At 47.0% G+C, this 286,933-nt stretch overlaps 4 protein-coding genes and 2 pseudogenes across 7 annotated transcripts; 4 read left to right on the forward strand and 2 right to left on the reverse strand.

Moving 5' to 3' along the window:
• The first annotated feature begins 26,644 nt into the window (after positions 1–26,644).
• On the forward strand, positions 26,645–110,055 carry ABHD2 (abhydrolase domain containing 2, acylglycerol lipase). The gene is made up of 11 exons (XM_080914186.1): positions 26,645–26,741; positions 47,430–47,529; positions 49,074–49,273; positions 77,213–77,388; positions 79,189–79,356; positions 95,984–96,167; positions 98,314–98,406; positions 101,289–101,399; positions 103,309–103,378; positions 105,336–105,420; positions 107,119–110,055. Exons 3-11 carry the CDS (start codon positions 49,080–49,082, stop codon positions 107,313–107,315), a joined length of 1,278 nt encoding a protein of 425 aa, XP_080770312.1. The 5' UTR covers positions 26,645–26,741; positions 47,430–47,529; positions 49,074–49,079; the 3' UTR covers positions 107,316–110,055.
• A 9,293-nt stretch (positions 110,056–119,348) lies between these two features.
• LOC308419255 (small ribosomal subunit protein uS11-like) lies at positions 119,349–119,799 on the forward strand (annotated as a pseudogene). The gene has a single exon. The product of its transcript is annotated as a small ribosomal subunit protein uS11-like (transcript).
• A 4,728-nt stretch (positions 119,800–124,527) lies between these two features.
• Positions 124,528–134,122, reverse strand: RLBP1 (retinaldehyde binding protein 1; the record flags this gene model as incomplete). Its single annotated transcript, XM_080914459.1, has 8 exons — positions 124,528–124,686; positions 124,875–124,985; positions 126,056–126,214; positions 127,858–128,036; positions 129,685–129,889; positions 131,811–131,939; positions 132,101–132,129; positions 134,050–134,122. The coding sequence occupies 8 exons, from the start codon at positions 134,120–134,122 to the stop codon at positions 124,528–124,530; spliced, it is 1,044 nt and encodes a 347-aa protein (XP_080770585.1).
• An 8,736-nt stretch (positions 134,123–142,858) lies between these two features.
• Positions 142,859–194,860, forward strand: FANCI (FA complementation group I; the record flags this gene model as incomplete). 2 transcript variants are annotated; one of them, XM_080913843.1, is made up of 37 exons in its annotated part: positions 142,859–142,942; positions 145,892–145,964; positions 148,634–148,764; positions 149,104–149,260; positions 149,342–149,399; positions 151,453–151,494; positions 152,340–152,463; positions 153,391–153,476; positions 155,070–155,196; positions 157,777–157,869; positions 158,771–158,907; positions 161,654–161,834; positions 164,107–164,194; positions 167,931–168,058; positions 168,632–168,702; positions 169,914–170,028; positions 170,946–171,068; positions 174,297–174,365; positions 176,173–176,274; positions 177,249–177,425; positions 177,499–177,620; positions 178,178–178,342; positions 179,224–179,403; positions 184,053–184,219; positions 185,271–185,350; positions 186,195–186,311; positions 188,987–189,038; positions 189,190–189,317; positions 189,400–189,468; positions 189,642–189,750; positions 189,906–190,093; positions 190,698–190,751; positions 190,829–190,888; positions 193,290–193,352; positions 193,876–193,971; positions 194,185–194,292; positions 194,777–194,860. In XM_080913843.1, 37 exons carry the CDS (start codon positions 142,859–142,861, stop codon positions 194,846–194,848), a joined length of 3,996 nt encoding a protein of 1,331 aa, XP_080769969.1. In that variant the 3' UTR covers positions 194,849–194,860. The 2 variants fall into 2 exon arrangements, with proteins under 2 accessions (XP_080769969.1, XP_080769970.1); XM_080913844.1 differs by lacking the exon at positions 179,224–179,403.
• On the reverse strand, positions 194,703–210,863 carry POLG (DNA polymerase gamma, catalytic subunit). Its single transcript, XM_080913842.1, has 23 exons — positions 210,732–210,863; positions 209,287–210,054; positions 206,673–206,868; positions 205,521–205,685; positions 205,272–205,418; positions 205,067–205,146; positions 204,700–204,882; positions 204,448–204,596; positions 204,184–204,310; positions 203,166–203,402; positions 201,797–201,917; positions 201,543–201,620; positions 201,138–201,245; positions 200,539–200,699; positions 199,855–199,908; positions 199,635–199,752; positions 199,087–199,222; positions 198,735–198,981; positions 197,087–197,209; positions 196,804–196,972; positions 196,480–196,688; positions 195,576–195,736; positions 194,703–195,171 (listed from the first exon to the last, which is right to left on the reverse strand). The coding sequence occupies exons 2-23, from the start codon at positions 209,892–209,894 to the stop codon at positions 195,095–195,097; spliced, it is 3,654 nt and encodes a 1,217-aa protein (XP_080769968.1). The 5' UTR covers positions 209,895–210,054; positions 210,732–210,863; the 3' UTR covers positions 194,703–195,094.
• A 15,919-nt stretch (positions 210,864–226,782) lies between these two features.
• LOC308419136 (large ribosomal subunit protein eL20-like) lies at positions 226,783–227,305 on the forward strand (annotated as a pseudogene). Its single transcript has one exon. The product of its transcript is annotated as a large ribosomal subunit protein eL20-like (transcript).
• Positions 227,306–286,933: the final 59,628 nt, after the last annotated feature.

Below are 286,933 nucleotides of genomic sequence, written 5' to 3' on the forward strand. Positions count from 1 at the left end.
CCAGGACAGTCATGGCCACACAGAGAAACCCTGTTTCAAAAACACAAAACAAAATAAAACAGACTTCGGCAGGAGCTTGAATGCTTAATGGCCCCATCTCCAGCTGAACTGAGCTACGAGCCCAGCAGTGTGCCTTACTGCTGAGCTACCCAGAGTACGTTATTTCTCTCCTGGGCCTCAGTTTCCTTGTAAAATAGGAGTGAGAATAATCTTCCCATCTGCCAGAATCAATATGTGGACAATGCCAGGAAATAAAGAAAGTAGACATTAATTTTTCTACTCTGTAAGTCCTAGACATAAGAGATACCATTTAAAATAATATTACATGTAAACTAAGCATGGTGACATAGTCTTATAACGCCAGCTCTTGGGGAGTAGAGGAAAGAGGATCAGGAATTCAAGTTCATCCTTATCCATTCAGCAACTTTGAGGCCAACCTGGAGTATACGCGACTCCGCCTCTAATTAATTACTTCTTAATTAACAGTAAAATGACAATAAAGTGATTTCGACTCTAGAGCTGCCCTTCCCCACGCCCCAGGTCACTTCTCCTTGGCTGCTTAGAGCTAATTCCCATCTCTAAATTATTTGGGAGGGGCCGGTTCTGGGAGTGGGTCTGGATGGAGGAGACGGGTTATACCGGGACTGCTGGGAAGTTGGGGGCTGCACTCTGAAGGGGCTCTGAGGATTGGTCATTACCGTCAGCTAGCAGCTGACAGTTTGTTTAGGAGCATCTGTAACGAAAAAATATTTTTGCATGAAGATTAAAATATAAACTTCTAAATGTAGCTGGGTCCATGTGATCGCGCAGCTGCTCGACCTAAGGCTTCCGTTCCTGCTGCCATTGTCTCCCTGGCCTCAGGGTGGCGCTGCTTCCTCTCCAACCTCTCGCTGCTCTGCTGGGGAAAGTTTCCATTTAGACGATCCTAAAATCCAAGTGATGTAACAACAGCAGTAGTGTACTCTGAAAGCACCATAAATTTAAAACATCGTTTATCCAGCCTGAGATGCTCTCTGCGGCTCTCAGTCCTCTTATCCACCAGGAATCCCACATCATGGGCTCCCTCGCTTCCAAGTGTTAGGACAATGGTCAAGCCCTGGACAAAAACGAAAAAAAAGACTCAAGGATTCTGTGTCTTCAGGTGCTCGTTATCAATCAAGACGATCGGCTGCTAGGCGAAGAGTGTCCATCCTTCCATTATGATATGCGTACTCTGCTGACCAACTATGTCGAGCTCAGTGTAGTGACCTGTCCGTGATGCTGAATGAAGCAGGGAGATCATGAGTTTCAGGTCAGCCTGGGCTGTGTGTAGTGAGACACTGTATGAAGTGGAGGTTTAGCTCAGTGATCCCAGCCCCTCACACACACACACACACACACACACACACACACACACACACACACACACACACAGAATGTTGAGATCTAGGTCTGGATCACTTTTTTGTTTGTTTGTTGGTTTTGTTGGTTAGTTGTTCTATTTTGATTTTGGTTTGGGTTGGTTTGTTCTTTTGTTTGTTTGTTTGTTTTGTTTTGGTTTGGTTTTTGGTTTTTTTTGTTGTGTTTTTTTTTTTTCTGGTCTTCTGGGAGATCCCTGTCACTGACCCTTCATTTCCCATCCCTGCCCTGCTCTACTTGTCCCAGACTGTAAAGAGGCCCGGATAACACAGGGATACTCACACATGAACACCTGAGCTTTCTCCACCAATACCCTTTACATCCCAAAATAATCTCCGCTTGGACCTAGGTTCATCTTGGGAAGATAGGCCCAGGGAAGATGTCTTTGTAGACCTGGAGAGGGCCTTTGGCTGAGGCAGAAATTCTGAGTCTAGATTACAAGTGAGTGCACACTCCCCTCCCCCCAAAGACACCCGGGGGCTTCTTTTACTCTAGCGTGGAGAACCGGGTCATGGAGAGGAGACACCCACCCCTCAGAATTTCCCCTAGACATCTGAACTGGAATTCTGTGTAGTGGGAGGCTATGCCTCCGCATCATCCCCTTCCTGCTTTGGAGCCTCCTTCACATCCAGTAATTGGCACCAGACAAGCGTCAATGCATTGGCCAAGACCTTAGCTGCCCTGGAAGCCTTTCTCTCTCAGTCCTCAACAAAATGTCCTCAAAACCAGCAGCCTTACATTCTGCAGAGGCCCACAGTAAAATGCGGGCAGAGGTGTCCAAGGGCATAGAGTGTCATTTCTCTCTCGGGGGACAGATAATTCTGGCCTTAATGCAAGTCTTCATCTGCTGAGTCTCCAGCTGATGGGAAGGCAGTCTCCTGAAGCAGCCCCAGTGAGAGATAAGAGCTCTTTGCCTGAAATAAAACATTCATGAGGGAAGGCTAGTGCTGGGGCACTTGGGTAGCCTCCAAGCTACTGTGCTTGGGGGATGTGGTGAGGATTTTGAAAAGCCAAATGGAAAATTTCTTTCCTCTCCAGTTTCTCTCCTCTTGCTTCCCATCTACATGCCCCTTCTCTTCTGCCCTTAGCCCCACCTCTTCAGTTTCAACAATGTCCATGTGCCAAGGCAGTCAGGAAGTCCCACCCAACATTCTCAACAAAATAACCTTTGTACTTAGACAAGCTGGCGCAGCCCTGGTCACCTGTCACCCCAGACCTGGAAGGAAACCAAATTGACTATTGTCTGTGCTCCTGGAAGACACCTACAAACTACTGCCTGTCCCAAGAAATCTGATCAAAGTCATGGGATTGATCAGGTGTTCAAAACTCTCAAGTAAGGAGACAGACTTTATGGTAACCGTGTTGGGGAGATAGGATTGGATAAAAGTCAGGGGAAGAAGTAATGTTAGAGAGTTCGGGATGGAGAGATGGTTCGGTGGTTACGAGCATTGACTGCTCATCCTGAGTTCAAATCTCAGCAATCACATGATGGCTCACAACCATCCTTAATGGGATTTAATCCTTCCTTCTGGCATGCAATTGTTCATACAGACACAAACTCATACATAAATACTTTTTTAAAAAATCAACTTAAAAAAAAAAAAAACAAAAACAAAAAGAGTGTAACTCCCACAATAGGTGGGCTTAAGAAACCTGCTAGTTGATGACGAAAAATGGTACCATGGTGGCAGGAGCCATTCAGAGATGGTGAATGCTAGGGCATGAGCCAGTCTGCCACAGAGGATGCTCTCCACTCAGGGATGGGGAAGCTGCAAGCTCCAGATGCAGAGGCTTCTGTTCTCTTTGTGCCTCAAGCCAGAGGCACACTTACCCCTGTGACAGGAGAGGCGTGACAGTGCACATCTGGAATTCCAGAACTTTGGAGAGTTCAGCTGTATAGTGAGTTCAAGGCCAGCCTTGGATTACAAAAGACTGTTGTAAGCAAACCTCCCTTTGCTTTCCCTATCTTAGGTTAGCTGGCACCTTCAGAACTCAGCATTCTCCGTGAACTCGGTACCTGCCAATGCCTTGGCATTTAGCTCTCAGCTCAATTAGGTATTCACAGTCTTTTCCGTACAGTGAAGGATCTGGGTTCAGATAGCAGCTTCTTACTGGAGATCTTGTCTCCACAGGCACAGTGGCACATGCCTTTCATCCTAGCAATGGGGGAGAGCAAACCTGGCAAATTTCTGTGAGTTCAAAGCCACCCTGGTCTTCACCATGAGTTCTAGGCCCTCAGGGTAACATAGTGAGACAGTCTCAAAAGAAAAGAAAGAAAAGCGGGACTTCCATCCACGCCCTTTGAACCACCCAAGGCCCTTTCCGAATGCCAACTCCGCAGTACAAAAGGTTTGTGCACCATTGCCTCTACGGTAGGGCCCCACCAGGGAGAAGAGGGGTGTTAGAGAGCAGAGGTCAAGTCACTCTCCACACCAGCAGACATGGGCCTCTCACATTGTGACCAAAACAGAGCAGAAGGCACCTCAGTGGGTGTGGGAGCCTTGTGGTTAAGCAGAGCCCACGGTTGACCCTCTCAATCCCTTGTTTTCTCTGTTGTGTGTCAAGTCTTTTAAGTGGAGCATTTGAAAAGTGCAGACAAAGACAAAGCAAGGAGACCCTCTCATCTCACAACCCAGATGCAGACTTAGAATTTAGTACACATCTCTCTGTATGTCCTCTAGTATTTCAAGTGATATCACATTGGATATACATTTTGATCAAGGGTATTTTTAATTATACTTCACGGGTTGGCGATGTAGCTTTGTTTTGGATAGTTTAGAACACTTGTTTAGCATGCCTGAGGTTGTGAGTTCCATCCCCCAGCACCGCCAAAACAATAACATAACATGCTCTAACTATATCCTACCCATAGTATGTATAGTCTGATCAGTCATCTGCTAGGGGACATCTAGATGGCCTCCGTTGCTCTGAATTTAAACTATGCAATTAATAAGTCTATGTACGCTTTTCCCATCAGTTGAGGAGACATTCCAAGAAGAGAATCCTAGAGGCGGGATAATGAAGTCGGACATCCAGAGGCGACAGGGTTCAGACTGACAAGTGGTTATCCAGCAAGGTTGCAGAACCAGCAGGGTACTACAAGATTCAGCTCTAAGTCCTAGTGACTGTGAGGCCAAAGCCCCGAGTAAGAGAATTTTTGGTGGGAACAGGCAGAGATTATGAACTCCACATTCAGTAACCACTAGAGCCAGAACCAGTGGCAGGTTTTTATTTGCTTGAGACAGGGTCTCACATATCCCAAGCTGGCCAAGGATGACCTTGAACTTCTGATCCTCCTCCTGAACCATACATGTAGTGTTACATACATGCTCCATCATGCCCAGTTTTATGCAATGTACTCAGAGCATTGTACACGCTAGGCAAGCACTCTGTCAGCTGATGCAATTTTCCGGTCCCCTCGGGGACATTTCTAAAGCATGAGTCCAGAGGGCCACATAGAGATGGAAGAGAGAAGCCTTTTAAGCATCTAAGCTAAATAAGTCTGGCTGGAGTCCTGAGGTCCAAGCAGAAGCATCTGCAGGGAGGTGGGTATGCAAAGCCTCAAGGTTACTGTCCATTCAGGAATATGAAGGTTCTTTGGGCTTTTGGAAGGAATGTGTGTGGGCTAAGGTTGGAGGGAGTCTTAGCATGGGCTTTTAGGAAGAAACCAGGAGTGCTGTGGTTCTAAGGCTATTTAAATAGACAGCAGTGTGTGGGGGGGAGTTGAAATGTAGCACAGTTGGTAAACTATTTGCTTAGCATGCACGAGGCCTTGTGCTTGGTCCCCAGCATCACATACACTGGGGGTGGTGGTAACACACCTGTAATGTGTGTAACTCTCAGGAGCTGGAGGCAGGAGGATCACAAGTTCAAGACGCTTCTTAGCTGCAAGTTTGAGACCAGCCTGGGCTACAAAAGACCTTAGACCGTAACTTAGACATATTTCTAATGAAGAGACATTAAAGCTAGCCCATTGTTGATTCTTCTAGTACTTGCTGCCTTCTCTGATTTTAATGGTGACTGATTTCTTATTTTTCATCTTGATCATTTGACAATGCCAAGGTTGCTCATCAATCTTCATTGCTGGTCCTAATAGAAACCGGTTTCTTTTGGTCCCTAGGCTTCATATACCCAGAACCCAGGCCCTCGGAGGCTGAGTTAGGAGGACAGGGGCTGCAAGGTCAGCCTGGGAAGGAGGAGTGAATGAGAAAAACCGATGGGTTATAGCCCAACCACTGAACACCACTGTTTACAAACATAAACCCCATCAGGCTTCTTGTTTTGAGACTGGGTCTCAGTGTGGATTCGAACTCATGGCTCTTCCCCTACCTCAGCCTCACAAGTGCCGGATTACACTATACCTTGCTCAGACTTTTTCTTACATATAATCCCTCCAGCTCTCTCCCTGTCCCTCTCAACACAGGCACACATGCACACACACACACACACACACAAAGAGAAAAGCAATTGTAGTGTGTACACACACACACACACACACACACACACACACAGTTTGGGGTCTGCTTGTTTGGTGGCAGTGGCTGGGAATCAAACACAGGAGGTACACAGGTTGCTGTGGCTGTCGTTGAGCAGCAGTGGGCACCCACATTATCATAAAGCATCAATCTCTACAGGCATCTCTGGCCGAGACTCCACATTTATCAAACGCTGGCTCCCTATTGGCTCCCAGTCCCCACAGACGTTATTCAACTTTGTGTCTCCATGAGTCAGACTGCTCTAAGCACTTCACGTAAGTGAGCTCAAGCGGTGTGTACTCCCCTTGCCATATTTTGCTTGGCAGAAAGAAAAGTCACTTATGACACTTAGCAGAGTCAAAATGTCCTTCCTTTTAAGTGCTCAATAGTTCTCCATCATAGGGAGGTAGCTCATCCTATTAATCCACTGAAGGGCACTTAGTGAAAGTAGGCTTCTGGCCCTTTTCCTTCTGTCTTGCAATCATCACTTCATATCAAAGTAAAAGTACATTTCTAAAAAGTGTTTTATTGGCACATTAATTATATATAACGGGTTTCATTATGACATTTTCATACATTCATATAAACATGACATCATAATGTAGTTTGAGAGTATCTACGCCCGGTACCCCCTCCTGTTTCTCTCCCACAGACCCTTCCCCTTCACAGCTATTTCCTCTTCTACTTTCATGACTTTTCTTTCCTTCCTTTCTTCCCTTTCCTTTTTTGACCAGTGAGTCCCATTAAGCTCGTCTTCGGGGACACAGTAAAAGGTTATTCAAACACAGCACCTTACCATGGCTATGCCATGGAGTAAAATGGGTCCATTATTATTATTTAGGGATTTAAAATTTTTTTGTTTAAGGTTTATTTTTATATATGCGAGTACACTCTAACTATCTTCAGACACATCAGAAGAGGGCATTGGATCCCATTACAGATGGTTGTGAGCCACAATGTGGTTGCTGGGATTTGAACTCAGGACCTCTGGAAGAACACACTTAGTGCTCTGAACCACGGAGCCATCTCTCCAGCCCTTATTTAGGATTTTAAAACCAGTGCTGTTTGAGACCAAGTCTTACTATATAAGCTGGCCAGAGACTCACTATCCTCCTGCAGGGTTGCAGGCCTGCATCACTGTGCTCCACCAACGCCTCTTAGAACTCTGTGTAGACTCGCAGCATAGAGTCTGTGTTGATTAACTGTGGTGCTCACAACGAACACTTGGTTCTTTACACATTCTTATTTACTAAACTCATAGTGATGTTGTCTTCAGGAATCCATGCTGAGGAGTGAACCACACATGAGAAGGTGCAGTGTAGGCACAGGTTTGGGGGAGTCAATAATAACATAAAAAGCCATGTTTACGCATCTCAGATCATAGGAGCCTTCTGCTGGTCCTGTCTTCTCCCATGAGGACCACCGTCCTGGACTTGTGCTAACATACTTTTCTCCGTGATTTTATCATATGAGAATATTCCCTGCTCCATCTCAGATTCCATCTGGAAGGAATCTGTGGGAGAGGCAGATTCCGGGATCCAGTCTGCCTCATCCACCCTAGGTTCCTACTGTGATGCCCTTCTCTTTGTAGGCCCATGGTCCATCGACTGGAACCTCTAAACCGTGAGCCAAAATAAACCCTTTCAATTTATAATCTTATTTCTTTAAACATTTCAGTACAGTTCAAGGAGACTGTATCCGTACCTCTCTCTTCCCTTCTGGTGGTTGTCAACAAGCCTTGGCATTGTTTGTTTTATCGGTGCCCCACCCTGCTATGTGATCATATGGCATTTCCCCTATGTCTCAGTCTCTACATTCAAATCTTGTTTTCTTCTTTTATTTTTTTAAATCACTTATATTTTATGTATATGAGTACATTGTTGCTGTCTTCAGACACACCAGAAGAGGGCATCAGATCCCATTACAGATGGTTGTGAGCCACCATGTGGTTGCTGGGAATTGAACTCAGTACCTCTGGAAGAGCAGTCAGTGCTCTTAACCACTGAGCCATCCCTCCAGCCCTTCATTTTCTTCTTTTAAAGACATTACTCTTTGGACTGAAGGTCTGTGATCCCAAGTGACTATATCTTAATTTGACATCAATTGCAATGGTTTCATCCCCCAAATGACCAAAATATAAACATATTTTCTTAAGGGATACAATTCAACCATGGGCTTTCTTATCTCTAAGCCCCCTTCCTGCCTATCTCCTGGGGTCGAGCAGGAGAATTGGGCCCTACCCACAAACAAATGGCAGGTACTGGAGGCTTTTCCCTAGCCAGAGAGAGAGCGAAGGCACAGTGCTTGGTACATGTGCCTTGGCAGCAAAAGGATCCATGTGGTGATAAAACTAAGGGAACTCCGGGCCACCAGGGTGGCCAAGGCAGCTTATGCTGAGACAGTTTGCTTTTGTGTCCTCGGTTGAGCCCTGAGCACGCGGATATGATGGCCAAACTATATTAGTCACTGCTCTTCCAGATGCTATACTATTTAAGAAACATGGCTACATCCTGAGGTCACAATGATCACAGCAAGTAGGACTGGAATAAACAAAGAAGCAAAAAGGTTAGAGGCTCATGACTTTCCACTTCAGCATCAGAGGGTGGAGGATGGTATCGTCACAGGGCCCTACAGCAGCTGAGCCTAACACTCCCCCTAAAAGCTGCACCATCTACTGTCCCATCTTTCCTGTCTGCTCTCTGGGAGAGGGCACATCAAGGTACAAACTGTAGAGCAGAGGGACCTCAGAGTCTGTCTCCTCATACATGTGAGCATGAAAGAAACAGTCCTGTGGGATTCTTCACCCACAAACTATGTGTGTACATGTGTGTGTGTGTGTGTGTGTGTGTGTGCACTTGCATGTACATAAGCAGTCCATGACTTCAGATGGTAACATTTTTCTTTCTTAGAGAGGGTCTTATCATATACCCTAGACTGTCCTGGAGCTTTCTGCCTCCACCACCCAAGAGCTGGGATCATGTAGCAGCCCACTATTGGAGAGTCTAACTTGGACTAACTGGAGAGCCTAAATATTCACGGTGGGCTTCTCAGAGTACCGCGTGCACATTTAGCTAACCATGTTCTACGTGACTGTGGGTTGTCAGAGTCTATGCCTGCGTGCATGGGTACAGCTCAAACTACCTTGATAACAAATTACACCAAACTTTGGTCCCATGAAAAGGCTCAGGTCAGGAAATCAGACAGAAACTACAGGGGTGGCTAATTTTTTGCCCCAAGCCAAGGCTGACTCAGCAGCGGGGGCTACAGTCATCCGCAGCATCTTCACCCACATGTCTACTAGTTTGGCTAAAGCCTCAGCTGGGCCGACAGCCCAAACACCTACTTCTAGTCTCTGCATGTGGCCTCTCCACACGGGTTAGTTTGGGTTTAAATCAGCTGGTAGCTAGGATCCAAGAAAAAGTCTCCCACAAATGTAAGTGCAAGCACCCAGAATTACTATGATCGTGCCTGGAAAAATCCCAGAGCAGCACACTACACCACACCGTGCGCCTCAAGGCAGCCAGGTTGCCACGTTTGGGGCTTAGGGTCTGGGCAAGAGTCCAGAATATTTGTCTATCCCACCACTGGAAAGATGGTCCAGTGGTTAAAGCACTTGCTGCTCTTGTAGAGGACCCCCCCCCATTCAGTTTGCAGCATGAACATCAAGCAACTCACAGCTGCCTTTACCTTCATGTCTAGAGGATCCAACGCCCTCTTGTGGTCTCTATGGGCACTGCATGCATGTGATGCACATACAGATTGCAAGTACATATATATAAACAGGAAATTAAAATTAAAAATTTAATTGTGTCATTCACTCACACACACACACACACACACACACACACACACATATCATATGCAGAGTAAAATTTCCAGCTGTGCCTCCCTGGTACAAACACTTTCTCTTGAGTTATTCAAGTGTTCCTAAATAGTATAGTTTAGATTGTTAATAGGCTTCATAAAAATGGCATCCAACAAAGGGGGGGGCATCAAACAAAGCTATCCATGGTTGTCTGTAATTCTATTCCTTGAGAAGTTGAGACAGGAAGATGGTGAGTTTGAGCTTAGCCTAGAATTTTGTAACCTCATTCATTGACTCTTGTATCAGGCAGGGAGGGCTTGGTTATGCCTCGGTAACAAATATCCCTGAGATCTCAGTGGCTCACCACTTCAGTTACCTTTCACTCACAGAGCATGTATGTTGTGAGTCATCTGGAATCCAGAGTCCTGAGGAACAGCTGTGACTAGAAACATTGCTAGTCTCCAGATAGAAGGAAAAGATTGTGGGTCACATGTTGGGTCTTCATACTGTTTGGAAATAACATGTGTCCATTCCATTCATGTTCTGTTAGTCAAGCAAAGTCAAGCAAAGGTAATCCTCAGGAAGAGAGATACCCCAAAAAGGGCAACCCCAGAGTAGTGAGGAGCGTCTGAGATAAAAATTCAAAGTACCATGATGTTTCTTTTGGTCATAATAATTTGCTTTCTTGAAGCGACTTATCTCAATGTTTCTCCTGGTGACAAATGTTTGTTTTCCTCTTGCAAAACAGCTCACCTTCCTCACAGGAGAGAATTGACATCCCCACTCAATCAGACAGACAGATCCAAGTCCAGAGTCTCACAGTAGGTACAAAGGGTGGAGGTGTGGTGCCTCTGACTGGAGAGCTGGAACTAAGAGGGCAAGCGATGTGCAGAGAGGAATGGGGAAGGGAGACGACAAGAAAAAACGGAGGACAGGGCTGGCCACTGAGATCTGAAATGTCACAGGACTGACATTACAAAGTGCCTCTTCAAAAGAATTTATTGCGTGTGTGTGTGTGTGTGTGTGTATAATTTATGATCAATAAAATGTGAGCTCAAGTATGATGCCCCTGGCCCAAGGCCAGGTATCTCACACTTTACGGCATGTGTGAGACACCATAGCCACAGGCTCTTGTCAAAACATCTGCATTTCTAACAACCTGAAATACAGGCCGTAGAATTGTGGATCACACTAAGTAATAAGGTTGGGGTAGTGATCCTCGAGCTTAGCCCACCTGGAGGACTCGTTGCACCAGATTTATAAGTGATCTCGGGCTTTCTGGTTCAACGGGCCCCTGGGAGAATTTGGTATTCCTGATGCTGCTGTTCCGAGGACCCAACTTTGAGAAACCCTGTGGGAACGAGCAGGTGTCTGCTTAACTCCATCCTGGCTCATACCTTCCTTCTCATGTTAGACTTCATCTAGGGAGTTTACAGCACTCAGACCCCAGTTCCAGTTAAATCTGAAAAGCCGGGAGGGGCCCTGGAGCTGCTGTTTTAACTTCCTGGGTGTTTATACTGTGATAGCCAAGTGCCAACCACACAACCACCACGCTGAGCCTCTTGGTAGCAAATGGCTACTGGATTTGAAACAGAAGTCCAGATGATCGTCAACCCTCACGCCTGCAGTCTGCTTGCCTGCTATCAACTGTTCCGGCTTTGTTTTGAGTTCCCACATAAGTGAGAACATTAAAAACAAAACTATAACCAAACAACAGAAACAAATAGCCGTTTTCACAGCCAAGTCCGAAGAACCCCGTGGCCTGTCATTTTGCTCCTAGGCTGCTGTCTACTCTCATCAGAACCTTAGCTCAATCTCCTGCTGTATCTGTTATCTGTATTTGGAAATAACCTGGGTGCAGCTCACTGGCAGGATGAAGGCCCTGGCGGAGCAGAATACAGATGAACTGCAAATGAAGAACAGCATCAGTCCCGCCGAACTCTCACCCCGCTGCTGTCCTGTATCCTGCCTCTGCTCACTGGTGAGTTTCTCAACCAAGTGACCTAGCACTGTGCTGAAGCCCCAGCAGAAAAGCCCTACTCCTCTGGTCTCTCACCCAACATTACCACAGAGACTCCTGAAACAAAGCAAAGCACGAAAGAACCCACAGCAAACAACAAACAAACAAACATGATCAAGGGTGTTTGGCCAAAGTAATTTTCCTCAGCAATTACTCTTTCAATTCAACTAAGAAAACATAGTCTATTGCCTCCTATCACTGAAGTACAGAGATAAGTAACTGACCACCCCCCCCAAGGGAGGAGCCTGAGAGCAGATATTACATAAGTGAGTCAATATTAATGTTGAGATAGGAACTGTGATGTCAGGTCTGAATTATGTAGGTGCCTGCCCTTGTCACTCTGCCTCAGCCCAGGGCCTCACAGATAAACGACTTTAACTGAACAAGTGACTATGGAGTATGCATTGGATGAGCGAAGTCCACAGGAAGGTGGGGAAGCCATGAAATAGAGCGATTCGGCAGCAGCATACGGAAGGATGAGTCGTTTTCTGGGTGGAGAAACGCGTGTGGGCGTTCCACATGAAGAAGTGTGTCTAGCTACCCAGCTTGTTCCAGGAGCCTGCCTGTCTTTGCTTCCTGCACAGAAGAGGTCCAGGCTGGCCACCACACCCGGCTACCGTTTACAGGAGTTCTGGGGATCCAAGCTTGAGTCCTCATGCTGGGGTCACAAGCCTTTCAGCCACTGAGCCATCTTCTCAGCCCCCAGCATCCATTTAAAAAAATGTAGCCATGGAGGTAACGCACTAGGAAGAAGGACAAGCCCTTTGGGAAAAGGGACAGAGAAGACAGAGAGGAAGGGGAAGAGCAGAAGGCTAAAGATAGAACGCAGGGTATAGGGAAAAGACCCTCGGGAGACACAAAAGGGAGACATGAGAAAACAGGGAGGGGTGGCTCCCAATAGGAGCCAGAAGCCAGGTCAAGGGGGACAGCAACTTGTGGCAGAAGTTGAGGTCATGGTGACATCTACCAGACCAATCCAGTGAAGATGAAGGTCTAACTGCAGCCACAGGCACCCCGAGGCCTTGTCTCCTGACAGTCCCTCCTCCACGGGTGTCTTCTGTCTCTTTTAGAGGAAATGCACATTTAAAGAGGTGGAGCCAGCAAAGTGTGGTGGAGCACTCCTCTAATCCCAGCCCTTACAGGCAGAGGCTGGCCCATCTCTGAGTTCAAGGCTTCCCTTGGCTACATAGTGAGACTTTTTTTTTCCTCCAAAAAAGATGAAGAGGAGGAGGAGGAAGGGGAGGAGGAGGAGGAAGGGGAGAAAGTACAAAGTTACAGGAATCTATTCCTTTGCCAAGATTCTGGATGTTAGTTCTTTTCTCTCTCTCCTTCTCCTTCCTTTACGAAATCTTCTTTAACAAAACATCCATTCTACATGAAGTACCATTACACCAAACCCCAGGCAACCATCACACACTTCAACAATGGCCAACCCATGGCCAATCCTCTTCCACCTCAACTGCACATCTTCATGATTTCGAAGCAAATTACTAAATGTTGATTCACGTCATCCACAATTATGTCAGCATGTGCCTCTAAAAACGTGTAAGAGCTTTACCAGAAAAAATGTATCACAATCATTATAATAAATGCCCCCGTGTCAACCAAGATGGCAGTGTTTCATTTGTTCCGCATTTGCTTTTGTGCAGGTCTGGGATCAAACCCAGGCTTCCTGCACATCGTCAGGACCATTGAGCAGCGACCCCCTGCTGTGCTGCTTTCAGCTCGATTTAATGAAAATGCTAGAAGACCCACACATGGCTTTCAGTTGACCTGCCCCTTAAACTCATGCGTACAATGTCAGTGTCCCTTCCACGCTTCCCTCTGCTGTCCTGATGGTCTGGTGGCTAAGACATGTTTTTGTGCTGTTGAACTTCTCAGCTGGATTTTTTTTCCCTTTGTTTATTTTTTTTTCCTCTGTTGAACCTTTAGCAAATCAAATCAAATCAAACAGGTCTCTTCTGTGACAAGCTCTTTTGCTCAGCATTCCATCTACATTGTGCTTAGAGCAATGGTCTGTTCTTTTTCAGTGCTGTATAGTAATCTACTGAATATGGATATACCATGATTTACTCATCCACTATAGTACTGAGGGACCTTTGGGCTGTTGATAGTCATAGGCTGTTATTATAATTGGTGCTACCATGAATACTGTTGTATATGTGTTTCTTTGGGCTCATACTTAGGAGTGAGATTTATATATGCTCTTGATAGCTGGATTTTAACCTATTTTTAAAAATCTTGATCTCATTGCACAGCACTTATGCAACCTCAAGCACATGACTTACATAACTCCAATCATCTGGACAGTTTTATCCGTAAATGAGGATTATCACATTGTTTCCATGAAACTATGAGGGTTATGTAAAGGTCCAGAGCCATGCTTTCTTTCAGGAAGCATTGTGAGTGGCAGCTGGTCCTCCACCTTTCTTATGCTATCTTCTTGATCTTCATTGTTCTCCGTCTGTTTCCTAAAATCCACATTCTTCCAGGTTCCTGGGAGTCTGACTGTGCCTCTCTCTAAAACTGGCCTATTCCCGTGACTTCTGCTTTCTTGTATGTACATGGATGAACTTGCAATGTTATATGTTAAATATACCTGCAAATCTCTTCATTTAAAAAACTTGGTCTCTCTCCTACTATCCAAACCTGCCTTTCTAGCTAGGCCTCCATATTTGCTCTTTCGCTCCTCTTCCTTTCCTTGGCCCTGGAACTTAGTATGTAGATTGGGCTAGCCTTGAACTTACCCCTGCCTCGTGCAAAATTACAGACGTGTAACCTCATGATAGCCTCCCTCTCCTTTGAATGTGCATGCTACCATAATCTCAACAGCCCTGGATCAGCTTGGCCTTTCTGTTTCTTGCAGTTACCTTCAGACAAGCTTGGAATCACCTCTGACCCTTTCTTACCCTTTGTGTCCCAGCTCCAGTCTGTGAGGGACTATAGTCACATCACTGTGTGTGCATATACATGTGTGTGTGTGCTCATGTATTGTGTGTACATGTGTAAGTGCATTGTTGTGTGTGCATGTGCATGTACATGTGTGAATGCTCATGTATTTTGTGTACATGTGTAAGTGCATTGCTGTGTGTGCATGTAACATGTGTGTGTCCATGTATTGTGTGTACACGTATAAGTGCATTGTTGTGTGTGCATGTGCATGTACATGTGTGTATGCTCATGTATTTTGTGTACATGTGTAAGTACATTGCTGTGTGTGCATGTAACATGTGTGTGTCCATGCATTGTGTGTACATGTATAAGTGCATTGTTGTGTGTGCATATATGTGCACATGCACATGTGCGTGTGCCTGCTTCTGGGACTGGAACACAGAGCCTTTTGCATACTAGTGGCAAGCATTCTGTCTCTATGCCACATCAGCAGCTTAACACATCTCTCTTTATTTCCTGTTCCTTTTTATTCCCATTGTATTACTCAATCCCTTGTCACTTCATGCCTAAACTAATGTCAACAGCTGACCATTTCTTCTTCCTGGACCCAGGCTGTCCCCTCAGCCAAGGGCACTTACTGGGTGACCTAGCTGAGATAGTAGTGTTTCCAGGCCAGGCAATCCGATGTTTGGCTTCTGGAATGGTGGGTCTTACCTGTTCCTTGAACTCTCCCACAGCAGACAGAGACTGTTTGAAACTCAGAACCACGGCCACCTAAAGCCTCTGAAAACTGTCCTAAGGGCATTCAGGACATGTATTAACTTTGATGCAAGAAAAATATCTGTTAAATTCCATAAAGAGCAGAGTCAGTAACCCTGAGCCAAATTACTTCCCCCAAGCTCCACTCCAGTTCCAGGGAGTGGGGGTGGTGAGAACAAGAACACAAGTGGCCTCTTTTTCCAGCTCACTGCTAAGAGTGGCTGTGTGACCCTGGGAGGAACACATTGCTAAGGCTCCCTTGTAGACAATGTAGGCTGAGTGGCCTGAGGCTCCCTTTCTACTGCTGCCCATGTGTAGCTAGGAGTTCTGCTTTGGCCATGGATGGTAGAGGATTAGCTTTAGCTACTCAGGTCCCAGCTTGCTTTTAGGGCAGATACTCTATGTTGGAAGAGGCAAGCCAAGAAAACCAAAGGCTTTCACCCTGTCCAACACTCTGCCTACTAAGCAGGGCTGTCCCCAAGATAAGGGAGTGTCACTGTCCCTGCCCAAGTTCCCCAGGCTCAAGAGCAGCTTAAAGATTTCTCTGAGGAGAAGCAACTAACACAACAGTTGGGAGCTTTCACAATTGCGGGGCCTTTAGTTGGGGATGCTCCCAGAAACTCTAAAGGTTGTGCTAGGAAGCAATTATGAGGAGCAAGGTACCTCTCTACTAGAACAAGCTAAAGTAGGGGTGAGGGCAGAGCTTAGAGGTGTAGCACTTGTCTCGCAGAAGTCCAACCGCAGACCAATTACAAGAGCATCAGAGATAATCATGAGATACATCAATCAACTCCCCCTCCCTCCTCCCATGGAGCTAGACCCCAAAAATTATATCTGCAAAAGGGGCTAAAGTTGACTGGGCAAGACTGGAGCAATTTCTATACCAGGGCAGGATCAAAACCAACAGAACACAAAGCTACAGTGAAGGCAAAACAGCCTGTATGATTCTCCTGGCCTAGTTTAATAAAAAGGTAGAAAGGCAAAAGGAGGTTTCTAAGACCCATGTGGGCTACACAATGGGGTGGGCATGTAGACCTAGGTCTCAGGGAAGCTAAAGCAGGAGGATAGTAAGTGAGAAGCCAGCTTAAGCTACATAGCAAATTCCAACCAACAAGAACATACAATAAGAAGTCAGGTGTGTGGGCACATGCCTGTAATCCCAACACACAGGATGTTGAGGCTAAGGGTCTGTTGTTAATTTGAAGCTATTCTGAGCTAGACTCTGTCCCAAACAAACAACAAAGGCCACTGTCATCCCAAGGTAACTGTGCACATAACCCACATCGGCATCTCCCAAGGAGTGGCATCCAAATCCACCTGCTGTAAAAGAAAGACGTCATCAGAATTATCCAGCAGAGCTACTCCACAGATAAAGTATGCAAACACAATAGCAACAAGTCCAGCCAAGCTTGGTGGCCCACACATTTTATCTGTGCTCTTGTGAGACAGAAGCAGGTGAATCCCTGAGAGTTCAAGGCCACCCTGGTCTACATAGGAAGTTCCAGGCCAGCCAAGGCAACATAGAAAGACCCTGTTTCAAAAACCAAAATGAAATAAAATTGAAAGCTCTTATAATATATTACCTAAAATAGACAGTCTTCAGTGAAAAGTTATAGTTAACAGGGAAAGAATCAGAAATCTGACATCCACAGAAGAAGTGGAGGAGGAAGAAGAGAAGGAGGAGAAGGAAGAATAAGGGAATGAGGAGGGAGTGGAGAAAGAGGAAACAAATATCAGACTCATTGAGTTTCCAGATAGCAGACTTACTAGCTAAACACTCCAAAGCAATGATAAGACCAGACATCGTATCTCCTCCTCCAGGGACAGCTGCATCTCCTTGATCTTCTTATTCTTCCCTTGACCTTCCGAAACCCACCAGATCTAGCCTGAGACCCACATACAGTGCATTGCATAGGATCTCCAGACTACTGCTAAGACCCCCCCCCCTTACCAGTCCCTAACCCACAACCATAGTCAACCCTTCCACACAGCCAGATCTATCCCTACACCCCAGGCTTGGACCAGGAAGCACCTCTTACATACCAAGCTCAGTCCCCTCTAGCTGCCTTACTTCAGTACATTTCCAAGCCATGTCTATGCTCTATGCCTGCACATCCTCCCTCTGCCCCAACCTGCTCTGTCCATAACAAACTCAGAACCAACAGAAGCCCACATGTCCAGATCTCATTACAGAAATACCAATAGTGCAAAAGATCGAGCCGTTTTCTCCTCTCTAAAACCTAGCAGTCCTGTAGACATGTCTGCCAAGGAGAATTCCCTTTATGGACCCCAGGATGCAGAATTTAAAAGAATAATCACAAATTTCATCAGAGCATTCAAGGAGTTTAAAGAAGACGCAAGAAACAGCTCAATGGAATTAAGGGGAATGAGATTAAGGAAAATAAAGCTCAGAGTTATGCCCAAGAAAACACACACATAAGGCTGAGAAAAACAACTAAGGCAATCCAAGACTTGAGGATAGAATTCAATAAGGAAATACAAATATTGATGAGGACTCAAGATGAAATGATGGTGAAATAGAAACAAACAAACAACAAACACCCAGTAACTCAATTAGAAAACCCAAAGAAAAACCTTACAAGTAGGATGAACCAAGCAGAGGACAGAATATCGGGACTCAGAGGTAAAACAGGATCTAGACCAAATAAGCAAGAAATGTAGGTTGGAAAAACAAAAGTGAAAAACAAAAACTGGACATGTGGGACACCCTGGACTGCAGGCACAGATGAGGGAGGAGGTTTCCAAGTCATCGGTGTAGCCAGAGTTTCAACAAGATCATAGAAAACCTGAAACTAATTTAAAAAAAAAAAAAAATCAATACAGATACAGGGAGCACACAAGGCATCTGATAGACTCAACCAGAACAGAGAATTCCCACAACGTATCACAGTGAAAATAAGACAGTATATTGCAAGTTTCAAGAGAAAAAACACATATCCCATGGTACTCTGCCTTGCTGCAAGCCTAAGGCTTTATTTAGATCAAGAGACTGAAACCTCGAGCCAAATAAACCTTCCTTTAATTGATTTATCTTAGTGTTTGTCACAGAGATGGGACACTGGCAAACACAGATATGTATCTAGAATATTCAATGGTAAAAAACACATACTAAGGTGTGAATAAACTTTGACAAAGTGAAAGACAGTCACAAAACTCACAGTATATTATTCTATGTATGTGCCGTTTCTAGAATGGGAGAAACTGTGAATACAGAAAAATTAATAAGTGCAGGGATTAGGGGTAAGCATTCAGGAGAATGGGTATTAATTGCTGATAAGCAAAGATTTTTAAAATTGTTGTTGTTAGTGTTCATTTGTAATACAACTATTGATCTATCTATCCATCTATCTATTTACCTACCCACCTATCTATCTAATCCATCCATCAACCCATCCATCCACCCATCCACCCACCCATCCATCCATCCATCCATCCATTTATTCATCCATCCATCCATCCATCCATCCATCCATCCAACCATCCATTCATCCACCCACCTACCCACCCACCCACCCATCCATCCATCTATATCTATCTATCTATCTATCCATCTATCTATTTACCTACCCACCTATCTATCTAATCCATCCATCAACCCATCCATCCACCCATCCACCCACCCACCCATCCATCCATCCATCCATTTATTCATCCATCCATCCATCCATCCAACCATCCATTCATCCACCCACCCACCCACCCACCCATCCATCCATCCATCTATATCTATCTATCTATCTATCTATCTATCTATCTATCTATCTATCTATCTATCTATGTAGTGGGGACTGGGAACAACTTGAAAGAGTTAGCTCACTCCTTTCATTGTGTGGGCTTTGGGGCTTGAATTTACAATCTCAGACTTAGCTGCAGGTGCCTTTACCTTCTGATCCATTTAGCCAGCCTGAAACAGGTTATTTTAAAAGTAAGTACAAAGTTGTGACATTGCTTGTAGTGCTGGTTGCACACTGTGCATACTCTAAGAACCACTGCACTGTATACATTAAGTAGATAAATTTTACGCTATATGAATAAATAAGGCTGTTAAAAATACTCAGGAAAGAAGCTGATGATAAAGCTCAGATAGTAGAGTGCATTCCCAAATCCGTGCCTAACATCATATAAAAACAGAAGTGGTAGGAAGTACCTATGATCCCAGCACTCAGAAGACAGAGGCAGGAAGTCAGAAGGTCAAGATTGTCCATGGCTTCCTAGGGAATCTGAGACTAGATGAAACTGTCTTAAAAAAAAGAACAGGACTGGAGAGATGGCTCAGTGGTTAAGAACACTGATTGCTCTTTCAGAGGTCATGAGTTCAAATCCCAACAATCACAAGGTGGCACACAGCCACTTGTAATAGGATCTGATGCCCTCTTCTGGTGTGTCTGAAAACAGAGACAGTGTACTCACATATATAAAAAATAAATAAATCATGACAATAACAATTTCTCCCTGACAGGTACTTACCCCACAGTGGGCACTATCCGGGGTATTTCATCTCCCAGCGTTGTGACACGGATCCCGTTTTGAGAGATGGCAGAAGAAAGCAGAACTCACACGCCAACAGATACACCATAGCCTAATGCTGAATGCAGAGAGATCGTTCGCACATCAAGCACATGTCTTCAGTGGCCTCTTGTGCACTACAAGCTAAACCTGACTCCTTTTGGTTTTATCTAATATGCATCTTGACCACCTCATGTTCCTCATGCTGGTGATGGTCCTTGAGAACCTCTTCAGTTAATATGTCACAGACCTCACCCTCATGCACTGTCCTAAGTGTAAAGTTTACTGGTATTGAGAATATTTACCTCAGGAGCAACCATCTCCACCACAAAGCTACAGAATGCTTAGCTCTCCCAAGACTGAAACCTGGCATCCACTGATTCTAGCTCCTGCTACCTCTCTCCCGTAGCTCTACCCACTGCCTCTCCTCCGGTCCTATTCTACTTCCCTGTATCTGAATCTGATACCGTGCCTCGTAGAAATAGAACACTACAGTTTATTGCTTTTAAAGATTTATTTATTTTATGTTTGTGAGTACATTGTTGCTATCTTCAGACACACCAGAAGAGGGCATAGGATCCTGTTACAGACGGTGATGCATGTGGTTGCTGGGACTTGAACTCAGGACCTCTGGAAGAGCAGTGAGTGCTCTTAACCACGGAGCCATCTCTCCAGCTCCTATTGCTATATTCCTATTGGCTTATTGCCCTTAACATAACAGAGTCAAGAACTGTAGTGTTGTAGTATATGTCAGAATTTCACTTTTCTTACCTGCTCCTCCATCCATAGGCATTCAGTTTGTTTTACCTTTCAGGAGTTGTGAGCAATGCAGGTATAGACACTGGAGTACAATGCCTATGGGAATCAAGGTTAACTAAGGCAAGGTAACGTGTCTGCATCAAGGTTGACACAACAAATGCAGGTAATGCTTCTGTCCACAGGGTTCCTCAGCCACAGCATTAACAACATTTGGGGCCAGGTAACCTCTTGTGGTCAGGGGATGTTCTGGGAACTATAGGGTGGTTCAGCCACAGCTCTGGTTCCTATCTACAGAACGCCAGCAGCAGCCTTCTAGATATGACAACCAAACGTGTCTTTGGGAACAAATCTGTCCACAGTTAAGAACTGGATGACCAGGCTGAATGTGTGGCTTAGTGGTCTGGTGTTTGCCTAGGGTCCTGGATTCAATCCACAGTATCGCCAAAGCAAAGCAAAACACTGACTTAGAGTGAATCTGAAGAAACTATTCCAGTTGAAAATCAAAAGCAAGACTGGCCACAGTGGTATGTCCTTGTTATCCTATTACTTGAGAGGTAAAGGCAGGAAGGTCAGGAATTCAAGTCCAGCCTCTGCGTATGTGTATGTGTGTTTGTGTGTGTGTGTGTGTGTGTGTGTGTGTGTGTGTGTGTGTGTGTGTGTATGTAGAGGGGTGTGAGGGAGAAGGAGAGGGAGAGGGAGAAAGAGCATGCAAAGTCAAAGCCCAAATCCAGGAATGATGCATGCCTGTAAGAAGACCCTGTCTGAAAAGAGATTTAAAAAAGTGAATCCACATAGTGCTTTCATAAGTTCCAAAGGAAAGCACAGAGGTAAGGACAGAATCATGAAGGAGGCACTCGGATGCCTGGAGAGGGGGCTGCATGCCCTCCAGGGTGCTATTAACTCAGAGGAAGGCCTCCACAGGCCTCCACACTGGCCCATCTGCTCACCGCTCCTGCCAGTTCCCCACTCGGATTTCACCCCGGACAAGCTGTCTTGAGTTTTCCCACCTAGAAGCCCCGGTAGCTGCTGCCTTTACCACGTGGAATGCCACCCACTGCCCATCCAAATCTGCCCTGGGGGACTCTAAGCACCAGCTCAGATCTCCACAAACCCAAACCAGAAGAGACTGTTCCCTCTTATGGACAAATACTTTCAGCACAGACTGTACTGTGCTGCTTGCTGCCTGTGTCTCTCAGACTTCCCCTCTGTCCTACGTCCCCACCCACATGGGGACAGGACTTTGCCTTATCATTCAGTCCATTTCTCTAGCACGGAAAACACGTTGCTCAATAAAACTGTTTACTGTCCGGTTAATTAGGAATATGATAAAAAGCAATCTATGGGTCTCTAAAGGGATTTTAAGTCGAGCTAACACAGCTTGATCGTGTGGATTTTGGTGGGAAAGGATGGGCAATGCACTTATTTAATGCACATTTTACCGACTTCTTTGGAATTAATAGCAGGGAGCAGTCGATTTTTATTACTGTAATTAAGGATGATGTCAAGAAGAGAAATGTTTGGTGACTGAGACATCACCTACCTGTCTGATACTTTTTTTTTAAATGTATCTGATAATAAGTCTAGAACAACTTCAGGGTGTGTGTGTGTGTGTGTGTGTGTGTGTGCATGCACACATATGCGCATGTGTGAATACATGTGTGTACATATATGCATGTGTATGCACATGTATGTATGTGTGTAAATAGGTATATGTTTGTGTGCTGTGTGCATGTATGCATGTATGTATGTGTGTATACATGTGTGTGCACATGTATGTGTGTATTGGTGAGTTTTATGTGTGTTTTTAATATCTGGTCTTATGTGTAAGTATCACTGCAATATTATCATCTAATTTGTGTCACCTCAAACAAAAGTCACTATTACATTTTTCCCAAAAACTATCTATATCTTTATTATTTTTAGGAAATTCTATTTTTAAATTTATTTTTTTAGTGTGTGTGCACACATACACACACATGGAGGACATGCATGTGATGGGGAGTACCATGTGGATGTCAGAAGAAAACCTTGTGGTATCAGTTCTCTGCTCCTCTTGACACCGAATCAAACTCAGGTCCTCAGGCTCACACAGTGGGTGCTTTGCCCACTGAGCATGTCACAGCCAGGCCCCCACTTCAAAATCTCCTTATAGATAACTTTACATGGAGATCAAGGAAACAGCACAAACCAAATCGGTTCTTTTCCCACCACCACTTCCAGCCAGCCGGAAACCTTTTCTAACATCAAAAGGAACCAGGTCCTTGAACTGCTTCGTTGACCACTGACACACCATTGACACACTGGGCCTGACAGCTACTCGACCACGGTAATCAGCCTGATCAATGAGAAGCTGGCCAGAAGGCACAGTGCATTCTGAACCTAAAATACCCATCAACAGCCAGTGCAGGGTGTGACAATAACTGACAACCTTGGATTCCTTGGTCTGACTCATGTCGGGCTATCAGGGGAACCTAGGCTCAAGATCCACACTGCAGCCTCTAGTATTGCTCTCAGCCCCTCCCCTATTGCCCTGGAGGAGATGACGCTGATGAAGTCTAATCCCCTGGAACTTGACACAGTCCTCTGACTGGTCTTCAGATAATCCACAGCAAAAGGGGGTGGGTGTGGCAGTGCTCTGAGAAGGCTGAAGTGGGAGGGCCATACGTTGGAAGCCATTCTGGGATATACAAGGCCTTGTTTTTAAAAACCTGAATAGAATCAAGTTATGACCACGGTGTGTTCATGCTTATGTGTATGCTAAAAATTGTTTGACCACTGGGGAGAAAACAGAAAATGAGTTGGACTTTGGAGAAAAGTTCTTCAGCGGCTCTTATAACTATTACAAGTTTTCTTCAGAGCTTGGCATTTGCCAGGTCTGCTTGAAACACTGTCCATTACAAACTCATCTGCTTAGTCATAGGGCCCCAGGAGGGAAGCACATTACAGTTGGCGCCACGTGATAAAGAACAGGACAGCACTGCAAAGTCACTGTGCTTAGGAGAGTGGAACCAGGGTTCAAACACCCACAGCAGAGATTCCAAAGCTGGTTGCTCTCATTCCCTGAGACCCCAGAATGATTGACAAGACTAGGAAACTGGTGGGCAGGGCAGAGTCCGTATTACAGCTCCTCCATCTTCCAGCGTACCTTTTAGATTCTTTCAGATCAAATCCTGTTGAGAGGTTCTGACTTAGACCCAGTTCCACAGGGGTGAAGTCCCGGAGCATCAGTCACTCTAGAATGTGAGCAGGGTCCCCACAGAACATGAGCAGGGTCACACTTTTGCTAGGTAATCTTGAACTTCTGACCCTCCTACCACGAGTCCTGGAATTACAAGTGTGCATGCATGACTACACCAGGTCTAGCCTGTGCTGAGGATGGAACCCAGGACTCTGTGATCTGCAGGCAAGAAGTATCAGCTGAGCCTCACCTCCGGGTCTCCTGTGTTCTCAAATCGGCTTTACAGACACATTCAAGCACCTGAGTATCTCAGGCCAAGGTTCAGCAAGTCCTCAATCCTTGGAGGTTGCTAAACTTGAGGGCAAAAATGAGGCCATTTTTGTCCCTTAAATGACCTCCCACAGGGATGCTTTGTAAAGTGAAATAATATGATTAAACAGAATATGGCAGGAGCCCTGGAAGAGGGGCGGAAATAGAAACCGGAGACACACAAGGAAACAGGGCTGTAAGCTTATGATAATGGGTCCCTTTTTGAGTTGCCCGGCCACAAAGAAGAGACACCTGTCCTCCCCGTTCCCGCCTCTGCCTCGGCTTTGTCTGCTCACTTTTTGAGCTTCAGTGACTCATTGTTTGAGAATTCCTAAGCTGGACAGATGTCTTGCTGACACTCTTGGCCGATCCAAGGTTCCTGACGCAGGAGGGAAAACCCACTTTTACCGTGGTGAGGCATTGGCAATTCACTGCAAATGGTCACCGTGGTGGGTGGGATTCAAACTAGCGAACTCGGGAGTCACTGCAGCCATCCCAAGGCAGGAGGAGACCCGTTTGCAGATTGAGCCGGCATCTTCAGCACGTGTGCAGCCCTGTGTATAGCCACCAGCCTGCTCTATTTAAAGGGAAGAACCAGAAAGCTGTAGCTCAGAACCAAGTGTGTGCACCCACACACAAACGCCTGCACCCACAGTCATGAATACAACTCTCTCGACTGGCAGCAAATCTATTTATACATTCCCCATTTTTTAAAGACTTTCTTTTTAATTGACAGTTGTGCACACTTACGGCACGCCTACCACGTGATGCTTTGGTACCTGTATATTAGTGAGGTGACTGCATCAATCTGGTCAACATCCTTATCTGGTGACAAATCCAGAGCTCATCTCTCAAGCAGAAGAGAACTCAGGACCATGGGGGAGGCTATTCCTCAGTAAAACCCTTTGCTGCCAAAGCCTGGCCTTCCCTTTGTCAAGAGAGAACAGATTATAGAGGAAAAAAATGTTGAGAAGAAACTTTATTGAGGTAACATGACAACTGGGTGGAAACCGAAGAGCAATGGAGTCTCCCCTCCTTTGCTCTGCTGTCCCACAGTTATGGGTGCTTTGGAAAGGTCTGGGGTTCAGTGCAGTTCCAAGAGTCTATTTCTGTCCACACTCTGGGGTGTCCCATATCTTCAGAACGAGAAGTGGAGTCTGAAGGATATTTTACAGGGGGATTTCTGGGTCAGTATTGAGCAGCCTTCAAAGGTTACTATCCCCTCACATTGCTTTGTTTGTTTGTGACAAGGCCTCATTGTGACCACGGCCTCATTATGTAGCTTTAATTTACAGCAATCTTCCAGCCTCAGCTTCCTACTGGAATAACAGACAAGAGACCAGAGCTCGCTCCTACTCCTTGAGTTGGCTCATAATTTCCTTGTCACAGTCCTGAAATGTGTTGGGGAAAATTTAGCATTGCTACAAATCCAGATTCCTTCCTCTGGTTCTAGGTGGTTCTTTCATGTCTGTTGGAGATCCATGCTGTTTGTCTTGGCAGACTGTCTGTGGCTGGAGCTCCATTTCGAGGCGTCAGTATTCTATCCTTAGTGAAGCACGTGCCACTGCACGCACAGTCTCGGGCTCACAGAATTGTAGAACCGGGCCTAGTTGCATGGATGGAGAAGGTGGATGATGAATAGCAAGTCTTCATAAACGCCCGTGGAACGCCACACACTCTTCTTATCTCCTGTCAGCTACTAGCACTTACCAGATGAAGTCAGCGAGAACTCTGCAAGGCTAAAAGGCATGCACAAGGACACAGTCTGACTTCAAAGGTCACATTCTTCCAAGTGGCCTCCATCCACAAGGGTTGGTTAAAAGCTGAAAGAACAGAGGGGCAGTAACAGGTCCATAAAGTCCTGCATGTTCCCACCCACTTCCCTAGCTGAAAGAGGTCAAAGGCCGCTGCCTCCATCTCTTCGCTGCTTCCACTTCTTCGTAGCTTTCTGGCTTGGTGACTCACCACCTCTGCTCTTCAAAGTTTGGACTCCCACATTTCAATCACCAGCGTTCTGAGCTACAAGGTTCGTCCTCCTGGGCACACCAGAGCTGAGAACCCCGCAGCTGAGCTACCTCTTCCCCCAGTTCATCTCTATACGACTCTGGACCTTTCTGCCCCAGAACTCAGAAAGCCATCACAATAGGCCCTCTCCTCTACCCTCCTCTACCCGGTATCATCAACCATCAAACACAACCCATCCTTTAGCCGGCTCCCCTTATCCCGCCCCTCGGGGCGGGCCTTACCCAATAGCATCTAGGCCCACTGGCCAAAGACATCAAAAGTAACCAATTATAGAAGAATTGTCTGCTAAGAATCTCCGCCTCCGCCCTGAGGAGCAGTTCCACCGACCAATGGGCTACCAAATAGACGCAATAAGCGCGCTGAGCAAATAGAGTGGCGACTGGGATATCCAATGAACATTGGGATAGCCTTGCTTGGAGGCGTAGCAGAGGCGGTCGTCAGGGGCGTGGCGGCAGTTGCCTGGGCGGGGCCGGTAGCGGCGGGAGCTGCGCTGGCCAGGGGTTCCGGCTGTATTTCTATGAGCGCAGCCGGCAGCTGCGGAGCTGCGGGAACCGGACACCGGGCGGGCTGGACCGCTGGAGTCAACGAACAAAGGTAAGACCTCGGGTGGGAGAGCTCAACCAAGCAGGGATGGCGCCCTGGAGGTGCCGGGTCAGGACCCCGAGTCCTGCGGTCCCCAAGCGTGGCTCGGCCCATCGCGCCGCAGCCTGAGTGCTCCAGATCCGTGGAGACTGTTTGGGGACTGTCACCTGGCACTGCGGGGATCCAGAGAGCCAGCTTGTCTAATGACGGGGCAACCCAAACCACCGGTGGGATACGCCTTCCTAAAGGTCCTTTGTCCTCTCCTGCTCGAAGAACCGAGGTTGGGGACAAGGCCGACGGAGGCCTCCTGGCTGCCATCCCCGTTCTCATCAACGCTTAGTCTTGGTCCTGGGGAGGTAACTGCCCGGCCAGACTCAGGGTAGAGAGTGCAGGATTCTGGAAACCTGAAAGGGCCTGGCTACAAGCCGGTATATTCGATGGGCCGATGCATTTTGGGATCCCGGGGCTCACCTATGACCAATGGGTACAAGTTCTAGGGAAGCAATTTTTGACCTACTTGGAGGCGCACTTCATAGAGCTTGTGGGGCAACTGTTCTGGGTGCTTCGTGGGCTTTCTCCACAGCAAGATCTGTCCAGCAGCGTCCTGGGCTGCCTGCCAGGCGGAGCATTCAGAACATCGACCTTGGAAGTGCCTAGCCAGAGGCCAGATGACGGCCACCTGTCTGGGATGCTTTAGGAAGGGGAGGATTGTATGATCCATCTGTAAGGCCCTTCTTCATCCACCCATGCACTCCAGACAACATCTAATTACTATATTGAGGGTGGTACTTACCGGAGTCCACTAGATTCCAAGGGGGTGTTGAGCTCACACGTAATGATTTTTGAGGTCTCAGCTCTTAAGTGCATGTGTGCATACCTGGGTGCAGATGGAGTCGATTATATTGAGTGGTGACAAGAGGTTCATCTTAAGTGCGAAGTTGGGGCTACTCTTTCTGGTTCCTCTTTTATGGTGCCTCTACCTCTAGCTGGTCAAGTTTTACCTGGCCCAGAGGCAGGTTCCAAGAACAGGCTTGGGAGAGATTGCAGGGTTGGCAGAGTCAACATGATCTGTGCCCAGAGCTTTTCAAGGACCATTGGGTTACAACCACATTAAGCAGGGTGCATTCCCCCTCCTCACTGCCTCCCCTCATTTGCCTGACTAGAAAGGACATAATCTTCTGAAGGTCAGGAAACAGAAGAAATAATTGTAACCTGCCTTACCCATGTGAAGATGAATGAAGCTTCAGGTAGGCAGCCAAAGAGCAGACCATCCATGCTGCTAATGGTCTTTGTGAACTTAGGATATTTTGAAGCTAAAATGCAGAAGCTCATCTAATCCATCCTTCTTATTGTATGGATGAAGAAACGTAAGGCCTAGGGTGGTCACTTGCTGACTGGTCATCACAGGGTAATGACTTAGAGTTGTTCTATCCCTTGAGCTTTAGGTCTAGGCAGGACATGACTTGGATTCTACTCCCAGCCGAGTTTTCGTTCCTTATTTAAGTTCTAGAGGAGCCCAGAGAAGGTAGAAGCATAGCCTTTGGTATCTAAGTGCCTGGGTTTGAATCTTAGTCCTGCTTCTTCCTAGCTGTGTGGATAACTTGGGGCAAGTTATCCAACCTCTCTATATTGGTTTCCTGGCCAGAAAGGCAAGGAATGATGCTGGTACTTTGATTAAAAGATTGGAGTAATATGTGCTGTTGGGACCACTAGAACAGTGGTCACCAGACAGATTTGCTAAATAGCATGTTGTTGCCTTTCCGTATAGCTTTCCTTCACCTCTACCGCACAGGATTATTTTCACCCTTAAACGTCGTCTAGATTTTAACATGTACTTCTTAGTCACATCACATTTTTTTTTTCCTACTTTCCTTGTCTGAAATAAGATAATGTGGGTCCTCTGTTAGTACCCACCTTGGATTACACTCTCCTGAAACACCAGTATTTCTGGCCTCTCTAAAGGGATTAAAAGCAAATCTCTCAAAGTGGTAGACAGGAGTCCCCGGGATCTCAATCTACACGGTGTCCATCTTTTCCAAAATCAAATTCTTCCCACCCAGCCTCCCTCCTCAGTTGTCAGTGTGATTCAGCGTGCTTACAAATGGATGAACGTTTTTAGATTAAGATTTCATGAGCCCCCGAATTAAGTGCTTTTCGGAAGTTCGGGGATTGTGTGTCAGAGTGCATTTAAAGCAGGTTCCTTAGTCATTTGAAAGGCAGCAGCAGCCTGGGGTGAGACATGAGCCAGGACAGCTTGGCACCCCCTTCTCCCTCTTTTTACAGAGCTTGAAATAAACCAGATGGCATTGTGAGCTCTTTCTCCTCTCTCTAGCAGAAGTTCCATTCAGCCCCTTTACTTTCACTTTCATTTACATTACCTCTTTTGATGTTGTTTGAAGTCTACTAGGTTCCAAGGATGTGTTGAATTCACCTGTACTGAATGCCCATGGAGTGCGGGAGAGGTGTGTGTGGGGGGGACACGGGTCTGGGCTTTCTGTAAATGAAAAGATGCCTGCCATCCTTGTTTCTGTATTGTTTTGAATTTAACCGAAGCCCAGTCCCCTGTGGCTTTCCCTTCTCTGGGTGTCACCAAAGGTGACTACTCTTCATTAACAGGTACCTAGGACTATGATCCTGCATCTGGGGCTTTTGCCTTGGATCTTCAGCACCCAGCCATTTTAGAAGAATGCTTTTTCTCTTCTTTGCTGTGTTGTGTTCCCCTCCCTCACCCCCAAATTCTAACAGAAGGATGGCTCTTAGAATCATTCCCTCCTTCCTAGATTCTCACCTTTCCCCTGGTCATTTCTGTCAGAGCCTATACAGTGCTCTCTGCCCGCAACTCCTGCCCTAGAGCATAGCACAACCTTTGGTCCTGCCGCAGACAGGGGAAATAACGCCCCTCCCCCCTTAAAATCCGGTTATGTGAAAACCCTGGCAGATGGGCATTTCCAATATAATGGAATCCCATCTGGCAGACTTTCTGCTAGGACCATAGCCTACAGTATCTGGATTTTTATTGGATGTAGGATTTGAACTTTCATTAACTAGTTGAGCTAGTGACTCTGGGTTTAAGGTGTTGTAAGCCTTTCTGTTTCATCTTGCCTATCCCATGAACAGACGCTGGAAGGGATGGGAAACCTTTTAATGTGGTCAAGTGTTAGGATTATAACATGGCTTTTTGTGCCCCGGTATTTTGGCCAGTGCATCACTAAGATCTCCCCTCAGAGCCCCCCCCCCCCCTTTGGCGGTATTGTTTGAGACTTAATCTACGTATGCAATCCAGGCTTGACTTCGAAGTGGCCCTCCTAGGCCCTGGGATTTCAGACATGCAGCCCTGATGCCCAGTGATTACAGCCATTTTTAAGTCCCAAGCTTTTCAGCATTGATGAATTTATTTTGCATGAGGACTGGTTTTGTTTTTGTTTTGAGACAGTCTCCTGTATCCTAGATCAGCCTCAGACTCACTGAACATCCAAAGATGAGCTTGATTTCTCAATCCTCCTGTCTCTACCTCCTAAGTGCTGGGATCACAGGCAGGATCCTGCTTCTACCTGCAGATTGATTTTACTGCCTTGGTTCCAGGGCATCATGGATGGGAATTAAACATTTTCAGTTCATAAAATGGCTGTAGGAGACTGATGAAGAACTTCACTATTAGCAAGAACTGTGTGTTCTGGACCAATCGGGCAAAACCCGAGTTGCTCACAGAACCATCCTCTTATCTTTCCGAGTTGTTAGGCAACAGTGAGATAAAGAATAGGCTAGAGAATCTGAACATCCGTAGCACAGGTTTATCCAGGGTCTGACTTTTCTCTAATATGTAAATAGAACTGGCCAAGGTGAGGAATGACCTTGACTGTATCACCTCACCTCTGCATCTGGAGAGTGCAGGGGCTCACAGGCTTTTCCATTTATACCCAGTGTATTACATGGCAAGGACCATAGAGCCCAGGGCCAGGATTCTGTCAACTGAGCCACATCCCCAGAAAAAGGGAAGTTTGTTAGTTCAACAAATTCTCCACCTGATGTATGTCAGGAACCCCGATAAGCAGACCAACAAGTGTGTCTGCTTTATTGCCTGAAGCTATTTTGTTTTTAAAACTGGTTCTATTATACTTTTAAAATATAACTCTCTTAATTCAAATTTTGGTGTTTTGTTTAGTTTTCTAAGATAGTCTCTCTTGGTGGCTCTTACTGGCCTAAAACCTGATAGGTAGACCAGGCTATCCTCAAACATACAGATCTGAGTGCTTCTGGGATTAAAAGTGTGAAACCCCCATGCCTGGCTTCCTTTCTGTTGCTATTGTTCTTTTCTTTCTTTCTTTCTTTCTTTTTTAAGATTTACACACCTATTTATTTCCTGTGTTTGTATTTATGTATGTGAGTGTGTTCATACCACTGAGTGTGTACGTTACAATTGGATAACATTCCCTTTCTCTTCTACACTGTGGGTTCCTGGGACCCAATCAATATAGATGGTCAGACATACAGACAGCTACTTTTATCTGCTGAGCCACCTTTCTGGCCATTGAAAAGTTATTTGAAGAAAATACATAGATTGAAAGGTACAAATTAGTGAATCTATGTGAGAAACACCACTCATGGAATACGCAATTCTGGCTAATTTTTGTTTTTTTGTTTTTTTTGTTTTTGTTTTTGTTTTTGTTTTTTTATAATTGGGTAATAAATAACAAGCCAAGTGTGGTAGCTCACATTAACTATCTCATCATATGGGGGTTTGGGGCAGGAGAGTTTCTGTTCAGTCCAATATCAGCCTGGACCACATAGTCAATTCCAGCTCAGCCTGGTTTACAATGCGAGACTATATCTTGGTGTGGGGGCAGGGTGTAGGGGGTGATTATACATTTATTGATGACCTTATTCAATATTTGAAAAGTGCAAGGATTCAGAAGTAAAGGCACCCGTGTCCTCATCCCTGCACTCCTCAGAAACAGCCATCCAGGGCCAGTGATTTCCTCCCCTTCCAGGGGCTCTGCACTCAACCCTTTCTAAACACGTAGCAGCACACACTGCACGGGCTGCTTGAAACCTTGGCTTTCTTCACTTTATTTTCCTTAGCAAGATGAAACAAGCTTCCACGTCACCCTTTATGAAGGCCGGCCATTTTAGACCCCAATTTCTGCCCTGTGTTTAGGGCAGCAGCTTTGCATGGGCATCTTAAAACAGTTCGTGGCAGTTTGGAGACGTGTTTTCGTTCTTTGTCCTACTCTGCTGTCTCGGGGTCTTGATCTGGCTCATTTCCTCCACCAATTAAAGCATTAAAAAGCGGGGGAGGGGGGAATCTTAGACATAGCAAGTGGCAACAGGCAACAAACTTTATTAAAAATGAATTAGCCATACACGCATCGCAAAGCACACAGCAAGACTCCTCAAAACGTGGAGAGGACATTCAGGAACCAGAGCGCACACACGCCCCCAACCAGGGAGCTGCGTTTCTGGACCTGGGATGGGTCCCCTTCCCCTTACTTTGGATTGGTCAACTTAAAAAGAAAGAATGGGTGACACGTGTTCAGGACCAGCCTTGAATACCCGACGGCCTGGCCAGGTCAGCCAGAAGAGGAGTGGCTGCTGGTGGTAGAGAAAACCTGCCAGGCTCCGGAAGTTTGCCATTTTGCTTATCTGTGACCAGTCTCCCTGTCTGTCTACCTGTCAGGGATCTGTCTGTTCTTTGTTCCTCACTAGGAAGGGCTCTGAGCCAGAGAAAATGTCTAGAGAGGTAGAAGTCTGTGAAGGAGAGCTGGGACGGTGAAGAATAGGAACACTTAGACCCTTGGGCTCCAACTGTGCCCTCAGGACAGAACACGCAGGCAATGCCAGTGACGGTCCCTGTCTTCTCTGATGTCCTGAGTTTCATCTCCAGCTTCTGTTTGGCCCTGTGACTGCACAGCAGCTTTCTCTGTGTTCTCACCTTTGAACTGCAGCCTGCCCTTCCCCCCAGGACTTCCTGTTTGGGGAACATGAATAAGAGCCACACCCCATTTCTCTTGCCTCAGAAGAACCAGCTCTGCCCACTTGCATTGTCCCAAATCCATGCTTGACTTTTGTTTCCCGGGCCACCCGTACATTTTGCCGCTCCCACTGAGCCAGCTTTGCTTGCTATAGATTTCCCTGGGTCTAAGCAGGGGGTTTCCTGTTCCTCACATTTGAATGTCTTCAGTTACACCTGTGTCCTAAAGAACCACGCTGGTTTAAACACAGTCTTCTTGGTCGTCTGTGGTTCCTGGATTTTGTCTGTGGGTTTGGTTTTCTCTAAATGTTCCCCGGCCTCTTTCTTGCTCTCATTTGCCCCGATTATCTCTGAGTCTGCCCTAGAGTCACCTTGGAAGTGATTGAATGTCCAAGATGTTAGTCAGTGAGGCCAGTCTTGAGTCACCTCCTGGTCTCTGCTCGCTGCTGCGCAGCCGCGGTGTCCCTCAGTCTGTGCTACAGGTTCCTTGTGCGTTCAAGGAGAGCAGATATGGTTATGAGTTATTCTTTTCTCCAATAAAAGAGACAGAAACTCCCAGCAAGGGTCCCCCAGTTGTTCACCATCACTCTGGACAGTTATTTATGCACTTAGTCATGTCAGTGAGGGCAGTAGAAAAACAAAAAGAAAAAACCAGGAAGTCCAGCACAGGCTCACCCAAATTAAAACATTTTCAAATAAGGAAAACAAATCTAACATCGCTTATCACCTTCATTTTATTTATGAATAAATATGTCAACAAATATGCTAGCATCTGAGGAAGTCAATGTCTTAGAATACAGAGTCCAGCCAGGCGATGGTGGCGCTCAGTTTTAGTCCCAGCATTCTGGAAGCAGAGGCAGGTGGATCTCTGTGAGTTCAAGGCCAACCTGGTCTATAGAACTAGTTCCTGGACAGCCAGGAGTACCTTGTCTCAAAAAAAGAAAAAGAAGAATAACTCAGAGTCTTCTACACAGGTCAAAAACTTGCCCTAACAGTTGCTGGATCATGGCATTTGGGAGGGCTTATATTTCCTGAAGACGGTTGGTTATATTCAGGACGTGCTCTAACTGTCCTTAAGCAGTACCAGGAAACCAGGGTGTCTGTCCAGTCCGGCTTTCTGGACCTTTGGTGGGCTTATAGGTCCAGTGTCTTTGGTGGCATAGACCACGAGTTTCTAGTATGTTACTGAAATATAAAACTGATAGAGGAAATTGTCCTCCAGTAACACCCTGGGGTCTGGATTCATCCCTGTGTTGGATTTCTTAAGCAATGAAGGGTGGGTGGTGGGGTGAGGCATGAGCTCAGCAATGTTAGGTAAGGGTTAGGATTAGGGAAGGCATTTTGGCAATGTTTACATTAGTGTTTTGCTGAAGCATGTGTGTAAGCCTATTAAGTTCCTGATGTGGCAGGTGAAGGGTGACTTCGCATCAGGTCCTGCTTGCTCTCACTCTGGTAGCTCCAGCTCTTTGACCTTGTGCTAAGGTTTCCCTGTCTGGGGCCCAGGTTCTATGTAGTTCACATCAGATGAATCTACAGCACTCGGACTTCTTTGTTTATGTTTGTGAATGATAATAGGAAATGCTGCGATCAGTAATAATGTTAGGTACCACACATAGAGCCTGGGTACCCTTCACTGGTGTGTGTGAAATCATGAGGAGTTAGAGACAGGAAACCCTCTTCTAGAGGAATAGAGAGATGAGCTTAGCACAGAAAAGAGGCAGGAACTTTTCAAGTGAAGAAGTGATATGATAAATAATAATTGGATATAATTATTTTGCATGACCTAAACACATGGTCCAAATGGCAGCAGCCAGCAGCCATCTCATGCCACACATGAGCTCAGGGGCCATTGCCCTGAGGTTGACTGGAACTGAAAGCTGGGGGTGGATTTGGAGCTCACTGACTACCAAGCCACTTGCTCTGTTCCTAAATCACCACTCCTTCCTTTGTTAGTCTTTTACTGTGGATATTTTGAGGATACTCAGTAGATAGAATCATGTATTGAACCCTCATGGCCCTAGGACCCATCCCCAGCTTAGGAGTAATGGAGTTTCCCCTCGTCTTCTAGCTACTTTCCCCAAGCCACATTTATCTTAAAGTCGATCCACACATCATGTTGTCTCAGCTGTAAATATTTCCATGATAACTCCTCAAACCAGTCTTATTAATCCGTTAACATTTTTAAAAATTAACAGTAATACTTTTAACATTGCATATGTAATCATTCACGAATGTAGTCAGCTACAGCTATGAACACCCTGAACATGCCCAAGATTGGCTGGGCTCCTCACTATCAGTTCATTGTTCTACCAATTATGACTCTGTCTCTTTGGGTTCTTGACTCTATGAGGTGGTTATTTGGGACACTGGGTAGCCCAGGTTACCCTGAAACACACGCCATATTTCTTAGCCTCCCAAGTGTCAGAATCACACGTGCACCACCATGCCTGGCTTCTTTCCACATACTATGCAAGCACCCGACCCCTAAGCCTCATAGGTTTCCTTTCCCTTTCTCCCTGTCCCAGTCTGATCTATTGCAGAAACCAGGTATTTTGTGGTGTAGAAAATTTTATCTGCTTTTGAATAGGCAATGCATTAACACAGTGTGACCTGAGCCGGGTACATCACAGAAAAGACTGGACAGTGTGCCCAGAAGTAATGACTGTTACTAGTGCCTCACATATTTCACATGTGTGTTATGTGTAGCCCAGCAGATGTGATACATTAATATCCCCTTTCTTCATTTTTAATATAGTTGATAGCGTATTCTCTTCCTTGCTTATGTTCAGATGACACGGAATGATGTATGTCAGCAAGTTGCCACACGTATCGTCTGGCAACCTATTGCTTTTCTCGTGTAACCATTTGTGAGATTGTTTATCCCTGGAAGCGGAGGGGAACTCAGCCTTCCTGGGATTTTGTGATGTGCCTGGAATCTTTGGTGAAGGGAGGTATCCACTGATTTCATGGGTTCAGCAAATGCTTGTGGGGCCTCTCCTGCTGAAGATGATACTGGAGGCCCCAGTACCTTCCCAGGGGACTCGGGCACCATGTGCCTCTCCATTGGTTATAGCCCAACGGAGGGAGGCTCTCTGTGTTTCTGGCTCCATACTCTCTGGGTGACCTGAACTGTGTTCCTACTGTAAAGGTCGGCTTCCAAGTGCTCTGGCTGCAGTTCCCTCTGCATGGACATGAAGTGCTCACTCCTTCTTGTCAGTGCCATTGAAAAAACCATCCTGTAGAACAAGACGACAAAATGCCAAGGAGAAGACAGCCGGGATATTTTTTCCCGTTTAGATAATAGTCTATTTCTGTTGGTCTGTCATTAATACCACCCATCACAGGTCGGCCCCACCCCCAGAGGAAAGTGGGTGTGTCACTGACATTGTCACCATAAAGCTCACATGGAAAAGCCTCCTGTCAAGGGGACTGAAGGTGGGCTCCATCCAGCTCCAGTGTGGCAACTGCTTCTCCTCCCATATCCTTAGAACCTTTCCCAGGGCCAGGCATTGGGAGGGGTCCCTGGGCCTCAGTTTCCTTGTTTATATTTTAACATTCAAAGCTGTTGCAAGTACCGTATGAGGTAATGTCTGAGCATACACTTTGTAAGTAGTAAATTATGAAGCCGGCCTCCACTGTCAACACAAATGCATCTTGTGCCTCATAATCAAGGTCATATATGATCATCACAAACACTTGCTAAGTGGTGAGCTACCCAAGTAGAATGCTTCCTTTCCAGTCTTCCCTTCGTTTAAGATATATAGCATGGTAGGGATAATGACGGGATGGTAGGGATAATAATGGGATAGAGCCGAAGGCCATATTAGATCCCAGGACAAGCCTGGCTTGTATGATGGAGAAGCTAGTTGTCTGCAACGGCGGTGCATTGTGCACTGGCAAGTGTGTGTGTGTGTGTGTGTGTGTGAGAGAGAGAGAGAGAGAGAGAGAGAGAGAGAGGTGTGATGGCTCACATGCAGATCAGAAAGCTGACTAGCCAAGCTGGAAGAACTATCATTTGTTTCTGGAATAAGGTCCTCTGGTCTTGGTGGATATAGCAAGCCCTATTTTGACCTTCTGTGGTGAGCACACCATTACCAAGATAGCATAGTATTTGTATCTTTAAATTCATAATAGCAGGATGGTCTGGCATGGAGGTTTGACCCTGGCCACCTCATGTAAGCCTCTCACTGACTCTTCAAGAATGGTTCCATTATCCTTGTTTAATGAGGTGCTAAAAGGTCAAGAAACCTGCCCAAAGTCACACAAGTAGTGTGTAGCGCAGCTACAATTCAGGCCAAGTTTGTCTTGGCCTGTGAGTAGCCCCTCTCCCCGGCCAGCACTACAGATCAGAGGAAGTCTCTCAGTAAGTGGAAATCTTGCAGACATCAATTGTTCTAAAGGACTCAGTCCTGATTCCCTCAGATGCTAAAAAGGAAGCTTATTTTATAATCCAAATGGCCTCTTGGTCCAGATTAACATAGGATTAGTGCTATTCAAATGAGCTTATGTCCACTAGAAAAAACTCGGAGATGTTGTGGCATCGACTATCTCAGCAGAGCTGCAGAAAGCTGTGCCTTATAAAGGTTTGCAGCATGTGTCACCCCCTCCGTAGGGTGTGGGGGGTTCCAGATCCATTCCCTTCCAGGCAACTGCTTGTCCCCACTGTGGCTTATCTGTATTTTCAAGGCAGCCATATCTGAAGTGGATTTCTTACCTTTTTGACCTACTGAGACATTCTTATTCATGAGGGCAAGAGAGTAGGGGAAAAAACAGAGCCATGGACAGTAGCTTCTCTGAATGTCAGAAAATTGAAAACCTTCATCTTGGATGGACAAATGGTTTGCTGAATCTTCAAAATAGTCTTTAAAATACCTAAAGGCTGCCGCAAGCCCAGGTCACATTGAGCTTTCTCTCTCAGTGCACGGCAGTAAGGCAGCAATGATCTGGCAAGGAAATACGATTGAAGGAATCACAGTGGTTGTGTTTAAGCCCTAATGGAGTCTTTCCAGCAGGCTCGATCTGTTTACACTATGTGCCCAAAAGCTTGGGTTTCCACATGTGCAGAACGTCCAATAGGAAGAGTTAATTCGAAAGGCATTGGCTGGAATCCCCGGCACAGAGAGTAACGATAGGTGACTCCATCCTTAGGAAGAGATGGCATTAGCAAATTGCCTAGTCACAACTGCCATTTACATGTGAAGGTATGCCCCTGCCATCTTAGAATTTAGAGGAGCCAGGCCTCCGACACAGAAGTTCCTACAAGATGAGTTAGATGTCATCGAGGGCTACAGCTCCAGTGGTGAGTAATAATACATGTCCCAACAGAGCTAAGAGTCTGGTTCCAGTGGCCAAGTAAATGCTCCCCACACGTCCCCACACGTCAGTCAGCCCCTCACATGAACAGCAGGAGACACACAGCTCGTTGCCCAGTGGTGTGACAACATCCATGTGGCACCAGCTTCCAGGCTGACTCCTGGAATTCCCCTTGTAAACAGTGTGTAAGCATCATTCCACAGTGACTCATGGTCCCTGCTCTAAACCTATCCCTCCAGTTCTGTCTGCCTCACACTGCTCAGCTGTGACTTTGACATCTGTGCACACCCCATTTCTCACTCCCCTCTGTTCTGTCTCTCCTCGAGAATCCCCAACTGCCAATCCATCTCCCTCTTCCCTCTGCTTTGTCTTTGAATGCCTCCAGGGTTTGTTGTCGGCCCTGAAGGATTCAGCTCTTACTCCTACGGGTTGCACTGTCTACCACTTTTACGGTTATTGTGTATTAGACTTCTTGTACAATGCCCACAGAAGACAGACTGAAGCTGAGGCCTTGGATACAGTGTGATTTGGGTGAAATAACAGAACAGGGTGTCATCTGTGAAGCACCTCCTCCCTCACAGTTGGCATGAAAGCTTCTCACAGTTGATATGACTGCCTCTCTAGGAGGTTCTGTCCTTTTCGTTTGCAAAGCACCCCTTGGCCCCTTCAAGCAGGTGGATTCATTTTCGGTAAATGCTTATGTCCTCTTCCCGGTGGTGGAGAAGGATTTGCTCTACTTCTGTTGAAATCTCCTCCCTTGCTGGCAGCTTCTCACCTCCCGGGACACTGACCGAAGTGGTGACACTTCTGTTTGAGGAAGGCCCTGCGGAGTGAGAGCCCCAGAGCCTTGCTGCAGGGGCCTGCCTATTGTTGTCTGGTGCAGCTAATACCACGGAAGGCTGTGTAGGGACCTGGAGCAGGTGCTGCTCATCGTGGGCAAAACTGGATTTGGACAAAAGTCAAAAGAGGAAAGTTGCTGGCAGACTAAGGGTGGCAGCTGGGACTCGCCCTCCGGCTTTAAAAAGGCTGAGAAATGTTGCTTCTGGAGTGGGAGGCAAGAGAGAGAGAGGCCCAGAACAACAGTAGGGTGTTTGTATTGGAGGGATAGGGAGACGGGAACATTTGAGGGTGTGAACTTACTTCTATTTCTTTATTTGGCAAAGCAATCCATTTAGCTCAAACCCCAAAATATAGCAACCCAGTGTGCTTCCTTTTGAATTTTTATTTCTCTAGATTGTTCGGTATCCCCATACAAAGATCCGATAAAGTCAAGCTCAGGGCTGCCCGGAGACAGATGCCTGACTACATGTGTTACAAGTCCTTTACTGTCGATTTCAAACCAACAGTTCTCTAGCCCTGAAATATTAAGGTAGCTTTGATTTAAGGAGCTCAGACTGTTTCGTGGGCCTTTCATGTATCCAGAAATGCTTTGCAACTTCAAAACGACTTTAACCCACAGTTTAACACAGCAGCTTCTTTCCCTCTTTAACGTGCAAAGGAAGGGACTTACTCTCTTATCTTTAGAAGAAAGTACAAATTAACTCGAAGTTTATATGGTTAACATAAGATTACTTGGCAGAGTCAGGACTCAAACCTAGGACCTCTGATTCTAAAACCTGTGTTTGAATTAATCATGTGGGCTCTCAGGCAAGAGACCCACGCAAAGCTGCACAGCACGCTCACAGGAGAACAACTCTAGACGCCATTGATAGAAATATAGCAGGCGTAAATGAGACCCTTGCTCCTCTGCTATCCAGACTCCAGACCTTCTGGGTCTTACCACCTGGGTTGCACCCTAGAAGTTTCAGTTCTCTGAATCCACATGACTGGTCGCAGAAACCCACACTACTGTTCAGCCCACACTACCCCTTCCTTCATTTTAGCCCAGGGACCTCAGTGTCACTCAGTGGTTTGGACTTACTGGTATCGGCTGCCCACACCTGTTGTCTGAGACTTGGGCTCAGTGAAGCCACGTGACCTCCAGGCCTGCCGCCGTGGCCTGGCAAAGGCTCTTGTTTCTCCTCATAGCTTTCAAAGTACTTTTACCACTTGAAGAAAAGCATGCCTTCCAAAGCTGGGCATAGTGTTCTCTTGCCCCAGGAGCTTCCTTCAGTCTTGGGAAAATGAAGATCCAGGAGCTGTCATTTTCTCTATCCTTGTATTAAAGGGCTCAGTGGCACAGCGTTGAGGAGAGCTAAAGTGCTCTTACAGCTGGGAGAATTCATAAGGACCACAGAGCTGAGGGGGGGGGAGTTAGCTCTGTTCCACCCAGGGGGTGCGGGGGAGGATGCGACTGGTCAGTTTTCCCTGTAGGGAGGTGAAACTTGGCCAACCCTTCAGATCTCCATGCAGATCTGCTGCTTTATGCTTACCATAGTGAGATGCAAGGTTGTCAGCTTCATAATCATGCTGACTCCCACCTGCACACACAACCCCGTTCCCTCCTTTCTAAAAGCTCCGCAGGTCTGTGTGAAACATGCCCTGGCTTTCTTTTTGCTGTAGATCCAGACCTGTTCTCTCTGCTTGTACCCTTCTCTGAAAAAAGAAAATCTAGTAGCTGGGTGTGGGGATGGAGCTATGCTGGTGGAATGCTTGCCTAGCATGCCTGAAGCTCCGAGTTTGGTCCCCACAACTGGGCGGGATGACTCATGCCTGGAATCTAGCACTCAAGAGCTGGGGACCAGAGGACTGGGAATTCAAGGTCACCCTGGCTGCTCTGTAAGTTCTGGGTCAGCCTGGAGTACATGAGACTCTGTCAAGAAAAAAGGAGGAAAAGAAGGGAGGTAGGGGTGGTTTGTCCATGAAGCAAATGAGAAAGTGGAGTTTGTCTGGTAAACTGAGAATTTGCTTTGATATTAGAGTTTAATTTTTAAAAAAGTACACTAGTTAGAGCTATCGAATCTTCTATTAAAATATTTTCTTAGAAATGTCCTCTTTGAGGATTCTGGGATGTCTCCAGAGGTAAACCACCAGCTTTTTGTTTTGTTTGTTGGTTCCTTCTCAGCATGGGTTGGCTTCTCTATGGTAGAGAACATTTCTGCTTAGGGGATAGGCAAGTTCTCAGCACTTCTCCACCCTTCTCCAGGATGCAGCATCTTCTCCCAAGCCTCTTTGCGAGCAGGAGTCACCGGCTTCTCTTTAGCAGATACCCAATGAAAAGCTCAGGGTGACTCAGTTGTCAGGTATTTTTAGTTCGTTTGGTGAGCCTTTTTTTCTGTGAAAGCTGGTGGGTTACTAGCCATTCCTGACATTTCAGTGTGAAGTCAGCATGTTCTTGCTTTTCTTAAAAATTCCCTTTGAGCCAGGCAATGGTGGCACACGTGCTGACCCCAGCACTCAGGAGGCAGAGGCAGGCGGATCTCTGAGTTTGAGGTCAGCCTGGTCTACAGAACAAGTTCTAGGACAGCCAGGGCTACACAGAGAAACTTTGTCTCATGGGGGATGTAGGAGTGTTTGCCTGCATGTACTTTGTGTACGTGTACCCACAGAAGTCAGGCATCAGATGCCTTGGAACTGGAGTCACAGATATTGTGAGCCTCCATGTGAGTTCTGGGAACTGAACTGGAGTCCTTAGAAAGAGCAACAAATGGCCTTCGCAAACACTGAACATCTCTCCAGCCCCTGGCTCTTGTTTTCAACTGGAAGCTCAGAAACTATCCTTGAAAACTTCAGCAGTTTATGACCTTATGACTTTATAGAAGAATACAGTTAAAAAAAAAAAAAAACCATTATCAGCTGTGTGAGTTTACACACACACACACAAAGGAATTTAAAAATCTGAATTTTTAATGAAATTGAAGCAACGTTAACATAAATATATTTAATTGTCTGCCATGTCTTTTACTTAATCAAATTATATATGACCTTGTCCATCTTGCAGGATCTAATTTGTAAGAGATGTCAGTCTAAGTTAGTGTGTGTGCCTCTGTGTGTGTGTGTGTGTGTGTGTGTGTGTGTGCGTGTGCACGTGCATGTGTGTATGTTCTGGGATTGTACATGTGCCACTGTAGCTGGCTAGTGAGGGGTCTTCTTAGTTGAAGCTTTCCGCCTCTCTGCTCCAGCAATGTCAGCATGGGAAACCTGCTCTGATCTGCCTGGGTGGCCCCACGAGTCAGTGGCAATAGCAGCAGCAGAAGCAGTTACTGGAGGAAAACAGCTAGTTACTCAGTGCTGAAACAAAAATAAATGCCTCTTGGCATCTTTTGAAATGAGAATCGGTGCAGTTGCCAGGGCTTCTCTTGGGAATTTGTAGTAGTGGTGGTCCAGAAGGAGGGTTCCTCAGCCCTGAGCACACCAGTGATCACTCTATCCTCCCCAAACTCTGAGGGAGAAGATGTAGGTCATATGAACCTGTTCTCTGAGCTGCTGACTCAGATGCACAACCACCAGGGGTATTAGAGCTCCCAGGAGTAGGACCCAGTTCTCAGTAGATGAGGCCAAATCTCAGAACCTCTTGGATGTTCCTGTGAACATCTCCTGGCTATGAAGGTGTGATGGGTTGGATAGAGATAGAAATGTGCCCCCTCCCCCCACAGGCTCAGATGTTTGAATATTTGGTCCAGTTAATGGCACTGTTTGGGAAGGTTTAGGAGGTGTGGCATTGTTAGGAGAAGTGTCATTAGGAGTGGGCTCTGAAGTCTTAAAGCCTGGAGCAAATCTCGTTCAGTTTCTGCTTCCTGCTTGCTGTTCAAGATGTGAGTCCTCAGCTTCCTGTTCCCCCCCCCCCCCAAGCACACCATGGACACTAGCTTTCTAGAACAATAAACCCAAACCTCTTGCTCATGGCATTTTATCACAGTAATAGAGAAGGGACATACACAAGTAGTGAATACCTCCAGGTGCGAAGACATCTCAGAAATGGACACTGGGCTTTCTCCTGGCCATCTTCTTCTGGACTTAGCGCTTATTCTCTGTGACGAATGGTAGCCCTTTCTTCTCAGTGAAATGGCAGAAACTGGCTTTTTTCCTCCTCACTTTCTCTTCAAAGGTGTTGTGCTGCCCACACTAGGGTGGATTGTTTTGTTTTGTTGCCACATCAGGATGGAATGGAGTGGACATAGGCCATACTGTTGTGGCAGAGTGTTGTTTGTTGACACCCTAACACCATCTGTGTGCTAGGCTAGAGTTACGGGTCTGGTTGGGGAGAGGCGTGGACCTTCCTGCAAGGGGAGGTAAGTATAGAGGGTGGGCTTGGCTTCAGCAGAAGGGACTTTTTGCAGGACATGGTGGGAATATCAGAAGGAAGTTACTATAAAACAAGGAGCAACATAGCTTGAAGCATCTCATTGTGCTCCAAGCCAAGCTAGCCTGGTATCTTCCCCTTGTCCTGCTTCCATATCCCGAGTCATGGGACTCTGGGCGTGCATCAGGAGCCCTTTGGGGAACTTTATATCTTTGTCTATTACTGAGTGATAGCGTTTCTCAGTAGAGGACTCTGGAAGAGAATGCCCTGGGATTGACTTTAATCTTGCTGGAGGAAGTCCACGCAGGTAATCAGCTCTTTCACTGATGGACCCTTGTGCTCCGTGGCCCGGTGTCCTTTGTGTGATTTCTGTGTGTCAGATTACGCTTAGAGAGATGAAAGGGGAGAGAATTTAGTAGCCATTATGGTAATAGCCGATATTTTGAGACGCTCTGTAGTAAAATAATGGAGTTATTAGTATAAATGACGCAGTTGAAATTATAATTGACCTGAAGAGCAAAGGCCTCCAGGTCTGTGGAGTTTATTGTGTGTTGTGTGAGGCAGGAAGGCAGGGGCTGCTCTTTCCCCTTCCCCATGTGTTTTAACCAAGGGCTGCAATCATGTCCCCTGGATCTCAGACATTTCAAACTGAAAGAGACCTTCAGTGTTATTACTTCTAATCCAAGTCTCTTGTTTTGTTTTGTTTTTTTGTTTTGTTTTGGTTTTTTTTGTTTTGTTTTGTTTTGTTTTGTTTTGTTTTGTTTTGTTTTATAACTGAGACCCTTAGGGCCCCGAAAAGCTAAGTGACTTTTCCAAGGTGACCTGGCAGAACAGGTTCTAGGTCCAGGTCTCAGGACCTCTGCCAATGCAGGGGCCTCCATCCTAAGTGATACTCTTGGCCACGGGTGAGCAGTGGGAAGCGTGGGAGGCACAGCCCAGCCTTTCTGCAGGGGAGGAAAGACCAGCCAAGCACGTCTTAGAGCCCTGCAGCAATGCTGCGAGCTCCCTTAATGACCAGATGCTGGGCATTTAGCAGCTCCCTCCACTTTTCTTTTGTGATATGTACATGACAAATAGAATACTAACTATCAGTTGCAGGACCTAAATTTACTCATAAACTAGCCGGACTGGATTATAGTAACCCACAGAGGAACAGATGACACGGATATGTGGGAAACCCAGCTCCTTGGAAGCAGGAGACAGAGACAGGTAGAGGTGGGGGAAGGCTGGCTTGCTTGCTTCACAAAGCCAGCCCACCAGCCCTTCTGGGTCATTCTCCCATAAGACTGCTTAGGGCTTATTTCATCTGGATTTCATCTGCCTAAGAAATGGAGGTGGGGAGCATTCCAAATAGTTCAAGGCATTGAGTTTGGTTTGTCCTCCATCTGAGTAATGGCCAGGCCTGCTCTTGCTTCACTTCCAAGATCAGATGAAATCCAGCACATTCAAGGTGGTATGGTAGAGTCTAAGCTCAAAATGTCCAGACAAAGTTCAGAATATTTAATATTAAGCGGCAGGTCAGAAAGAAGAAAAAAAGGAGAAAGTAATCATCATAAATAAGATGGGTTAAAATGGATATGAAGAGTTTTGTTTTGGGAATTGTCTGATAATTCCTAGTTTAATACCTAAATAGAGTGATGGTGAGTAGGTAGGTTGGTAAGTGTTTACTATACACTCATACACACGCTTCAGAAACCCTGGACTTGATGCTCTGAGGCCCAGTTCTGGATACGGCAGTTCCAGGTTCCTTGCTTAATGGTTCTCATATCCAAGACCCTAAGGTAGACAGACTAAAGCTTTCCTCCCTCTGGTTGTTTGCAAATGGTACTTACTGTGGTTCTGGTCATGCTAGGCACTCAGTAAGTGCTCTGCTATTCAAGCCTGCGAGGACTTAAGGGTGCACTCACTCCCTTGGAGCATGCAGAACTGGCTTGATGCCCAAGACCCTCAGTCTCCAGCCTTGGGACAAAGCTGTAAATGTAGGCCATAAAAATCATAAACCATCCATGGAATCGCTTGCCTTAGATTGAATTTTAAAACCCTGGCATTTTTCAAGGGTTGAAGAAATTAATTCTTTGCTGCATTTACTATTTAAAAAAAAAAAAGTTGTAGGAGGACAGTCTGTCAATCTAAGTCCCCTCTAGAAAGTCCTGCAAGTCTTTAAAATAACTATGTGCCAGAAAAGCCCTCCTCTCACTGAGCGTGTATCAAGCATCTAAGGGATAAGACTGCTCTCTTATTAACTCTTTCCACTCTGACTGGGGTTCTCTCTCTCCTCTGGTGGGCAGAAAACTCAGAGTCAATCTAGCTAAACTACACACATAGCTGTTGTGTGTTTGTTGGTGTGTTTATTTTCCTCGTATTAGATTTTAACTTTTTCATATTTTGTTAGTTGCTATCTTAAAACCAGCCCTCCTTCCTACCCTCCCTTCCTCTCTTCTACACTCCCTCCTTCCCTCCTTTCTTCCTTGTGGTACCAAGCATTGAATCTTAACACCTTGCATGTTTTAGTAGTGTTCTACCATTGAGTTCTACCCTAGCTCTTAAAGCTTTTTCTCTAGCAACAAAAATAGTTAAAAGTCATTGTGAACTTTGAAAATAAATTAAAACACTCTGGGAAGTAGCAATCGAAGCATCTTGCACCTAGCTGTTGATGCCTCTATCATCACAGAGATGTAGGTTATATAGTATTTCCATATGTCATTGGAAATTGTATAGTAAAAGCATCATTAAATAACGGTGGTGTAAACTATTCTTTACATAAAAGAAATCCTGAGACAGGTGACCTAGGTCTCACCACCACTGCCAAAGCCAGGCAAAGCTAACACCAGGGCCGGCAGCTTAGATCTTGAGTCTGGGCTGAGCCCTTGTTTTCATCATGCGGCTGAGGCTTTGGGACTGGTGAGCTCAGGTGGCCTGTGATGTGGCTAGAGACACTGCTCTACAATTCCTACCTCACTGTGCCCTGGCCCCTGGGGCTCATTCAGACTGTGGAGAGCTCATACAGATTTGAGGTAGAGCAGGAGCTCCGTGAAGCTCCGTGAGCCTCTCCCTTACCAGCCTTTCATCTTCTTAAGTCATCGAAGTGTGATGAATCAGAAACAGATGGAGCTTGAACCCAGATCTTCTGGTACACTGGTCACTCGGGGTCAGCCTCTAGAGTCTTCTGTTTGACCTTCATGCTGCTTATGTCTTTGTTTGCTCCTCTCTGTGTCTTTCTGGCTTTCAAGTCACACTGTGTTGTGGCCAGGAAGGTCTCTAGAGTCAGGCATGGGCATTGGCCTTTTCTCTCCGCAGCCTTGTGGCATTGGGATAACATAATCTTTGTAGGCATCAGTTCCCCGCCTATAAAATGGGGCGATCCTGGCGTCTGTCTGATAGGGCATAGGAAGGAGTAAATGAATTAGTATCTGTGAAGAACGGGGCTTTGTGCAGAGTTGCTTGCAGTTTTTGTAATTTCGGAGCCTTGTTTTTGTGCCTTCTCCTTTCCTTGGTGCCTGTGTCCCCGCCATGACTCTCCGTCTGGAAGAAAGATCATGACTCATTTGCTGTGTTGTCTCACTTTATAGCCTTCTCAGTTAGGTTACTGGTCAGAGCCGTGACACTTGTCCTGTCACCACTGCTGAAGAGCATGTTTGTGGGATCAAGGGGAAAAGCAGCTCGAGTTTGCTGTAGTCAGGAGAAACCTGTCTCCGGCGCCAGTGAGAGCTCCAGGTCTGGTGGACAGTTCTCACAGCCAGTTTGTGAGAACATCCAAGACCATGGACCACAGCAGACACGTTAATTAAAGAAATTGCCCTTTCCCCTAAAGACTTTAAGTGCAGAGAAGGAAAGGTGGACTGTTTATGTTTCCATTAAAATAGGTTCTTGGCCAGGCATGGTGGCACATGCCCTAATGCCAGCGCTTGGGAGGATGCAGGCAAGAAGAGTGTCATGAGTTCGACACCCATCAGGGCTGCTATGGAGACCCTGTCTCCAAACAACGAAAAGAAAGGGTTCTTTTTCCTCCTTTAAAACCTCACCTAAGGTCTGCAGAGATGACTCAGCTGTTAAGAGCACTGACTGCTCTTCCAGAGGTCCTGAATTCAGTTCCCAGGAACCACATGATGGCTCACAACCATCCTTAATGGGATCTGATGCCCTCTTCTGGTGTGTCTGAAGACAGCTATAGTGTCTTTATAATAAATAAATAAATCTTCAAAAAAATCAAACCTCACCTAAATCCAATTCTTTTCAGCTTTTAGGTTAATTTGAATACAAGATCAGATCTGACTGGCCCACCTGTGCATCTCTTCAGGGAAAGCCCACATTCTCCGTGAGAGGGATAAACGACACAGGTGTGTACCGCAGAGACCCATCTTGGCTTGGCTTCACCTCCCATGGATTAAAGCAGACAATGCCTGGTTGTTGGGAGGGAAGGCGCTTTTGATGAGTGCTAGACTTGAGCAGCAGGGAGACTGGGATAGACCAGCTGAGCAGCAGGGAGACTGGGATAGACCAGCATGGACAGCCTCAGTTCTCCCTCCCGCAAGGACAGAGAAACATGTAAAGGTTACTTCCATGTCTCCAGCACGAAGTCAGTGAAGCTTTGGAATCTCTGGTAGATTGCTTGCTTCTGCTTTTCCTTTCAGACTTGGCAGCAAGCACCTTTCCCCACTGAACCATCTTGCTGGCCCTCTGAGAAGTTTACAGAAGGCTGTGTAAGAGGCTGTGACCTCTGATTTGTTTTTCATGAAGTTGGAGACCTTGCCAGAGATTTCCCAAAATGTTTTTAATCCTGTGTCTGTGTCATCTTGAGGAGTCTCCAAGGCTCCCTGGTCTTTCTTTAGGTCTCAGGAGACTTCAGTCTGTTATGCACACTTTGGAGATTTTTTTTTTCACCCTACCTATTTTGTCTCCATCTTTGGCTACCAGGGTTCTCGTAACTGTTTTTAGCAGCGGCTAGTTGAAATCATTTCAGGGAAAGCTGTTACCATAGTTACTGGAGCTATGAGAATTGCATTTTTTTGTGTTAGTTTTGTGCTAGCCTCCCCGTCCCCCCCCCCCGACATTTCACTGTGAGACAGGGTGTCATATACCTTAGTCTGGCCTTGAACTCCTGATCTAGGTATATCACCATGCCTGGCTAGTTAGCCTAATTCTTAAGGCCACAGCTGATGTCCTGATATTATATAGAGCAGCAAGGAAAGTACTAGGTGATGTGGTTGATGTTTGGTTCTATGTGTCTGAAGTAGTGTGTGGATGCTTTGTATACAAGAGAATTACCTCAAAATGTGGAATATTAAGACAGTTTGGGGGAAGTTAGATATACATAAGCATTTTCTGTATTGTAATTTTAAATTTTTGGTCTAGTGGTTGAATTCGGTCTGTCCTTGGCCCGACTCTTGACCGATAGCTGCACTTAGATACCTCCTGGAAGGAAGAAAAACATTGTTTTAATCGATTGGCTCCATTTCTCATTGCCTGAAAGCCGTGGGAGCCAGGACCACTATGGCCCGAGCCAAGGCTCAACGCAACAAATGGATGAGCGTGGCTAAGGCAGCTTTCTCTCGCTCCGCTCTGAAAATAGAGACGTGGGCCAGCACACAGTACAGCTTTGCCTGGTGGCTCCCACAGTCCTATGTGGCTCTCCAAGGCTGGAAAGAACACCTGACACACCTGGTGCTCCAGGTGCCATTAAAGTCTACACACAGTACCCTCCTCAGTCAGCACTTTAGAGCTGCTGTTGTGGTGATGGGTACTGGCTGGACGTTGGTGCTGCCTGGCAATGATTGAACCTGTGGAACACGCACCCTGTGGGTCACGCCTCTGCACTGAGGTGGCTCCACCCTTCATGCCCTGGCGTTGTTTGTGAACCCAGACCTGTGTCTTTGTCTTCTAGATCAAGATGAATGCCATGCTGGAGACCCCCGAGCTCCCCGCCGTGTTTGACGGGGTGAAGCTGGCTGCCGTAGCTGCTGTTCTCTACGTCATTGTTCGGTGTTTGAACCTGAAGAGCCCCACTGCCCCTCCTGACCTCTACTTCCAGGACTCTGGGCTCTCGCGTTTCCTGCTCAAATCCTGTCCTCTTCTGACCAAAGAGTGAGTTCCCTGCCCTGCCTGTCCCCACCTGCTGTTTGACATGGCTTTGTGTGGTGTTCAGAACCTTCTCAGCCTAAGGCTGTGTCGATGAGTGGGAGAGGACTCACTTGGTACCCGTGGTTCTAGTCTCAGCACTGCAAGACATGCCAGCAGGAAAACAAAACAACGAAATGGAGCTCATAGTGTATCTGTAAGGCACAGATGAGAAATGGCCACTTTGGTGTTAAAAGCAGTCTTGGTAGCTGGCTAGTGTTTAAATAATGAACAGTGGAAGAAAGAATCCTATCCTTGTTGCCTGGAAACATTCTGTCCTTCACAGCATGGTGTCGTCATCATCATCATCCATGACAAGGACTTTGCAGAAAACAGTAGACATTTTTAGGTAGATACGAAACCTTGGAGGATATTTTAACTCTTGTCACTCTGAGGACAGAGAAGCCATCCTCATCCAGAGTTATCATTGAGAATCATAAGGGTCTTGCCATAGGGCCTTCTTTATCCCCTGGACCCTAAAGAATGTCTAGAGCACTAACCAAAAGAACACACTTGAAGGGGGTGCTCCCTCTGATCCCTATGGGCCACACCCAAATTTTGGAGGCTAGTGGCAGGTGGCAATGCCTCTGAGAAAGGGAAGCAGGAGACGTAAGGAAGCTGTGATCCATTGGAACTCACAGCCTGTCTCCAAGAGAGGCAGTGGTAAATTTCCCACTGACTCAGCTTAACTGGGTCTTCCTTTGAGAAGCATGCCCTCTTTTTAGTTGATCAACTCCCTGTATCCCTTTGTGTGTCTCATAGCTTGCTCCATTCACCCCACTGAGCCTCAAGGGCTTATGGCTGAGGTGTCCTCCTTAAACTGTGTCTGCTTAACATGAGTCTAGCAAGTCTCTAACTCTTGATGGGAAGAGAAGAAACCTCCCAGTCCACTCTCTTTTGGGGAGTCAGTAACTTTAAGCACATGATTGTCTCTTTGAGCAGACAGGACAGAGGGGTGTGAGATTGTTTGATTTCCACACTCTGGCCATTTGGTTGATTTTTCAGAGGCTAGTACCCAAGACAGAGGACCAGCACAGTGTCTTAGAGGTGGCCCAGCACAGTGCCTTAGGGGTGGTCCACCACAGTGCCTTAGAGGTGGCCCAGCACAGTGCCTTAGGGGTGGTCCAGCACAGTGTCTTAGGGGTGGTCCACCACAGTGTCTTAGGGGTGGTCCAGCAGTGTCTTAGGGGTGGTCCACCACAGTGTCTTAGGGGTGGTCCAGCAGTGTCTTAGGGGTGGTCCACCACAGTGTCTTAGGGGTGGTCCAGCACAGTGTCTTAGGGGTGGTCCACCACAGTGTCTTAGGGGTGGTCCAGCACAGTGTCTTAGGGGTGGTCCAGCAGTGTCTTGGGGTGGTCCAGTGCAGTGTCTTAGGGGTGGTCCAGCAGTGTCTTAGGGGTGGTCCAGTGCAGTGTCTTAGGGGTGGTCCAGTGCAGTGTCTTAGGGGTGGTCCAGTGCAGTGTCTTAGGGGTGGTCCAGCAGTGTCTTGGGGTGGTCCAGTGCAGTGTCTTAGGGGTGGTCCAGTGCAGTGTCTTAGGGGTGGTCCAGTGCAGTGTCTTAGGGGTGGTCCAGTGCAGTGTCTTAGGGGTGGTCCAGTGCAGTGTCTTAGGGGTGGTCCAGTGCAGTGTCTTAGGGGTGGTCCAGTGCAGTGTCTTAGGGGTGGTCCAGTGCAGTGTCTTAGGGGTGGTCCAGTGCAGTGTCTTAGGGGTGGTCCAGTGCAGTGTCTTAGGGGTGGTCCAGTGCAGTGTCTTAGGGGTGGTCCAGTGCAGTGTCTTAGGGGTGGTCCAGTGCAGTGTCTTAGGGGTGGTCCAGTGCAGTGTCTTAGGGGTGGTCCAGCAGTGTCTTAGGGGTGGTCCAGTGCAGTGTCTTAGGGGTGGTCCACCACAGTGTCTTAGGGGTGGTCCAGTGCAGTGTCTTAGGGGTGGTCCAGTGCAGTGTCTTAGGGGTGGTCCAGTGCAGTGTCTTAGGGGTGGTCCAGCAGTGTCTTAGGGGTGGCCCAGCACAGTATCTTATAGCCATAGCTATGATGCCCTGGCTTTAGATCTGAGGAATGTTTCTTAATACTCATGCAAAAGTGTGTAACATAAGTGTCATCATACTTGTTTTTAAAACTACCCTGCCCATCACAGCAGGCTTCATACAGCAGGAACCATCACTAAGGATATGGTGTTCTCATTACACAATATTGACAGTTAAAGTCTACCCTGTAACCGTGTTCTGAAAATTGTCCAGCATTTCACTTTGTTTTGACTCTTTCTCCTAGGTTTCATTTGAGTAACTCCCTAATTTGGACTAGTTGGTGACATTTACACATACTTTCAGACACTGTTCCTCATTCATCTCATTTGTAGAGAGCTTTGGAAAACCAAATTTATTCTGGGAGGTAGTGGACCACGCCTTTGATCCCCAAGGCCAGCCTGGTCTCTAGAGTATGCTCCAGGGCAGCCATGGCTACACAGAGAAACCCTTTCTTGAGGGATGAGGTGGGGAAGGAAGGAAGGAAGGGAAGAAGGAGGGAAAGAAGGAAGAAGGGAAGGAAAGAAGACCAAATTCATTAGTTAATTTTCTCATCACCAATACGTGACTGGGAGGAACTTAGGGAAAAGGTCTGACTTGGCCCTACAGTTGAGAGACTGCAGTCCGTCCTGGTGATGAAGGCCTTGGGTGTGGGGACAGCTTACAGATGGAGCAGTAGTGTGAGGTTCCTGGTGTCTGCTGTCAGGAAGCCAGAGCCTGGGGTCAAAGTACCTCAGCATCCCTAAATCTGCCATCCAGACCTCATATCCAAAAGGTTCCACACCCCACCAGAACAGCACCACTACCTGGAGACCCGACTGTCTAAATAAATGAGTCTGGAAAGCGGGGGTCTCTTCCCTTTCAAAACCATAACTCCAAAGTATTTAAAACCCTATAAATCTATCTGAGTACAAAGATGAGTTTGTACTCAGCATTGATTTCTACCTTCCCAACCATACAATTATTTCATTTGTACTTTATAACAGTGATTTTGCTACTGTTACAAATCGTAGTGTAAATATTTTCAGAAATTGAGGTTTGCCAAAGGGGTGGTGACCACAGGTTGGGAACAGCTAGATTAGAGGGAGGAGCCATGGGAGCTTTGCCCTTGCTCAGGCTCCAGAAAGATACTATCAGGGATTGATTCTGTCCTGTTTGTACAAGGCATAAATAAAGCCGCTTCCGGCAGATCTTACCTCTGTAGCTTATCTTTCTTTTAAAATTAAGCCAAACACTTGAAGTCCTTCAGTCTCCCTTGGCTTTCCTGGCTCATACTCCTGCACGAGCTTGTGGTGTTGACCTCGAGACTGTTATTGAGGTGACTGACTCCTGGTGTGGTAGAACGGCCACACTCCATTCTTTCGGGGCCTCAGCCATGGCATCAGCACAGAGTTCCCTATTTGCTGATCAATGCCCAGGCCTTCTTCCAGCACAGCTTGCTTTAGGAGGGTGCAGGATGCCTAGGTTAAAGGCAGGGCTGATATTTGTTTAGGAGTTAGCTTGGCTTGAAAAGGTAGAGGTGGAAGACAGGTTCTCCAGGAAGCATGCACTTCCAAGACCTTTCTCTTCAGTTACAGGTGCATCCCCCCAGAGCAGGTTGGAACATTGTTTAAGGAGTGGGATTCCAAACACACAAACTCCCTCTAACTTAAATGTGACAAATGATTTGGGACCAAGGGATTCTGCTTCCCGTAAATTTGGAGGTTTTGTTTGTTTGTTTGTTTTGTTTTTTCTTTTTTACTCATTGCCTTCTTTCCGAATACATTCTGGTCTGTGTTCATGTCATTTTGGCAAACTGTTCTCATACAGTTTTGTCCATGTGCAACATTCAACACCTCTCAGATATGTTCTGCCATTAGATCCTCTCAATGACATGGAGGCCAAACTTTTTTTCCTGTCATTTTTAAAGACTGGGAAACCAGGTATGGCACTAAGCCAGGCTAACAGAGTTGACAGTGGGTCTTTTGTCCCTGAGGAGAAGTGGACAAGGGGTGATCTCAGGGTAAAGGAAAGAGTGCAGAACAGCAAGAGGCTAGCCCAGGGAAGGGTTTCCCCCACCAGGTGGCCTTCAGTTCCAGCATGTCTATTTCTAATCTTTCTGGTGGAAGCTGCCATTCCCTGATAATCTTTCTCTGAGCCACATTTCTGGAATAGCTTCACTGTGTTTGAAGCTGAGGGAGGGGAGGGAATGGCTATTGTGGGTTTTAAAAAAAAACCAAAAATCTTCTCCTGGGACTTTGAAGGTTTTTTCCTAGGAGGAAGTCATCTCAAGGCTCCACCTCTGCCGGGAGGTTCAGGTGGCTGGCTCACAGTGAATGCCAGCATCGCCCAGAAGCCTGACTCAGACAGCTGCTGGTGACTAATCACGCAAACCCACACAGAGCCTCTTGCCCAGATAGGAAAGAAGCAGGTGAAAGGCGAACTCTTTAGAGTCAGCTTTTAAGTCTGATTTAAACAATTGACCTGAAGGTGCATCACAGACCCTGTGCTGTTTGGAGGAGGGCTGCTGCTGGGATGGCTCATCTCCTATTCACTTAGCAACTGCCAATGTTTACCTAGCAGTTCAACAAGTGTTTGCTTTTAGTGAAACAAGCAGACCAAAGCTCAGCGAGGAACAATGAGAAGGCTCTGGAGGGTGATATAGATCTCCATGTTCTTCAGAATAAAAAAATTCAGAAAACAAAGCACACATAAAAACATCCATAACTCTTCTAATCTAACTGCTGTTAGTGAGCATCCCTGGGGTTTTCTGTATATATTTGCTCTCAACTAAATCAGGGTGGTATAATTTCTCTCTGTCTCTGTCTGTCTGTCTGTCTGTCTGTCTCTCTCTCTCTCTCTCTCTCTCTCTCTCTCTCTCTCTCTGTGTGTGTGTGTGTGTGTGTGTGTGTGTGTGTTTTGCAGGGAATTGGAATTGACCCAAAGGCCTATTATGTGCTAGGCAAGTCCTCTACCATTGCACTGAGCTGAATACATCTTACCCCAAATGGTAACTTGTTCTAACCATGGCTCTGCTGTGCTATTACGTATCCTCTGCCTTGTGGGTTTTTCTTGTCTATCATTGAGCTAAATCTTCAGTTTATGAGCCTGGGTCTGGTACTAGCAGCTCACGCTGGCCTTGAACCTAATGTTGTCCTCTTGATCACTATCTTGCATGATCCTTCTAAGTGTTCAGATTACAGTGATATAGAGAAATGTAAACTAGGGTTCAAGCCTAGGTCCAGGGAAGCCAGACAAAGTGTAGCCCCTCTGAGCATACTTCCTTCTGTTTCAGTAGACCAGGCAGACTTTCTTTCTCACTCTTTAACATGAACCTCCTGTGGCCCTGGCACCCCTGCCCACAGTCTCAGGGGAATGGAAATAGAAGGATATGCTGGAGATGGGAGGAGGGTCCATTGTGTCTAAGGGGACTGGGTAAGCTAGGGAAGGTTTCTTAGACTCTGCTGCAGTTTAAGATTTTGTTATAAAAGTTATTTTAGTGGCTGGGGAGGTGGAGGCTTCACCTGTCCTCTCTGACCCCTGCTGTGGATCAAGCAGGCACTGGATCAAGCAGGCACTGTCTCCCTTTTTAGTACTCTAGGGGTAATCATCTGCATATCATAAAGTATACAGACCCTAAGTCTATAGCATAGAACCTGCATGTTAGGCCATATAACTGCCACTCCCTTGAGCTTTTACAGGGGTGTCCCACCTGCCTCTGACCCACCCAGTTGTCATAATAGCACTTGGGTTGGCTTCCTCAAGCCAGTCAGCACTCAAGCCCAAACGCACTTGTCCATCCTCATCTCTCACAACACTCTCTCATAGCCCAGGAACGGCCTGCCCAAGAGACTGCTGTCTTCTGGCTGCTCCAGATCTCTTGTCTTCTACTGTTGTGGGATGAGTGTGTGAGAGAAGTGTGTGTGTGTGTGTGTGTGTGTGTGTGTGTGTGTGTGTAGGCCAAATGTCAACATCCAGTTCTTCCTTGGTCACTCTCCACCTTCAGTGTTTGAAACCGGGTGTCTGCTGAGTCTGGAGTTTGTCACTTCACTCAGCTGCTTGGCTAATGGTCGTTAGAGTCCACTTGTCCTTGTTCCTCACTGCACAGCCCCTCCTCCCTGCCCCCGGTGAGTTATGGCTGTTTCCATGGCTTGGCTTTTATTTGGATGTAGGGGATCCAGACTCAAGTCCTTAGGCTTGCATGGCAGGCCCTTTACCCACTGAGCCACCTCCCTTATATAACTAAATAACTAAATAACCAAAAATAACTCTCATAACAAAATCATAAACTGTATCAGATTCCAAAAAAGAAAACCCTTTCTTAATGTACCCACTCCCTTCTCCTGTCTCCAACAGACAACTCCTGTTCCCACTGGGTGCCTCTCATCAGCTTTCGTGAGAATTCATGGCACCTCCATCTCTCTGCTGGAGGACATGTACCCCAGATAAAGTGTGTCACATGCCCAGCAGGACTCCTGGGGCTTCTTAGCCTTAAGTCTGGTTCATTCTGTCTTTTATTTTTCAAATAAGAAGTATAGGTGAGAGATGTTTTGATTTGGCAAATGCCCTCTGTGTTAGCCAAGAGAAACCGAGAGAACCGCACTAGCTCCAGTTGGTTCAGTGACACGGGGTGGGGTGGGAGATGTGTAGTTGTCCCTTTAGCACTGACAGAGCTGTCTGTCAAGAAGGCCCTGACCTGTCTCTTGAAGACGATGTGTTTTGTTAAATGCGTTTTCTGATCTTAAATTAGTCGGGGCAGCCCCAGATGCATAATTGTCCCCAGGCTCTCCCTGGGGCCCTGGCTGGTCTCTGCTGGCAGGTGCAGGTTGGAAGGTGAACATAGGCAGCAGGTGGTACTTATTGTTTCGGTGTGAGCATTCCCCATGGGAAGCCAGGCTGTGCCTTTTCACTTACTAGTGGACATGTCTGTGCGAGCCATGTTGTAGCTAAAGATGAAGGCATTTAGGGGAAGCATGCCAGACTAACAGACAAGCCTGCAGTAGAGTTGCTATCTTCACTGGATGTAAGAGACATCTAGGTTCCCCTTTCAGATCTAGTCAGGGAAGGCAATGTGACAGGGCTCTAGCCATGTGTATGGCTTCCTCAGAGACAAAAATAGGATAGCTTTCTCCTGCCGCCAGCTGTTAACCTGTGTTACCTAGAACTGAGTGTTATTGTTTGAGAAACGCCCGAAACTTGACGTGAGGTTCACATCCATTCCTGCACCATGCCAAAACATTCCTGCACCCTCATGTCCTCTGGGAACACAGCTTCAGGGAAGCCTCATCACAGTCAAAAGTGAAGAGCCGAAGCCTGGTGGCCCTTCAGGAGATCATCTTAGGTCACTGCTGGTTTTCCCCATTGCTCTCCCTCACCAGAGCTCAGGCCCTGAGCAGCCACTGAATCACTCTCAACCCTAGTTAACCTGTGGCTTTAGTCCCTTGCCATGGTCATCTGATTGCTGCCTCTAAACATTAGAGGATCTCCTTCTTTGGACTTAACTGTTGGCTGGGAGTGAGGGGTGTGGGGGCTCTTAAGTCACTAAAGGTGTTTACATTGTAGGCATTTTCTAGAGGCATTTTTGAAAATTGATTTTATCGTGACTTAGACGGTGGCTACTCTGTTCCTCCTACACAGCTCATTCTCTTCCTAAGTATTCCTGATAAGGCCGAGAGAAACTGCTTTTCATCTTTCTCTCACACAATATTGATTCTTATTAGAGAGTTCATAATCTGAATGTGTATGATGTGTGTGTGTGTGTGTGTGTGTGTGTGTGTCTGTGTATCTGTCTGTCTGTGTATCTATGTGAAGGTATGGCAGTTGTGTACAGGTACCCGACAGAGGCCAAAAGAGGCCATCAGCCCTTAGAGCTGAAGTTACAGGCATTTAAAAGCCCCAGGGAGGGTGCTGGGAACTGGACTCAGGTCCTCTGGGAGAACAGCAGGTGCTCTTTACCACTCCGGCTCCTCAACCCCCTTCTGTATTGTCACTTACACTCTCCTCCTAAAAAAAATCTGTTTTCCTTTTACCCACCACAAATAAAACCCTGGTTCTATATTTTATGTTTAGTGTGTTTGTTAGAAATATGCAAGATAAAGCCACTTTTGCCCTGGAATGTCTAAATAATTAGAAGTACCTTGCCAGCAACCCCCACACTGACTCAGATGTCTCTGGTAGAGCACATGAAGTTCTTTTCGCTATCAGAAGAATGGAGGACTTCATCTAGAAATCTCCACTCTCTTGCAGTTTTCCTCCTGGTTGTGTTTTATAAGACCCTTTCTTTGTAGTACCAGTGCCAAAGCCAGGGCTAGCCTGCCACCTCTATACCAGCCTGCAAACCCTGGGCTAGCCACTCCTAGGTCTGCAACCTGTACAGCTCATATATGGGGAGTTAATATAGAAAACTTTTAAATGTTGTTGTTAATGAGTCTCTACACTCCCAAGGCAACTGTAAATGTAGCCGGCCAGGTGTTTACATGAGAGGCTTCATTATGGTTCACATTCTAGTGGAGTGCTTGAAATGAGAGCCAGGCACAGCTCCGCTGCTCCCTCGCTGGCTCTGCTCTGCAAGAGCTGTCTTCCTAGGCTTTCGTGTGCAGGATGGCTTTGTTTATGCCTACTTATATATAGTGCCACTGAGGGCTAAGGTCTCATGTCTGGAAATCCCAACACCAGTTCTTCAGAAACTGCTGTGAGGCAGTGCCTGATGCAGGTCTTGTCCTTGGCCGTTCCCAGCCCAGCACTGTGTGACATGAGGACATGACATCCCAACAGCACCCAGCACCGAATGCTCCATGTCACTTGTATGCATGGAGACTGCTAGGTACTAGGCATGTGTGTGCTTAGGAAGGGTGTGCAGCCCCATCACGTGCTCAATAGAAAATACCCGTGCTTGCTTGCTTTAAAATGGTGCTTGAACATTTTAAGTTAAAAACAATCTGATTTCATATAATTTAGGGCTCCTCTATCCTGGGGTGGCCCTTATGCTGTCTGCTTAGATCTCTAGATCCCAATACCCAATCACATGTCAGACTCCACCCCCATGTATGCTTTTTGTTTCTCTTGTGCCTCTTTTGGACTTCCCCATATGAGCCTAAGAGGTTCGATTTCGTGTGTGTGTGTGTGTGTGTGTGTGTGTGACTGTTCTTTGGAATCAACAACATAAACCTCACTTTATTAAAGTGTCCAGCAAATGGAATGTGTTAGCTTTTCCCGTCTTTAAAAAAAATTTAAAAATCTGAAAAGAATTTCATTATTTTGGGCTTAAATTTCACTTAGTTCCCTCATGTTCACCCACATTCCAGATCAGACTTAAATCCTTCCATCCTCTACTGAACACTAAAGCTCTGTCCTTTTCAGAGGATAAATTAATTGCCAAGAGTCTTTATTTCATTGACCTGATTTTATCCATTCTAAGAGCTGTACAAATATTTTCATAGATGCTCTAAGAGGCTCTTTGGTGTCCCGATGCACTTATTACTTAGCCCTTAGCCCGTCAGAGCATAATTACCTGGGAAGCTTGAAGATGAGACACTCAAGCCACCCATCGCTCTTGGGACAGGATGTGGATGGGCAGCCTTAGCTGAGGTCGCTGCACCTGAAAATCACTTATACTCATGGTTCAGAGAATTGTTATCACAACCATACTGTCAAGGCAAACCAAACCAAACCAAACCAAAAAAAAAAAAAAAAGACCCTGGGATATAGTCCTTTGTTACAAGGTCAACCAGATGTCCTAGCTTGCTTGCCTAGGGCCATCAGATGTACAGCAGACATGGGCCTTTTTTTTTTTTTTTTTTTTTTTTTTTTGGAACATAGGGTCAAACTATGTAGTTTTGGATGGCCTAGTCTTGAATTCACAAAGATCTACCTACCTCTGATTCCTTAGTGCTAGGAGTAAAGGTGTGCACCAGTATGCCCAGTGACATGGGATTTCCTATGCTAAGACTGAAGGAGTCTCAACAAGCAGGATGTGTTGACCACACCATTTCTAACTGTCTTCATCTCTCATATAGTGAGGCTGTTTATTTATTTGTCTGTTTGTTTTCTGAGTGAGTGAGTGAATATGCATTTGAAGTTGATAAGTACTTTGTCAGTAAGTAGCTCAAATTTTACTCTTGAATATTCATTCCTATTCTCTTTGTGTGCCCTAGTATAGATGTTTACCCTAGAACAGGCTGGCCATGACAGGAAGGAGAGTACCCTAGTGTAGATGTTTACCCTAGAACAGGCTGACCATGACAGGAAGGAGAGTACCCTAGTGTAGATGTTTACCCTAGAACAGGCTGGCCATGACAGGAAGGAGAGTACCCTAGTGTAGATGTTTACCCTAGAACAGGCTGGCCATGACAGGAAGGAGAGTACCACTATTCTTGAAGAATCTTACCTTGAGTCAATCAAGGTAACTGCCAAGAGCCTGCCGTAGAATTCACCTGTGTTCTCCACCTGAGATCCAGATCATACCTTCTTGTAAAGATTCTATTCCTTCTTTCAGGAATTGCTGAAGCCCAAAATACCTAAAAAGGTTCAGAACTCAGAATTTTCATGATTGCTCCATCTTATTTAAACAGAGGCCATGTCATTCATGCCAAAGCTACCAATTCAAGCTTCCCAAACTCATCCCCCTCCTACTTATTAATCCCTCCTTCTGATACTCTGTTCGTCAGGACTCCTCATTCCTGTATGTGCACTTGGGAGGTAGAGCAAGAGAATCAGGAGCTCAGGGTCGGTCACAGCTACATGACACACTGACTCAAAAGGGGGGAATCAAAAGAAGCATCTGCTACAGTGGAAGCCTTCACTCTGTCAAAGCCCAATGCAACGATGGGCAAGAGAGTCCTGCTCCTCCTGTAGGTTCCATCTTGGATTCCTGGTCATCCTTAAATTTCCTTTATTTAAGGTACTTTCCTTAACCTTCATTTACAAGTCTTGCCTGGGACCACGTCTACTCTTCTGGTCCTTTTCAGTATGTATTTGCCTGAAAATTGCTCCACAGAAGCAGACACAGGCCTGCTTTCTAGGAAGCCCTAAACTGCTAAACATAGACTGCTTTTACCAGCAATTTGTGTTCAACTGATGCCATGAATTTAGTAGTTACCAATTTTTATCTCAGTCTGCTCTTCTCAGCATCTCTCTCCTCACTACAGTGGGCACTCTACTTCATACTGCAGACACTGAGTATAAGTAAGGCAGAAATCAACTCTGATAATATGTCCTAGAGGGTAAATAAGTATGATTTCCAAATTTCCTGCCAGCATGTCACCGGTGATGATAAGACTGAATGTGCTCCCTTTGGCATTTGTATTTTGAAGCCACAGAGAATGAAGTGCCCAGTTTTGGACCCCTTGTGTCTTCAGTGGTAGAACTGTCTTTCCTGTACACAGAGCCTTGGGGTGGGAATGGCTTTGGGACCAGAATCTAAGGGTGGTGTAGTAACAACTCAGGGGATCTGTTCTCCATGGTTTGCAGGGAAATCTGTCCCTCTACTAAACTCTGGCAATTTCTACTCACATAGAGAGTTTGTGCTCTCCAGGTTTGGAAGAGGTATACCTAGTAACCGGTCACTGCTGGATCAAGAAGTTTTGTTCTTGTTGTTGTTTGCTGTTGTGGCCACTGAATCTCCTTAGAGCTCTTCAGTTACCTATGGTGGTTGCCTGCCATGTCACCATTAAGTCATGGAGATGGACAGTCAGGCATGTGGGACACCCTCAGTCTCCACCCAGGAGAAGGGCTCTGGTTTAGTGTACATGGGACATCAGGCTAGGCTACTTAAGTCCTAGGGATACCCATTCTGAAAGTTCATGATCTAAGCCATGTGGTGAACCTCTTCCAAGGTCATGGAACCATCTATGGCTACCCAGGAAGGAGGAGGTTTCATACCTTGACTTCCTGTGACTAGCAACACTAAACTGTCCTCCCAGCCCCTGGAAGGCTCACACAACCTTGCTCAGTGATTTCATACTCTATGAAATGAAAGAGTTTTATTAATTCTTTTAGTTATATGTTCATTGTGTTTGTGTGTGTGTATATATACATGTATTCACACATGCAAGTACACACCTGCCATAGCACTCTTGTAAAGGTCAGAAGGCAACTTGGCAGAAATCGGGTCTCTTATTGCACCATGTGGGTTCCAGGTTGTCAGACTCGGCAGCAAGCACCTTTACCTCCCAAGCCATTTTGCCAGCCCCAAGTCTTTATTTTTTTAATTAGAAATGATCAGGCCATAATAGTGTGTTCTTTCCCTTCCTTGGTATCTAGTAATCTACTCTCATGATCTGTTCACTCCGCCTACACGCCTCGGTTACATAATTCACTAGGATATTCCGTAGTTCTACCTTCACAGTCCATCAGAGGCCCCTGCATCTCCTGAACCCCTGCATCCCCTGCATCCCTGCTTCCCCTGCATTCCTGTATCTCCTGCATTCCTGCTTCCCCTGCATCCCTGTATCCTCTGCATCCCTGCATCCCTGTATCTCCTGCATCCCTGCTTCCCCTGCATCCCTGTATCCTCTGCATCCCTGCATCCTTGTATCTCCTGCATCCCTGCTTCCCCTGCATGCCCTGTATTCCCTGATTTCCCCGCATCCCTGCATCCCCTACTTCCCCTCCATCCCTGGATCATATCCTGGGACTTTGTCTATAGCCAACTCTTCTCTCATCAGAGGCCTCTGTACCCTCTCTCACCATCCCCCACTTTCTCTACCTCTCCCTTTTTCCTCCCCTCCCTTTTACTGATCTTATCTTTGGCTCTTCCCTAAGGACAAGGATGTAACAATACTCTGCATGTGACTTTTTCATCTCCAACTATATTCTTTTTCTTCCTTTTGAAACAAGGTTTCACTATGGAGCCGAGACTGCACTAGTACTCACTGTGTAGCACAAACTGGTCTTGAACTTGGGGTAATCCTCCTGCCTCAGCTTCCCCAGCAGCTGGGATTGATCCACAGTTTTTTTCAGAGACTTGAGAGCAAAGACCATCTTATAAAGTCTGTGTTCACACAGCTGTTCCTTTGCACAGAATCAATTCATGCTGATGTTTGTAGATTTTGGAAAAAACACAAACTATCAGCATGAGTAATTTCAGGCCAGGGATAAAGGATTCAATGGGGGGGAGAGTCCTCAGTACCATGGCATCCTGGATGAAGAGCTTTGAGTGATCTGCAGGATGGCTCTGCTTCAGATAGACAGGACGGTATTTAGCAAGCTCCGAGGTCAGGGAGGACAGGAACCAGTGTAAACAGCATTCTTGCCATAACTGGCTTTGTCTTCCAGCAACGAATTTCACCTATCCAGATTTGTCCTGTGCCTCCAACCAGCCTCCAGGCTAAGAAACGTGATTGCTCTGATGCAACCCCACATGCCCTCATGCCCCTGTTCCCAGTGCCCTGGCTCGGCTTTGACCATTCCTGTAGTTCCCAGAGATGAACTTCACACTGTTTATTTAGCATTTGCACCTGCCACATAGTCTGCCCCTTGTCCATTGTGCCCTTTGGGTTTGTTTCTTAACGAGCTTCTAATCCCCGCGTGCTCTGATCTCCACCATTGCTTCCAGGCCAGCTTCTAGGCAGGTCACATGCGTGGTCTGGTGACAACAGCTGTCTGATTGTACCCACAGTCCCCTGTCTGTAGGGGAAGAAAAGGGGGTCAGGTCACATGGAGTGTTGCTTTCTCGGAAAGGATACTGGACTCAGTCCTCATGGTGGTGAGACAGGGAAGCAAGGACCTTCAGCTAGAAGGAACGCTATCTGTGGACACTGGAATACCTGAACACCGGAGGGAGAAGCTAGAGTGTCAAGACCATACAACTGTCGAGAAAGAAGGGCAGAGTTGTTGGCCACTGGTGGAACTGTTTTCCTGTGCTTTGAGAGAGGACTGTGTTTCACCAGGGCTGACCAGCAGCCATCCTCCACAGTGGCCTCTTTCAGCTGCACTGAAAGCCCCAGCTGCATCTTTTCTGTCCCCACTTGCGACTCACCCTGCTCTGGGAGCAGGGACTGTTCTCTCCCTGTTTCCTCTGCATGTGTGTCTCGCTTCCATGGACTTTTGGGTTCATCTTTTCACCTTTAAAAACAAGAAAAAACAAACCAGGGTCCCAATATTCAGCCCACACTGGCCTGGTATCTGCAGTCCTCCTGCCTCAGCCTCCCAAGGGCTTCGACCACACAGACCTGCCCCGCCACTCCCAGCTCTTTTTATTCTCTCTTCCTAGTTTTGGAGTTTTCTCTAGCACTGTTGGAGGCTAAGCAGTCCTCACAGTTTGCCCTTCTCCCTACAAAGTTTGTCATTTTTCTGCTCTGCCAGCGCTGCAGTGAATCAGTGTGCATTTACTCCTGCTAGTGTCAGATAAACTAGAAACAGAATCGTGGGGTCAGAAGGGACCCCTCTAGAAAAACTGCCCAAACTCAGAGCAATCAGGACTCTGGGTCTTGTGGATATTTGCCTAGGGGACAGGAAGGGGGGGTTGGGGGGAGTTGGGGGGGGGCTGGGGGGCTGGTGAAACATTCTCTCTCTGCAGTTTTCATTTGTGCTTTTTTGAAAAGAACATTTTAAGAATGCATTTAAGAGCTTCTTTTTGTGTGCCTGCCTGCTGGTAGCCTCCGGCCAATGCCCTAATGGTCACTGGCCAGTTCTGATCATTTGCAAGAGCCAGATAGACCAGGGAAATTGGGCCTGTGTAATTGGAATCGCAAATATTTGTTCCTGGTTTGTCCTTTGCCTCTAGACTTTACATGTGGCATTTGCCATGCAGAATTTCGTCATGTGTGCATAGTCAAATTTTTCAGTCGCTTCTTTTGTGCCTTGTGAAGTTTTTGGTTTTCCTAGAAAGGTAATCTCCTAAGAAAGAAATCCTTCTTTGCTGCAGATTCTGGTTTTTTTTTTTTTTTTTTTCTTAATCTGAATTTTTTTTTAGAACATGCATGGTTTTAGTTTTATTTTAAAATGCTTGATCCTTCTGATTTCCTCTCGTTGTGAGGTGCAGCTCCAGCTTACCTTGTTCTGGGTGACTGACCTCCTTCACCCAGCAGCATTTATTAAACAGTCCCCCTTTATCTCATTCACTCAGGACTGTCTTTGTCTCACCTAGATTTCCTGTATTGAGGAACACCCGGTGGTCCTGAGCGCACACTGTCCGAAGACTGTAGCTTAAAAGTGTTTTCCTGTGGGGATGGGGGCAGTGCCAGGATGACCTCACTGTTACATTTCCTTTACTTAATTTCACTGGCTCTTTGATGGGGCATTTTTCCAAAGAGCATTTAAATGCTTTGTCCCAAATTAAAAAATCCTATTGTTTCGCTTGTGCATCTGTTAAGTTTGCAGATGATCTAGGGAAAAACAACACCTGTGTGGTGCAGATGTTTCCAGTACAGGCTCATTTGCCCAAGACCCTTGAGCCTTAGAGAGTATTAGGAGCCTGCCTTCCTAATCTCTGTCTCGTGATGTGAACTCCCTGGGAACAAAAAGAGAGTCAGATTCTGCACAGCTTCTTAATAATGATCTATATAATTACTGACAAAGGAAGCATAATTTATTAAGTATTGTAAGAGCATGTCTTTTATCTAAATAACGTGTCATTCTTCCAGGTTTTATTTTTCTGTATCCAGAATGAAGGCACCATGCAGCACCAAGTGCTGATGGCAAATGTTGAGATGTAATTCTTATAGTCATCTCTTAACTTCTCCCCCTTATTTCTACCTTATGTGTAAAATAGAAATATTTTGCCTGCTTGCATGTCTGTATGTATATATGCACCATGTGTGCAGTACCTAAAAATGTCAGAAGTCAGTGCTGGAGCTACATTCAATTGTGAGCCACCGTGTGCATGCTGGGAATCAAACCTGGGTCCTTCGGAAGAGCAGCCAGTGCTCTTAGCTGCTGAGCCATCCCTCCAACCCCATCTCAAAGTCATCTTTTAACTGAAGTGCTGGTAAAAGAGCAGTCTGCAGATAGCCCAGCAGTTACACATGTAGGTGTCCCAGTTGACCCAACTAGGAATAATGGCAGAGGGGATGGGACTTTCCACTTCCTATCTCCCTCCCTTCAAAGCCTGGCACAGATGTGGCATTGTGCTGGGAAGCAGCCAAAAGCAATACTGGATTGCACAGAGACTGTGCAGTGGCACCTTGTGTGTGTCCTCCAGAAAGGAAGTCATCGGGGACATGAGGACACACCAAAGGTGTGCTGTGTGCTGTGTCAATATGTGCCCTGTTTGGCCAGAACAGGCAGGTTATTTCTGTCTTGTTTTGTTTCGAATCCATCATTTTCCAGTAAAAAGGTTTGCCATGGTGGTAATGTTTTCCATGTAAAAAGTCTCAGCACACTGAATCTGGGACAGCTGTGTACCTGGAGCTGCGAGGCTCAGCCCAAGGTTAGGCCAAGCATCTGTGACTCTGGTTCACAGCCCTTGTTCCTTAGAGAATGCCTTTTATCCAGCTGAACCCTGGAGCCTATTAGCCACACCCCCCGCCCCTGCTGCCACCCTTAAGAATCAAAACCAAAGAGAGACACGTCCAAGAGACAGAGGGAATTGTGGGGCTCTATAGCCTGCCAGGAAATGCATCTCATGGGATCAGATACGTTTAACACATGAATACAATCCCAACGGTTTGAAAGCTTTTTCTTTGAACTTAGTGCAGAAGAATACAGATGGTTTCATTTTAAGTGGTTTAACTGTCGTCCATGGGTCTGTTCTCCCCAACATTCCTGCTTAAATGCTCGCCTGTGGCACACAAGGGATCCACAGATGTGCCAGCTCTGCCCAGTGGCCCCTTGCTGGGCTTAGAAGCCAGTTGCAGGGACAGAAGATGATGTCTGTCTTGCCCTCTCCAGCTCCTCCTCTTTTCAGGCAGAATCGTTTCAGGGTTGGAATTTTCCTGTGCTGAATCCAGCAAATCTGGTGTAGAACATTTAGCAAAGTACGGGGAGAATGTAATGAGCAGCAGCTGCCAAGTGTCTGCCTGAAGTCGAGCCATGTGCACCACAGAGGTCCTGTGGAGGGGTGTGAGCCAGGCTGCATGGGGAACACTCCCCGAGGTCCCAGGGAGGGGTGTTTGGAAAGGTGCTCAAAGCTAGAGGGCCAAGGCGTTTATTCCAAAACTCAGGACTGAGTCCTCACATCAGCTGTGCTGCCCTGGAGGATTGGAGAGCGGTCTCCCCAGGGCCTCCTGAAAAGAAAGGGCTTCTGGAGGCCTGGGTGGTGACTCTAAAGACCTACTACTGACCTGTTCAGGCTGGGAAAGAAGAACCCAGAGAAGGATCTGGTTTCCATTCAGCCAGAGTCCTGGGTTTCGGACCTGGGCAACTGGAAAGGGGAGGCTCTGGTCTGGTAAAAACCCTTAAGAGTGTGTGTGCCACATACACAGAGACAGACAGACAGACAGAAAGTTCAACTACCTCAACAAAGCATTGTTACTGTGTGCCCCACCCCAGGCAGCAAGAAAAAATAAGCTTCCCCAAAGCAGACACACCTGGCAATTTTCTGGAAGAGCCTCTGTCTTTATCTCATTACTTTCTGGGATCTCATTATCTTTGGAGAGAGACCCAGTATGATTTTATTAACACTCTGCCCTCATTTTAGAAATCACCAAATGTGAATATTGAAATAATTACCATGCTAACCATACTGCCATTCAAAAGACAATTTTAGTTGTAGAAAACTTGAGACCAAAAGAAACGGCTTTCTGTTGCCTGCTCGGGGGAAAACACCAAAGAGAGCCCCAGCAAACTCAATTAGCACTTTGGAGACACATGGTTTCAAAATGCATTCTGACAGTTGATTAATGGTTTGTTGCTAATTTAACTTCTAGTTAGGGGTGGGGGTGGGGTTAGTGAGTCTTAAAAGTGTAAAGTAACGAGAAGAGCCATGGCTGAGTCACGTGCCTGTACTCCCCGATCTATAAAACTGGGCAGCATCGTTGTTCATAATTGTTGGGAAGCTTACATGCTAAGCATGATTTGCCCAGGCCATGACAGGATGCTCAGGCATGTTCCTAATCCCTGAGAACTCTAGACTCCATCTTGAACCCGTGACGCCTTGCCCACAAGGCTGCATGCCATTATGCCTTGCCCTCTGCCTCTGGGACCCTGTTGCCCACCCTTCCTTCTCTGTGACAGCAGCTTGCTGATACAACTCGGGTGCTGAACTCTGTCTCAGGCCCTGAAAGGGTAGGCACTGTGCCTTACTTTCTCCGTGTGCTTTGGACAACCCACCTCTGCTAAGCTTTATTGGGCTAATACAGCTAATGATCCTGATACTGGCATTGGCTTGGGCCCAGCTGCTGACAGTACTTTCCTAGACAAGGATTTCACATGGCGCTGACGTTTGGTCAGAATATTTACCTCCTCTGGGGTCACTTTTTGTTCCAGAGGTAGAAAATTTGGTTTTCTTTCCGAGTGTGAACACAAAGCTGAGCGGAAGCCGATGAGGTGACATTGTCTTTGGAAATCAGTGGACATTAGTGCTTGTGTACCCTGACAGTCCCAACCAACCCCTGGCTGGAACTCTTGACTGGTATTCCTGCTCCTGGCCAGAAAGAGATATCAGCATCCCTGGAGAATGAGGTTGTCAGGGCAGGAATGAAAAAGCCACCCGAGGGCTGAAGAGTTGGCTCTGAGCTTAAGAGTGAGAGTGTTTGCTGCTCTCGCTTAGGGTCCCACCGTCTACACAGCGGCTCACAACCATCCATAACTCCAGCTGGGTCCAACACCCTTTGAGGACACTAGATACACATGGTACCCAGACATACAAGTACACACACAGAAAATAAAAATAAAAATATCTTAAACAAACAACAACAAAGCCATAGATGAAACGGAAAGAGCTTTTTCATGACTTCCCCTGCTTTGTGAGTCACTGAAAAATGTCTCTTGAACTTGATCTCTGTAGCAGAGAAAAGCCTGCAGGCCAGAGTCGAGTGACAGGGATGCGTTTGTGGAACTGAACAAAGTCAGGGCCTGCGGTCTCTGGACACTTCCTGGGAGGTGCTGTGGTTACAAACACTTCCCCTCAGGACCCGCCAGGAGAGCCACAGTACTGGCACTGGTGCCGATGTTCTTCTGAAGAAGATAGCCATCCATTTTGCATGCTGACCTTTCAAATCAGCCTCAAGGATGAATTCCAGAGGCAGCTGTGGGTGCCTGCCAGAGTCCTGCAGACACTCAATGCTGGGTGACCCTCCTTCCTACCTAAGGCCTTTGAGATACAGCAGGGAGTAAATTTTTTTTTAAGATGGTTGCTCTAACTTGGATAGATTTTTTGTTGTTGTTGCTGTTAAGATTTATTTATTTTATGTATATGAGTACACTGTCGCTGTCTTCAGAGACACCAGAAGAGAGCATCAGATCCCATTACAGATGGTTGTGAGCCACCATGTGGTTGCTGGGTTTGAACTCAGGACCTCAGGAAAAGCAGTCAGTGCTCTTAACCCCTGAGCCATCTCTCCAGCCCCCAGCAGGGAGTAAATTAAAGATGAATTTCTTCTGAGGAAAGTCACAGTATTTGGCTGTTCCTTGATGTGCTCTCTAGTACACAGTTGGGGGAGGGGTGCATTTCATGTACATGTAACTTAAGCAAATTCAACTCCATCACGAAAGAGATGGTTGGGGATATAACTTTGTGCTAGACCACTTCCCTGGCATGCCTGGGGTCCTCGGTTGTATTCTAGACACTGCAAAACCAGAAAAGTGAGACCACAGACAGACAGCTTCATTTCTGGTGGCCCTTCTGCTGGCTTCTCTATGGAGAGGAGCGTGAGTCTCCATTGCCTACACGAACCCTGGCAGTGCCAGGCCCATGTCTCCCCCACAGGGAGAACATCTTGTAGCTCCCTCCAATTTAAAGACTGGTTTCTGTGTTTTCATTTGTTGCACAACATGATCCCGACCTGAAGCCACAAAGCCATCTGTGCTTAGCTACAGATACATCCATCTGCCCGGCACTGGAGAACCGTTTGGGGCTTCCCTAAGAGAAACAGTGTAAGTCTGAGTATGGTAGCACATGCCTATACTCCTAATGCTAGGGAGGCTGAGGCAGGAGGATCTAGATCCTGTCAGGAAGAAGATCTCGGCATGTTGCTGGGTCATGGTTGATAGTTGATCTAACTGGATCCCCAAGCTGCAGTTGAGTCGTGAGCAGAAGAAAAACAAAGTGAGAAGGAGTTGCCCTGGTGTGAGACCCCTGTTTGGAAACTTGCTGAAGACCCAGAACTTGAGTGGATCATGTCCTTTCTCCATGACGTTGCCAGTTCTGGCTTAGATACCCTCTTTTGATCAGGTCCTCGGGAAGCTGTCTGTGGCAAGGGAGTAACTGCTCGGGGTGTGTGTTTACTGAGGAGATAACTTTTAAAAATCGACACTAGAAAATGCACGCACTGGTTTGTTTGTTTGGGGGTTTGTTGGTGGTTGTTTTCTGGGGTGTTGCTGTTGTTGCTGCTGCAGTGCTGGGGAGTATGCCCAGAGCCTTGTGTGTGATAGGGAAGGCCTCTGAGTTACAGCCTGGTCTCACATGCCACTTTGATAGAGGTTTTAAGCTAGAGGCTATTGACCACGCAAGGCTGTGGCAAAACTTCATTGACACTCTCTGAAGAGAAAGTACCCTCCTCCCCAAATACCAAGTCACCATCCACATAAGCACTACACAGGGCCAGGGCCTCCGCTGGACTCTCAGATCTGCTGCTGCTGTGCGGTCTGGCCATCCAGGTTTTTAACTCACTGGCCTCAGGGTCCCCATGGAAAAGCAGGCTGGTCCCCTTCACAGAACTCACATCAAAGCCAAATGAGATCAGCTCAAAAAGGACTTTGGAAACCTGCAAGGGGCTGTAGAAAAACAGTTTTTCTTAGCATGTTCTCTGTTCAAAGAGAAAGGTAAATAAACTCAGGATTACAGAGCCATAAATAGCATCTCAAACATCTCTGACTTGCTTTGTTAAGGGGCTCTTTGTTGAGGAAAATCCTTAATGTGTCTTAAGTCATTATGGGAGAGAGGCCCCAGGTTTCGGTCTGGTGGCGTCATTTTTTTGCTGTTGTAAAATTCTGGTGGCTTTCTCATGGTGTGAGTCTTATTTTTGCAGGTGACTAGAACATGGTCAGTATTTTCTTTTATATATTTCAGACTGGCTCCAAACTTACAGCAATCCTCCTGCCCCAGCCTTTCAGGTGCTGGGATTACATGTGTGCACCACCACATGTCCTGCTCAGTAATCTTTTTTTTTTTTTTCATCACACATATTGGGACAGTAACTCCCAGTATAGAAAGTTTTCCTGTGATTGTTAGTCCTCCACACCTATAATTCCTGTGTTCAATTGTGGGAGTCAAAATGTTTGTATGAACACTAGATTCTTGTATCAATTTTTAGACACTAAATTGTGCCACATGCAGTCTTAATTGATTCTGTCCAGGTGGTTCTTTTATTTCCCCAGTAATAGCCACTATGAGATGAATAAGGGACTGATATTTATCCACTATTCATTTTTAAAATTGTAATTAGGGTTAAAGATAGAGACAATCAGAGATTGAGGGTAGGAAATAGACTGGAGTCAGAATGGTATGGTGTTTGACATCATTAGCTACAAAGGAAAGTACATCAACACCGGAATGAGATGTCACTTTGCACCTGCTAGGAAGGCATAATCTTGTTGCTTTCAGTATTAGAGATTGAGCCCAAGACCTCACACAGCTAGGCGAGGGCTCCACCACACAGTTATATGCCCCCAACCCTTTTATCCAGAAAACTGCTCAGGCTGGCCTTGAACTTGGATTTTATTCTTATTTGTGTGTGTGTGTGTGTGTGTGTGTGTGTGTGTGTGTGTGTGTGTTCATGAGTGCAGTGTGTGTATTTATGTGTTCACCAATGCAGGAGGCTACACAGACCAGAACTGTCAGATTTCCCCTAACCACCCAGGAATCAAACTCAGGTCCTCTGAAAGAATGGTGCATGCTCTTAACCACTGAGTCACCTCCCCAGCTCTACAAGACAGTATTTTTAATAGAATGGGACAAGTGCTGGTGAAAAGACAGAGACATTGAAACCCTTGAATGTTGCTGCTAGCAATATCAAACAGTGTAGCTGCTATGGAAGGCAGTTTGGTTCTTGGGGAGTTCATCAGCAATTTCATTTCCAGGTACAGGCCTCAAAGAACTGAAACGAGGCCTTCAAACAGAAGCGTGCACACAGATGCTTATAGCAACGCTACTCAGAGTACTCAAAAGGCATGGACTACCCAGTGCCTGAGAATGGTGGACGTGCAAATAAATGTGGTGTAGCCAGACATCCCTTCTTTGGTTCCTTTCCTTCCCTCCCTCCCTCCCTCCCTCCCTCCCTCCCTTCCTTTGCAGGGTCTCAAGGCAGATGCCATGCCCTGCCCCTCACATGCATTCCTTTCTTGATGTAGCTTACTCAAAGTCAGGTTCCAGAGACTGGAAAAATGATTTCTCTCCCAGAGGACCTGAGTTTGGTCCCCAGACCCATGTGAGTGCCTCATACCTACCTGTAACTCCAGCTTCAGGAGGTCTTCTTCTGACCTCCATAGGGACTTGAATACACATGGCATGACATTCTCTCTCTCTCTCTCTCTCTCTCTCACACACACACACACACACACACACACACACACACACACGTATATATAAACAAAAATTAATAAAATGCTCTTTAAATACCCAATCTGATACACATCTACAGTGCCCAGGAGAAGCTGCTAATGGGCATTTGGTGCACTGGAAAGGACTAGCGGGGGCTTTGGGATTAGGGGGCTCAGTGTCAGGTGATGTATCCAAAACATGTACAGTACATCAGTACAAAACATGTACTATTCATCAAATCCTAAAGCATTAGCGATGTACGGGAGAGTCAAAGGAGATGACAACTACCAATAAAGTAAATTTACAACCAACAGACCCAGGTGCCAGGGGAAACTGGTCACACCCTGGGTTAAGGCAAACCTAAGCAATCAGCTAACTTTATTTTTCTCAACTCTTTCTCTAAAAATCTAAACTATTTGCTTGGTCAAGCTGCCTAAAGACTGTGTGCGTGTGCATTTGTGTAGTGTGCATGCCTGGGGCATGAGGGCGGTGGGAGGATCCAGATTTTTCCCTTGCAGTCCTTCCCATTGGGCAGTTTTGTTAGGAAGGCCAGATGTTGATCTGATAAGGACAGGCTGGCCTCTATTTTGTGGTTCGTTTCTTAGTAACGAGATTTTATTAACCACAGGCCTCAGCACGACAGTGGACAGAGCAGCGAGTAGATTAGAAAAGGAGGAAACATTATTCCTGCTTTGTTAGAGATAAACATGACCATATGCTCCAGTTCTTGAGCACAGCTTTTAAGCAGAATGCATGACCCCAGGCAAAGCATCACACTGCACGCTCTAAACCACGGGAAAAGCTGCAGAGCCCTACTGTGGGATGTAGAGGAGATGAGCCATGTCTTTAGATGGGACAAGTCGCTGCAAAGATGTCTGTTAACACCAAGGTAATACATGTTTGGTGTCAATCAAATCTTCTCAAAGTTTCCCAGGAACTCAACAAGCCGATCAGATTATTTCCGGGGGGGGGGGGGGCTGGGGGGATAATCTGTTTCGGAAATTTTTGCAATAGTGAAGGTGACCAGAACTTTTATCTCCCAAAATATCCCATAAGCTGTATTGATGAAAAGAGCCATACTGGCAAATGAATAGACAGATAGACTATAGTAGAGAATAGAGAAGCATGTATAACCGAGACCTTGGCGTATATTACAGGTAATGGTGGAAATCAGTCCAGATGAGCAGAACAGTGACCTCATCTGTTAGGAGGAGATGAGCCATGTACGCTTATCACTTAGAGAGAAGTGCATTTAAGGGAAATACGTTTCTCTAAAAACAACTGTAGGAATGAGAGGAAATAGCTGGTGGTAAATAGGTATTGGAATCACTCTTCTTACCAGGCAGAATCAGACATGGTGGGACAAGCCTGTCATTCCACCACTTAGTAGATAGAAGCAGGAGGATCCAAGTTCAAGGTCAGTTTCAACTACATAGCAAGTTCAGGGATAGCTATGGGCTACACTAGACACTGTCTTAAAATCTTAAAAACAGAATCAGGTTTAATTTCTAAGATCTACCAAATTTAACCACAAATATGAAAAAAATATAAAAATCAAATTAAACTCACAATACACACCTGTAGTCCTAGCACTCGAGAGACTGAGGCAGGAGGATTACCAGTTCAGGACCAGACCATGTCTCAAAAACCAACGAAAAATGTGAACTTAAACATACCATAATATAATTAACAAAAAAACAATTCTAACATACAAATGATAATGTGTTAATCATAAGCACTAATAAAAATACACATTAGCAGGGAAAAATAAAAATATAATAGAAAATAAACAGAATTTACAGAAGAAAAATAAATGCAAGTAGTAGGAAACATGAGTCAGGAGAACATAAATTGAAATGAGAAAGGCTTTTACATTTATTGGGGAGCGTGCACACCTGTGGAGGTCAGAGAACAACTTGCAGTAGCCGTGTGTGTCCTGCAGATTGAAGTGAGGTCATCAGGCTTGGTGGAAAAAACAAAACAAAAAACTGGCCTTTACCCTCCAAGCGCACTTACCATCCTGAAGGACAATTTTTAAAAACATAAATGGATCAGCCTTAAACATGTTGAAATGAGGTGCCCGTTAAAGTGGCCAGAATGTAAAAGATTAATGCCAACTATTGATGAGGGTACAAAAGCTAGACACGTGCCCTCATGCATTATTGGTAGGGATGTCAACTGATCCATCGTCTTTGGAAGGCCATCTGGCATTATCTATAGACTGGAGGCTGCACCTATCCTCAATTGAAGCTGCTCCCCTCACACATCTCACCTGCTGGGGACAAACACAAAGCCTACCCGGTCTCAAAGGACAGATGTAGGACCGTCCTTCCACCCCACCCTGCCCACCCAGACCAGCCTAGATCGGGGAGTGGCCTTCAGACACAGGGTCAAGTGAGCCAATGACTGTGACATTCCGACAGACGGTCTCGTAGGCGATGGAATAGTCATGTCCTTTCACAAGCCGCACCAGCAGCATTCGTGTGCGTTGTTCACATAAACCCCAGAATATTTTATCCTTCAGGTCTGTTTTTCTTCCCTAATCTGGACCATTCTGAACACTGTTTCTGGTTTTTTTTTCCTTGTAGTTTTTTGATAAGTTATATAAATATTTTTAATGCAGTTAGAAAGCCACCGCACTAAACTTACTTCAAAATCACAGCTTTGTTCGTCCTGCTGCGTGTTATTGTGAAGTTAATTAAAAACTGTGTTTTATCAGTGGGTGGTATTGTCATACAATTAAAGATTGTGAAACTTATGCTGTGCACAGTTGACCTCACACTGTGATTCTAAGACAGCTGTACACACACACACACACACACACACACACACACTGAAGATTTTATTCTACTACTGACTCTGAGAATGTCTCCAAATGCCAGTCAGATGAGAGCTAGGCTCCTGTTGTCATGATACATATTATCTTTTAAAGATGTTTTAAAATCTGAGATTTGTTAAGTGGATTGTTTTATGTCATTTCAACCAATTTTCCCTTGGTGTTTAATGTGGGTCCCTGGGCAGAGACCTTAAGGTAAATGGTAGGAGATGTGCGTGGAAAGAGCTTCCTAACTAATGGAGCTACCTGGGTGCTGGGACAGAGCAGTGCACAGGACTGAGACGATGGCCCAATAGCCAACCGGATAGGGAGCGACTCCTAAAGACAAGGCCCAGTGGCCAGCAGGGACTACTGTTCCCCCAGGGTGTCCATTTGATTGGAACTGGGACAGTGGATTCGTTCTGGAGCATATGCAGAGTTAGGGAAGCTACAGACCTGGGCATCGGAGAGCTGAGACAAGATTTGTGTGTTGACGTTCTCTCGCCATTGGCAAAGCAGACAACTGAACAGTGGAGTGAGTGGGGGACACGAGGGTGGGGGAGCAAGGTTCAGAGGAGGCTGTGCATCTTGGGGATGGGAGATGTGTGTGTGTGAGAGAGAGAGAGAGAGAGAGAGAGAGAGAGAGAGAGAGAGAGAGAGAGAAAGAGAGAGATCATTAAATATCTGCCATGACAAACCTTTTATGCAAAATCTGCAAATAGCCAAAAGGAGATCTGGCTATAATTTTTGCCATATTTTCTAAGATTAAATCATGTTCTAAGCAAAATTAAAAGTAGCATATGAGCTACTACTAGCTTGGTTGGTTGGATTTTTGTTTTTTGGGGGTTTTTTTGTTTTGGTTTTTTTTTTGTTTGGTTTTGGTTTTGGTTTATTTTTTTTTGGTTTTTGTTTTTTTGGGTTTTTTTTTTTTTTTTTTTTTTTTTTTTTTTTTTGAGACATGGCTTTTCTGTGTAGCCCTGGCTGTCCTGGAACTCAGTCAGTAGACTAGGCTAGCCTTGAACTCAAGAGATCCACCTGCCTTCTATTCTGATACTTTAACCTCAGTTTATTTATCCTTTTATTATTATTCGTATCATAAGGAAAATGTCCCTCTAATTTTCCTCAGGAGTTTGGTTTTCTGGCTTGCCCTTCTCCCTCTACACAGCCCAGCGGCAGTCTGAGGGATCCTGTAAACTATGTGGCTGAGTCTTACGTAGTATTCAGTTGTTCAGCTGACATGACTTTTATAAGGCTGCTTTCTGTTGCCATCCTAACCACTCAGCCCCTAAACATACCCTACTCTGCTCTCCAAATCCAGCCATTTATTTTATGGGGATTTTTGTACCTGCCTGCAAGGGACCCCGTGCCCTGTCACTTAAACACCCCTCTCCTTTCTCTCCAGCCCCAAAGAAGCCATTTGCCTGGAGATTCACTCAAGGTGAAGCTTTACTTCTTTAACTATGTGTGTATTCAATAGCACACATACAAAAGGAACAAATAGAAAAAGAGCCTAGAACCATCTGGTTCTGCGAGAAATGATAAGCATGAATGAACAACTAGGTGAAGATAAATCATTGCTAAAACACCCCTGGGTGTGCTACAGAGCCGAGAGACTGATGCCACTACCGTGTCCCATTCGGAGATTCTAGTTCATGGGAAACACACATCCTGCCTCGCCCCTGAGCTCAGATAAAGTGCTGTGCGATAAATCGATATCATTTTCAGTAAATGGGATCGTCCTGTACCTGGGCCATGAACCATCCTCAATTCTTAATTGGAACAATCTCTTTCCCAGGAACAAATGGGTTTTTAGTTCTTGTATTTTGTTCCAAGGCCACTGTTGTCTTCACAAAGGGCAGTTGGGGGGGGGGGCACATCATGCCTTGTGTAGACAAAGAAGCCTGTAGTCTACGGTAATCCATCAGAAGTACTGCTCGCCCTTCTAGCACATTCTCTGAGGCTTATTGTAGTGCTCTCTCTATATCCCTAGGCACTTAGAGGCTCTGAGCAGAGTCTGCAACTCTTCATGGTATGGCCAGGAGCAGAATTGTTGTAATGGAGTAACCCAGCAGCTGTGGCAGAAGTGACCATTTACTGAGCAGAGGTTCTGCGCAAGCCACTCTGTATACATCAGCTCATTTGGTGATGATGAGGCCAATCTTGTCACACAGGATGTATTCAAAGGATATTATTTGCTTCCTTTCCTCCTCGATTATAGAAATAACGTGTGTTGAATTGCTTGATGCTCTAAATTTGAAACCAGGGTTGATTCCTAAAGCTAACGTGTAGGAGGCATTAATGAACAGAGCATGGGTGTGAGGTGGTTAAAAATGTTCAGCTCAGTGGCGATATGCTTGCTCAGTATGCATGAGGCCCCAACATCACAAAAATAACCCATTGTGTTTACGGTTAGTATACAAAATAATGTGTCATGAAAAGCTTTAAGAACTAGGATACCTTTGTTCAAGAAATATGGAGGAAACTGACCACTCCTATTTTTCTTCCTTTCCTTTCTCAGATACATTCCACCACTGATCTGGGGAAAAAGCGGACATATCCAGACAGCCTTGTATGGGAAGATGGGGAGGGTGAGGTCACCACACCCTTACGGGCACCGCAAGTTCATCACCATGTCGGATGGTGCTACTTCTACATTTGACCTCTTCGAGCCCCTGGCTGAGCACTGTGTTGGAGGTGAGCTGCTTTAGGTCCTGATGTTGGACGGCCTAGAGAGAGGAACAGCCATCTGCATCTGTGGGGAAGCAATGGGTAAAATGCCTGTGCCACCCACTGTCCCATTGCATTCAGAGGCCAGGTCATCAGGATTAACTCCAGCCTGTGCTTGTTAGTTCATATTAGCCGCAATCAGTGAGAATTACAGAACCCTTGTAAAGTATGGAAGCCTATTTTAAAGGATGGCTGGAAGACCTTGGAGCCCAGACCCCCAGGACCCAGTCAGTGTCAGTAATAGTTCCTGAGTGCCTACTGTTCCCTCCCCGATTCTGCCCATGCCCTGTGAGGTGGGTGATGCTATCTCCCTTGACCGTGGGAAGCTGATGCTTGGAAAAGCAATCTAGGGTGGGTTTATTTGCTGGGCAGCAGGGCGCAAAGGCTCTCGGGTGCCTGGTGTATAAATCTCCTTGGACAAAGGGCACATTAAAGCCATACTCACTTTTCATGAGTCAGTGAGAACCTCATCCAAGAAGTAACTCCCATTTCCGTTGCTGCTAGGCTTTGGCAGTGTGCTTTCCCAACCATACAGTAAACAGTGATTGCAAATACTTCATAATGAAGCCTTCAGAGGAAGTGCAGTTGGTTGCCAGTGTCCTTTTTGAATGCAGTCCCTACCAGAAGAGAACATGGTTTCTGTTTATTCAAAGACACCTAGTTACTTCAGGGAGGGTACTCATTACTTATGGGTAAATTGTAGCAAATGTGCACCAACTCATTTATCCCAAGTACCTGGGATCACTTTCCTCCCCAGCCCTTCCCGCTGCCTCTTGTCATTCAGATCTCAGATGTCACCTCTTCCGAGGCTATGGTTTCTTTCTCTTGATCCATGGTACCTCCCTGCCTAGGTCCCTCATGGCACCTGCCAATCTAGCTACTTCTGTAGCTGTTTAGGACCCTTCTGCCTCAGTGCAGGAATCCCCAGAGCCCAGGAGAGTGGCTCTCAGCAAACAAGCACAAAAGGAGTGAGTACTAGCCAGCAAAGTAGTTCCCACTACGTCTGTAAGCATTGCAGTGGGCCCTTCATATATCTATCCCTACACAGCTCATTAAATGCCTTCTTCCCCTTATTTCTGATCATTGGACTTCTAGCATTTAAGCATACGACTTAAGCTTGGGATGATGGCTCACACCTGAAATCCAAACAATCAAGAGATGGACTCTTGAGGATCAGACATTCAAGGCCAGCATGGGCTACATGAGACCCTGTCTTAAGACAATGACAACAAAGTAGCATAAAATTTAGCTTGAACAGTCCGTTCTTGCTGGTATTCAGTTCTTGCTGGTATTCAGTACGAGGGCAGGAAAGGGCAAAACCAACTCTTAAGTTTCTTATCCATGACTTCCCATCAGCCCAGCTCCCTGCAAAGATCAATGCTTTTATCTGCAGCCAAGAAATACTCTTAAAAAAATGAGCTGTGTTATTTCTTTTATGATCTATTTTCCTGCCTGTGAGAGGACTACATCTTCCTTTTGGCAAACAAATAAACAGAAGCATTTAATAATGAAAAATAGACCAGACTGAAAATGAAAAAGAACAGACCAGGTGTGGTGGTGCACACCTTTCGACCCAGCACTAGGGAGGCAGTGGCAGGTAGATCTATGTGAGTTCTAGCCAGAGCTACAGAGAGAGAGAGAAGGGGGGGGGAGGAGGGAGGGGAGGAGGGAGAGAGAATTACCCTGAATCCCACCACCCCACTACCTGTTAATGTCAGTGTTTATGTCTTAAATGGATACATAAAGATCTCTTTCTCCACCCTGTAGATGACGTCACCATGGTCATTTGTCCTGGAATTGCCAATCACAGCGAGAAGCAGTATATCCGAACCTTTGTTGACTATGCCCAGAAAAATGGCTACCGGTGTGCAGTACTAAACCACCTGGGAGCCCTCCCCAACATTGAGCTGACCTCCCCACGAATGTTCACCTATGGTAAGCATGGGGCGTGGCCAAATGGAGCCTTCCTCTCACCCTTTTCCTACTCTCATGGAAAGTGTATGGCCCCGCCAGCCTTCTGCCTTGTAAGTGTAGAAATTATAAACATCCACAAGAGATGATGGGGCACACTTCTTATAGCAGCCAGCTTACACTGCCATTTGTGATGCTGTGTCTGAGCAGCTTTGGAGGTGGTCACCCATCCCTCGAGGTTCATAGGGGAAGGCCTTGCTCATGGACCTAGACTGGTAGAGAGTCCCGCTGGACCTAGGGAGATCTTGTTCATAGTTGGACTTGTGGAATTCACTCTGCTATCCCAACACCTCTTCCTCCAGATTCTAGCAGACAGGTAAAGGTGTGGTGGGTACATTAGTGTCGGTTTGGTGGAAAGGAATCTGCACACAGCAGCTTGCTGGATTTTCTCAAGTTCCTTGAGGACAGGACTAGGCAGGCTATCAGCTTTACACAGATGCTTCTTAACTCTAAAGGAAATTCTGTTCCCCAGAGTTCTCACTTCTGAACTGTCTCTTTGTTTGTTTGTTTGTTTGTGTTTTTGTTTTTGAGACAAGGTCTTGCTTGGTATCACAGGCAATTCTAGAACTCATGGTTTCATCCAAGCTGCCACTGAACTTGCAGGGATCCTCCTGCCTCTGCCTTGTAAGTGCTGGGATTACAGGTGTGCACCACTGTGCCCAGCCCTGAACTGTTGTTCACTCTTGATTTCTACTGGTTCTCCCTTCTGACTACATATGCACACATAAATAATAAACACATAAAAGATGCATCTGTATGAGCAAACAAATTATAACATGTTGTAAGGGGAAACAACTGAACATTATACCTACAATCCTACCATATAGCAGTTTGTAATTCTTTACACTTCCTTCTTTATCTATATTTACATATTTTAATTAATGCAGACAAGTTTATATTCTAATAGTTTACTAACAGTTACTTTATAGCCACTTTAAAGCTATGTGGCCATTATATTGAATCTTTTAAGAGCCTCCTTGCTGTTAGTCATAGTCATAGGGTATATATTTTTTCATTATTTAAAAAAATATTGCTATAAATATCTTGTTCATGGATTTTTTTCTTCTCTCTTAAGTACTGTGGACTTAAGTCTGAACCCACAGTCTCTTTCAGGATATGCCAGCAACATGTCACCGAGCTATAACTGTAGCCCTTGTGATTTTTATTTTGAGACGGGGCTCACCAAGTTACCCAGGCTGGCCCTGAGCGTATGTGATCCTCCCCCTCAGCCCTTGTCATTTTCTTCCCACTAATGACATCTTCAACGTAGATTTCCAGCAGGATCATGCAGTTGGCATATCTTGTACACATTGTCAGTGTACGACACACTTGTACATATTGTCAGTTCTTCTATGGGGTCATGTACGTTGCCATTGGTAACGCTCTCATGGGTAGGTGAAGGAAGGATACACATGCACGCTCTTTGGCAGGCATAGGACTACACTGGAAGTGACTCCGAGTCCATTTCTACCCTCATGCTCACTCTTATAGTTCTCACAGATGCTTCTGGTAATGTCTGGTCAGTGGCTTGGAAAAAGAGATGAAAATCCAGGTGCGTGGGGACATGTGACATGTGGGGGAAGACTTGGCTCTGAGTCGCTGAAGTAGACAACTTTGAACACATATGAAAACAATAGGAAGTGATTCTAAGATCCTGAATTAGACAGAAAGCCATCTGGACAAACAGACAATAACAACATGTGCCTTGGCTGCAAGGCTCAGCAGAGGCTTTAGAAGCTTCATCTAATAGCAAATGCACCACACAAATTAGAAATGCCACAGAGGGGCCTGGGAGCACAGCTCACGGTGTTTACCTCGCAGGCACAGAACACTGGGCTCAACCCTCAACTGTGCATAAACCAGTGTGATCGTATATGACTGTCTTGAGATAGAGGCAGGTGGATCAGAAGTGCAAGGTCATTCTTGACTGTATAGAGGTTGAGACCCTGTCAAGAAGAAGAGCTGAAGTCACTGCCACCAGTGACATCACCTATACCTAGTATATGTGCTGGCCTCAAGCACAGCAAACCCAGAGACAGACATACTTCAGATGAAGAAACTGAAGCTCAGGGAAGAGCCTTGTCATCAGGGACGTGAGCCTGTAAGCAGAAGAGCTGAGACGGGAGCCTGGATCCAGCTGTTCCAACCTTTAGAGTCATCACACAGCTGATTAGAGCATCTGAGTCTCTAAGAACCAGGCACCTCATCCCAAAGGTGTCCTGGGCAGCAGACAGGGGAGACCCGACGAAGACATTACAGACTGGAGAGCAAGGTTGAGAGGTGGAGTGGAGGCTCCAGGTGGGCCACTCTCAGAGCAGAGCCAGGCAGAAGAACGGCACCTGGGTTTCCGGACACTCCGGCCCACCTGCAGCTGGCAAGGTGGCCTTGCTGAGCCTCCGTTCTAGCATCTGTAGACTGTAGTCGTTTTCCAGAAGGACAGGTGGCCTAGAGGAGACATGACTTTTGGGACTATGCTGTCCTTTTGCTCTGTGTCGGTATATCGTTTAGCTGCTGCTGGGCATCTATTAGTAGGGTTGAAGTCAAACACGACTTTCAAAAGGTATAAAAATCTAGAATTCAGAGAGCCTACTGAAGTCTAACTCATCAGTGGTGACTTACAAGATGCTAGAGAGAGAGAGAGAGAGAGAGAGAGAGAGAGAGAGAGAGAGAGAGAGAGAGAGAGAGCCTTTCTCAGCCGCTGTTTCAGCTAAAATTGATTTTTGATAAGTGAATCCTTGGACTGGTGAGGAAGGAGCACTCTTTTAATAAAAGTGGGCTGATCCATTAGAGTGAAGCCTGGGCTTGCTACTCTCAACATGTAAACTGAGGCAGCCTAACACTTAACATGCTAGAAGTCAATAACCTTCACCACGGTTAATTGCATGCTAAATTCCTCAACTCGTTAGCTGCCTCTCATGCCTCCACCCAATTACATGTGTGAAGTCTTATATCTGTGGCCAGCCGTCGCTCACTGTAAACCACGGTCACACTTGACATAGCCTGGTAACTTGGCGTCCGTCACTAACCCAGGCTCACTGGTCTTCAATGTATGCGTTTGCAGTTCTCATCCAATCTTTTCTGCCTCCCAGCTGAACTTTAGAGTTATTTGGTTAGATTCCATGTTGAATTTCTGTATTAGATGAGGTAGACCAGCTGAAGCTTATCTCCAAAGCCCAGCAGTTCAAAGGCAGAGATGTATTTCTGCTCACTCTTCAAGTTCGTGACATAACCTGGGGCCCTGGGGCTCCGTCCTTGCTTACTGTCTTCATGCAAAGGCCCAGGTTTGAAGAGCAGCTACCAGCTGGAACATGGCCAGTCTCACAGTGGATAGAGAGAGCCTAGTTCTAGAAGCTACTACCTAGAAATGATAGAGATCACTCCTGGGCAAAGCACAGCGTGCCACGGAGCTTAACTTCAGAAGCGTGGAGACCGCCAGCCTGTTCTTAGCATAGCTTATCACAACTTTTAATTGGATTGTAATTTCTAGACGCACGTAGAAGACTTTGTATTGACAGTTTATACTTTCCTCTTCCAGGAACATGGTGCTTTCTGAGTCTTCATAGAGAACATCTAGTCCCCTGTAGAGGGCAATGGTCGTTAACAACAGATTCCTCGGGAGAACTCCCCAGGGAAATTTTTAAAGACTCCAGGGCTTGGGACCCAGCTCCTTAGGAGCCTGTGGTATGGCCCAGATTTTTAGAGTCCCATTTCCAATTTCCTCTTCAATCTGTTGTCGCTGTTACTGTGTTGCGTTGTATTAGATCTTGTTTTGCTTTTTATTGTAGGAAATTTCACAATAGGGAGAGAAGAGAATAGAATGAACCTAGGAGAAATCCCAGTATACCAGTACCTGCTTCTAATTCATGCAACTTGTAACCAGTCTTAACTGGTCATGTTCCTTCTGGTCAGTCCACCCCTTTCCTCAACTCTCAAGGGCTATTTCAAAGCAAGTCCCAACCAGCTGGTCATTTCTGTGACTATTTCAGTATGTTGTGCCACGATACGCTCTGTAAACTGTTTTAACTTGCTTGGGTCAACAACAGTGCCTCATCTAGCGGCTTATCCAGCAGAAACTTAATTTCCCAAAACTACAGAACCAAGAGTCTGGATACAGCAATCTCTCACCATGGCTTGTAGATCGCCGCCATCTTGATAGTTGTCTTCCCGGTCTTCCAGCTGTGCTTCTGTCGGGTGCACCCTGATCCGCTGTGTTGTATTCGGGCCTGCCTGAACCACCCCACTTAAACATAATCACACCTCTGAATGCACTTGTATGCTGAGGTGCCATGTGTTCAAGCCTCACTGTGTGAATCTGGGGGGAACCATCTATCTTGTAGCTGAAGCATGAGCACAGTACATCATCTCAATCGAAATGACACGGCTTGTGTTCACACAGCAGCTCACTTCTCCCTGCCGTCTTCTGTCCTGTCCCCCTTAAAGGTTGATGAGTTTAGAACCCACATCAGCCCATACTAATTGCAATTGGCTGGTGTGTTATTCATTTAAATTACCTTTCCTCCCCTTTACCAAATTCCTAATGAGCTGATGTCATGTGTGAGCGACTTGATGTGATATTGGGAGTGGGAAGCTCTGGATCCCCGGGATATGCCACAAGCTCATGAATTAGACTTCCTGGACCCACCTGAGTATATGTTAGCACCGGGCGCAGGCCCCAGCGGTCTCTGAGAGCCAGAGAGATACAGGCCTGCCTATCTCCGGGATGCCCAAGTTCTGTGGGAATCCCTTTCATGGCCTCACTTAGCTCCTCCTCCTGTCATCAGAGTCTCTCCCAAGATGTCAGCTTTCTATGAGAGCCCTCCATTGCCTCCTCTACGTGCAAGTAACGTGAACCCCCATCCACACCACACAGCCTGTTATCCAGCACCCCTAAATGTTCTCCATGTACATATATATAATTTTTTCCCCCTGTAGACCACCAGGCTGTTCTCAGTCACAGAGATCCACCTGCCTCTGCTTCCCGAGTGCTGGGATTAAAAGTGGATACTATGACCGCCCAGCTGGTTTTCATCACTTTCAAAATGATGGATTTATCAATGTTTTTCTCTTGTCTCTCTGTCCCAAAAATCTGTTCAACTAGCACCAGTCTTTGTAACCTCTTCAGTGACTTCCAGTGCCCAGAGCCCTGCTTGGCCTTAGGAAGTGCTCTCCCTGAGACTGCCAAAGGGCAGGGCAACTCTGCTGGTGGGTGTGAGAAGTGGTGTGTGGGTGTGAAGCGGGAACATCCTGGAGCAAATGTGCCTGGTAGCTATGTGACTTCTCCCTGGTGAACTGCTCACCTTTCTAGACCGGGAGGCCAGGCTTTCCTCTCACTGTGAAAACCCTTTTGTCTTTCTGAAGACTGAGGAGGAAGCCAGCGGGAGCCCTTGTACCCTACCCACTCTGCCCTGCCACAGCCAAATAATAAAAGACCTTTTCCCTGCTTTTCAGTTTAGAACTCAGAGGTTCAGAGAAACACTCACCCCTCTTCATTAACGGAAGAATTTCCTAAAGAGCTGACTAGCGCTCTTAGGCTCCTTGGTGCTGCTCGCCTATGAAAGATAATTCGTTAAGGAAAGCCTTGCATGGCAGCTCCCATTGATCTCGCTCTAATGAGGAGCAGACTGTGCAGAATCCTGTGCATTTCTTCATTTGATCCTCACTGCCTCTGAGATAGCTATTAATTAGAGTCCCTACTTCACAGGCTTAGGGAGGTTAAGCGCCTTGCCGTGGGTCATGCGGCCAGAGGAGCAGAACCAGTGTACACTTCTTACTCCCAACTTCATACCACTTTCGTTCTATTATTCCTTTCCTATTTAGGGTACAGTTCATTACAATAGTATAGAGAAACAAGGGTATGTGAGCACATAATAGTATCTCTCACTTGGTGATGGTGGGCATTTTTAGTAGCAACTATAGATGACATGGCATGTGCCTTGTGCTGGGGACTGTCCTGAGTTCTTTATATACCAAGTTAAGTTGATTGTCCTCTTTAACAGCTAAGGAAACTGAGGCCCAAGCAAGACTGAATGACTAGCTGTAAATGGCAACCTAGGTTTCAAACATAGGCAATCTAGCCATCTGCTGAAGTCCCTGCTTCTGAGCAGCAGGCTACTGCCCCACTCCATGCACGAGCAGAAATAGCTTTCGGTCATTTTAACTGAAGACTAAAGGACATTTGAGAGCTTCTTTAGAGGCACACAAGTGGGCCTGGTGGTTTGGAGTCTGTCTTTTATTTGCCCAACATCATCCGGTATCTTGAGTGGAACTTAGCTGAGAGTCCCTGCTTCGGAATCGTATAAAGAACAGCTCGATACTTTGGGCAGACCAAGGAGCACATAGCCACAGTCGATCTAAGTTTATTTGCCAGATCTATCCAAAAGACAGTGTTCTCTATTGGCAGGCTTCTTAGGTACAGGGACCAGGTCTTAGTTTTTAATAGGTTTACATAGTGTTTCCTAATCTCCCGCCTCTACTGCATGACTTACATCTGCTGAGGAACAGCCAGGGAACAGTCTGCACAGGGCAAGAGCCTGGGCGTCTTGGAGGCTAACAGATGGAGTTTATGTATATCGTTAAGAGACTGGATATCAGTAATACTGCAGTCCTGAATACAGCATAGCAATAATACCGCATGCATGTAGGGCATAGAGCCCACTTCTTTTATAGGGCTGCTTCTGCAGATTCATGACCTGCAGGACTGACCTAGCCAGGTCTGTGTGGGTCCCACAGCACCAGTTCAAAGCTACTATGGCCTCTGTATTGAACCCTCAGCCTTCTCCCTCTCTCCGTGTGTGTGTGTGTGTGTGTGTGTGTGTGTGTGTGTGTGTGTGTGTGTGTGGTTGTTCCCAAACCCAGGGTCCCATCCACATTTACTACCTTTTCTACCACTGAGCTCAATCCCCAGTCTTGCAATCAATTTCTAAAATGAGTACAGGCATAATATTTTATTGCAGTATATGCTGTATTCAATACACTTTAGCCTAATTAAAAGACTTATTTTTATTTTATGAGCACAAGTCTTTTAGCTACATGTATGTAAGTGTACCACGTGCATACGTGCATGTCTAGTGTCTACAGAGGCCAGAAGAGGGTCAGATCCCTGAGAACTGGAGTTATTAGATTGCTGTGAGTCACTATGTGGCTGCTGGGAACCTAACTGGGTCTTCTTGGAGAACAAGTGCTCCTAGCTGCTAGGCTGGGGGTATGGCTCAGTGGTCGAGCATTTGCTTAGCATGCACGAGGCCCCTGAGTTCAATCCCCAGCTAACAGGGTCAGATGGTTCTACTTAACTTCAATGTGCACCATAGATTTTTTAATGTGGGGAGAGGCAGTACTGTGGGTTGAACTTGACTCTTGTACATGCCTAGCAAATGACCTACCACCGAGCTATATCCTTAACTTTCTCTTTGGTTTTCTGTATTCTGAGACAGGGCCTCACTAAGTTGCCCAGGCAGGCCTTGAACCAATTTTGTAGCAACAACCAGACCTCAAACTTGTCATCCTTCTGTCTTACCTTCCTGAATAGCTGGGACCACAGGTCTGGGCCACCAGACCTGACTCTATAGACCTTATAAAAGAAAGAAAAGGATGTTTCCTTTTAAACTTCTGTTTCTGAAAGTGCTTCAGGTTCACGGAAAAATAGCAGAACCATTACAGAGAGTTCCCACAAGTCCTCAGCCCATCCCTTAATGTCAACATTTAACCACAGTACAAACATTGAGATATCAAGTTTCCATTAGCAGCTTTCTTGGCTAATCTTCAGACTGTCTGAACTGCTCGCACGTGACCTTTACTTGTGGTGTGGCCTTGGATTCTCCCATGGGGACAGTGCCTCAGTCTTCCTCTTTTTCCCACCTTGAGACTTGTGGTGAGCATTTACAATTTGCTTTTAGGTTGCCATGTAGGAGTATTTGTTTGTTTGTTTGTAGAAACAGAGTTCTGGCTGTCCTGGAATTGGCTCTGTAGACCAGACTGGTCTGGAACTTAGAGATTCACCTGCCTCTGCCTCTCGAGTGCTGGAATTAAAAGTGTGCGCCAGCATCACTACAGGGTTCTTGGTGTTTTGTAAATTGTTTTTTTTTTTTTTTAGCTATGAAATATTAAATATCTCTCTTGATAAATTAAATGATGTAAGCTGATCAGACCATAGGTAGAACATAAATGGGTAATTAGTACCACCTACAAGGGTTGAGGTGGCCAGTGCCTTCTTTTTTCAAGACTTATGATTTGTATATACCTGCACACATATGTGCAAGCACACAAAACGTGAGGCAGGGAGAGACAAAGACTGAGTTTGTGTGCACATTTGTCTTGAAGACCAGAAAGGGGCATCAGACCCCTGGATCTGGAGTTAAGTTACATGCAGATGAGTGCCATCATGTGGTTGCTGGGAACCACACCCAGGTCTGCTGCAAAAAGAACTAAGCACTCTTAACCACTGAGCCATCCTTGAGTAGGAGACCTCACTGGAACTGGTTGGGCATCCACCCTGCCATGTGTATACAGTCAGTAACACTGAAGAGGAAAGGAAGACGGGAAGTCCTGTGACGTTTTCAATGTATTGTTATCACAAAGAGCCTCATCTAACACTGCAACACTGCAGGGGTAGACATGTTGGCCAATTCTTTCTTGACACAATTGATTTTCTAACCCAGACCATGTTTGAAATACGATGTCTCTGCCTGTGATACTATAAGGCCAGCACATCAGGAAGCACTGTGTTCTCTCTGGCTGCCTCTGGCTGAACACACTAGACCCCAGTTATTGATGTTCAAAGCAGATCATGATTGGATCAAGCCCACAGCCCAGGGGTGAGCTGAGCTGGAGGGGGGGTGTTCTCCAAGCCAGAGACCCTTCTGGTCCCTGTATTTTATCTTCCTGTTTAGAAATGGTATGGCCAGAAAGTCAAGGTCCCAGTGGTCCTGTCAGCTTGATCTTGAGTCAAAGAAAGAAATAATATATATATTTTAAAGTCTCTTCTAAATCACATGAAGGGAACAAACATAACCTGGCTTTGGCCCTCATAAGGTGACTGCATTCCATGGGGCTATGAGTCTCAGAAGAACTTAGCGCCCTTCTTCCTGTGAAACACCACGTCAGAGATGGGCTCAACCTCAACCAGCTCATAGTTCTTTCTTCCCTGTCAGTTTAAATAATTAAGTGGGCCTGTCCTTGTGTTTTAAATGCTGGGCCTTCTGGTGTTGCCCCAAGGGAAGGTGCTTAAGGTGGCAGCCTTACGCTGCCATGCTCTGCCCTGGAGGAGCACATTCGTGTCCCGTTGAGTCCAATGTGGGATTGTGCGTTTGTTTGCTTGTTTGTTCTTAATGTGGTTGGTGCCTTCATAATAAAACCAGAAACCCCAAAGGGTGGTTTCAGTCTTGGAAGGGACAAAAAGTAACCATATATAGTTTAGGGACCTAACTGAGACACTATGGAAAGTCAAGGGAGCTCTTACTGATGTCCATATCTGAACAGCAAACGCTTCAGACTATCAGACACAGTGGGGCTGTGGGCCACTTGTGGCGTCCGAGGAGATCACCCATATTCCAGGGTACCTATCATGTAGAGTTGCAGATTGTGAATTTTAAGTAAATTTACCTGTCCCCTCCTTTGGTTTTATGAGACGGGGTCTTATGTAGTCCAGGCTGAATTCAAACTTGCTTTGTTTTGTAGCCAAGGCTAGCCTCGAACTCCTCTCTTTCCTGCCTCACAGTCAGGTGTTGGGATTGCAGGTGTTTTTCTTCCTCATTTCCTTCATTTTCTTACTGTAAAACATTCTTCCCGGTTATTTTATGTGCATGAGTGGTTTGCCTGCATCTGTCTATATGTGTGTGTCACATGCATGCCTTGTGCCTGTAAGGCTCAGGAAAGGACACTGGATCCCCTGGAACTGCAGTTATGTATGAATGGCTGTGAACCACCATGGGGATGATGGGAATTGAACCAGGGACCTCTGGAAGAGCAACCTGTTCTTTAGCTACTGAGATATCCAGCCTTTTTTATTTTCTTTTTATAGTACTAGGGCTCAAACTCTGGGCTTTGCACATACTATTACCAGGTAAGTGTCCTGCCTCTGAACTATGCCCTTGTCCCAGACAGTAAATTTGAAGACATTTCTATTTTGTTTCCATTGTTCCTATAATAATTGATTAGATCATCAACCTAGATGCTTCTGTAAACTTGTCACAGCTGCCATTTTTGATGACACAAGCCTAGTTAGGGATGGTGTTTTTTTCCAGAGTGACAATGTGAATTGTCTTGCCTCTGCTTAAAAAGTCAAGCAGTGGACACCAGGGAGAAGGACAGAAAGAGGAGGAAGTGAAGATGCCCAAGAACATTAGGGGACAGTTTCAGAGGTGCAGGGCCCAGCTTCAGGACAGACAGCAAAGCACTGTGAGCTGCTAGCAAGGTGTGTGAGCCTGCAGCTATAAGAAGCGTTCGGTACCCAGACCAACAAAGCTTCAAGTATTCATTTTCTTTCTGAGATAAGGACACGGCAAGCTATCTTCATCTGCAGCTATTTTCTCCCTTGGTGACTCATCTTGGGTAGCTTCCACTTGGCTTTAAGGAATGACTCAAGTACCTTTACTATGAAAATGACAGGGGCTGCCGAGCCCCAACCACCCGCTGTCAGCGAGCTGTGTCGTTAAACTCAGTGGGACAGATACTCAAGTGCTTATTTCCGGCCACAGCACAGTGGTGCTGACCAGTGTGTGTGCTTCCGTTGCGCATGATTCAAACTTTGCTCTTACTCACTTCACATCCTGAGGTGTACCCACCAAATGCCAGGCCCATGCCTGGCATCGAGCATACAGACATGACTCAACTGCTCCATGCACAGGAACACCATGTCTCTGCGTTTGTGTATTTTAGCCTGCTTAGTCATGTGCATGCCATTGAAGGATATGGCTTTTGGTTTCTGATTTGTTTTTTGAGATAAAGACTCATGTAGCCCAGGTTGGCCTTGAACACACTTTGTTGCCAAGGAAAACCTTGAACTTTTGACCCTTCTGCCTCCACCTCCCAAGAGCTAGAATTAGAGTTGTGTGCCACCTCACCTGATTTATGTGGTCCTGCATGCTAGGATAGCACTCTACCAACTGAGCTACATTCCTGGCCCAGGAATAGCTTTAGAAATAGTAGCATTCAGAAAGTCTTTACTTTGTCTTTCTATAGAGGGAGAGACTTGAAGAAAAGGCAACGGCTCTTTCTGATTCTCTTCCCAATACTGTCCTGTCTTCTTGTGTGATTCTTCTCTCTAAAGCCAGGCTGCTGGCTCATATTTCATCTCACCCTTGAAAGCTATGGTGAGATTGAATGTCTAATCTTATTATTGGTGCTAATCCCAGAAGGATCAGATACATAGAACCTTATTAAAAATCCCCCACTATGGATATACAGATTACTGTAGTGCTTAGCACAAGCAGCCAGAGTGGGCCTAAGAGCATTAGTATCTGGCTTCAGGTGGAGCTCAGGAGTTCCTAGCACCACCAGAAGACCAGCCCTGGCACGAGGAAGACACACCATGACTGCCCTTCCCTTGCCCGGACTAGGTGGCTGCTCTTCATAGACAACCAACAGCGTTTCCAGCACTGAACAGACCTGGCCCATTATCAAGATCAGATATATTTTGATTTAATGAAATGAAGGTTCCCAAAGAGCCTACACCATTAGCTGTAATTGCTCTCAGTTGTGTAGCAAATCCAAGTTTTGTGACTGCTCCTGGTCTCAAATAATTAGGTTCAAATCGAAGTACTACAAGAGGGATCAGATGGGAAGACAGGAAGTCTTTAATAGTCGATCAGGGCCGCCCTGCAGTACTAATGCCTCTGTAGGTTTGTGATACAGGGCCAAAGACTTGGGTTGCAGACACAAGTCCCAAAGGCCAGCATCCCCACTCATTCACTGTTGGGAGTGCACGTCGCCTCGGTGGACCGTTCTATTTCTTTGTCTGTGTGATCCATACAGAAAGCCTACAACAGAGCAAGCCTCCCTCTTCCATCTCTTCACTCAGGCCACGCCGATTAAGCATCCTCTAAGCATCTGGCTCACAGATGCAACAAGGAGCAAGATCAAGGACATCTTTATGGAGTTTATAATCTAATAGCAGCTCACTCAACATTAGAACACAGCGTAGAGATATGAGTAATTAATTAGCCAAGGATGATATTAGGCAGAAATCCAAAGAAATGGTAGAGAAGTAAGGGGGGTTGTAACAGTTTAAATAAATCCCCTCAGAACCATTCCTTATGCAAATAATGTCCCCAGTGTAAACTGCTGTCCTGGCATTACTGATGCGTAGGTCTCTTTAGCACGGTCGAAACTGGCCTCGGGGATCTTCATTTGCTCTATTTTTAAACTAGCAAGATTTTTTTTATTATCAAATATGAAACCCACATTTCTCCCCTGGGTATCTGCCAGTTTTCCACAAATGCTCAGTTAGATATGTGCACACACATATTTCCCTTTTGAACCTAAGAGTGCACATCTTATGTGCACCCTTTCCTGCAACCTCCCATGTTTTGGTACCTCTGAAAGATGGCTTGCTGATAAAAATGGGGGGGTTCCAGGGTCTTCACAGCTATAAACAGTTGCCAAGAACATCCATGTACATGCATCTTTGCACTTATTAACGATTGTATCTGCAACATACAGTTCCCAGAAATAGAATTGCTAGATCAAAACACTATATTTTTTATTTTGTTCTTATTTAAGACAAGGTCTAACTATGTAACCCAGGACCTGAACTCACAGTCCTTCTGCCCTTAGTGTCAGTGATTCAAAGAATTAGACGTTTTCTGATTTTCAAAATATGGTCTCATGTATCCTGAGCTAGCCTGGAACATGCTATGTGGCCAGTGATAACCCTGAACTCCTGATCTACATGCACCTCCCAAGTGCTAGAATTTCAGATGTATGCCACCTGCCTTAAGGACTGTACTAAAAATAAATAAATTATGTCTGTATTAGTTGCTTCTCTGTCACTGTGATAAATGCTATGACCAAGGCAACTAACTTATAGGAGAGTTTCTTTAGGCTTTTGGTTCTTCAGAGTTAGCATCCATAATGGTGGGACATTGGCAGCAGGTAGTCATGGCAACAAGAGCCGACTGTTGAAAGCTCACATCCTGAACTGGAAGCCTGAAGCATGAGCCTTTAAACTTTCAAAGACTACCTCTGGTGACATATGTCTTCCAAGAAGACCACACCCCCTAAACATCAGTAAAGAGTACCACGGGGTGGGGAGACTTGTATGCCTAAATGCCAACACTGTGGAGAACGTTTCTCTTTTAGATCTCTACAGTGTGCTTGGATGTTTTGTCCGCATGCACCTTGTACACGTCTGGCGCCCACAGAGGCCAAAAGAGAACATAAGATTCCCCTGGAAATACTTACAGATGGTTGTGAGCTGCCATTTGAGTGCTGGGAACTGAACCTGGTCTTCTGCAAGAGCAGCCAGTGCATTAACCGTCGAGCCTTCTCTTCAGCACCGGGACTGGACTTTTAAAAAGCACTAATAATGTCAGCACAGTGCAGTCCGGGGTCCGTGTGCACTCGGCGCTGTCCTGTGCTCATTCACAGGGAACATACCTGCGAGCCGTGGTCTGCAACTTCCCCAGTCCTGGAGACCAGCAGACTGGATGCTCTTTCCTGATACAAACTAACAAACAAAAAACAACGCTAGTTATTTTAATTCAAATGTTGTTGCCTATGAATGGTACCAGCCATCTTTTCCACTAGCCTTTAAAAAAAAAAGAAGAAGAAGAAGAAGAACGGAGGCTTCCATCCACCTTCCCTATCAACTAAGATGGCCATCTTCACAGTGAGTCCCTAGACCAACAATGTGAATGTCACCTGACATCATCACATTGGAAATGTAGGCTCTCTGCACACCCAGACCCTCTGAAGGAGGACCTCTAGAGGCTCTCAGTGTAGCCCCTGCCTCTGGAGTTAGTAAGTTTGGGGCAAGGGCCCCCAGACCAGCATTTGGAGCAAGTTCCCACACAGTGGACCACACGGTACCTCCACTGCACTGGGGTCCTACTCTCACAATGATGTTTATGCCTTTTATTCGGTGCTGAAGAATGAGACCTAGAGCCACTTGCATGCCAAGCAAGCGCTTCCACCACTGAGCCCATCCCCGGCTTTCCGCTGTGATGGTAACCTGCAAGGAGGTTGTTTAGTAATAGCCTCTGTTGGGAGACTGAGGCAGGAGGATTATCACAAGTTAAAGACAGCTAACTTGGGCTATCTAGTGAATTCCAGGCCAACCTGGGCTAGGAAGGAAGTGGGAAGGAAACAGGAGAGAGAAGCTGTTTGTTCTTTAGGTGTTGGGTGAATCTGCAGGGAATGGCTGGCTACTCTGACCCTGACGTGGCCTCTGAGAAAGCCTTGCAGGCAGGCAATGTGGAAAGTTGCTTGATTTTAGATGTTCCTAAAAGGCTGAGCAGCTCCCCCATCTGTGCAGATTGCTTACTGCATGTAGAAGGGGAAGAAACTCTGGGAAGAGATGACCCAGAAGCAGACGGCAGTGTAACGTTGTTGTTGTTGTTGTTTGCTGTGGAAGACAAGGTCTTATTATACAACTAGGCTAGCCTTAAAAGTCTTCTATCCCAAGCAATCCTGCTTTAGCATACTGCACACTCCCACATGCACCAGGAGTACTGGGTTACAAAGGTGTACTGCCAGGCCTGCTTTTGTTTATTTTATTTCTGTTTCAAGACAAGGTCTTGCTATATTTCCCTGGCTGGCCTACAGACCTGCCTCAGCCTCCCACATGAGTGAGCTATGATACCCAGACAGAATCCTTCTTCTTTAGAGAAGGTAGTTCGAGCCTCATGAAGCATTTGTGCCCTTAGGTCCTACCTCCAGATATTCTGCCAACGGGGTAAGATACATGAGACCCGCCCCCCACACACACACAAGGGGAAGAGATGAAAATAATAGATGTTCGTATAGGTTCCCCTGGCTATGACTAAATACCATGACCAAAAGTAGCTTGTGGGAGGAAGGGGCTTACTTCCCCTTGTAACTGCCAGGCCACAGCGCATCACTGAGAAACCAAGGCAGGAACTTAAACAGGATCCTGGATGCAGGAACTGAAGCTGAGGCCACAGGGATGCTCTGCTCTTCATACCTCACTCAACTTGCTTTTTAAGCAACCCAAGGCCAACTGCCCAGGGGTAGCACCACCCACAGTGAACTGGGCCTTCACACATCAGTCATTAATCAAAAAAGGGAGTGGGGGGCTGGAGAGATGGCTGAGTGGTTAAGAGCACTGGCTGGCTGCTCTTCCAGAAGACCTGAGTTTAATTCCCAGCAACCACATGGTGGCTCACAACCATCTGTAATGGGATCTGATGCCCTCTTCTGGTGTGTCTGAAGACAGCAACAATGTACCCATGTACATAAAAATAAATAAATAAATCTGAGAGAGGGGAAGGAAGGAGAGGGAGAGAGCACAAGCCCCTTAAACCTCCTTATAGCCCAGAGGCAGCATCTCAGTTCAGGTTCCCTCTTCCCAAGTGACTCCAGTTTGTATCAGACCAGCAGATAGAAGGGAGCAGTTCTAGGTTCTAAAAGTGGTGTCCTACGTGGCTCACCAATTTCGGCAGCTGTTATGCCAACTAGGGGTATCAGGCTTGTGTGCCCATGGCAGGACAGCAGCCCCCATCCCCACTGTAAACCCACAACATTTCCCTGCTGGTGTGTGTGTTGTGTGCTTCCACTGGCCTCCAGCAGTGTGTCTGCTAGGCTTTTCTCCGGAGTTGGCTCCCTGACATCTGGGCTTACTACTAGATGAATGTGCCGAGTCCTTCGCCTCTGCGTGCTCACTAGCATCTTTCTCCCAGCAAAGCTACAGAGTCGGAGCTTGGCTCTGACAGCCTCCCAGGGGACAGTGGCTGAGAGCATTCCCCCTAGGCAGACTAGGCGTAAACATCCTCTCTGTTCACACAGCCCCTCTGAGGGTTTCAAAATGTGTTGTCCTCCCTTGCCACCCTAATCCCTGTGTCACCAAGAACATTTGGCTGAACCATGCAGAGCATCCCAGGTGTCCCTGTGGACTTGGGGGTTTATCTTCTTTCTGTCCCCAGAGTTGACAAGAAGGTCCGGTAAATAACATCCTCTGGGTTCTTAACACCATGAATCATTGTACACATGGGTATAGCACCCCAATTTGTAGCTAAGAAGCTAATCAATCCTCCAAGGCTTAATTCTTGCTTTGTATTTATATCTGTGCATGAACGTAGCTGCTTAATGCTCACCCCGAAAATCTCTCTGGATGCCCAGGAGCATCTAAACCAGTAAATCATGGCCCACCTCTAAAAGAGCATTGTAAAGGTGTACACATTATTTGATATGTGTGCACCTGCTTACAAACACTGATAACACCCAGTTTTCTCTACAAGAGAGCATCTCTCACATAGCTAAAAACCAATATCTGTCTGCCCACCTGCTTTTTCTCAACACACATGCACACGTGCCTCATTCTTCCAGTGCACGGGCACCCAGTTAGCAACACTCCAGCTTGCATTTTCTTCAATATCTGTTGCATTGGAAATGGTCGGGTGACCTCTCCTTTTGCCCACAGGCTGCACATGGGAATTTGGAGCCATGGTGAACTACATCAAGAAGACCTATCCCCAGACCCAGCTGGTTGTCGTGGGCTTCAGCCTGGGTGGTAACATCGTGTGCAAATACTTGGGCGAGACGCAGGCAAACCAGGAAAAGGTCCTGTGCTGTGTCAGCGTGTGCCAGGGGTACAGCGCACTGAGGTGAGTCATCCGTTACACACGTGCGCGCGCACACACACACACACACACACACACACGTTTCTTCCCTTGGGTCCTTCAGTAGACAGCACTTGTTTATAGAGCTGGAGCAGGTCCAGGGAGCACCTTGCAGACTGAGCAAAAGTCTCCATCTTAGACTCAACTGGATCTGCTTCCATGTCATTCTAGCCGGCCTGTCCTGCCTGAGATACAGAATAGGATCAGATCTGTGATTGGATCACCAAAGCGACTGTAATCGCCACTGTTTCCCTAGTGAGTCTCAGATCATGTCAGAGTTAACCGGGGAACACAGCGAACAGCAATAACTGACCCCTGGGCCTTGTGACCCCTAGGCCCCTCCATCCAGCAGGAGTATCGAGTCTCAGATAGTGTCAGAAGTAACTTGTGGAAGTCTCCCAAGCAGATCCTCACTTGAAGGATTCTTCTCTGGGGCATCCTAGCTATCCTCCCAGGGAAGCTGGCCTAGGAAGCAAATGCCTCCACCCTTAGTCTCCTGCAGGCAGATGCTCTACAGGATGAGGTCACACATGAAGTCCTCAGAACAGCGCCGGCTCCAGAATGTAATTGTCTGCAGCAGCATTACTGTTCACCGGGAAATGAAGAGGGTGGGTTGGATCAGGGGATCACAGAGACCTGTCCGGTGAGCCATTGGCTGTCTCGGTTCATTGAGAATCACTGGGGCGGCCGGCAGAGTGGCTCAGTGGCTGAGGCGCTTGCTGGGTGAGTCTGATGACCCAGGGTTAATCACTAAAACGCAGCTGTCCTCTGACCTCCACTGTGTGCCATGGCATGTGCACCCACACACAGCATCCTGCACACACGATAATAAGGAAGGTTTTAAACAAAGGAATCACTTGAGGGGATCATGTTAGAGAGAGGCTCAGCCTGGCGGAATTCATTTGGTAAAGCCTGTGAGACCCATTTTCATAGACGGTTCCGAGTTAAGCAGTCATTGGGTTTGGTGACCTGAGCAGTCTCTAAGCTCTGGCATTCTAGGACTAGGTTAACCTCTAGACCTGGGGGAGCCCTCCCATAGACATCTGAATACATACTCCCTTTATCTCACCCCAATGAGAAATATCCAACTCCCAGCTCATGTCGCATAGAACCAGAGCTAGCCAGAATCCATCCTGTCCAGCCACTTGGATAAGAAAAGGTTAATCAGGAGGACAGACAGCCTTCCACCAGACCCAAGGAACAGGGCGTAGAGATCTAGGAGCCTCTCTGCTTTTACCCGACAGCAGGTGTGATGGCCAGCATCCTGTCCAGTGTTAGAAGCCACTGGATTCCCTTTCTGACTTCAGCACAGAGCTTGCTATAAATGCTAACCTAGTGTGCACAGAGCACTGGGCTTTGTAAATAGGAAGCTTGAGATAAATTTGTCCTCTCCTCCCTCCTGTCTGCTCAATGCCCCAGTCTTACAAGAACAACTCTCCTCACATTTTGCAGCAATCGCGCCACCTGCTGTCAGTACATGGTCAGCACAGTTAGCAAAGTAAGCTGTTCAAGTAAGGCAGGAAAGGTTACAATAGGAACCTAGGATCTATGAAGGGCTTCTTTTTCACTCCTTCCTGTAAGAGTTACATACACACAATTGCTTATTGTCACATAGACCCATATAATAAGGAGGGAAGTAGGCTGATTCTCTAGTACGTGGTTGACATTTGGCTGAAGCCTGCCATCTCTGCCACATGGGATATGGCAGCTCAGAGAAGTGCCATGGACTCTCACCCCGATCAAGTGGCAACAGGGGTCGAAGGTCAAGAGCGTAGGAACCAAGAGTAGCAACAGCTCTGTGGCTTGATGGTTAAGAAGAAAGGCATTAGGCAAGCGTTCATAGTGCCCCACCTTGGTGACCTGGCTTGCCTTTCTGTGCCTGCAGAGTGCAGGGTCCTATACATGATAGCGACTTCTGACCACAGAAGCTAATTCTCAGCAAGCCAGGAGGGTGTCAGGTGTGCTACTAACAACCAGCTATGCCTTTCTGGCCTTGGAGGCTTCCTGCAGAGTAATCTTGAGAGAGATTACTGGCTTCTCCCTTCATATCAAAGCCATTATCCAAAGCCAGCCTGCACTCCCCACAGCCTCTCGGCCATCACTGAGTCTTAACTTTCTGTGGTTCCTGCAGGGCCCAGGAGACCTTCATGCAGTGGGACCAGTGCCGCCGGTTCTACAACTTCCTCATGGCTGACAACATGAAGAAGATCATCCTGTCCCACAGGTATAGGACCCTCTTTTCTGTCCCAGGTGATACCTTGGTACCTCCCACCAAGATGAGACAAGGCACCTCTTCACATGCTATCTTCACCCAGTTGGAACGATCCTGAGGTGGTCTATCACCGTTTAGGTGGCCTTCCTCCTCAGGATGCTTCTGTGCACACCTCCAGGACTGGGTCTTTGCAGGAGGCCCAGAGCAGAGCCCTTCAAAGGGGAAGAAGCAGGAGTCTGCCAGGGATGTCTGTGATGGTTTTGCTCCAGCCACTCCTATTGTACTCTCCCACCCTCCTCCCCGGCACGTCCCCTCCCCTCTAGGTAGACTGGAGCACGTGGGCCTGCTCCCTTTGCCTCTCTACCCCTCTGTCCTTGTCAGCAGCTGCACACTAGGCCCAGCCTATTCCTTAAGGCCCACCTCAGGTCTCCCTTCTCCCACTAGGCTGCCTTTCTGAGGCTTCTCCTAGACCTGTCCTGTGCCTCAGGTGTGCTGCCATGTTTCTACTCCTCCTAGAACCTGGTACCCAAGGAACACTCAAGAAACAGACTTTGTGGAGGGGGGTTGGCATCACCTTAAGAAAACAGCATTTTAAATGGTCAATTTCTCAGTCCTTTTTATCCATTGGTTGGTTCGGGGGGTGGTTGTTTTAGATATGAGCTCACTATGTTGACTAAGTTGGCTCTAAACTGTTGAGCTCAAGTAATTCTCCTGCTGAACCTTGTGTATGCCAAGCCTACAGGTGGGCATCCCTGTGCCCACTTCTTAATCTCCTCCCTCCACCCCAGTGCTTAAAACAACATTGTCTAGCCTGGCCTAGGCACAAACTCCAGGCCAAGCTGAGCTTCCTGTAGATGGGCTCCCTTGGTACCTAAGCAGGGCTGGTCCTCACAGTCCCTCAAACTACAAGCTGCCAGGCATATCCTCAGTCCTTGTGTCAGGGAGGTTGAGGAAAAGAGGTTTCTGTCCCCTGTGCTATGGCAGAGCCAACAATCCCATTCAGCTCCTGTGAAATTCCGGTGGGTCTGGGGATTTTCTGAGGCTCTCTAGCCAGACGGGCGAAGTTAGATTGCCAACGCCAAGGGTGAGTCCTTACGTCTGTACTTCTAGAATGAACAGAGAGTCCTCCAAGGAAGATTTGTTTTGCTGGAAGTGTGAGTGTTGGTGAAAAGTCCTGAAGGTTCATTGTGCAGTTGTTAACAAACTGGGAAGACACGTTCATGTGCTTACCAGAGAAAGCCAACTAACTGAAGTCTTAGGGGAAAATAAGTTACAAATTCCGTCCTTTGCCACCGTATTTGGGAAAAAGTAAATCCTAAGGAAGGATGTTGATCTCCTTTTAGAGAGGTTATAAATGGATACCAGAACACTGTATTTCTGGCATGAATGTTTCCTACTGTCGAGCCAAACCTCAAAGCAAACTCTCCTCCCCCTGCTGTGTGACTGAGAGTGCCGACTTGGAGGGGAAGTGCAGCCTGCCCATTGTCACCCGACCTTTATCGTCATGCGCTGCATGGACACTCCTTTCCATAGGAAGGAATGCTGTGTTGAACCCACTCCTACATCCACAGACGCTCAGGTTCAAACAGCAGAATCACAGACAGCCCGGCAAAGGTCTTGTCTGTCCCAGACAGATGCAAGTTTATTTCTTGAAGCTTGTTTGGGGGTTCTAGCAGGGGGGCATAGCTGCTTGTATACCCTTGACTGAAAACCATTCTTTATTTAGGGAAGGTTGTCCTCTTTGACCAGGCATGAAGCTTCCACAGACACACATGGAGCAGTGAGGGTTGGAGGTTACTGGCCTAGCCAGCCCGGTCATATTCACATCCCTAAATTGGTTTCTTACTCATTCCCTAAACAGTCTAGTCTAGACTAGCAACTGTTTCCATTCCATTCATAGTGTCTTAGGTATCACAAGTATCTTAGGGATGATTAAACATACAAGGGATGGCGTAGTTACATACACATTTTAAAGCCAGGAATGGAGGCATGTGTTCTTGTTGTCCAAGCTACTCAGAGTTGAGGCAGGATGGCTGCTTAAGCCCAGGAGTTTGAGAACAGGTTGGGTAACACAAAGAGATCTGATCTAATCCCACCACCACACTCCAGAAATATCAATCCTAGAATATCCATGGATTTGGATCTCTGAAGAATATTCTAGAACTAGTTGAAATGCGACACTGAACAGCTTTTCAGCTAACACTATGGAGAGATGCTGACTGGTCCAGATGATAAAAGGATTACTAGACAGCTTCCTTGTTAAGCAACACAAACAGCTCATAAAGGGAACAAGGACCTGCCAACAGTTGGCAGCGTCAACATTAGTGTAACATACAGTTGCTCTACTCTGTTTGGTCCACTGCACATCACTCTTCCAAAAGGCTTCCTGGGCTTCCTCCCCTATGCCAACTTGAAACCTAGTCTTTGGTTTCAGGTCTTGGTACCCTGAAAGGAAAATAAGGCTTTGATGTTTATTTTCCTTTACATTCTCATCCTTGTGGAGTTCTGTGGGCTCAAAGGAACCAATCACGGTAGCACATGCTTGTAATTCCAGAGTGTCGGAGGTAAAGGCAGAAGGATCAGAAGTCCAAGGTCATCCTTGACTTTGTCAGGAATTTGAAACTTGCCTAGGCTTCAGGAGACCGTGTGTAAAGAAATAAGAGCTGAAGCTAAAGTAGAATGCTTGCCTAGCATGCATAAGACTCCAGGTTCAATTCCCAACAGCACAGGAAAACAAAAAGCAAATTAAGAAAAACTGGAGGGCTGTATGTCTAATTTACTGTACTGCTTGGTCCCATGGCAACTGTATTCCTGGTCTGCCTGTGGATGGGGAAGCGGGCTCTCTGATGGTTTCTCCTCTACATTGCTTTGTTCGTGTCTGTGCCTTGTTCTAGACAAGCTCTCTTTGGAGACCATGTTAAGAAACCCCAGAGCCTGGAGGACACGGACTTGAGCCGGCTCTACACAGCAACATCCCTGATGCAGATTGATGACAATGTGATGAGGTGGGTCCCCAAGGAGGCCCATGAGGCAGGTGCCAGGCCAGAGGCTGCCATCTGCTTTGCCCAGCACCACAGCCTTGCCCCACCTGCTTCAGAGGCTTCTTTGCATTGTAATAAGCATCTAATGCTTAGAAGGAAATCATAAAAATTCTCATCTCTTGGAAGTGAGATGAGAATAGGACCTTCCCATGGGGCACGGGCAGCTGGAACTGGGGGGTGAAGTGTGCCCTCCTAGTGGTTCCCATCTGTGCACTGTATGTCCTGACAAAGTCAGTGCCACCCAGATCTGCCTTTACAGTGGAGGGAAGTATTTCCTGTACGTGGTAAGCATGCTTATCCAGACTTTAATGGCCCGGTCTCTATCAAAAGAGATGACCAAAGGAGGAACAAGAGACCTATAGGTTTCAAATGATACACAGAATCATTTTCTGTGGGTGGCGAGGGGGGTGAAGATGCTCCTGGGTGGAAGGCACAATCCACGCTCATTCCTTCCTTTACTGCCTAGACCCCGGCACCTATGGTCTCACCTTTGCTGGTGCTGGCACCTTCTAATTGAGGTCAGGAAACTTCACTTGTACAGTTGGTCTCAGACCTTGTCACTGTCTGTCAGGTTTTACAATCCCTTGATACCGTTAAACGTAGCCTCGTGCAAGCAGGTCTGCCTTCACACCAGGGAAACCTGAAGGTGTCAGTTACTATTTATTTCAAAGAAAATAGGAAAATGGAGTTGCTAGTATATTTAAAAGGTAGAAATAAACGATGCCCAGCCCTCGTATGGTACAGTATATGACTCACTGAGGTGCCTATTGGGGAGGGGGGAAGTACTTTCATTTTAACTTAATATAGATTTCCCATCCATCTTCTTAATTTAAGCTCAAAAGGAAATGTACCTCAGTTCTTGTTTCTTAATCTATGAATGTCTTGGTCATTAGTATCGAGTGGCAATGATTCCATAATCAAACCAGCCCAGCAGCATCCTCCAAGTGGTCCCCAGCCATGCTGGAGGAATGGGGTGCCTTCGGGAGAGCTCGGAGGACAGATTCACACACCCTGGGTGTGATCTCTGCACACAGTCTCCTTCCTACCAGAGGTTCCTAATGGTGTAGCCGGAGCCTCCCTGGTCATTTTCAGACCAAGGTACCTAAGAAGGCTGGAAGTGGAAGAGATCCACAGTTCTGGGGGAGGCAGGACATCTCAGAGACCTGAACTGAAAGAGAAGGTCCACCTTTGGAGACTAGAGGCCCCACCCTGGATATGGAAGAAACGGGAGTTCAGAGGTCTTCTGGCCAACAGTAAAATCTGGGCCTTAACTGAACCCTCTAGGCCTCTCCCGTACAGAGCTGAGCTGAGCTGCCCTGGTGTTGTTGAACGGTGGTTTGTCAGTGACGAGGACTGCTCCTTGAGTGGACAGCGTGGGAGCTTCAAGGCTCTTGTCATATCTTACTGTCCAGGATGTTTGATTACACTTTCCTTCTGGGGTAACCCTGCTAAAAAGAAAGTCCTGGCTCATGCTTGCCTGTGAGTCTGAGTCAAAGGTGATAAGGCTTTATACTGCCTCAAAAGATGCCACAGCCCACGATGGTTACTGAAGTTAATACTCACTGAGATGTCTCCAGTTGGTGTGTAAGCCTCCACTTCACAGTGAAATAGCCAAGGCCCAGGAAACTTGAGCATTTGCCTGAGATTCCCCAAGCAGAAAGTGGCTGAGCCAGAATTTGATTCCAGTTCCTAAGTCCATGTTCCTGACTCCAAACCCTGCCACCTCCGTCCATGTTAGCGCAGGAGCGTCCCCATAGTGACGTCACTGCCTGTGTGGAGTCTGCCACTGCTGTGGGTTGGTGTGGAAACGGAGAATCATCAGCTCTGTTTTGTAACAGATGTTGCTCTGCCTTTGTGTGTGCTTGTGTTCCAGAAAGTTCCATGGCTATAACTCCCTGAAGGAATATTATGAGGAAGAAAGCTGCATGAGGTACCTGCACAGGGTAAGTGACAGCCCCTGCAGCCATGATTACCTTTCCTAAGTGTGGGGGCAGAAGCAGAGCAGGACCTGCCGGACACCGCTCTAGCGTCACGTCAGCTGAATTGTTGCTTGTGCCGGCTGTACTCTCTGTGCTACCAGTCTAAACCCCAGAGCTGCGCTCAGGCTTCTCCCGAGCCTGTGAAATGGATGCCCTGTTTTCTGCTGTGGTTTCATGGGAGATCCTTCTGGGTTTCTTTCCACCCTAGACCCTTTCCTGTGGCCACATGTATCTTATTCACATCCCATCTAGGACTGAGTTTCCACATTTCTTGCCGTGATCTAGCAAGCACAGAATGAATTAGGTGGGGTTCTGCATCAAAGAGATAAGGAGCGTGCCTTCTAAACATGTAATAGGAGTAGGGGCACACTCAGCGTGCTGAGGCAGGAGGTTTGCTGTGAGTTTGAGTTCAGCTTGGAGTGCATAGCAAACACCCAGCCAGAGAGAGCTGCATAGCAAAATCACACTTCAAAAAAAGGAGGGGGCCAGCAATATAGCTTCAGCAGGTGGGGGTGGTTGCCGTCAAGCCTGTGTTCTAAGTTCAAAAATCATGGTGGAAGAGAGAATTAACTCCTCAGTTTGCCCTCTGACCTTGCATGCATGAGCACACTCATGCACACAGACACACAAAGATAATTTCTTTTAGCAGCTACAGTAAACCTTGTGTTTACTAAGGTTTTTTGTTTTTTTTTTTTTTTTTTAATATGTGGGTACACTGTTACTATCTTTAGACACACCAGAAGAAAGCATTGGATCCCACTACAGATGGTTGTGAGCCACCATGTATTTGCTGGGAATTGAACTCGGGACCTCTGGAAGATCAGTTCTCTTAACCGCTGAGTCCTCTCTCTCTATCTCTCTCTCTCTCTCTCTCTCTCTCTCTCTCTCTCTCTCTCTCTCTCTCTCTCTCTCTCTCTCTCTCTCTCTCCAGTCACCCAACGCAGCTCATTTACATTGTTAACTGTCATCCCGGGGTTGGTTGTGAATTACAGCTCTGTGGTTGTCTTAAGGGTCCTCCTGGGTCTTTAGCACTCACCCAGGCTCTTGACACACCTGAGTTCTAGGAAAGCACAATTATCCACTATGTCTGGATGACACTTCAGGACGGTCTGTGAGCCCCGTCAGCACCACTACACCCTACACCAAGAGGAGGGGCTGTTATCTGTTTTTCTCATGTGCATATTGAACACAGCCCTGCCAAAAACTCCCTGATCCACCAGCTACTCCTATTTGTGCGTGCATTTTGGTTGAAACAGGTATTGAACCCAGGGCCTTTCATTGGCTAGGTAAGGGCACTGAACCACATCTCTAACACGTGGTGGTGTTTTGGTTTTTGTTGTTTGTTTCTTTTTTTAATAGGGCATATATTTATACCCACTCCAAGATGGCCTTGAACTCACAATTCTTTTGCCTCCACCTTCCAAGTGCTGAGATTATGAGTATGCATATCTGGTTCCCACTCGTTAAGATTCTTCTAGAAGGTCTCCTTTCCATCTAGTGGAGTGCACTTCACTGCTCTTTTTTACAATATAAGCTGAAGGAGATAGATAGATAGATAGATAGATAGATAGATAGATAGATAGATAGATAGATAGACAGACAGACCCACACACATCTTGGTGCTGTCATTTTTCTGAGTGGCATGGCTAATCTGAAGCACTAAAGATAGTCAGAGATGCTGTGAGTGTCATTGAGTACTGTCCTGTCTGCCCTGAGCACACAGGTCTCCTGGGGGCACTGGCAGCTTTGCTCCTGTGCCTGCTGTCCAGTGGCGATCACTACAGACCTGTCCCTCGTCTCACTGCCAGTGACAGTGGGGCATCCCTGAGGCTTCAGCAGGCTGAGCTGTGAGCATTTCCCTCTGCTTCTAGGGCACGTCTGGTAGGGGACGGGTGATTAACAGTTTCCCTTCTTGCTGCAGATATATGTGCCTCTCATGCTGGTCAACGCAGCTGACGACCCCTTGGTGCACGAAAGCCTTCTAACCATTCCAAAGTCTCTCTCAGGTGAGTTTCTTCCCACTGTTTCCACAGCCGTGCAACATATTACCACTGTGAATTCCGTCATGTTCAGTGTCCATCAGCATATGAAATCAAGCCCCTTAAGAGAAGGGGCAGCTCATGCGTGGCACAGTCCTAGGTTGCAAAGTAGCACCTTTCTTCCTGGGGCAGGAGACAGGACCACCCTTGCTGCCCAACACCAGGAGAGTATTCGGAAGCAGCGTTGTCTCGGGGCTCGAGAGCCTGACTTGAAGAGATATTTAGAACTAAAATTTGTCATAAACAGCGAAACGAAACAAAGCCCGTTCTGCTGCCTCTGATGACAGCCTGCCCGTCTGCCGGAGGACAGAAGCGGCAGAAATGGCAGAGAATGTTGCTCATGGAAATGCTGTACAGGCTCAGTCTATCTGGTGGTCAGCGCCACAGAGAAGGCAGGGGACGTTCTGAGGGAAGGGTGGGGGCTCCAGTCCAGTGTTATTTGCATTGCTGATCCCAGGATGTCATCTCCACAGTCCTCTGTGACTACATGTCCTCCATAAATACAGCAGCCCAGAGGAAGTACTTCCTCTCCTGGCCCCCAGCTGCAAGAGCAGATAAGAGAGCAGAGGACAGGCATCCGCCTTCCAGCGCTTCTGTCCTGCTCAGGAGAAAGGCCTCGAGGGGGAGCCCATTACTTGATAGTAGCTATCTCCTGTCAGCCCCCGGCCACCTGCGGACTCCCAGCACGCCGCAGAATGGACCACTCAGCCACTTGCAACTGCACTCTTCTCCTTCTGCACCAAAAATAACATCCACAGGACTAATGTGTCCCACAGAAATGTACAAAATAGCAACTAGGACGGAAGAATAGAGACAGTGAAACAAGAAAGAGCCGAGTCCACTGTCCCCATGTCCACTATCCCTGATGTCCACTGTCCCTCCCTACCTCCCCTGTTGAACTTGGCCGCGTCTTCTGTGCACCTCTCCAGTAGCCATGGAGACCAACCTAAATAGGAACCCAAGGTCCTGCTTCATGCCCTCAGCTCTCATCCGTATAGCGCATGGCACCAGGAGCCACACCTTGCAGCTTGAGTCCTGAAGATTGATGCTGGGCATGAGAAAGTTCTGAATGCATTGAGTTCTTTTATTCTCTAATGAATAACACGCTTTAGTGCTGTGATTCCCCCATTCTCTGAGCCTCCCCCCCCCCCACACCTTGAAGTCAGCTAGTCAGAATTTGCATTTCAGCAAAATATCCTGAGTAATCCAGGCACTCAAAGGTGGGGAGCATAGCCAGTCAGATGGGGGGCACTTGAGAATCCCCCACAAGGTGTTGGCTCCCCTCCTTTCTTTCAGCCCTAAGATTTTAACTTAGTCATTTGAGGGTCAGGATGCAGCTTGGGTTTATAGAGCTGTAAGTATGTGTTCTAAGGATCTCTGAAGCTGATACCCATTCTAGGAACTAGGTTTATTTCCTTATTTTGGCAGTGTTGGAGACTGAACTCTGGGGGTTTCCACATGGTAGGGTACTGTCCTACTGCTGAGCTGTGTCCCCAACCCTTTTGCCCATTCTACCCCAAACTCATGAGATCCTGCTGACTTGCCTGCCTACTTGAGAAAAGACAGCACAATACACAGTGCCTGGATACCCACTTAGGTACCTCTGAGGAATGCTCAGGCCCCAGCTCGGAGTTAACAGGATGTTGTAATTCTTTCCCCCTACAGAGAAACGGGAGAATGTCATGTTTGTGCTGCCTCTGCATGGGGGCCACCTGGGCTTCTTCGAGGGCTCCGTGCTGTTCCCAGAGCCGCTGACGTGGATGGATAAGCTGGTGGTGGAGTATGCCAATGCCATTTGCCAATGGGAAAGGAATAAGTCCCAGTGCTCAGACACAGAGCAGATGGAGGCCGAGTTAGAATGAGGCCTCCGGACTCTGGCGTGCTCCAGCAGCCCTCCTCTGGAACCCACGTCCCTTTGATGGCTGTTTCAGGTCTCCCAGTGACCTGGATCTGACCTCATACCATCGGTGGGGGGTTACCCATCATGCAACCTGTCTCTAGTAGGCGGCTCTCCCTGGGAGCTCCAGGCTATTTTTGTGCTTAGTTACGGGTTTCTCCATTGCGTTGTTAGCCATGGTGACAAGCTATAAGATTCTCACCCTTCTGTCCAGTTTCAGCATCTGATTGCTTTCACAGCCAGTTGCATCTAGTTTTCCTATGAAGGAGCTAGTCTGAATGAACTACAGTTTTGCTTTGCCAATCAAAGGCCTTTTCCCTGAGAAGAGTGAGGGATGTGTGTCACTTTGTGATGGTTGTCTGTGCCCAATAGAGTCCCCACCAAGAAGTCAGTGTCTCTAATGTTGAAGAAATCACTCAGCCTGGGAGTCTGAGAACCTGGGGCTACCTGGGTCTGAGTTTGCCTGTGAAGCAAAGGAAATTCTCTGAATCAAAAGCCAAGTTTTCCTTCTCACTGTCTCCTAAGACACCTTCTGTCTTTGTTTTGCTGTGCCTGAGAGTTGCATGGGGCACTTGTCTAAAAATTCAGCCTCCCAGATCCCTCCCCTCAGAGAGGCTGACTCAGTGCGTTCGGGAAGGGCTCTGGGGATTTTAATTTTTGACACGTGCCCCAGGGAATTCTCATCACCCAGCAAACTGAGGGAAGCACCATACTACTACGCCTTTAAGTTAGAAAGATCTTGGTAGCTCATTTAATTGACATTCATAAGCCACAGTGTCTCTTTGCTCCCACAGACCTCCACAGTAGCAAGGCCTGTTGCATGGCTGCCTTTGTGTGATCTCCCTAAAAGGGAGAAGACTTTTGAGCTGAGCCCTGGCTCTGCTTCTCCCCGGCTGTATGACCCTGGATAAGTTCCTTCGGACTTGACCCTCTTCCCCTATTAAGTGGGGGGATTGGACCAGGTAGATTGCCGAGATGACCACCATCCTTCCAGGGGAGCCTGGGACCCCACCCCCAGGCTGAGCATGTAAATGCCATTAATTGCATTTTTCCCCCTTCCCCATTTCATAGAAAGAGATTTGAGAGTCTTAATCACTCTCTCGTAATTTTAGTTTTTCATCCCAGTCTACCCAACGTCTAATTGACACCAAACAACCCAAAAGTTGGATGTGAGTTTGAAAATGTGTATTTCCAGCTAAGAGAAGGGGGTGTTCTTTTGAGGTTGGTTTGTACTTAAATAGCCTCTGTGTGTTGTCCGTTGGGTAGATCTTTCAGAAATGTCTTCTCAATCCTTCTCACTCTAGGGTTCATGTACTCTTCTGGAACCCTGTGGTACTTGAGTCCCTAAGAACCTGCACTTTGTAAAGTCCAGCATTGCTCTGGGGAATCAAATGAGACTGGTTGAATTGCCTGGATGCATAACTGTTTCCTCCGCTTCATCTCTGCTTGCACCAGGACAGCCTGAGATGTAGTCTCGGGTTTGTGTGGATGTTAAAGGAGCCACCCGCACACCTCGGTGCTGGGGTGGAGAAAACGTGGGCTCTGGCCTGAGACTGGCAGGCAAGCCTGTACGTGAAGCACTGTTTGCTGACAATCACTAGATCATCCCAGTCCCCAGTAGTGTTCTCTCGAACGCTGAGATGTCTGCAGCCTCCAGTTCGCTCTTTGCTCTCATTTCTCAAACTCACCAAATCCCGTCCCTGTGCCCCTCTAACGGCGCCCAGTTCTCTGTTGCATTTCTCTTAGCACAGATTGGCACTTTATCATTCTTCCCTCAATTTGGAAGCGAATCCTTCTCTGTCGATTGGTTTTTACTCTACCCAACCACAGCTATAATCTAGACGATTCACACAGAGTTCCTGCTTACTGCCTTCATCCCTGAAGACTTTTAATGACAGCAATAAAGTCATAGAGTCATAGAGTTGAGTCACCCTTCCTGGAAGTGAGGTACTCCCTTTGCTTGCCCGAGGTCATCTCTTCCCACATCCTGACAAAGCAGTGGCTTGCCTGCCACGTGCTTCAGAGAAAATCAGCCCTGTAGTCACACTTAGGAGCCTGATCTGTGCAGCAGCCCCGGAGGCTGGGGAGAGGTAGTGCTCCCACACTCCTGGAGACCTGGCCTGGGGCTGGGGGAGGGGACGTATGCCAGCTGGGCCTCTTTAGTGTGTCATTCTGAATGGCACTGGCATTCCATTTTGCTTCACATGAAATCAACTGAAGCTCTTTGTTCAAGCTTTGGGCTCTCAGACATGGAAATGAGACCATGACCATGGCAGTCAGACAGGAGAATTCTTGTTTGACCCTGGATGAGAGTACAGAGGCGAGGCTGTGGAGGTGCCAGCTTGCCTAATGAATGAGGGAACAGCCCTCTATGTAGGTCAGCCACTTTCCTTCCTCTGGGCTTCCTTGTTTTCTTCCCAAAGTCATCCATTCCTGACAATGATGTGACCTGAATGCTGGCTACCAAGTACTTCCTTGGACCAAAGGCTGAATTTTTAGAGAACATTTTGGGTATTCTGTTAAATATAAATTACATAGATGTAGACAATTCTGTGGCAGGGATAACATTAAAGCTCAAGTGGGGAGTGCACCTCTGTTATTCCACTTGTGTTCCCTGCTTCCCAAATAGTTGGCAAACAGGGACTTCAATCAAATTTAGGATTACCTAGCTTGAAAAAAAGATGATTAAGACTGCATAGTTAGCAGCCAGCAGGGAGGCTTGCAGACTTGAAAACCCGTTCTTTCCTTCAACAACTTTGCATCTTCCATGCCAGAGCAGGGTGAGGGTGGAAAGCATGTCAGTGTATTCCCTTCATTTCTGTGACGTCTTACACTCACAGGGAACCTTAGGATCTACTGAAATATTCCTGTAAGAGTGTCTTCCTTTATTCATGTGGTATTACAGAACCAAGGTCAGGAGACCTGGTTTCTCACCTCCCCCTCCCCCTCGGCCGACTCAGGCCAGACGTTTGGGCAAAGTCACTTCACCTCTCTGACCTGTTACCTCGCTCTACATCATCTCTAAGGCTGCTTCACCCACTTGTAAATCATTCACTCTGTCGTTGCTAAGTATATCTGAAGTTTCGAGTAGAAGGGGTGAATCCAGGCTCCTAAGCTTATCTTGAGAGAGAAGGAATGTATGCATCCAACTTTTCCTAGTTAGGACCCAAGACAGCACCCAAAGCCCTGTCTTTGGCCTCTCTTCCTAGTCTTCACCGCTATGACAATAGTTTCCTTGCTATTCTAAGGGCAGTCTTGTGACTGTAGTAGGTAAGGGCCACCAGTAATGAGAGTACCTCCAGCATTTGTTGTGACCAGGCAAAATTGGATGGTTGTCAAGACAGACGTCTGTCTGTCCTGGGCAGGCTCCTTCTGGGTAGCTGAGCTTATCTGGCTGGCATCCGGATAAGAGCTCACTTTGTGACTGGCCTGAGATAGTTTGCCAGCTCCGGAGATAGAGAACATGTGTTTATGTTTGCTCCGGAAGCAGGTGTTAGAGATGTGAGAGGCTTTTCTTTTCTTGTGGCCTTGATTCTGACTTGAGTGACAGTTTTAAAAGAAAGGGGGAGGGGTGTGGAGACAGGACTTGTAGAGTTGAAGGGATGCCTGGGTTTTCTTCCTTTAGGTACACGAGAGGGTTCTTAGGAAGTGTGTCACTTCAGCATCCTGCCACAGTATCATCTAGAATTGTTTTCTTTACCCAGAAAGCCTTAACTTGCCTCTAGAAAATCCCCTGGTATGACAACATTGTGGCCTAAGAATTCAAACTCTTCTGCTCTGAAAGTCTGAAGCAAAGCCACAGCCAAACCAGAGAATTTCCTCAGGTGGCCTGGAGGCTCCTATGACATCACCGCCACCTCTCACCCCAACAACACGAGTGATCTGGAACAAGCCCCTCCACCCGTCTTCTTGGCCTTACTCTCCTTCAAAGCCACATTAGATCACTCACATGCTTCCGAAAGGGGTCTGCTTGGCATTTAGAAGCCAAGCCATTGAGGGCCAGGTTTCTTCTACCTGTTATCTGAGCAGAGGACTGTATCCCCTCTGTCTGGGGTCGGTTTTCCTAAACCGTACCTCCATGTGCGGCAGCCCAGCAGCCTCCTGAAGTGGTCCTTAGAAACCGGCCACAGAGCGCCGCTTGCCAATAGTCCCCAGGCACCCAGAACACAGACAGCTGTCTCTTTCAGAAGAGTCCGTCCGCCATGTTTTCCAGCTGTTTTTTTTTTCCTGGTATATATGTAGGGTAGGGTAGCGTTTTCACCAACGTCTAATGAAGAAGCTGAAATCAATTTCTAATTGGTAGATTAAGACTGACATGGTGAGTTTCAGAAAGTTCACAACTTTTTACTAGACCCTTGACAACTAGTAATGAAATCCATAACTGGTCCCCATCAGCCAAGAAATCTTCTGTTGCCATAAATTGGGGACAGTCCACTTCTAACGCCTGTAGACATCCCTTAGTCTAGGTGGACATTTTGCCCCCAGACCACACACACAGAGCAGTCAACATCACCTACAATCATTGCTGACCTCCTTGGTCCCCAGGGCCAGCCACCGCTCTCCCAGGCTGCTCTCGTGTATAGTTCCTGGCAATAGGCGCTAAACGCACTTCGGTCTTCATTTTAGCCTCTTTAGTTTTCCTAAAGCACAAATCCATGTAGAATTCTGTTACCTCTCCACACCCGTTCCAGGTGACCTGGCTCTCTCCTGCAGCCTCAGGCAGACCTTCACTATACCTGAGCTTGCAGCTTTTCCCCCACTGCCTTAGTGACCAGGGCTGGGGCGGGGGAGGGACCAGTTTGCCTCCCTCCTTTTCCCAGGTAGACTCCAACTGACTACAGTCTTACGTTGGCAGATCTGCTTCCGGATTGATTTTTTTGAGAACCATCACTTTCACATTCCTGATTCTAATGCGTTTCGTTTTGTCCTCTCTGGGTTTCACGGAACTCCAGATGCTGCCCTGGAAACACTGTATTTTGGAGTTCATGCTCCGAAAACCCCTGGGCTGCTGTGTCTTTTGACTCCTCCAGCAGCAGGAGTTTCGGACTTGCAATTAGCAATGCAATTTTTTCTAAATATGAGGATATTTACCTTTATTAAGAAATTATACTAAATAATGGCGTCCTTGATTGTTTTATGTTCTCACATTACTTTTGAATCCGTGGTGGTGAACAAAGATCATTACAAAAAAAAAAAAAAAACTGTAATTTTGTTATCTTTGATTCAATGGAATTTCTTTACTTAAAAAAAAATAAAGACCAAAAAATGTAGAGTGCTTGTGTGTGCTCTGACTGGTGAGGGTTTTCTGTGTGAAACGAGGGCGCATCTGGGGTGGAGGGGATGACCCTGGGGATACAGTGCTTGCACAAGCTTGGGAACCTCAGTTTAGATCCCCAGCACCCAAGCCAGGTGTGGTAGCCCATGACTATAAATTCTGCTGCTAGAAGGCAAAGATTGGGAGGACCTCCGGGGCCTACTGTCTGGCTGCTCTTCCTTTCTGTATAGTAGTACGCCAGTTGAGAAACCTTCATTAAAGAACAGTGTAGAGCTCAAATAGAGGAAAGCGTCTGATGTTTACCTCTAGCTTCCACATGGGTACACACACACACACACACACACAAACACACACAGGGCTCTCCTAGATCCTGTGTCTGCATCAAAGCATGCGTCTTAGTGGTAATGTGCAGGACACTAATTTCCTCTCAGGAGTGATGTTAAACCAACCTTGCAGACAAATACCAGATATGACCAGTTTACACAAACCCATCCTCTCCAGAGAAGCAGGCCAAGAATCTGAAGTAAGGTGGGCAACATTTTTTGTCACTTCCTAAACAGCCGTACAGACAAATGGGGGCGGAGCATGGTAGAAATGGTGCTTGTCACGTGCATCTCCTGTGCCTTAGTTAACAGCCAAGCGAGCATCATGTGAGTCAGGGTCAGGCTGGGCTAGTTGCACAATAGTAGTGGCTCCTTCTCTGCTCCCTTTCTTGAGACAAGGGTCTCCTGTCACCTGGGCTCCTCTCAACCCTAAATGCCTGACCTTCCTGCCTCTGCCCTCAGGCGCTGGTTTACAGACTTGCAATGTCACTCCCAGCTTAGTGGTTTTTCTCTCCCTTGGGTCTGTCTTAACCTGAGCAAAGGGTCTTCCAGGGCCAAGCACTGACTCAGCCAGGAGAAGTTTAATCACCTCCAAAAGCCTTGTGCTTGAGCCTTCCTCTCTCCCATTTTCTGTAAACCCTTTGGCAAGATGAGTGGAGAGTGTATGTAGGCTTTGGAAGGTGTGGACGACCAAGACCCAAGAATGCCCAGGATCACATTTCAGAGTTCCCCCATTTCCTGTCACTATTTTTTTTTAATTGTGGACCTTGATTTTATACCAATAGATAAAATCATGGAAGTTACTCAATTTTGACCTAAGAAAGCAACTTGTAAAGAATATTTCTAAGGGATTCAGGATTTTCTCGGTGATAAAGTACTTGCCTAACAAGTACATGCCCTGGTCCAGCCTCCAGCACCAAAATAAAATAAAATGTGGAATAAAAAATTACTACCAGGTTGGAGTGGCTCAGCAGTTAAGAACACTGACTGCTCTTTCAAAGGTCTCGGGTTCAATTCCTAGCACCCATGTGGCAGTTACTGTTTGTAACTCCAGTTTCCAGGGGATCTGACACTCTTAACTGTTGTGGGCTCTGTATGCAGGTGGTGCACAGACACACCATCGGGTAAAACACTCATACATGTAAAATAGCAAAATAAAAAATGTTAAGGGCTGGAGAGATGACTCAGTGGTTAAGAGCGCTGACTGCTTTTCCAGAGGTCCTGAGTTCAAATCCCAGCAACCACATGGTGGCTCACAACCATCTGTAATGGGATCTGATGCCCTCTTCTGGTGTGTCTGAAGACAACTACCATATATATACATTTTTTTCTTTATTTAAAATGGGAAAGATTTCAGGTCTGGGTTGTTAGGAGACTTGGTCCTCAACAGCATGCTATTTGCCACACCTCTGCTAGGCAACCTTCTAGCATTTGTGGCTAGTGACTCTTCTTTCTCCAACAGAATGAATGCATTTTTTTAAATTGTACTTTTCACTAACAGGCTCCTCAAACATGCTCCTATTGAGAAGAGACAGGGAACAGACGGTGGCATTTGTATGTCCGATAGTGTAAAGACATTTGTATTCTCTACTGTAGAAAGGAATCCTCCTGTTTAGCTTAACACAAACTGTCAATAGTTTGTTCTGCATCAACCATACACAGTCCAGGGGCCCCGGGGGAATTATGAGGTTAATAGCAGAAAGCTGTAATTAGACTTGTATTTGAAGAAGCTGCCAAAGTCCAAGATGTCGGAAGAGTAAGGAAAGGGAACAAGAGATAATGACAAGAAAGGCACAGACATCAAAAACCTCAGAAATGTGGGACACCTTACCAGAGAGGCAGAGACCGTCTTCATACCTGCTTCCCACTCATAATGTCTCCTGGCTAGAGATGAGTGTAAGGCAGGTTTGTAAAGACACTAAATCCACTGCCTTGTCAGATCTCTCTGAATAAAGCACAATGTGAAGATTGGATGCCTGGGCCTTGAGAGGTGGCTCGGTGGTTAAGCGTGCTGACTGCTTTTGCACAAGACTCAGGTTCAGTTCCTGATACCCACATCAGTGTCAGGCAGCTCACCACAGCCTGGAACGCTAGCTGAACGGGACCCAATACCCTGTTCTGATTTCCACAGGCACACACACACACACACACACACACACACAAAACTTAAAAAGTGAAATTATATTTTCTGGTATTCATGTTATACTATAGGTAACATTTCCCATAGTGAAAATCCAGCATCTAATTGAATAGCCCTCCGAATTACAACCCCCACCCTACCCTATTCCTTCTCTTTCTCCCGTGTCCCTAGGGCAACTTACAAAAAGTGCCCATTTTCAAGAACTACATTGTACTCAGGTGTGGTGGTACACACCTTTAATTCTATTTAAGTCTGTGGTTTCAAGGACAGCCCACTCTATACAAGTTCCAGTCTAGCCAGAGCTACTGTACTAGCTGATTTTGTGTCAACTTGACACAAGCTGGAGTTATCACAAAGGAGCCTCAGTTGAGGAAATGCATCCATGAGATCCATGGGTAAGGCATTTTCTCAACTAGTGGTCAAGGTTGGAAGGCCCAGCCCATTGTGTGTGGTGCCATCCCTGGGCTGGTAGACCTGGGTTCTATAAGAAAAAAGGCTGAGAAAGCCAGGGGAAGCAAGCCAGTAACATCCCTCCATGGCCTCTGCATCAGCTCCTGCTTCCTGACCTGCTTGAGTTCCAGTCCTGGCTTCCTTTGGTGATAAACAGCATGTGGAAGTGTGAGCTGAATAAACCCTTTCCTCCCCAACTTGCTTCTTGGTCATGATGTTTGTGCAGGAATAGAAACCCTGACTAAGACAGCTACATAGTGAGACCCTGTCTCAAAAAAAAAAAAAAAAAAAAAAAAAAAAGATATCACAGGCAATCTACTTTGACCTGCTAAGTCTTTCCCCAGAGAAGACATACTCCTCTCTCCTTGTGGCTCTGGGTCACCCAGAACTTCTGACTATTGTTAGAAGTACCCAGCATCTCTACAAACATACATCTGTTCTCTTATCTTTTTTTTTTTTCTTCCTTTTTCTTACTATGGAGAAATTGAATTCTCACAGCATCATTTCTCCTCCCCTCCCCTGTCTGTGCCTCTCCCATGCCTGGATCACAGTGAAAAACTACATAATGCCAACATTAGAGGCTGAGCATCTGCAGAAAGAGTCAAAGGGATTCAGAAGCAGGTTCATGCTGGCCATTTCCTGGCCCTTTGACTCTAAGCAGCAATAAATGGTAGATTTTAAAGTTTCTAACAGATAAGGTAAAAATAATGATGCCTATATCTTGGTAGTGTGGCACAGTCCTTTCATTCCAGCACTCAGGAGACTGAAGCAGGAGAATGGCTAAAACATAGTAAAACCCTGACAGAAAACAAAAAATAAATGGCGATTGAAAGCCTCACATAACACTTCTCATGGTTTCTGTGTTGTTTGTAACGGTGTTTTTTAGCTGGACAGTGTAGAACTTGACATTCTGCTCCATACCAGAGCTTCTAAAACTGTGAGGCCCGAGGACAAAGCAGAGACAAGCTTGGCTATATAGTTACTAGAACGTTCCTGGGCTTGGAGATGCTGGGGAACTGTAGATAGGCACCATCAAGTTCCAATCCCAACCTGTTCCTTCTTTATGCAGTCACTAGGGGGAGCCACCAGGTAGACTTGATTGATTACGAACTGACAGACTCCATGGTAGACACACAGGGGGAAAAGGGGACCATGACTATGTAGTAAAGGAGCCCTGCTGATGGTCTAGCTCAGTAAGTTCCAGGCTGGATCAGGATGTGTTGTTACACACAGTTATGGTCCTACCAACCATCCTATCTTTCTTCAAACTGATCATCCCTAAACCAGGGGAGGAAACTCTGCAGAGATTTAAAACAAAGAAACAAACAAAACAGTACTCTAGGTGTTGGAGAGATGGCTCAGTGGTTAGGTTCTGAGTTCAATTCCCAGCAGTTACATGGTGGCTCACAACCATCTATAATGGGATCCGATGCCCTCTTCTGGTCTGCAGGTGTACATGCAGATAGAGCCCTCATACATAAAATGAATAAATAAATAACCAGTATTCTAGAAGAGACTAGATTTATTTTGGCTTTCTGAGTCTCCTTCACACCCTGCTTTGCTAGAGGGTCCTCACACCTTTTTTCAACTTGCTGTTCCTATTGTCTTTGAAATTTCTCTGCTGCTGCTTCCTGTCTTACTTTTAATTCTTTTAACTAGAAGAGAAAACTAGCTGGATTAAGGTCTCTAGACTACAACAGGTTTACCCACATAGCATGGCCTGCTGGCAAAGCCAGTTCCATCAAGTCACTGGGGAGCTTGGAAACACGTTGATACCTAGCTGGTGCACCAGACCACACACATGCAGGGATGGGAATGTGGCTCACACAAGGCCAGGCCTGCGTTCAATCTCCACAACTATATAAACTGGTACTGTGGTCTATGTCTGTAGCACTTGGGACATGGAGGCAGGAGGAGCTGAAGTTCAAGGTCACCTTCAGCTACGGTAACAACATTGAGGTTATTCTGGACTGACCATATTAGTTCCTGTGGGTTTTCTGGGTTTGTTTGTTGTTTTGGGTTTGTTTGTTGTTTTGCTTGAGTTATTTTTAATTTATTTTATTTATATGAGTACATTGTATCTGTTTTCAGATACACCAGAAGAGTGCATCAGATCCCATTACAGATGGTTGTGAGCCACCAGACATTGCTGGGAATTGAACTCAGGACCTCTGGGAGAGCAGTCAGTGCTCTTAACTGCTGACCTATCTCTCCAGCCTTGAGTTCCTGTGTTTAATATGGCTGTGGCCATGACAGTAACTTTAACCCTTCCCACTCCTCAGAGGATCCCGGTGGGCAGAGGTTATAAGCTGCTCTATTGGAAGCTTTGGTGGGTTCTTGAATGTGCAGTCTCCCGGAAGCCTTGATTAAAATGTAGTTCTGATTCAGTAAATCTGGGTGGAGCCTCAGATTCTGCCGTCCTGACAGGCTCCCAAACAGGGCAATGCTCACTTCCTGGGAGCACCCCCTTGAATGGAGAGTCTGCAAGTTTCAGGGAAACCTGCAAGCTTCCAGATCTAATTTACTGATTTTTCTTCAGCATCGGACCCGTGCTCCCCCACCCTGAGAAACAGGAGCAGTGAGGGCCCACTGCACTCCTCTGGTGTGCCTCCATCTCTTCTGGCTGGCTTGACGTAAGAAAAAAGAAGTACATGCCTCTCCCAGGAGCCTTCGTGGTGCAGGCAGCATCCGTCTACACCCAGTGAACTCTTGGCTCCCAGCAATGTCCAACTCAGTTCAGAGCCTCTGAAGCAAGGAGTATCTTTCCACCCATGCCTGGGTGATTGGCCTCCAGAGTCTGCTGTCCACATTCTCTGAAGGTTCACACAAGGAGGGCAGAAATAATTAGCTGCAGTCTGACAACTCATACCCTACTCCAGTTTGTGGCCAAATTCTTGCCTCAGGCCAGATGTTTCCAGAAGGATGTTGTTATATGGACCAAATGTTTGTCATAAAACTCATGGCTCTTTGTTCCCATTCCTGTGGCTTTCAAGAGATTTTATTGTCCTTCCTCTGTCTCATTAGTGCAGGAAGAAAGATGAGACAGTTGTCGACTCACAGATAAAGGAGGACTCAGATCTTATGGGGCTGAACAAGTCAGATTTTAACATTCACAGTCTCCCCACACCTTCTAATGGAGCTGCACCACCTTTCAGACAGGGCTAATGGGCAGCCCCCTTGCACATCACCTTCACCCTTCCTGTCCACATCCTCTGGCTATGCCAAAGCAGAGCCAGCAGGGGGCAGTGTGAACACATGGAGCAGGCTCAATGGGTCCCAAGTCTGTAAAGCGATTGGGTTCCCTGTTATGATGGCCTTGCCTTGTGGATTATAGAGAACTCCAAACTCTGATATCCTCTTGGAGCTTGAGCAGGAGCCAAAGCTGCCCTAAAGGCTTTGTAGCCAGAATCTGCCTGCAATGTTCTCCCTATCCCCAGTTTATGAAGTTGGAGTTACCACAAATCAGGAAGCCTGGGCTGCACCGTGGAGGCGTGCTAGAAATCAGGGATCCAGGAGAGAGCTGGGAGTCAGCCAAAACTATCAACCACTATTCTCTCAGGTTTGTAATATAATGTTAGAAAAAACAATGAAAAGTGTACGTGTGTGTGTGTGTGTGTGTGTGTGTGTGTGTGTGTGTGTGTTAGTTACTAGGTAGCCTTGGCTGACCTTGAATTTATTATGTAAGCCACATATATCAACTTTAAAAGATCTACCTGCCTTTACTGCAGAGCTCCAGGATTAAAGGTGCATTTCACCACATCTTAGAAGAATAACTTGGCCAGTGGAGGAGTCTAGAGACAATGTTCAGAAATGGCACCTCACAAGGGGAAAGAAAAGAAGGAAGAACAGGTCATCAGCCTTGGACCTCAGGAGGCTGAAGGAGAGCTGTATTTGGTGTCTGCCACATCTTTGTGTCCTTCAATGATACCTTTGTCCATGTTACTGACCTTTCTGTCAAGGAAACCATCTGCTGAGTGGTGGGATAAAGGTAAAGGCTGACCAAGATGAGCCCTCTCCGTATGTAGCCATGTTGGCTGCCCAGGATGTGGCCCAGAGGTGCAAGGAACTGGGCATCACTGCCCCGCATATCAAACTCTGGGCTACAGGAGGAAACAGGACCAAGACCCCTGGTCCTGGAGCCCAGTCAGCCCTCAGAGCTCTTTGCCGCTCTGGGATGAAGATTGGGCAGATTGAGGATGTCACCCCTATTCCCCCTGACAGTACTTGAAGGAAGAGTGGTCATTGTGGTTACCATCTGTGACCAGGACTTCTCGAGTTATTTTCTGTTAATAAATTGCTTTGTGTAAGCTAAAGAAGAAGGAGGAGGAGAAGAAGGAGAAGGAGGAGGAGGAGGAAAAAGAAGAAGAAAGAAGAAGAAGAAGAAGAAGAAGAAGAAGAAGAAGAAGAAGAAGAAGAAGAAGAAGAAGAAGAAGAAGAAGAAGAACTTGAAAAAAATACTTATTTCTCAGAGCTAGGAAGATGGCCCCATTCCCAGAAGACAGTACCACACTGAGGATGCCACATACCCAACAAGCAAATTCTTTAACAGGAATCCTCACACATGCTCAAAAATCACTACATTTTTGGTTGGTTTTATGGTTGGAAAGCATTTTGTATTTGTCAAAACATGCAGATTTGGGAAATGTAAGCTATATGGGCTAGTTTCATGTCAACTTGATATCAACTTGAGTCCTTTTAAAGAGGGCACCTCAACTAAGAAAATGCCCCCACCAGATTGGCCTGCAAACAAGTCCATTATGGCCCATTTCCTTGATGTATAATGAGGGGGAGCCCAGCTCACTATGCGTGGTATTACCCCTTGCTGGCAGTCCTGGATGCTGTACAAAAGCAGGCTGGCTGGACATAGTTAATATACACCTTTAATCTCAGCACTCTGGAGGTAAGTGGATCTCTATGAGTTCGAGGTCAACCTGGTCTATAAAGTGAGTTCCAGGATAACCAGGGCTACACAGAGAAACCTTGTCTGGAACAACCAGAGAGAAGCAGTGGGGTGGGTGGAGGTGGTATATTCCTTTAATCCCAGAGCCTCATGAGGGGCAGAGACAGGAGGATTCCTGGGACTTGTTGGCCAGCCAGTCTAGTTGAAACAATAAGTTCCTGATTCAGTGTGATACTCTGTTTCAAACAAATAAGAGGCTAAGCAATAGAAGAAGACACCCAACATCAACCTCTGGCCTCTGCATATGCATGCATGGGTAAGTACACATACAAATCAATAAATAAATATGAAAATAAAAACAGCCAGACATGGTGGTACATGCCTTTAATCCCAGGACTCAAAAGGAAGAGACAAGCAGATCTCTGAGTTTGAGGCCAGCCTGGTCTATAAAATGAGTTTCAGGACAGCCAGGGCTACACAGAGACCCTGTCTCAAAAAAAAAAGCTGAAGAGATTGCTCAGTGGTTAGAGCACTGACTGCTCTTCCAGAGGTCCTTAGTTCAAATCCCAGCAATTACATGGTGGCTCACAATCATCTGTAATGAGGTCTAATGCCCTCTTCTGGTGTGTCTGAAGACAGCTACAGTGTACTTATATATAATAAATAAATAAAAATCTTAAAAGTCAAAACAAAACAACAACAAAAAGGAAAAATAAAGTTTTTAGTCAATCAAATACTTGTTTCCTCAAAGCCACCTTTGCTAGCCCCTCACGGTCATCCCCTGGCCTGAATCCCCTGGCCTAACTGCTGTGTTCTCATCCTTGAGATGCCTTTAGCTCCAGAGGGACTGAAGACATCCCTCAGTGTTAGGATCCCATACCAAAGTTCCATAGAAGGTTTAGTTCAAAAGAGAGCTTCAGCTTTTAAAGCATCACTAAAAGAAATGTGGGGAAAGTCCTCACTGGCCAGCCTTCTACCCTCTGGCCACAGTAATAGTAATTTGTTATGAGTCTTCCTCCAGCTCAGAGCACTGACGACTGTTGACTGCGAGAGGTGACAGTCATAAAGAAGGATGCCTTTTGGGTAAAGAATACTAACTGCAAACCTTGGGATAGAAAGATGTAAGGACCTGGCAGCAGTGGCTCATGCCTTTAGTCCCTGCACACAGGAGGCAGAGGCAGGTGGATCTCTGAGTTCAAGACTAGCCTGGTCTACAGAGTGAGTTCCAGGACAGCCAGGGCTACACAGAGAACTGTCTCAAGAAAAAAAGAACAAAAACCGAGAGAGAGAGAGAGAGAGAGAGAGAGAGAGAGAGAGAGAGAGAGAGAAGAAGAAGAAGAAGAAGAAGAAGAAGAAGAAGAAGAAGAAGAAGAAGAAGAAGAAGAAGAAGAAGAAGAAGAAGAAGAAGAAGGAAGGAAGGAAAGAAGTGAGTTATGGGTTAATGTTAAGGTGATATATAATTGGACAGTAGAGAGTTAGGCAGGAAAAAGGCTAGGAAAATGGAAGAGGAGGAAAAAGAGGAAATTCAAGGGGGGAATCAAGATGGATCTGGAGAAGGAGGATCTAGATCTAGGTGGCCATAGGTAGATATATTTTTAAGTGTTTATGTAGGTCATTTTATCTCATATAGAAGGGCAGCTTGTATCATTGTCCATTGGATGTAATGTTATTGTGTAGAGGGTTTGTAGATTGAGAATTTAATATATAAACCCGCTTGAAAAGCTACCAGGCTTTGGAGTTATATTTGTACGGGGCAGTGGAGGAAAGAAACACAGGGCGGTCGTATCACCCAGGACAGAAGCAACAGGGTGGGGAGAGTGAATCGCCTGGAAAGGGAACCTTGTGGAGAAGGCGGCTTGGGGACCGAGTGACAGAGTCTGTGTCCTTGGTTCTACACTAGAGCAGCATCTGTGGAGTGAGACCATTGGGGGCAATAAAAGGTTAAGCCATCCTTTTAATATTTACTTTAACAAGGAAGGAGGGAAGGAAGGAAGGAGGGAAGAAGGAAGGAAGGAAGGAGAAAGAGAAAGTTGATCCATGTTTGGTGAGATGTGTGTTAAAGATGTTTGCTATAGAATATGACAATCTGGGTTTAATCCCCAGAACACACATGGTAGAAGGAAAGAACTGACTCCTGGAAGTTATCCTCTAACCTCCACAGGCACACACACACACACACACACACACACACACACACACACACACACACGCATGCATAAAAAATATAGTGAACTCATGTAGTGAGACAAGATGATCACCACAGGTAAAAGGCCAACCTGGGCTATAGAGTAGGACCATGTCTTTTAAAAAGATGTACATTCCCATGGGTGTGTGCTCATTTATACATGTTTCTACAGCCTCACTGGAGTATAAGAAAGAGAACGCATGTGGGTCAGAGGAATTCTCGAAGGTGTAAAAGCAGGTGGATTGGACTGGCCTCATGATTCAGGAAATAGTTGAAATAGTCCACAGTAGGTAGACAATGCCCAGAGTACTTCATGTCCATAAGAACACAGTGACCCCACAGGCAAGAGTGACGAGTCTCACGTTAGTGGTATGCGGGGAATCAACCAGGCCAGTCAACCCTCACCTCCATCCACCACCAGGCAGACAACAGGAGCAGGTTCATTGCTAGCTAGGAAAGAAGGAAAGAACAGCACCTTGGGGGAAGTAGCAATCAGTGCTTAACAGCCCCCAGTGCCTGCCCCCGAGGAGATCACATGCCCAGCCAGCATGCTCTGACAGGAAGTCTCACTTACAAAAATTGAGCACTCATGGAAGCCGGCTCCATAGGAGAGAGGAAAAAATGTTTGTATTTGTTAAGACATGCAGATTTGGTGAACATGAGCTGTGTCAACTTGTTTTATGTCAGCTTGACACAAACTAGAGTCTTTTTGGAAGAGGAAACCTCATTGGAAAAATACCCCACCAGATTGACTTACAGAGCCTGTTGTTGATGTAGGAGGGGCCAGTTCTCCTCGGGTAGGACCACACTTGGCTGGTGGGCCCGAGTGCTATAAGAAAGCAGGCTGAGGGGGCTGGAGAGACGGCTCAGTGGTTAAGAGCACTGACTGCTCTTCCAGAGGTTCTGAGTTCAAATCCCAGCAACCACATGCCCTCTTCTGGTGTGTTTGAAGATAGCTACAGTGTTCTTACATGGAAGGAAGGAAGAAAGGAAGGAAGAAAGAAAGCAGGTTGAACAAGTTATGAGGAGCTAGCCATGACTTCCTCCTCCATGCCTCTCAGCCCTCTTCCTGCCTCAGTTCCTGTCCTCACTTCCCTGGATGATGAGCTACAAACTGTAAAGTGAAATAAACCTTCTCCTCCCCAAGTTGTTCTTGCTCAATGTTTTTCACAGAATAAAAACTCTAAATAAGACATAAGTTCACCATGAAAGAGCAAGACAAAAGACAAAGGATGATTTTATTTGACTAATAAGGACGAAGTGTTTGGGAAGATGTCAAAGGTACATTTAAGTAAAACCATCCAACAAAGCAAACAGCATCTAGTGAACGGGAGCCCCAGCCCCAAGGATCACACCTAAGATGGATGGAGAGGAAGGGACATGACCTCCACCCTGGACAGAGTCCAGGGCTCTTAGCTCCTAGGATGTTTATCTGCAGGTCAGCCCAATGCAACTGTTCTAAGGCTGCTGCTGCTACCTCCCTGGAATCCTAGGTGGGAAACCCCTTATCTGCCTACTGCTGCTAAGATCATTAGAGCTTCAAGCCCCTCTCTTCTTTTTACTGAATTCCAAGTAAACTTTTAACTCGGCCTTTCACACTCTATCAAAGCGATTACAAAGGAAATCACGGAGAAGCCTAATCTGTCTTGGAAATCCAACTTCTGTGAGCGTCACTGCCCTGTAACTGCAGGGGCAGGTAGGAACTTAACTGCCCCACAAATCTCCTGTTTAAAGGCATCCCTGTGTCTCACTGCCTTCTATGTCGGTTTGGGATGAGGTGCCACTAGAGCATTCCTAAACCTAGGGAAGTCTTGGGAAACCAGTCACTTCAGGCATTCCTGTTCAGGGAAGCTGAGGAAGGGCTGGCAGGGATGCTAATACGGATCACATGGTAGGGCATCTCCTTATAAGGCTGTGTTCTCAACTTCAACCCGGGGACCAAAGAGCTGCTCAGCAACCACCTTGCCGTCATACTTGGGCAGTGTACCCCCAAAATCAGCAGGCAAGATGTTCTCATCGATCTCCTGGAAGAAGGCATCCAGGTCATCTCCATGAACGAAAACCTGCAGGGAAGTGAGCGGGCAACTGAGCAGAAGTGTGGTGGTGGTGGATGGGGGGGTGGGTACAGGCACAGCGAGCTATCTTTGTCTGGTGATGTCTTTCTCTCAGCCTTCACGTGGAGCTGTCTGGGGGTTGTTCACCCAAGTTGGAACCAGTCTGTGGAAGGGTTGGGAGGCAGCCACACACTCACCCTCTGTAGCAACTTGTTCTTCAAGAAGGGCTTGACCACATTATAGGTGGTGGTGAAGTACCATGGCTGGTGGATGAAGTGAATAGCTTTGAACCTGGCTGGGAATGAATCCTGCAGTGACAGAGAGGTCCCCGGCCATTGCCCCAATGGTCGCAAAGGTTCCTACTTGCCAACACACACACATGCACCACACACGCACGCACGCACATAGCCTCTCCCCATGGAGTGAGGACTGACTTGTCCAGCACCACATGTAACTCATCCCAGAGCCAGCCACCAGAGAGCCTTGGCTTCATTTTGGCTCCAAGGTACAGGGAAGATACCCTGCAAGCTACACAACCTAAAGCTGTCCCATGACGGAAAAACAAAACCAAAATCCTAGAATGAATGTGTTTTAATGGTACCCTTCCTTTGGTTATTTGGTGATTGCACGTTTGGTGTATGTATACATGTCTGTGTGTCAGTGTGTGTGTGTAGGTATTGTTTGTCTCTGAGACGGGGTCTCATGTGCATTCAAAGCTGGCCTTATGACGTGACTGACTTATGACTTTGAACTTCCAACCCTCCTGCCTCTTCCTTCTGAGTGCTAGGATTCCAGGCCAGTGCTGGGGATGAAAGTCAGAGCTCTGTGTGTGTTAGAGAAGCACTCTACCGATGGAGCAGTGTCTTCAGCCTGGGGACTGATTTGCTTTCAAACCACTTGTCCGCCCGGGTGGACTGCAAACCATTGTAGGCCATCAGGACATCATGGCCAGGCCTCCTTGACACACACACACCCCATTTCCCACCCTGTCTTTCCCAACGCACACAGGGCAAATAGAAGGTAGCTCAAAGAAGAGGCTGGGGGATACCAGCATATAAAGGAATCAGAGTGGGTGGTGAGATTCCTTCCTCAGGATAAACGCTCAAGCAAAGAGGCAGCAGGACACACATGGCCAGACAGCCTGAGGTTCCAGGACCACTCTGCCACTTTATCTGTGTGTGAACTTAATCTGTGTTCCTCCATTTCCAGGCTGGTAAAGATGAAGCAGAGGATATGGGCTAGACAATGAATGGCTCCATCACTGGGCAAGTGTTTGTGGTTGAGATGATGACTGTCGTTGCTCTGAATGACGCTAGACTGTCAAGACCTCTGGTCCCTTCTTGCTTCTCCCCACCTGTGAGAGGTTCCAAGGTCTCACCTGGAGCATGTCCACCATCTTCTTGAGATCGGAGGGGCGGAGCCCCGCGGCCTGCTGCATGGTGAAGCCCTTAAAGTTCTCAACAATGCAGAAGCCGTTGATTTGAGTTTCCTCGTTCTCCAGCAGTTTCTCCAAAATGAAACAATATGCCTGCAAGATCTAGAAGCACAGCAGCCTAGGTGTGTGGCTGAGTCACAGGCCCTAGAGTTGAGCCCCAGCATCAGAGAGCCTGAAGTAGAGCAAGCAGGGTTTAAGATCCAACCCATGGAGATGATTAAATGTCAGGTTCCTGAGTGGAGAGCCAGCCAGCACATTCCTCTGGATTTGCCAGAGGTATCCATCTAGGACGTTCCCTTCACTGAATACATGCCAATAAAATAACCCTGTGTGTCACACTCACAAGTGTATGCCTACACCCTTGTGCCCAGCATCTTGTGAGAGAGGAGGGAATTCTGGAAGCTTTAAGCTGGAATACTGTGAGCATTGGAAGTAATGTCAAACATTAACAATATGGGGACCTCACTCTTCCTGACGCTTCACGCCACAGAAGGAGCCCTTGTTGGCTTTAGTTTTGTTTGCTGGCACAGGAAATCAACAGTAGAGTCTTGGGCATGCTAGGGAAGCACTTACTGCTGAGCTCCATCTCCAGCCCTTGTTTTGTTTTGTTTCTTAAAGAGGATCTTATTTTGTAGCTCAAACTGGCCTCAAAAACTGTTTAGCCCAGGCTAGCCTTGAACAAGAGCTCCTCCTAACATCAACTGTGCTGGAATTGCAGATTTGATCACCATTAATTACCCTGCCTGCTATGACCTACCTTTCCTAGGCCCTTTCTCCTCCCTGACATGAGTGTGGGAACAGGGCTCAGGTCCTCTGCAAGAGCAGCCAGAGCTCTTTACTAAGCAAACCATCTCTCCTACCCTCCTCTCCAAAATAATGTCTATTTTTTTTTTTTAAAAAAAGGCTTTAATTCTAACACTAGTTTCTAGCTTACTGAGAAAATCGAGTAACATCCTGAACTAGATCAGGGGTGTTTGCTGGTTCCATCACCGTTTTAACTAGAGCAAAGGACTGGCTGGTGCAATCTAATAATTCCTTCTTAAAGTCTGGGCTCTAAACACTAGAAAAGGCGAATAGAACAGTTTCATTCACGTACAGATAACAGTATGCTTAGAGACACAGGTGAAGGCCAGGGATGTAGCTCACTTGTTAGAGTGTTTGTCTGGCATGACTGTAATCCTGAGTTTGATTCCCCAGCTACATAAAGTGACGTATGGTAGCACACGCCTGAAATCCCTGCACAGCAAGAGGATCAGACATTTGAAGGCTACCCTTAACTTCATAATGATTTAAGCCCAGCCATACCTGAGACTGCGTTTCAGAACGAAACAAGAAAGGAAGGAAGGAAGAGTCCTAATTCTTGTCCTTAATCAACTATCTTGAGTGTTTAAGCAGGCGAGCATACAGAAAGTAGATGGTTAAGTAGGACAGAACCTGTACTTTCCAGAATCTTCCATTCCATCGTCCTCTGATCCTCATTCTCTCTATTGCTCTTAGCTTTCAGTGTTTGGCAAGGTTTTCTTCAGCTCACAGCCCACAGCTGCTGCCTCCACTTGGCAGTGGATAGCCAGGCCAGTGGGCTCTTCTTGCAAAGCGCTGGGCTTTCCAGCTGCCCTAGATCATCCTAGGAACTCCCTCCCTGCTTGGAAGATGCCTGGTGACAGGTGACTGGCCTGCCTTCCTCCCTCCACAGACCTTGCCTTTCAGGGATCCCAACAATAGTTAGGAGAGAGGTCCCAGCTGACCTCATCAAAGGTGACTTCTTCACAGTGCCAGTTTTCAATGTTGAAAAGCATAACCACTCGGCCATACTTGTCCCGACTGGAAAGGACACCAGGGTAGCCGGCCTCGATGGTGCATCGGAGAGCCTCCATGGATAGGCTATCGAAGAGTTCAGGGTACTGGAGCCGGAAGTTCACATAGCCTAGAAGAGGGAGAGTAAAGGATCTCCATCCGATGGCTTTCCGGCCTCACTCGCCCACCTTCTCAGGTGGCAAAGGACAAGAATCAAGGGTCTGGCTGCTGCCCGTGTTTAACAAAACATTCAGCTCTCTGCATCCTGGGTTTTCCTTCCACAAGATAAGCGTGATGGTGTGAATATGTTTGGCCCAGGGAGTGGCACGGTTAGAAGATGTGACCTTGTTCATGACTGTGGGTGTGGGCTTTAAGACTCTCATCGTAGCTGCCTGGAAGTCAGTATTCTGCTAGCAGCCTTCAGATGAAGATGTAGAACTCTCAGCTCCTCCTGCACCACGCCTGCCTGGATGCTGCTCTGCTCCCACCTTGATGATAATGGACTGAACCTCTGAACCTGTAAGCCAGCCCCAATTAAATGTTTTCTTTATAAGAGTTGCCTTGGTCATGGTGTCTGTTCACAGCAGTAAAACTCTAAGATGATAAGATTGGCCTGGCTCCCCTAACTCTTGTGGCAATCAATCATACAGGGCTCACAATGTAAACATCGTGAGCTATGCAGACATGAGGTAGAGTCTGGACTCAGAAGGCCTTCCTTATTCCAGCAGTGCCAACATGGTCCACAAATGTCATTCTTACCAACCCTGAACAGGTCCCTTCCTGCATGTGGCCATCTGGATCCCCAACCTGAGGCCCAGAAGAGGAGTTTAGGGAGCAATTGCCAAGGAGCTGCCAATAGCTTCTCTGATGTTCTAGAACACCCAGTCTTACCTCACCTCTCCTTTGTCTTGCCATTCCCTCTGTCTGATGACTCTATATCTAATCTCCTCGGGGTTAACCTTATGTCCTTTACACCCAATGGCTCATTTTTCTCCTTACCACCTGTCACTCAAACTCTACCTTTGTATCCTACTTACCAGGTTTATCCTTTATTTTCACCAATAGGATGTAAGGTCTACAATGGCAAAGGATGCTTGAGCTCCCTGACCTAGAACAGTGGGTAGGTCTGGGGTGGCACTGAGTTGACTCTTGGGGACAGAGGGGGAAACTTAAAAGGGAAAGCTGTTAGCTGCAGGCCGCCTGCTTCAACCCCTCCCCCTACAGACACTGAAGACTTGATTGGTCCAAGAGATGTTTTCTTCCTCCAGCAGGGCTATGGTAACTCTGTCCCAGCTCCCCAGCCCCAAGGTGAACACCATCTTTGGTTCCACTGGGGTTGGGGTTCAGTGTCAGGTAAGTGCTGGAGGAGGCACACTTCTTCACCTCTAATATTCCAGAGCCCAAGGTGGTTCTGAGGGGAAGAGGAGGGTCTACAAAGGAAACACCTTCCTTTGTCGTCTAAGTGTGGTTCCTGAATTTTATTCACCGAGTCCTAAGACTGACAAAAAGGAGATTTTTCTAGGAATCTGGTTTTGACCAATTTTGTCCATCCATCTGTCCATCCAATCCATCCATCTATCTATCCATCCATCCATCCACAAACTAACATAACACCATATTGGGGGCTGCTCAGTTCACACTCACATGCACACGAAGGATTTGGAGACAGTGACTACCTTGTGGCATAAGGGAAGTTTCTTAGTGTGAAGAGGGTAGACACCCTTTTCACCCCACCAGCCCCCCCTCCACCAGGGCCAGCCCTTCAGTGCAGGCCTTACCTTTGAGCAGCTCATAAGCACGGCCCACATCGAACTTGCGGGCACGGATGAAGCGCAAGAGGAAGGCACTGTCTCTTGCCTGCACCCTCTCAGCCACTGCCAGGGCCAGCTCCTCCCCAGAAGCTGCCTGTGCCTGTACCAACTCCTGTAGCTCCTTCACTGCTTCCTCCCGGGTCTCCTCCTTTTCATTCAGCTCATCCTTGGCCTAGAACAGGTGTGGTGGGGCAAAAGGTACCAACAGGCGCAGGTGAGGAACAGGGAAGGCATGAAAAGGCTCAATCTAAGCTTGCCTGCAGGGGGTGTCCAGAGCGCTGCAGTCGGGGGGTCTTACTTTCTGCAACTCTGCTCTGAAAGGTCAAGAAGTCGCTTGCTGCTCTCTCATAAACATTTGCATTTGGAGAGAGTCAAACTGCTCAGCCTGAATTTGTTTGCAAGATATTGACAACAGCAAAGTGTCTCTAACAAGTGCCCACATGCTCTTACCATGTTAACAGCCTGCGAAAGTCCTCTAAATATATTGTGTATATTTTTTAATTATTGAACTTATTCATTGTACATGCAAGTGTTTCGCCTGCGTGTACGAACCTGGGTCCTCTGGAAAAGCAACAAATGCTGTTAACCATTGAGCTAGCTCTCTGTTCCCACATTATGTTTTGAATCTTTGCCACAACTCTTTGTGGAGATTTGGTTGGGTTGGTTTTTTTTTTTGTTTGTTTGTTTGTTTTTTTGTTTTGTTGTGTGATTTTAGTTGTATTTTGCATTTATTTGTGTGAGTTCGTGCGTGCGTGCATGCGTGTGTGTGTGTGTGTGTGTGTGTGTGTGTGTGTATGTGTGTGTTGTGATGTTCATGTGGCAGTCGGAGGACTTTTTACTGTCTGGATCCTTTGGAATCAAACTCATTTGGTCAGGCTTGATGGCAGGTGTTTTGTAGTCAATGAGCCACCTCACCAAGCCCTTGTTTCTGTTTGGTTGTTTTTTGAGACAGGGTCTCTAGCCCAGCTAACCTTAATTTTGATATATAGCCAAGGTGGCCCTGGAACTTCTGATCCTGCCTGCACCTCCCATGTGCTGGGGTTACAGGCATGCGCTAACTACATCTAAGTGATGCTGGGGCTGCAATACAGATTCCCAAGCATTTTACACAATGCTGCAACTCAGCCACACACCCCAAACCTATTTTTGTTTCTTTTGAGACAAGATCTCTATATGTAACCCAGGCTGACCTTAAAATTATAATTCTCCACCCTATGCCTCCCAAGTGCTGAAGCCATAAACCACTAAGCTCAGTTGGTGGTCTGACCCCCATCCCTCAGAGGAGCAGGTTAAGGGGGCTAGAGGTGATATGTTCTTGCCCTATTTTCTCCAAGGAGAAGGAGGCACTTTTGGGACTCCTACTCATGATTTTTCCTTCCCTCAGTGGCCTCTCCCACTTGATTCAGCCGATGGGGCCAGAAGATCTGTGAGAATGGCTGTGTCAACTCTTCCTTTGGACGGTGTGACAGGCAAGGGAGAAGTCAGATGTGGACGACCTGAGAGCACTTGTGGTTGGACACAGCGGTCTGTGCAGAGATGAAAGCCTGAAGCTGAACTCACCCACTTCCATCTTTGCCCCAGCAACCCTAAGACAGCTGCCAACTCCAGCAGAGTACATCCTGATCACTCTGAGCTAGTCTAACAGCCATGGTTCATAGGCACAGAAAGAGGCCAGATCCAGAGAAGGAAAGCTGTTTGCTCAAGGTCACACAGCTGGTTTATGTCTGGTCCTAGAACTTGAGCCTGATGTTTTTCTATTGGGGACAACGTACCCTTGTTTACTTGGGCCACTTCTGAAGCAGTGTTCTTTATATCTGAGTCTAGGATAGTCCCTGGCCCATAAACTCCAGGCTGGGGTCTTAGACTTAGGCAGTCTGAATACTGATAAACCAACCCATGTGCTGCAATAGCTCTGACTTCAGGATCGTTTCCAGAACAGGCTAGTCTCTCAGATCTAGGGTAACATAAACAATGGGGATGGACCTTTTCTAAGACAGAAGATTTTGTCCCATCCATCCCACCCTTGCCCGTTGCTTCCCAGGTTGTCCAAGCCACACTACCCCTTTCTGGGAACCTCCATTCTGGGACCTCACCTTCTGCAAAGTGTGACGGGGCAGTTGGCTACACGGGCCAAAGACAGGACCGTGATCCTTGGTGGTGAGCTGCTCCAGCTGTGCCCGGAGCTCCTGCTCCTCTTCAGGGATCATTCGGAATGTGCCCACCTGGGCAGAAAGAAGATAGAAGGTGGGACAGCTCTGCCCCCAGCAACCAAAACAACTGGCAGATGGGTTTGCACAGTGCTAAGCCTCCTCCTCCCTTTGGTGGGTCAGGGCCCGAAAGACATTGTTGATTTGTGGGGAGGAAGAGAACAAGGGATACTCACCCCCTCTGACATACTGCCTCTTGAAGACACTGAGTGGAAAGAAGAACCTGTTTGCTCTGCCCTGATCTCTCCTGGTGGCTAGTCCCCAGTAGCCAAGGAAGTCAGGACTGTAGTGATATTAGAGAAACCATTTTGTGTTTGTCTCAGAACAGTGGATCTCAAGCATTCAAGATCCTAATCAACACCTAGCTGATTGGTCCGAAATATAGATGGGTCTTGGTCCCTGTGATTCTAATTAGACAACTAAAATTAGAGCCCTCCTTCCCTACCTGGCTCTGAAGGACATGTTTCCTGGGCTACATTCTGGGAACCCTGCATTTGGAGGGAGCACACTGCCAATACACTAGTCTTCAGCTGCGGCGAGCCAGGAACAAACCAGAACTGGGCCCCATTCTCAGTGACTTGCAGTGTAGGGCAGTCTCCCTTCCTCTCAATAGCCTTCCTCCCCCAGTGCAAATGGATTCCCCAGAACCTTTCGGCCTAGTGGATGGCTCCATCCCCAAGACACTCATTCTTAGTAGCCGTGGTGAGCAGTTACACAATCAGTCCTGGGTGTGTGTTTAGAGCTTTGTGACATACTGATGACTTTTAAATTCATTATCTCAGAAGCATGGCAGCCCCAATCCTGTTTTATCTCAGGGGAAAACAGGGCCAGGAGAGTAAGGTCCAGGGTCATACCTAAGCTGTGACTTCTGTAGGCACCAAGAAGCAGCCAGGAGCAACAGGATGCGAGACTTGGATTCCAATCCTGTCTCTAACACTTGCAAGTTGTGTGATTTCACTTGAGTCTTGACCGTCCCTTGTTGGGATGGAAGGGTTAATATGTAATTAAATAATGCACACCAGCACAGATCTCTGGGCCACCAAAACAGATATCTACCATGACTTATGTTTCCAGATTTTCTCTTCCCAGACCCAAATGTTCCCAGTGACTGTGAGGATCTTTATATATATTTTTTTTCTGCCTATGACCAGGTTCCATTGGTCAGTCTGATCACCTACTCATAGTTGTTAAGTAGCTGGGACTTGAACCTGTTTCTACCTGACAGTGAGTCTCTTTGATGCCTCAAGCCAATTCATCTCTGTGCAAATCCCTGGGGGAGCTGGTGATAGGAACCTTTGTAGATTGGAGAGATCTGAATTTGAATCTGGCTTTTACCACCCGTGTGACCACAGGCAAGGTATTTAATCCTTCTGAGACTGAGAGCAAATTGAAGATAATAGTATCTACCAAAAGTGACTGCCATGAAGACCAGAATCCTGCTCTACAACAGAGTCTGTTCTCCCTTTCCTAACACTGAGATTAACCCACTTAGTACACGGAAACGTGAGGATCTCAGAGAATATCTGAGGGTCTGTACCTGTCCTACCACAGCCCCCTGAAAGGACAAAGGAATTCTTGGGGGCTGGAATCCACCCATAAGAACCAAGCACAAGCCATCTCTTTGGAGAGCAGACAGACATCCAAATCTGTGGGTGTAACAATCAAGAACTGACTACTGTCTTTAATCCCAGCATCCAGGGATCTCTGATTTCAAAGCCAGCCTGATTTACATAGTGAGGTCCAGGACAGCCAGGGCGAGAGTAAGGAAACCCTGTCTCAAGCAAACAAAGCAGAGCAAGACTATGATGAACTCAACAGGAATTAGTGGGCACCATCCCAGCCAAATGTGCAGATCCCACCTCTTAGAAATGCAAGTCAGCACAGAGAAGCACCTAGCTCTTATCTTTAAAACATTCTTATCCATTAGCTGTAGGCATGTACGTAATGAAAACGCGCTACCCCTAGCTCCACATCGACGTTCTCTGGTGTAACAGAATTAGCAAGTAAGGTACAATTAATTACCAGTACTAGGGCATAAAAAGTATTGGACTATCTGCGGTTCTAACTGAATTAGGCACTCAACGTTTGTACCTGCTGCATATGTCTGTGGATGGGTCTGGCTCACCCTGCAGAATGGCATACGGTTTTACAGGCAGTCCAAACTGAGACGCGTTCACCACCCATCCCTGACCACTCATCAACCCCCCACCCCACCCCCCAACCCCACACTCTTTCTTATGCTCGATGGTCCAGCCAGACCTTGTTACAGACTTACCTGATAGCTCTCTTTCTTGGGGCTACTGGGTGCCTGAACTGTTCTGGAGCTCTGGCGGCTGCTTCCTTTGGGGGTGTGGTCAGGTCAGCAAACTGGGATTAGCATGTCACAAGGAACTTCTCAGGCCCACCGTTTCCCATTCAATCAGGCTCACTGGAGGCCCAGAATGAACCAAGCGAAGCACCCAGAGGGAGAGGGGAGAGGCCCAGCCTGCAGGGCCACCATCAAAGCCCTGCATTGTGAGCTCCTGCTTGGAGCTCTGTTCGGCCATGTGGAAGCTACTTCACTGGGATCAGGGCCAGCCGGGTCTCATTTTCCTGCTCTCTCTCTCTTCTCAAACTGGAAGGCAAGGGAGCCTGGGAGACTACTCCCTCCCCACAAAGAACAGGACATATAGGGAAGGGAAGAGAAATTGTAAATGGAACCATTGCCACGACCCAGGACTATGGTTCACCGTCCCATATGCAGAGGGAAACGGAGCTGACTAGGCTGAGCAGGGAGGACCCGCTAGGTATCCCAGGCAGGCCTCCAAACACACTGCCTACTTTTTTTGTATGTTTGTAGGATGTTAAAGACTGAACCTAAGACCCAACACATGTAAGAACTCTATTACTAAGTCACACCCTCAGTCCCTGCTTCCTTTTGTTTTGTGCAGCACAGATAGGTTTTGAATTCCTGACCCTCCAACCTCTGCCTTGCAAAGGCAAGGAAGCCCCGGGTGTGGCGCCACGGCAGATCTCCCTTGTCCGCTTTTCAGTCCTTGCTCCAGTACCTTTCTCACTGTGTGGTAACTTCACCACGACCTGACTCAGTTCCCTCTGAGAACTGGGATGTCTAGGAAGCCAGCTGGGGCTGTGGGGGAAGTCCCGAGATGGACGCAAAGCACCCACTTCCGGGGCTTAGCGCCTGATCCCTGGGAAGTGTTCTGGGGAGCTCCTAGTTGTCCACAGTGCAGAACCAGTGGGTACCCAGGCGAAGGGAGTGCATCTAACCCTCAGTGCAGCCAGAAACCCCTGATGAGCCCCTGAGCAGGGAGCACCCAGCCTCTGCCCTAGGCATATCACTGGGATATGAAGAATGCAAGTCCTTTAAATCATTCGGGGGTGGGGCGAGGGGTGGAATCCAAAGCCGAGGAGCTCCCTACTTTCACCTCAGGCTCTCTGTATTTAAACTCTGGGCCCAAGCAGCTCACCTTTGACGCTGGTTCTCTCTTCTGGATGTGCTCAGGGCATTGATTTCTGGAATCCAGCCCCAGAAATGTTTTGATCCCACCACAGTTCGGGGCTTACCTATAAGCAAAGGAGGTGGCATCAAAGGATACGACCTTGATCTTAGACCTCCAATTCCGGGGTTACAGTAGATTGAATTTCTATTGGTTAATTCACCTAGGCTGTGGCATCCCGTTATGTCCAAGGAGCCTCACTGGCTGTGAGGCTCATGGGAGATGACAAGAATAAGAGTCCCAGCTGCCCCCGCTAAACTGCGAAGAGGCTCTGTAAGGACCAATGAAAGCCATTGGTCACAAAGCATCTCCGTGTACCCAGAGGACTGAATAGTCCATGACATGGCCTAGTCGGAGAGGGCTGCCTACATTCAACCTGTGGGTTGTGACCCCTTGGGGAAGGGGGTGATGGACCCTTTCACAAGGGTTGCATATCAGATATCCTGCATATCAGATATTTACATTATGATTCATAAAGGTGGCAAAATTACAATTATGAAGGAGCAAGAAAACTAAATTTAGGGCTGGGGTGGGGGTCACCACAACATGATGAAGTGTATTAAAGGTTCGAAGCGTTAGGAAGGTGGCGAAGCACTGGGACAGAGCATCTCAGGACACTAGCAGGCAGGAGGCTCTCTGGGGAAGAAGAGCTCCCTGTAGCACAGTTTTCTGCTCACAGCCCTTCTCCGGCCTCCTCCTGCCCTCCCCTCCCATCCCCAGAGCCCTGGTCACCTCTAGCTCCTCTGGCTAGAACAATGGTCCCACTGTCCTCACTGGCCCACAAACCTATGCTGCTGCACTGGGTTCCCTGGCCTCCCCGGCCTCCCCGGCCCTAGCTGAGTGAGGAGATGGGGGAGGGAACTTGCGTTTGCAGGGTCAGCATAGTAGTGTAAATGCCTTTCAACTTTGTTTCTGTCATGAGTGTATGTGGACATATTCATGTCACAATTTATTGAATAAAAAAAATTCTACAGCTTTCTTGGATGCAATTTCCCAAGTAATGTTAATTTTGCTTGAAAAGTTAGCTATAGACAATCATCAGAATTTCATTCCAATCTTATTTGCCAATATTAACTCTTAGATCACACACATATGAATATACATATATATTCACACACACACACACACACACACATATATATCAGAGTGGGCATGAAAGAGTTAAAGAGGCTGCACCATTCAGAAAGGTATTCAGTAAGTCTTACAAATAAAAATGGCAGAGGTGTTCTGGCACAGAGGTATGAGACCCAAGTTTAGGAAGCATGCAGAGGCAGGCACAGTTTTGTTATTTTTTTAACGTGTGTACATGAACACCTATGTTTGTATCAGCATGCGTGAAGTGCAGGCCAGAGGACAACTGTTAGTGCCCTGTCTTGGGCTCTCACTGGTCTGGAGCTTTCCAAGTGAGCTATGCTAGCTAACCAGCGAGCCCCCAAATCTGCCTGTCCCTGTCTCTCCAGTACTGGGATTACAAATGAGCCCTCAGTAAGTGCCTACCTAGTGGCTCACATAGGGAATCTAGCTGGTGAACTGAATGGGAAAAGATTAGCTGCTTAGTTAAGGAAGTCTGCGCTTGAGTAGAAAAGCTGATGCTAATCCAAATCTATTCTTTATCTTACTAACACCCTTAATGCTGGCTGGCCACGTGCTGTCCCATTTGCAATCCCAGGCGCTTGGGAAATAGAAGCAGGAGGATTAGGAGTTCAAGACCTGTTAGCACCTTAGCATTCCTTCTAGGCTCTGCCCAGCAGTTACCTAGCAACAGCCAGGTAGGCTTGGCTTGCTATAAGAGGGACTGTTTCCCCTCTCTTTGCTTTTTTACTCTCTGCCCCTTTTCTCTCTCTCTGATCCACTTTGTTCTCTCAGACCCCTTTCTCCCTCTCCTCCTGTCTCCCCAATCCCCATGTTTCTGGCTGGCCTCCTCTTTTCTCTTCATCCTAGCTCTCTCTCTCTCTCCCCCCCCCCCCCCGTCTCTTCCTCTGCCTCTACTCCCCTCTCAACCCCTCTTCTCATGCTCCCAATTCTATTCTATACTAGACCCTATATGACTGGTACCTCAGAGGGGAGGGATGCCTTGGCATGGGCCCGCTGAGGCACCCTCCCGCACTGCACCGTACCACGTTCTATAAAGCATGTCCTTGGCCTTACAAAACAGGCCAGCCACAGTTATAGGGCAAGTTAAAAGCCAGCCTGGACTATGTAAGATCCTGTCTCAAAAAAACATAAGCAAAAAGTTAATAGAAAACATAGATACTATATTATTCGTGTAGCAGGGTAGATATTCATACAGACTATTCAGTAAGTGCTATGAGATGCACACATAGAAACTCAGGGATGCTAGTGAGCTTATTTAACCTACATAGACTGTCAACAGATCTAGACTTGAATGGTGCAGTCCCAGAAGGGGTTTGGAAGAAAGGTTTTGTGGGGAGACGGGATGAAGTCATCTGTTTCTTTAGTGAACGGTTCCTCTCACGCACCACTCTCAAACTCAGCTGTAGGCTTTAGCTTCTTCTCAGTTCAATGTAGAGACAGAAATGTAGAAGAGTCCCAGCCAGGAGCACGGGAAGACAGCTGTCATGGTTTTGAATATGCTTGGCATTATTTGAAGGTGTGGCCTTGTTGGAATAGTCACTGTGGGTGTGAGCTTTAAGACCCTCATCCTAGCTGTCTGGAAGGCATTCAGATGAAGATGCAGAATTCTCATTTCCTCCAGCACCATGTCTGCCTACCTGGATGCTGGCATGTCCCCACCTTGATGATAATGAACTAAACCTCTGAGCCTGTAAGACAGCCCCAACCCTAACTAAGACAACAGCTGAGACACAACACTTTCATCCAGCAGCTGTTTCTTTCAGATCTGGTCACATAGACCCCACTGATGTTCTTCAAATCTGAAGCCTTTGGTCCTACCTACCCCTTCAGTCCCCACTGTTACAGTCTAGATTAATACCACAGACAATTTACAGCTTCATCCAAGCTACTTCACACCTCCACACTCAGCTCGTCATCAAACAAGCTCTGGGGCACTTATCTGACAAGGACATGGTTAGACATATTCATGCCCTTCCCCCCACTGCCCCTAATAGTAAGGTAACACATGCCCTCAGCTTCTCCTCTGCCGCCCTAAGCACCCTCGAGTGCGTAGCTAGCCAGGAGCTTGTTGATTCTGAGCACTGTGCACAAGCTGTACCCTCAAACTAAAGTAGAATTTCAGTCCACTGCTTCATTGAGCTTGGCGGTGTACTCAGGTGTTTATTAACAAATGTAATGAACATTCACTGCTTCTGGGAAGGTACCAACTAAACATTGAAGTTATGCAAGGAGGTAGAGGTTAGCTTACGCTTACACACACACACACACACACACACACACACACACACACACCTGCCTTTCACGCCATCAACTGACTCAACCCCTTCTGCACTGACTTCAACTACAGAGCTCTAAGAAAGCCTAATCCGTTCATACCACAACGCGCATGCTCACTCTGAGGTCCCCCAAAGCGAATGAGCAAGTTGCACCTTCCTCTCTCGCGAATTTGGGCCATTATCTATGCAAAGATCCTCCCCCACTTTGTCATCTGAAATGGTACGCCCCAGCGAGTTAGGAAGTCGGAAGTGCGCGGCGGAGGCGGGACCTGTTGCTCTGGGCAGCGGAAGTGCGGCTGCGTGGAGTTGAGCGGGAATTTTGGAAGGCTCCTGCGCTGAGGTTGAGGTGACTGTCCAGGGTCTGCTTACAGGGAGGGAGGAAGTGGGACGGTGAGGACAGGCGGGCTCCCTTTGCGACGTGGCGTCCCGCCGTGCCTGGTTCCTGCTCAGGGGTCGGGGACGTCAGCTTTGACGGGTTTCTCCGTGGCGCGCCCCGCTCAGCCCTCCCTATTGGTCCTGCCCTGAAGGGTCGGTGCTGCTTCTGGAGGGTTCCCCAGCCCGGCTTCGCACGTGGAGCCCGTGGGAAGACAGGCCTTTGGCTTCGCGTTGGGTAGGCAGGATACTCAAGACGTGCACTCTGGAGCAGAACGGAGCTCCAAAAGCTAACGACCTCACTGGATGTTTTATTTTGGTTTCCATTTATATAGACATATAACATGCAAAACAATCACCCAGTCATCACTAAACACTTAGTATTTTTTCGGAACTGTATATAGAAGTTAGGCTAGCAAAATCTACATTAGCTGCCTTATTTTATAGTTTCCGTTTCCTTTTCCTTTTCGTTTTGTTTTTGAGGCAGTGTCTGATATTGGCTACAAATGTGTAGCCGAGGATGATCCAGTTTCATTGGAGTGCTGAGATTACTAGAGTGTATCACCGTGCCAGATTTACAGTTCTAAGGTTGTGACGTCATCAAACCCAGGGCTTTCAGGCCTGCTAAGCAGTTCTACCAGCTGAGTTCCCACATCAGATATTTGTTAGGTCCTTAATGTAAGCTTGTTACTGTGCTCAAGATAACAACGATAAAACTGGAAACACTTATGGAACTGTAGACACCAGTGGGAGACCTAGTCATAAATTTAAAATGTAATATTAAAAGTTGGGGGGGGACTAGTGAGATGGCCCCGCGGTTAAGAGCACACTGGCTGCTCTTCCAGAACTCAGATTGTCAGCGAGACAGACTTTGAACTCAAAGTCCTGAGTTCAATTCCCAGCAACCACATGGTGGCTCACAACTATCTATAGGGGGATCTGCTGCCCTCTTCAGGCAGGCGTGTATATGCAGCAGAGCGCTCATACATTAAACTTTTTTTTTTTTTTAAGTTGGTAACATTGTGGAAGGAATTTCACTGGTTGTATGTAATGGGGAGCATTTAACCGGATCATCTGAGAGGGTGTGGGTTGAGCTGCAGTCTGAAGATTTTATAGAAATTGAGAGCAAGATGAGAAGTTGTTTATAAGGGGGGGGGGTTGAAGGACAGAAAATAATTCATTGTTCTTAGAAGAGTGATAAAATTAGAAACACAATTAGCTCCATGTCCCTTTTTGTGACTTAAATACCCATTACCTACAATTAGTCCTTTCTCATCACAAAATTGGAATCCTATTTTTCTGGTTTTGGTGGTGGGTAAGTGCATAAGAGCATTCTTCATTCAGAAGGTGTAAAACCCAGTGTGAAGCTCCACAGCTTCAGAATGGCTGTTAGAACTGTGTAGAAGGTCACTGACTTGTGTAGACTTTGAGTATGGTTAATTCTATTATGTGTTTTTGTGTTTTTTTTCCTAATTCTTTATTTAACATAATAAAGACAGACTATTGTGATAAAAGAAGTTAGGCCTGGGCTTAGACCTACAGGGCATATGTGTGGAGCTGCTCTCTGAGGCCAGAAGAGAGTTCTAAGCAGTTGGGAGTCACCTGATGTGGGTGCTAGGAATGGAATTCAGCACCTCTGGAAGAGCATTGGAGGCTCCAACACTGAGCCATCTCTCCAGGACTGTGTGTGTGTGTGTGTGTGTGTGTGTGTGTGTGTGTGTGAGAGAGAGAGAGAGAGAGAGAGAGAGAGAGAGAGAGAGAGAGAGAGAAGTTGTTTTTTGTTGTTGTTGGTTTTGTTTTTTGTGGTCCTGGCTGTCCTGGAGCTCACTGTATAGACCAGACTTGCCTTGAGCCCATAGAGATCCACCTGCTTCTGCCTCCCGGATACTGGAATTAAAGGAGTGCACTACTGCCTCCTGGCTTCCCTTCTTCCTTTTTCCCTATTTCCTCCTCTTCTTCCTCTTCCCTTTTCTCCACTTTTTGAATTTTTGTCTAATAAGAAAGCAATGGGGGCTGGAAAGATGACTCAGGAGTTAAGAGCACTGACTGATCTTTCAGAGGTCCCGAGTTCAATTCCCAGCAACCACATGGTGGCTCACAACCATCTCTAATGAGATCTGATGCCCTCTTCTGGCGTGTCTGAAGACAGTGACAGTGTACTTATATATAATAAGTAAATCTTAAAAAAAAAAAAAAGGCAATGAAAAATTACTTCTAAGATAAAGATAGGTTGGAAGGAAACTATATTATTGGTTTTTGTTTTAAAAAATATGGCTGTGTAGAGGGGAACAAGTGAGGAAACTGTTGTGTAGTGGTTTGGTGCTGGGTGATGGTGGCCCTGAAGTAATGAAGTCGGAGAAGATGTGGGAGGTAGAGTCAGAGTCAGCTGAGATCTGGAGGTGAGAGTGTTTCCTGAGGATTTGTCAGGCTTCTGGGTGGAGCCACTGAGTGGATACTGGCGTGGGAACAGGAGGGAGAGGAGAAAGGTGGGCTCCCCCTGCAGTCTGCATTCACATCTTCACTTCCACATTACTCCATCCTATGTCCGGTGTGCCTCCATGCATCTCACGGCCCGGCCCACCCCTCTCCAAGAGTCTTTATCTTTCCCACTGACAGCTCCAGGCCATCTCTCAGTTTCCTCTTTTTCCACATTCCCTTCCCGCTTTGATGTGCACATTAAATTGATGTTCGGTTGCCTCAGAGACCGTTTTTTAGTCTCATCAGACTCTCTTGCTCACAAACGGTGGCTGTCATTAAGATCTAAGTTTCTAAGCTGACACTCAAGATCTTGTTGCTTCCCAACCCCTCTTTGTAGCCTCGTACTACTTTACTTGGCTACCATCGAAGCCAGTCTCCTGTTCCCCAACACAGTTGTCAGTTCAGACTTGCCTGCCTTTGTTTATGATGCCCTCCTTCCCAGAACTGTAGATCATCGGGTTGTCTTGGCTACCCAAATTTATTCTCTTAATTTCCAGTTCAGACTTTTCTCCTGGAAACAGTTTGAGTGTCACCAGCGCCTCCCTTGTTTTGGTCTTACTCTTCAGTTTGTTGAGACAGAGTCTCTTGTAGCTTAGGCTGGTCGCAAACTCACTATGTAATTGAGTGCTGGTCTTGAATTCCTAAGCCTGCCTTTTCTTTTCTTGGTTTGAACTAAACAGCTAGTACATGTGATCTCCCCCACCTTCCACAAGTTGCTCCCACTTCCCTGCTCTCTTATTTTTTTCTTTTTGATGGTATGGGAATTGAACCCAGGGCCTTGTGCGTTCTAAACAAACCCTGTACCCCTGAGCCACATCTTCACCTCACTTGTTTTTATTATACCATCTAAGTGGCTCTTTTCATTTACGATGTTGTTGGTTTACTCATTTGTTGAACAATATTTTATAGTATGTTTATATAGTCCTATGTATTTACAGTATATTTGGTATATAACTAATTGCTATTTTGGCTTTAGGTATTATGTTGAATGGATGGGGAAAATGTATACAAGGGCTATGAAACCTCTTACAGAATTGTGGGAAATTCTTAAGACTTGACTAGGATAAGCATCATCTCCTTACGCTAGGCCTCTATCTGCTGAGCATACCTGTGTTGTTTGTAGCAGGTGTGACTTACTCAGGTTTACTTCTAGAAGCTTCTAACTGTGGGTTTTTTTTTTTTTTTTTTTACTTACAGTTCTCTGAGATGAGCAACCATGGATCTGAAAATTTTATCTCTAGCAACAGATAAAACTACAGATAAACTGCAGGAATTTCTCCAAACCCTGAAAGCTGATGATGTGAGTACTGTCAAAGGCTGTGTAAGCGAGAAAGAGCGCAGCAGCCACAGAGCCACAGGGGTGCTCTGGTGAGCTCTCGCCGGTGTTAGGAGATGGGGTTTACTTGTTTACTTGATAAACACAGACACCGACCTGTAAGCTGCAATCCTGCTACTGGGGAAACCAAGAAGATTACAAGTTTATGTTCTGCCTGAACTAAATAAAAAAGTACAGAGAGGGTGAGGTACAGTTCAGTGGCAGAAGACTCTCGGTGTGCACAGGTCCCAGATGCAGTCTGAGATTAAACAGGATAACTGAAAGCAATTTGTAATCAGTTTTAAATCAGAAATAACCTTAGACTGCCTTCACACAAGCATATACAAATCAGTATATTTTTGGCTTTTCATTTTTTTTTTATTCTGTGTGTATTTGCCTGCGTGTGTATCATGTGCATAGCTGGTGCCCATGGAAGCCAGGAGGTCATCAGATCCCCTAGACTTGACGTTACAGATGGTTTCGAGTCACCATGTAGGTGCTGGGAGTCCTCTGGAAGCACAGCAGGTGCTATTAACCGATGAACCATCTCCAGCCCGAGTCAGTGTATTTCTGTAGTCCTCAGGGCTGTTGCATCTGAAGCTATGTAGAGGCTGCAGCTATGGATGCCAAGCACTAGTTTGTTTGCTGACATGTCCTTGTTTGCATTCTTCTGTAAGAACAGAAGTTCATAAGCAGAAAGAATTTTTTTTAAGTTATTGGTAAAAGAAAACCAATGCCTGAATCTTCACTGTAAGTCCATGATTATAAAAATGAGACAATGATGTGGTTATCAACTTGGCATGTTACCCTTATATCTCAGAGTAGAGGGTGTAAGCTCTGACAGAAACCAGGTAGAGACTAGCAGTGTGTTCTGGTAAGCTCTATGGGTAATTTGGGTGCTTACTAAAACCAAAATCTCACCATTGTCGGTAGATACTGCCACCTTCCAGGTGGTTGCTTAAGTCTGAAATTAAGAATTGCTGACTGACTTCTTTTTTCTCAGCATCACTCTGACCTTTCTTTACCTCCAAACTACGATGGATCAGACATTCTGTCTCCTTTTCCCCACCTCCTGTATTAATGTACCAAGGCTGCTATCCTAAAGGACCTCAGACTCGATGGCTTAAGTAATAACAGTTTGTTTCCTGCATCCAGGCAGCAGGGTCCAGATGTGAGCACTGGCTCTTCCCAGGCCTGTAGTGATCTGTCCCGGGTTCACCCTGTAACTTCTCATCATTTTGCAGTGACCTGCGTAGCTTGATCCCGGAACCCTGACTAGGAGTAGCAAGGGAATGAAGAAATGAACAGACTTACTAGTTGAGATCACAGAGATAAACACAAAAAAACGGGCAAGCTGTGCACCGCTGCAACCTGGAACCTCAGCACGTTTCTTGTGCACAGCACAGAGGGTTAGAGTTAGTCAGTCTCCATAGGAGCCAGCAGTCTCAGCTCTAAAACACTGAGGAAGAAGCTGCCATGGCTAGTTTTTGCATAGTAATAACTCATTCATGAGCACTTGTGCATAGACCGGGGGAAGGCTCTGCTATTCTGAGCCTGACCTGGAGGAGAGGCTCTGCTGATCCCCCATGGGTCCAAGGCCTTAGTCCTCAACATGGCTGGGCCATGCCAACCATACACAGCCACTCAGGACGTCGCCTGCTCTTCACACATCCAGGAAGTCTCCCTGCAGGAATCTCTCCTGCCTCGTCCATCCCCACCACCCACCCATCTCCCTTCCTAAGAGGCAGTGGCACTTTCCTCGAGCAGCTTCTCTTGCACATAGGTGAAACCCAGGCTTCCTGTGGGATCCTTCTTAATCTGGCCCTTGCCTGATGCTCCAACCTTTCTGTTCTCACCATTCGCCTGACGTGGGTCTTCTCTCAACACTTTGCTCTGTTGGGGCCTGAATACAGTGATGACTCCACCTCTGTGTGCACAGCCAGCCTTTTCTTTCCTGCCCAGTCTCTCCTCAAGTGTCTCTGATCCCAGAGAAGGTTTTACGGTTCTACCTGCTCTTGGTTTCCCTTTCCTCCAGCTATTGTCTGTCTCTGCTGGATTTTTTTTTTTTTTTTTTTTTTTTTTTGTCATCTTTACAATATCTCTTCTCCTGTTTTGTTTTCTCTCTTTCTCATAAACAGTCAAATTACCATGTCTATTTCATTCACCCTTAGACTGTTCTCTGAAAAAATACATGCATTAGGTGTATTGCAGATAGGTGGGCAGGTACCTCTGAATCATGCAACAGCACCTAGTGCTAACAAAAGAGTTGGTATTTGTAGATTGAAACCTCCGCCCGGCCCCCCAAACCTTTGGGATTTTGAGATAAAGTCTTACTTTGTAATGTACATAGACCTTGAGCTCCTATCTCAGCTTCCCAAATACTTTGACTAAAGGTTCTATAAATTTCTGAATAGCTATTAGGCTTTTTTTTTTTTCTTTTGGACTAGGGTCTCTAGTCCAAGCTGTTATCAAACTCCTGCTCAGCCAAGGATAACCTTGGACTTTTGATACCCCTGCCTACATCTCGGGGACACTGGGGTTACAGGTGTGTGGCCACTGCACCCAGTTTTTGGAGAGCAAGAGTTTGAACTCAGAGTCTTGTGCATACTAGGCAAGTACATTACCAGCTGAGCTGCAGCCCAGCCCAGCCCTAGTCTCTCTTTCTCTCTTTTTGAGAAGTTTCACGTTGTGGCTCTTGCTGTGTATCCTAGGGTGGCCTAGAACTCATGAACATCCTCCTGCTTCATCCTGAAGTGCTGGGATTTCAGGTCTGTATCGCCATTCCTGGCTTTCAGTCTTGGTTGTCCAGGATTCTACTGGGCTCTCCCTGCTCTATCAAAGGAGTACTTGTGTGTTTGAGTCTGACCTGGTCCATTCTGCGTACTGAGGGCCTTTGGGGAGAGATGTGTGATTGTTTTCTCCCTTTGGTTGCAGTTGACCAGTCTCCTTCAGAATCAAGCAGTGAAAGGAAGAGCTGTTGGACCATTCCTGAGAGCCGTCCTCAAAGGTGATTGACACCCCTTGTGGTGTACCTATTGGGACATTGGTTTACTTTGGGTGTCGTTGCTGTTTGTAGCCCCACTGGGACATTCTCTTTGTTCAGGAGATTCTAGAGAATCAACTAAAGGAACTCTCTCCTGGATGGGATACTCAGATACCTCACTGAAGGGAATGCCATCCTGAGACTACTGCTGATTTGGGGCATACCCTGCTTTGGTTACCCAGCGTTTTCAGACTGTGGAGACGAGAATAAGGCTTGTCCAGCACTCACAGAGGACCTAGGGAGCTCTGCGTTTGAGTGGAATGGAGTATCTTGCATGTCTCACACACAGCCTCAATTCCCAGTGTAGCACGTTTGTTTTATTATCTTGAACAATGGCTCCATGTTCAGATTGTGACCCAGAGTGGTTTCGTAAATTGTGGTAGGATTAAAATTATTTACTTATTTATAGACAGTATCTCACCATGTAGCCCCAGCTGGTCTGGAACTTGCTTAGGCTGGCCTTGAACTCACAGAAATTCACCTGCCTCTGCCTTCTGAGTGCTGGGATTCAAAGCGTGCACAAGTATGATCAGCCCTAAATATTTTTCTTTTCGTGTGTGTGTGTGTGTGTGTGTGTGTGCGCGCGTGCGCGCGCGCGCAGTGCCCACAGAGGTGAAAGGAGGGTGTCTGATCCCTCAGCACTAGAGTTGCAGGTGGTTTCTAAGCTGCCTGATGTGGGTGCTGGGAACTGAATGAACTCAGGTTTAACTCTTAACTGTTAAGCCATCTCCCCAAGCCCATCCTTACCCGTCTTGTGACACAGGCCTGTCTGTATTGTAGGCTGGGCTCAGCCTCACAGGGTCATCCTCCTTTAGCTTCCTAGGTATAGGGATCACAACTGTGCACTGCTGTGCCTGTCTCCAGGTGTTTGGTTGGTTTTTAGGTTTTGAGACAGGATCTCATTACACTTGAAACTGTAATCCTCCTGCCTCTACCTCTCACCTACTAGGATATAGATATAATCTATAAGCCCAGGTGTGGTAGAAGAAAATTGTACAAGTCAAAATTAAAAGTGACTTTAGTCCACTCAAGAAAGTAGAGGCATTAGGATGGCTTTAAGTTCCAGCCTGGTTTACATAAATAAGTTCCAGGAAAGCCAGGGCTACAGAGAGAGACCCTGTCTCAGGAAAAAAAAGTGACTTTAGTCTCGACAGTTATAGATCCTCCTGTCTCTGCCTCCTGAGTGCTGGGATCAAACATTGGCATCATCGCAATGAATTTTATGAGTCAGCCTTTATGAAAACTTGTTGACAATGGCAGTTGCCTGTCTGTATTTCAAGAAGAAAAAATAGGGACAGCTCCTTCCTTGGTCAGATAAACCCAGACAGATTATTATGGCTCCACTTTTTTTTTTTTTTTTTTTTTTTTTTTTTATGAATACACTATAACTATCCTTGGACACACCAGCACAGGGTATTGATCCTTGTTACAGATGGTTGTGAGTCACCATGTGGTTGCTGGGAATTGAACTCAGGACCTCTGGCTTGAGAATCTGAAACCTGAAAGCCACCAGAAACATACTAACTCCAGCAAGGCCTCCTCTCCAGCAAGTGCCACTCCCTATGAGCCTGTGGGGCCATTTTCATTCAAACTACCACACAGTAAGCAGCTTTGGCTGGCCTGAAGCTCACTGTGTAAATTAGGCTGGCCTCAAACCTACAGATCCTCCTGCCTCTGCCTCCTGAGTGCTGGGATCAAACATGTGCACCATCACAATGGATTTTATTTTTCTCAAATAAAAATCTACAATAAATGCCTCATCTCTGTAAACCCCAAGCCACCCCTGTCAAAAGACACCTACTCTGACTCCGATCGTCATAATTGCTCCTCAGGACACTGTATTAGTCTCTTTCCCTCACAGTGCTCATGTGCACAGGTTCGTATGTGTGTAAGCGCAGGTGAACGCATGCCATGAAGCACACTTAGGAGTCTGAGGACAGCCTTAGGTGTCCATCTCTGCTTCTCATTGTCAGTGAGACAGGATCTCTGCTTTCCCACTGCGTCTTTGAGGTTGACCCAGGAGCTTCCAGGACTCTCCTTTTTCCACCTCCCATCTCCCTGCTGGATCACAGAGGCTCACACTATGCATACAGCTTTTTTGGGGGCTCTGGGATTTGAACTCCAGTCCTTACACTTGCATGGAACACACTTTTACCCACTGAGCCAAGTCCCTAGCCTAATGCCCCCTCCCCTGCTTCCCAAATGCTGAGTTAAAGGAGTGTTGTACTGTGTCGAGTTGGGTTTTCTTATATAGACGCTCCTTTGGCTTAATCTTTGGCTCATATTGGAATTAAGATTGTCTCCTTTTGTCTGTGTTCTTGTATCTTATGGAAGAGAAGGGTTTTCACCGTCCTTACTCTACTGACAAAACTTACTGAGAATGTTCTGACTTAAAGCGTTAAGCTTGGGTAAGCGAGACCTCATTCTCAAATTGCTGCACTGTATGAATAATACAGTGTGACAAAATACATTAGTGAAGCGGGTGACAGGACAGTCAGAACCCCTCCATATCACTGTTCCAACACCACTGTTCTGCTTCAGTGTTACGTTACAGACTTGTTTAAGCTTCCTATTTATATCTGTGTGCTTCCTTTCTTTTTCCCTTTGTTCTGTTCCCTGTTTCAAATGTCAAGGCTCCCCCTGCTCTGAGGAAGATGGCGCCCTTAGGAGATACAGGATATATTCTTGCTGTATCCAGTTGGTTGAATCAGGAGATTTGCAGCAAGATGTCGCATCGGAGCTCATAGGATTACTGATGCTGGAGGTAAGGCCGAAGGACAATGTCAAGTGCCAAACCTAATCTAGTTCCTACACAGGAATAAGAGCTTGGCTTGTGGCATGCACCACTCAGACCATGCTTATCCGGTGGTGCCGTAGATGTAAATCTCTTGGCAGGTGTTGAAAGCATTAAGGGATTGATGGAGGATTCTAACCTTTGAAGTTCTTTACAGTTTCGAATATGGAACAGAACAGCACAGTTCCATGAGACCCTTCCAGTGCCCTGTGGGAGGTCCTGTCATTCTGTCTTTCAGCAATAGACTTGTTTCACATAACGTTTTCAAACGCCGGATTCCTGATTAAGATTCTCTTCTGGAACTTTTAGGTTCACCATTTTCCAGGCCCGATACTTGTTGACTTGGCCAATGACTTTGTGGGTGCTGTCAGAGAGGATCGGCTAGTGAATGGAAAATCTTTGGAGTTGTTACCCATCATCCTTACTGCCTTGGCTACCAAGAAGGAAGTCCTGGCTTGTGGGAAAGGTAGTTTTCTTCAGGTTCTAATGACTTTTTTTTTTCATATTATGAATCAGTTTCATCCTTTTTTGTGTGTGTGTGTTTTAGGTGATTTGAATGGGGAGGAATGTAAGAAGCAATTGATTGACACCTTGTGTTCTGTCAGGTGAGTCTTATAAAGGTATAGGAGTGTCTCAGGACTACACATGGTCAAAAGCCTAATAGTGATTCCCTTCCGGGAACTGATATTTGTAAAGTGGGTTTTCTTTTTTGTTGTTATTGTTGTTGTTGCTGTTGGGGATTTTTCCTGTCTTTACTATTTTTCTTATTAATTATACAAATGGATTTTTTTAAAACTAACTTTTAAACACTAGGATACAAAGTAATGAGTTTCATTATGGCATTTTCATCCATGTGTTATTATACTCTAGTTAATTGTTCATTAATCCCTCTTCATTGTACTCTCCATTTCCCCTGCCTCCCCCTCCTCTCCTCAAATCATACCTCCTTTTTGTCTGTCTGTCTCTCTCTCTCTTTCGCACGCTCTCTCTCTCTCTCTCTCTCTCTCTCTTTCTCTATCACACACACTCACACACACATTTAACTAGGTAATTTTGTTTATTGTTTTGAGACTGGGTTTCACTATATAGCTTAGGCTGCCCTCGAACTTAAGCTCTCCATGCCTCTGCCTGCTGAGGGCTGGCATTGTAGAATGCTATAATTACAGGCTGGTGCCACCATCCCTAGCTAGCCGTGTTTGTAACATTTTTTGCTCATTTTGTTGATTGTTGTTGTTTACATACTACCATAAGAGCCAGGCATGGTGCCGAGTGCCTATAATCCTAGCACTCAGGAAGTGGAGGCAGGAGGATCAGGAGCTCAAAGTCACTTGTTGTGTAGCGAATTGAAGAGCAATTTGAGATACAGCTGTTTCAGAAATGGAATAAGCAGTTGTCTTCCATCATTTGGTTGGAAGTTGATGGCTTCCATCATTAGTGGAGCTTGCATGCTTTTCTGATCTCTCTCTCTCTCTCTCTCTCTCTCTCTCTCTCTCTCTCTCTCTCTCTGTGTGTGTGTGTGTGTGTGTGTGTGTGTCCACACTCACATGCTCCCATTCCTGACAAACTCGAGGCATGCTTTCCCAGACACTCTGGGCTTTCTCCCTGCTAAAAGCTCCCCAACAGTAACGGCACATCTCTGCCGGTTGCTAGCTGTGCTTATCTTTGAGATGAGGTGTGGAGTTTTCTCTTCCTCTTCTCTAGCTCCCTTCCTCCAGGCAGTTGCCTGAAACTATGTTTATTTGACTCTTTGTTTTACTTCAGCTGCATAGTACTCTAAATATGATTTGGTGAGTCCTGATAGCTTAAAGGTAGAAGTGTTGTCTAGTTCATTTGTATTTTAGTTCTTTATTTTTAAAAACACTTTAATTCTTTTATTTTTGAAACAAGGTCTCATTTTGTTGCTCAGGGTTAACTTCAGATCTGTGAATCTGTCTGAATCTCCTAAGTGCTGGGATTACAGGCATGTGTTGTCAGGCCTAGCTAATTTATTTATCTTTTTAAAGACATGCTCTCCATAAAGACCTTACACTCATGATCCTTCTGCCGTAGCCTCTGGAATACTGGCGTTGTAGGTCTGTGCTAACAGTCCTGGTTCAAGTATTTTTTCTGATTGAAAAAAAAACTGCTGTGATGTGTTTATTTACCTGAGTGACGTTTTGTTTAGTATGTATGTGAACGGTGTCTCAAGTAATAAATTGGGTGATTTGTGAGCATGTGCTTTTTAAAAAGTTATAACTTATACATTCTGTGAAATATAAATAAAGTCTGTGTAAAATGTATATTAAGTGTGTATGTAAATGTATATAAAGTGTGTTTGCGTCCCATGATTTTACTGGTGTTGGCTATCAAAGTTGTTTGTTTACTGGTGAATTAAAGAGGAATTATTTATCCTATTTATTTATGTTTGTATTTCTTAAAAAGGCAGGTCCCATTTAGCCCTCAAACCTGCCGTGTAGGGGAGGGAGACTTTGAACTTGAGCTGTAGGTACACACTGCCTCTGAAGTGACAAGATCCCAGGGCTACTGTGCCAACCTGTTTTAAATTAGTTTGTCTCACCTCCCAGTATTGAAAACCAAACTTGAAATGCCCCCTTTCCTCATTAGTTTTATAAATTATGTATAAAGGAATTAAAATGAAATAAACTTGTATTTTTCCAGATGGGCACACCGATATGTGATCCAACTCACTTCTATGTTCAAGTAAGCATTGTTTCTGTGTCTGTGTCAAGCTTTGTCAACAAACCTGCAAGGAACTGAAGCTCAGCGAGCTCACCCCTCACTTTTCTGAGCAGTAGCCTCTGCTCCCCTCCCTTTCGGCTTAATGTATTAAATGTTTAAGCGCTTTACTTTGAAATGACCTCATTTAGATACATGTATTGGTTCCTTTAAAAGATTAGTCATTAGAGAAAACCTAAAGAGTACTACTGTAGCCTGATAAATACTTTGTTCTTTAACTCCAAATCATATTAAAGACTTTTATTATTTCTTTATCTGTACACATGTATGCAGATGCCTGCAGAGGCCAAAAGTTGGGTTATAGGTGGTTTTGGGCTGCTCTTTATGGGTGTTGAAAACCGAACACTGTAGTCCCCTGGGCCAGCAGCAAGTGTTCTTAACTACTGGGCCATCTTTTCAGCCATTCATTCATTCATTGATTCTGCATATGCCTTTGCTACTTTGCAGGCACATATGTTTGTGAGTGTTGGTATATGTGGGGGCCAGAGGTTAACCTTGGTTGTCTTCCTTGACCGTCCTCTGCCTTAGGTATTGAGATTTGAGCCCATAGCTTGCTGGTTCTGCTAGTGTAGCTAGCCAGCTTGTCCAGAGATCTTGTCTTGGCTGAAATTATGGGTCCTGGGGATCCAAGCCCTGGTCCTCATTCTTACATAATAAATGTTTTACCCTACCATCATACCTTCCTAGTCCCTACATTTTATTTCTTAAAACACATTTGATAGAATTTTGATTATTGTAAATCCCGAGTTTAATTTGTAAAAAACAAAGCACTTACACTCTGGCTAGGCTTTAAAATCTCTGCTCCACAGGGATGTCCGTCTAACGACAGAAGAGATGAATCTTGTGGTGGCTAAAGTGTTGACGATGTTTTCAAAGTTGAATCTTCAAGAAATTCCCCCTTTGGTCTATCAGCTTCTGGTTCTCTCTTCCAAGGTACAAATGAAAACAGTCGTTACTCCTTAATTCTTGTGGCTTAAGCAGCTATACCAGTTTAGCCTTTTCAGACTGCTGGTTTCTACACTAAGACATACATGTTTATCATCTGATGATTTGGACATGCTTTTCATCCAAGGAGAAAAGTATTGTTATGTGTGAAAGTAAAAGAAATGAGGACCTCAGGGTGTGTGCTCTAAGGCCACTGAAAGCCTGACACTATGGTACCTGTTGTGTGACACAATTCCTGGAGAGATGGGAGCAAGCATCTACTCAAACCAGATAGGGAGCCAACAGCAGCTCCAAGTCAGGGTATCCCCAAAGGCTGAGTAGTGAGCCAATAAGGTTTATCAGGGTTGCTCTTAGTGTGGGGAGAGTTACTTACAGGAGCAGAAATGACTTGAAGACAACATTATCAGAAGCCCACCCCCTCAGGGGTGACAGTTCACAAACACTGCACACTTAGAGAGGCAGTGAAGCAGGGTGGAGGGAGTCTCAGGCAGCACAGCTGGTCCCTGCTGCTTCCAATCAGCCAGGCTGGTCTGACAGTGTCTCTTGGCTGTGCATGCTGCTTATTTATGCTGTAGGTGGATGGGGCCTGGTGCAGCTCATCAGGTTCAGGGACTTCCCATTGTTACTACCAAGCTTAAGGAGGATCCCTGCAGGATGGAATGTTTTATCTAGGGGGGAATCACAACAGTGTTTCAAGTTGTGGTTGGGTACCTGAGGCATATACTGTACTGCCAAGCTGTTTCCCTGGCACTGTGAAGTATTTCAAACTCTGCTGCAGCTTCCAAGTGTGTATGTTATTACTGTCAGGCTAGGTTGCAACCTACTTAAGTAAATTTGTACTAGATAATCCTTGGTTGTTTTACCTTCAATTAGGTGACGATTCTTTTATTCTAATAATAATTATTTTACTCACAGGGAAGCAGAAGGAGTGTTCTGGATGGAATAATAGCCTTCTTCAGGGAGCTAGACAAGCAGCACAGTGGGGAACAGAGCAGCGACGGGTGAGTACCACAGTTTAGAAGGGCAAGGCTTCTTCACAGATTCACCTTCCCTGCTGTTAGTGTGGCTTTGCCTTCCTTCCTCTCAGGACAGAGCTGCAGTCCTCCCCAGCCCCTCTGTCAAGAAGGTAGAATAACACAGTTCCTTACAGTCTAACACCCTTCAAGGAAAGTACCTATAACTGCCTAGTAAGATGCAGGTTTAACGTCTGTTTATTGGAGGAGAACTAAGAAACACTTAAGTGCTATGTGACTTAGTGTCTCTTAGTTCTCAGCTCTTAGTTCGTCTGACCAGTCAGGTGACACTCCTGCTGCTACAGAGCTTAAGTTTTGGTGAGAAGAGAACCTTAGGGTTCACAGTGTGGGACGATAAGTCAAAAGGATGGCATGCCAGCTACTTCAGACTGGGTCGGGAAGGTTCTGTTTTAACCAGAGCCTGACTAATAAGAACCACCACATGTCAACTTTTTCAGCTAGGGAACAGATTAAAGCAGAGCACAGCATGACATGTAAGAGAAACGGGGTGTTTTCTCTTTGAATACAAGCATGTAGAGTGTTTATTCTGTGCCAGGTGCACATGTAAACCTTGCATGCTTTTTGCAGATGTGGAAACCAAGAAACAAAGGAAGGTATGTGGTGTAGCCAGAAAATAACAGCCAGGATTTGAATCCTAAGCAGCTCCTGCTGTTGACTGTCGAGTCAGCTGCCTCCAGTTGTAATAACCTCCATTGCTTAGCTTGCACAGCTGATGAGAAGATGGTTCTATGTTGAATTAGGCAAAGTTGACGGCAGGTTTCAGAGAGGGTAAGGGACTTGGTTCTGACCACATTAGTTATGCAATGCATATCAGCAGCCCACGTGGAGAGAGCACCGAGCAGTAGGGGTTGTGTAGAGGAAAGTCTAAACCAAAAATGTAAATCGATAAAATTAGTACACATATGCATGTAAATGGGAGGACACTAAAGCCAAGGGACAGGATAGAGTTATCTGGGGAAGACAGGAAGAGGAAGAAATGGCTCTGAGATACTCAAATTTAAAGATGGAGCAATAGGGGACGGCGGCATTGTCGTAGATGAAGGTTTGCAAGGAGACCAGGTCTTAGGCTCATGTTTATAATCCCTGCACTCATGAGTTCTTCAAATTCAAGGGCAGTTGGGACATGATGGTTTTGGCCATGTGGAGGTCATCTTTGACCCTTATGACAATATTGAACAGTGGCGCATACATCTTTACCCAGCACTTGGGAGGCAGAGGGAGGGTCTCTGTGAGTTTGGTCTATAGAGTGAGTTCTAGGACAGCAAGGGCTGCACTGAGAAACTGCCCCCCAAACAAAACAAAGAAAGGACAGCGAGTCCCTGGATGGATGAGGGTAAGGAGAGGACAAGGCCTGATGGAATTGGGTTGGAGGTGGGAAGGGTGTAGGAGGTAAAGCCTGGAGACACTGACTAGAGACAGGCTCTGTCAGGTATGTCGTGAGAAGCGGGGTGGACTGGCAGCTTCTGCTCCCGCAGGCCCTGCAGCTTCAGCCGGCCCTTCTCTGTCCAGCACTTTTTCATTCCAGAGCCCTAACCTAGATCTTGCTGTTGAGCCCTCTAGGTTGTCAGAGCTTGTTGCTGCCCCAGCAGACGAACTTCATCACGTGGAAGGCACCGTTATTCTGCACATCGTGTTTGCCATCAAATTGGACTGTGAATTAGGCAGAGAACTTCTGAAACACCTGAAGGTAGCTTTAAGATGCTTTCAGGGAAAAATATCTTTCGTGCCTGTTCTCAGGACCCTTTTTCTCCAGCTGGGTTGCCTTGTCCAGCCTTGATAGAGGATATTTTGCCTACACTTACTGTAGCTTGTTACCCCATGATCATTTGATATCCCTGGGAGGCCTGCTCTTTTCTGAAGGGAAACAGGATCAGTGGGTATGGGAGAGGGGAAGGGAGAGGAGCTGGGAGGAGTGGAAGGAGGGGAAACTGTTCATGTACTGTATGAGAGAAGAATAAATTTAAAAACAAAAAATTTTATACAGTATAAGTAACTTTGAGAACAGAAAATCTTTTAAATTGAAGTCTCCTTCTTTTTACAAAGGCATAGTTAATAAAAGTATATTTTATATATATATAGGAAATAAATACTATAACGCATATATGAGATAAGTCTTTATGAGGTAGAGCGTTTGTACTGAAGTCTCTCCCACGTCTGTTAGAAGATCTTTTTGTCTTTGAAAGTAGAATATATATGCTAGTCTTGAACCCTTAGGCCAACAAGCTCTATTTAAAAGCCTTCGTTATGCTGGTTAGAGCCTAAGCCACTTGTTCTGGTGCCTTGGGCTTCCTCACTCTTTTTCTAACGCCTCCCTCTCTGCCATATCTCGTTTGGCTGCTTGTGCTCCGAGTGTCAGGTATCAGACGGCCATTTGCTGGGATTTTGGTTTTTCTCCTCCATTCTCCCACTCTAGGCAGCTGGTGAGGATTATGGCTCCCTGTCCTTGCACTTTTGCTTTTAATTTTTTTTTCTTTTTAATTTTTTTTAAACGACTTTATTTTGCAAAACAAAGATAAATGTAAAGATTTTAAACATTTTTTGCTTAAAATTATACATTTTTGTCAGTACTGTTTTTTCAGACATTAAAATAAATTTTACATAAAACCATGTGAATATGTTTTTTAGTCAGTACTTGATTTTTTTCAAGGGCTTGACAGTATGCATTGAAAACATACTAGTTGCAATAAGCGTAAAGTACATGCAAAACAAAACGCAACATGGAAATAGTCAAAGTCATCTTGTTTTGTGGATATATGTATATATATATATATTTTTTTAAAGATTTTATTTTCAATTTATTTATTCATTATATATAAGTACACTGTTGCTGTCTTCAGACACACCAGAAGAGGGCATCATATCTCATTACAGATGGTTGTGAGCCACCATGTGGTTGCTGGGATTTGAACTTAGGACCTCTGGAAGATCAGTCAGTACTCTAAACCTCTGAGCTATCTCTCCAGCCCTTGCTTTTAATTTTAATAAAATTGCATTTGAACTTCAAAAGTAAATAAATAATTAATTCTTTTCTTAATTTTTTTTCTTTTTTTTTTCTTGCACCTTTATTTAAAAAAGAGAGATACATGTCCAGATTTTTAAAAGCATTTTGGCATAAAACTATATGAGTATATTTTTGTCAGTACTTGATTCTTTTAGAGGTTTGATTGTATGCATTGAAATCTTACTAGTTACCATAAGCATAAAGTACATGTAGAACAGAACGTAACATGAAAACAGTCAAGAGTTTTCTTGGTGTGTATAGATTAGATAAAACCTTCTTAAGGGGCCAGTCAAATGGCTCAGTGGGCAGAAGCAGTAACCACAGAGTCCAACTACCCAAGTTGAGTCCCAGGTAGAAGGAAAGACTCACTCTTAAAGCTGTGCTGTGGCATGCCTGCTGCATGTGTGCACACTTATGCACACAATTTTTAGGAACCTTCTATAGTGCAAAACAACAAAAGGACTGCTATCTCTTCCTTCCTTTCTTTTTTCTTTTTTTGAGCACTGTTGCTGCCTTCAGAAGAGAGCCTCAGATCCCATTACAGATGGTTGTGAGTCACAATGTCATTGCTAGGAATTGAACTCAGGACCCCTGGACAAGTAGCCAGTGCTCTTAACTACTGAGCCATCTCTCCAGCCCCCATTGTTCACTTTTTAATGTGTTCAAAATAACCATTTTGTTGCTATTTTCAAGTAATTAGTTTATACTTTTTTTTTTTTCTGATGTAGTCCAGGTTGGCCTTGAACTCACTACATAGCCAGTGCCCTCTTTAAACTCCTAATCCTTCTGGCTCAACCTTCCCAGTATTAGGATTACAAAAATGTGTACCATGCCACTTGGCTGTGTGGCGAATTTGTATTTAAGTTCGTGACTGAGTACCAAACTATTTTCTGAGTACCAAAAGTGACTGATGGTTTACATTCCCATCCTTTCCTGTCCTGGCTTTGTCCCTACCGTGTGTCTCACTGCTGCTTTCCCTCCGAGCTTTTGCTTCGCATTTGGTTAATTGGTAACGAGGGTCTTTTCATGTATTTATCAGATTTCAGTGCTTTGGTGAGATGTCTTCAAGTCTGGTTTCTTAAGTCAATTTTATTCTATAAGTTGTGCTTTGCGTATTATATCTAAGAACCCTATTCCTAGTCGTACAGATTTTCTCTATGTTCTAAGTGCTTTATAGTCTCACTGAGTCCGTGGACGTTTCAGATCTATGGAGGAACCTGTTTTTAAACAGACTGCTGTAGTGTAATGACGTTGTGTTTATCCTAGGCCGGACAGCAAGGGGATCCCAGTAAGTGCTTGTGTCCCTTCAGCATCGCTCTTCTCCTCTCTCTCAGGAGAATACAGAGATTTGAGGAACAGGTATGCTCTTTGTAACGTCACTGATGATTTTATAGCTGTCAGGAAAGCATACAGGAACCTATTTTTGTTAGCTACTGGAAAACTTGGGATTCCTGGCGTATGCCTCCATTTCCTGCTGGGAAGTCCAGATTATGGTAGCGTAGACTGAGTTTTGTTACCTGCTCAGGTGGCAGGAGACAGTCTAGTTGGCTGATCAGCAGCCGTCTCATGGTCGGATACTAAGAACTGTCCCCAACAGTCAGTGATGAGAGTGTGAAGTCCTTGCTCTCTTCTTCATGGGTCCAGGATCATGAGTGATGTTTTTCTCTTCATCTTGCTGTTCTGTTTGGGATGCATACCATTGCTGTTGGGCAATGGAACACTAAGTTACACACCTGCTGTTGCTGACTTATTAAACAAATTGAGACAAGGGTGCTGGTGAGATGGCTCAGCAGCTGAAAGCACTTGATACCGAGCCTGGCGACATTAGTTCAGTTCCTAGGAACCACGTGGTGGAAAGAGAGAGTCAACTCCCAGGACCATTCTCTGACCTCAACACGTGACTGTAGCATGCACTCCCACCAGCCCCCAAACACATGGGATAAACAAATGTTCCAAAATAGTTTAAGGTTTGAGATGGTCTAGATTGCTTAAGTTGGCCACAAACTTATAATTTTCCCGCTTCAGCCTTCTGAGTATCTGAGGACATAGGCCTATACCGTCAGACCCGGCAGGGAATTATTTCCGTTGATGTTTAGCCCTTTCTCGTGAAGAAAGGCTTGTCTTGAATTCTTCTAAGTTCCCACTGAAGCTCGCAGCTTTTGTATCCTCTTAATCTCTTTAAACAGTTGTGTAGGGTTGTGTGATCTCAGATCAGAAACTATAATTTTGGCTTATTTTCTTATTTATTCAATTATATTAGGTGTTTGACCTTTTAAAGACTTCCGTTGTGAAAAGCTTTAAGGATCTTCAGCTCCTCCAAGGCTCAAAATTTCTTCAGACTCTCGTCCCTCAGAGAACTTGTGTTTCAACCATGATCTTAGAAGTGGTGAAGAATAGGTGAGCTGATGAACCGTGTTGGAAAGGTTTGGGGGCCAGGGTTAGAAAAAGCGGTGTGGAGTCATGCGTAGGACCGTTCAGAGAACACTGACGGCTGGAGCTAATGACTGCAAGGTCGAAGCTTCAGTCCTTCTGATCGGTGAAGAAAATGCTCCTATATTGAAGGGGAAAAAATCCATCTCTGGGCTACTTTCCTAGACACCTGCTGTGTAACAAGTATAAAATATTGTTTTGGTTTTTTTTCCCTTGATACAGCAACTTGGTTAGATGAAGTCTTCATTGTCTTGTTATGTGAGTGGAACACTGTTAGCAGAATCACAGCTTTAACACCAGCACTCAGGAGGCAGAGGCAGGCCTGAGTTCGAGGCCAGCCTGGTCTACAGAGTAAGTTCCAGGACAGCCAAGGCTACACAGAGAGACACTGTCTAGAGAAACAAAGAACAAAACAAAAATCAGCAAAAATACTAAATTGCATTTACTTTGACCATTGAAGTCTGTGACATTGAATTGACTTAACAATTTTAGGCAAATTATTCAAAACTACAAGCGAAACATCAGTGGTCATCATGGATTTTTATTTGTTTTGTTTTGTTTTTGTTTTAGGATAAATATTGTTGTTGTAACAATCTTTATAATGCCATACTTTTTTTTTTTTTTTTTGGGTCTATGAACCCATAGATTAAATATAAAGTTTTATATTTTAAGCCATAATTTAAAGACCATCTTTTTCATGTGCTGGAATTTTGAGTCTTGATTTTTGTGACTGGGGAGATGGCTAAGTTGGTAAATTATTTGCTATGCAAGCTTATGGGCCTGAGTTGGGGTCTGGATTGCCCAGTGTGTGCCTATAAGTCTAGTGTGTGCCTATAAGTCTAGTGTGTGCCTATAAGTCTAGTGTACACCTGTAAGCCCAGTGCTGGGGAGGTGGAGATGGAGCATTCTTCAGGCTTGCTGGCCAGCCAGTGTAGCTGAATCCAAGAACTCCAGGTTGAATGAGAGGCCATCTTAAAGAGTAAAGTGCTACAAAAAACGTTTTAAAGTTTTAAGATAATAAAACTAATAAGTGGAGAAGTAGGAGGTGAATATGATCAAAATATATTATACAAAATTCTCGAAGAACTATTAAACAAAACCCACCCTGTCAACTGTGTTTACACACACACACACACACACACACACACACACACACAGTTTAACAACTACAGAAAAATAAGAGGCTTTTTGGTTGACCAAAAAATGAGCCTCTTAAGTTTATACCTTGTGTGTGTTGGGGGGTATCATTTATGTAGTTAAATATACACACATGCCATTTATATATAGGCTACACCACACATACCTTATACATACATCGAATGTATGTGTGCATGTGTGAGAGAGACTTGAGACAGGGTCTGATTTATCCCAGGTTGGCCATGGAACTCCTTTTATAGCCAAGGATGACCTTGACCTTATGATCTCCCAGCTTCTACCTCTCGAATGCTGGAATTGCAGGTGTATGTCACCAGGCCAGATTTTATGCAGTGCTGGGAACTGAACCCAGGACTTCCTGCATGCTCAGCAAGTACTCTGTCAACTGAACTATACCCCCATGTGTGTATCTTTCTATATTTATAAATACTGTTATGGGAAGAATGGAACATATAGTAGATTTATCTTGATCCTTTCTCTCCAGAGTAAATATTGTTAAATCTGTCAAAATACACAGCTGTCTTCTTTTTCTTTAGTTCTGCGTTATACTTCTCCTGTATTTTATCAGGTAGATATAATGATATAAAAATCTAGCTTTTCCCTTCTACTAAAACGGTGACTTCAAGTAATCACCAAGGTTCTATTGCTTACAAAGGTTTTTTGTAGGGGCTGGAGAGATGGCTCAGCGGTTAAGAGTATTGACTGCTCTTCCAGAGGTTCTGAGTTCAATTCCCAGCAACCACATGGTGGCTCACAACCATCTGTAATGGCATCTGATGCCCTCTTCTGGTGTGTCTGAAGACAGCGACAGTGTACTCAGATACATTTAAAAAAAAAAAAAAAAAAAAGTTTTTTGTAGTTTGGCTCATGCTTTTAAAACCACATCTATGCTATAAATACCTATTGAGTGCTTGCATCTAGCTATATGGCTAAAAATGTGACTACACGTTGGTCTTAACCCTAGAAAATCTCAGTCTAGAGAGAGAGCCAGCTTTGTAAGCACGTGTACCGTGCTGCACAGAAGGGAGATTCTAAGAAATAACGGACTGAAATCTTGAGTGGAAATTTCAAAATGATCACCATACTGAAAAACTATGCACTTCTTTTTACATATTTTTTGTTTCTATTTTTTAAAGGATTTTTAGGTATTTTTGTTTTGACTGAGGATTGAACCAGGACCTTGTGCATATTAGATAAGCATTCTGCCCCTGAGCCTCTTAGTAAGTGAGATCTGCCTGCCCTTGGAAGTCTCTTTCCTGTGTTTCCATGATTGTATTAAGAATTCTGGCTGGAGAGATGACTGTACACAGAGGTCCTGAGTTCAATTCCCAGCACCCACATGGTGGCTCACAACCATCTGTAGTGAGATCCGATGCCCTCTTCTGGTATGTTTGAAGATAGCGACAATGTACTTAATAAATAGATATTTTTTACAGAAAGAATTTGTCAAATATCAGTGCATGCGAAGAAAGAGGCTCTGAGTTAAGTGAGCAAGCCGCACTGAGTGAGCTGTGGGTATTTACTAAGATTCTCTCAACTGCGCCTTGTTTTCTTGCAGTGTTCACAGTTGGGACCATGTAACGCAAGGTCTGATAGAATTTGGTTTCATCTTGATGGATTCCTATGGCCCAAAGAAGATTGTTGATGGAAAAGCTGTTGAAATTGGCTCCAGTCTTTCTAAAATGACAAACCAGCATGCATGTAAACTGGGAGCTAATATCTTATTGGAAACCTTTAAAGTAAGTATATTGGCTAGTTTTACGTCAACTTGACCCAAACTAGAGTTATCAGAGTGGATGGAACCTCAGTTGAGAAAAATAACTCCATAAATGTTGGGCTTTAGGCAAGCCTGTAAGGCATTTTCTTATTAGTGATTAATGAGGGAGGGCCCAGCCCATTGTGGCTGCCCCTGGGCTGGTGGTCCTGGGTTCTATCAGAAAGTAGGTCGAACAAGCCATAACATCAGCTTGCAAGCAGCACTTCTCCGTGGCTCTGCGTCAGCTCCTGCTCCAGGTTTCTGCTCTGCTCACGTTTCTCTCCTGACTTCCTTTAATAATGAGGTGATACAGACACATAAGCAGAACAAACCCTCTTGCTTTGGTCATGATGTTTTATCACAGCTATAGGAACCCTAACTAAGGCACTAAGAGTCTCATTTGACTACCATTTCCAAATTGTACCTACATAATATAAACAGCAAGGTGTTGCTGGGAGTTTGGCAGATAGGGAAGTCTGACAGCTGGCAGAATGTATGTGACAGCTTGGGATGGTGTTGAAATCTTACAGATCCAGGTTGGTGAACATACTCTCAGCTTTCTTTTTATTTGTGTTGGGATAGAAAAAAGTATATGCATGTAAGTGTGCAAATACACTTCCCTTGTGTGCACATGTATGCAGAGACCAGAACAGAATGTTGTGTGTCTTCCTCTAATCATTCTCACTTTATTGCTCTGAGACAGGATTTTTCACTAAATCAGAACCTTAAGTTTAAATCGTATGTAGCTTTCTCTCCCTCCAGCAAACAGTGTGCTAGCTTTTTGTCTCTGACAAGGGCCTGGGAGAAACAAATTTTAAAGAGGAGTTATTTTGACTCAATTTCAGATGTTTCAGTCTGTGCTTGATGGGCTCAATGCCTTTGGGCCTAGATGGATCAGACTATCATTCATGGCAGCAGGAGCAGAACAGAGGAGGCGACTCACCTGACAGTGGCTGGAAAGTGGAGAGACAGACACACAGACAGAGAATGCAAAAAGAGTCAAAGTAACAGAGGAGACAGACAGACAGACAGACATATCAGGTCAAGCTAGGTGTCCTGGGTGTACCAGATGGTTTGTTCCTTCTTTTTTTACTTTCTGTCCTGTACCTAGTGCTTATTTCTGTTCTTGGTCAGGGCAGTCTGTCTCTCCTCAAGTGCTGTCCCATGTGCCAGCAGTGCCAGATGTGTTCCAAACTAATGTAACAAAATCAGATTGATGACCATGCCTTTAATTCCAGCACTCAGGAGGCAGAGGCAGGTGGATTTTCTTGAGCTCTTTTCGAGTGAGAGGCCAGCCTGGTCTACATACCGAGTTTCAGGACAGCCAGAGCTATGTAGAGAGACCCTGCCTTCAATTCCAACCAAACCAAAATCAAGTTGACCATCAAGAAGAACCATTATGGCCCTGGGGAAATGGCTTAGCATGGAAGAGCACTTGCTCTTGCAGAAGGCCTGGGTTCTGTTTCCAACATCCCAGGTGGATGCAGCCCTCTGTAATTCCAGTTCCAGGGTGTCCAGCGCCCTCTTCTAGCCTCCTTGGGAACCAGGATTCATGTACATGATGCACATCCATACAGATGCAGGCAGAACACTCATACATAAGAGAATCTTTTAATAAGAAGCATAGCTAAAAACATTCTTAGGATAAGATTTTGTTTTAAATTTTTTTTTTTGAAACAAGACATTCCATTTGATTTCAGTGGTGTTAGCTATATCAAAATATCTGTAGAGCATATAACTGCTTTTAAATCACTAGCAGTCTGAGTCTAAAACACATTGACTCAAAGTAATCAGATTCAAGTAAGAGTTTTGATAAATTACAAGTGAAATTTCTAAGGTTTTGAGCATGCCTGCTGTGCTTTTTGGAGCAGAGAAGACAGTTAAGATCTTGTTCCTAAAACTTTCCATGGCTTTAACACTCATGCTTTAGATGAAAAGTTATGGATTCTGTCAGAAATGTGGCTGTAGATCTAGTGGATAACTAAAGTAGGGATAGTCCTTGATGTCTGACCTCGGAGCTCGTGAGAATTGTGCTTTGGGGTTAATACAATAATGTTTTCTGTACCTAACACATCATTTGGGTGCAGATTGAGGGAGCTGTGATTCTGTTCTCTAGATGATTTGTGTCACATCCTGATGTGTCTGAAAAGTTGGGTTTTATACATATCAGAATATTCTTGTTCTGTCTACAATGCATGGATGCTCTAGCAAACTGAGTCACACAGGCGTGCTTCCTTGATTCTGTTCTTTTTTAGATCCACGAGATGATCAGACAAGAAATTCTTGAGCAAGTCCTCAACAGAGTTGTTACTCGAACATCCTCTCCCATCAGTCATTTCTTAGGTACTGAACTTGAAGAAAAAGTTCTTAAGAATATTTCCTTTTAAATGTCATAATGATTCAGTCTGGGGGCATCTAGGGGGTTCAAGAGATGACTCAGTGGTTAAATCACTTGCCATGTTCTACTGGGGTTTGAGAACCCACATAAATGCTAGTTAGGCAGAGTGGCCTATTTGTAATTTCAGCCTTAAGAGATAGAGAAAGGGAATCAGAATCCCCAGAGCAAACTGGCTGGCATAACTAGTCATTTTGATGGGCTGCAGGTTTGACTGGGAGACCTGGCCTTGATGAATCAGGTGAAAGGGGATGGAGGAAGACTCCCAGTTTCAACCTCCAATCTCCATGTTTGTGCACACACGTGTGCACCCACCCACACATATGCACACATAATACTCATGCACAACACACACAAGAAATGGAAAAGGAAATAGCAAAACTTAATAGTGATATAATCGAGTTTAATGTTCTGTCTTTGATTATGATGCCAACTCCATAGATGAGCCCACTTATGATGTCTGTAGTGTCATCAAGTAAGGAAATATTTAACCAATGAGTGAACGTCCATTGTGTACCGCAGGCTTCTTAACACTTCTCCAGTGGGGCCTGTGTGTTACTCAGTGGCAGACGTGGCCTTGAATGCCTGGGGCTGTGTGTGTTGGCTTATCACACTGGTGCTGTCACTCTCCATTCATGGCCATTAATTGGCTGCTTTTATCAGCTTTCTCCAAATGTCTAAATTTATTGCCTTTTCCTTACCCCCAGCTTTGTTAAGAGCTCTGTTGTTTGACCTGTTGTGGCTTCCCTGAGACTTCTGAAGTCCCCGGAACTGTAATTGTTTCTTACCATGTCTATGGCCAGATTTTCCACCTTTTTTACTGTTAACTTTTCTTTAAACTTTAAAGTTTAGGGTTCTGTAAAGTTCAATAATTAATATTTTATTATGACTTATAACTTTATGCTGTCTAATTGGTATAACCTCCACATTTAGAGTATGACAATCTAACGATCTCTAACGTGTGTGTATATGGTGAGGCTGTTACCATAATCAGTTAAGGCACTGGGGAAGCAACCTGAGCAGCATCACTAGATAACTGTTGTGTACCTGTTAGAATACATGAGATCAAAAAGAATGACTGGCCAGGAGGCATGACATGTGCCTTTCATCCCAGCACTAGGAGGCTGAGGCAGGAGGATTTCTGTGAGTTCAAGTAATAGTCTAACCAAGGCTACAAAGACTGAGCCTGTCTCAGAAAAAAACAAAAAAACAAACAAAAACAAAAACCACATCAAATGTTGGTGATAGTATCGAATAACTAGAAACTGTTGGTGAAAGGTAGATGATATATTTTAGTTTTTGTAAAGAAAATAAAAATTGGCAACATAAATCAAATTATATTTCATCAACTTACAAAATCCCCCTTCTGTGTGACATTACTACAAAATCTGAAGTCAATCCAAGGCTGGATGAGAGCGTACAGAGCACACGGCTGGGTCCTGGCCCTGGCCTGCATTGCATGGGCCAGCGGCTGCTCTGGCTCCTGACAGTCATTGCTGTATAGCGTCCTCTCTTCCTGACCACACCGAGGTCCCCACCCAGGTCCCCTTCCAGGTTCCCACCCAGGCTTGTGTTCATTCTGTACTGCTTCTTGGTCTCACTGCTGGGATTTTGAGTTTGTTTTCTTTCCTGTGCTTATCTTGCAAGCAGACTCTTCTTCCTATTCATTTCATCTCTCTCTCTCTCTCTCTCTCTCTCTCTCTCTCTCTCTCTCTCTCTCTCTCTCTCTCTCTCTCTTTTTCTCTCTTCCTCTGTGTGTGTGTGTGTGTGTGTGTGTGTGTGTGTGTGTGTGTGTGTGTGTGTTGAAAAGCACTAAGCTCTAAGTTTTTCTTTAAACGTTCTGTCAGCTCTCCTACATTCCTAAAGTTCCCAGAGCTCTTTAAATCTCCCCTTGGTTTGTCCTTTAATCCAGAGAGGAAAGGCAATGTGGGAAAAGTAGGTTAGGACTGAGCACCAGGCCCATGAAATATCTGAGGCCAGGCTGGCTTCAAACTTGCAATCCTCCTGCCTCAGCCAAGTGGGTCATTTAGTGTCCAGTATCTGAGGACATTTGTTTTCTTTTTTTTTTTTTTCATTTTATTTTACATGTGTTTTATCTGCTTATGTATACGCACCACTTGCATGCTTGGCGCCCTCCAAAGTCAGAAGAGGGCATCTGATCTCCTGGAACTGGACTTACATACGGTTCTGAACTACCACGTGGGTGCTGGGAATCAAACATAAGTCCTGGAAGAACAGCCAGTGCACTTAACCGCTGAGTCACATCTATAGCCCTGTCTCAGTGCTCCTTTTTCTTTTTCTTTTCCTTTAAGATAGGGTTTCTCAGTGTAGCCTGCCTATCCTGGGACACACTCTGTACACCAGGCTGGCCTTAGACTCAAGAGACCCGCTTGCTTCTGATTCCAGCTGCTGGGATTAAAGGCGTGCACCACCACCACCTTGCTCAAGGTCATCTTTTAATTCTCTTTACTTTTTTTTTTTTAAGATATCATCTTGTTACTGGTTTCTAACTTGTGACCAGAGAACACACTTCATGTGAGGTTAATTCTCATAAGGTTTTTGAGTCACAGCTTCTTGTTGGTTTCTGAGTTGACTTTGTACTTCTCTTCGTAGCTGTCCCAGTTCTCTGGCCCCGCCCACTGCCACCAGATTAGTATTCTCAATGGGCAAAAGCATACTCTGCCTCTGAAATCAGTATGTGCTTTTCTAAGTTACCACCTCTCACTAGATGTGGTAATGATGCGCATGTGCACTCAGGAGGCTGAAGCAGCGGGATTGCAAGTTTGAAGCCAGCCTGGCCTCAGATATTGGGCCTGACGCTTATCCCTAACCCACCTTTCCCACTGCCTTTCCTATTCTGCGTCCTTCCCCATCACTGACTCCCTGGCCCTCTGACTCTGTGCCAGTCTATCTTTCTTAGACCTTTGTGCAGAGTCTGCCATCCTGTGTTTCTGTGCACTTAAATAGCATAATCCCTCAGAACCTCAATGAGTTCTTTCTCTTCCCCTTCTAAGATGCTTTCAGTGACCTTGTGCATTTCCTGTGTAAACTCTGTTTTTACTCTTTGTTAGGTAATACAGGTTTGGAATTATTAGAGACTTGATACTCTTATTTTTCTCTTTTGGGATAATTTTGCTTGTGTTTTGACTAAATTACTAAAATTCTTGAAAGAAGAATATGCTTATATATTCCTGATAAGGCCTTATGTTTGCCAAGGTAAAAGTCTATAAATACTTATTGACTTGCTTTTGCTTAGAGTGTAATGAGCTGGTTTCTTCCTCTTAGACATCTAAATTTGTTATTTTGTATTATCACAAAAAATTATGACATATCCTGGGGAAATTACGTACGGCCAGTAGAAATTTACATTTAAAAAAAAATAAAGCATGGGGCTGGAGGATTGGCTCAGAGCTTAAGAGCACTGGCTGCTCTTCCAGAGGTCCTGAGTTCAATTCCCAGCCACCACATGGTGGCGCACAGCCATCTGTAGTGAGATCTGGTGCCCTCTTCTGGCAGGCAGATGTATATGCAGGCAGAATGCTGTATACGTAATAAATAAATCTTTTTTTAAATAAATCTTTTATAAAAACCACACCTGACATTTTTCCTCATATAGACTTTAGATATTTCCTTATCTTTATTTTATATTTATGTGAGGCAGCTAATTATGGATTCTGCTTTCAGACTTGTTTTCAGATATCATCATGTATGGACCTTTAATTCTTCAGAGCTGTTCAAAAGTCACAGAGACTTTTGACTATTTGTCCTTGCTGCCCCTCCAGACTGTGCAAGGGCTGCTCAAGGCAGTTCAGGTAAGTCAGCTGACATGCCAAATAGCTTCCGAAGCCCGAGCTGTAACTATGTAGTTGGGAAAGTCTGGTATAGCATTTATAACAATGGATGTCAGAGCTCCTGTTTTTCTTGAGTCTAACAGTTTCGTATTGATACAGGAGTGTCCCAAGTTCCCCCTGTATATCTCTTCTTTCCTTCAGCTCACTTTCAGGTTAGTTGAGTACTTGAAAATGTTTTAGGAGATTAGTGCATACAGTGGGTTTATGAAAGCACTCGAAGTATTGTTTGTTTGATTTTTGAAATAGTATCTTACCCTGTAGCCCAGGCTAGCCTGTAACAACCCATTATGTAGTCAAGGCTAGCCTCAAATTAGTGCACTTCTCCTGCCCTAGTCTTTTGAGCAGCTGGGATTACAGGCCTGCCTCACCACGTCTAACAGTAAGAACTTTCAACTGTGTCAAAGTATAGTGTTGTCTTTATGGTTAAGTATAATCAGCCTCAACCACATATGTAAGAGGCCCAAAAGCACATAAAGTACTGCTGGCATCCATAGAAAGGAGCTTTGCTAACGAGAGGCAACCTCCATCCTGCAGCCACTTCTCAAGATCAGCATGTCGATGAGAGACTCCTTGATCCTTGTCTTGCGGAAAGCTATGTTTGCCAGGTATGGTGCAGAACCCCTGAGAGCACGGGGAACTAAACCTTCTGAGGTAGTTATCTTTGCTACCTCTTGCCTGGTGCCCCTCCCCTCATGGCAGCCATGTGGATCCCTAACTCAGCACAGCCCTCTCAGCAGGTGAGGCATTCTGCTGAAGGTCCTCAGGTAATCTCAGGAGGAACAGAACATTACAGTTCTCATTTATATAAGGAAAATTAGGCTTAGACATAAGTAACTAAAGGTCAGACAGCATGTGGCAATGTGGGGCAACCATCCGTGTTGGTGATCTCCAGTACCGCTATTCCTCCCCTAGAGGAACCTTCTTAAAGACATGCAAACCTGAGCTGACCACCATGCCAAGGGGAAAGGGAGACACTCAAGTATCTCACTCTAGTAGGTAGCAGAATTGTGGCTCAGTCACTAGTGGGCCAGGATATTATTGCGGGGCCTTGGAGCTCATCCAGGGACTCCTGGTCCCTCTTTATTGTTTAGTATTTTATATAAGCTGGAGATGATTAATACTGTCTCCTAAGAATCTAAGAATGTAGTCCAGTGCTGTGTGAAAGGCATTTGTTACTTAGGGGACAGGGTACCCAGATGCCAAGCTTGCTGTGTCGTAACACACTCCCAAATATCTAGAGGAGTGACTAGCGAGTAGCTGTTCTAGAACTGACAATTTTTTATTCCTGCTCACCCAAAAGCATGCCTGCTAGACAGGATCATATGTTATAACGTCTGTAACGTGCGTTGGTCACTGAGATGCAGACAGCAGCTATTATATTTTGGAGGGAAGGTTTACGTGGTGTCAAATACTGTGGTCCTGTATAAACAAAGGAATCCTGTGGAAGAATACATTGATTCAGACACAACAAACCTCAGCAATTTACTTTGCTGTTCAATATGTAGATTCAGGTTCCAGCCCAGTTTGTATCTCAGGATTCTTCTGATTGCCATGGAGTCTTGCAGGCAGAGAAAAAAGTGCAGCTAGTCTTGAGGTTAAGAAGATAATGCAACCGGTCAGCTGCATTCCCACGCTGTTCATGGGCTGAACACCTGCTGCCTCATTTTAAGCTTATAAATTTAGTTAGGCTTGCTTGTGCTTGATTGCCCGCACATGGCCTTCATATTCCCTCTGTGCAGCTTAGCCAGCTTTGTTTTGTCTTGCTCTGCTTTGCATACTCCTGTGGTGCTAACTTCTCTGTGTATTCCCGAGCTAGCCAGCTGGATGCCCGGAAATCTGCAGTGGCTGGGTTTTTGCTGCTCTTAAAGAACTTTAAAGTCCTCGGCAGCCTGCCATCCTCACAGTGCACGCAGTCTATTGGCGTCTCGCAGGTAAGGGGCCTCACGGTGACTGTCACTGAACATTCATGACCAGTAACATGGAAGTTACCCTTTTTATTCCTTCTTCCATAGCTCAGGCTGGCCTTGAGCTTACAGTGATCCTCATGCCTCAGCTCTGAGAGCTGGAATTGCAAGTGTGAGTGCTGTCTTCATACCAGGCTTAACCTATTGGTTTGCTCTGGGTTAGACTGTCTGATGTGGTAGACAGGAGCTTTCCGTAGCTGATGAACTAGACACTTGATTGGCATGTGACTGGTCCAAATTGAGTTGTGCTGTATACATAACAGTCTTGTCTATCTTCGGGATTTAGGGTGAAATGAGAACACTTTCAATCATTTTATATTGAATTACATACACGTTGATGTGTTAGATATGTTGGATTAAATAAAATATTGACTTAACTGCTTTATTGTGCTTTTTAGCTATTTCTATTTATGTATTACAGAATAGCTATGTATGTATCATATATTATGTATAGCTACATAAATTTACTTTTTAAAGATTTTATTTATATATGAGAGTGTTTCTCTAAAGCTCTTTGGTGTTTGTAGATAGAAAGAGCTGGGCTTTTTTTTTTTATGGGAGTCTTAGGTTTTTAATAAAATCATGAATATCGTAACTACTGGATTATCTTGGGAAGGGGTAGTTGCCTTCCTGAGTAGCTAGCATTGTTCAAGTAAACCTTAAGGGGCAGAAAAGGGTCAGTATTGTCAGAATGGTTTAGTCCTAGTCTGTTTAAAACCAAACCGGGAGACGGGGACTCCATGGTGATGGTGGTCGCATGGCAACCACCCCATGCTTTTAGCTTCGGGAAAGCCAGGCCTACTGTGTTTCCGTATGAAGGGCACAACCTCCTTAACAGACACTGCCTTAGAAGGCTGGACACAAGCTACCGCCCTCCCTCTCAGGTGCACGTGGATGTTCACAGTCGATACAGCGCTGTCGCCAATGAGACTTTCTGCCTTGAGATCATAGACAGCTTGAAAAGATGCTTAGGGCAGCAGGCTGACGTCCGGCTCATGCTTTATGAGGTAAGGAAAGGGCAAGAGACTGTCAGCCCTTCAGAGAGTAACCCTTAAATGACAACTTTGTTCTGGGTTTGGACGTATGGTAGATATGTTCTTCTGCAGTTAGTCAGTGGGTAGTAATAGCGAATCCAGAAGTTAAGTTGTGAAATCGTGAATAATTAATGTATTGTAACCATTTTACTTTCATTTGAAATATTTTTTGTTTTGTTTTTTAAGATTTATTTATTTTATTTATATGAATACACCTGAAGAGGGCATCAGATATCATTACAGATGGTTGTGAGACACCATGTGGTTGCTGGGAATTGAACTCAGGACCTCTGGAAGAGCAGTCAGTGCTCTTAACCACTGAGCCATCTCTCCAGCCCCCTGAAATATTTAGATACACTGCTAATTTACCAGTCTGAATTTAACACCAAACTTATCATTTGTGAGTTCTGTCTCTCATACACAACATACCCTTACTTTATTGCCCCATTTCAAATTTTTGTGTACCTAACATAAAAGCTTCCAAGAGATGGTCAGGTGGGGCCTTCAGTCCCAGCACTGGTGAGGCAGAGAGTATCTTAGTTCCTTTTCTATTGTATGCTAACACTGTGACTGAGGCAGCTTCCAGGAAGAAATGTTTACTTAGGGTTTACAGCTCTCGGAGTTTATCCTGTCATGGTGTCGTGGGGGGAGCATGTCAGACAAGGCCCTGGAGCAGCAGCTGACCCCTACATCATGAGCCACAAGCAGGAGGCACAGAGCACTTTGAGAATGATGGGAGGCTGTTGAAACCTTAAAGCCCACCTCTAGACACACATTCTAATCCTTCCCATCAGTTCTACCATCTGGGGGGAAGTATTCAAACAGGAGCCCATGGGGGTCATTCTCATTCAAACCACCACACTGAGGCAGGTGGATCTCTGAGTCCTGCCAGAGCTACGTCAAAAAGAAAAGAAAGTAAGAAATGTTTAAGATTCTTAGCGTTGCCTTCCTTAAATCTCTAATACATAGCCTGCTCACCCTCCCTCCCTCCTTCCTTCCTCCTTTTGTACTTGTTTTATAGGTACGGTCGGATTCTGTCACATAATGACAGAATAGTTAGCAAACAGCAGAAAGCAAATACACAGCTCGGCCAGTACACATAGTACCCAATGATCGTGGAAGAAACACTGCTATTTCTAGAATGTGAGGTATTCAGGATGTCTGTTTCAGGGTAGATATTTCCTGGAAGGAGTGGAGGGCTTCTGCTCCTCTCAGCAGGGAGGACAGGTCAAAGTTCTTTCCGAGAACAGCCTTTTGTCTCTTTTTATCTCCCCCAACAAGAACAACCTGTAGCCCAAGCTGGCCTCAAGCTCAGTGCAGCTGATGACCTGGATCCTTGTGTGCTTACTCTACCTCAAGCGGTGGGGGTTACAGGGCACTCATGTGACATCCTAGCACAATGTTTATTGAGCTATAGAAGTTGGTGTGTGCTGGAGCATTCAGGCTTGTTAAAATTGCTTTAGTTAGGGAGGTGGTTGGGAGGGGGAAGTGAAAATAGGATTCTGGGACTGACTAGCCTGTCCAGGTGCTCTGAGTGATTCTGTCTCACACCACAGTAGAGAGTGATGGAGGAAGGCACCCATTCCTGACTTTTGTCCCACTTGTGTTCACAGACACACAAATTTGTTTTGTGGTATCTCCAATTCTACTGTTCATATATACAAATCTGTCTAAAGTTTACATATGTTTGTCATCTAACTTTGTGTTGTAATCATTTTTTTCATTTTACTAAATCATGGAAACATGATTTTTAAGGCCATATGAGATATTTTGAATACATATGTAGCAATTTATATTCTTGTCATCCCTTTGCAAACACTGACTATCTCTGTCTGTCTGTGTCTGTTGCTTTTGATATTAGTTGTAATCCTGGTCTTAAATATCAGAGGAAGCCAAGATCTTCTGCCCCAGTGAGCCACTTCTCTGGCCCTTAGTTTTTAAAGTTTATTTTTATTATTTTTAATTGTGTATGTGTTTGTGTATGTCTGTGTGTCTGTTCGTCTGTTGGTTTGTGTATGTGAGGGCAAGTGCCTGTGAAGGCCAAAGGTGTTGGATGCCCTGGGAGGTGGAGTTACAGGCAGTTGTGAACCTCCTGTTGATACTGGGAATGGAACTTAGGTCCTCTGCAAGAGTGGCAAGTGCTCTTAACTGTTGAGCTGTTAGTTGGAGGGAGCTAGGCACAACAACCACATCTATAACCCCAGCCCTGGGGAGACCCAGGTAGATGGGTCATAAAAAATTCAAGGCAACCTGGGCTGCATGGGCTTTGGCACAGATGCACACAGGTACACATGCATATGCAGACATATCCTTGCTCAACATCCCTTTATGTTAAAATCTTTCAGAAACTCAGCAAACTAGCATCAGGAAGGAACTTCCTTATTCTTAGAAAAGGCATCTATGAAGCTTAAAATGGTGACAGAAGGAATGTTCCCCTTGTGATGAGGAGTGAAGGGGTTTGTTCTCTGTTTCATTCATCCTCATAGTTGAGATGCTGTCCCACACAATGGGTCAGGAAAAAGAATTAAAGGAACACAGATTTAAAAGGGAAAACTAAAGCTGTGCCAATTTGCATAGTATTAATCGACTCAAAGTGTTTAGTAAGATAAATACCATGGGAGCTGTGATGAGATCAACTGTGTGAAGGTTTATTATAATTACACATCCTAGCATTGGATAGCCAGAAACTGAAATAAAGTACTTAAAGCAGATTGAAAGGAAACACATAAACCTCCAAATACTGTGAGAGATGTTAAAGAATAAATAAAAGATATGCCTACAGGCTGCTCTTTATTGGTGGTATTTAAGTCTCAAATCTGCAGATGCAGCACAGCCCTAGCGGACACTCAGAACGCTGTTTTCAACGTGTCTATGTGTGGGAAGTAAGAAAATTTAAGGGGCTGGAGAGATGGCTCAGCAATTAAAGAACATCTGCTCTTCCAGAGGCCCTGAGGGTCCCAGCCCTGTTTCAGGTGGCTTATTATTGCCTGTTGCTTCAGCTCCCGGGAATCCAGTGCCTCTTACGGCCTCCACATACATGGCACAGCCTCCAGCCTTCCCACACCCGCCACCCCTACACACACACACACACACACACACACACACACACGCGCGCGCGCGCGCGCATGCGCGCACACAAGAAATTTAATAAGAACTGAGACTAGGTAAGAAAGACTGAGCTTGTCTCTCTGTTGCTCCTAGGGCTTCTACGACGTCCTTCGACGGAACTCCCAGCTGGCTAGTTCAGTCATGCAGACTCTCTTCTCACAGGTAAAACGCATCTTTATGGATTGTGTAGGAAATCAGATAAGGTATTGAGACGCTGTGGGGCTGTCATGCTCTTTGGGTTGTTTTGTGTGAACTGTTACTTCCCAGCCACCATACTGCTGTCCTCTTAACTCTTCCTTGCTTTCTCAGTCTGTTCCTTCAGTAAGAAGGACACTCAGTGGGATCATTTCCCTTTTATTGTATATATCTTGGATCCTTTGAGACATGGGATTGTATAACCCAGGCTGCGACTCAAATGTGTCTTACAGTAGAAGCTGTCTTAAATTTCTGATTTTAACTCTGCTTCCCAAGTGCTGGGGTCTCAAGTACACACCACCACTTTGGATTTAAAGTTCTCAGTTTCAAAGAAAAAAATTTGTTTGGTTGTTTCTTTTGAGGTAGGATCTTTACATATCCCTGGGTATCCTGGGACTCAGTATCTATACCAGGATAGCCTTGAACTCAAGATATCCTGTGTCTCTGCCTCCCAAGTACTGGGATTAAAGGTATGTGCCACCAAACCCAACTCAAAAAATGTTTGTTTTTATTCTTAAGAATTATTTATTTTATGTATACAAATACACTGTAGCTGTCAGATACACCAGAAGAGGGCATCAGATCCCATTACAAGATGGTTTTAAGCCACTATGTGGTTGCTGGGATTTGAACTCAGGACCTCTGGGAGAGCAGTCAGTGCTCTTAACCACTGAGCCATCTCTCCAGCCTCTCAAAAATGTTTTAAATTAATGAAATACTTCAAAGGTCCATCGAGATGAGATGAATTCAGATGGAGAGATGTAAGATATATATAATATTTGTTCATTAAGCATTATCAGAATCTTTTTTAACCAGCTATATAACATTTATTCTCCACAGAGAGGGCTAAGCTAGGCCCCCAGTCCATCATTTTCTTGTGGATAGGTGTGAGGCAGTGATTCTGGGGGGAAAAATCTATTTGAAATTAAGATCTTAGATATGTGGAAGTTATTGGAAGGTCTTTGCTACCTGAAAAACTTTTCACTGGGTCTTGTCATGATCCTCTGTAAAAGTTGTACCCCAGTAGTTAAATTATATTTTTCAAGCTTCTCACACTTTTAACAAGAATTAAAAGCCATGTTTGAAGGCACAGGACAGTGGTTTCCAGATTCTTCAGACTCCAGAAATGAAGAGGACAGATGTAAATAATATGGAACATTTCTCTTTCAAGCTCTGTTGTGCACCAAGTAATGTTTGAAGTTTGTTACCTATGTTGTGGTAGTTAATCCTCATATATCTCTAATTTTACCAGCAGACTCATTGTAAAAGTGAGGGCCCAAGATTTGGAGAGTTTTCAAAATCAGTAGTAAGTGATAGTAAGTCTTAGACTCAGGCAGTCTGACTCAGAAGTCGAGACTCTCTAAGAATCTTTTATTCTTTGACAGCTTCATATGTGTACACAATATATATATATATCCTGACCACATCCTCATGTATACCAAGTTCCCCAGCACCCCACACATTCCCCGCCCACCTCATGTCTTCTTGTGTCTTGTAACCCACTGAGTCCAGTCCAGCCTTTATTCCTCGTGGGACTCCCTGAGAATGCTGACTGCCTTTGCAGGTTCAGGGACTGGCATGAATGGAGCAAGAGTGGAAAAAGAAAGTTACCTTGATCAGTGCTGTGAATGGATGCAGGCAGGCCAAAAGATAAAGATTGTTACATCATTCTCTGGGCAGTTGGGAAGCATGCCTTAGGAAACTAAGGTGCCGTCAGCTTCAACCGTTAAAAACTCAAATACTGATGAGTCATGGCTTTTCTGTCTGTACGCAGTTAAAACAGTTCTATGAACCAGAGCCTGATCTGCTGCCTCCTCTGAAAATAGGAGCTTGTGTTCTGACCCAAGGAAGTCAGGTCTTTCTACAAGAGCCGCTGGTAAGACTTGCCGGCCCCTGAGGCCACGGTACCCTTGACAGTGATTGATCTACAGCCAGTCCCATTTTCCCTGAAGGTTTTTCAGTTCTTTCTAGGAGTTTTTACTTTCCCAAGTTATTTGTGACCCATCATAAGATTGATTTTACGTACAAGGATATATGTGTGCTATATATGTGCCTGGTGCTTAGAGGCATTAGATTCCTTGGTACTGGAGTTGTGAACCGCAGCATGGTTGGTGAAACTGGAACCCAGATCCTCTAGAAGCACCAAGTGCCACTGCCCAGCCATCTCTCCAGCCCCTATTTTGGATCTCTTGGTCAAGTAGTACTTCACTAATCCTGACAACCGCCTCTTCCTAAGAGTGTCGTATCTGTCCCTTAGAGACAGTCCCTTGGTTATATGCTGTTAGAAGTAGAGATGCATGGGGGAGTGAACAGATCTGCTTCCCCAGTCTGCAGGGAGTACATGGTTTCACTTGATCTACTCTGTGTACTCTGGGATGACCCTCTCTGTCCTAACCTAGCTTCAGAAAGTTGGGAAGGAATGATAAAAAATGAACTGCCCACAAGTGACTTAGAATGCAGGTGGAGGAATGGGAAGAGCTGAGTCTTCATTAGTGTAGTATCAGTGCTACGAGTCCTTCTAAGATGCTGTGTGGATGTTCCAAAGGCTCCCTCAGCATAAACCCCTATTTAGAATAGCTTTCAGGGCTTGGGAAGTAGAGGCTGTTTAACTTTGTAATGGGCCTCTAATGATGCTGATATCACATCAGGAAGGCACGTGTGGATGTATTCTTAAGTGTGAGCTCCTTATGGTGCCAGTGGAAGGGGGAAGGGTACAGGAAATGCCTCTTAGTTCACTCACAGCCACTCCAGCTTTGTTAATTCAGATGGACCTGCTGCATGGCCCAGCAAATAAATAACATGAGCTTCCTAACAGCTCTGTAGGCTGCCACTGTCTATTTTCCTCTACAGGATCATCTGCTGTCCTGCATTCAGCATTGCTTGGCCTGGTATAAGAGCAGAATAGTCCCCCTACAACAAGGAGATGAAGGAGAGGAAGAGGAGGAGGAGTTATACCATGAGCTCGATGATATGTTGGAGTCTATTACTGTCAGAATGATCAAGAGTGAGCTAGAAGACTTTGAGCTGGTAACTGCTAAGTCCTTGGATGTATGGACCAATGGAGGCTTTGGTACCATGGTGATTTGTGTTTGTCTTTTAGGATAAATCAGCAGATTTCTCTCAGAACACCAATGTTGGCATCAAGAATAATATTTGTGCGTGTCTCATAATGGGAGTTTGTGAAGTTCTAATGGAATATAATTTCTCCATAGGTAACTTCAGGTAAGGATCACTATGATCCTGAATAGAGTTTGCTCTAACATTACAATCACATGTCCTTTTCTCTTTCTTTTGGCTTTTTTAGATAGGGTCTCATTGTATGTCCCATGCTGGCCTAGAACTTTCCATGTACACCAGGCTGGCCTCATACAGAGATCTACCTGCCTCTGCTTCCCAAGTATTGGGATTGAAGGCGTGCACTAGCTGATGGTATCTCTGAATAAAGCCAAACTATATACTGTCCTCCAGGCCTGTCAATTTTACGTGTCCCTGCAAGTTTTCAGTTAAAAGATCCTGGGTTCACGTACTGCTGACTTCCGCTGCAAACATTTCATTAGTGGTAGTTCGGGCTTCCATGGTCCTTGGTTGGGAATGAGGAGAAAGAAGAAAAGGCTCTTAGAGATTGCTGTGGCTTGGGATGATGAGGGTGATAACATGCGGATGAGGGTCGGTTACCTCACAGTGCTGTGTCTACCTAAGGACGCATTGTATTCTCCTCACTGTCTGAAACCAAAGCGCCTGGCACTGACACCTATCTCTGCTCTCTTCCTGTTACGCAGCAAGAGTAAGTCTGAGGAGATCCTGAGCCTCTTCATGTGTTACAAGAAGTTCTCTGACATTCTCAATGAAAAAGCTGGTAAAGGCAGAGCTAAGATGGCCAGTAAGGCCAGCGATAGTCTTCTGTCCATGAAGTTTGTGTCTGAGCTCCTCACTGCTCTTTTCAGGTAGGAGCCTGAACTTCAGTAAGGAGAGTGTGCATCCCGTCTTCTGTCACCCAGTTCACACCCACAGTTCTTGCTGTGTCAGCACACAGTAGTAAATAAGTTAGCTTTTAATTTCCTAAGCATCAAAGTTGCACAACCCAAGGTGGGCATTCTACAGAGAGGGTGTCCCTCAAAATTGTTGTTGTTCTTCAAGACAGGGTTTTCTCTGCGTAGCCCTGGCTATCCTAGAGAACTCGCTTTGTAGACCAGGCTGGCTTCAAGCTCCTAGAAATTTGCCTGCCTCTGCCTCCCAAGTGCTGGGATTAATGGCATGTGCCACCATATCTGACTTTACCTCAAAATTATTAAAGCAAATAAGAAGCCATGGAGTAATGAGCAAGAAGGATGGGTTTAGTGGTGGTATAAGAAAATTTTAAGTAATTTGTATACAAAGGCTCATAGGGGAAGAAAGGAGAAAACTGAACTAAATAACAAAGGGGCAATCAACACTCTAAAACCAAGAGGATGCTTTGACTTCACTCAAGTGTGAGGGATAAGGGGGAGAGGCAGGAACTGAGACAGCATGCAGAAAGAGTTAGAGCAGCCCTGGGGGTGACTCAGGCTATGCTGTCTAGAGAGTCTTCCATTCAAAGCTTGCTGAGTGCTGCTGTTCTGAAGTCTCTAGAAAGCCTAACGCCAGACCCGAGCAGCAGTAGGGGGATGATCTCTCCTCCTGTATGTGGGATTGAAAACAGCCTGAGGATGACAGGCAGGCACTCAGCCTTTTTTCTTTGGACAGGATCATGTCTGGTTGCCCAGTCAGCTCTTAAACCTCTCAGGCATTGGGTTGCTGACCACACCACCAGGCTCAGCTCCTTCCTTCCTTTTTTTTTGATCTCTAGAGATAGCATCCAGAGTCATGAAGAGAGTCTGTCTGTCCTGCGGTCCAGCAGTGAGTTTATGCACTATGCAGTGAGTGTTGCTCTGCAGAAGGTACAGCAGCTAATACGGACAGGGCACGTGAGTGGACCTGATGGCCAGAACCCAGACAAGATCTTTCAGAACCTCTGTGACATAACTAGGTAAGCCCCTCTCACCCTCAAACAGTTTGCTAGCTTGTGTGCTGTGAATTCTCTGAGAAGCTTGGGTCGGACCATGGGGCATGTATTGGGAGCAAAGTGTGGTTTCTCATAGTGAGTCTTGTTTGTTTTATATGGATTCTTTGTCTCATATAAAATCTTACTGTGTTCCCAGGAAGGAAGAGAATATTATTACATAGTGATTGAATTGTGCGTAGAGTAAGCATGATTGAACCTAAATGTACATGCACCCAACCACAGATTAAAAATACTTAAAAGCAAATAAATAGAATAAGTAAATAGCCTAGGGAGATGACTCAGCAGTTAAGAGTGTATATACTGTTCTTGTAGAGGACCCTGGTTCAGTTTCTCACACCCTTACCAGATGGTTTACACTCCCCTCTGACTTCAGATCTAGAGGATCTAATGGCCTTCTCTGGACCCAGCAGATGCCTGCACTTGCATTCATACATCCACACATAGACATACATACAATTTAAAATGAAGTAAAATGTTTTGTAAAAAAGCAATACAACTGAAAGAAGTAGACAAAAAGAAGTAATGAGGTAAAGACAAAAGAAATAATGAGGTAAAGACATGAACAGTGTTATCATCCATCTTGACTGAGAAGACATCTATCTGTTGACCACTCAATGCTAGCTTCCAAGTACATTCTTTTTGTGTGCACATCGTACTTTGATCAGAGTATACCACAGGGGCTGGAGGATGACTCAGGAGTTAAGAACTGAACACCTCTGAGGAGATGTGAACAAGTCTACTCATCCCAGATAGGAGAAGACCACCAAAATTCAGTATAGTGAGCCAATGATTTTTATTGGGGTTACTTACAGTAATAGGGGTTTGGAGTTACTTCTAGGAACAGAAATGACTCAAAGACAGTTGCATCACCAAAGCCCAGCGCAGCATGAGTGACAGTCCATAAAGGCTAGAAACCTGGATTGTATTACACAGCCTGTAGGCAGTTCAGCCAGTTAAAGCCTTTCCAGCCCGCTCAACTGGTCTTAGAGTGTCTCTCAGTAGTCTTTACTGCTTGTTTATTCTTGAAGAGGAAGGGCCTGGTGAATCTAGTTAGTTTCAGGGACTTCCTTTGGGTATTTTGAATTTTTACTTCCTGAGCTTTAAGAGATTGCCTGATAGATGAAGTATTTTACCTTCTCTTAGAATATCCTGCCGTTTCACCACCATCCTCAACATTGATCATCTCACCTCCACTTAAACATCTTGTGTATTGAAGAGCGTCCCTCCAAAATGGCAGGTTCTAATCTCAGAGAAAACTGCTGCATAGGGATCATCTAAATTTGGTTCTCAGCACTCACCAGGAGGTTCACAGCTACCAGGTCCAGGGGATCTCGGATGCCTTTTTCTGTGGTGAGCTAGTTAAACTGCTTGGCTCCTGGCGAGTTGCGCATGCACTGCACCCACCCAAGAACCCAGAAGCTCTCTGGATTCACAAATTCACACACACACACACACACACACACACACACGCCAGATAATTTTGATATGCTGGGCACTCCTAAACCTCCCCGCAGCTAGCAAACACTTCCTCCAGTATTCCTGAGTTAACATCTTTTGAAATCTATATTTCATCCTGCTATCCCAGACATAATTGGAGAAGTGGCACCTAGGGCCATGCTGAGCACCTCCTCTGCTATCTCTATTCTCACAGCAGTGAAACTAGGCTCCTTCCAATCCCTGGCCTCCATCCTGGAGATCAAATATTTTTGCATGTGTGTGTCTGTGTTTCTCTGTGTGTGATATTTATGTGTTGTGTGTATATATGTAGGTGCATGTACATGTTAAGTGTGTACATGTGGAGGCCAGAACTTGTCGCTGGGTGTCTTCCTCAATTGTTTTTTGCTTGCTGAGGCACTTTCTGTCTGTGAATTGGGAGCCCACCAGTCTCGCTAGTCCAGCTAGCCTGCACACTACAGATCTGTCTCTGCCTCCCAAGCACTGGGATTAAAGGCAGGCTACCACATCTGCCTGGATGTGGTGTGTGAGTGCTGGATATTTGAGCTGTAATTCTCACTTGACTCATCTCTTCAGCTCTCAAGTTATTTTTAATGGATAATAATTTAAACAATAATAATAACAACGGAAGGGACCAGTATTAGCACAAGACATCCAAGATCAAGTTCTCAGCCCAAAGGAAATATGTTTGCTCCCGAGGGACAAAGGACAGGCAATAAGAGACAAAGACAGAGGAAATAGAGGATGAGGGACAAGGGACAGGGAGAAGGAGGAAGGGTGTTTGTCCCAGGGGACAAAGGACTGCCTCTGAATAGAGAGGTGGCCCATAAGAAAATGACAATTTATATATGTAAAAGGGGAAACCCATGTTAAAGTTTTGATTGGACATGTTAATTGGGTAAGCCATAGGAGGCTTTTGATTGCTAGACTTTAATACTTGATATCTAACCTTTGTAGTCAGCCTCAGGAGGAGAAAGTAGCCAAATTAGAGAACAGACCTTGTGACCAGGTTTAGGAATGTAATCTAACAATTTTTACAAGGCAGAGGGAATTGGAAAGAAGGACAAGGCCTGCCAGAGCCATGTTTGTCATGCTCAGGCTGGCTAGAGTCCCTTCAATAATAATACTCATTAATAATTTATACAATTAAAAACTTTAGGTGCTGGCAAGGTGGCACAGTGAGTAAAGTCCTTTGTCACCAAACCTGTTGATCTAAATATGATTCTTGAAACCAAAATCTTTTTGTGACCTCTGATATCTGCACTCAAGTTATGTGCATATACCTACATACCTACCTACTACACACACACACACACACACACACACTCACACATACACACACACAGTGAATGTTCTAAGTTTAGGACTGTATGTAATGGCTCATACCTGTAATCCTGGCACTCAGAAGCCTGAAATATGATTGCCAAGAATCCAAGGCCAACCTGTACTGTACATGGATTTCAGTACAGCCTGAACTATTGTGTGAGAGAAAAGAATGGGCTAGACAGATACTCACTTGCTGCTCTTGCAGAAGACTTAGATTCAGCTCCCAACCATCTGTAGTTCCAGAGACTCCTGGCCTGCACAGGTACCAGGCATAGATGGTATTCATACATACGTTCAGGCAAACATATATATAATATCTAAGAGAAGTAAATCTTTCTAAAGGGGTGGTAGAGGGGCTCAGCAGTCTGAAGGTATATGCTGTTCTTTCAGAGAACCCAAGTTCAGATCCCAGTACCCACGCTAAGTAGCTGTCCCCACTTCTACTCAGAGGAGAAACAAATGATTACAATATTAACGTCAAACCGTATGAGAGGAAAAAGTACACTTAAAATCCACTAAAGTCCACTCATTTGTATAACCATAGACAAACCAGCAAGCAGACAAACTACTGTTGGGTGTGCTACAGAGTTAACATTTATTTAGGGCAGATATAGAATAGTGATTGAGTGAAAAGGCAGAGGACGGAGGGGGAATAGAGATTAAATAAGGAAAGAGAGGTAAGAAGACTTAGGTGGGGAAAGAGCAAAGAATTATGGAAAAGGTAGGGGTGAATAATAAAAATCACGTTATAAAAATGATTTCTCAATAATCCAAAAGTAAGATGTGGTAAACCTAAGAAAGGGAGTAAGTACGTAAAAGGGTGGGCTTTTGTTTTAAAGGCACACTCACAAAAGGGGAGGGAGACACCTAGTCAAAGGAAAAGAAAAAAATTACCCAGTAGTAAAGAAAATGTATAAAGAGTAGTAATTTTGTAAAGGGGAGAAGGAAAGTGAAAAGATGGGCTGGGAAGATGATGGTCGTCATGAGCACTGGCTGCTGCTTTACTGGGCTGGGGTGTGGTTCCCAGCATTTGTGTTGATAGAGTTGTTCACAACTGTCTGATGACTCCTGGTTCAGGCCTTCTTGGCATTCAACTAGTATATACTCCCTATGCATGTTGCATGGGTTTTGTTGTTGTTGTTTAATTTTAAAGAAAAAGGGGAATGAACAGACTGTTATGTCCCTACAGTAGATTGAATACTACTTAGCTATAGAAACAGTGGGGGGATTGTAGGATGTAGCCCATTAAGAAGGCTTGTAGAGCAGCCCGGGGCCCTGGGTTTAATCTCCAGCAGCATGTAAAGCCAGGTGTGTGGCACAAGCCTGTAATCCCAGCACTAAGAGTGTCAGAGGTTCAAACTTGTTCTTAGCCACACAGCAAGCATAAGACAAGCCTGGCTAGGGCTGGTGACGGCTCTGAGGTTAAGGCAGCTCTTCCAGACCATCCGGTTCTATGCCCAGCACCCACACAGTGCCTCAAAACTGACTAACTCAGTTGTGGGGATCTGACACCTTCTGCAGACATTGCACACACATGGTCTACAGACATGCAAGCTAGCAAATCATTCATACACATAAAACGTAAAAAGGAATAAAAGGTTTTAAAGGGGCAGGCCTGTGTAACAAGACCCTGTTTAACATAAAACGAAGAGACACCATCTACTGATATTTGCAGCAAGAGGTAAATCTGACAGACATGCTGGACCATGGAGCTCCAGCCTTATACTTGCAGTTCCATGTGGTGAGTTAGAAAGCACGTGTTTGTGGGAATAGAAGTGAGCCCAATAATTGTTGGCTATCACAGATGACCAAACAACTTTCCCACACTGTAGGGTCCTGCTATGGAGATACACATCAATTCCTACCTCCGTGGAGGAGTCATCCAAGAAAGAGAAGGGAAAGAGCATCTCATTGCTGTGCTTGGAAGGTTTGCAAAAGACATTCAGCGCCGTGCAGCAGTTCTGTCAGCCCAAGATCCGGCAGTTTCTCCAGGCTCTGGGTAGGCATTACAGTGTCATAAAAGGCTTGCTTTGCTCTGGGCTTCCCTGTAGCCAGATCCTTTGAATCTATTTGTTTACTTAGCAGAGGACACCTGAGAGGAGCCCTCACACTGCTGAGGAGTGACGTCTAGTGATGTCACCTGATGAGCACTGCATTGTATTTAACCATAGTAACTCCAAGGGGTACAGCATTAAGAACCTGATACTTAAAGCCAGACATGGCAGCACACGCCTTCATCCCAGCACTTGGGAGCCAGACAGGCTGTGAGTTTGAGGGCAGCCTGGTCTACATAGTGAGTTCTAGGACAGCCAAGACTATGTAACAATCTTTGCTAACCCCTCAAAAAATAAAAGTGTAATTTAGAAACACATTTAAGTCAGCATCCAGACTGACTTTTTTTTTTTTTTTTTTTTTTCTTTTGGCTTTCTAAAACTTTAGCTATCCCCAGATATGGTGCCTCAGACTGGTAATCCCCATACTTGGGAAACTGAGTCAGGATTACAAGTTCGAAACTAGACGTGGCACATAGTGAGACCTTGTCTCAAGATAATATAATTTTAAGTATTAGTTGGAATGTGGTGGTACATGAATATAAACCTAGCATTCAAGGGAGAAAGGCACCGCATGGGTGTGCACAGACATACAAGCAGCCTGAAGACCCATACACGTAGATAAAAATAAAGGAAAAAATGTTTAAGTAACAAGAGGGCTGAGACTCCAGCTTGGTGGTAATGTTTGCCTGGCATGCATAATGACCAGGTTCAGTCCCTACCAACACGGTGTGTGTGTGTGTGTGTGTGTGTGTGTGTGTGTGTGTGTGTGTGTGTGTGTGCGCGCACACACGCACACACAAGAACCGGGTGTCATGTTTTAGGCCTGTTATCCCAGCATTCAGGAAGCTGAGACAGGAGGGTTACAGGTTCAGGACTACACAGGAAGTTCCAGACTGAGTTGGGTTCTTTAGTTTGACCTTGTCTCAAAGGAAAGAAATCAGAACAACAAAAAAAAAAAGTCAGTTTGAAAGATGATAGGATTGTTTCCATTTCCAGATGTCATGGGCACAGAAGAAGAAGAAGAAGCAGGTGTCACTGTCACCCAGAGGGCCTCGTTCCAGATCCGGCAGTTTCAGGTGAGAGGCCTTGGGAGGCAGCTGTGTTAAATTCTTTCGGGTCCTTAGAACGTGCAGAGAGGAGTCAGACAGGAAGTAACAGGCAGCTGTAGAAGTGAAGGTGCTAAGTTTGGAAAGAACCTAGTGAGGATCCAGCAGATAGAACTTGTGGCTCACAAGGATTAGTCATTGTTCAAGGTGACATAAAGAGGAAGTCAGTTTTCCTGGAGGCAGGCCTTTCGGCTTTGATCATATGGTATAATTTGGCCTTGTCTAATACAGGGACTGGAAAAGTGATTCCGTTAAGTTTCTCACCAGTCATTGTCAGAGTATCAGTGTGTTCCATTAACAAATAATGGTTAACATTCTTAGCATGTCCCAGGACTTGTTGCTGGAGCACATATAGCAGGAACAGAAAGGTAAAACATTCCTGTAGGGAGCTCCACTGTAGTCAGAAGACTGTCAGATGGTTACTCAAATACATTCCATTGTCAGGGCACAGGTGCCAGGGGAGCTAAGTTTGGGGCATGGCTAACCCTGAGGTCATGGCTAACCCTGAGGTCATGGCTAACCCTGAGATTAAGCTCCAGCTCCAAGACAAGACCCACCAGAAACTGCAGTTTGCTCTTCACATGTATTGCAGGGAGTAAGATGAGAAGCCATTCTAGTTTTCAAGAGAATTCCCCAACTTATTGTTGAAACAAAAAACTGCTGTTCGATCCCAGGTTTTTTCCCTCAGATTTTATCCTCTTGGAATAACATAGCTCCAAATTTGTCCTGTCCTAGCCATGAGGCTTCCTGGCTAGATGTCTCTTCCCTGATTACAAACACATCTACCCATCTGTGCACATCGTTCCTTTCGCAGAGATCCTTGTTGAATCTGCTTAGCAGTGAAGAGGAAGACTTTAACAGTAAAGAGGCCCTCCTGCTCGTCACGGTTCTCTCTACCTTGTCCAGGCTGCTGGAGCCCAGCTCACCTCAGGTAACAACAGTACTGTTCAGTCCCATTCCACAAGCCTCAGAAGACAAGAATTGTCTCATCGTAAAAGCATGCATCTACAGCTGGGGATGTAGCTGGTTGGTAGGGCCCTTGCTTGCCATGCACCAGGTCGTGTTTGATCACAGCACCACATCAGTCTGGTGTGTTGGTGCGTGCCTGTAGTCCAAAGGAGGGCCGGAAGCTTGGGGTTCTGGTTGGCTATATAATAAGTTTGAGGCCAGCATATACAAAAATTCAAGCAAAAGGATCTAAATAACCTTTTGAAGGAGCTGTAGGGTGTGTCTTTTCCTATGTAGATCAGAGATCTGACTGCCTCTGCTTCCTGAGTGCTGGGATTAAAGGCAGGTAGGTACCACTACTGCTTGGCCTATACGGTGTTTCTATCAGAGCACACTCAGCCCCATAAGGTCAAGAGCATAAGTGCTTTTGTTCATTTGGTCAGCTGTAGACACTATCAGATGGGTCTTACTTTGGTGCCCTCAGCCTTCTCCTCATGGTGGTCTTCCTCCTTATGCTTCTTGATGTTCGTGCCGTTTCTGAAATGACAGCCTTAATTGTAAAGGGAGCTGAAGTTCACGAATTGGATGTCATAGGGGAAAAGTGAAGTTTGAGGAGAATTTAACACATGATAAGTCAGCGAATATGAGCACAATCCCAAAGTAGAAACACCCACAGAGATGGGTTCTATATATGTGTAGGCATGTGCACATATTCTTAGATTACTGTATGAGCGTCCACACATAAAAAGAGCCAGAGAAGGGCCACTCTGGTGGTCCATTCAGTTCAATAGTAGTATCAATAGGACAATAAAAGATACCCTAGGAGCTAGCAATACTTCTATAGCTGCTCATGTTCTGTTGAAGCCCTAGGGAGGCAAGGCTCCTCATGTGGTTCCAGGATTTACTACTTCCTGGGAGACTGTTACTGGCGGTGGTAGGGAGAAGTTCCCTTTCCATTCCATGTTCCATCCCAGCTACAGTTCATCCATCCTGAAACAGCTTCATTCATTCACACTGCTACTTTTGCTGGGGAGCGTGGGGACAGGGCAGAGAGACAGAGACAGAACTGGGAAAGAAACAGAATTATGTGGTCAGGGAGTTTGAGGAAAAAAATAGATGAGTTTGGAAAGGCTAAATGAAATCTGATGTTCATCACACCCCTTCCCATTGAACTTCAGAGTGTCTTTAATTTTTTGTTTTTGAGAGAGGGTGTCATGTAGTCTAGTCTGGCTTTGAATTCACTGTGTAGCTAAGGGTAACTGTGCCGCTTGGTTGTTTATTAACTTGAGACAAACTAGAGTCATCTGGGAATTTAAGTGACTCCATCAGGTTCCCTGTCGGCAGGTCTGCAGGGGATTTTCTTGGTTAATAGTTGATGTGCTTGAACCCCAGCCCACTATAGGTGGTGCTGCCCTGGGCAGGTTGTCCTGGGCTCTGTAAGAAAGCAAGCTGAGCAAAGCCATAGGGAGCAAGCCAGTGAACAGCATGCCTCCATAGTCTTTGCTTCAATTTCTGCCTTCAGGTTCCTCAGTGATAGACCTGGACTCTTAGGTCCAAAAAGAAAGAAAAGAAAAAGGGACTTTCCTCCTCAGGCGGAATGTTTTCCATAGCAGTAGAAACCAACACAGGACATAGCCTTAGGTTTCCGATACGCCTCTCTCCCAAGTGTATCCATCATAAGCGCTCCTCAATTGATCTCCAGCCCTAGCTCCTATCAAATTTGACTTTGTTGTATGACTGATGTCTCCAGTCACTAGCCTCTCCTACTCGTCTCCTCTAAGTGTTTTTCTTAGACAAGGAAATGCCTAACCTTGTCTGGCTCTCCTAGAGGAAGCAAATACAAATAAAGGTTCTTGTCCCAGACCCCGCCACTCACCGTGGAGTGCTTCGGTGTCCTTGTTACTTCATTGACATGGGGTTCAGTATAAGTTCATCAGTTACTGACTGACTGGTCTTTTAGTTATTGACCTCATAACTGACCTTCCCTCCAACAAACCTGAACTAAATCTTTAGTCTTCCATACCTGTCATTGCATCTCCGTGTCTTTGTGCCTGCAAGCCTGTTTGAGATTCCTGTTACCCCAAAACCTCTGGTCTGCTTTGCCTAAGAGAACGAGTGTGTGCATGTGCATGCGTGAATGTGGATGTTCTCTGCTATGTCCTATGTCCAGGATCTTTTCCTCTCCTTCTGTTAACCTTCAAAATATCTCAAGTGTCGGGATGTAGGACATGTTGCCCCAGACCACCATGATGGCAGCAGAGGAAGCTCAGCGATGAGAATTCAGATCCAGCTCCGAGTACATGTCGTCCTTAATGACACAACACTGGGCATTCAGCCTTGTGCTGTGAGAGGTGCCAATACTTCTCACCGTTTGGATTCATTTTTATTCTATTCTTATAGAACCAGTTAAGTCCAGGCACAGATTTTGGAAGGTAATTTGCTTAGGCCTGGAAAGGTCTAAGAATCTTCTGTTCTGACAAAACATGTTCTTTCTTTTATTTCTTAAAGACAGAGTCTGACTTTGTGGCCCTGGCTGGCTTAGAACCCACTATGGAGAGCAGGCTAGCCTCCTACTCACAGAGATCTGACTGTTTCTGCTTCCCAAATGCCACTATACCCAGCACCTTTTTCTTTAACGACTGAAAATCTTTTGTTTAGTTTGTGCAGATGTTATCCTGGACATCTAAGATTTGCAAGGAACACAGCCGGGGTGAGTTTCTTGCCTCTTCCTGAAGGCTTTATATACAGAATTGCCATTGCCAAAACCTGTTAGCAGGGGTTCCCTATACACTGCCACTAGTGTGGCCAGTCTGCAAAAGCCACTAACATTAAATGTACAAACTTTTCCTTCCCACTCCTAGAGGATGCCTCATTTTGCAAGAGTTTGATGAACCTGTTCTTCAGCCTGCATGTCTTATATAAGAGCCCTGTCACCCTGCTTCGTGACTTGTCCCAGGATATCCATGGACAGCTGGGAGACATAGATCAAGTATAGTATGGCATCCCATGTGAGGAGTGGGGTTAAGGGAATAGCTTACCAGTCTTAGGTGTTGCTTCTCTTTCCTTTCCAGGATGTAGAGATTGAGAAGACAGACCACTTTGCTATGGTGAATTTGAGAACAGCTGCCCCCACTGTCTGTGTAAGTTTTGATGTCATCCATGGGAAATAGTTCTTGCCCTTCCTTCTGTCCAGTTCCTTCTGAGAAGCCTGTTAGAGTGGCTTCTGCCCTCAGGCCTGTAAGATCCCTGTGGAGGTGATGCTTGTTCCTGCCCCAGCAATGTGGACCATTCCACGCATTCTTTTCTTTTTCAGTTACTTGTTCTGAGTCAGGCTGAGAAAGTCCTAGAAGAAGTGGACTGGTTAATCACCAAGATCAAGGGCTCAGTGAACCAAGAAACTCTATCAGATGGAATAACTCCAGGTGGGGATTGTAAGGCCAGCAAAGCACCAGAATCTCAGTGGGAACTGTTGTGCAAAGGCAGAGCCCTGAACCAGTTTTCCTGGGTGGTTTGCTTTCACTCTCTTACTGTTAACCACTAAATAAGACTGAAATGCATCAATTTCATTTCTCGTCAGAAGATGCCTCTTCTCAAGCAGTTCCACCAAATCTTCTCATTGAGAAAGCTATCATCATGCAACTGGGAACACTGGTTACATTCTTCCATGAGCTAGTGCAGACAGCCCTGCCATCGGGCAGCTGTGTAGACACTTTATTAAAGGACCTGTCCAAAATATACAGCACCTTAACAGCATTCGTCAAATATGTGAGTTTCTTGGGAGATAATCAGGTCCCACCCCACCTTCTATTCCCACAGGCTGGGTACAAAGTGCTCTTGCCACATCATCCTCATCAAGGTCATTTTCCCTTGACTGGTACTTAGTAATGTTCTCCTCAGTCTAGGGGAAAATACTTGTTGGTACTATCTAATTGAGCTCTGCTCGGCTGACAGAGAATGAAAAACTCTTGTTGCACATACACACTTCCGGTCCTCAGTGAATGGAACTGGGTCATGGATGCACATAAAGCTGCAAGCAATCTAGACTTTGTCATCTTTGGAATGTGCATCTCCAGTTGCCTGCTGTGGCTGCTAAGCTACCGTGGTAGCGACAGTGTCCTCTTTACTGGCATCTTAAAAGGATAAGTGGCACCTGAGGATAGATTTATTTCCTATCCTCTGTCTGAAGGAGTCTTAAAGCAGTGAGCTGGTCAAGTCAGGCGCAAACCTGCTGTTGCCTCTCGTCTGGGAAGCTGGTGTGCTCGGGAAAGGGAAGTGTGCCTTGGCTTTGCTATGAATGTTCCCTTTCCTCTGTAGTAAGAGCACTGAGACACTCATGGCTCATGGATAAGTCTAGGAATTTTTTTCTTAGTATCTCCAGGTATGTCAGAGCTCCAGAGGCATTCCAAACACTGTGGAAAAGCTGGTAAGTTGAGGTCAGATTCCCTAAGGATGCTGAGTGTTTATTGCTACAGTTACTCATTTCTTTCTCCTTTGCTACAGGTGAAACTGTCAGGCTCTCATCTGACCCCCGTGTGTTACTCTTTCATTTCTTATGTACAAGTAAGTGACTTGGAGACCATACCAAATAATCTTGAAGACAGGGATTAATGGAGGGCTGGGGATATACATGAGTTAGTGGTTTCCAGCACCCACATCAGGTGGTCCACAACTCGAGCTCTGAAGATCTAGTGCTTCTGATTCGGCCTTCTTTGGGAGAAAATATGAGAATGTTTAAAATAATAAAAACCAATCTCTAAAAAAGAAAAAGGCCAGGGGGTGGTAGGATAGGCCTTTAATCTCAGCACTTAGGAGGCAGAGGTAGGTGAATCTTTGAGTTCAAGGCTAGCCTGGCCTACACAGTGAGTTCCAGGACAGCCAAGGCTACAGAAAAAATGCCTCAAAACCAATAAGGAGCTATGTTGCATGTCCCAGGAGCTGCTTGGGCACTTGGTGTATAAAGTTTACATGTCATAAGTCAGAGGTGCCCATCCAAACACACCAAGACTTGAGAGCTTTACAGATATGCTGGATGTCTTAGGATTTTTATTGCAACAAAACACCGTGACCAAAAAGTAAGTTGGGGGCAGGGGTTATTTAGCTTACACTTCTAGATCATAGTCCTTCATTGGAGGAAGCTAGGACAGGAACCTGGAGGCAGGAGCTGACCCAGAGGCCCTGGAGGTGAGGTGCTCACTGGCTTGCTTCCCATGGCTTACTCAGCCTATTTCTTACAGAAAGAACCCAGAACTACCAGCACAGGTGTGGCACCACCACAATAGGCTGGGCCCTCCATCAGTTACTAAGAAAGTGCCCTACAGCTGGGTTTCATGGAAACATTTTCTCAGTTGAAGTTCTGTCCTTTCAGATAACTTTAGTTTATGTATCAAGTTGACTAAGACTAGCCAGTACAACAGTGAAACCACTTCTAGAGATTGGAGGCATTTGATTTACTTGTATTTGAAGTACAGAAGGAACAAGGCAGCCTGCAAGCTCATGCATTGGGCCTCTCTTTAGTATAACAGCATCAGATGCATGGGGTGGTGGGGGGAAGGGTCATGTGCCAGAGCTGTGAGTGCATTAGCACTTCAAAGGGTGGAGGGTCGGGGCTTGTTACAAATGCAACATGTAGATCCTCAAAGGTTGCAAATCTTTGTATACAAAGTGTTTGCCTGCATGTGTGGTATGTATGGCCCAGGCTAACTCTACATCTGCTTCTAACTGCTTGGCGAGTATAGAGTACAGGGTCACACCAAGCTTGATACTCTGGGCAATCTCATTACCCGGGTCCTTTTCTCTCTCAAGTGCTTGCATACATCCCTTCTCACATCCGACCTGTCCATTCCCATGTGGACTCCATTCTTTCCATCTGCTGTTCCTGTAGAATACAGATCCCTCTACTCCCAAGGTTCAGATTCCTCCCATCTTTTCAGTTTTGCGTTTGAGCAGTCTATGTAGTGCAGGCTAGTTTTGAATTTGAGATCTACCTGCCTCAGGTTAAGTTGTGGAATTATCAGCATGCTGTCATTCCCAGTGCACACACATACTCTCACACCCTTTGAGACAGGGACTCACTTTGTTGATCTGGCTATCCTAGAATTCACACCGACTTCATAAAGCATCCTGCAGACTCAAGACAGCTGTGAGTCTTAGTCCTGTTTTAGTCAGCAGTGCACAGGTTTACTTGTAGAGTCTCAACAGGGTGCCACCTTGGCTATAAACCTGAGAAGAGTAGTGGTCAGGTGAAGTCCCTTCCTTCCTAATTCCAAGGTCTTTCCCTCTGTCCCATTTTCCAAGATTTCAACAACTTCATACCAGCAGCTCCAAAATTTTTTTAGAAGGTATAGCTTCAGTAGTATAGTTTCTCTGCTTTCAGAAGTTTTCTTGCCCCTGTTCCTTTGCTGGAAAGCTAAAAGGAGGTCTCCCTTTTGAGATGAAGGTTTCACTAAAACTTGTTTTCCCCATTTCACTTTAGTCTTGGTTTTCTTTTGCTGTGTTAGTATTTTGTTGCTATTTAGCCAGGGTTTTACAATGTAGCTGTCTGTCCTGAGTCACAGTCCTATAGCATGGACTGGCCTAGAACCCAAGGACTCACCTGCCTCTACCTCTGTCCAGGAGCTTTACACCAGCTACTCCAGAAGTGTCCTGTGACTCTTTACAACCTCCCAAGTGTGGTAGCTATATTGTACATAAGATTACCTCTAAGACTAGCTGTAGACCTCTGCTTGCCCTTCGTCATCTGCCCAGCAGGAAAATGCCTGTTCCTGCTACTATCTTGACAGTGTCCATTTTAACTGCCTATCTGTATAGTGGCTGCATACAATAATGGGTCATACTGATATGGTACTTCCCAGGGAGGCTGACATCCATGGGCTATATAATGCATCACAACTTCTGTGCTTCCAGATATAGCTTGAGGCCTATAGGAATCTTGACGAATGAGACAATGTTTCTGTTTCTTTAGAACAAGAGCAGTAACAACCCAAAGTGCCCAGAAAAGGAGAAGGCTGCAGTTAGCACAACCATGGTAAGTTTTCTACCTGGCCATTCAGATCCATGGGTCTTGTTGGACATTAAAAAGCTAGTGTACAAGGTGCTCCATAAAGGATTTAAGAATTAGTGAGTGCAGGGAAGGGGGAAAGTTACTATATTTGGGGAATATGGCTGTAACAATTCCTCTTAGGATATAGAAAGGTCCTCATCACCTTGTTTCTTAAAGGAAATAAAAGCTAATGTCCAGAAGACCAGCCAAATAAATTAACAATATATATCATACAGGAAAACATCAAGCAGATGGTCTTAATTAAAAGTGGGGTGGTGGCACTTATCTAAAGCCCAGAGATGAGGAATGGGAGGACAGTCTAAGTGACAATACACAGTATCCTTATTTTGGGGACTAACCTTAGCAATGTAAATTCATTTGACTATCAAAAAGATATACAGCATGTGCCAAAGTGGGTTTCTTCTTCTAATGATGTTTGAGAGACACTACAGAAAAACCTCAAAAGCCATTGAACCTGAAATGTCCTGTACCTTCCTTTTACTCTTAGGCTAAAGTTCTTCGTGAAACCAAGCCAATCCCTAACCTTGTCTTTGCCATTGAACAGTATGAAAAATTTCTTATCCAGCTGTCTAAAAAGTCCAAGGTAAAAATACTTTATTATCACTTCCATTTACTGTGGCAGGCAGCACAGCAGGAGGTGGTCAAGGGGGATTCAGTATCAAATCCCTCCAGGGAGGCCGACTGGATGCCCAGTACCTCAGGAAGAACATGGACTTATCTCTGCTCTGGGACAGATAAAAGTACCTTAAGCTACCCCCAGGTAAAGTGCCTGTGCTTACAAGTCTATCTGTCCCAGGTAAACCTGATGCAGCACATGAAGCTAAGTACTTCTCGGGACTTCAAGATCAAAGGCAATGTCCTAGACATGGTTCTTCGAGAGGATGGAGAAGACGAAAATGAAGAGGTTGGTGCCTCCTTCTGCATGGTTTTGGTATATATTTCTAGGAAAAGTAGAAGACAAACTACCCTGTCCTGGGGTCCTGTTTCTGTAGCATTCTGGCTGGCTTTTAACACCCTCCCTTGAGGTAGGCCCATTCTGACCATTTCATTATGTTTTCTTGCCTTTGGCACAGTTCCACCTTAAGTTTGTTGAAGCTAGAAATAATCTCAGTAGACAAGACACAGTCAAAATTAGAAATTTATATAAAATAACCTGGATCATGAGTTCTTTAGATCGTTGTGCTCCAAGCCCTCTGTCTCCTTTGAAAGGCCATATGTAGCAATTGTGATTGAGGTTTCTATCATCTTGTCCAAGTAGGATTTAGGTACCCCTCTACTCAGAATGGGAGGCAGACAGGAAAAGCATGACTGATCCAGGAGTTTGGTGTTTGTTTTTATTCCCATCACCTTAGAGCAAGGTTGTCAAAAATTCTACTCTCCCCTTCTAGGGCACTGCATCAGCACATACACAGCAGGACAGAGAACCAGCCAAGAAGAGAAGGAAGAAATGCCTGAGTTAATGTGACCTTGGAGCATCTGCTTCATTTGTGCCCAGCAGTACCCCTTGTCATACAGCCTGCACTGATGTTGGTGTCCTGGTTCTGAGTACACTGAACTGTGCCTTCAATTAGAAGGACTCTTTTGGGCAGGTCCTGCTACAGAAAAATGGCTGCCTTTTGCAAAAAAGCACATCTGAAAGCCTGAGTTAAAGAACCTGCACCGCTCCAATGAAGCTCCACAGGAGCAAATACAGAGCCTCCAGACAGCTAGGGTCCAGGCTGGCTTCGTTTTTCCAAGGAGCCTTTGGTAAGTTCAATTATCTGGTAAATATCCAGTGCTTCACCTGAAAGACAATGGAGATTGGTTAGGATGACCCCGAAAGAACCGTGACTGCACTCAGAAAGACAGTGGGTGAGGGAGTTTTTGAGAATGACTGTCTCAGCAACACATTATTCTAACAAGCTTTCTGACGAACTGGCAATTTCAGTACAGATTTTTCCCACCACATAAGAATGCACTTTGGCTTATACAATAAATCTTTAAACATTTCTGGTGAAGTTTTGAAAATGGGTCAGTGTACATGGAACATTTGAAATTGAGGCCCTGAGTTCAAATCCCAGCAACCATATGGTGGCTCATAACTATCTGTAATGACATCTGATGCCCTCTTCTGGTGTGTCTGAAGATACCTACAATGTACTTGCCTAGAGCCCCCAAGGCTTTATATAAGGAACAAAGACTGCTCACCCTGGGGAATCCCGTATTTCCTTTCCATCCCAGTTGGGTTAGAAGGAGTTTTACAGTCCATGGTCACTTCCTTCCTGAGGCACTGGTCAATGTCTACTGCACTGAAAAAGGCAACTGACTGGGGCAGATCGTTCAGACCCAGCTTGTAGGCAAACATGCACCTGAAAGAGAATAAATACATCTTCACTCACAGCCATGTCCTGCTACGAGTACAGGCTCCTCACTCCAGGAGGAATGACAGCAGGGTTTCTCCTATTTCAATCACCCACTCTTAGCTATGCTGCCTCCATGTTCAGCCTAATGCCTCTGAGATACTGAAATACAATTAGGGACTCAACATACTTTTCTAGCTGGAATACTTTATTGACACTTTAAAAAAAGAGAGAGAAGAAGAAATTATTGGACCCAAATATTTTAAAAGAGAGAGCATGGGTAATGATGTTGAACTTTAATCCACTTATCAGGATAGGTCATGGTACTAAGGTTGGTTCTGACTGCAGATCAACAGGGAATAGTAACATTTAACTCATGTGATCTAGGATTTAGTATAAATAAATACAATTCAACAGGTGTGGTGAACTGAGTGAATTCAGGTGATCGCTGAGTTCAAGGCCAGCCTGGTCTACAGGGTGTTCTAGGACATCAAGACGACACAATAAGACCCTGTCTCACCAGAGCACCCCAAACAAAGAAAATACGTTTTCTGAGTTGCATTTGTACTTCCTCTTGAAGTGTCTTCTGTCATTGACTCCAGGCACACCTCTAGGATATATACCTAACAAATCCTTTTTAAAAGTTGAGGTCCTTTTTAGGACTTCTATAAACTTTAAAAATTAAAAACTGAGCCGGTCAGTTCTGAGTTGACAACTCAGACCTGCTCAGTGGGGCCCAAGACCCAACATACCTGGTCAGGAGATTGGTGATCTGCAGTGCCAGGGCAGCACGGTAGCGGTCCTCCTCACGCACCAAGTAGCGAACCTCATCATGGATGCTGATGCAGAAGCGCCCGTCAATGGCAAATTCCTCAAACAGCCACTTCATGGCTACCAGCATGAGGTGTAAGTAGTCCACAGCAGAGCTTTGTACCACCCAATTCACACGACTGGTCATAAACTAGAGAGATACAGGGACATCAGTGTGGGACTGTGCTACTCACAGTCCTCTAGTCCAGGAACTCTCTGCTTCCCTCCTCCCCTCTCCATGCTCCAAGGGTGGCAAGATACCTCACCTCTCCCTGAACAACCGTGGGCTCCAAGGCTCTACTGATGCAGCAGCCCAGCACTGGGGTACGAGGTGTGTCAGACATGGCAATGCTCTCCAGCTTATTAAACATTTCTGACTCTGTACCCCCTGTCCATGCTCGTTCAGTGACTACCTCCCACTTCTTCCATCGTGACCTGGGGGAACAGAGGCTTTGTTAGCATCTCAGTGCTTTTTAAAAAAAAAAAAAAAGATCAGCCCTTTGTGACCAGCCCACAAGTCCCTGCATCTTGAACACAAAAGGTTCTCACTTCCTTAAAGCTTCTCTTCGGATCTTTCGAAGATCTTGGAGGGAAACCCAGCCGTCTTCTGTTCTGTCCACATCAAGATTTAACTGTTTGACCAGCCATTCGCCCTCATCTGACAGCCGATACCTATGGGTAGTAGCAACACCATGTCATTCCCATTAAATGGCCTCCTCTGTGGCATACCACAGTTTCCTCAGCAGCGCCTGGCCAGCCTTCTCCCCTACAGCTGACCTCATCAGAGAAAGCAGGCTCAAAGAGGTTTACAACTCACTGGGGGTGGCAACTAGGAAGACACCAACACAAAACTCAGACTTTTGTGTCCCCAAAGGCCTAGGCTGTATCATGTTGGCCTAGAGTGTCCTAGTGTTCCCTAACACTGAATACCCAATGACCAACAGCAGCTTTTTATTAGTTCAAGAGACAGCAAGGAGTAAAAGTACAGTGACTCCTAAAGGGAAGAAGAGACCTAGAAAAACCAAAAACATGTCCGCCAAGCCCAACTTAACTCCTACTGTTCCACACTCTTAGCATCTCCAGGATCCTAAGGGTTCCAGAACCATGTCACCTATTGGAAGGAACATCAGGACTTCCCCACAATTTAGGCCTTCAATTTAAATTCTTGTGATGTCTTTGCTTCTCCAACTAAGGCCCAACCTCCCTTCTCATCACATTCTTACCTTCACCACACATTGCCCACAACATGAATTACAGAAACATTGTCTACCTCAGCTCCTGGTTTCAATGGTGCACTCAGTACTATACCTCCACTCAGCTTCTGGACTGTCAAAAGTGCGTAGCTTTTGCTGAGTAGCTTTTATCAATCTGACAAAAAACTAGGGTCATATGGTAAGAGGAAATCTCAACTGAGAAAATGCCTCATCACACTCATCTACAGACAAATATGTAAGGCTTTGTGCATGTGTGATTACAATAATGCTGGAGGACCTGGCCTACTGTGGGTGGTTTCAGGTAGGCAATCCCAGAGTATATCAGAAAGCTGGCTTAGCAAGCCAGTACACAGTATTCCTCCATGGTCTCTACACTTCAGTTTCTGCCTCCAGATTCCTGCCCTAATTTCTCTCAGTGATGCAGTGGAACCTAAGGGTTGTTAGGATTAAATAAACTTTCTTCCCAAAATTGCTTCTGGTCATGGTGTTACCTAAGAACCTAAGAAATATAAACCTAAGGTTTCCAGTTAATTTGCTATATGGGGACACTACACGTATACCTTTTTTTAAAAAAGGCTGTCAATGTAAGCTACCTTCCTCCCTGCACATGACCTGCCAAAAAGCCTACGAAGGCCCTGAACGCACAACATGAAGCCCTGCTGGAGAAAACAGCCTGTACTCCTGTCTACCTGCTTGCTTTTGTTCCTATAGCAATGAACACAGGACCCCTAAACTCCTTCGGGTGTTACATAAGGGAGGAGGTGGCTGAGCCTTTGTTATAAATGACCACTGATGACAATATACCCTAAGTACAGTTTTACCGTGAGAAAAAAACTAACACTATAAGAACACCATTATAACTCCAAAGAGAAACCACCCTGTAGCTAGGTTTAGGACAACACTCAAGTGACAGAGATGAAGGAGAGATATAAAGCAGGCCTGTGGTCCTAGGATGCTAATGTGGGTGGAAAAAGGATCCTCACCGGCGCAGGCCTTTGGTGACAGCATACATCTGCTGGGCTTTCTCAGCTGCCTCCTGCCTTGTGAGCCTGTGGTTGAACTGCATCAGTAGGCGCTCAGCAAAGGACTGTCCAGCACCATAGATGCGGCCATAGTTGAAGACTTTGGCATGCTCTCGGCTGATGCCCACAGTGGCAGCTGTCTTACTATGCAGGTCAGTTCCTCTGCTCTTCCTGCCCTGCAGAGTCATCCAGCCAAAGGCAGTGCAGCCTGGAGAACAGACAACAGTGAGAAGCTCAGACATACTGGCCCATCCTTCTTGGCCAAGGGTCCTGCCACCTCACTCCTGCCCGAGGAGACACAGGCCCTGCTTACCATGCATCCCAGCAAAGTGAGCATCTCCAAGTACAGCTGCGATCCACAGTTCCTGTGAGTCCACATCAGCACCCACAAGGACATAGCCAGGTGGCGCCTGCACCATGGCTTTCAACTCACTGCCTACCCGGTCAGGCTGTGGGAAAAGTGTGGTCAGGACCACCTAGAAGCCCAAGGCAACTGCTTCCCTGGATTTCTAGGCCCAGTGCTAACAAAGTACTTGATATCTTTCCTGAGGGAAGACTTTGGAGAATGCCGCACAGCCCTGATCCAGCTATAAAATGAAAACCCTATGACTCTGTATGCCAGGCCCCCACTGACCCAGCTCATCTGAACTCTATGACAGACAGTGGCCATTACAGCACTGTCCAGTCAGCAGCAGATACCTAAAACACTCGTGCTAATAGATGACATGAAGCCAGATTTGAGCCTTCTGTAGCCCAGAGAAAGTTTTTTCTCATGTCCCTTGCTAGAACTCCAAAGGCTCTGAGATAGTTTCCAGAGACCTAAAAGGAAGAACAGAAGCCAGGAATAGAGAGGACACATACCCGAGCATTGCTGGCAGTGAGCCACGTGGGTTCCACAGCTCGACGGGTGATGGTACCAGCAGTCACCACCTGGGGCAGGATGGCCCCATAGTGGCTTTCCTCGTCAAAGTTGGGGTGCCTGGAATGGTGAGAAACAAAAAAAAAAATGTCGTCAGGCTTGCTCTGGCCCTTAGACCTACACCACTCATTTCTAATCCCACAACCAGCCAGTGTGCTGTACCTGGTCACAGTCCGGGGCAGAGCTGACCTGGGGAGCCATACCACCATCTGGGAGCTGTAGGACAAGAAGGCTACAAAGCTCAGCACAGCCATGGCAAGCATAATGTGCTTCAATGCAATGTCACTAGCATTTTGCACCCAATCGGTTTCAGGGATGCTATGTGACCCTTAAAGCCTGGCACCAACATTTCTCATTAACCTTACTCAGAGTGGGCTCTGGCTCAGCCAAAGTCTAGAGACTCCACAGGAAGATCTGGGCCCCAATAGAAGAGTCAGGGTAGAATATACCAATCCCCTCACAAAGGGCTCGTGATCATAGCCATCACGAAAATAACCTTTGAGATCTATTTACCACTACAGAAAGATTCAGGTCTCGATGCCTAATACAGGTTTTAAGATAACCAGCCCTCCAAGGTCTTTATCAACAAGCAGTTAAATTAGGAGATTTAATTGGAGTTAGGGAGAGCCAAAGTCCTACCACACCACTCTACACAGAGAGACTAAGCTGGAGAGGTAGAAACAGGCCCAAGGACAAACACTCAGCCTCTACACTAGCCAGGTTGCCTTAAGAAGTAGCACAGGCAAATCAGGAATGCCAGAGCAGAGCAGGAGGAAAAGAATCTTGGGGCTACAGATGCCTGACAGCCACACAGACAGGCCTCCTGTAAACCCTACTTTGGCCTACCTGATACGTTTATGAGCATTCCTCCAAAAAGAAATCATTTTATTTATTTCCAGGGCACGAGACCCACTGGCACCTCCTGGGCCAGCCCGCAGGGTGCCATCCTCCATCTTGGGCAGGAAATCTTTGGCAAAGGGACTTCCCACATTGTAGTTGTTACCATCCTGTAGAGGACAAAGGAGGAGGTTGGGACAGTAGCACTACACCAGGCAGGAAATGGACACGGACACTGAGCCTTCTTCCAACAGAATCTAAAACCTCCCTAGTTGGGGCAGGTCCCACCCAGGTATCTTACACATCTATAAGTACATGCACAAGAATGCTAATGATCAGACAAAGCTAATAACAACAACCAACAGAAGCCACCAGACGACAGATATAGTGTTACATGCTTGATATATGTCAGGTAACCCCATAGGATTCCTCTCATCACTCAATTTTCAATAGAAAACCAAAAGCAGTAAGACACAAAAACTGCCCAAATCATGATGATCCACTACGATGGTCAATTCCACAAAAAGCAGTTCCCTGGTCTGAGTAAGCATGAAGCCCTACTGTGTGCCATAATCACAGTAAGAACATGAGGCAGCCACAAACCATACCTTGTGAGGCAGCTTGAAAAACCAGCAACCGGGGATATCCACATCATTGTAAGGTCCATTGCCATGGTGGTAAGCGGGCTGGCTGGTTTTGGGGGCACAAGCAGCAGGCTGTGGGGGCCACACACCCAGATCAGGCCCTGCTCCAGCACCTGCATTCAGCAAGGGCCAGCCGGTAGGGTGGGAAAAGGGCCTGAAACTGAGCAGGCATATTGGAAAGTGACAGGAGAGCATGGTCACAGGTTCCCTCCTTGGTCCCCACAGTTAAGGACCACAGGGGAACAGGGTGGCACCTACAAGTCTCCTCCCATGACCTAGTGAACTCTGGTGGGAAAGTGTTTTGTGAGTAAGAAGAAGTTCCAGTCACCCACTACCCATCCAGAAAGCCCAAGCAGGTATCTTGCTCACCAGAACTGGGGGTTGATTCAGCCCTGAATTCTCCGTCTTGGTCTCAGCCTCCACATCTAAGCAGCCCAGTTCTTCTACCTGGATGGGCCCAGGAATCAGGGGTGTGAGAGGTAGGCAGCTGTAGGCCTGAATCCATCAGCCCTTCCCTCCAAAGAACTCAGATCAATCTAGGGTGAGCACCCAATAGTAACTCCCATGCAAAAGGTGTCCCATTTTCCTAGAAAAACAGACCCATGTTCAGAGTGCATCCTCACCGTTTGCCACACGGCACTACTGTCAGTGAGTAAGAACTCCTCAGCCAGGTCTATCTCCTGGGTCTTCAACGGCTGCTTGCCCTGTTCAAGACAGTGCTTCCTATACAAGGACTCGATGGCTCTGTGCAGAGAAAATAACTGCTGATTACTGGGAGCCTGCTCAGGCCAGGCAGCTTGCTGGGGTTTTCTTCTGGTCCCTTTGGTTAGACCTCACATCAGCTCTGAGGAAGGAGACAACGATTTCTTCAGCTTTTAATTTCTCTGTGTCCAGGGAACCAACCCAAAACCTTAGCACACTGGTGACAGGCTAGGCTTTGATAACTGGTCTGACTCAAATCCAAGCTCCTCTATGCATTGAAGGCTGCCCTGCAGAGGTAGTTCCTGTCCACCCACCCAGGTGTGGGCTCAGTGGAGCAAAACCATGTCAGTCTTTCCTCTGAAAACCTGACAAGTGATTCCTGATGCCCTGTGGAACCAGGACCCTGGGCCACCTTCACTATCTGACCTCTGCATAACATCTGTCTATCCAAACACATCAACTTGTCTAAGGCTCTTGTCAGTGTGTATACCAAGCCTGGTAAGGAGGCCTTGCCTCCTGTGCATGAGGACAGAGTTCAATCTCTAGAACCATAAAGTTTAGAAATTCGAAAGGAAAGCAGGAAGGAAGGAAGGAAAGAGGGAGGGAGGAAGGGAGGGAGGGAGGGAGGAAGCCAGTCAGCCAGGTGTGATAACACACACCTATCTCAGTAGTTGGAAAAGCTGAGGCAAGGGGCTAGAGGGCTGGCTTGGTGGTTAAGAGCCCTGTTGTTCTTCCAGAGGACACGGGTTCAGTTCCCAACACCTAGAAGGTGGTTCACAACCATCCATAACTCCAGTTCCAAAGTTACATTCTCTTCCGACCAGGCGTGTTAAGTGGTGCACATACATGCAGACAGGAATTAAGTTAAAATGTAAAAACAATAACAAAGGGAAAAGAAAGAAGAAAAGCTGAGGGAGTAAGATGGCCTTGAGATTGAGGCAACACAGTGAATCTAAGCTAGCCAACGCTTCAGAATGAGCCCAACTCAAAAACGAAAAAACAAATAAAAAGAAAAGATAAATAAAAGTAAAGATCTTTCTCATGGAGCTGCTTAAACAGAAACACGGTGCTTGTAATGAGCACTAAATTCCACTCAAGCTGCAGACTTCCCTTCTCCAGGTCACACCAAAAGCCTTCAGCAGTACTAACTGCAAAGGCAGCTGTGCTGCTGAGGAAAGAACTAGAATCCACACACTGGGACAGCCCTTCCCACCAGCCAGACCTGACCTGGTTACTCTACAAAGGAAGGGAACCAGCCCTTCCTCCTTGGAGCTACAACTCGAATCTTACCTGAAGGGGCAGGTTACTGCAGCTGACTCTACAGTGGGGCTCACTGGCAGCTCGGTCAGATTATCCCGCCGCCCAGGCACCAGGTAGCCCCAGCCATGAGTGTCTGAGTAGTGCAGAGGAAAACCGTCCCAGGTCAGTGCCATGAGCTTAGGAGTGACCCGCATTTGCAGGCTGAGGAGGCTGGGGCCTGGAGTCCATGCAGGGTCATCTAGCCGAGGGCAGAGCTTCCGGTACCACCTATTTCCCCCAACAGGGGTTTTAAAAAAAAAAAAAAAAAAAGAGTTTTATCCTAGGGAGTAAGAAGGATCTTCTTCCATGATATACCTCAACCCACCTCCAGGCCTCCAACCATTCTGGTGACTCAACCCAACAAATGTCAGTCCTCTCTTGTTGGGGGGCTTTGAACTACATGGTATCTCCTAGAATTATTGATGTCTTCTCAGAAGGCAAAACCCTATGTCAAGCCTCACTGTGGCCTCTAAACAGAAACAGATCTTCCTTCCCACCCATCAAAGCTCCCAGTGCTGCAGAGACACAGCTGCCTCTCACAGGCTGCTCACCAGAGCTGAGACCATGTGAAGCTAGGACACCATTTGCATCCAGGGTCACTGATCACCACGACTGCCCTTTTCCTCATTTTTCTCTAAGACACCAATGACAGACACCTCCTTCCTCAAAGGAAGTGCCTCTTATTTCCACAGGCAGGACAGAACTGCCTCAAAACTACATATTCTTAAGTCTTATTACAGGTCAGCTTCACTGGCTGGTCTGCAAATCTGCTGCTCCTAGAATGGAGATGAGTTCTATTTGTGTCCCTGCTGCTGTCACAGGCGGCATACACACCACAGGGCTCACTGTGCTGAATGCATCCAAAAAGCTGTTAGGGTCAGAGTGAGCAGAAAAGGAAGGTGGAATGAACACACAACATCCAAGGTCCAAGACTTTGCTGAGGCCCAAACAAGGAGGGCCTGAGGATCACGCAAGAAGGCCTCTGTGTGCTAGAGAGAACCAGTCTTACCCAGGGTGTCCTGGAAGGTGTTGGGGTCGCTTAGGCAGCAGGTCTGTGGTGCTCTTCAGCTGCTGTAAACGGGTGCTGGCTGTTACATTTTGTTGAAGCTCTTCCTCCTCGCTGGGTGGTCCAGGATCTGTGCAGAGTTGAACAGCTTAGGATGAGAAAGGACTCACAGGTTTGAAAGACTACAGCAACCCTTTCCAAGGGCCTCCTGGGTCCTAGGTCTGTCCCAGAGATCACCCTGTCCCATCTCCCTCCTAAGCTTCCCACCTTCCTGATCCATGAGATCCCCAAAGGGCCCAGCTCCCTCGATGGGCAACTTGCTGGCTGAGGCTGGCTTCTTCACCTTCTTTGCCTTTTTCTGCTTAAACTCCTGCAAATCCCATTCTAGGTCCCAGAGCCAAGGGTCTTCTTTGTACCTGCAGAGCCAGTCCACCACACTCGGGTTAAGGCTGAGCTAAAATGCAGGCCTCCTACCTGCCTGTCCCCTGCTTTGACCCAGCCTGCCCAAGACCTGACTACCTCTCTCCTGAGAGCAACTGACAGGCATCATTAGCCAGATCCATCAGCGACTTCTTCATCTCCCGCTGGAGCTCCTCATATGTGCTCTGTGCCTCTGTCAGGTAACGCTCCCAGTTCTGGTTGACAGGCAGGTAGGAGACACCCATCTCCAGCATGCCAGCCAGAGTCACTGGGTGGGGACACCTTAAGAACATACACAAAGGGCTGCCATAAATCATCACAGGAGACAACCACTGAATGTAGGGGCTCCATTCTCTCCTATAAAAGCTACATGGCCAGCCTAGGAAGAATCAGCCCCACCTGATTATAATGGGATTGAGTACTAGAACCCACCCACCCCCAGGGATTTCACCTGGCTCCCCCTCACCTCTTCAAGAAGAGTGGCAGCTGCTGCTGGAAAACCTCAAAGGTGGCCCACACATCTCGAGCACAGTACTGCATCAGATCCTAGCACAAGGTGACAAGAAACTTGTTGGGGGACAATGGAAGAAGATAGGGACAACACCTGCTACCTCCCCAAGTTCAGCTGCAAGTCAGTCACAGCCTGTGTATTGGCTGTACCAACACTATACCTGGAAGTTCTCCCGGATATCCCTCATGCTGCCTTTGACAAACAGTTCCCGAGGCTCCTTCTCTAAGGGGGGTCCCCCCACATAAAGGTTGTGCACGTCTGCAAGATTATTGGCACTGCTGATGTTCATCCAGTCCCAAGATGAAATCTGAGAAACCAAAGGGAGGTCAGCTTGGTTCCAAGCCCAACAAGTAGACCACTGACAGGATCTTAAACATTCATGTCTAGGCAAACCCAAATGCACTCTTACCGCTGGACCATTGGCTTTCTTCTGGGACTTCTGACCTCGCTTGGTGGGATGCTGGGTCTTGTGCTTGCCCTGCTTGGCTCCCATCCACAGAGTGCGCTGGAAGCTGCTCAGTCCTGAGATGGCCATGTGCATACTCATAGTGTCCAGAAAGCGCATACGGGAGCCCTGAAGGAAGGGGAGGGGAGGAAAGGCTGCAACAGAGGGGCTAGCTGGCCACTGCTTCAGTGGTGCTGACCCCAGCTCCACCTTGGCTCCTCAGCCTCTCCCCCAGCACACAGCCTCCAACACAAAACACAGAAGTCTCATACTTGCCCTAACCCCTGTAAGGGACCTGCCCAATTCCTGAACATGCAGAACTGGCTCAGTCCCAGTGTACAAGTACTTCCCAGACCCCAGCAGCAACCTAGGCAACGCCAGGTGGATGGACTAAACAAGACCTTCAGAGCTATGTGGCAGATGCCCCAGCTCTGGTCCTGGCCCTAACCTTCCCAAGCTGTGGACCCTGTCAAGTCAGCAAGGCCTTAGCGCTTTAAATGCCAGACTAAGGGTGCTACTAGGGGTACTCCCTTTCCCGGCCCTTCACCATATCCTGCTGTGAAGATTCAAAGAAAAGGATTTTTATAATCTAAGAACTCTCACCACGACACACCAGGCAGTTCTGACTGTGACACGTGTGCTATTCAAGCTCTCCTCAAAGTCCACTGAGGGAGCTTCTGTTATCTCTCTTTAGCAGCCGGGGCTTAGAGATGTTGAGGAAAACATACAGCCCATCAATAGCTGAGGCAGGATGTGGCCCAGGCTGTAACTCAGAGCTCTCAAAAACTCTAAAATGCCATTCAAAGATAAGAGCCATTTTATCCCGGATCAACTCCCAGTCCTGTGTCAACACAGCTGTGATGGAGCTCCCTGCACTCCTTAGGGAAGAGAGGAGTCATCCGCCACAACAGTTCCAAACACCATGCTAGTTTGTTTTAAATCTGCTCTGGAGATCCATCAGCTGAACAGAGACCAAGCAAGGCTGGTCAGCAGACGTCCCAGCGACGCTAGAAAGGGAGTGGGAACAGTGGCCAAGAAACTGATGCTTTCCCTAGCAAAGGAGACAGGACTTTGGGCCCACCTTATGTGACAGCACGCCATTCCAACAAACCTTACCTGAATCAGATACTGCTCCCTGATATAGGCTCGGTCAAAGGAAACATTGTGCCCCACCACTAACTGTTCCTGCCAATCCTGCTGGGTGGAGCTGCCGGCACTATCGGAGACCCCCAAAGGGATTAGGTCAGCCGGCGACAGCTGGCTGGTCCAAGAGTAACGCTCTTCCACCAGCCGCCGGCTGCACCAGGAATACCTGAGAAAGGTGAAAATGGACAGGGTTACCATGAAGGACTGAACTTCTATTCCACACCACCCAGGCATGCCAGGTCCCCAAGGTCTCCTACTCACACCACTCACTCTCACAGAAGTCAGGGATCATTGAGAAGAGAAATGACAAGGCTTCTTTACTATTCAACTCTCAGATTAACAAAGAGCTGAATGCTATGACTGGGTGCCATGTGCAGGAAGGTGTACGGGCCCACTGAGTCTGCAGCTAGCTGAGGCCTTTATGAACGTGACCAGCCCCTTGTGTGTTTAAGCACAAAACAGCTAGTGTGCCAAGTACTAATAAAGGAGATGGTTTGGTGATAGAACCCAAAGTGGAGAATTTAATTAAAGTCGCAAAAAAAAAAAGAAAAGAAAAGAAAAAAAAAGACAAATGCTGCATACACATAGAGAGTGAATTGTCTGACAGCTGCAAAGATTTGGAAGGACAAAACAAATCATGCACCCCACAGGAGTAGCCACCTCAGTGAGATGCCATAGAGCGCACCAGGATGAGAAGATGTATGCACACGTGCCAGAGTGAGTGTGAAAGAGACAGGTGAGTGTTATTTGCAAGGGGCCTGACACTGACTCAGGAAAAGGCTAGTCTGCTCAAGATCCCAAAGCAGGGCCACTAACGGAAACCTGCTCCAAGCCACACACACTTCTAAAGGACTGAGGCCACAAAGTGAACAACGCAACTCTGACGGAGCTCCCTCCAACCTTTAGGGCACACAGGAGTGATCTGCCTCAAATTTCCAACCGATAAACTAGCTGCTGTAAGTCTGGCAAACACTAATGCACACTCCACGGTGGGACTACATCAGGCACTTTCCTTTTACCCCAGCCTGACAACGCCTTTCTAACAACAGAAGCAAGGGCTCAAGAATGCTAAATACTTGAAGCTAAGAAGATGACAAGAACTTCAGTTAACAAAAGCCACACTGGTATCTAGACACAATCCTGCAGCTGTGTATGAAGCCATCTTAATATAAACTTAGGTGTGATTTTAAAAAAAACGGGGGGCGGGGGGAACAAAATTAAGATGAGCTAAAATCCAGGCTGACAATACTAAAGTTCTCCTTAGACTCCCAAATGCCAACGGCCTGGGTGATATCCCTTCAGGCAAACGACTGATCAAAGCCCTTACCACAAGCCTTCTGGAGGCTACCTTATGGGAGACTCAGCTGTCCAGGCTTCTACCCACTCCTACAGGTTGTGTGCTGGTCAGGCTATACAACCATGTGGACTCCTACCAAGGTACCATCCATAGCCACAAAAGCCACACTACAAAGACTCTGCGGTGCCCCCGGGACCACGGGCAGAATGGGATGAGAATGGAGGCAGAATGGGAGGGAACGAGAGAAGTGAGGAAGGTGAAAGGAGGAAAGGGGACTCGTCCAAAAATGACCAATTGACCAAAAACCTCATCGGCACTGGTTTCCGTCCAGCCACCCAAGCCTGCGTTATCTTTCCAAACGATGGCTGCTATTCCCCTGCACTCTGGCCACCACGTCACATGAGCACTGTGCTTCTTGTCACAGCTTCAGCTGAGTGACCGCGAGACCGTCAGGATGTCTCTTTCAGCCACTGGTGCCTACCTTAGCTATTAAGCCACGCTCTCACCATTCTCACTGCACATAGAACATTTCGCAGCTTTCGTTACAAAGATGGAGCTTCCAATAGGAATAAAGAAACTGCCAACTTTTTTTTGCTGGCCATGCCTGAAAGCATTAAGGTTGTAAATAGTATTTTAATCCTGGAACGAAGAATAAAAAAGGGGAGAAACAGTACTGCCATCATTGCTTGAAAAAGAAACGTGGGTAGCACTTAGAAAGTTATTTAAAAAGAAAAGGAAGAGACTGGATATGCTTCTTTGGGACCAAAATGTCTACTTAGGAGGAAGTGATAATTCTTGGCTGGGAGGTGGACAAGACTAGGCTACCTCCAGGGGCATTTGGAAAGGTTGAATAGGATCTGGTCTGGCATTTATGGAAGACCCTGGGGATGTGAGCATTTTAAACTGCCTAGAACAATCCCAAAGGACCATGTTCCTGTCCAAACTAACCATCAGCACTCCCAAAACCAAACACTGGTCAAATGTCTTTTCAGACTAACTTCTCACTGAAGCTTCTTGGGGCCAGGATTGAAGCACAAACTCATGGTCATCTGAAATGGTCTCTCAGTCTGTCTCAAACACAACATGGAATCCCCCCGCATGGCCCCTGACATTCGCTTGGGTGTTGCCTAGAGCCTGTGTGTCTTCCCACCCGAGCCCCACAGAAACAGGATTAAGCGGGTTGAGTAACCAGCAAACAGCGGGAATTCAGAAAATGTTCATTGAACCAAACCATTAAGCTGGGCCCCCCTACAAATGGGTAGTCCCCTGTTCCTAACCCCCACTTACCAGGCCGAGGGGGATATGGCCACCGCCAAAGTGGGGCAGGTTCCCTCTGCCAAGCAGACCTCCACGTCGAACACCAGGGCCCGCTCCTCTGGGATGGCCACGGGTTCGGCCTCCCCCTCGGGGCCGTACCGGGTCCACCCCTCCGCCCAGGCCCAGCTCCTGGGCTGGGGGGGCAACTGGGCCTCCAATAACAAGGCGGCCGCCTCCAAGTAAGGCAGGCTCTGCTTCTGGGCCAGGAGGCGGAAGTGCTGGTCCAGGTTGCCCCCGAAGAGCCGGGGCAGGCGCAGCTCCACGTCGGGCAAGGGCGTGGCCGGCTGCCCCCAGAGCCCGTGCTTCTGCAGGTGCTCGACGCTGCGCTGCACCGCGGCCTCGTCGGGCTTGTCCCCTCCGCACCCGAAGATTTGCTCGCGCAGGCCTTTCGACAGCATCTGGATGAGCAGAGGGTTGAACCGCTGCTGCCCATTCTCTGAGGAGGGCATTTGCGACTGCGGCTGCCCGTCGCTGGGGACGGGGGCGAGGACGGAGCTGGAGACCCAGCGTCCTGTTGCTGGTACTGGCCCTGAGGCGACCTTGGCGCCGGCCACCTTCTTCCAGAGCAGGCGGCTCATGGTTGGTGCAGGGAGCCCCCCGCTGTGAGTCGGGACACCTCGCTTTGGGCTCCAGCTTGACTGCTTTTACTGGCCGAAAGACTCAGAGAGAGACACGTCCCCTCTCTGTGTTCCTGTCAGTGAAATAGGTCTCACCATGCCTGCCTTCCTCACACAAATCCTAAAGGAGATAGATGATAAAAGTGTCATTACAAGTGTCACGTACTTGTTACAAACAACTCATCCCTCATCAAACATCTGCTGCATGCCAAGCATTTTCTCCACTTGATCTTAGCCAAAAGGCCAGAGTGGTGTAGGGACTTTTTTCTGTCACGCCTCCAACACAACCTTAAGAAATGGCATTGCCCCTCCCGAGGACAGGCTCGTCCGTGAACTTGGAGATGCCGCTGGAGATGCTGAAGGAGGGAGACGCAGACCAGAGTTCTGGCTCTCCAACTGCGTGACCTTGGCCAACCTCCTTAGGCCCCGACCTCCTCCTCTGTAAAATGGGGTTAAGGACTCTAGAGCCAGGGACCACGGCTGTTTGACAGAGGGCGCGCTCGTCGCGTGGCCCTGACCCCAGCAGGCGCTCGGCAGACCGTAGCTGCCAGTACCGCCCCGCCAGCGGCCCGAGGGCCTAGCGCCCCAACTTCGAACCCGCCGGTGGGCCCACAGCCTCGGGGTCCGTACCCACGACCGGACGGGCCCAGGACGCCCTCCATGGGGCGTCGGCGGCCACCTCCGCCGCGACGTGCCCCGAGACCGGCCGCCGCCCTGCTCCCGGCCACGCTCCGGGACCGGAGAAGGAGCAGCCCCGCCGCCGCGCCCGGCCCTCCCCGTGCCGAACCCGCCGGAAACCTCGGTCAGCTCCGCGCTTCCCGTCCTGCGGCAGCCCACAGCCCTGGCGACGACGCGGCGTCCGCTACGCGCGGCCCACGCAGCCTCCGGGTGGCGTGCGGTCTCGAGAGCAGCCGCAACTTCCCGTCTGCGCGAACTGGGGTCCCGCGGCTACCCAGAGGCAGGCGGGAGACTCCCCCGAGCGTCCAATAGGAGCGCCGCCAATGGAGCCGCCCGCCCGCGGGGGTGGCAGAGGGACTTCCGGGTGAGGGCCTCTTGGTACTCCCCTCCCCATGGAAAAGATGGACCAGTCTGAAGCGAGCCTGAGGGCGGCTGAATGCTTTAAGCTAAGTAAAGGCACTACCAAGCTGGTGGCCGCGTGGCCTAATGGATAAGGCGTCTGACTTCGGATCAGAAGATTGCAGGTTCGAGTCCTGCCGCGGTCGGGCTGTGGTTCTTTGCTACTTTTATTTATTCTTTCTGTCAGACCCTTTGGAAATGAAACGTAATGACTCCTAGTCTAAACTTAATTCTTGGAACTCAAGGATCTGAGCAAATAACTGTAAGGGTGAAACATTTGCTAAAAACCTTAACAGCGGTAGAGAACCCTGTCCCGGTGGAGAATGGAGCAGACAGAGCACGTCCCGCAAAGGCTAGGCTCGAAGTGGAGCCCTTCTATCCCGGGCGATGATGGTGATGATGTTACTGGGTCCAATTGATCGCGCCCACCGGTCACAGCTGAAGCAAGTCCTCCTTCAGAGATCTGTCGATCTCCGTGTCCACCGCCTGTTGCTCCGGGTGTTCCTGGGAGCAGCTCTCCGTAGTGGGTCAGGCAAACACAGCCTGGGTGAATGACTGGGGGACCCAGGGAAAGGAAAGGTCAGAGTTGTTGCAGTCAGACTAGAGGTCACACACAACTGAAATTATGTGAAAATTCACTTTTCACACACAAAGAAATCGGGCCTCGCTAAAAGGCAGCCCCCAGTTCCAACCAGTGCATCGACCGGCACGCTGAGAGTTGTGGACAGGAGAGAGGGTCTTCGACCATTTCAGGAATAGGGTTGGTGCGACTCTACCTGCCTCTCACCAGCAGTGACAGGGAAGAGGGCTAGGCCAACACTTGTATAGAACCTTTCTCCTTTTCTTCCCCTTCTTTTTTCCGTTTTTGTTTTACGATGAGGTCTCACGTTGGAACTTGGAACTTGGTATCCCTGGCTGCCCTCCAGCCTCGGTGCTGGGATTACAAATATCCACAACATCTAGCTTTCCGACTGAGACTGTCTTATACGTTTTTCCAGACGTACTTAATAGACACAAAGTGATTTTTGTTTGTTATCGGTCTTAGATACACACACAAACCAGAGTCAGACAGATAAGAGATTTCTTACCTTATGATTCTTGTTGCTTTTACATAACTTTGCTAGTTTTCTAGAACGTGACAAAGGAGAGGCTCTTAACCCAGGGAGGCCCTGAGCAGGAAAAACCATTTCATTTTTATTTCATAGTCTCCTAGTGAAATTCAGTGTTCCCTTCATCTGTGAGCTTAGGCAAGCGGCCATGTGGCGCTAGCCTTACCCGTGTCTTGTTCTCAATGGTGTCCACAGACTTTTCGGAGCACAGTACACTTGCTGTAAATTTTCCAAAACTTTGCTCATAACCATTTGATGTTTCAAAGAGCGGCAGCTGCAAGGAAGGTCAGAGGCTGCAATTTAACGGATTAACCAAACCCGCGTCGCAGAAAGCAGTGCTACACCGTCTTCGACCCCAGAACTCGTGGGTCTGAGCCCTCCGCCTGGGCTCAGTGGGGGAAGAGCTTGCCTTGCAAACATGAACACCTGAATACAGCTCCAACGCCCACCTAAAAAGCCAGGGGTGGTGTGGGCTGCTGGACCCAGAGATCCACAGATCCCAGCTCCCCTGACCTAAAGACCTGGTTTCAGAAGGCAAGATAAACAAGTTCTGAGAAACAACACCCAAGGCTGACCTCTGGTCTCTGCATTCACATGCCTGTGTTAAATTGACATCTGACCCACAAAGAAACAAACACCCTATCAACTGATCCATCCCTCCCTCCCCCAGCACGCCCAAATAATCCCGGTCTCCCATCCCAGGCTCCTGCTGAGTGTGCCTGTTTGTGGGGTGGGGGTACCGGTTGCCTGAGGAGTTTTCTGTTTATTTTTGAGGCAAGGTCTCATTCTGCAGCCCTGGCTGGCCTGGAGCTCATTATGTAGAGCAGGTCAGCTCTCACAGAGATCTTCCTGCTGGGGTCTTTGAGCCTCAGTAAAACCCATAATAGTGCTAGCCTCTGGAGATATTAAAAAGAGTACACGGTTACAGTATGTTGAGCCTCCTCACACCAGTGTGTGTCAACTTTGAGTTTCTGATGCTCCTGCCTCTCTCCAGAGCGCTGGGACCACAGCCTGCACTACTACACCTGCTTTATGAAGACGAAACCCAGGACTTGCTGTGTGCTAGGTAAACACCCTGCCAACTGAGCCACATCCGCAGCCCCCTGGACTAATGAGAGACCAGCTCCGATTTCTTCCTCGGCCAGGATTGCTTAAATGGCTTAGGAAACAGGAACCACTATGGCCACCAGGAAGTTAGCAAATGTGAGGAATGCAGGAAAAGCAGACCGGGACATCTGGTCTCCTTGGTCAGTGGAGTGACCCAAAGCCTGCCTGGTGACCCGCTCAGTACCAGATTGTTCTGGGGAGCTTAGCTGATGATTTCCGGGTCAGCCACTAAGTACTGCACAGTCACGTAGTAAGGTACCAGTTCAAGTACCAGACAGTCTTCTCACTGAACTTAGAACTCACCAATCAGTTAGGCTGGCTGGCCAAAATCCCCAGAGTTCGGATCATAGATAAGCACCCACGGGTCTGGTGTGCTACGTGAGTGCTTCAGGGCTTTTAACAAGAGCCCTACCACCCAATCACTCTTATCTCATCAGTGAAAGGGGGGTAACAGTTCCGCAGACGATGCAGCAGGCAGGGAGAGATAACAGCCGACCGACAATAGCCTCAGAACAGGCGCCAGCATGCCGGTGGTCGGTCGGCACACTCATCACCACCAAGAGAAAGACAAGCCCTGGAATGGAGCTCAGTATGAAGCCTGAATGCAGTCCCTGAGAGGAGAGCGGGAAGGAAAATTCCTCAGATGTCTCAAACCAGAGAGCAAGAATGTACTTCCAGCACTTGGGAGGTAGAGGCAGGAGGATCAGAAATCCAAACTCATCCATAGCTAGGGACCATTCAAAGCTAGCCTGACCCTGCCTCAAAAAGAAAAGAAGAGGAGGAGGAGGAGGAAGAAAAAATGGTATCCCTGATAAGCAAAACTGAAATTTTAATCTATAAGAGATATTTATCAAATTCCTTTTCAAAATACTGGTCAAAGTAAATTGTATGCATATATTAATACTGTTGCTTTATATAATTAATATGCATTGATTTTTAAAAGAAAACTGTACCATAGACACCTCCAGCACCATGGTCATCAGAGAGCCAAGGTTAGGGAAACCCAGTCTGCAACTGTCACGACCTGTGTCCAGCCCCATTTCCTCTGAGTGCCAAGTACCTCAGTGGCATTTGACTAATAACGAAAAAGAAAAGTAAAATGCAACGAGGGAGCTTTCTATCACCAGTAACAAACTCCAGCTCAGCCAGGGTTACAAGAGTCCCTGTCTTAAATCCACTCCTCGGCTGGGTGTGGCGATGCAGCTTTCAGTCCCAATCCTGGTCTACATAGTGGCTTCTAGGACAGCCAGAGCTACACAGTAAAACCCTGTCTCAAAACAACAGCAAAACCAAAAAAACCAAAAAAACAAAAAAATAAAAAACCAACAACAACAAAGGACGGAAACTCCTCCTCTCTCCCACACTCCTCCCCCCCAAAAAGCAAAAATAAACAAATGAAAATAAACCCCAGGGCCAGCAATATGGCTCAGCAGATAAATGTGCTTACTGCCAATCCTGAAAATCTGAGTTTGGTCCCCAGGACTCATGTGGTAGAAAGAGCTACCTCTTGGTTGGATGCCACTTCCAAGGCAGCACCGTAGACTCAGAGATTTTTTTAAATGTAAAGGGAGAATACACAGCTGGGAGTGGCGGCACATGGCCTTCTAATCTCAGAACTTGATAAGTCAGAGGCAAATGAATTTCTGTGAGTTCTAGGCCAGCCAGACCTACATAGTAAGGCCTTGTCTCAAAAAGAAAAAGAAAGAAAATAAAAGAAAAAAAAGAAAGAAAGAGAAAGGAAAGAAAAGAAGAGGAGGAAGAAGAAGAGGAAGCAGAGGAAGAAACTCTAGCTTTTGTCTTCTGGCATGTAGGGGGATTTTGAAAGGACTCTGGCCAGTTTGAGTGTGACTCTGGCAGGCCTTGCCCTTTGACCCCATTCCTTCTGCCTTGCTAAAAAACCATCCAATCACATTCCTAAAGCTAGCCCCCAAGGTGTGTTTCCTTATATGACCACGTCTTCCTCCTGAGGCTGACTACCAAGGTCCAGCTATCAAAGTATTGAAACCCAGCAGTCAAAAGTCTCCTTTGGGGGAAGGGTTTTGTTTTGTTTTTGTTTTTAAGTCTCCCTTGGCTTGCCTAATTGAAATTAAACACCTTATCCTTACTCAGGGGTTTGCCCTTTTACCTTTATAAACCACCATTTGCCTAAGGGCCACATCTGTCTCCTTTCTATCCAGGAGCAGACCTGTGTCCTCTGGGGCAAACACCCCTCCCCCTTCTTCCTGTTCCCTTCCCCTTTCCCTCATCCTCATCTCCTGTCTTTGTCTTTTATTCCATGTCCTTTGTCCCTCCAGGGAAATAAATCTCCTTAGTCCTGAGCACTGGTCTGGGAAGTTAGTCTTGGGGGTCCTGAGCTGATACTTTCCCTTTTGGTTTCCACGGTAACCAGCCACACTGCTGCCCGAAGGAAAACTGTTCACATGGAGTGTCCTGACTAGTTCGGTTCACAAGTTCTGTCCCCAGTCCTGAGGACTGACTGAGTCAACCCCTTAGTCATGAAACCAGAAACCAGGAAGTGATGACGAAGGGTGACAAGAACAGTAAACGTCACCTCTGTATACCAGTTCCTTGTGAGGAAACACTGGTCATGGACCACTCTTCTCCTCGGGAAGCTTCCTTGTCTCCAACAGTGACATGCACTTCCACCCACTGTTTTTTACCTGCCCTTACCTGCACAGGTGGGATGCAACCAGTTACCCGGATGTAATAGAAAATCAGTTTTGAAAATAGGTCTCTCAGGCTAGAGAGATGGCTCAGCGGTTAAGAGCACTGTCTGCTCTTCCTGAGTTCAATTCCTAGCAACCACGTGGTGGCTCATGACCATATTGGGATCTGATGCCCTCTTCTGGCATGCAGGTGTACATGTAGATAGGGCACTCATATACATTAAATAAATAAATCTTTTTTAAAAAGGAAAGAAATGTCCTGATGTCACATAGTATGTATAGTCATGGGCATCTTCTTCCACTAAAGAGGAAGATTAAATGTGCAAATATAAATTTCCAGCTTACTGTCTGGGACCCGAAGTAGGTCAGGGCTCCAGGAGCCTCCTGCAGACTGCCCCTGGGTGGGACAGTAGCCAAATAATGACTAGGTCAGCTTTATGCTTCCAAATTCCCTCTCTGCCTGGGGGACTTGCAGAAATACCTGGCGGCTTTGTTAGTACTTGGGTCCAAGTCCAGTGTTAACTGTCTTGGGGTTACAATGGGGTGGGGGTCTATATGTGGCTATACATGCATGTATGTGGAAATTGGTGTTTGGCTTGTGCTAGGTGATCTTGTCAACTTTGGACCTATGAGCAGCTAAAAAATGTGTCTCTGGGATGTGTTACTTTCTGGAAGTATTACATGAGGGGAGACCCTCCCTAGAGTGGGAATCACCTTCCAGCTGAAACTCAGAGAGTATGGGGAAGCTTTTGGCCTGTCTGCCTTCTTTTCTTTTTTAAAAGTTTTTGTTTATTTCATGTGTGAGTACACTGTTGCTGTCTTCAGATACGTTAGAAGAAGGCATTAGATCAGATGGTCATGAACCACCGTGTGGTTGCTGGGAATTGAACTCAGGACCTTTGAAGGAACAGTCAGTGCTCTTAACCACTGAGCCATCTCTCCAGCTCATTCCTTACTGTCAGTACATCTATGGTGTTGCTGCTGCCGCTGCCCCGGCCACCACCATCATTCGCTGATGCTGGAACCCAGCTTCTTCAGTCTTCCAACATGGACTGAACCCGATTATGAATGCTGAAGTCTCATGGATGGAGCAGCGACTAAATTCTCAGCAGACAGCCACTATTGGGATACTCAGCCCGTATCGTGGACACCAATCTAAATGCCGTTTGTAATGCACTTATTCTATTGGCTCTGCTCCTCTGGAGAGTCAGCTAATAGACTAGGCAAGGATTTATCCAACTGAGCTGCATTGCCAGCCCCATCATACATACAAGCTTAATAAATGCAACTGCAGATGGCCATATAATACATACTGAACGTGTTCAAATATGTGACACATGGGGCTGGAGACCGGGCTCAGTAGTTAACACTGGCTGCACTTCCAGAGGACCTGGGTTTGATTTTCCAGCATCCACTGAGTGGCTTACAACCATCGGTAACTTCAGTCCCAAAGGATCAACTGCCCCTTTCTGCCTCCTCCAGAACCAGGTGGGCATGAAAAACGCAGACACCGATAGTTGCGGGCAAGACACTCACGCACAAAATAAGTAATTTTCCAATTAAATATATAGCTCTTTTTAAATATATAACTCTTAATATGTTTTTTTTTAAAGTAACAATCCATACAAAGGGCCTGGTTAAACTTAGTAAGCATGAAAACAAGAAGAAACGACAGTATGGGCAGGCCCAGGGAGTCGGAGTGGGGGTGGGGAGTGGCAGTGCAGGGGAGGGGGACGGGGAAGCAGGGAAGGGGAAGTGGGGGGTAGGAGGGTGAGAAGGCACAGAGAGGAGAGGGTATTATATACATGTCTGAAGCTGTATTTTTAAAAAATACTGAAAGGGGCTCACAGAGTAGGTTCAACGCTTGCTGCTCTTGCGGAAGAGCCAGGTTTGGTTTCTAGCATCCATGTGACAGTTCACAACCGCCCTCTGCTGGGCTTTTTGGGTACTGCATGCACATGGTGCACATGCATACAGGCAAAAACATACGCATAAAATAAAAAAAAATCTTTCTTTTAAGGATAAAGACTTAAAGAAGGAATAAGAAGGAGGAGGAGGAGGAGGAAGATGAGGAGGAGGAGGGGGAGGAGGAAGAGGAGGAGGAGGAAGAAGGAGAGGAAGAAGAGGAAGAAGAAAGATAAAGACTACCAAACTGCTGTCTCTGCTATAATTTTGTATATTCACAGAAACTGGTTATACTCAGCAAATACTGACTTTTAAAAGTGTCATTTCTATCCACTACTAAGAAAAGATTCCCCCACAAAGATGGGCAATGAAAAGCAAAGATCAATCCTGGAAGCCAAGCTATCAGAAGGATAACTCTCAGCTGCTAAAGGATGTATGTATCCTTGAGCTCAGAGCCATGGCCAGGGAGGGCCCTCTAGCCTATTTGGAGTTGGTTGTTTTGGCTGATATATTAGTTTTTGAAACAAGGTTTTATTAGGTAGACCAGCCTGGCTTTGAAATCACAGATATCCACTTGACTCTGCCTTCCAAAGGCTGGGATTAAAGATGTGCGCCACCACACTGAACAACACCGGACAATAAAGTGCTCAGTGTGCAGGAATCATGCCCTAAGTGGAACCAGCCCAGACCTAACCAGTGAGGAAGCTGCAGCCTCCAGCTAGGACCTCCAGTAGCTACCTGCATCCCAGACTACTTGTTCTACCAGCCTGAAGCAGTAAGGGAGTTTCTCGACATTTATACGCCACCGATTTTCTGATCAAACCATCAGCCAGGCCAAGTATAAACCGCGGCAAGAGAAACATGTTTCTCTTGCAAAGATATGGCTTGGAGGAGTAGCTGTGGCTAAACTTTCAGAGTCAAGAATTTTTGTGGATGGGACTGGAGAGAAGGCTCAGTGGTTAAGAACACTGGCTGTTCTTCCAGAGGTCCTGAGTTCAATCCCCAGCAACCATACGGTGGCTCACAACCATCTGTAATGGGATCCGATGCCCTCTTCTGGTGTGTCTGAATACAGTTACAGTGTACTCATACACATAAAATAAGTAAATAAATAAATCTTTTTATTTAAAAAAAAGAATATTTGTGGAAATGTTCTTGCTTTTCTGTTAGAAGGAAGCACACCCTCCTTCACTTCATCTCAGGAACAGGACTAAGACATTCATCCCTCTGAAGAAACAAACAAACAAACAAACAACAACAACAACAAAAAAACAAAAGATGGGAAGAGATTGGCGTTTACCAACAGGAAATTGCCCCCTACATTCTGTGTCTAAAAGCAAATGACCTTGCCACTCTTGCATGTAATTGTCAGAATTTTAAAAGGAGATTTGGTGTCTAGACCTTCAGCGTTTATATGGACCTCTTTGCTCCTCTGGAATTACCATTATCTTGGATTGTCTGGTGTTCCTGTCCCCCCCCCCCCCAGCGCTTTATGGAAGAGTTTCAGGCTAAGGTTAGCTGTGATCGAAGACCGGTTACTGTGGGACCAAACATGGCTGCAGCTCAAGTTGGCTTCTCAGGCTTGCATGGCAAGCGCTTTACTGACTGGCAGCCACTGAATCCTGCCAGGATGCTCACAAAAGTCAGCCACTCCTGTGGGTCTGACTGGCAAGGAATTGTCTGTACTCCCCTGGCCACAGCTGACTGGCTCATGGGTAGCCATGGACCAGCCAGATATGAATGACACCAACTTCAGCAACTGATGAGAAGCTCAGTTGGTAAGGTGGGCGGTGGTAACTGTTTTGGTTTGGTTTGAATTTTTGTCAACTTGACACAAGCTAGCGTCATTGGGGTGGGAGTGAGGACTCTCTTCCACAAGATTGGTCTATAGGCAAGTCTTAATTAGTGATTGATGTGGGAAGACCCAGCCCACTGGAAGTGGTACCACCCCTGGGCAGGTAATCTCAGATGATATAAGAAAACTGAGCAAGCCTTGGAGGGCAAAGCAGTAACCAGCACTCCTCCATGGCCTCTGTATCAGCTCCTGTCTCCAGGTTGCTTCCTTGAGTTTATGCCTGACTTTCCTTCACAGCAACAGAAGCCCTAAACAGTGGCAAAGCATCCCACAGATCTCTGTACAGGTCCCTCTTTCAAGAAGTGTGAGAAAGAGCCACAGCTATTGTCTTCTGAGAGGGCAAGCTTGGGGTCACCAGGTTGCTCTCTTGTGTGGGGAGGAGGCTGGAGGCCACACCTGCCTGGGGAGCTCAGTCAGCTTTCCTACCAGACTTGGGAGACGTAAAGTCAGGAATTCCAGGAAGGGTTTGAGAGCTGATTCTGAGGCATTCTGAAAACAGTTTAGAAAATTCCTGAGAGGTGCACATTTTTCACCACCCAATGATTTGCAGACATCTAAAATGCCCTCCCTGACACTCACACACACACACACACATACACACACACACACACACACACACACAGAGAGAGAGAGAGAGAGAGAGAGAGATCACACTAGAGTTCCAGAGGTTAATATTAGTTCATTTTTAGTTACACTACCTTGTTTTTCTGAGACAGGGTCTTTCACAAAACCTGAAACTGACTGCTTTTAGTTAGACTGTTTGGCTCACAAATTCCAGGAATCCATCCAAACAGCCAGTGCTGGGGTCAAAGGCATGCTGCGCCTCCACACCCAGCCTTTATGTGAGCACTGGGTGCAGACGGTTTCTCGTGCTTGCACAATAAGCGCATCTCTCTGGCCTCCTAAGCAAGTTTTTTTTTTTTTCTCTTTCTGTCTTATTTTTTGTTTGTTTGAGACAGGATATCTCTGTGTAGCCCTGGCTATCCTAAAACTCGCTCTGTAGATCAAGGGTGGCCTTGAACTCACAGAGATCCACCTGCCTCTACTTCTTGAATATTGGGATTAAAGGTACATGATGCCACTACCAGGTTTCTCTCCATCTATCCATCCACCCACCCACCCACCCACCCACCCACCCACCCATCTATCTATCTATCTATCTATCTATCTATCTATCTATCTATCTATCTATCTATCTATCTATCTATCTCTGTTTTTGAGACAGGGCCTCGTTGTGCAGCCCTGACTGGCCTGGAACATTCTATGTAGACCTGGATTATCTCAAACCCACAGATCCATTTTGGCAGCCTGCTCAGCCTCTTTTGAATTAAAGTATCTAGAACAACCACCGACCCCAGCCTCCCTCTGGACTCCCACAGTTGTCTATGCATGGAGCACACAGACAGCAGTAATGTGCCTTGTCTGCTGTGGTTTGGACAATATTTAGCTAAGCAACACAGGCTGACCTGGAATTCCCCATCTTCTGCCCCAGTCTCTTTAGTACTGAGGCTGTAGGTGTAGTGTAGGTGTGAACAACTTCACCCAATTTTGGTCAGCTTTCTCCTGCACCAAAGTATGAGCCTGGGAGTGGGCTTGAGTCTGCTTTCTCTTGGTATCCATCATGGTGGTTTAGGTTGGTTTACAATTCCGCTAGGCTCCGCCCACCAGCTACCTAGCAACAGCTTACATCATCACCCGCCGCCAGATGGTTAAGAAAACTGCTGCTCCTACTCCAACTCTCTTCCCTTTGTCTCTCTGTTCCCATAAGTTCCCGGCCAGCCTCTCTTCCTTTCTTCTTCTCTTTTTGTTCTTCTCTCTCCCCTTCTCTGCCCTCATAGCTCTGCCCCCCCTTCCCTAGATCCCCTCTCCTGTCCTTACCTCCATAATAAATCTTTACAGTAGGCCTGTCACATGCTGTGATTCCTCAGGGGGGCATCTTGGCATGGGTGCCTCCTTATCAACGCTGCCACTGCAATTACACCTCATTATACTGCGTTTTTAAACTTAACAGTTGACATGAGAGATGCCAATAGTCTTGCAATTATAATGCTTGGTCCCCCACTCCCACCCCCGCTGGTGGCACTGTTTCGGAAAGGCCTAAGAGGTGTGGCTCTGTTGGAGGGAGTGTGTGGTGCCTACTCCTGATTGTCAACTTGATGCTATCTGGAATTAATTGGAAACCCAAGCTGCTGTGCATGCCGCTGAGGGATTTTTGGTTAAGTGAATCATGTGAGATCAAGACCACTCGAGGTTAGAAGACTCACCCTAAACCAACTATGGGACAAAACTTCTGGTGGCCACCTATATAAAGCACGAGGAAGAAGGAAGGAAGTCCTCGTCTTCACGAAAAGTCCAACCCTTCCATGGCATTAAAGTCTATTTCCCTGGGATTCCGGAGTGTAGGAAGACCGGCTGAGACATCCAGCCTCAGGGAATGAAGAACAACTGGACTCTTGGACCTTCTGTTGGTGGGCAGCCATTGTTGGACTAGTGGGACCACAGGCTGTAAGCCGCTCTAATAAATCCCCTTTATGTACAGATGGATTCAGTCCTGTTCCTCTAAAGAAGCCTGACTCGGGGTGTCAGAAGCCTTGAGAGCTTAAAGATTCAAGTCATTTCTAGTTTACTTCATTTCATGCTTGCCTATCTGTAATTCCTGCACTTGGGAGGCAGGCGAATCTCTGTGAGTTCGAAGCCAGCCTGGTCTACAGAGTGAGTCCAGGACAGCCAGAGTTATACAGAGAAACCCTGTCTTGAAAAAATAACTAACCCTCAGCTTCCTGCTCTTGCCTCCATGCCTTCTTGCTTCGGTAAATATAAAAATGAATCTGCGACTACCGGTCCTGTGCAGTCTCACTCTTTCTGTGTGTGGGGGAGTCTCACCCATGTGGTCTACGAGTCGCCGTCTCTGTGCGGTCCTCTAGGTGGGTAGTTACCACGCCTGACACACACACACATCTCATTCTGTGGGCCCTGTGTGTTCTCACTTAAAGCACTCCAGCTGCCTCTTAGCCATTGCTTTCACACACTGTCCTCCACAGCCCATTAAAATCATGACTCAGCAATCAATAATTTATCAATCAGATTTATATGTTAAATTTTCAATCCACAATACATCCAAACAGTAAATGCACTGCCAATTAATAAAGATATAAACCACCCACCTAGACAAGATAAAATCGATCTAGCTCACCTTGATCTGAACCATCCTCCTCCTCCACTGTCTCCGTCCTGATTTTTCTTTCTTTTTCCTCTTTCCCACCTTACAAAAACTTTGTGCCTGTCCCTCTCTGTATTGTCCAATCATGTATCACCTTGTCTTCAACCTAGGCCCTCTCTCTACCACCATGGACTCTAACTCTGAGCCCAAATAAAGTCTCTGTTCTATAAGTTGCCTTGGTCTTGCTGTTTAATCACCACCTTAGAAAAGTAACTAAAACACCCCACTACCTAGGGTATGACCTAAACAAAGAGCCCAGTCACTGTGGAATGACCTCATGAGTCTCCCCATTGAGATTACACTCCTTTTTGACCTATGTACTTTCTGTGCTATTCAGAATTGTGAGCTGAAACCAGAAAGATTCTGGCTGTTTAAGCAAAGAAGGCACAATAGATGGCTTTTGTGCACATAAAACTGTGTAGAAGAGCTGGGAGGTAGGTGTCATGTAGACCCAAGATCACACCATCCCTATAATCACACCATCCCTACGATCAAGCTCAGAGGATAGAGGACTCTGAATGTCACCATAATATAGAGCCCATGACTGAAGAGTGCCGTGAAGTGGGTCTTTCACAAAATCTTTGGGTCAGAACTCGCTGACCAGTACTAGGGCCACACAGGTGTTTAAGCAGAATGTAAGTTATAGGCACAGCCTAGCTGCAAGGGCATCTGGGAAATGTAGGACTTATCCTTCTATGCTGGACAATTTTATGCCAGTTTTACGCAGGCTAGCATCATCTGAGAGGAAAGACTTCAATTAAGAAATTGCCTCCATGAGATCAGGCTGTAGGCAAACCTGAGGAGAATTCTCTTTATCGATGATTGTTGGGGGAGGGTTCAGCCTACTCTGGGTGGGGACACCCCTGGGCTGGTGGTGCTGGGTTCTATAAGAAAGCACACTGAGTAAGCCACAAGGAGCAAGCCAGTAAGCAGCACCCCTCTATGGCCTCTGCACCATGTCTTGCCTCCAGGTTTCTACCTTGTTTGAATTCCTGTCCTGACTTCCTTCATCAATGTGAAAAGATAAACCAAATAAACACTTTCTTCCCCACATCGCTTTGGTCATTGTGTTTCATCAGTGACAGAAACCCCCCGACGAAGATGCCTTCTATCCTCTGTAGTTCCAGGGGAGTAGAGTAGTGGTACCTACCTGTAATTCCAAACAGGGGTGGAAGCAGGCCAGTTCCAGTAGAGAATGTGTAGCAGACAGAGCTGTATCATTGCATTTGCTGTGATATGCAACATCTTCCTGGCCCAGGACATGAGAGCACACACACTGGCTTCCAGCACAAAAGGCAAGAACCCTTTCTTCCTTACCATAGACCCTCCTATGCCAGCGTGGTGTCCATCAGGAATCAAATGCCCATTGATTTCTCTGGACAAGGGCTCATGTTTTCTATGAATCCCTAGAGTCAGGGATCCAGAGAGTCACTGCCTGGCTACTCACTCCCAATTCCTAACCCTATTCTCTGGAGTTCAGTGGTCATGGGGAGCAGAGACTAAGTGTTAGCTATAGGGGAACTACATCTACTCCAAAGACAAAAGGCCTGGCTTCCATCAGAGTCCCACTGATACCAACTGAGCCTCTTGGCTCCAGACAAAAGATTTGTTCAGCATGGATTGGGGTGGAGGTAAAGGACACTGGGTCCTAAGAATGCACTGGAAGAGAAAGTAGAAATCACAGATATAACTCAATGTCTCCCAAACATCAGCAAAAGCCAGTAGCTGAGAGGCTGGGGCCTGGAGATACAGTCACCTGAGTCACCTGTGCCTACTCTGGGAAGATCCAATAGCAAATGAAGCTGCTCTGACCCTCAGAATGGGGACCCCTAGCTCTTGGCCAGTGAGTAGATAGAGGTTAGCTGCTCCCATTCATCCTCACTGGCAGTCTTCTAAGTGGCCAGCGGTCCACACCCAGCCAAGAGCCATCTGAAGCCAAGCTGAGTCCAGTGAGACTTATGGTCCTGAAGATGGGGGAGACCATGGCCAGGCTGGATCTGTGGCGAGCCTGTGCTTCCAGGTAAGCTTTCACTGGGCACAACATTGTGTAAGTCATGGTCGCATTTCCAGCCCCTGTGATAAGTGACATGAGTGTGCCCAGGAAGCTGGCATCCCCAGGACTAGATCAGAGCAACACATGCTGGCTCTCGGTCATCTCCATGGTTTCACCCTGACACTCTTGAGTGGTGTCCATAAGACACCAGGATTCCACAATGTTGCCGCCTGCAGGGAGGAACACAGTTGGGGGAACCCCTTCTATCTAGTCAGGCATGGTGGTTGGGATGTTTGATATTGTCTGTCAACTAGACCACATCTGGAATTAACTAAAATCCAAGTGGCTGGGCACAATGTGGGAATTTTTTTCCCCTCTGAATTAAATCATTTGAAGTGGGAACACCACATTTTAAATCTGAATTTGTTTAAGATTTATTTATTTAAGTACAGTGTTGCTCTCTTCAGACACACCAGAAGAGGGCATCAGATCCCATTACAGATGGTTGTGAGCCACCATATGGTTGCTGAGGATTGAACTCAGAACCTCTGGAAGAGCTGGCAGTGCTTAACCACTGAGCCATCTCACCATCCCCTAATCTAGATTTTTAGGGGGAATGGTCAGACTAGTTGGACCACCCAGCCTGTAAGCGATATATATTCAGTCTATTAGTTCAGTTCTTCTAGAGAACCCCGACTCACACAGAGTTTGGTACCAGAAGTGGTTCTAGAGCAACAGAGGTAAAAGGACGTGTTGGAGATTGGCCCGAATGCTTTGATTCAATCAGGAATCTGCGTGTCCTTGTCCCCAGTTGGTTTTTAATAGATCAATAAAGATGCCAGTGGCTAATGGCTGAGGCAGGGAGGGCTAGAGTTGTGTTGTGTGGGCTAGGATGTGGGGGATCGAGACAGAGGATTGCCAGGATGCGGTGGGAGAGAAGATCTGCAGGAGAGAGAGACCCAATGTGGGAATACAGGTGGGTGGCCCAGTGGCCACTTCCCTGACTGGGCCTGGGGTAGCAGGGGAAGGCTGAAGAGTGCCCATCCTTTGAGGTAGCCAGGGCATTTAAAAATAAGCTTGTGCGTGTGTGTGTGTATGTGTGTGCGTGTGTATATGTGTGTGTGTGTGTGTGTGTGTTTCATTTGAGGAGACAAAGATAGCTCCTGGGTGGGTGCAAGTATGTGATCTGCCAATAGCCAAACAAGTGTATAAACTCCCTGCTACAGGATGAATATTTTTAAGTATCTGGAATAGGCTTTCCATGTAGCCGGTACCTACAATTATTGGAGCTCCCAACCCCCAGTTACTGAAACTTTCTTAGAAGCTGGGAAAGTCTTAAAAGCCCATGGTGTGAACTATTTTACAAACAACGAAGACAAATGCCTTTGATTATCCTGATTGGTCAGCTGTGAAAGGCAACAGAGTTGGCAACTCTCTATATAAACTTATGACAATTTTTAAAAAAACAAGAAAAACGGTGCTGTTGATGGGTTGCTCCTAGCATCCCTGGATAAATTAACAAAGGAAAACAATGTGCTCTGAGATGAAGTTAACCAACCTCTAGCATCTCAGAATACATTGGACAACAATGAACTCAGAAATAAAATTTACCAGCTCCAGATGTGCATAAACCGTATAGAGGGCTCTGAGTGTGCCATGAAAGAAAGTCTTCTCTCAGTAGCCACAGGGCTCAAGTTGTGGGAAATCAAACCAAAGCCCTCATTGTAAGATTAGCTGGGCATGGTGGTAAATTCCTTTAATCTCAGCATTTGGAAGACAGAGGAAGGGAAACCCCTGAGTTTGAGGCCAGCCTGGTCTACAGAGTAAGTTTCAGGACAGCCAGGGATACACAGAGAGACACTATCTTGAAAAGCAAAACAGCCTTTTGTGAGTGGCGGTGAACGAGCACGCAGTGCCATGAAGGCGTCGGGCACGCTTCGGGAGTACAAGGTGGCGGGGCGCTGCTTGCCAACCCCAAAATGCCACACACCGCCACTGTACCGGATGCGGATCTTTGCACCTAACCCTGTGGTGGCCAAGTCCCGCTTCTGGTACTTTGTGTTGCAACTGAAGAAGATGAAGAAGTCATCCGGTGAGATTGTGTACTGTGGGCAGGTGTTCGAGAAGTCACCCCTGCGTGTGAGGAACTTCGGCATCTGGCTGGGCTATGACTCCCGCAGTGGCACGCACAACATGTACCTAGAGTACCGGGACCTGACCACCGCTGGCGCAGTCACGCAGTACTACCGGGACATGGGTGCCCGTCACCGTGCCCGCGCGCACTCCATCCAGATCATGGAGGTGGAGGAGACCGCAGCTGGCAAGTGCCGCCAGCCCAAGTTCCACGACTCCAAGTTCCACGACTCCATCGCCCCACCGCGTGTTGCGGCACCAGCACAAGCCACGCTTCACCACCAAGAGGCCCAACACCTTCTTCTAGACACAGAGACCCACCGAATAAAGGCTTCAGACTGCCAAAAGAAAAGAGAAAAAGCAAAGCAAAACAAAACCAAAAAATGATTGGCTGAATTACAAAGAAAATTGAAGTCCCTTCCTCCCATGATGTAAAGGCATTAATTGGTTAAAGAATGGGACCCTGTATCTTGGGAGAGAGATACATGGGAGGACCCTGTTGGGGCTGAGAACGTTGAACCTTCAGATTCTCAAGACTTTCACCTGAGGGAATAGTCCCTCCGCCCAAAGCAGAAGGCTCACTGCCATCCAAAGCACTGAAAAATTGCCTCCTCCACCTTTGCTTGAGGAAATCAGTCCTTCCTTGTCTGCTAAACCAACCGAGACACTCCTTGAAGGAGATACCAGGCAAGACAACACGGATGTCCCTCAAGGCCCACCATAGCTGCCTCTAGACCTACAACCAGACTCAAGGCTAAGCAGGCTCCTAGAGAGGAGAAAAAAGGTATGGTCCATGAGTAGAAGTCTAGGGAATATGTGTGGGATGGATTTTAAGGGTATGGAATAATGGTGTAGGAACATAAAACTAGATCAGGCTGGGTTTATTGAAATGAGCCTTTGAGTGGAGATTCTAGATTTAATATGGATGTTCCCACAATTTAAAAGGTGTCAAGAGTTTGTTTGATTGGTTGGCTTAAGCGTTTACCAAAAGATGGCCTACTGAAAAGGAGTTGGAGATGCTGATGTCCCTGGACTTAGTGTTGGTGAATTTTTAGGAATTTTAAGTTTCAGGGAAATGTTTTGGTTTTGCTTCGTGGTTTTCATGTATCCTATTCTGAAAAGGTTTTAATGGGAAACCCGACAGTTCTCTTCTGTCAGAGAAAACTGCAGAGCTGGCTGGGCACTGAAAGAGTTTGTGGGTAGGGGCAGAAGAGCTTGGAAAACAAAAAGGGAGAACAAAGTTCAGGCTTGGTGAGAGAGAGGAGACTGGAAGGTAAACTGCTGCCCGGCCCTGCTTCTAGGGGCCTGAGAGGAATAGCGCGGGTACAACAGGTTAGTGTGCAGCCAAGAGCATCACCAGAGAATGTGCCCGGGCCGACACAGGCACCGTCAGCCTTCCCAGTCTTTGTGCAGCATATGCCTGCTAACAATGGTGGACAGACTTACAATGACTGGACCCGGAGATCGATACAAACGTCAGATTTAAAGCATTTTAAAGAGGCCATGGTACCCTATGGCCTACATTCTTCCATTGTCAAATAAATGCTAAATAACTGGGCTATACGGCATAGGGTTCTCCCACAAGATTGGAAGGGATTGGTGTCCGCTGTTCTAGAAGTTACTCAACAATCACAACGGTTGTCGTGGTGGAGGCACAAAGCCACAAAACTAGCACAACGAAATTTAGCAAGGGGTATAAGTGTTACTAAAGAGCAGCTGCTTGTTCAAGGGCATTATGCTGTCTAACAAGAACAAGTCCAATTTGATGATGTGATATCGTACTGCAGCTTTAAGAGCTAGCCTTGCTTACAGAGCTAGCTATGCAATGCCTGTGGGTATAGCTCAAGTCTTTGCTGATCTTTGCTTCCCCAAGTGAAGCACAGTTGAGAACTTCTCCCAACGTCTGGCTGGTCCCTCCTACTGACTCAAGCCAGCTGAGACCCGGCTGTCTCCGCTAGGTAGTGCCACCGCTGCAGATTTGTGTTTGCTAACCCAACTCTAAAGAAACTGGACGGCTGGTGTATCCATGAAGTGTTTGCAAGTAGACTGAGCTGCCGTTGCTAAGCTGTGAACTGAACGGCCGATTTCCAGACAACACAGATGGGAGTTGCTCCGAAGAACCTTTCTAAACAGGTTCACTCCCCCCCCCCCATCCTTTCTTCTCCACTACTTCTGGTGGGTGGCGGGATACAAGGGAGGCTAAAATGTTTAAAAACCATCATTAAAAATGAGCATTGAAAAAAAGTTAAAGTTATTGAAATGTTAGAATGGGCGCTTTGTGTAAAACCTGATCCTCTACAATGGGAAGGCCTAGAAGACCTGCCTGTCATTAATCCTATAAGATACAGAATGGTGAAAAGGTCACCAGCACATCTGAGGAGCTTTGCTGTTCCCCTTCTGCTAGACCATAAGGGGCAGACCGTAATGGATAAAGTGATTTTTATGATGTGACTCATATGGATTTTTGGTACTGGCTAATCAAACATGGTGTTTCCAGGAATGAAATAGACAAGAAGCCTCCAAAAATTCTCAAATAAAAGAAGGGCTACATTGGGTTGTGTCAAAAGAGAATCCTGGCCACAACCTGTGAACTGATTTTTAGACTTGGGACACTTTGCGCAGTCAGAACCCCTTAAATAAAGGGACAGCCAGATTCCCCAGAGAAAGAAGCTTAATAAAATACCTAAAAGTTTTACTGTCAGCCTTTCTCCAGTCCTTCCACAGAGGGGCCTGAATACTGTCAGTAACATTATAGAGAAATATGTGCGTTTGGTACGTTTTGTTCAGGTGAGAGTTACAGAATTTCTAGTTGTGGCCTGGCATCAGTGAGTGCCCAGGGGGACTGTAGGAACAAGGATGTCTTTAAACAGAAACCCCCAACCAAAGTCATGTATTGATAGGTTGATTAAACTATAGGATGAGGCTGGGGAATAAGGTTCTTGCTTTTCTCAGAACCCACATTTTTTTTAAAGGAAGGGGCTGGCTGGCTGGCTGGCTTAGTGGTTAGGAGCACTTGTGGCTTTTGCAGAGGACCTGGGTTCAATTCCCAGCACACATGGTAGCTCACAACCCTCTGTACCTCCAGTTCCAGAGACTATGATGCCCTCTTTTGAACTTCAGGGTCACCAAGCACTCACGTGGCACAGATTCATGCAAGTCAAACAAAGTATGCATAAAATAAAATAAAACTAAAAATATTTGTAAAAATCCAACTTGTGGTAGCATGTGTTTGAAATGCCAGCACGGGGGGGGGGGCAGACAAATGGATTCTCTCTAGTTGATCAGTGGCAGCACACACCTTTAATCCCAGCAATCTGGAAGCAGAGGCAGGGACATTTCTGTAAGTTTGAGGCCAGCCTGGTCTATATAGGACAGCCAGGGCTATACAGAGAAATTCTGGCCAGCCAGACTGGCCTACTTGTCCAGTGAAAGGACCCTGTCTTAGAGAGAGAGAGAGAGAGAGAGAGAGAGAGAGAGAGAGAGAGAGAGAGAATGGGACCTACCTTCTTTAGCCAGGCTGAAGCAGGGTCAATGTCACCCCAGAACAGTCTGGACTTTCTAGATCCATGAAGGACTGATGTCTACATGGGATTAGTGGCAGATTCTCAACTGTGCTCTGTAAATTGAAATATAAATTCTAGTTATCCTGTACAAGAGACTCACAAACCGGGGATCTTATTTACAAGCCATAAGCTTAGATTGGGCAGATTTTGGAGCGATTCTCACTTATATCCCAGCCAAATGTTCCTTGTTACGTGCCCAAGGACCATCTTCTCTCATGGCTGCCTCTCCCTCCCTCCATCTCCTCTTTTCCCTTTCTCCTCTCTACCTGAAGGCCTGGTAAATACGCTTCCATCCCCCACGCCCACCTATCAGAAAAGTTTGCACAACAAAACAAAAGCTGGTGTAGAGAGAATCCAGTTGGGGCGGGAGAGATGGCTCAGTGGTTAAGAGCACTGGCTGCTCTTCCACAGGTCCTAAGTTCAAATCCCAGCACCCACATGGTAGCTCACAACCATCTGTAATGGGATCAGATGCCCTCTTCTGGTGTGTCTGAAGACATGACAGCATACTCACGAATAAAATAAATAAGTAAATCTTAAAAAAACAAAACTCATAAAAAAGGAGAAAATTTAGTCTTCTTGGGTCCCAAGAAGTATTTGAATTACAGTATTTAAATTACCATACCCTAAGCCTTGCATGGGTTTCTGGCAGAACAGAGTTCCCCAGCTAGTGTAGGAAATGGGCTTGGGTGCACCTCAGTTCTTACATGTTAAATTCGCCCCCCAAATCATATGTTGGAGTCTCGTGCCCCAGTCCCTCACTTGGATTGTGACTATCTGGAGACAAGCATTTGTTTGTTTGGAACTGAATTTCATTCTGCTGGCCTAGAGGTTACCATCCTTCCCATCCTTCTGTCCGGGTCGCCAAAGCACGGGAACTGTAGGGTGTGCCACCATCCCTGCCTCGGAGATAACTTCTTTCAAAGTGCTAAGGGACTGGAAAGATGATTCAGTGGTTAAGAGCACTTGCTGCTGTTCAAGAGAACCTATGTCCTAGTCCCACTGTAAAACCCAACCAACCCTGTTGGGGTTTTTTCGTTTGTTTGTTTGTTTGTTTTTTGAAGAAATTCCATTTTGTATGAGACCAGGGGCTAAACACCAATTCCAGGAATAAAATCACACCTGAGCAAACATTTTTATGACACGACCCCTACCCGCCTTTAGCAACCACCAGACTACAATAACAGGGCCAAGGTACACAGAGATAACCTAAGACATCCTGCAGAGAATAGATAACCTTGCCATCCTGTTTGTCAGGTGGTTCTGCCCTTGTGTTCGGTTCCTGAAAATTACACCAGAAATGCAGTTTTAAAAATATTAACGTGCTGACTCGTACAGAAATTCCCCAAGTTTGCTGTAACCACAGTAAAAAAACTCTGAACCCCTAGACTTTGGGCTCTTACTCTGACTCACTGTGTCAGTGATAATGGCCCTGATGTGCTTACACTGGAGTTGGCTCCTCCGTGATCTTTGGGTACCTGTAACTTGGGCATAAGACCAGCACCCACATGATAGCTTACAACTGTGTAATTCTAGTTCTAGGGGATCCTTCACCCTCTTCTGGTCTCTGCCTGTAGGCCTACACATGATTCATAGACATATATGTAGGCAAAATACCCATACACATAAAATACAAACTTTTCTTTTTAATGGCTGGAGAGATGGTCTGGCAGTTAAGAGCACTTGCTGCTTGTGTAAAGGACTCCGGTTCAGTTCCCAGGACCCATATGGCAGCTGACAACTTCCTGTAATTCCAGTTTTGGGTTGATAAGTTATTTCTCTGCTGGTAAAATGAGCCAATTTAAGTCAGCTTAAAGTATGCACAGGCAGGTTTATTGCCATGAGGAGGGAGGAAGAGAAGATGGGGAAGAGAAACAGAGAAAGACAGAGAAAGCACACATTTAGAGAGAGGGAGAGAAGGAGAGAAAGGGAAACCAAAATGTCCAGATTTTATAGGGAAGACCCTCTGGGGGAGGGCAGCTCAGCTCAGCTCCTGGGCTGGAAAGTTGGGCAGGGGTATACCAGGTAGGGACTGAGGGATGCTGGGAGAACATGGAAGCCAGGTCTGCTTTGATGTGTAAAATTTGTACCTTAGTCCCTTGCCTGGAGTCTGAAGCCAAACACAGAGGATCTGACACCTTGTTTTCTGTGGGTACCAGGCACGTACATGGTACATGTAAACGTATACAGGCACACACAGAGACACACATTCCCATAAAGAAAAATAACATATAAATCTATGGTGTGGCCAGACCACCTCTGTCTGAGAACCCAACATGAGGCTTTGGCCTACTGAAATCAGGAGATGTTTCTATGCCATTGTCCCAGCCCATATATACATGCAGGTAAAACTCTCTCTCTCTCTCTCTCTCTCTCTCTCTCTCTCTCTCTCTCTCTCTCTCTCTCACACACACACACACACACACACACACACACACACACACAATAAAATAAATCTTTATAGAGCTCATTACATTGAATTAGATCATTACCCAATATGATCAGTATTCTCAGCAGAACTTGAGGTTAGGACATAGCCAAACACAAGGGATGACCACATAAGACACAGAGGAAAGATGCTGTGCCTTTTTCGTGAGACAAGAAGTCTCAGAAGATGCCAACCCTGCCATTGTTGCCTTGAGCATTGTGGGTAAATGAATTGCATTTGTTCCTTGCTGTCTGGTGTGACATTTGGCTTGGGCACCATGCCACCATCTTTCCCAGAAGATGGGAGGCTGCTATGGGAGGCAGGTAGGCTGCAGTCTTACTCACTGATCTCACATGCCTCATTCAGTGTCCCTTGCATGTCAGGGACATACAAGGGGAGAATATGATATGAATGACAGACAGTCCCTGGTGGTAGCTAATCAAAGCCATCCAAAGAGTGCTTGATCATCAGTTTTCTCTCAGGATATGAGCATGGTGATTAATATGAAGACATTGGAGTTCACAGGGGCCACTTGGCCGCTTGTCTGTTTGACAGCACTGAACCTGTTACACTGCTGTCTGGACAAATATGAGGCTACTATAGCTCAGCTAAATTGGTGCATAAAATTAACCCTTACAAGGCAGTTCTGGCTTCTGGAAGGACCTTCTAGCTGCTCTTTCCCAGGCTAGCCCAGTAGCATTCTCTAGCTCTTTCCTTCCCAAGGCCAACCCTCCTTCCTTGGCCTTTTCTACTCACATGGCCCAATGACCAAGATCTTTACTGGCCTATTGCTTTCAGTGCCCTCTGTAAATAATGGACAGTTTCCCCAAAGATGTGCTAAGTAAGGAGTTGAGGCTCTCCACTGGAGACTAAGAAGTGGGTAGAGGGAGCAGGATATTGAGAGCCTGGGGTTTGACAAAGAGGAATTTCCAACGAAGCTATAAAAACATGAGGGCCTGAGCTTGATCCACAGCAGCCATGTTGAAAGCCAGACATGATAGCATACTTGTAATCCCAGCACTGGGGATGCAGAGACTGCTTAACTTCCGAGGCTTGCTGGTCAGCCAGCCTCACCTACTCAGTGAGCCCCATGTGGCAATGAGCTATCCTGTCTCAAAACTTAGGGGGAGAGGCCTCCCTATGAGTGTCACCTGAGACTGACCTCCGCAGTCATGTGCAGGTGCACATGACACAAACCATTCTGGGCTGGAGAGACGGCTCAGTGGTTAAGAGCGCCGACTGTTCTTCCAGAGGTCCTGAGTTCAATTCCCAGCAACCACGTGGTGGCTCACAACCAGCTCACAGCCATCTGTAATGAGATCTGATGCCCTCTGCTGGTGTGTCTGAAGACAGCTACAGTGTACTTATATATAATAAATAAATTAAAAAAAAAAAAAAAAAGACACAAACCATTCTTAAGAAAGTAACAGAGGAGAGTATATGCTTATAAGCCCAGAATTTGGGAAGTAGAGGCAGGAGGATTATGAATTGAGGGTAGGCTGGACTATAAATCAAGTTCCAGAGGCCTTGATACACATACAAAGGCTGTGCCAGGAAAAGGCTGGGCATTGTGGCCGGGACTTCACATCTGAGATTGGGCTTGCCAGGACAGTAGTAGCAGCTGATGGGTGAGCATAAGTAATGGTGTGCGTACCTCAGTGTCTGGCGCAACGTACCCCCGCAGTGGTTACGCAGCGGTTAACTCTAGTAGATCTGCTGTGAACAAATCCAAATGCAGACATCCTGCCCCATTTTCAATGTTAAGCAACCGGCCCATGGCTCTGAACAGGCCTTCAAGTGTGTTGTAAATCGTCGAAGTTGCCACATGGTGGCGCACCTGCCCTTGCCTCCGAGGAAACTTGCAGGATGGCGGTTTGGACAGGTGTCAGGTCTTTTTTAAAAGGACAGTTTCTTTCTGGAGGCCTGGCTTGCTTGGAACCCACTCAAATTTGCCGTGATGCCCTCCGGAGGCATCAGATTTCAGGCTTGCGGCACCATGCCAGCTCCCATGCCAGCTCCTCAGGAGACCGGCCTCCGATGGCATTGCAGTAGTAAGTGCTGCCCGCAGGAACGGCTCTTTGAGTCAGAGAACTGTCAGTGAGTGAACATGATCTTGCTAATGCAGACCAACGACGGGGACAAAACTCTGCTGCGAGGGAGAGTCGGGGGGCTAGCAGAGTCTCAGACATTCTCTTCCTTGGGTCTCTGGTTTTTCCTCTGGTGGTCTCCGCACCCCCCACCCCCCATCTGCTCCAGTCTCCTCTGATTTTTTTTTGTTTGTTTGTTTGCTTCCTTGTCTCTAACTCTTCCAGGCCGATGAGCTCCCCTGCAAGCCTCCAGCCTGGGCCTCACTTCAGTGCTCAGAAGGGATGTGCTAGATCCAGGCCAGACTAGAGATCAGTCCTCCTGAGTATGTGACCATGCCAAGATTCACTCATTTGGCTGTCAGGGAGAGGGGAGGGCTGTAAACAGGGTCCCAGAAGCACATCTGGTCTAAGTGACGGGGAAGGCAGAATGGACATTTCTGGGTCACAGAAGTAACATTGACTTAGGCTCTTCTTTCTTAACAAGAGCACACATTTATTTTTTACATGTACTTACTTTTCATTAGTTTGAAGCCGTGTGAGCTACAGCATCACGTAAATTATGTATCCAGTGGCCTTGGCAGAAAGGTTTCTTTGGAATTTGGTAGGAACCGTGCCATTGTTTCCATGGGACTGGGTTACCTTTCCCCAAACTCCTCTAGTTTTCTTCTGTCTGCCTCCAAGGAGACACTATGCTGTTCTTGCTTTATACATATCCGCACATCTCTTGCCTAAATAGAACTCTTTTGCTGGGTGGTAGTGGCACACGCCTTTAATCCCAGCACATGGTAGGCAGAGGCAGGTGGGTCTCTGTAAGTGAGTCCTGGGACAACCAGGGCTACACAGAGAAACCCTGTCTTGAAAAACAAAACAACAAAAAGAATTGATTTTTTTTTCTATCTCAGGCATAAACATCTTCAATTTTAATCAGAGCCATTTGCTCTCTCTGGTCCCAGAGGCTCGATTACAGCCTTTGGAAAGCTAATTACCTTTTCTGAGCTAAGCCTCTAGCAGTGTGGGCTCAGAACCACTGACGTATTTGTTGAGTAAACGAATGTCAAGGACCCACCCACACTGTGGCCACTTGGAACATCATATCTGAATCTTCAGAGAGTTCACGACTGCAGCTGTGTGCCTCAAGGAAGAGCCTCCAAATCCAACCATTGTCTCCATGAGTTAGATGCCCCCGACCCCACCCCTACACAAAGAGAAATGGCATTTTGGTTTTTCATTTTCTGAAATCTGTAGAGATGAGGTGAACCCTGGCTGAAAGGAAGCCGTTGAGATGGAAAGGCAAAGATGGGGAGGGACTGACACCTCGGTAAGGACAGGGATACAGAAAGGAACGGAGCAAGGGTCTGAAGTCCCCAGGCTTCCATCCAACTGTCCTGTTGTTCCCAGCAATGCAAAGGATGCCCTTAACCCGCGGCAGAGTTTGAAAGGTAAAAAAGAGCCAGGAGGAGAGACAGATGTCCAGGTCACCCCGTACTGCATTGTCCCTGGCGTCGCTACAGATCCATAAACGGGCGTGTCACCGCCCACTCCTGCTAAGCGGAGCCTTTCCCGCCGCCAGGCCAGGCTTGGTGCGCACTTGCATTGGAGTAGAAGGGCCGGCAGAGGGCGCTGCTGGACAACGCGCGGAGCCGCGTCAGCACGCCAGAGCCGCTAGGTCGAGACAGCGGATCAGAGGACCCCGGGTATGCCCGTGAGAACGAAATGAAGAAAATGTGAATAGAAGCGTGAGAGACCCTTAGGAACATCTGTGTCTGCAAAAGCTTTCATTTTAGTCTGGCCAGATCTCGGAGCTCTGCAGGCCTCGCCAAATGCAGTTCTAGAGCCAAGAGGAGTGGGAGGGACCCTTTGAGCTGCAGAGCATGCAGCCTCAAGGTTCTGATCCGGTACGAATTCAGTTCCGAGACTTCTCTCTCCTGCCTCCCAGGCCTGCCAGGAGAGGCAACCTTAGTCCTGCGCACTCCGTTTGCATCCGGAGTTCTTACCGGCACCCTTTCTTGGGTCCCAGTTCTCCATCCTTGCCCTCTCACAGGCCCCTCCGTGATTATACTTTGGACATCTGTTCCTGAGAAGTTAGACTGATCCTAGGGATAGCCAGAACAGGCAGACCGGAGGTGCGATCAACTTCTAGAAGTCCTGTGCATCAGGGTGGGTCCTGGATTTGACGCCCTGATAACCCCTGAGCGAGAGGGCCATGCTTCAGTGGCCTTGCTCTGGGAAACGCGATGGTCAGCCTTTCCTGAGTTTTCCTAGGCCACTGACCTTCTGAACTTTCTTATTTCATGGCTTCAAGGCTTAGAGACAGTGTCAGGCTTCTGGCCTGGCTAAGGAGTTTCTGGGACACAGAGCCTCTGAACCCTTTCTGGAGTGAATATCGACCTCAGAGATGAGCTCCCCGCACGATTCGCAGCTCTCTGCGTCCCTGGTCCATGTGAGAGGAGAATAGGGTCCTCCCTTGGCCATACTCATGAATCTGGGAAAGCATAGCAAGGCCGTGTGTGTAGCCATTTCTCAGTGGGCCTGGGAAGTTGTCACGCCGGGGAGGCAGTTTGAGAACAGGGTCCAGCAGCGCTTTCAGGGGTGACTTCTACTAAAGCTGGACCCCCTTTCCCTAGCAGTTCTGAGACGCTGGTGGGTGCAAGAGCGAGGAAAGCCAAGAAGAGGAGTGCCGGCTGTGACAGTGCAAACGGAAGACTGGAGATGCGAATAAGATGTGTGCTGATTGTCCCTTCCCCATCTCATTCCTAATCCAGGTCTCTCAAAAAACCAACCACTGGGACCAAGCACCCAGCAGCTTTAGGCTGAAGTGAGTTGCTCTAGCCCCCTCCCCCACCCCCGTGAGATCCACGTAACCTCAAAACGAACCTGCCCTTTTCGGTGACTTTACTTCACCCGAAAAAGGCAGCCGAGGGCGGGAGCGTAGGGTACGAGCATTGACGCCGGGGCTGGAGCCGCAGAGGACTAATGGATTCAAGGCCCGCGCAGGCAGAGGCGCACCCGCCGGCCTGCCCGCGCTCTCAGTAGCGGACAATGGAGTCCCGGGGTGACCTGAACAAAGAATTTGGAAGTAGTTAAACTGCAGAACACGTTCTGGGCCTGGGTGCCTCCTTTCAAAAAGAGCGCTGGGAGAAGAAAAGAAAGCACTGGGGGGTGAAGGGGGCGAGAAAATGCCCAGGGGAAAAGTTGGTAGGTCGTCCTAGTTGCCGCCAGCTACCAGACGCCAGGAATTCAATAGGAAGTGGGGGAGGGGAGGAGTAGCCGAGCCTGCCAGACTGTAAGGAGTGGCTGAGAAAGTTAGGGGAATGCTGGGGTTCCAAAACAAGGGATAGCCTTTACCTCAGGCAAGGACCCCTCCCCCCATACACACACACTAGATCAAGTCTTCAAGGTTAATGTGGTCAAAGAGGCCAAGGGAAGATCATCTTTAGAGACTACCGCAGAAGCCTGTGGATGGAATGTGAGGAGAAATAGTTGGACCCTTCAAGACCCACCAAGACCTACCACCCAACCCCTCTTTCTAAGCCCCTGTACAAGATCATTATCTCCCAGGGTCTCCCAGCTGCTCTGTCGGGTCTCTGGACATGTCTCCCTCTCTGATCCTTTTCTGAAAGCTTGTTTCTGATTTTCTGTCCCCATCTAGTTTCGAAGTCTGACTCATCACGTTCATCCTCTCTCTGCTTTTCTTTACCCCTCTTTTCCCTGTTACCCTGTTCTGCACAATCAGCAGCTAGATTCTTCTAATAAGAAACACACACACACACACACACACACACACACTTTTTTTTTTCCTTTTAAGATCAGGCCTCCAAGTGTAGAGGTTAAGGCCAGGTTGATATGCTGTCTTATGTTTTTCTGGACTAAATTTTCCTCCATGAATATCAGCATAGCCTGGGAAGAGAAGACGTCTAGAAACCCAGCTATACTGATCTCAAATTAATTTTAAGAGGAAGAATCTAGGAAGATCGTGGAGACTAACACAGTGAAAAAAAAATAATAACAGGGGAAAAAAATCGGAGCGAGACCAGGAAGAAGAAAGGAGCGGTGGCAGGCGCAGCTTCCGGGAGGTGGTGTCCTAGGAATCCGGGAGAATATTCCCTATGCAAACGGCTCGTCTCTCTCCTTTGGGAGGCGATCAGTTTGCAAGGGGTTAACTGCGTTGCTCATGAACTTGGCCTGTCTGGCTGGCTCAGGATGAATGATGAGACATGCTGACAAGTTCGGCCGGAGGGACCTCCCCTGCTGTGGTGGCGAGAGAAACACACACTGGCAGAAGGGACCCCGAGCGAACCACCGGGGCGCAAGAGGAAGAGGTGGTTCCGCAGGTCAGGCGCTCGGGTCTGCCTGCCCTCTCTGTTCTCGCCTCCTCTTGACCTTTCGCCCCCTTTTCTGTAGCTTCCCAATATTATCTTGGAGCACTAGAATTTTCAGGGGCTCTGACTCTGAGTCCCAGAACCCGGTATCCGCCTTGGGGACAATGCCGAGCGCGGCCAGCCGGGCTCTGAAGCCTGCCCCGGGGAGGCCGGATTCAGCATTTGGACAGCGTCTCGGGGGCGGTCTGCGGCCCAAAGAGTTTGCAGGTGCACCGCCCCGGGTGAGGCGAGGTAGGGGAGGCTCTGGGTGTTGGAGAAGCGTGACCCAGGCTGGAACGCAACCCAGGTTGTCAACAAAACACGTTCCTGTGAGCTAGAGGGTCCTTTCTGAGCTTGCATTGGGACCCAAAACCCAGCCAATCCCTCAGCCAACACTTGTGTGTGTGTGAAAAGATCAAACGCCCCCTCTGCACCCAGAGCGCAGACGTCCCTCAACCCTAGGCTCTCCATTCTTCCCCGAGCATCCTGGATCCCCGGGCTTGGAGCTGCCTGTGAGGCTTCCAGCCCTCTGCTTGTCACCACTTCCCAGGTGGTTTGGTGGCTCTGGGTGAGCCCGGTGGTGCGGGCCGTTTGCGGGGAGGACTGTTCGGACGCAAGCTGGGCGCGGGCAGGCAGGGCCGGGTCGCAGGGCAGGGCGCCCCTCGCCTCCAGCCTCCGCCTCTCGGTTCCGCACTGGTCCGAGTGAAGCCAGGGGGGCGGGGGGAGCCGCGCTGACGTCACTGCGGGCCGTGCCCGCCCGAGAAGGCGGCGCTGAGCCGCTCAGAGCCGGGAGAAGCGGCGCGCCGCCAGGAACCCCCGCGCCACAGCGGCCGCGCCTGCTTCCAGCAGCTCTCCGCCACGCGACCGTGAGGGCAGCGGCGCCTGGAGGGCGGCCGGAGCTGGGCCTGAGCCTGGGGAGTCGCCTGATCCTGACCGGCCGAACCACCGTCACCACAACCGCCCCACCCCCGCCGTCGCCTCGTGGGGCCCCGGCCCCCTCCCGGGTCCGTAAGTGCCACTGCCTTCTGCGTCTCGGCCAGGCTAGAAGAGAGGGGCTAGGGCGTCAGGGCGGTAGTCTCCACTGAAACAATGTTAGGGAGCCGGCTGGACTGGTTAAAGGGCCTGGGGTATCTCTGTGGGTCCCTCTTGAACGTCTCAAGGGCTCAGGGCTTTTCTTGACTACAGGAAGGTTGGGGGTTACGCTCTAATTGTGGGTCAGAGCTCAGGCATCTCCCGCAAGTCGTCAAGACCAAGGTCAAGGGTCTTGAGATAGCAAGACACGCCTGCGGTGTTTAGAAAGGGACAGGGTGAGAGGTCCGATGGAAGTTGTGGGGAGGTAGAGGGGCTTGAGAGAAAGAATGTTTCTGAAAGAGGTTCCAGGGAGTCCCCCTCCAAAACTCCTACCCGTGACTCTCCTCTGTCTTCTTATCCCTCACCCCCCCCCCCCACCAACACACAAATAACCTACAAAGTGACTTCCTGGAAAAAAATATTTTTGAGAAAAATGCAACACACAGCACCCACTCTAAACAAGATTTATGACGTCTTTTTCCCCTTCTGAAATGAGAAGTTGGGAAAGCCTTTCTGTTCAGCACCCCCACTCTATGCTCTGGGGCAGGCCTTTTAAAGCTGTCTGTGGGTGTCTCTGAAGCCTCCTCCAATCTAGCCTCCTTTGAGCTGAGATGAACAGGGGAACCTTCTCTGGGAAAAGATTGGGTGGTAAGGTGTCAGAAGAAGGAGGCACCCGGCTCTAGCAAGGAGAGGTTCCAGGCCACATCTCTGGAGCAGCAAAAACATCCAAAAAATTATACACACACACACACACACACACACACACACACACACACACACAATCTCTTGAGCCATTGTGGCAGAGAGGCCAGATGATCTTGATGCTGAGCCCCAAGGGGAGAGAAACCTCTTTGAATCGTCTTCATATTCGGGAGGTGATAGGTTCTTAAGGAGGGCTGGAGTTTGAGGGTCTGGCTTTCAGTCAAGGGAGGTCAGGGGTAGGCTATGTGGGCACAGAGATAGGGTGCATCTCAGGAGCCTCCAGGAGCAGGACTGGCTGGTCACAAGGAAAGGCTTAGCCATTTGAAGGAGGTTTTTTGAGGTCCCTGTTTAGAAGAGCCCACACCCTGCTGCCGCCTTCACCTCAGCTGCTGAGGAAATGGGCAGGTTAAAAGACAGAAAGGGAGCTACAGCCCAATCGGCCATGTGTATTTGAGGGTAGGTGTGGAGGCCTCTGTACCCTCTGGGTACAAGTAACTGCCTCCATCTGAGGTAACCCATAGCTGGATCTCCCAGTGAACAGCCCTTCAAGCCTCCAGACAATAGGAAGATCAGCTCCATCAAAGCTTGAGCCGGAGGAAGAGATGGGAGAGAAACGCTGCCATGGGGAAGAGGCACCTGGAAGTGGCCTGGGCTCTGGCTAAAGATTCTGTGTCCTAATTACAGCCCAGAGGGGATCAAAAGACTGAATATCCCAGACTGAATAGCGGGCCAAGTGGCTGCATCTGCTGTGTTCCATCAGCCTCGGGATCTGGGCAAGTCTGGTCACAGGACAAGGGTGTCTGCACCCTACTGTGAGTGAGGGTGCGAATTGTCCTTGGTCCTTCTCGGAACCCCTTAACTCATAAGCTAAATAACTCCCAATGGGGAATAGAAACACAGGGCCAAGACAAATGGAGTTCATGGAGTGGGTGCCTGGCAGCATGCACAAGTAACATGCCAGCCTTAGGGGAGACCTTATAGGGCGACTGTGGGAGAAGATGCAGTGTGGATTTCAGTGGGTTCTAGGGCATATGTGTAGTTTCTGTAGATTCAGATATGAGAACTCTGCCAAGGACTTTTGTCTCACTGGTGATTTGAGTATGAGAAATGGAGACTCCCACCTTTGGTGGAGGTGTTGGCTGTCCCCTTCCTTGGGTGTTCGCTTTTTAAGTTGCTGTAGGCATCCGTAGAGCTCAGGTTTAAAACCACGGCTAGGAGACGGAGGAAGTTCTGGGCTAGTGGAACTGCTGAAGGGGAAAAGGAAAAAAAGCCGGGTGGGCTGCTCTCAGCACCATGGCCAGGGCCTGCCAGCAGCTGCCAGTTTTCTAACAGGGCCACCTCTAAACCCAGTGCCAGCTCTTTCTTGGGATTTAGGGACAGGAGCCTAGAGTCGAGAGATTGATATAGGAAGTCGTGCATCGAACTTAGACCCGGTCCAGAGTACAGCGTGACAATGAGAAGACAATCAGAGCCAAGGTCAGCGGGGGGTCCTTGGGTAGGCTCAGCCCCAAACAATGTGTCCCTGCTGGGTCTGACCTGGAGGCTTCCCATCCTGTACATGGGTGTGGCTGCTAGCCCAAGGAGACTGCCTACTGCCCTGTCCCATCAGAACAGCTTCCAAAGGGCAAGCATCAATGGCTCGAGGCCCACACATCCTGTGGCCTCCTTCCTGAGAGTGAGCTGATAATGCCTCCATGTACCAGACACTGGAGGACAGGTCTTACTCCAGCATGGTGTGGGAACCTCTGTCTGTCTGGCCTCACCTGCTTTGACAAGGGACTTGGTTTCCTAAAAAGACAACAGAAATGTGGCCTGGGTGGCATTGACCTTCCGCACCTGAACAGAATGCAAAACCAAGCTTTTAAATCTTTCTCCCAGAGCCTTAACCAGCCCCGGGCTTTCAGGCCAGGGCTCCAGTGTGCTGTAACCATGATCCTCGCTGAGGAGCCATTTTGTGTAGCGTCCTGCTTAAATCACACTCTGAGAATGCTCCTTCTCTTTCTCTTTCCCCTCTCTCTTGCTTCCCACTCCCCCTCCTCCTTCTCCCTCCCCCTCTCTCAGGTGAATCGTGCCCGCACAGTTCCCTCTGCCTCTTCAGTTCCACCCATCCCAGCTCAGGGTGGCCCGGAAGAACTAGAGCACAGGAGGCCGCCCACACTGACAGACATACAGCTAAATGGAAGAGGGTGTAGGAGAAGAAAGGGGTACCTCCTAATTATACAGGATCCTTTAGAATTAACCAGGCAGGTCCAAATTCAAGGTTCCTTCCTGGGCCTTGCTGTCGGTAGGTCAGCCTCCCTGTTTCTCTGGTGCTTCATTTTGGTCTAGCCTGTGTCCTTTTTCTGAGACAAGGATTTGTCTATGGGGTGGCATTTGGAAAGAGGTGTGTAAATGCTAGCTAGCTTGCTAGCTGGCTGACAGGGATGGCAGTGGGGAATGCAGCCCACCTTGGATTTTTGGGTCAAGATGAAAATAGGACAAATCTAAAACAAGCATAGGATAAAGAGGTGCATGCCCAAACCCGGATACTTAACAAAAAATTCAGATGTGTTATCTTAAAGGATACCTTTAGATACCTTTAGAAAAATCCCGAGACCTTTCCAAATCACCCACTTTGGGCCCATTCTTTGAACCCAGTTTTATGGGATTTGCTGATGGAGAGGGTGTGTATGTATGTAGGGGGTCACCAAAACATCTGAATAAGTACCCCCCACACCTAAGCCTGGGCTGGTTCTGGGATGCCTTGGCACAGAGAGTCTTTGGGACTTCCACATAGTCACTGCTGGAACCTGCTACCCCACTCTGTTGTTGACTCTGATCCCTACAATTTAAGACCTTTCTAAGGACGTCTGGAGGGAAGATAGCGAGTTTTTTCATGTTTAATCCTTTGCCTCCCAGGAATGGGAGAAGGAGGTGAATCAGAGGGCTCAGAGTGAGAGGGTGGGTACAGGAGCGAGGAAGAAGGGATTGGTTTCAGGTGAGCACTTCTGAGCCACTCACATTTGGGAGACAGAGGTGGGACCATCAGTGTGGTGGCCAGGTTGATTCTACCGTGGTTCTGGGAAACCCTAAAACGTGGATTCTTTTGCCCCGTGAAGTCACTTGGAGTGAGTGGGCCAGGGTGTGCTGTGAGCAGAAAGATGGCAGGAACTGATTATCTTTATGGGAGGTGAATAGGAACCCAATCCCAGCGTTAGTTATCTTCAAGGCGCCGGGGCACAATTGATTGCCTATCCTTGGCTGTACCTAGAAACGATCAGAGGGAAATAGCGAGCAGTCCCGTGCCGACATCTAGAACCTGGCTTGAGTGTAGCATGCCACGGGAATCCTTACAAAGTCAGGCAGTATGTATTGAAACACTGATCTAGACACCCACTCCTTCCCTTAACCCCCAGTCTCTACCTCGCAGTCTGCACAGTGCTGGGCGAGAAAAAAAGGAAGAGAGACCTTAAGCATGAAGTGACTGCGCTCACTTGCTTGCCCTGGAGAGACCTCGACCTTAAACCTCTTCCCTCAAACTCTAACTCTGGTGGTTTGCGGTGGCTGCCAGGCACCCAGGACCTTGGGGATAAGTCAGAGAGGTTCGAGAGAAAGGCCAGACTGTGTGCATCCAGGGAAGCAGGCCTAAAGCTTCTGAGGGCAGAAGAGGTGCTCCTCTGTCCTCGCGGCGCAGAAGCTGAGAACGCCGAGGCCATTGTAAGGCTGGGTGGTGCCGAGCGCGGGAAGGGGGCTGGGATTTGAATGGGAGCCCCTGATAGGCCGATCCCCTGACTGACGTCACTTCCCCGCGGGGCGATTAGCCTGCGAGAGGAGGGCTGACGGTCCAGTGCGCTGGGGGCCGCCGGGGCGCCCGAGGCTGCCCAAGCACAGAGCGCCGGCTCCCCGAGTGCGCCCCGGGACCGCGTCGTAGCGGGCCGCGCACGCATTGGATGGGGAACTGGGGATGGGGAAATCGCGGGGGCGAGGGAGGAAGGGAGCTGGGCGATCCGGGTTGCGGGAGTCCGTGTGTCTCTGTGTCTGTCGGTCCCCTCTGGCTCTCCGCGTGCGCCCGGGGCTGCGGGAGCGGAGTCCGCTCAGGCCCCCGCGCCGGGTCGGCGGCGGCACGTGGGGCCCACAGCGCGGCAGCGGTGCCGGCGAATGGGAGGCCCGTTTCTCTCTTTGGTTATCTAGCTGTATGAGTGCCACAGAGCCGTCATAAAGCTAGATAACCGAAAGTAGAAATGACTCTCACAACTTCTGCGTGCGATGGCCCGGCCGGCCGCCCTGGCCACAGGAGCCAGAGGAGCCCAGAGAAGCCCACGCCACCCAGGGACTCCAGAAGGACGGAGCGGCCACGCCGGGACCAGGTATCCGACCTCGGCTCTCCTGGGTACACTCGCCGTGTCCTGGAGGCATTCCCTTCACCTCCTCCTCGGTCCCTGAACCCCCATCACTATTTCCCAGCTCCGAGGCTGGAACCCCTAAGTGGAGTGAGCTGGGGGCAGGGAACGGGCTGGGGTTGCAGAGGGGTCGCTGGCGGGGAAGGCGTCAGCCTTTGCCTTCACCCCATAAATCAGGCTAGAACAATCCACACCCGGAGCTGCAGACTGGGATTTTGGGATGCAAATGCGATGAGAAAGAGAACGGAGTGAGGAAGGGAGGGAGAGAGGGAGAGAGAGGGAGAGAGGGAGAGAGAGACCGGTAGGTGGTGTGTGTGGGGGGAGTTAAAGGGTGGGCAGGGGGCTGCCCTGCCGCTAACAATGCAGCCTTTATCGAATTATTCGACGAGTCAGCCCCTGAGCACCATTAGCATACGGCTGGGGGGTTGCTGGAGCTTCGCCCCTCGGTGAGGTCAAGTTCTTGATAATTTGATCACTTTTCACCGGCTCTGGCAGCTGCCTTTGTGTGCAGTTGGGGGGTCTGTGTGCAGCGTGAAGCGGAGCAGAACTGGCGGGGAGTGCGCTCAATGGCAAGGGGCCTAGGCGGGGGCCTCCCGCCCCGACCGACCGTCCCTGCCCTGCATACAAACCAAGAGCAGGCTACTGGGCGGGAGAGGTGTAGCCCAGATCCTCTAAATCTCTATAGTTCTGGTCGGACGACTGGGACTGGTGCCTCCCCAACTTCCCCAACTGGTTAAGGGGCAACCAGGCTATCTGGAGCTCCTCTCCTTCCCGCCCCAATAAGTGGCAACATAAGATGTATTACAATGTCTAGCAAATAAAAAAGCAATTGGGGGAAAATCTGAATTCCGTTCCCATGGCAACCCAATGCTGCACACCGGCCACTCAAGCTCCAGGTCCCTCTTAGCTGGGCGCAGCGAGTGGGGCGTGCCACGCCACTGTTCTGTATCTGAGGTTCTTAGCCTCACCAGGAGCAGAAGGTCCCCCTTTGAGGTTTATCTGCCTTCAGGTTCTTCTTCTTCCTGACACTCCCTTTACTCTCTTTCCTTATCTTGAAGTTTGGGGGCCCCTGCAACTTGGGAAAACATTAGGGCTCCCCCCGTGGTGGATGTAGACCCAGCTATGAACTCTACCAAGTGTAGGAAAGACAGGATCCAAAGTCAGTTCGCATTCCTTAAGGTTTCGGGTTCCTTGGGAGATCTTCAAAGCACACATCAGTGTAGACATGCTTTAGCAGACTGACTGGGAAGGATTGGAGCCACCATCCTGACCTGACCTGTTTTTCTTTTCCTTGAACACATTAAGGAAGCAGATCTGGGGAGTGAGGGCCTACTCCTCCGGGAGTGGCACACACAGCTCCGAAATGCAGAGGTGGGCCCTACCTAGGTCACCTTACTTCCATCTTGGCCCAGTTTAATCCCAGGAGCCTCTTGCCTTAGTTATTTATAAGATCGGTCTCTCAGCCTCTATCCAGAATCTTCCCCGGGCCCCCTTGTGATAATAGAAATCTTTTTCCATCTCTGCACCTACCAGCCGCTTTTCCCTTTGCTTAGCAAAATTATCTTAACAACAACAACAAAAAAAAGGTTAAGTCTGTAAAAGTAAAAAAATTCAGTGATACAAAAGGAGAAGCCGCTGGGTCTGGGGAGGGGCAAGGTGTGGCTTTTATATGGTAGATGGAGAGTTTTCACTGCATTGCCTATGGAATGTTATCTATTGACTAAATTAAACCCAGTGGCAGGAAAGCAGCTGTCTCTGTGCCTCCTTCTGGGGAGGGAGCATTGGGTGGAAGAAAGGGTTTCATGATCCTGTTCTCATTCCTTCCCATTCTGAAAGGCTAGACTTCTTTCTTAGGCCTGGGAAGGGTCATTCACATGTTTGGGGCCCCAGGAGCCTCCCTCCCCCCAACTGCATTACTGGGCTTGCTCCCCCTTCCTGGTGCACCTGGGAGCCCGTGTGCTGGTGGTGACCTCATTTCAGAGGAAACCAGAGCAGTTCTCTCAGCCTGCCTGCCTAGCACTCCCTGCCTCCACGGCTCACCGATGGGCTGGGGCTTCCCCAGAGCCTGGCCCAGGACTTGGATTCTTCTCTTCCCTCACCCCCACTCCTTTGCTATTTTTGCAAGAACTGGTCCTTCCTAAGCCAACGTGGCCATAACAGCTTCACAGCCATGTCTACAGTGCAATCCAAATGTGTGTTGCGTTCAGTTCTCTTGCTGTCCAGGCAGGCTGGGGTCCCTGTTAGGAGTTCCATGGAGGAAGAGTCGCAGCCTGAGAAACTGCAGGACGTTTACCGATTTCTACAAGGGAAAGATCTGCGGATACAAACCTTGCACTTTAGGGGAAGGATGAGGGCTGCAAGAGAGGTAGTAGTGGTGGTGATGGGCTGGGTATACTGATTCTAACTCACAGAATTTATCTCACACCCATCACAAAAGGTTCCCAGGAGTGCCAGTCCGTCATTTCATCCCACCCACTTGGGACCCTTGGAGCCCAAGACACAGGTTCAAAATTGTGTTCCTTATCAACCTCCCTAGCTAGCCTAGGATTTCCTTGGGAAGCTAAGAGGCCCTGGGACACCCCCCCCCCCTTAGCCTTTGCTCCCCGCCCCATCCTGTCTTTTTGTTTCCCAAGTGTCCTCTGGCCTGACTGCCCAAGTTTGGGCTACACTGCTCCAACTTGCACTAACTAGTCTCTTTCTATAAGAAAAGGCTGTGGGTCCTGAAAACGCGGCTGAAAGTACAGTTGGAAGCCTGAATTGGTTGAGATCTCAAAGATGTCAACACCTTTCATTTTACAACTAGAAACACGGAGCATTTCACAGAAGGTCGCACGGTAGGCCACTTGGCAGGGCAGGGTTGATAACAGCCCTCGTTGAGAAGGAGGCTTCGAAGGCTTCTTCCTCCGTTGTCCAAAGAATTTCAACACTGAACTATACCGGCCATATGGGCCTCAACCCGACCAATGAAAAGCTGGCATCAGCAGGCATCACAGAAACGCACAGTGCAGCGAGGCCAGAGGCTGGCTCGAGACTGGTTCGGGAGTTCTCGACCGCTGTCGGACCTCCGGGGAAATGGGAACAGAGCACGAAGCAGCCGGGCCAGGAGGCCTCCCAGGACCCAGTGCGACGCTGAAAAGCATGAAGGGTCGGAATTAGGCGCTCATTTAGCGAGCGTTACTAATCCGAAGTTACAGCGCTAATTCCCTGATCCCGCCGCTCCCACACGCAGAGCCTGGATTAGAGGCGCGGCCGCCGCCCGCCCCGCCCTCGCCCCCGACGCGCAGCCCCGCGCCCCGGGGTCCGCAGATCCCGCTAAGCCGTCGCCAGCGCGCCTGGCCGGCCTGAGCGTGCAAACCGGCCTGTGGAGCCGGGCGGGGAGCGCTCAGCGGGGAGCCCCGGACAGTCTTGCCAGGACTGATGCGCCCTCAAGGGCCTCGGAAGGTGGCGCGGCCCGGAGAATCGCTGGGTTTTCTCCCACCCGGGTTTCTACACCCACAACAGCGGCCCTTTGGAGGCTGCGGCGCCATTTTTTAATCGCCTTCTCTTCCTCCTCGGCTTCTCACACGCGTGGGGAGGGATGTCCTTGTCCCCTGTTCCACCCAGACTCGAGCCCAGCCTACCTTCCTCCACCCTGGATTAAATGGCCAATCAGCTTTAGCCTAGGGTGGGATGCATGTTACCGTGGCGACGGTTAGAGCCCCCTAGCAGTGGTTCCCATCGCGGAGGGTGTCTTCACTCCACCTGAAGAATGTCAAGGAAAATTGGGGACAAACTAGAGGTAAGGGTCTAAAGGAAGGTTCTGGCACCATTCTGGACCCTATGTAGATGTGGATGATGTGAACCCCATCTTAATAGTTATCTTGTTCAGCTTTTTAATTAATTGAGGATGAGCACTCCACAATCTTTCTCATCTTGGTCCAAAGACCCTTCTCTCTCTTCCTAAGAGAGTAAGTAGTCTTCCGTAGCCCCCCAAACCTTTTCCCAAACTGCCCTAAGGTTAAGTCCCATGATTTCAGGCAAGTTCATTTTCTCATCCAGAAGATGGGTTGTTGTTCAAGTGCATCCAAGGACAGCATTCAAGGACAATATCGAACACACAGTGTTCTCTTAACACCTTCAGGACAGGACTTGTGGGGGCAAGACCCAAAAGCTGGGATGTCCTTTCTAGCAAGGGTAGCTAAGTTTGGGTGTCTCACAGATTCCTAGAGCTAGCTTTTGATTTCTCCCCCAGACAGCTGGAAGGTGGAGACGGGAAGGTCTTTAACAGAGGACCCGGGTGGGGGCTGTGACTGGAACAAAACCTTGGTCAGTGGCTCTGAGAATGGGCCACAACTCCTATAGCGCTGGCTGCTTCCTTCCATCCCGGTCCGGCTTAAGCGCCACTTTAAGTGGTCCCTGCATTCACTGGCCAGCCCCTCACCGCAATTGAGCCGCAGGGGTTTGAAAAGAGGGCCAGGGCCTCAATGACAGGACCTTGGGCCAGGCTAATTGGTTTTGGTTCAAGGGGATAGTGGATTTGTGAAAAGCTCCAAACCGCCTTTCCCACGCCAGAGCCAGGCCACAGCTTTAAGGAAAAAGGTTGGAAGAGTTTGGGGCCAGGGGAGAAATCTGGGAGCCGGGTGCCTAAGGCTGATCCTCTTGTACGGTCCAAAACACCCCTCTGCTTGAAGAGGAGGGGATTGGAGGGACCTCAGGAGCACCTGTGTCTTAGAGACAGGCAGGTTGGAGACCCTGCATGCCTAGACTGTACCAAGAGAAGAGTCTCCCACCTCTGATTCTTTGGCTAACCCTCCTTGTGAAAAGAGTCCACTTTCCCTGCTGGGATCATTCGGAAAACAAAACAAAAACAATCAGACAAACCAGAGATGGCTGGGGGAGTTAATAGGTCTTATCGGAAGAGCTAGACATGGTCTTTGTCCTGAGACAGTACTACAGTTGGTCTCAAGAAAACCTACCTGTCCCTTGATTTGTCTTTAAATCAATTTGGGCACTAGAAAACACTCCAGAAATAAGGAACAGGAAGTCCTCATTACTTGAAAGAAAAAAATAAATAAAAGGAAGGTCTAAAGTTTTCTTTACAATCTCACAATCAATCATTAATTGTACTATGCCTTAAATATTACAACTTGTAAATGCTTTGCTGTGTTCATCTCAAAATACCTATGTGTTTGCACCAAATGGTGTATAATTTATCCATTCTTATGGGTGCATATGCACATGTTTTGTTGGTATGTAGAATCCTGTCCTTATATTAACAGCCATGGAGGGGTGAAGAGTCAGCCCTATTGATGTGTGTGTGTGTGTGTGTGTGTAATGACAGAAGTACAGACTAGATCAATGCTAGGCAAGTGCTCCACCACTATACTACATCCCTTGTCCAGCCCTATTTAAAGGGACACTGCATCCATAAATACTTGCATATCATCTCCATTGTGTGTTGAATGGAACATTCCAATGTGATCACCAGCTGAAGAAATTCCACCCCAACCTTCCAAAATTTGCCCTCTGTTTGCCTTCTTGAAGCATGTGATAAATAGAAGAAAGGTACTTCAGAGAGATAGAGAATTCTATGTATTACATTTTCTATTTTTATTTCTGGTTTTAATTGGCTAGAGCCTAATTTCTCTGGGCCTCTGTTAATTTGCACATTGGAGATTCATGTGTAAATATGCATGTGGCATGTGTTCGCGTCTGGACCTTCTTATCACCAAGCATGTGTTCTTAGTGTTTAAATATACACAATTCACATCTACACATGATTATGAGCTTACTATTTGCTTACTCCTCTCTAGAATCGGGTTAATTTTCCCTCGGCTAATCCTCAAACCCATTAAATTCTCCGCTCCCCACCCCCACAAAAAAATGCAACCCCAGTACAGACCAATGGTCTCAACCTGCTTCTCCAGCGGGCAGCTCTCCAGGCAGGGTGCTGGAGTGAAGGTCCCTATTAGGCAGACTTCATTAATGTTACCAAATATACCCCGGCACATTTACTCGTCTACTATGAAGTATTATCATAAATAATTAAAATTAAACTGCACTTGTCAAAATAAATGAACAAAGTAGAGTGAGTGATGTCTTTGCTTTGATTTGCTTGCTAGGGTCTTGCTTACTCACTAATGTGAAGAAAAGAAGAAAGAGAAGGAGGGAAGAAAGAGCTACTGCCAGGAGAAGGGCAGAGCTGTGGAGAGGAGAGGGAAACCCCTCAGTCTTCTGCCATTGGGCCTCCAAGTCATTAGGGCACTCTGGGAGGCTGGAATGCAGCCTCAGACATCAGCTCATAATGAATATTGAGGTGTGGATGTGGAAGGGGGATTTCTTTGTTTACCGAGGAATGGCCAGGGAGAGGGGGAGAGGATTGCCTTTGGGGATTAAGGAGTGGGCTTTGTTTTTATGAAGGGCCTCACTTCTTTTCTGAAGTTTTCTGCAGCTAATTGATTCAATTCAGACATTCCTCTTCCCCACTTGGCTAGCGAGGCCTCGTGCTTGTAAGATGTGCACAGCCCCGTTTCCCCATCTGCTCTGGCCCCTTTCTCCACCGTGACCCTTGAAAAGGGGTGTGAACCTGCACATCAACCAGATTGCAAGCTCTGGAGAGATCAGTCTGGGGCTGACACCTTTGGGTGGATATGTGAGATACACACACACACACACACACACACACACACACACACACACACACACACACACACGAGTATTCCTAGAGGCACGATTTTCATCTGTAAATAGATTATAGGTATACAGTTCTATATAAATTCTGACAAATGAATTTACACCCAAGGTAGCAGTTCCCCTTGTCCAGAAACTTTTCTCTTGCTTCTTCCCAGTTGGCCTGCTCCTGCCCCCGTTTTGAGTTCCCTGTCAGTTTTATCTATCTAGGGTTTCATATAAATGGAATGTATGCCATCACTTTTAAAGGAAGAATTTATTTCAAGTCTGGAGGGAGCACACTCCTTGGAGACCTGGCTGAGCATGTGTCCAAGAATATCAGACTTGGTTAAACATTCTCCCCTTCAGATGGACCCAGAAATCAAACCTGTAATTGGATAGGGATGGGGGTGGGTTTGGGCTGGTCCTTCCATGGAAGAGCCCTATTCTCACCCTAGGTCTGTTAATGAGCTGGGGACAGGTGAGCCTCACACATTCTAACTTGCCTGCCTTCAGCGGCATCCAGGAGCTGGTGGTAAGCTATTAATGGAAGGTGCAGGCTTTGTGCTAATTAGAACTCTTCAGCTTCCATCTGTGCAGGCATTGGAGCCCCTCACTGGTCAGCCTCACCACCCCCACCCCAGCTTGCAACCTAGTTTCTGTTTCCCCCATGAATTAGGGGGTACCGTGAGCAGAACTGCTTCTCACTGGCTTCAGTCAAATCCCTAGTCTAGTGTGTTTTAGAAATGTACAGGGTGGAATCTCTCAGACCTCCCTCTTATTAGGGTATAGTTGCTTCACAAGTTGGATGGAAGTTGGGGAACCCTGGCTACTCTTCAGGGTAGGTCAGTATTAGAATGTCTGTTAGAGACTGTTTTGTAAAGGACTTCTGGAGAGTGTGGCTCCAGTCATTGGCCCTTTGTTATTACTTGACTTGTGGATGTCTCTGGAATCTAAACTGGTCGTCCCCACCCACTTCACTTCACCTGGCCCTATGACTGTCCAATCTTTGCTGCCCCAGACAGCCTAGGCTAAGAGCCTTGGCCCTTACCCTTCTTCTGAAAAACAAAAACAACAACAACAAAAACTTGAAAATGTAGTATGTCACCTTAAACCCAATGGATATAACTTTTGATTCTTATAAAGATTTCATTGAAATAAAACGCCTGCATTAATGTCATGTCATGTCATTTAAAGAAAACACAGCTCTTAGAATGGAGCTTGGGAGAACTTCTTGCCTAGATATGTAGGGAAGAGAGAGGGGTGTCTCCGTGAATGCTCCTTTCAGCCTCTGTATTTCCCTCAGGTCTTCTTGGGGTTATGTGCAAAATTATCAAACCCAATGCATCTCACATCATTTTGGTTGGGGTAGCTTACTAATACCATTGTGAACTGAGAGTGGGTTGTGGCCATTGTGGGGCTTCTCTGGTTCCCTCAAGTGTTGCACCTGTACTGAAGAAGAGTGGAGCCTGAGAGGGTGGCAGGAGTCCTCCGCTTGTGGGGGTGCAGAACTGGCTTGTGTGGCTCTTCCTGCCCCCGAGGGTGATCATTCCTCACTTGACATTCTAGAGCTCAAGATTCGAGATTACCAGGTTTTAAAAAACTCACATTGTAAATTTTAGAAAGGCTGAGCCTCTGGAAGCAGGGAGCTTGGAGTGCTCTACTCTGCGGCAGGATTCTTTCACAGGTTTGATCCTTTTCCACACTGCGTGTATCCTTGAGTTGTGACCTCTACCTCTCTAGGTGAAATGGGGACAATAGTACCTGTACCTACAGGGCTCGTGTGAAATTTACATCAAACATATAAATAAAGTGCCTGGCACACAGTATGTGGTGGTCAAATGGTATATCAAATCCGTGCATGTGCGTGCGCGCGCGCGCACACACACCAGGGTCTGAAATTCAAAACTCCCCTTGCTGAAGGCAGAATGAAGGCTCCAACAGATGCACACAGTATCACCAAAGAGCCTGTAGGCTGCCTACCTCCCCATCTTGCACCATCTCTGCTGAGTCCGAAGGGCTGCAAAGAGCACCCTGTTTATGGAAGATCAAGGAGAGACACGTATAAATTCTGAGCTTGGGTATAGTCAGCAGGCTGGCATTGGCTACTCTTGCAAGGAACGCTGGAGCTGAAAGCCAAGGCGGTACCTCAAGGAGGGCGGTGTTAGTGCATAGAGAAAACCTCCTGGGGTCTAAACTAGTGTGACATTGGGAAAGGCTAAGTTTGTGCTTTGATTAGGTCAAGATCAGGCTTTCTGCCAACGCATCCAAGTCTAGTAGTAGATAGTACTAGATAGAACCCGCTCCCTTTCATAGCAAGTACCAACCCATCCAAGGTTGGGTTGGGCATGGTGGGAGCGGGCATGGTGGGAGCGCGGAGCTCCAGCATTTCCCCCAGGCTGCGGTGGTGACCAGTAGGACGCCTGTGTCCTCACCTCCGCTCCAGTGCTACAGGACCCTGAGGTTTCGAATAAACCGCACACACTTCTAGGGATCGGTAGCAGGCGCCAGACTTATCCCCTCTGTGTTACAGTTGCTCACCAGCAGGCTCCCGCATTTCCTACCTGGGCTGTATCCCCTTTGCTAGCCACCTACTTGGTCCTCAGCACGAAGAAGGCGCGCCACCGCACTGGAAAGGTGAGTGGCTGTAGCCAAGGAGAGTCCCAAAACAAAAACAAAACAAAAACCGGAGCCGGACCAGGAACGTCGGAAGATTCCAGGACCACGTTGGTAAGGTGACTGTGTTTCTACCCGAATCCCCTGAAAGGGGACCCCTTCCTTCTGTACGTCAGAATCTAAAGTCACCAAGTCACCCCTCTCATTCCCAAGTGTGCTTTGGTTTTACGAATACACCTGCTGGCTTGTGTTTTGTAAGGTCACCCCGCAGGGCTGGGTGTGGAGCCCCCCCCCCCCCCCCCCGCAGACAGAGCGCACTGGGGTGCCAGAATGATTCTGGTCTCCAAAGTGGCTTCTTGGACACCTCTGGCCTGAGCCTAGCTCGCGAGCGGTGACCAGGAGCTTCGGCTGGCAAAGGGGAGACTTGCCCGGGGGTCAGGCTAGCCCCACAGTGGGGCTCAGAGCCTGGTCCCGCGCGCTCGCTCTCTCGGAGCCCGTGCGGTGAGAGGCTTCTTTGGCGGCTCCCGCACGCACCTCGAGTCCCAGGCCTCTCTGGGCCTATGGAAGCACCGGGCGCCCGCGGCGAAGCCGGCCGGAGAAGGCCCTCAGAGCACGGCCTGCACATTCAAACCCGACGCCCCGGGACGGAGAGGAGACCCGAAGGACCAGCCGCTGCATCCCCTGGGCCTGCGCTAAGGCTTTAGCGGGGCGCGCTGCGGGGCCGGGAGGCCATTTTGAGAGCGAACGAGCGGCGGCAAGATGGCTGCGTGGGCACGAGGTAGGTTGCAGCGCCGCAGGGTCCGCCGAGCTCCTCCTCGTGCCTGCTGGGCAGTGCAACCCCGTGGAAGCGGCGCGCGCACAGAGCGCACCCGGCCTCGGGGTCCGGGAAGTCGCTTGCGGTGGGCGTCGCCAAGTATTCCGGGGTCTCTGGACCATCCTCAGTCGTCCTAGGACACTGTCCCGAGGCCACAGTTCCTTTCTTGGCTGTTGTAGAGAAAGCAGCAGGAGAAAGTAGGCCGCTGTTGGCTGCTGGCCCATGGCAGAGTCTTCTCTGCCGTGCTGAGGTTCAGGCCCAGCTGACCAACAGTGACAAGATTTTTTTTTTTTTTTTTTTTGTCTGTTTGTTTTTGGCTTGTTTGTAGTTTGGACCTGAGAGCTCTTGGAGAGGTATTTCCAAGCAATGTTAACCTGTGTGGCCAGCGCCCACAGTTCCTGGAAATTAATGCAGGAGGTGCTAAGCACCCTTCTCTCCATGATCCTGGCTCCTGGTGTGACCCTAAGGCAAAGATAGTCTAGGGCTCCAGTGTGAGACCTGTGAAACTATGGTGGAGGCTGAGAATGACCTAGAGACCCCCATTCTCACCGCTCAGTCAATTTGAGGATGAAGGTGGCAGGTTGGGAGCCAAGGACAGCATCTTTGGATTTGCCCTCTCCAGCCCTCAGCCCAAGACTCATAACTGCATTTCTTTCTTTGTGCCCCTATCCATCAATCAATGGTCTGTCTGCCTTCTTAAGGCACGGATGCCCTAAAGCAGACCCTGCACACGTGTGCTTGTGTACTGAGTCATTCACCAAGAAACTTTAGTAATCAATTTATGTTCATAGGATTCTGCCTTGTGCCAGGCCTAAGGTCTTGGACCTCCTTAAATAGGGTGATGAGTCCCTTAAGTGACTTTCACCAAAGTGTGTATTCAGAGCTGTTAAGCCTGAGGCCTTGTTTCTTGATTTAAATCTCTGCAAATATGTACACATACACATAAACACAAAGATTTATCTTGTCTCTTCTCCCTTCCAGTAGCCATCAGGACTCTCCTGAACTCACATCCCCTTCTTACTCAGCCTATTTGACAGCTCTCTTGGCCAATGTCAACCACAAATCCCTGGCCTAGAGTAGAATTTATGATGTGCTATTGCCGTTGCTCTGAGCTTTCTGGCAGTCAAGACAAAGAAAACATGATGACTTTAGAAGCTTGCTCAAAAAGGAAGTGTATCAGGATTTGTGAGAGACGAATGTTTTTCTGATATATGTCTTGCATAAAGTTTAGAGCTCTATGGGGATGGGCTGGTGTAGCTCAGTGGTAGAGTGCTTGCCCGGGGGTACACTTTACCTAGCACCAGAAGAAACAATTAGTAATTGCATGGACATATCATAGGTGGTGGCATGGGCCCCCCAAAACTTGATTTTTCCTTAAGGTCATTAAGTTAGTAAAATAAGGACAGGACAAGGAATCCTGATCACCAGTCCAGTCCACATTCTCCAGAGGCCAGCCAGGCTTTCCTAGACCTCTCAACAGGGGAGGCCTGTGATTCTCATTTTGACTATGGTCATTCTTTTGACTGGGGTGCTCTCTCGTTCTTTGCCTTCAAGGTGCTATACTGGACTTACTGTTATAGGAATCTGTAAACATGTTGTAAACAAAACCTAAAGGTGAACCTGGTGCTGAGATAAGAATAGGGGTCCACTGAGGTGGTGACTGGGGGTGGTGGGTACTTTGTTTTTTCAGTGTTGAGTTCCTATACCTATACTCTGAGTCCCACAGCACATAGTGTGAGATGGGCTTGATTCCTAGCTGCAATGCCACATGTGCTAGAACTCACTGGAAAGGCTCACTTGTCTTTCAGGGGAGCTAGCAGTGAAGGCTACAAATCCCTTTAGGTGAAGCAAGGAAGGTTGCCCCTGTTGTGCCAGGGATCTTTTGTCTCTTATAGTGGAGTGCCAGCTTCTTTTCCTCCACAGGTTTGGTTCTTTAAGTACACACAATGACCGAGCTGGGACTCAGTAAGTGCCAGTGGCCCCCAAAGGTGGGATTTGAATCCTTGACTTGATGACTGTTGGAAATAGTTTAATAACCCAGAAATCTGTACCAAAATGCATCACTCCTGAATGTGGGGATGGGTGTGCTTCTTAGTAGGGAGCCCCATTTTCAGAAAGGCTCCGGCAGATCTGGTCCTCATGTCTTCCAGCAGAGTCTCGAAGGGCAAAGAGGCAGAACTGGGTCCAGTTCGCAGCTAAAGTCCCAGCTGCAAAAGAAAAACAGGGTTCAGCTCCCCAGATTAGTTACTGTCTGTAAGGATTAAAGGCCCCAAATAATGGCTGGCTTCTCCCCTCCTCTGTGCCAAGGGAAGACATGTAAATACAGCCGCACGCCAGCTTAGGCAGTAGATGTGTATAAATCGAATTTAGCAAATCAGATCATGGTTTAAATGCACTATTTAAAGCAGTCCTGCAGGGAAGCCTTTTACAAAGGGAATAATCATTTTGTGATGCTAATCATCAGCCTCCAATTTATCTCCTTTGTAAGTTCAGATGTTGGTGCACTGGGTGTTCTGAAATTGGGGCGCTCTTGTATAGGGCTCCAGTGATGGCTGTCTGCCTTCCTCTCCTGACCTCTCATTTTAAATGGGTGCATGTCCTGTTTCTCACTGGGGGCCTCAGGATGCGTGTCACTGAGCCTGATAGTTCTCATCCATCCCACTCATCTTTTCATAGGCTCATAGAGGCCATCATTCAGCTGCTCCTGGCTCCTTCTCTGCGATTTTCGCTCTTCCTGGGGGAAGATGCAAGCCCTGCTGTTCCCAGGCATTAGAACTAACTCCCTCTCTGATCTGAACCTTCTTTTGTTTCCCCCTGAGCTTCTGGTACTTCTGTTGTTGATCCTAAAGACGATTTCAGAGATGACTACATGACACTTAATCAACCTCTGAATTTAGAAGGTAAGCTAAATGCAGGCACCCCTTTATTGAATAGGTAGTGTCCATTCACGGTGGGGGAAAAAAAGCAAGCCCTGAGGCCTGGATATTAAAGTGACTTTTTTCCCACAAGTGAAAATCAGAACTCAAAGAAGAACCTGTCTCCTAATTGCTATAAAAGTGTTTTATACACTGAGCTGTAGTTCCTTTCTCTGTAGAGAAAATAAAATCAGACCATCTGGGTGGGAGAGGGTGAAGGAAAGAGACGGATGGAGTGGAATAAAGGAAGTGGGCAGGAAGCTGGGGAGCTGTGAAGAGCCTGACCTTGCTTAGCTCACAAGCCCTGATATAGTGCCTTTCTCAATGCTGCCACTATTGACGCGTTCCTTGGTAATTATGACTGTGTGTTGGCATGGCGACTCAGAGTAAGAAGACTAGAGGCAGTGGGTAAATGCACGGCCTGTTCTCGCCTTCTAAAGCAGAGAGGAGCTTTTGTGGGTAGTTCTTCCAGGGAGACGTAGAAAATTCACCAGAGCCTGTGCTGGAGCACGGGTACTGACACCAGGAGCCAGGTGGCCCTGAGCACAATGGCACAGACAGAGGCCTCGACAGGACGTGGTCTGACACAGCGGTCTCCCAGAGCCAGCTCTCCAGTTCCTTTCTGTTGTCTTTGTTCCCCAGGCTTGTAACAGCTAGTATGTCCATTTCTAGTCCTGTCTGGGTTGTCTTTTAAATAGGTTTATGTTGCAGTCTCCCTGGGCTTGCTTGCTCATACAGTTATCTATCTAATAGTCCATGGTTATGCATCTGGAAGCTGAAATGGAAGGCTGGTAGGCCCACCTGTAAGGATGGGGTCTGGGGCTTTGCTTTCTACCTTGGTGCCTTCTCCACAGATTCTTTAACCACATCCTCATCTAAAAATGAGGGCTTGCTGCTGGAGTCAAAAGCTGTATCGTCCTGTCCAATGTGATATCCAATAGACATTAATTGATCTATGGTTGATCTCATGAGTGTGGGCAGTATGGCCCATTTAAATAATATCTGACTAAATAAAATATATAATTAAAACGACCTGTTTCTTCTGTCTTTGGAATGCGGCTCCTAGAACATTTGAGATTACATAGGAACTGAAATGGCTGGTCTAAACCAGAGGATGGAGCTCTCTCACAGACCTATACTTGTAACTGATTCTTTTCATCTCACCCAGGAGGTGTCTAATCTCAGGGGTCTGTGTTCAGAGTGCAGTGGAAAAGCCAGGTAGATGGTCTCAGGCCTAGAAGAGCCTGTTATGTGGGGATTTCCCCTCAGTCTTTGGAAGTGGAAGCTATGTCCTGAATCCATAGGCAACATTGTGTTTTTCGGTACTTAGGATGAGGGTAACCCTGGAAGAATCTTTAGATAAAGATAATCAGTCCCTTAGTGGGTTTGTGTGGGCAGAGCTGGAGCTGACAGGATCATTGTTCCAAAAGTGGCACCCACACTAGGCAGTGATGACTTCATGCTCTCCCAGATACACAGAACCCACTAAACAAGAAAAGACAGCTGTGTGTCTCAGGTTCGTATCAAACTCCCTTTTGGCTAGGTTCCTTTGGGTCTGCCTATCTCTTGGCTGCCCCTCCTCCCCTCAGCCTCAGCCGATGTGCAGGCTGGAGCTTCTGGGATACTCCTGGGCTCAAAGCCAGCATTTTCTTGGAGAAGCTCCTGCTTTGGCTCCTTGCCAGGCCTCTGGTCTCCAGAGAGATTTTCCCCCCTAGGGGAGGTGCTGGGTTTGTCCTGCTGTCAGAGGGTAGAGGTCTGTTCAGCCTTCTCACCTTGGAAGACCCCCAGGCTGTGGGCTAGCCTCGCCACCAGCCCTAACCCCTTTCAGAATATTCAGTTTCTTGCTAGGGAAATTTGGTCTGGGTCAAGGACCTTCCAGTTCCCATATTTCAGGGCTGTCTGCAAAGTAGTTCCTCTCTGGAGCCTGAGAGATAGGGAGTGGGAATGGTGAGTTGTGGTGATAATGCCACAAGCATTTCCCAGGCATGTGCACTGTGCCAGGCTCTCTGCAGATCTTTGCATGCTGGGTCTTTGAGGCCTGGCTTAGAAGAATAAATAAAATACAGGGTCCACCCTTCTTTTCTTAGCCAAATGTCATGTGGGGATTGTTTTAGGTGGGTCTCAGAAGTTACAGCTCTTAGGAAATTATCTTGGTTATCACAAGGTCCTTGTCTCCCAAGAAATATGCTGGGTTTTCAAAGCAGTGTAGGGGCTGTTTGGGCTGTGAAAAGATGTCTCTGCAGCATCTCCTGCTTTAGGCGGGCAACACTGCTGAATAATCCAGAAGGGAGAGCTCAGTGTGAGGTCCCCAGGAAGCCCAGAAAGGAATTAGAGGGGTGAGAAACATCTCATCTGGTCCTTGTAAGCTGATAGTGTACATCAGCTAGCAACTTGCTGTCTTTCAGTTTATAAAAATCAGGTGGTTCTAGGACAACCAGAGACACACAGAGAAACCCTTTCTTAAATAAAATAAAATAAAATAAAATAAAATAATATAAAATCAGGATGACCCAACACACTCTACAAGAGTCCACAATTGCCAGTGAGCAACTGCTCAGGGTGAATGGGGATCTTCCTTTCTGCTCCTAGAAGTGGTACACTTCTAGGGTCTGTGTCTTCTGTCCAATCTTGTTTTCTTTCTAAGGTGTGTGGTGTGTGTGTGTGTGTGTGTGTGTGTGTGTGAAAGAGGGGGGGAGAGAGAGAGAGGGAGAGGGAGAGAGAGACAGAGAGGGAGAGAGGGAGAGATGTACAGATACCTGCAGAACCCAGAAGAGGGCTTCAGGTGCCCTAGAAATGAAGTTACAGGTATTAAGCTGACAAGAGTGTGCAGATCTAGACCCATGGGAGGGCAGGAAGCACTCTTAATGCTGCACTATCTCACCAGCCCTCAGTTTTATTCTTGTAAGCAAATGATGCCAGACCCTCTGTCTGCCATTTTGGCAGCCTAAAACCTGGTGGTTAGGAGAGTGGTCATCATCTCCAAGAGTGTCCCTTCATTTCCAAGTGCTATGGGAAGGTAAAGAGAGGGAGAGGTGTCTAGTTTACCTCTTCTTATGAGCCTGCAACTTTCTGGTACCCTGTTGTATTTAAATATATATTAATATTTATGTATGTTTATTTGCATGGTATGTTTGTGTGTGTGTTTGTGTAGATCAGACGACAACATGCAGGAGCTGGTTTTCTCTACTGTGTGGGCCTGGTGATCAAACTCGGGTTGTCAGGCTTGGCAGCCTTCCTGATTCATCTCGCCAACCTCTCCCATATGTTGTCAGAGCACAGCAGTGAGGCAGAGGCCACGGGGCTCAACAGGATCCAGGCTGGGCCTTTCTGATCCAGTTCAGAAACAATGAGCACGAGGCTTCTCCTCTTTGTGAGCTACTGTTCTCAACTGTGAATTTGGGATTAGCACTCAAGAAATACTAGGGCCCAAGTTCAGTCTCTGAGTCTGAGAAAGAAGGAGAGGAGAGAGGAGGAGGGGAGAAGTCGTGTCACACATTTGATATAAATAAGATCCCTGGAAGATGGTAAGCAAGGGACCATGCTTAGCTTCCTCTCACATTGCGCTACGTTCTTATGTCTTCTGCTTGTCCACAAGCTCCCTAGTGTAAGGAGGACCCTGACCAAGCTCCCTGACTTCTGGATCACAGAGATCAGCGTGACCAGTGTTAGCAGGCATGCATACAGGGGTTTATGAGTACCCACACAGGGGTTTGTGAGCACACACACAGGGGTTTGTGAGCACACACACAGGGGTTTGTGAGCACACACACAGGGGTTTGTGAGCATACTCACAGAGGTTTGTGAGCACACACACAGGGGTTTGTGAGCACACACACAGGGGTTTGTGAGCACACACACAGGGGTTTGTGAGCATACTCACAGAGGTTTGTGAGCACACACACAGGGGTTTGTGAGCACACACACAGGGGCTTGTGAGCACACACACAGGGGTTTGTGAGCACACACACAGGGGTTTGTGAGCACAAACACAGAGGTATATGATTTAACTTGGGTCCAGGAAGTTAAGAAAAGAGGGGTATTCTGGAGATGGAAATACCAGAGAAGGTTTCCTGTATGCACATTTGTCTTTTATGTCACCAAGAGGGCAGGATTCATGCTGGAGAATAATATCCTCTGGCCGGAGGTTCAGAGAGGTTGGAAGTATCATGCTGGACAGGGCTTGAAATTTAGGTGTGGAGCAGGTCATGGGTGGAAGCCGAGAATAAGGCAGGGAGACAGCTAAGGGCACCGTCTGGTCTCCATGGTGGGTAGAATGAAGGGGCTGTCAGGCCCTGTGCCACCTAAGCGGCTGGAGCCGAGCTGGTATATTCACTCTGTGCCTGTCACCCTGTCACCTCACAGCACTTGCCTTGGACTCGAGTAGCTCATCGAGCCATTTTCAACTTTGCAAGGCAGTTGAGGAGCTCAGAAGTTGGACATCTTCCCATGCCACATTATTTTTTTAACTACAATCATTTATTTATTCATTCAACTTTTATTGACTGTACATTATGTGTCAAGCAAGGCCTTGGGGACAAAGAGGAGGAAACCACAGTCCTCCACTTTAGCTCTTGTAATATGGAACTTCACGTATCCATCCACAACAGGAAAGTCAGGCTGAGGGAGGGAGTGCTGAGTTAGCAGGCCTGGGATGTGACAGTTTCCATCAGTCTGTGGCTTCTTGCCTCCCCTATGCCCCTCATTCTTCAAGGACCTGCAGAACAAAGTCAGAGGCCACTTCATGCTTTGCCTATGGTGACCATCAGCTGTCACTTAGCTCAGCTAGACTTCAGTTCTCTAGACCCCACTGGCACTATAATCTCCTTCTCTCCACTGAAAACTATTTGGGTCTTAAGAATCAGTATATCAATAGCTCGTTGAGATTTATGTGTTAAACTACTAGGAAACGTCTTAAGTGCAATGATATCAAACAGTACCAGGAGGGATTCGTGGAGGAATCCATGTTTTCTTCTCCTTAGACTCCAGAAGCCTGTCTGGAGTACTGCGTTCAGAATCCTCTCCTGGTTCTCCTTAAGCTGGATTCCAAGTGCAGTCTTTGGCAGTTAGGTCTACGTGTAAACTGACAATGGTGAGCACTTGGCACATAGCTAGATTGTGCCCAGCCCTGCAAACGAATGCTTATCCCCAGCCCTCTGTCCCCGACTATGGGCTTCTTCAGTCCCTTGCCTTCCAAGAACAGGAAAGACAAATAGGTTTCTTCTCATTACTATTTTCTGGAGGACTTGTTTCTTGCTGTGTGTGTGTAAACGTTTTAGGTATTGTAGTTATCAAAGCACATAGGAGAGTCCATGCCATTTCTGGCTCCATGGCAGTTCCTTCTAAATCTTTGAATGACTGAGCCACCAGAAGACTAGAGAGTGTGTCTTGCCCTCGGCTTCATTATGTATTGTCCAGTTGTTGCTGGTGAGCAAGGTGAGTGTACTCGAAGTAGGCTTTCTTCTGTGGACAGGTAACAGCTGGTTCTTCCTGAACCCTCTGTCTTTTCTTTAGGGAACTAAGAGGTTAATGAAGATGTTTTTCCAGAAAGGCAGCATGTACTCTTAGTTCTTATGCTGAACCACAGAGCAAGAGGATGCTCAGGGTCCAGCAGCAAGTGGGTCTTCCCTGCACTGGTGGCCTTAGCTTCCCTGTGGCTTTCTTTGCTTAGGTTTCTGGAGGCAGTTTCCTAAATAAATGTCACATCCACAGAGACTTGCCAAGGGTTTAAATATGGGAGCCAGTTGACAGTGCAGACTTCAGTCATGGGGCTCCTGAGGATGCTTCCTTTAGGGCGAAGTGGTTCAGACTCCTGTGCTGAAGGAGTAGGTGTGCAGTTGTCTCACTTCCTGTTCTGCTCTCCCTCTCATGGGCCTTGTCTCTCTTCCAGGACATGCCCCAGGGTGGGTCAGAAGAAAAGACAGATTGGTAATGACTAAGAAGGCGGGTTCCCTCCCAACCTTGGCTGAAAGGGCCCCACATACACATTCATAGCTCTTTCCAGCAGCTGTTCTTTCTCTGTGTGTGGCTGTAGCTGGAAGGTCCTTGTAGAATTCATTCTGTTACTGTTGTCATTACTGTTTTCCTTCACCGGGACAAAAGCACCTGTTTGAGAAAGGCCTTGAGACAGGGAAGGTAGGTGTGGGGACATACAAGTCCTGTCCTGGTTACTCGGGAGGCTGAGGCAGGAAGAATGCTTGATCCTAGAAGCTCAAGGTCAGTTTGAACAGCCAATGAGGTCATATCTCAAAGTATAATACAGTACAATTAAATAAGTAAACAAATGGAGCGTTTCCTTCTAGGTTGACCAATATAAAATGTCTTCATTGTTAAACCAAGAACAGTCAACTGTTGCTGTTCAAGCTAATACTGTTCCATCACAGGATAGTATATAGTAATCATTTATGTCTCTCTTCATCCTATGATACTCTTGGAATTATTTTAACAGCAAGAAACTGTAGCCTGAGATGGTACTGAAAGGAAAACTATCTCGGCAAAGTTCCACTTTGCCCCAGCTTCAGGATATGTTGCCTTGAGATACAAGACAACGAAGATGACTTTTGAAGCCCGGATACAGTGCGGTGGTTCATGCCTTTAACCCTAGTACTTGGGAGATGGAGACAGGACAGTAAGGAGTTCAAGGCCAGCCAGGGTTACATGAGGCCCTGCCTCAGAAAACAAACAGAGAAACAAGACAAAAAGGAGAGTGTGGAGTGTTGCCTTGCAGCCACACGAACCTTTTGGCCGCCCCAGTAGCAGCAGCTTCCGACTGAATGCTCTTGTCGCCCAGTGCCCATTACACCATTGTCAGTGTGTGTCTGCTGCCACTGCTGGGTGTGTGTGCTTCTTTCTGTATCTTTGTGCCAGTGTCAGGCAGTGTGTGTCTATTTATGTCGGCCTGTCTAGGCGTGCTCAGTGCGACAGGGAGCTGGGGGCGGTGTTGGTAAAAAGAAGACATTTCAAAGCCTCAGCTCTCCCCCTCAGGGACATCAGGATGCTGGTCTATATGTACTTGCACACATACAGATACAGGGTTTTTTTTTTTTTTTTTTTTTTTTTTTTTTTTTTTTTTTTTTTTTTTTCTCTCATTCACTGTGTGGGGACACAGTCCAGGGTCTGGCCAGGTATGCCTGAACAGAGTTGCCTTCCTTCTGCCCTGTCCATGGGGAGCCTGCTCCTTCACAGTTTACCATCTACTTTCTAATTTAGTAGATGGGAAGGAGGAGAAATGAAATGTTGCCTGAAGACAATGGCCGAGACAGCCTGTCCCACCCTGCACAGCCCCCAGTGCCTCTGCCCTTAGCCTCATCTCTGTAGTGAGTCTATACATTACTCCTCTAAGTCTGAGCTAAGAAAGAAAGACCCACCCCCAAGTATGCTACTAAAAAATTATGCCTGATGTCTGCACATGCAGAGATAGTTGTAGATTGTTGAAGGAAGAACCACCAGGTTGGAGGCTTGAGTCAGAATTTGTATCTATCTGCTGGGCCCATAGGCACAAGGTCCTGCATCCACTCGGGGGCTCCCACCTCTCAGTCCCAAGACTTCTCCCTAGCTCCCAAGCAAGGGAGGGGCAAGGGGCCCAAGGCAGCTGCAGGGGCTATGTTAGTAAACACTTTACTGGCTTCCTATTTTCTTCACACACACCCCCACCCTTCTCCACTCCCTGATGCCCCTTACACACTCCCCCCCCCCCAGCATCCCCCTTTCTGTGGTCTGCACAATGAGCTTATTGTCCCGGGTGTGATTTGAATAAGGGATCTGCGGGCTTGTTCCCAGCATTGTCCAAGGGGCTGGGAAAAACCCCAGTGCAGGCAGGAGGACCAGACCAGACAGAGACAGATGCCTAAATTAGCAACAAAGCTTTGTGCAGGTCCCCCGGACAAGGGATCGCCTTGTCTGCATGGACTCGAGGGTGTGGAGCTGGCCGGCTGCTCGCATGTCTCCCCATGTTAATTAGTTTTGCATGCATGTCTGAGAAGGTGCCAGGGGAGATGTGTTTGTCTTCCTCCTCCCCCAGGAGGGGGCCCTGTTTGTGGCTGGCCAGTAGGCTAGAGGCTGTGGGGTTGAGCTTGGCAAGGCTGCACTGGGCCTACCTGGGGAGCTAGACTGTAGCTCTGGATGGGGAATCCCAGCTTCCCTGTCCTACTGTTTATGGCCTATGGGGAGCCTGGCCTTGCTCTCTGTGCCCCCTCCACTCCTTTCCCTACCCCTGAAAGTTGGTCAGCTCTGACTCCAGGGGACTCATTGGCTTCTACCCAGACCTAGGCTACTGCCTGTCCATCTGGCAGTCTGTCTCTTGCGACATAGGGCCCCTTGGGACCAGGCAGCAGAAGCGACCAGTCTGGGCTCTCCTCTGTCCCAGAGCCAGATGGCCAGTCGGCTTATCGCATTATGGCCTCCTCTGTCCCCAGACCCCTGCAGTCCATAGCAGGTCAGGTTCTTGTTTAGGATACGATGGGGAAGCTCCCTTTTAGGCCCTTGTTGTAGGGTGGTAGACAGAGTACAGTCATGGCCTTGCCACTGGCTCACTGTGTGACCTTGGACAGCACAAGTTCCTTTTCACTCTTAATCCCAATGATGAAGATGGGCTTCAGGAACTCCTGGTTCTATTCGGTCCTAGCTGAGGAAATCTCTGCTGGTGGTGGTCATTTCAGCTTATGTTTATTTAGCACAATGACGAGAATGAGACAAGAAGAGTGAGTTCTGGGAGTGGGGGGTGGGATATGGAAGGAAGGGTTTGATCACTGCATACATTCAAGCGTGAGTCTGTGCTTTCTGAGCAACTGATAGAAGATCAGGAGTCAGCAGAGAGCCCGAGCTCCCCTGGCCCATATGCTGCAGTGGTGGAAAGCCACCCCAGCCCAACACAGGAGAAGACAGCAACTCCTGACAGGTGCCCTGGGTGTGTCCCATTTACTCCCTGCAGGCCCTGGGATAGGGCACAGGACTGAGAAATGCTGGCTATCTTCCAGGCTAAGCTCACCCAGGCCTCCTAGCAGCTTTCCAGGGCATACCTTCAGAGTACCTACTCTTCTGGAGCTCCACAGGAACCCCAAAAAGTGAGGGGCAGGGATGCAGCCTAACTCCCCTCACCCATGTGCAAGCATCTGTACATGTAACTTTGAGCTCTTTGTTGGTCACTTTCCACCACTCGTCCCCACTTGTCTTGCCCTCTTGTGTCATGGCCTATGGGTTACAGAACCTCCAAGCCTAGGACTACTCAGTCCTAACTCTAACTCCCCATTCCTTTCTGATTAGTTTTTACTACCAAGCCTATGCTATTCTTTATAGACAGAAAAGAAACTGGTTACTCTGTGTTCTGCATGTGTGTGTGAGTGTGTGTGTGTGTGTGAGAGAGAGAGAGAGTGAGTGTGTGTGTGTGTGTGTGTGTGTGTGAGTATGTGTGTGTTTCAAATTTTAGATAGGATCTATATACAGCCCTGGTTGTCCTGGAATTTCCCATGTATTCCAGGCTAGCCTTGAATTCACAGAGGTCTTTCTGCCTCTGTCTCTTGTGTCCTGGGACTCAAGGCATATATTACCACACTCAACTACTGTGTGTCTCCTTAATAAGTTGGGTATCTTTAGAAAAAAGTTCTAATGCCCAATTCCCTATCTTGTTTCTTCTTTGCTAGCCTTCTTTCCTCAGGCATGGTGGGATGTACTCTGATCTAGAGCAGCCAGAGACCCACAGAGAGCTCTGTGATTGGCCTCAGATGGCCTTCAGGACAAAGGTGAGCCCTGAGCCATTCTCTTCTGATTGCATGACTCTAGCCATTTTCTCACTTCCTACCCATTCTGCATGTAGATACCCTTCATCTGCCCCTCCCACCTGTTTCTTAGTCTATCTGGGAGTCTGGTGGACTGGTCCAGACCTTAGTGAAGAAGGGTATAGAAGTCAGGCACAGTGAGCCAAGTGCCTGTAGTAGAGGTGGGGAAAAGTCAAGATGGCAGGAGCTCGGGGAGCTGCCTGCTGCCCTCTCTGCCTCTCCCCTCTTTTAGCTGCCTCAGCTGCTGCCTCAGCTGTATCTTTGAGCTCCTTAATCTGGTGATCAGTGTGGTGCCGGGAGGGCAGGCTGGCAGAAGCTTTAGGAGGTGACAAGGGATCTTAGGAGTCACACTCTGTTAATGGAGCATCACCAAGTGAAATGGCAAAGCTGGCGAATCACATTCCAAGCGCAGCTTCTCCTCTGGAGGCAGTAGCCTTGGCTGAGCTGGTCCCAGGATGGGTGATACCCAGTGTCCACTGGGAATTTAGCACCGACTGTAGCAACACAGCAACTTGTTCTTTGTTCTTGAGAAGGAAACGTCCCAAGGTTGGTGCTTTCTAGTCCTTTCTATGAGACGAGGCTTTTATTTTTTGGTAGCTGCCCTTAGCTGTAGGCCAGGTCCTAGATCTTCCAGCTGCCAGTCCCAGTTAGAATAGTCTGCATGTTACAGGTAGTCACTCTCCTGGTTAGCCAGGGAAGAGGTCTGTCCCACAGCTGAGTGGCTATACTAGACAATGTTCTCTTCATATTAGTTTGAGCTGCTCAGAGCAAACCCAGAGTTTAGAAACTGAAGTCAGGATGCTGAATACAGGTCTGGGGGCTTGTGGCTATCAGAAGACAGGAAAATTCTGGCTGGAGAGAAGGGACAGAGGAAGAGATGCTGTGGGTAGACAGTCAGCCCTAGATTAATGGGCATTTATATTCTGAATGTTCTGGGGCCTCTAAGGCATCATCTGTGGTATTGGAAAAACCCCCACAGCATAGAGTTGCTGTGACTGGTGCCAGATGCACATGCTCTTCTCTTTAACTGTGTGGTAGCTAGGAAAGCCATTTAATACAGTTTGATTTGGGAGGATGGGCACAGTGGTGATGTTTAGAGTCTTAGCTACCAGTATGGCCTCAGTACCAGCATGGCAACTGGCCTGAACCAGCAGCCCAGGGAAAAGGGCACAGCTGGACCCAAAGAAGTCTATTTGTCTTTCTGCCTCTCTGTTCTATCACATAGGTGTCTATTCCTCAAACACACAAACCTGCCTCAGGGCAATTCCTGACAGGATGGCAGGACACATGACTTCAGGGTATCTTTTGCTCTCTTTACTAGGTCACCTCTGCCTTCCATGGAATACACCCCATCAGATCCAAGCTCCAGGCCCCATGCTGGCTGAAAACCTGTTCCAGCCTGCCTTTCTCCATCCCTCTTTCTCTGTGGAATAAACTTCAGAACTCTCACCTTTCCTTGTACCCTTTTCAGAAGCACTGTGGGCCAAGGAGTGGAGGCCTGTCCTCATTCTGACCCTCCTCTTGTCTGGTTTCTTTTTCTAGGGAGGTCAGTGGCTCCTGTTGTCTGCGAGTGTGATGCTAGAGGTGGAACAAAGCCATGTTATGTCTCCGAAGAAAGCTACTGACCTCAAGCCAGACCCGGGATTTTGGAGACTCCTGCCTCTTCTGGACAGGTGCACCTTGACAGTAATGGCTTCTAGTGAGTTTTCTTTTTTCTTTCTGAAATCTTTCCCTTTCAGGGTCCAAGGTAGCTTAGTAAAGAAACAAGGTCACAAGAAGACCAGCCCCACTCACCTGAAAGTCAGAGACTGCCCTCCAGACCACCGTCCTGATTAGTGGTCTTAGGTGAGCCTCTTTCCTCTCAAGACCTAGGACGGGAACACTGGATATGATGCTGTCTGCAGTACTCAGCCCCTACATTTTATAATTTGGGAATTCTTACTGTTATGCTTTATTACTTGAATCACCCTACCTCCAGCTCCTTGACTTTCAGAAAACTTAGCCAACTTTTTCTCCTCCATGCTGTCCTCGGACACGGTAGACAGACACCTCTACCTAAAGCCTACAAACAAATGCACAAACAACCCCAGGAACTCACTTCACTGCTAACCTGCAGTTTTGAGTGGAGAGCAGCCTGTCCTGGGGCAAAGACCTGAACCAGACTGCTTTGATTAGCTACGCTGTCAGCCTGAGTCGGGATGATTTGCCTTCTTCTCTGGTTCCACGTGCCCTGAGCAGTGTACACTGGTGGCTTCAGGAAGGGTTTGTCATATATTTGGGACCTTCCCTAGCTCAAACCCTTAGACTCAAAAGCTCCCTACCCTAAGTAATCTATGAGGGCACCACTTCTTCATGCCTCGTCCCTTTCCCTACCCCCCACACCAGGTGACTGTTACAGACACAGCTGAGACAACTGTCATTGTGAACTGTAGAGGGCATGGAGCCAATACCTTTGTGTTACCAGGGTGATCCTGGGCATAGTCTATCTAAGACATTTCCATGTTTTTAAATTAAGAAAGGGGTTGGGGGGTACTTTAGTGGTAGAGAGCTTTCTAAACATGTTCAAGGCTTTGAGATCTATTCTTAGACTCAACATATAACAAGAACAACCACCACCACCATACTGGGCTGGAGAGATGGCTCAGCAGCTAAGAACATTGGCTGCTCTTCCAAAGGACCCAGGTTCAAATCCCAGCACCCACATGGCAGTTCACAACTGTCTGTAATTCTGATTCTAGGGGATCTGACACCTTCACACAGACATATGTGGAGGCAGAACAATGTAAATGCAATTTAAAACAACAGTAATAACTATGTTTCACATAAATGTATACAAAAACATATAAATAAAATAGAAGAACACTTTGGAATGATAAGTTCAGTCTCTTTTATCCAAGCTGCCTCCAGAAGTTCCAAAAGCCATGGTCATAAATAAATCCCTTTCCTTAGTTTCAGGAGAGACAGCCTGGAAGAGCCTCTCTCCTCCCCATTCCCCTCTTCCCAGAGAGCAACAGTTCCTAGTTTCAGCCCTGATAATACCTAATTGGTATTATCAGGGATAATATGGGATTCATGGGATACCAACTGTCCTGAGTGCAAGCTGCTTACTGACTATTTCTCTTGTCTTCAGATTGTTCTGTGAAGGAAAATGATGGGACAGGCTCTGATCAGCTTTTCTGGAAACAGAGAAATGGAAACTCCAGTCAAAGTCCCAGGGTGAATACAGAGCCAAGAACCTGAACCAGAAAAATCCAGGAGGAAAGTTTAAACCACAATAGCCACCATCATGAAGCTGCTGTACAAGGAGCAATCCTGCTGCCAGGAACTTGGCCGGAGACCAGTGGAAGCGCTCCACAACCCTTCTAGAGGGCCATTGTCACTGACTTGCGTGCCTAGGATCTCCTTCACTTCTGCTTGTGCCACACCTTTCAGGCCTGTTCTGTGTCTGATGTGCTGTGGGACAAACACTCTGTTTAGGCACTTGGGGAATGGAAACCATCTCCAGCATTTCCACCCCCAAAGAGCTAGGCAGAAACACTGGGAAGTCGCCAAAGGAAGGAACTTCAGCCTCCCAGGAGTTAACAACATTTCTCCCCAGCTGTCCTCCCCTTGGTGCTCCTTTTCCTCCCTCCTCCTGCTCACAGCAGGCAGGGCCTGGAACCAGGAGCCATGCTGCTGTGCTGTTGCCAGGGGAGCTGGGAGGCAGATCAGAGCTATGCAGGGAAAAGGCTCGGCCTGTCAAAGTGTCTGAGATGAGCCACCGCCATCCCTGTGCAGCTGGGCTCGATGTGTCTCAAGGCTCTTGTTCTGTGCCTGAGAACAGTGAAACCCAGTGAGGTTCAAGGGCCCACTTGCTATTCATCAGTCAGGGGTTCTTGACGGTCCTGCCTCTCCCAGGGATGGGTTCCCCCCTTTCTCTTTCTCTCCCTCCTATGACATATTCCTGGGTGCCTGTAGTGAGGACTGCATACCCCCTCCACCACATCCCCCTTCCCCCTCAAACCCTGAATCAACTCCTTTTAAGGGGGCCAAGCGGGACAGAGACAATGGCTTCAAGAAATCATTCAGGCGGGACCCCAGCCACATTTGCCTGCCCTTCACTCCCAGTGCCCCTATAGATCCCACCCTGCTGTGACCCAGGGCACCCTTGGGCCCCTGGCTCGCAGATGCTCAGACAGAAGCAGGCCACTAGGTGCTGCCCTACACAGCAGTGCAGTGCTATTCTCAGCCGGCCCCTTGGTGCCTCTGTCCCACTGGCTGGATATTTTTGTGCAGTGGTTAGAAAATAGAAACTGCACGATATTTTCTGAAATGTGATAATATCAAAATGTAAAAGGCACATATGCTCGATGACTAATTTTGGTTCAGATATACTGGAAAGTTTACAAAGAAGCACAGACGAAGCCTGTGGTTGAAGTAATAAGTCATTTCGTTCTATGGAATACTGCACAGCTGTAAGACTGGTAGATCTGTGCATATGGGCTGACAGGGACAGTTCCAATATACTTAAGTGAATAGAATAAAGTACAAAACAGCCAAGTGTGTTCTTTTTTGTATATACCTAAGTCATTCATGGAGTCGGGTGTGTGAAGCTCTACGGTAAAATGTATACAGCACACAAGAGGCCTAGAGTCAAATAAAACTGTATGTCTGTATGGATGGTTCTGAAAGCAAGCACTACACAGTAGCCTCTGGGAAGCAGGAGGCATTTCTTCCTTGTTTTTGTGTTTGTTTTCTCTCCATGTTTGTAAAAAAGGAAGGGGTAGTTATCACTTAATAGATGTAACTTCTCTCAGCCAATGAAGGGTGTGCACTCTGAGACAAGGTGGTGATGTGGCAGAGAAGTGTTTTGACAGTACTGGTGGCCTCTGGCCAGTGGCAATTCTCCAACCACATGTCATCATCATGACTGCCACTGTTAATCAAAAGCCTACTTAGTTCCAGGGTTGGGTCTCTGGTTCTTGCTTAGGTGAGTGTCAGATTGTTTCAGTCTAACCTATTCAGGAGACTGGTGGGGAAATCAGTGGGTTTCTCCAAGCTGCTTGGCAAACGAAGGGCAGAGCCCGTATCTTAGACTGGGCAAGACAAGTTTGGGCTCTGATTTCCCTCTGGGAGGAACCTGTTTTGATGAGGGGGGCTTGTGGGCTGTGTTGATTATGAGTGGGCACCCTTACTTGCTTTATTTTAGTTCAATGGATGTGCCCTGCTGGGGACAGACTGGCTACAGAAATGGGCCAACTCTGAAATCTATCTACATACACACAGCATGTATGCAGAGAGATACCACCAGACTTTACTGCTCCCGGTACAAACCAAAAGCTTGACTTTGCCCCCAAAGAAGTAAATTGCTACAGGGCATCTGGAAAGGACAATGTGGAGCTGAGCATTGTGCCTTGAAACCAACATAAGTCCAGGCATAGCATCCTGTTGGATCTCTGTGCTGGGTCCTGAGGCCTGGGAGTGGGCAAGGAAATATCAACAGTAGAGTTGTCCAGAGGAAACTGGGAGAGCCACAGAAGTCCCTGGACCTGGATGGCAGCTTTGGAAGTTAAGAGGAAGGCAACTAGGGGTGGGACTGTCACCAGGTTTCTTGCTCTGATGCACTGAGTTTTAGTTTTATATGGTGAGACCTACTGGTAAAATCATTTTGCAGATGACACCGAAGTTCAGAAATGTTGCTACATGTCCCAAGTCACAGCTAAAAAGTGCCAGAACTGAGATTTAGCACCTGTCCCATTGGTTGCAGTCTAGATTCCTAACCACAAATGTATCTTGCTTGGCTCGGCCACTTAAAAGAGGTCTCCTAAGCCTCAACCCTTCCTGGCCAGTCCCATACATAGAGACATTAATTTCTGCCTTCCAGGTTCCCTCGATATCTTACCTGGGGCCTTCCCTAATTCCACCTAACTTTATCTCTGGGGTATACTAAGTTTTGGACCCTGGGTCTAGAGCTGGAGAAGAAATTCAAAGCCATATTCAGACTACGGCCTTCAGTTAGTATTGCTATTGTGTTCCATGCTATTTATGTCCTGAAGTCTGGTCATCTGCATTTTGCAGATGCTGTCTCTTCCTTCAGGTCCTTAACTTGAAAGCCTAATGGGAAGGTCAGAGATAATCCAGGGCCTAGCTCCTTGCTTCACAGAGGTGAACCTGCTGAGGGCTGCAGCAAGCCTAAGGCTGGAGGATCTGGTATAGGAGAGCAAAAGGAACAGCTAGGCTTAGAAATCGTTGGAACTCTTCTGGCTTTTTAGGACAATCCTGGGGAATGATTAAGACAAATTCTGAGAGAAAGGACTTTTCTGACTCGGAGAGACCTCTACCTCTTTTACCCCAGCTTACAACTAGTAAAAGTTCCAAAAACCTATGTCTCTAATCATTTTTCTCTCACTCTAGAGAGACCAGAGCAAGGAAAGCCAGACTTAGCCACTAGCAAAGACAGCTGCTGCTAGTGAGTGATGTGTGGTAGGAAGGGTGGAGTAAGAAGCTTCAGAAAACCCGGGAAAGTCCTCTCTGACACGGGCTATGTCAACCAGAAGCCTATTTTGCTTTGAACCTGGAGAGTATAGGTGCTCTGTTCTCATAAGAGGGGTGCAGGAGGCTCTGACCTAGGGACCAGCCCCAGTCTGCTCCTAAGCCTCCAGTAACACTTTCTTCCCATAAGACAATCACATCTTCCACACTAGAAAACTGAAGCTCAGAGAGGTTTAGAAACAGGCAAAACCACACAGTTGGAAACGGGTGGCCCTGAGCTCCAGATATCTATAATCAGAATGGGAAGCGGAGATAGGGGTGGGGGTCATGATGCTTCAAAAGCCTCTGACAAGTTTTTTCATGTATGCACAAAATCACAATCCTGCTTTCATCAGTTTTCATTCTCACAGGCCCTTGGACCCCCAGACAATAATTAACACTTTCTGGTTCCCAGAACAGCTCTAAGTGCTTGCGCTATCCCAAATCACATTTAATTTCCAGACGTTGGTGTGCATGGCTGACACATCCATCCTTATTCCCATCTAAGCTATGAAGAGGGTAAGGACCAAGAAGCTGTTCAAAGTGGCAGGTGTGCGTGTGTGTGTGTGTGTGTGTGTGTGTGTGCGTGCGTGTGTGTGTGTGTGTGTGTGTGTGTGTGTGTAATGTCAACAGTGCCAGGCGCTTACCCACTGCATCCCTAAAAGCACGGTGGCTGGCCATCCTGATTTGGTCCCAAGATTCCAAATGCAAGATTTTTCTCTCCGGTACACATCTCAGCAGCCTGAACCACAAGGGCAGCCAGAGACATCACCCTCTACTACCAGGCGGCACTCCCCGGGGCGCTGGGATCCTGCGGCCGGGCTGGAGCCCCAGGGCACCGGGAGGAGCCAAGATCCTCTGCTGGGAGGAGAGGACTAGGAGGCGGGCGGCACAAAGAGCTTTTTATTCAAATTTGTTTAGAGTTTCGCGAATTTGCATGAAAAATGTGTGAGAAAAGCCAGCTCCGGTGACCTCATCCGCACCTGCCATTAACGTTCAATTAGCGGCTGAATAGTGGCTGCCGACGCGACGTGCAGAGAATCCTGCCTGCCCCGCGCAGCGCGGCGGCGGGCCGGGCGCGGGATCGGGAGGAGGGGCGCGGCGGGACGCAGGGCTCCGCCTGCGGCTCGGGCCCAAACACCCAGGGCCTCCGCACCCCCTGTCTCAAGGGACTCCGGAACCCCAGAGCCCTAGAACACCAGGCAGTTTGGGGCGAGTTCGGGGGCTTTGGAGATCCCGACTCCCTAAAGGCCCTAGAGGAGTGCAGGCTCCTCGGGTCTGCCGGAGCGAAGGTGGCGGGCGAGTCCTGTCCGGGCTCAGACTGGCTTCCTCGCCACCTTCCGGACAAAGTGTCAAGTACAAGTTCAAGTTCAGGGGCTGGCCCCAGGAGGAAGGGGGTGGGGGGAGAGCCATCCCTAGCTGCCTTTGTTCTCCGGGATAAGCGTTCTCACGTCCCCCTCCCGGGCGGGGCTCCACAGATACCCCCGCCCCGCCCCGCCGCGCCCCGCAGGAGCCTCCTCCTCCCGCCCGCACGGCGCCTGTGCCTGGGTCCCGGCGACCCTCCTCAGGGCCAACGAAAGGTCTGGGGGCTTGGGGCGGGGGAGGGGAGCCCGATCCGAGCCCGTGGGAGCCTCCCCGGCCCCGCAGTCCCAGCAGCAAACTGCGCTTGGTCAGACGGATGCCCGCGCGGAGGTAAGGACCCATGGCGGGGTTCGTCTGCACCCCCATGTGCCCCGCCCCACGCCGGGCCTGAGCGACCTGCACTAGCAGCGTGAACCACAGCATACTGCAAAACCTCCCCAATGGGCCTCAGGGGGGCGCGCTGCCGTTCCAGACCTTTGAGGGTGTCAGACCTCAGGGTATGGGTACAGGGTCAAGGGTGCCCTGCGAAGGCTGGGGCAGAGCACTGGCCTTTCCCCAGGGCGGCTGCTTCGGCCTCTTTCTAGCAACAATCTCTTGGTGTCTCTCTGGCTTCAGTGCACCCTTTCCGCAGTTCAGACCGTTACTGAGAGGGAGGGTACAGGAGCTCCGCTGAGTCGGAGTGCCCTTGGGGGAAGAGAAGTGTGCTTGCGGCTTAGCTAGGAGAGGAATCAGCAGTGCTTACGGCACTGCCTGCCTCCCCTCTCCGCAGAGCCTAAATGAAAGTTTTGCGCCAAATGGCGATGACTGGTGTGGGGTTAGGTTGGCTGAAACCTAGTGGCCGTGCTGTGATCTTTATTCATCCTATAAGACCTCCTTCGGATCCCGCGTGCCTGATTCCGGGGTTAGGTGGCACTCTTTCCACCCTGACCTCTCCCAACTAAAAGGCACAGAGGGCGGCGTCAGAACTGCCTTCCACTCTCCCCTGCTGGATTTGACGTCGGTTTCTGTGACACTGCTTTACATACAATTCCAGCACCCATGATTCTCGGCTTCTAAATTCACAGTAAATTGGAAAGCGGAGAGTGGGAAGCGCGTGTTCCTCACTGCACCCGCTATGCAGTTCCCACTGTGTTCCTTTCCCTCGGTTGGGGGTTCCTCCTCCCTCCTTTCTCGTTTCTGGGACATCGCTTTTCCACAAGAGTACACTCCTCTTGACCAGACTTTGACAAGTTCCTCTTTGTCCGGGATGCTTGCTCGAACTTCCACCACCTTCACCCTCTCTTAACATCTTCAGCTGCGCTGTCAATATTTTTCAGTTGGTGAGATGGTTTATAGATGCGTGAATTAAAAAAAAAAAAAAAAAGATGGAGCATCGGTTTTAAAGGCGTTGAGGTTTGCATCTGTTTTGCTTTTAATATTCACTTCAATGTAAGAAAGGTCTCAGGGACTTCATCCTTCCGTTTCCTAACACTGGAGTCTCATTCACAAAAGGGTGGAAGGGCTCTTCCAGGTGATCTATTAAAAGAAAAGGAAAACATTGCTTTACACTATTTTGTGGCAGCAGTATCAAAAGGGACTCCCCCCCCCCCCCCGACACACACCGTACATTTCCCCTCTCCATCTGGCCTCAGCATGGTGTGGCCTGGAAGGGCTAGGTGCATGGGATGTTCTGACAAAAATCTTAGTGTACCAGCGTACCGTGAAGAAGCTGACAGAAGGCGGACATTGACCTACCTAGTCTCTTTCAGCCCCAGAGCATCTGTCACAAACACGTTGTTGTATATGTATGCCTATATGTATAATTTTGAGACAAGGTCTCTCTACGTAGTCTTAGTGGTCCTGAAAACTATTATGTAAATCAAGCTGGCTTCCAACTCACAGAAACCTACCTGCCTCTTCCCAAGTGCTGGTATTTGCTTTTTTCCCTAAGTGCTAGTCATATTAAAGGTATGTTTAATGCTCAGTTTTTTCACCAACACTCTGATGGTGGAAAAGTCTGGGAGGAAACATATTCTTTAAAAAGGGGAACCAAACTGGCTTTATTTATTTATTCTATGAATATAGGTGTTTTGCTTGCAAATACATCTGTGCATCACGTGTGAGTGCCTGATGCCCTCCCAAGCCAGAAGAGGGCATCGAATCTCTGGGAAGTGGAGTTATAGACTTACAGACTAAAGTGAGATGCCATGTAGATGTAGGAATCAAACCTGGATCTTTTGAAAAAGCAAACAGTGCTTTTAACCATTGGGTCATTCTCTAGTTAAAACACTAATCAGTAGAGTCAGTTCTAGATTCTTCTTCTCCCTCAGGGGGAACTTTGGGTCAGAGCTCTCACCCACCTGATTCTCCCTGGCGGGTTGTGACATCTTAGATGACCCTCTATTTTCCCTCCAACACCCCTCAGTTCATAAGTGGGTAAAGAAGGACACCCCAGACAGCCACGGTTTGCAAAGACTGGCATAAATGCTGCTCTGCAGCAGACAGGTACAGCAGTGTCATCTGTATGTATTGAATCTATATTGCATAGACCGTCTATGTGTATTCTGTATGTATTCAATCCCGAAGTCCTCCCAATTAAAGGGCGTGGATCCTGTTTTTATTCCAGGTAATTAAAGAGAAAATGGAGGAGTTACCATTTGCCTCTCAACTAGGAAAAGGTGCAGGTAGTTTAGGGGTGTGGCTGTGCTGCCAAGACTCACACATTCCCTCCTCTCTGCTATACAGACCCGCCACTTTGATCAAATTTCTGTTTCTTGGTGTGTAAAATGGGCTTGCAGTGAGGCTGATGCTGTTTGACTGAGCATCTGAGACATTATGAATAAACACTAGTGACAAACAGTTATAAACAATCACCTTTAATAACCACTATTGTCTTTCCCTCGAATTTTAACACACACACACACACACACACACACACACACACACGATGCTCTTGGTTTGTCTCTAAGTGCTTGGAGAGAGCAATGAAAAAGACTAGACTTGGGTATAAGAAATCACACTCCATCTTGCAGAAAGATAAGTATAGCCAAAGAAAGCTCACCATTCCTCTGGGTCTTCAGTGTAGACACTTAGAGAGCTCTACCCTCTAAGCAAGTTGGGAGGTGTGGGTCCTGGAAGAAAAGTCCCTTTGGATAAGTAAGAGACAGACCCAACATAGAAAACTCTCACAAGGGTAGATCTGAACCATGTTCTTATTTCTTAGTCATAAGGTTTATTAACCATCACCTCTGGATAGAAGATAAGACCATATTCTGCTACCAAAACAGACCTTGTCACTGGGCTGGCTATCTCTGCCATGGCCTTTTTAAAAAAAATATTTATACAGGGTTTATTCTGCCCCAGTCAGTTTTATAGGCATTGGGGATACAGCAGAAAACAGAACAGAAACATCCTCACCCCTAGGTCGTGGTGTGTGTTTGTGTGTGTGTGTGTGTGTGTGTGTGTGTGTGTGTGTATGTGTGTGTGTGTGTGTGTGTGTACAACAGGAGAGAGAATGCAACAATAGCTATGGACCTACCTGCCTCTAAGTACAATCAATCCCCCATGGGGAGATGGGTCAGCTGAATCCCCTCCTTCACCCATCCTTGCAGGCCAAGGACACACAGCCATCTCTGCCTGAAGTGGTTATTCCTGGAAGAAAGACTGACTGGACTCTTTTCTTTAACAGTCAATAAGTATAGCTCACTGGGAAAAGAACTCAGCAGTAGAGGTGCATGGGTAAGGTTCTCGGTTCCATCCCCGATATGAACCACAGCAAACTAAGGCAGGGATCCATCTGACTTGACTCAGGTCCTTCCCTTTCCCGAAGGATGCCAGAGAATACCAAAATCCTGGAGACAGTGCAAGGTTAGAAATAGTGATGTTTTGTAGAAACCAAAAGGACTGAAAAGGGTAGAACTGTATTCAGAGGTGATTACATTACTAGCTAACCTGGCCCATGTGTATCAGCTCATTTGTGGCCATGATGTCAACATGTCATTAGCATCTATTAGCAAGGAGAACATTGAGGCACCAAGATGAAATCAAGTGGCCCAAAGTCACATAGTGGTAACTAGTACATCTGGGTCAGATATCAATTCCAGAGAGCCTGGTCCCAGGGCTTATATACCCAATGCATGGCCTAGCTACTTATTTAGGGATGAGGCTTCAGAGAGAAGCAGAGGCTTGCTTCTCCCCAACTGAAACCTAGAAGGAAAGTTCTTAGAACACCAGGGGTTTCCTTCCAGCCACTTTATCTGTCCAGGGTTTTCAGCTTTTGTTTGTTTTGCGCTCTATGGCCCAGGCTATAGAGCTTCAGATTGTAGCAATCCTCCTGCCTCAGCTTCCCAAATGCTGGGATTACACACCTAGCACCCCCTTCTAGGTTACTTTTTTGAAGCACTAACTTAGAGATGCCAGGAGCCTTCTTTTACAATTTTCTGTCTCTTGGCCAATAAGGAAACTGAGTCTAGGAACTGACTTGCCTAAAGTCATTGTCAAACTAGGCACCTGCACCCAGTCATGGTCTTGGCAGAGTTCATTCACTGCCAGCCAGGCTGGAACTGAATGCCAAGGTCTCTGAGGGGAGAGCCCACACTGCTGGGCACCCTGGTTCCAATAGAACCAAAAAGAATTAGAAGAGAAAGGGGAAGGAGGAGGCAGCTTCATCCTCTTTGGAATGAGGGGAGAATGTCAAGGGCTACCTGAATTTGAAGTCACAACTGCTGGGGGGAGGATGGTTTCTATGCTTGGGAAGCCTCAATTTCTATCCATTCTCTGAGTTTCCTTTTCTCATTGGAAGGAGGATGAAGGTTCCTCCCTGGAGGGCCTGGTGGGTGTAGAGGCAGGGGGAGGCACAAAGGAGAGAAGGGAACGGCTACCTGTGTAGGTGTCTATCAAGGGAGGGTGGGTGTATGGGGGACCTTGCTTACTCCACATCAATCCAACAATTGCAAAAGTTTGAGTGCTAGACCAGAGAGCCCTTAGCCCCTTTCTCACACACTCTGAAAGAGGTCAAAAGGAGGAGGGGGCAGGGATACCAGATCGACCTGAGGTCTATCTCATCCAACTGCAACCCTGGGAATTTGCTTCAGTGAGGAGTCAGTTTGGGAGCCTTTTGAAGTTACTGACTCCCCTCTGGTTGTTACACAATGTGCCAGCTCAATTAGAACTTTCTTTCTAGGTTTTCCTGATAGACACAGAGGCTGGATCGCCACCTAATGAAAACATGCAGCACTGGTGACCTTGTCAGAGTAAGGATTAAGCAATTCTGTGTTCCACTCCAGCCAACCCCCAAATCCAGACCCAACTCTTCTTGGGTGAAAGATTTCAACCTTTGGTGAATCTGGGGTCAAGGTTAAAAGCACTAGGTCTGATCTAAAGAGTTTGCTGTTGTTGTTGTTGTTTGGTTTTCTGTTGTTGTTTTTGTTTTGTGGTCTCCTGCTGCTATCTGGCAAGTCACAAGGCTTACCTAACTCATTAGAGGGATGGAGATGCTCTTAGCTCTGCCTTTGTTCAGCGAGGCGTTGCCAGAAGTCAAGGATGCTCACCCAGGTCCTAAATTCATTTACCCAAAAATGAATTGTCCCAAAACTCTCCTAGAAAAATAAACTTAGAGTAAGGGTCTGGCCAGTCAACTGGGAGGGGAAGTGTGACAACATCCAGGCATCCCTCTTTCTCTAGGAATATTATGCTATATATTAATTATATCATATCATAGATTATATTATATGTCATAATTATTATTATATAGCTGTGGTTTGTTTATAATCCTAATGTGAAGGAAATTACTCATAGGTGATTTTACCAACTGCCCTTCTCCTGAGCACACATATATCAATTACACATGCCTTAAAGGTCTTGGAAGCAGCCAGGTGATGGTACCAGCCTTTAATCCCAGTACTCGGGAGGCAGAGGTGGGCTGTTGAATTCCAGTCCAGCCTGGTAGAGTGAATTCCAGGTCAGCTAGGGACAGAGAAATCCTGTCTCAAGGAAGGGAAAGTGTTTGAAAGCAAAAAAATATATAAACCTCTTGGCATGCATCTATAGTTTGCCTCTCGAGGCTCTAATCTATCTTTCATTCCCTACCTATATTCCCCAACCCCCAACCCCCGCCCCAGCAACGACGGCCTGGCAAGCAGTCACTTTGGGACCTGCATGTCTGTGGGACTGTGGGTTTTGATTTGTCCCCTGCCCGCAGTGGTGCAGGATACCAGTTCTTTTAGCTCAAGAACTTCAGCGACCATCTTGGGCTCCTGGACCTCAAAACATTTACCCAAGGCCCTCGGGCCAGAAAGCCCTTCTCAGGGGGTCGGCCAAGGAGCTGAGCGCTGCACCTCGATCTCTAGATCTCTAGGCGTGCCTGGCAGTACCGGTTTTCCTCATCCTACGTGTCTCTTTGGCCCAGAAGGTATCCAAATTCCTCTCACCTTGGAGCTCTAACTCAGGCCCCAGCAGGGGAGGGGAAGCGGTTCATTCTTCCGGTGGCTGCCGTGACAGCCAGCTCACCTTTCTGTCCTGCCCAGCACAAGACTGTCTGGTGCCTGTGCAGTTAGGGTCTTGAGCACTCAGGCCTTCCTTCGCAGTGTTGCTCTGGGTGCCTCTGGTTTGCCACTGTCCATCGGACTCAAAAATCAGGAAATCCCAGGATATCGGATTTGCCTGAGAATGAGGCTTGAGGTATCTCTATAATTCATTCTAACCTCGAGATTCCAGAAAAGTCTCTCACGGATGTCAATAAGCAGGGTGTGCCTCACAAGGGAGAGCTGGCGGGTTATTCGTGGTGGGAAATGTAAAAACTCGCCTGGTGGTGGGTGACCACGTTTCCCTCATCTCTTGTTTTCTATCATCCTCAAAGAATTTTCTCCTCAAGAGGAACCCAGCGTGTTTGAAACACATTTCGCCTGTCTGACTCTGTGGGCTGGAGATAAGTTTATCTTAGTGGGCTTTTCGAAAAGATCTTAAACATCAGCAACAGAGAGCAATCCAGACCGGCGCCAGGAGGACGCACACCACTGGTGTTTCCGACCTCGGTACGTTGCTGACATTCAGCACCTCAGCAGCCTGGCCCCACGCAGTTCTTGGCCTAGGTCGGGAGCTGTCCTCGGCTGGTCCACGTCCCGTGTCTAAAGCACGGAGGAGCCTGCGCTCGGTGCCCGAGCTGGCGCCCACCAAGCTTTCACTACCGAGGCGAGGACGTCACTAAACCGGTGGTTCTTAGGGATTCCCTCACCGCGGCGGCGAGGGCAAGATCGGGTTTGTCCCACGACCTTGGCGCCAGTAAAGTGGAGAATGAGACAGACCCCAATTTTCTCCCTTTGGAGTTGAAACAAAACCTGAAAGCCCGAGGTTTTCCGCACCGCCAGAGGTGGCGCCTCAGCGGCGGGTGCCCGCGCGGTTCCCAGGCCTGGGTTCTACGTCCCGTCCTAGTTGTCCAGTTAGTTAGCTGGTTAGCCAATAGTTAACTCCCAGGCGACATTTTTGTAAACGCGAGGCCAGATCCCACGAGCCTCTGCGGCCTCCAGCCCAAGAGCTGCTCGGCTGGCCTCCCAGAGGAGGGTTGGAGGGAAATTCTTGGTAATTAGAGGGGAGGTTTCCCCGGGGCGCCCCTCTGTGAAGTGGCCTTGGCTCCAGAAGAGGAACAAAGAGCTAAGGTGCCTGCGGTCGGCGCGCCCTCCGGGCCCGCGCGCCCCGCATCCCGCCCCCTCTCCGCGCCGCGGCGGCCACGGGCTTTGTGCGCTGGGACCGCGCGCCGAGCTGCACCTGCCCGGCTTTAAGTACCTTGGCTAGGCGGAGAGGCGGCTGTCCTAATCGCCATCTCCAAAGTACCTGCTCATGAATAAACACCAGCCCCATTTGTCAGGTACTTAGCGCTCATTGTGAAAGGGAAATTGGTCCTTTTCTGAAAGTGTCTATCCTCAACCCATCTGCAGAGTCCTGGTTGCAGAATTTCCCCCACCCTTCACACACACACACACACACACGCACACACACACACACACACACACACACACACACACACACACACACACCACGAGGCTCCTCCAAGCTAAGATAAACTCGCTTTTCTTCCGGTAAGTGCGTGATTGAGCCGCGACAATAGGCCGAGAGGAGGAGGCCGCTGGGTCAATAGCCTGCGTCTCTCCCATTGATAGGGAAAGTCAGCACCGAGAATGCACGGCCTTTGGGGGAAACCTCATTCTGCGTCTGCCACAGGGGTTTTCTGCAAGTCGAACCTTGAATAAACCTGCAGACACACTGCCCAGTGCGTTCCCCAGACACTGAGCAAAATACTGAAAACAGGGGTCCGAGATGTCCGTTTTTTCCTACCAATTTTGATACCTCGCTGTAGTATCATATACCCCACTTTCTCTGCTCGGGCGTTATAGTTTGGTCTGGCTCTTGAGTCTTGGGCACTTGAGACAGGATATAAGGATCCGGATAACACATTTTGCAAACACCCGGGCCAATTGCGGAGGGTGGGGTAGCGTGGCGCTTCCAGGATCCCGGCTGCACCGAATGAATTAAGATTGTGTCTCAGCTAAGGGTTCAGAACACACAGAGGTTGGGAGTGTAACCTGTCCTGCCTATACACTCGTGCTTGCCTCCCAGAGGGTATAAAAACTTAGGCAAACAGCTATGCATTTTTAAAAGTTCACAAGAAAGCGGTATAGTAAACCTCCAAGTAGCCCGTTGGCGTCGTGGGGGTGCGTTTCTTTTCCATTTGTACCTTCTTCCCGACATCTGTGCTTTCTGTGCGCCTGTCCCCGGCACTCTTTCCAGAATGAATTTCGACCCGAAGCACAGTGATCTTTTTAGACCTTCGGATAACCGTGAACAGCCCTGAAAATGAAAGCGTTTGCTAAGTGGAGATTTCTCTAAATGAGCAGAGGAAAGTGGCTTTGTCTTCACTTGGCTTTCTCTGGATTTCGTTCTGTGTTTACAAACACCAGTTCAGAGTCCTTACACCAAGCCCAGCTCGGGCCGCTCAGCTCTTGCACGGCTCCTGAAGGTGGCCACGCAGAATTATAGGCTCTGAGTGTTCGGATGTTCAGATATACAAGACTTGAGTGCAAATGGTGGGGGTGTCCTGAAATACTCTGTTCACACTGACCACCGTTGGCCTTTGCACACCCAGTCTCCAGATCCTTGACTACTTAAGAAGGACTCTGAGGCTCTGTGGTTAGGTCAGGTGTGAGCTGACCAAGTTAGGGAAGAGCTCCAGGCAGAGCACTTGTTTAAACCAGGTTGGGGATCGGGGAGTCCTGGAGGGTCCAATTAACCAGAGAACCAAGGCTGTTCTGGAGGCCCTGGCTAGTCCCAGATTTCCATCTGGGCTGAAAGACCAGACTTTCCAGATCCTATCCAGTCCTGGCAGATCAACCACACTAAAGAAGCAAAGTCAAACTCAGCTGCTTATTTAAGTAATATTCTATAAAACAGCGAGATCTTGTTTCTCTTTGTGAGTTGCAGCTGATGGTTGTAGTTGATAGGGCAGGGCATTGGGGTAAGGATGGGCAGGACTCAGGAAAGGGCAAATAACATTAGGAGATCGGTTTAAAAATGGGGATGGCTCAAAAACCTCAGGTGTCCATCCCAGGGAATGAGGAACTGAGCTGCCCCCACAGGATCCCTTTCAGATTTGGAGAAGACTCTGAAATTCCAGTTGGGAGACCTCATGGGTTAATATTGGAATGTCTAATTGGTGAGAATGCATGCTCTCTACAAACCCATGGATTTGAGAAGACTGGTTGCTGCAGGAACGAATGTTTTCCCTTCCAGGGCAACGGTAGGCTAGGATCATAGCAGGAGCGATAAGAGTTTTAAGCTCAGACTTTCTCCCTTCCGTGTTCAAAATGTTCCCCTTTCTGGTCAAACCCCTATGCACACCCTTGCTGCCTTTAAGGAACCAGCCTCATTCCTCCTGAAGGTCACGGGTAGGGTGGGACATAGTCCAGTGGGAAAAGAGTCCAGATCAGGTAGCTTCAGATCAGGTCAGTCCATCTGGCAGGGTAAGGTAGGGGTAGGGGAACAGAGGCCTGATGAAGCTATCGGGAAAACTCTTCCTTTGACTCTGGTCACACTAGAAAGGTCTAGAGCAGGGTTTGCGTTTCAACTCTGCCCTCCTCAGATCTCTGTTACACAGCCTCTTCCTCCAAATTCTCACCTCCCTTGTCTGGGTCTGTGGCCTGTGAAGCCTCTGTGTGGGCCAAGAGGGGAGCGTTGGGGTGCAGAAGCTCTCCCGTGCTGCCCAGGGAGCAGCCGTGGCTCCTGGGTAAGATTATGTATGTAGTGCCAATATTTCACCTCTAAGGGGGTTGACAAGAAACCTATGGTCTCCTCCCATCACCTTCCAAACCCACCCTGTTGCTTTGTTTCTTTGAAAGGAGTCAAGACTCCTGTATGTGGTGTTTTCATCTTCAAGCCAATTTGCCTTAGGTTGCCAGGCCTCTTGCTCTTCCTGCAGCTGGGGTGCTAGGCAGAGAGGACCCCCTTGTTCTCCACAAGCAGTTAGCACAGTCCGTGCCAGAAGAGAACTGGTGGTGATCTCCATAGGTCCTGGTCGCAGAAGTTCTAGGGCAGGCTTCTCTGCATGCTTCTAAACCTATACCTTCTCGGCCTGCAGTGGGTAAGAAGGGGCTTCTGGCTCTTTCTGGGACTTTCCACATGCTTTCTTTGATTGCCTAAAGCGTCTCAGAATACACCAGAGTTCAGCAACCAGGACTGACTCTGGG

Source organism: Micromys minutus (assembly GCF_963924665.1).
Source record: "Micromys minutus genome assembly, chromosome: 3".
Lineage (NCBI taxonomy): Eukaryota > Metazoa > Chordata > Mammalia > Rodentia > Muridae > Micromys > Micromys minutus.

What these genes read in the sequence shown, in the direction of transcription:
- ABHD2 (XM_080914186.1), top strand. Translation starts at nt 49,080, where the DNA reads ATGAATGCCATGCTGGAGACCCCCGAGCTCCCCGCCGTGTTTGACGGG. An exon ending in AAGATCATCCTGTCCCACAG is followed by an intron (nt 98,407 to 101,288) that starts GTATAGGACCCT and finishes GCCTTGTTCTAG; the next exon opens with ACAAGCTCTCTTTGGAGACC. An exon ending in CATTCCAAAGTCTCTCTCAG is followed by an intron (nt 105,421 to 107,118) that starts GTGAGTTTCTTC and finishes TTCCCCCTACAG; the next exon opens with AGAAACGGGAGAATGTCATG.
- POLG (XM_080913842.1), bottom strand. Translation starts at nt 209,894, where the DNA reads ATGAGCCGCCTGCTCTGGAAGAAGGTGGCCGGCGCCAAGGTCGCCTCA. An exon ending in TGAATCAACCCCCAGTTCTG is followed by an intron (nt 201,246 to 201,542) that starts GTGAGCAAGATA and finishes TGGCCCCCACAG; the next exon opens with CCTGCTGCTTGTGCCCCCAA. An exon ending in TTTTCAAGCTGCCTCACAAG is followed by an intron (nt 200,700 to 201,137) that starts GTATGGTTTGTG and finishes TGTCCTCTACAG; the next exon opens with GATGGTAACAACTACAATGT.